General features: G+C 49.5%; 2 protein-coding genes across 3 annotated transcripts; one reads left to right on the top strand and one right to left on the bottom strand.

Annotated features, from left to right (window-relative positions):
- Positions 1 to 883: 883 nt before the first annotated feature.
- On the bottom strand, positions 884 to 4,739 carry LOC146542126 (uncharacterized). Its single transcript, XM_085213802.1, has one exon. It carries the CDS (start codon positions 3,326 to 3,328, stop codon positions 2,180 to 2,182), a length of 1,149 nt encoding a protein of 382 aa, XP_085069928.1. The 5' UTR covers positions 3,329 to 4,739; the 3' UTR covers positions 884 to 2,179.
- Positions 4,740 to 70,662: 65,923 nt separating this feature from the next.
- Positions 70,663 to 239,961, top strand: CNTFR (ciliary neurotrophic factor receptor). 2 transcript variants are annotated; one of them, XM_085213734.1, is made up of 10 exons: positions 70,663 to 70,852; positions 116,668 to 116,778; positions 171,680 to 171,758; positions 192,645 to 192,875; positions 219,606 to 219,723; positions 220,639 to 220,805; positions 226,612 to 226,775; positions 236,759 to 236,939; positions 237,646 to 237,790; positions 238,782 to 239,961. In XM_085213734.1, coding segments are annotated over exons 3-10 (1,086 nt in total). In that variant the 5' UTR covers positions 70,663 to 70,852; positions 116,668 to 116,778; the 3' UTR covers positions 238,783 to 239,961. The 2 variants fall into 2 exon arrangements, with proteins under 2 accessions (XP_085069860.1, XP_085069859.1); XM_085213733.1 differs by lacking the exons at positions 70,663 to 70,852; positions 116,668 to 116,778; positions 238,782 to 239,961 and having other exon boundaries at positions 237,646 to 237,791.
- The last annotated feature ends 3,832 nt before the right edge of the window (positions 239,962 to 243,793 follow it).

Genomic DNA, 243,793 nt, shown 5'->3' on the forward strand with positions numbered 1-243,793 from the left:
TTGAGCTTTTGTCAAGCTCTCAGAACACCCGTTTGCTTGGTCTCTGCTGCTTTTTGAAGGGTTATGATTAAAAAAAAAAAAAAAAAAAAAAATCGTTTTCCACCATTGTAGCACCAAGGTTATTGGCATTTATGTATTTACACTGGATTGCATTGGCAGCAGGGTCCCGTGCTGATGAGAGCTGCTCTGTGCCAGGTGCTGTACAAAGGCGACCTTGGCAAAAACTGTCTGCAAGGTCCTGTTTCTGCATGCTGTGGAGAGCAACTCTCTCTTCTTCCCATCCAGCAACATGGAAAAGGCCTGGGACGAGCCAACTAGAGCCTAGCCAGGCTGCAGGACGAGCACAGAGCAGGGGAATTTGGGGTGATGAAGAAAGCCAAAGCATAAACTCAGATGGCAGAGATGCTCTGAGCCAAACCTGCAGGCTGTAGGTCCTGTGCTGGGTTGGCAGACTGGGGGCAGAGCTGCTCCCTGGGCTCAGGTTCCAGCTCTACTTTTCAGAGCAGACTACTTCCTACATTTTGCAGTGGGTTCCAGCCCCACATTTTGGAAGGAGCTCTGTCTTCATGGGTACCACTGCACTCAGTGCATCGCCAGAGGCTCTTCTGGGACACTAGGTAAACCGAGGGGTCAGTTCTGCAAGGAATTTGTCTTGCTACCACTCTACTGTCTACTTTCTCATTCTGAATGGCATTGTCACAGAGTTAACTAGATCAATCTATGCTTGTGACAGGGGGGCAGTAGGCCCCTGCCCTCCCACCATCCCGGCCCCACGAAATGGGAAGGAAGGAAGGAAGGGAGGAAAAAAACAGTGGCAACGATCTATGGAGGAAAACTTATTTTACTAACTATGATATCAGTATGCAAGATAACACAATATAATACAATCTAACTGAAATTGAGACTAATAAATAAGGTAGGAGAGAGAGAGTTCCTGAGACCGAGTCAAAACTGAAAAGCTTGGAACGGCTAGGAAAGCACCCTCCAGCACCCACTGCCAGGCAGTAAGTGACCGTCCCACCTGGAAGGGCCAGATCCCATGACTTCCGTAATGTGCAGGGATAGGTACCTGGAACTGGAGCATTAACACTTTAATTCCCAGTGCACTACATGATGTTTTGATGCGGAATACTGAAAACCAAAAAAAAAACATGAAACCATGACATTCCCTTATTCTACACCACTTCATCATGCTTAATATATATACATATATACTAACAAACCAAAAATGATTAAAATACATTACACACACATGTCTATATACATATACATAGCATTACTGACTGCACTCCCATGGCATCAAATTCCCTTGTGGTACACCTTGAACATCCCCATTTTTCTGCATTACCCACCAAGTGGACCCTGGTCCCTGGGCAAAAACAGTACCATGGAAAGGTTTGCCCTTTCCAGAAGCTGGAAGAACCCAAACTGCCTTTCCCAACATGCTCTTTACATGTACAACAGGGACTTTATCTCCCTCTATGGTATGTAGGGAGCTGGATTGGGTAGGACCATCACAATTGATAGATCCTCTGGTACTGACCAACCAGGTGGCTTCTGCCAAATGCTTCTCCCAATGCTTAAATGTTCCGCCACCCATTGCTTTCAGCATAGTTTTTAACAACCCATTGTATCGTTCAGTTTTCACTAGAGGCTGGTCATGGCAGGGAATATGGCAAATCCACTCAATGCCATGATCTTTGGCCCAAGTATTTACAAGAAAATTTTTGAAATGAGTCCCATTATCTGACTCAATTCTTTCTGGGGTGCCATGTCGCCATAGGACTTGTTTCTCAAGACCTAATATGGTATTTCAGGTGATAGCATGGGGTACCACATATGTTTCAAGCCACCCAGTGGTTGCCTCCATATGCCTCCATAGTAAGCACATAACATTTACCACTGCGAGATCATGGCAAGGTAATATAATCAACCTGCCATGCCTCCCCATATTTATACTTTTCCCATCGCCCTTCCTCCTAGAGTGGTTTTATCCTCTTGGCTTGTTTGATTATGGCACATGTTTCACAGTCGTGAATAACCTGTGCAATAGAATACACAGTTAAATCCACCCCTTGGTCTCTCGCCCACTTATATGCTGCATCTCTCCCTTGGTGGCCCGAGGTCTCATGGGCCCACCGAGCTACAAATAATTCACTCTTGTTCTCCCAGACAAGGTCTATTTGAGCCACCTCAATTTTGGCAGCTCGGTCTTCCTGATGGTTATTTTGCTGTTCTTCAGTAGCCCGACTCTTGGGCACTTGAGCATCGACAAATGGTGCACCTTTACAACCATATTCTTTATTCGGGCAGCAATATCTTTCCACAGTTCAGCAGCCCAAATAGGTTTACCCCTTCTTTGCCAGTTATTTTGCTCCCACTGCTGTAACCATCCCCATAGAGCATTTGCCACCATCCATGAGTCAGTGTAAAGATAAAGCATTGGCCACCTCTCCCGTTCAGCAACATCCAAGGCCAGTTGGACAGCCTTTACCTCTGCAAATTGGCTTGATTCTCCTTTCCCTTCAGTGGCCTCTGCAACTTGTCGTGTGGGGCTCCACACAGCAGTTTTCCATCTGTGATGCTTCCCCGCAATACGACACGATCCATCTGGGAACAGGGCATATTTCTTTTCATTTTCTGGTAGTTCATTGTATGGTGGGGCCTCTTTTGCATGTGATACTTCTTCTCCTGGTGATGTTCCAAACTTTTTACCTTCAGGCCAGTCCATGATTACCTCTAGGATTCCTGGACGGCTGAGATTCCCCATCCGTGCTCGTTGTGTAATCAGCGCAATCCACTTACTCCAAGTGGCATCAGTTGCATGATGGGTGGAGGGAACCTTTCCTTTAAACCAGTTCAGCACTGGCAGTCGAGGTGCCAGAAGGAGCTGTGTTTCAGTACCAGTTACCTCAGAAGCAGCCCGAACCCCCTCATACGCGGCTAAGGTCTCCTTCTCAGTTGGAGTGTAGCCCTCTTCTGAGCCCCTGTAGGCTCGATTCCAGAATCCCAGTGGTCGGCCTCGGGTCTCTCCTGAGGCTCTTTGCCACAAACTCCAAGTGGGATCTTTCTCTCCAGCAGCAGTGTAGAGGATGTTCTTTATACTCTGTCCCATCCATACTGGCCCTAGGGCCACGGCACAGGTTATCTCCTGTTTAACCTGTTCAAAAGCCTGCTGCTGCTCCGGGCCCCATGTAAACTCATTCTTCATTCGCATCACACGATAAAGGGGACTTACAGTAAAGCTATAGTTTGGAACATGCATTCTCCAGAAGCCCACTACACCCAGAAAATATTGTCTCTCTCTCTTGCTAGTGGGTGGAAACATGGCAGTGATTTTGTCAATCACATCTGTTGAGATGTGACGACAGCCATCTTGCCACTTTACACCTAGAAACTGAATCTCCTGAGCAGGTCCTTTCACTTTGCTTTGCTTAATAGCAAAACCAGCACACAGAAGAATTTGGATTATTCACCCTCCTTTTGTGAAGACTTCTGCTGTATTGCCCCACACAACGATATCATCAATGTACTGCAGGTGCTCAGGAGCACTGCCCTGTTCCAGTACAGTTTGGATCGACCCATGGCAAATGGTCAGGCTGTATTTCCACCCCTGGGGCAAACAGTTCCAAGTATACTGAACAGTTCCAAGTATACTGAACCCCTCCATGTGAAAGCAAACTGTGGCCTGCATTCTTTGGCCAAAGGAATGGAAAAGAAGGCGTTAGCAATGTCAATGGTGGCATACCATTTGGCTGCTTTTGACTCTAGATCATATGGGAGCTCTAACATGTCCGGCACAGCCGCACTCAGTGGTGTTGTGACTTCATTCAGGCCACGGTAGTCCACCGTTAGTCTCCATTCTCCACTGGCTTTATGCACTGGCCATACGGGGCTGTTAAAAGGCGAGTGAGTTTTGCTGATCACTCCCTGACTCTCTAGTCGACAAATCAACTTCTGAATGGGGAGCAAGAAATCCCTGTTGGTGCGGTACTGCCATCTGTGCACCGTTTTTGTAGCAATCGGTACCTGTTGCTCTTTTACTCGTAGCATCCCCACAACAGACGGATCTTCTGACAGGCCAGGCAAAACAGACAGCTGCTTAATGTTGTCTGTGTCCACAGCAGCTATCCCAAAGGCCCATCGATACCCCTTAGGATCCTTGAAATGCCCCATTCTGAGGTAATTGATACCTAGCATACATGGAGCCCCTGGGCCAGTCACAATAGAATGTTTTTGCCAGTCCTTACCAGTGAGGCTTATCTCAGCCTCCAACACAGTCAATTCTTGAGAGCCCCCAGTCATTCCAGAAATATGGATTGATTCTGTCCCTTCATGACTCGAGGGTGTCAGAGTGCACTGTGCACCGGCGTATCTGCCTGGTGCTGTTGTGAGTTTCTGCCATATATCAGGCGTCATCCTCACTCTCTCAGGGTTGTGGTCTTGGCGTCGGTGGTTAGGAACAAAGTTAGGGTCATACAACATTTCTGCCATGGCTATTTCCCTCAAATATTGGATACCCTTTTCAACTGTAAACCACCTTTTCATCACAGGCTTCAAGCCATCTTTGAAGGGACACCCTTTCCTTTACGGCTATTAACACTCATTCCCAAAATATTGGCAGTACGCCTGGTCTTTCAAGGTCAAGTTTTCCAGCATGGAAACCTTAACTACTGATAACGCTCCCTAACGAAGCTCTCTAAGAGCAGAGAAAGAGATTCATTCTAAAAGCTAAAAAGCAGCTATGCCCACATTCTCCACCAAAAAGTGTCACGGAGTTAACTAGATCAATCTATAACCGTGACAGGGGGGCAGTAGGCCCCTGCCCTCCCCCTCCCAACCCTGGCCCCACGAAATGGGAAGAAAGGAAGGAAGGCAGAAAAAAAACAGCGGCAACGATCTATGAAGGAAAACTTCCTTTACTAACTATGATATCGGAATGCAAGATGACACAATATAATACAATCTAATTGAAATTGAGACTAATAAATCAAATAAGGTAGGAGAGAGAGAGTTCCTGAGACCGAGTCAAACCTGAAAGGCTTGGAACAGCTAGGAAAGCACCCTCCAGCACCCACTGCCAGGCAGTAAGTGACCGCCCCACCCGGAAGGGCCAGATCCCGGGACTTCCGTAATGTGCAGGGATAGGTACCTGAACTGGAGCATTAACACTTTAATTCCCAGTGCACTACATGATGTTTTGATGCGGAATACTGAAAACCAGAAAGACCCATAAAACCATGACAAGCATGTATTGCATCAGATATGCAGCCTCTCAGTATCTAACGGGGGGCTTTAAGAAAGAAGGGGACAGTCTCTTGAGCAGCATCTGCTGTGTTAGGACAAGGGGAAATGTCTTCAAACTAAAAGAGGGGAGATTTATACTGGATATAAGGAAAAAGGTTTTTACAGTAAGGATAGTGAGGCACTGGAACAGGTTGCCCAGAGAGGTGGTGGATGCCCCGTCCCTGCATATATTCAAAGTCAGGCTGGAGGGTCTCTGAGCATGTGATGGAGCTGTGGGTGTCCCATTCATTGCAGGAGAGTTGGACCAGGTGACCTTTAAGGGTCACTTCCATTTCAAAAGATCCTATGATTCAATGACTCTATTTGCTGTGAAGCTCCCTTCCTTCTCAGAATCAATCTCTTGTAAAGAGTGGATGGCGTCCATTCCTGTGGGTAGCACAGAGGTGTGGATGCTCCTGTTTATTGTTCCACGAGTGTGATTAAAGCCTTTGTGCCTTGCTGCCTTCCCATTCTCAAGGCAAGGCTTTGCATGTGCATCTGTGTCTGTGTGAGAGACTCTGTGTTATTGCCTGCGTACACTCAAGGGCTCAACTTCCATTAATGCAGCCAGATGAGGAGCCTTCCTTGGGGAATCATCCCCCGCTGTTTTTATTTTAATATAGCAAACATTGCGTGCTTGAGTGGTAAATGAGATGGTGTTATTCCTCTGGCTTCCTTTATGTTCTTGTTCTAATCTTCAATCCTATTTCAAGTTGTTGCTACAAACCTTCTCCCTCCAGTTCCTTTTCTCTGAGACTCTTATCCTTCAGATGTTTAGGCTAAGTCTCTCCGTGGAGTCTGATGGGATCAGATTCATAAACCTCCCCGCTCTTAGCTTTCCTAGGAGAAAGGCCATGGGAAGGAGTGTTACTGAAGACCAGGCTATCCCCAGGGCCATATACTGTAGCTGGCTTGTGATCTGACTACTTCCTCTTAGTTCAGGGTGATGAAAGCTACACCCCTAAAAACCTGCATAAATATTTCAACTGGAAAAAAAAGAAGAAAAAAAAAATAATTACAACAAGAAAGGAGAGCTGACTGCAGTGCCAGCTCTGCTGGAAACAGCAAACTGAGACGTGGGTGCTCTGAAGGTCACTCTGAGCCAGAGAAAGCCTTGAATGAATTCAAAACACTTTTCCTCCTTGCTGGCAGCAGCACATGTGGTTGCAGACTGTCTCAAGATCTCACTCTGATAAATTTTGTTTCCCTTTTATTTGTTCTAGCATTAGTCCCCAGTCTGTATCAGGACAGCAGCTCTCCCTGTTTTTGAGCTTGTCACAGCCTGGTGTGACTGGATGGGATACATTTCTTGTATCCGTACAGCCAGACCTGGTTGCAAGATGACAGCCGGCCTCATCCTCTCCAAAACTAACCATACAGTCATATGGGGAAGGTGCCATGCCTGTACCTTGTTAGAAATTTAGCAATTGCTACATGGAAATCCTCTCCCCTCCCTTCTTTCCTCCCATAAGAGGCCCTCATGTCAACTCACTACAAAATCTTGCATTACTGGCAAAGACCAAAGCCTTTTGGGGCATCTGTGCGCTCCCACGGCTGCACGAAACATGTTCCTGCCTCCTGCATGCCAGCACTGGAGAATAGGCTTGGACATAGGGTATCTAAAAGAAAACACGTACCACTCTGTCTTGAAATGTAATGGGATTATTAGTGTAGCTGCAGCAGCCTGTGAATGGCAAACCCTTGATTTAGAATTAACTTGACATTTTATTCCAAGCCTATACTGTGTTATAGGCTCTGCTCACCCAACCCTGACCAGCACTTGGAAAATTGATAGGGGGTTGAAGGCATTCTCACCAGTCGTGAGCTGCAAGGTGGATGTGAAATGCCAAGGTGTTAAATGGAAGAGCTAGCTGATCTCCTGCATGCACAGCCACGTCTGCAGTCTGCTTTGAAACATCAGAAACCAGTGGTATCAGCAGTGATAACTATCGTGAAACCACATGCCAAGTTTAGGTCTTGAGCTCTCACCCAGAGATGTGTACTCAGCTCTCCCCCACTTAGCTGGACTTGTGTCTTCCTGCAGGACACCCCTGTCAAGTGGCTGGTGACCACCTTCAGTTGGGATGCTGTAGGTATTTCTGAGAGGATGTATATATATATCTGTACATTTGGGAAGAGCTTCCTCAGAAATCCCCATCAATCCCGGTAGTTCAGAACATAAACCATTATATAAGGGGTGAGACTTAAATCTCAACAAATCTTGGTGCTACATTAGCCAGATTGCATTTTCCTCCTGGCTCTCATAGAACTTGTGTCAACCACTAACAGGCATAGGACCAGCATTCTGGAAAGTTGCCCTATTTTTGGTAGTACTGCTACTGTAGGCACTAATTCTGCAGTTCCAAGCATCAAAACTTGGCTTGTCATCTCACGTCCCCCTTCTCATCATTGTAGAGGAATAATGTCCAGCAGTCAACCTCACCCTACAGCAAGAGGCTCAGGAAAGATTTGCCCCTGAAACTTGAGAAAGAGAGGTGGAGATTGCTGCTTCTGGCTTAAATGCTACATTTTTCAGTGTGCAGCTCTGGGAAGGTGGACCTGCTCCATCACTACTGACCCTGGCATCACTCGGCTGCTCTACTGGCAAGTGAGGATTCTCCTGTTGTTACCATAGACTGGTAGATTAAGTTAGGAGAAAAACAATAAGATCATCTAGTCCAACCATCAGATCATCTAGTCCACCAATGGGTAACCTGGGTTAGAAAGAAGCCAAACCAACGGTGAAGATGTTGGACAAATGGAAGAGATTAGTCAGGCCATTTTCAATGGTCAACCTTGGTCTTGCTCAACAGAAACCATAATTTAAAACCCCAAACCTACTAAAACCAATAAAAATGAGGCAAACCAATCCAGCCACTAATGACCAACCTCATCTACATGAGGCCAAGAAACCATGGTCAGTCTCACTCCTGAAGAATTCAACACAAATCCTGACCAGCTCAAATTTATTCCTCTCCAGGTCATCCGGAAGAGGCCAATCCTGGATGACTGACCCAAGCTGAAGACCAATCCCAAATTTGGACTAAGTAATCACCAAAATTCAACCTAGAGCTGCAAAAAGATAACCAAATCTGACCCAGCACGAGTATCAACTGAGGTCTTGACCAATCTGGTCAGTACAGAACTTGTCCTACCTCCTGTTCCCTCATGTCTCTCTGTGACCCTTTGTGCTCCACACTGTGATTGCCATTCTGAATGCTACCACAGTGTCCCACGAAGCGGCTAACCATTAAAATCTCTCACCACCTTTCCACATAGTCATGATTCTATGATTCTAAATCCACAGCTGCATCAGGATTTCCATGACTGGCTGATCCAGCCCCATGCACTGGTTGATGGGACCCTTGGGACAATCTGGGCTCAGGAGGGAGCTGATGTCTTGCACCTACATCCCTTTCACCTTGGATGTCTCCATTGGATGTGGTGGTACACCCACAGAGATGGGATGAAGAACAGTTTGCTCTTCTCCACAGTGAATGGCTCTCATTACAGAGAAAGTGCCAGGAAATACCAGGGACGTACGGCTTCTCTTGCTAATGGGGAGGTCTGGACCAACAGCTGCAAAAATGTGTTATTCTTTGCAGCTTCCATGCCTGCAACTGTGTGGAGTATAACAGGGAAGATTATCTTGACAGCTCTCTTACCTTATTCTCTCATTACAGCTCATCCAGCAAGGATGGGGGTGCAGTAAAGCAATTTTAGGAGGCTGCGCAATTTTTATAGTTATGTCTTATGATGTGTTAATTTGCCAAATCAAATATATGTCTCAGCACTTCCACCTTTTACCTCCTGCATGCCTGCAAAATAAATAGTCATATTAATCACACTTTGCCTTTCTCCCTGGGGATTAGAAAGCAATTTGCAAGGATGGGTTAGGCCGACTGCAGCTTGACGTGAGGGTGTGTGGCTGCTGTTACTGCATGGATGAGGAAACTGAGGCACAGAGCAGGCAGAGCAGCGAGATGTGGGGGATCTCAGTGGTGGAAGATGAATGGACAAAGGGGCAACAGGGAGAAATGAGGGGAAAGCATCCCCATAGGAATTTAAATCGGAGCTGCAGGAGAAAGACTTGTTCAACTGCAGACAGCTGAGGCTGAGTATTGAAGGCAGGGACTGTAATGCTGTAGGTGGGGTCTGTCCTGCTTTCCCCTTCCTTCTCCTCCCACCTGCTTGCTAAAATAATCTCTCCTGCCCCTGCAGCCCTGGCTGTGCCTGCTTTTCCTCTTTTGTAGACTTTGATGACTTCATTTACACCAGCTCCCTGTCTGCTGACACCTGCCATCAGCTCTGAGCCTCTCTGCTGGCACACTCTATGACTTGTGGGCTCTGGCATGGTACAAGAGGTTATTAATAAAAATAATGTTATCCGGCAGCAGTGTAAGTCAGTATTTTTTTAATAATCATTTTCTGTACACTGTTCCTATTAATGGACACATAAACGAGGATCTGGAATGAGAGGAATCACCAGGTTCATGCTGATCTGAGGTGGCTGTATGGCTGTATTCCTGGCCAGAATTCCCAGGTTGGAGCTGGTGCCTGCCCACCATTCACTTGGGAACATGTGGCCAGTGTGTTTTGCTGAGATGTGAGCAGCGTGACACTGAAGGCAGTCTCTAAGCATCTGAAATCGAGAAAACATGAGTTGGAAAAAGTTCTCTGTGTTGCCTGCTTTCTCACCAAGCTTATCTTCACTGAATCAGAAGAACTGCATGTGCAAAAAATCCCAATGAATCTGCAAGTGAGAGAGTTAACAGAGGTTTGGAGGTGCTTGAGGGAGGCTGGGAGAGGGATGTGACATGTCAAAGCTGTGCTGCCAGAGAGGGAAGTCCAGGGGAGATTTGACTGTGTTGGAAGTGAAAGAAAATGAAATGTAATTAGCAACCCTTGGAGACCTAACTTGCTTGCTTAGAGGTCAAAAGCCATAAGCCATGCAAGCATGGGGCTGAGATCCCCAATTACAGCTGAAATGCCAACACACCGATACCTTATTCAGACATTCAGGGACACTGGTTGCTGTCCAGACTCCCAGCAACAGCAGCATACCATGGCAGCATTTAGGGACGTGTCTGCAGATTTACACTGAGGAGCCACTGAGAAGATGTTAGGTTTCTGTAATTAAGACAGATTGATGGATTACCACCATTCTGGCAAGATCTGCCGGAAGACCCTTTTTCATTCCTCAGAGGAAACCTGGCACGATGAGCGTGGTGTCCCTCCTGGCTTCCAATGACTTGGCCAAGGACTGAAACCACACAGCATGTTGTCAACATGCTTTATTAGTCTTTTGAGGCACAGTCCCTCCCAGGGCTGGCAGCTCCATGACAGATGAGTTGTATTTGTTCTGTGCATTCTGTTGTGCCCTCCCTGGTGAATGATACTTTCTCTTGCCATCCTACTTGCTTCTAGCACCTCTCCTATGTCACTTCAGTGCACTGACTAGTAGTCCTGTCTCAGCTTCCTGAGGCCTTTCCCTGTGTAAGGAACAAATTCTAGCTGACAATAAATTGTCAGATCTCTCACCCTTATGGGGTGGCTCCGTACCTAGGTTTTTTCTTATTACGCCCTTAGTCTTTGCATTAAGATAGTGTAATGAAAGCTCCTACACTTTCCAGTGGGGAAAAATTGGATAATGCAGGCACAGACTCACATTCAGGGTATGAGAGGACCCATCCTCCTGCTTCACAAGGGAAAGGAACTGCTGGAGATCTCTGCTCTCCCACATGTGCTTGAAATTGCAGTCACTCACCAGTGCTGTCATGCAGCAGCCCCAGGAAGGAATTTGCCATGCAAGGTTCCTGCAGAACATCGTGTCCAGGGAGGCAAAGCAGGTTTTGTGCAAATGTGCTCCGCTGGAGGCTATGGTGAGCAGAGGCCACCTAAACTCCAATGCAGCTCATGCAGAGACTGTTGTCTGAATGAGCAGAGAGGCTGAGGACAGAAGTAGTAATAGGAATTAGAATCTGTCTCCAGATAAATTGTAAGCCACGGATGGAGACATCCATCAGTAAGTGTCTCCTTAGTATACAGTTCCCCAACTGCTTTACATTTTCTTGTCTAATGTATACATTACAATGGAAGGTACAGCCTCCAGTGTGCTTGAGTACATCCCCAAGGACCCAAAACACCTTCCTGGGGCTGACAGACAGAACAGAGAACCCAACCTTGTGCACCCGTATGGAGGCCATGTTGGGGTGGACATCTCCACCAGACACGTGAATTGCTCCCCTGAGGTCACAGAGCAGAAAGACAGCTGGAGACACTTCACATTTTCACCTTCTAAACAAGATAGGCATTTTCTAAGGAAATATATCCTTCCGCCTCCTCTCTCTCCCCCCCCTCCCAAAATATTTCACCAGGAATAAATGATGCTTTTTGTCTTGAGAACTCTTCCTCAGTACTCTAAACTGGTGTGCACAGACAGCAAAAATATCTTGAAGCCCCCTGCATTTTTATTTTTTGCTCACCAGAAGATTTGCATATGTTAGCATATGTATTTGATATATAATAGATATATATACTCTGAAAAGTAATTAGTATTTTTTCTACCAGCTGCAGTGATCACATGTTCCTTGGCTCCGTGCTGGCATAATTGGATGAAATCGTTGTACGTGTTCTACTGCTGGTTAGAAGAGCTGATCTGAAGCTCCCATCTGGCCTTAAGATTTCAGAATTTCTGTCAGTGCTTTACAGCAGCTCTGCTGCAGCCAAAAGGTCATTGAAACATAGGAGGCTGCCAAGGGCTGAGCCTGGCTGCTGGAGGTCATGTCCAAACCCACCATCCAAACTGCTCAGAAGCTGGAGGAGAGAAAGGAGCTTTGAAAGCCCCAGTCCCTGGCGGCACGGGGCTTTGGCTTAAATAATCTTGTTACTGCATTGTTTTCAGTTATCGCCTAATGCAGCTAAACCCAGAAAGCCACCGCTGCCTGCAACATGTCATAGAAGAAATGGTTTCTTCTGACAATACCTTCTGAAGATAAAGAGCAAGGCTCGTGCAACATGCTAAAGAAGCCAGGACACAGCAGGAAGGCTGTTTAAAGGAAGGCTCCACGTACTACTGGAAATACGAAATCACAGCTCGGACCTGACTGCTAACATGTTCCTGCTTTGGTTGGCTGAATGTGCATCTTCATCCTCCACCCTGGCTGGAAGATGTCACAAGGGAGACAGCAAGAGGCAAGATGCAAGAATTAATTACACACCTTCCATCGTAGTGCTGGAATTTGTTTTTAAATCAGCAGATTTAAAGTGTTTTGAGCATTGTGAGGATGTTTGGTGAAGAGAAGCTAAAAAATAAGAAAGGATAAAGTTTGCTTTCAAGTCCTGCTCCATCAGGAGTTTTGCTGATGCCCGTGAGCACAGCACTTCAGCTCCAATGGGGGCTAAATTCTTCATCTATAAAATGAGGTCAGTCGTACATGTCCACATTGCAAGGATAAGTGCTCACAACTGCTGAGATGCTACAGCAATCACATATCCACTTGAATTAGATGGCCTCATAGTTGCCCAGAGGAAGCAGTTTGCCAGTTGGAAACTCACTGCATTGAGAGGTTTAGCATCAAAGCAAACTCAGCAACAGCAGTGAATGCTGTGCCGATGGGCACGGAGTGAGGGATGCCATGCTGTAAGGAGAACAGAGCAGCAGGTTTTGAAACAGGCAAGTCTTGGTAGTCATGCTGGCAGATGAAGAACAGCACTGAAGGCCAGGACAAGGTTACTTGCTGCTTGCGGTGTGCTTGTCAGAAAGCAAGCTCTAGCCACAAGACAGCACAGATCTTCAACCTGGAGAGCAACGAGGAGTACTTCTGCTGGTTTCTCTCAATACAGATTTGAGCTACATGCAGGATGTGAAGGATGGCAGATGGCAGCAGAAAACATGCCTGACAACAGCATACTGGGGAAAAGGTACTGCCTGTTCAAGAGATCTTATCACTGTAAAGAAAACACTGGTCCCCTTCCCGTCAGAACTCATCAAGGAAATGTAGCTACTGTCTTACATGGCACAGAACCCAAAATGTTAAAAACTGAGAAATTAAATCTACTCAGATTGAATGGGGCTAAGAAATTCAGGAAAAAAACCACTGATTTCTTCAGCCCCACTTGCAGATAAAGTACCAGTGCAGCCCTGGATTTCCGACTGTTGAAAACACTGAAGCCATTGCTCTGTGCCTCCATCTGGGTGGACCAGAGCTTTGTGGACATCCGCTGGTCAGCACAAGAATGACTCATCTTGGTGCAAGTGCTGTCAGCGTGCTGGCTTCTGGCACAAGAGCAGGACATGCAGCAGCATGGCATACAAAATGATGGTCCTGCAATGCCAGCTCTCTGTTTTTGCTCCAGCCTGCCCAGAGGCTGTGCCAGCAGGCATACCATGGTCAGGGGACATCTGTGGCCAGGAGAATCTCTGACTACTTTTTCATTCTGCAGTCTTCTTCCTTACTGGCCAAAATACTCAATTTCAGGCCCAGGGGAAGCATTCAGAGCTGCATAAACTGCTAAAGCCATTGGCTTTGGACATCCAACAAAATGAGGGTTGCAGCACTTCTTTCTTCCCAGACTGGAACATAGAATCCTTTGAGTTGGAAGGGATCCTTAAAGGTTGTCACATCCATCTCAATGCACTCAGATGTCCAAGGGTTTTGCATATGAACCCTACTTTTCCAACAACTTGCACAAGTCTGAGGCAGACCTGTCTTCCCCCTGACACCTCTCAGTGACCTGCCCTTGTGGCCATGGTGGCAGGAACTACCCAACACCCATGTGTTCTCACACCTGTTCATCTCTCACCCTTGTGAGAGAGACACAATGGCACCAACATTCCTTGCAGCTGTCCTGCAGGTGTTCCACTCCCTCTATTCCACACCACCTCTGCTGATATGACTCATTCCCACAGACAGGTTAAACACGTCACCTTCTGGCAGGGTGTTAGATTTTAGGAGACTGCTTTTAATTAGTCTTTTCCCAACTCCAGCTGCTACTGACCACAGCCGACTCTTCATTCTTCTGGATGCCATGGCAGAAGGATGGCTTTCTCCTCTGAATACTCCGTTAGCTGAAGTTTATCCCTGTAAAGTGCAGACAGGTTTCCAAGGCTGCTCAGTTTTGCATTTATCTCATTTAAAATTCTACAGCTGTTTCATCTCCCACTTTGACTCAATCTTTCTAGAGTTTCTCACAACTATTCATATTTCTCCCCTTCTTTCATCGGATTCTTTCTCTAACAAATGAAACCCCAAATAGTTTGGTGTCAGCTGGACAGATTTCACCTCTTGCTCTGTTCCCTCACTTCTCCAAATCGTTAATAAATATTTTCAGTAACACCCCTCCCAAAGCTGTTCCCTGAAATCCCTCCTATTTAACCTCCCTCTGCTCTGAGGACCATTCATTCACTCCAACCCTTTGTATCCCGTCACTCGAGCGGTTTTTGACCCACAAGAGGATGCTGCCCCTTACCCTCTGGATATTTATTTTCCTTCAGAGTCTCCTGTGAGGAACTCCATCAAAAAGCCCTTAGAAAAATCCAAGCAAATTATGTCCAGAAGTGCCCTTCATTCCATTTGCTGGATTAACTCTTTCCCAGGTTTTGGCAAGCTCTGAAATTTCAGTTTTCTGGGTCTGCACCCCACCCTCCTCACTTGTGCCATCAGTTCCCACTGGAGCAGATTTCTGCAGGGCTGGGATGCTCTGAGGCGCTCATCCAGTGCAGAATCCCTCAGGATCCCACCAAATCAAAGACCTAAAAGACCCTGGAATGTGTTTTTGTCTTATCACAGGGAAGGATTTAATAATAAGGACAAAACTGTGGAGTCCAGATGATGCTTTGATGCTTTCCACTTTCATAAAACTGATCTCTCTTACAGAAAGTGTATTGGGAAAAGTTACTTCCTTCAGTTACTTTCAGATTTATTTTAGTTTTCTGTATCTCCTTTTTGCTGTTTTTGTTTCCTTTTTAAGTTTCTGCTTGTGTCAGAGCTTGCTTGTTATTTTCATATTTTTGTTTAAGCTCCATATTGGAATCTTTTAGACAATCATAAAAAAAAATATCTTTCAAATGAAAAAACAACAACAACAACAACAAAAAACCAACTACAACATCATAGATTTGAAAAGAAATATGAATTAAATTCAAGGATAAAAGGAAAACGTATTATTATTTTGAAAAACAGATGAACTTTACATTTTCAGGCACAGGATGGAGATGCAGTTAGAATTGAAAAAAGGCATTGTTTACTTGGTGTGTAAGATATTGGTAAGGTATTTATTTGAACATCATCTTTAAGTCTGGTGTTCAGCTTTTAGAAGGATGTTAAAAACTGAATGTGTGAGCAAAACAGCTGCAAAAATTATTGGAGGTCTGGAAAAAAAAATGAATGTGAAGGAAGATATTCTACTCAGCTTACCAGAGTGAAGGGTAAAAAGCAATTTGACCAATAGGTAACCACCTAGGAGGATGGTATTTGATATTACAGTGCTCTTTAATTGAGCAGACAAAGCAGAATGAGGTCCAGTGGCTGGAAGATGAAGCTGGAAAAATTAAAGGTGGAAATAAGGTTCAGCTTTTTTTTTTTTTTAACAGGCAGAGCAATTAACCACAGAATGGAAGAGGTCATCTATCATTCAAGGTCCTGAAGTCAAGACTGGATGGCTTTCTGAAGTGCACATCCCACGTCAGTGCCCAGTTGTGAGTACCATGCAGGACCTCAGTAATGCCATGGATCAGATCTTGCAGGATGTCATAACCAATTATCATAATTGCACTGTCTGACTTACATTTCTTGAATCTCCACAGTCCTTTCTCCACTGCACTTCTGAAATATGCCTATTAGCATCCGCACTGCAGAAACCTTTTTAGGTCGAAAATAGACACAGAAGAATTTCCACCATGTCCTTTTTCTCCCTTCTCCACCTTTGGGAATGTAGAGGTAGCTCTGACTCTCATAGTCATGCCCACCACCCAAGGCACTTTTCCCTACCAGTTTTGGCTTGACCACACATGCACGGAAATGCTCCATTTTCAAATTAATTTTTCCACAGTGGCTGATCCCTCCCTGCCCATCACCTCCCACCAACCATCAGCTCACTCCTAATATATACCCCAGAATAGATTTTTCAAAATCAGCCTTCAGTGCGGGTCATGCTTGTGAATTCCCTTCACCACGTTCTCCTCTGCTGTGATGCTCACCCCAATACTGACAAACCATGGCTGTCTGTGCCCTAAGATCACTGCCTGAACACGGTCTCACTGTTCTTATGTATTTCCCCCTTATGTTTGCCCTTTATGTTTTTTTGCCTTGCCTTAGGAAGGCAAGCTTTTCATATGAACACCAAACTGACCAGACTGAGGCATCCCAAAGAGCCTCTTACTCTAATAGCTTCTCTCTGACAAAGGCTGCAGAGGGTAAGAACAGGAAGGGGACACACTCCTGTGCACCAGGTTTTCAGGGAGCTCTCTTTGTTGTGTGCTTTATAGAACACCTCCAGAGGCGGTCTGCAATGCAAGTTTCTTGGGGGCATGGAAAGAGGAACCATCATCATATATTACTGCAATTATTGCAATTATAATAATTATTATTCTGTCACTAAGATTTCAGCAATTAATTTTTCCACTATCTAGTTTAAGGCACTTTCTCTCTGCCAGATGCTGATCGCAGCAAGAGCAAGGTGCAGTGTCTGCTGCTGGTCAGAGTCTGCTTTAACTCATAAGGCACTGTGGAGCCAGCTGTCTGGGAAAGCACAGAGCTGGATCTTCCTCACCTGAAAGATGAAGCTGGTAGCGTGACTTCTGTGCTCCCAAGCAGGCATGATCTAAGTCTGGGGATATAGAATAAGGTTTTCAGCAAGCTGGACCGGGAGGGCTGGGCTAGAATGGTTCAAAGCCAGGGCTGTTTTATCAAATTAACATGAAGAGTGGGATAACGCATTATTCATCTTTATGCAGCTAAAGGCGACGTGTCTTTGCTAAAGTACTCATCTAACAGCCCACAAAGAGAGCCCGAGGAGCAGATCATCCTATCCTCAAGCAGTGTCTGATCCGTGCTTCAACTCATCTTTGGAGGTCCTGTTTTTTTCCACTGACTGTAGAGAAGCCCAAGGGGTTCGTTTAGACCAAACACCTAGCTAAAGTGGGAAGAGATGAAACCTGACCTTCATGTTCTCAACTGTAGGTCTGATGATAAGAAACCTTGATATGTGAGAAGGATCCATCATTCAGTGGTTTGGGAACCACCAATTCAAGATAAATGAAGGAAGGGCAAAGCCCGCAGTGGTTTCCTCTCATTTCCCACCATCAGGTGACACTAATAACACACTGCCATGGCATAAATGAATGCACAGTATCCAGATCATCTTTCTGAGTGACAGCTCTGAGACCTAAAATGAGTATCAGTTGGACAAGTCCATTGAGAAGTATTTAGCAATTTCCATTTGCATCACCTGGAGCTGACTTACACCATATTCGGGATGTTACATTAATCTCATACAATGAAATGCTCTTTCCTCGGGCATGACTGCTGCTCCCATTAATAAGCCCTCTTCTATTACAAGCTCTATTGAGGAATTTCACATCCAGGCCAGCAAACCTTAAAATGAAGGCAGGGAACTATATCTCAGAAAGCAGTGACTCTTGAAATGACTGAAGGTTCATAATAGATATTCAGTTCACTGAGGGCTGTCTTTGCACTGCTGTGAGGAAGGGAATAAATGATATCTTCGAATCTTTCAGCAACAAGACAGTAGGCAGGAACTAGAAGATTACTGTTATCTCCACACTTAATATTGTGTCCAATTCTGGGTTTCTGCTTTCAAAAGGGAACTTTAATTAATTAGAAGAGGATGAGAAAATTGCTGCTGTAATGACTTGATTTGGGAGAAGGTTGTCTTCTAGTGGAAATTCACTTATGTTATTTATCCAAGAGAAGATTAAGAGGCAATTTGGTCATGGCCTATGGGTCTGGGCATTGAAAAAAGGTCTGGGGAAATAAATGGTACTTTGATCTATTGGGAAAAGGCAGATAAATATCCAGTGGTAAGAAGCAGAAATACAGCCACAGCGGGAAAGGAGTGCAAAAACTGAAGGGATAACCAGAGGGGTTATATTGGGGGTCCCTTACTCACATTTAAGTCTAATCTGGGGTTGTGCTCTGGTGCACACAAATATTGCTTGACTGATGTAGAAATTAGTGGGGTGGGTCTTTGCTCTCCTCACTGCTCTAGGTTGTGTTGGATTCTTTAATTGGATTCCTAGGGCTACACAGCATTGCATTACTTCTGTGAGAGTAGATATAAAGTCCATCTCATCTACAGCAGTATGAGATAACGGCACAGAAAAGAGTCTGCCATTTGGGAACCGTATCTACTGGGACAGAATCTGTTCATTAAAAGACAATACTAAACTATGACATATCTACTCTCTTGATTGTTTCTTGGTCATCCATGGAAATAATTTTGTAGAAGAATTAAAATAAATGGACCAGAAAAAAGACAAAAAAAATCTTCGTTTGAAATTTAGGTGAAACAATGGGCCAGCTTCTGCAGAGTCCACTAGCAGGGGCCATGTTCAAGGCCATACAGACCAGAGGCAAGGTCTCTATCATTTCAATAAGTTTTTTGCTTATTCTGCTTTAGCGAAGGTTCCACTGCTGAAAAAAAAGGACAATAAGCATATTTTTTCTTATTGAAGCCCTTAGCTGCTGAAAAAGGTGCAAGAGGCTGCAGAATGGAACTCCATAGTGGTCCCAGGGTAAAGGGTCCCAGTAAATGCATTTTGGAAAAGCTCTGGTGTAGCAAGGATGGAAGGCAGGGAGAAAAATAACAGCCAGGTCAAATGAAAGTGGTCGAAAAAAAAAGATGGAGAGGTGAGGAAATAAACTGTGTATACATCTTCATGAGGAATAAGTACCTTCTCTTTCATCTAGCAGGTACCAGCCAGAAGCAGCAACTAGCCTTTAAAGGCAAGCAAAATTCAATGCAGAAGGAAAGCACACGTTTCTCACAGTGAGACTGATTAACTGCCAGAATGAACCACGAGGAAAGCAGTGGCTGCTTTCCCAGCCCTGCTTGCACGCTGGTCTGTCTGAGACACCTCAAGCAACCACATGTGGACCCAACACACGGTGGAAATGTGAGGTGAGGGATCGCCTCCTAGTTGACAACAAGGGGGAAGAGTGAGTGATTGCACGGCCTTCTTTGCTTTTTCAAACACAGACAAGACTTTTAAGTAGGAACGCTCAAAGGCATTTATTTCAGCATGTTCTGCTTAGTAACAATTGCATAATGAAGTCCTTTTAGGAGTAAATGTTTCTGTTTAGTTCAATAATAGAGCTTCATTAAGAGCCTTTATAGACCAAAAGGGGAAAAGTAACCCAATCAAAGGTTTCTGATGAAGAGAAAGCAGCAAAGTAGGAAAATAGGTTTACTGTGTGAACCCATTCCTGGCAGTGAACTGAAATGTAGTTACTTCTCTTGCTCACAAGGACGTTTAGTGATGATTTGCACAATAAAAATTTGCACAAAGGTAGAGGTAGGTGTGCAAAATATGTCCAAAAGAAAAGTGTGGGACAAAAATTGCCACTGAAAGGGACCTCCTAAGCTCCTACAGTCACTCATCTGCAAGAACCAAAGACTCTAATCCTATTATGAAACTTATCTTTCCTGATGGACAAAAAAGCTTTCTTCCATCAAACGTCTATTCTGATGGAAATCTTTGTACCAGAACTGTGTCTCACAAAGGGCCAGGGTGCAATCTAAGCCTTTGATGTTGTGTTTGGAGTATAATGAAAGGCATTAATTTGAATAGAATTATTGAAATGGCATGTCTGTTTCTGCTATTAATAGAAAAGAGTCTTAAAACAATGAGCAGCAGAGATGGGGTCTATTGCAGCGAACAGGAACAAAGGCAGAGCATTTTGCTTTGGTTGTTGTGTTACGGGAATGGCCTGAGGTCACTAATGTGCTAGGCTCTGTACAGAGCAGAAACGACAAAACTTACGGGAGACTGCAAGAGAAAATATGGGGAGTTGGGCTCTGGCTGCAGATCTCATCCAGTTTGGGAGCTGTGGGGCATTAAATGAAGCTGGCACAGAGAAAATTCAAAATAAATCAGAGGCGATGGATATTCATTTAGTTGGAGAACTTGTCAGAGAATGCTGAGGGTGCTATAGGTTTACCTGTGTGAGGGGAAACTGAATGAGTGTCATGGTTTCATGATTTTTCATTATCGGTATTCCACATCATAACATCATGCAATGTACTGGGGGTTTGACTGCTGATGCTCAAGTTCCGGGTGCCTGTCCAGCGGAGAAGAGCAGCTACGTTTCCCCAGGGGGCTTTGCGGTCAGCGAGGAGATATAACTCCCGGCAAGGTCACCTGATGCTCTCTTCTCTGCCTGCGCTGCTTCGCTTGCGCTTCTCTGCCTGCGCTGCTTCGCTTGCGCTTCTCTGCCTGCGCTTCTCGCCTGCGCTTCTCTGCCTGCGCTTCTCATCTCAGCGTTGTGGTAAGGCCGATCCACCATCAATTTCACATTCTCTCTCCTTATAAAATTCTGTTGATACCATATTTAGTAAATTACTTTGTTTTACCTCAGATTGTTGCCACTGTTTTCAATTATTTCGGGGTCCCTTATTTTCTTTTTTTTTCCGGGGGCGCGGATCCGCGGATCCCTCCGCCCTTCTAGTCACGGAACCGGGCCGAACCAGCCCGTAAACCGTTGACATTCTTGGTGGAGAATGCGGGCAACAGTTGCTTTTTAGCTTTTTGAACAAATCTCTCTCTCCGCTCTCAGACAGCTTCATTGGGAAAGTTTATCTGTTTCACCAGTACTGTCTGAAAGCGTGACCTTGAAAAGTCCAGGCGGACGGCCAATACTCTAGGATATTTGTAAACTTTGAGCCTTGCTATCTTGTTTCTGTAAAAGAAAAAAAAAAAAAAAAAGAGAAAAAATGCTTTCTCTACTGAAACTGCCTTTTAAGGGGCTGCATGCCACTGTCTCTTCTTTCTTAATGCTAAAAACATACTGGGCCTTAATTAAGTTCACCACTTTGCTCTATGGAGCAATAGGTATATATAGCCAATTGAAAACATGGATGGAAATAACTATGTGGCATCTGCATATTATGTGGCATACCATTCCAGAGGGAGCTGCTAATTTTACAGGGTTGGGGATTTTTAAGCAGGTTTCCAGCCTCTCCTTTGAATTCTTTATGCGGATTTTCAATGCTCACCTGATCACGTTATTAATCTCTGTGAATGTACTGCTCACCATTTCACTTATTATTAGTATTTATTATATTTTGAGGAAGTCTGCCCCAAAACCAGTAAATACTGAGTGGCAGGGAATGTGGAGAGGCCTGGGTGAGACTTTAGAGAGATGGAAATCTTCGGTGTCATGGAACTTTACTCCAGAACACCTGAAAGACCCTGAAAATTTAAACAGATATTTGAGACAGGAATGTCGCGGCTCAGGAAGATCTGAGGAGGCCCAAATTATTTGGGGCCTGGCTAATGCTTACCGGGCCTTATTCAATACTATCCTGGAGAGGGAGAGAGTTTGTGAAATTGAAAAGGAGAGTCTCAGGGAAACAGTGCAAAATGAGCGAGAGAGTCTCCTGGTCGAGAGAAACAGCCTCCAATCTGAGAGAGATGCCCTCCGAATTGAGAGAGACTCCCTGCAATCCAAACTCAACAGTCTTCAATCTCAACAAGACACCCTCCAATCTGAGCTAGATACTCTCATAATCGAACGAGACAGGCTCCGAGCTGAACTGGAGGATGAGAGCATTGGAACTGACCAACCTGATCAACTACAAGAAGCACCACAATTGATGTCACTTGCCCCTGTAAGAGGACGGAAAATGAAACGAATCTCGACTCAGTTAGAAGAGAAGAAAGAAGAGGAGAGAGGTCCAGAGGAGTGGCTCCAAGATCCACAAGAAGCACCCCTAAGTCCAGGGGAGGGGCCCTCAGTAAGACCACGGTCACCGGCGCCAATGAGGGCAACAAGAAGTCCCGAAAGAGTAAGAGGTGAGCAAGATATCGTTACTATTGTTGATCGATCTCTGAAAATGAATGAAATTCGAAGTCTGAGAAAAGACTTTTCACGTCACCCAAATGAGCCTATTGCCACTTGGTTACTTCGATGTTGGGACAATGGGGCCAACAGTGTGTGGCTGGATAGTAGAGAAGCTCGCCAACTGGGTGGCATTGCCAGGGACTCAGCCATTGACAGAGGTATTAGTACATGCCAGAACCAGGCCTTTACCCTCTGGAAGCGGATGTTGTTAGCTGTAAAAGAAAGATACCCCTTCAAAGATGATCTGATGCCTGAGAAAAAGAAATGGGCTGATATGGAAGAAGGCATCTGTTATTTAAGAGAATATGCTGTGGTGGAAATGCTACATAGCCCCGATTTCATTCCTGACGAGCCAGACCAAGAGCATGATCCCGAGAGAGTCAGGTGTACACCAAACATGTGGCGTACATTCACAAAGACCGCACCAGAAAGGTACGCCAGCACATTTGCAGCAATGTATGGCAGAGGGGAAAGAAGACCCCTTATAAGTGAATTGGTTAATAAACTTCAAGACTTTGAGTTACATTTAAGCCCTCTGCGAGCTTGTGTTTCAGCCATTACAAAGGTAGCTGAAAAGCTGGACAGAATGGAAAACAAACAAGAAGATATAATAGACAAACTATCAACTGTGCCTGAAGCTGATAAATCCATGGAGGTAACGGATACATCAAATGGGGACCAGAATTCCCAAAACAGCCTATTGGAGGGGCTCATCAACTTGATTTCCTCCCAGCCGGTGGCATCTAATGTCTCAGCCATCAAAAGAAGACGTTCTCCTGCTCGAGCAAGTGACAACAGTAAGACCACATCACGTTTTGCCTTGTGGCATTACCTACGTGACCACGGAGAAGATATGAAGGAGTGGCATAAACAACCTACTCCTGTACTTCAAGCACGGGTAAGAGAGTTACAAGACAAATCAACCACCAAGGTGAACTTCTCCAAAAAGGTGATTGCTCCAGTTGCTGCAGACAATGAAGGTAACAAATAGAGGGGCCCTGCCCCCAGCCAGGGGGGGGAAAGGGATAATAGAGTTTATTGGACTGTGTGGATTAGATGGCCTGGCACATCAGAATCACGAAAATATAAGGCCCTGGTGGATACTGGTGCACAGTGCACTCTAATGCCCTCGAGTCACCAAGGGACAAAATCAATTTATATTCATGGGGTGACTGGAGGTTCCCAAGAGCTGACTATGTTGGAGGCCGAAATCAGCCTCACTGGTAAAGACTGGCAAAAGCACCCTATTGTGACTGGCCCAGGGGCTCCATGCATACTTGGTATTGATTACCTCAGAAGGGGATATTTTAAGGATCCCAAAGGGTATCGATGGGCCTTTGGAATAGCTGCTGTAGACACAGAAGGTGTTAAGCAGTTGTCTATTTTGCCTGGCCTGTCAGAAGATCCATCTGCCGTGGGGTTGCTACGAGTGAAAGAGCAACAAGTACCGATTGCTACAAAAACGGTGCACAGACGGCAGTACCGCACCAACAGGGATTCCTTGCTCCCCATTCAGAAGCTGATTCACCAACTAGAGAATCAGGGAGTGATTAGCAAGACTCACTCACCTTTTAACAGCCCCATATGGCCAGTGCGTAAAGCCAGTGGAGAATGGAGGCTGACGGTGGACTACCGTGGCCTGAATGAAGTCACACCCCCATTGAGTGCTGCTGTGCCAGATATGTTAGAACTCCAATATGAATTGGAGTCAAAGGCAGCCAAATGGTACGCCACCATTGATATTGCTAACGCCTTTTTCTCCATTCCTTTGACCAAAGAATCTAGGCCACAGTTTGCTTTCACCTGGAGGGGCATTCAGTATACCTGGAATCGTTTGCCCCAGGGGTGGAAACATAGCCCAACCATTTGCCATGGATTGATCCAAGCTGCACTGGAACAGGGAGGTGCTCCTGAGCACTTACAGTATATTGATGACATCATCGTGTGGGGCAACACAGCAAAGGAAGTTTTTGAGAAAGGAGAGCAAATAATCCAGATCCTTCTGCGTGCTGGTTTCGCTATTAAGCGAAGCAAAGTGAAAGGGCCTGCCCAGGAAATTCAGTTCCTAGGTATAAAGTGGCAAGATGGCCGTCGTCACATCCCAACAGATGTGATCAACAAAATCAGTGCCATGTCTCCACCCACTAATAAGAAAGAGACACAATCGTTCCTGGGTGTAGTGGGTTTTTGGAGAATGCATGTTCCAAACTACAGCCTCATTGTAAGCCCCCTTTATCAGGTGACACGGAAGAAGAATGATTTTATGTGGGGTCCTGAGCAGCAGCAGGCTTTTGAGCAGATTAAACAAGAGATAGCCCGTGCCGTGGCCCTGGGGCCAGTACGGATGGAACAGGATGCGAAGAACATCCTCTACACTGCTGCTGGAGAGAAAGGTCCCACTTGGAGTTTGTGGCAAAGAGCCTCAGGAGAGACCCGAGGCCGACCCCTGGGATTCTGGAGTCGGGCGTACAGAGGGTCTGAAGAGTGCTACACTCCAACTGAGAAGGAGATCTTAGCCGCGTATGAGGGGGTTCGGGCTGCTTCCGAAGTAATCGGTACAGAAACACAGCTCCTTCTGGCACCTCGACTGCCAGTGCTGAACTGGATGTTCAAGGGAAAGGGTCCCTCCACCCATCATGCTACTGATGCCACTTGGAGTAAGTGGATTGCGCTGATTACGCAGCGAGCGCGGATGGGGAATCTCAACCGTCCAGGAATCCTAGAGGTGATCATGGACTGGCCTGAAGGCAAAAAGTTTGGAACACCGCCAGCAGAAGAGATATCACGTGCTAAAGAGGCCCCATCATATAATGAACTACCCGAAAATGAGAAGACATATGCCCTATTCACAGATGGATCGTGTTGTATTGTGGGGAAACACCGCAGATGGAAAGCCGCTGTGTGGAGCCCCACACGACAAGTTGCAGAGGCCACTGAAGGAAAAGGAGAATCGAGCCAATTTGCAGAGGTAAAGGCTGTCCAACTGGCCTTGGATGTTGCTGAACGGGAGAGGTGGCCAATGCTTTATGTTTACACTGACTCGTGGATGGTGGCAAATGCTCTATGGGGGTGGTTACAGCAGTGGGAGCAAAACAACTGGCAAAGAAAGGGTAAACCTATTTGGGCTGCTGACCTGTGGAAAGATATTGCTGCCCGAATAAAGAATATGGTTATAAAGGTGCGTCACGTAGATGCCCATGTGCCCAAGAATAGGGCTACTGAAGAGCAGCAAAATAACCATCAGGTAGACAGAGCTGCCAGAATTGAGGTGGCCCAAATAGATCTGGACTGGCAGAACAAGGGTGAATTATTTCTAGCCCGATGGGCCCATGAGACCTCAGGCCATCAAGGGAGAGATGCGACATATAAGTGGGCTAGAGACCGAGGGGTGGATTTAACTATGGATGCTATTGCGCAAATCATTCATGACTGTGACACGTGTGCCACAATTAAACAAGCCAAGAGAATGAAACCTCTCTGGGAGGAAGGGCGATGGCAAAAGTACAAATATGGGGAGGCATGGCAGGTTGATTATATCACCTTGCCACGATCTCGTAATGGTAAGCGTTATGTGCTCACCATGGTGGAGGCAACAACTGGGTGGCTTGAAACCTATGCAGTACCCCACGCTACCGCCCGAAATACCATACTAGGTCTTGAGACACAAGTCCTGTGGCGACATGGTACCCCAGAAAGAATTGAGTCAGATAATGGGACTCATTTTAAAAATTCTCTTGTAGGTACCTGGGCTAAAGGTCATGGTATTGAGTGGATTTACCATATTCCCTACCATGCACCGGCCTCAGGTAAGATTGAACGATACAATGGGTTGTTAAAAACTATGCTGAAAGCAATGGGAGGCGGTACATTTAAGCACTGGGAGAAGCATTTGGCAGAAGCCACCTGGTTAGTCAATACCAGAGGATCTATCAATCGTGGTGGTCCAACCCAGTCCAGCTCCCTACATACCGTAGAGGGAGATAAAGTCCCTGTTGTACATGTAAAGAATATGTTGGGAAAGGCAGTTTGGGTTATTCCAGCCTCTGAGAAGGACAAACCTCTTCGTGGAACTGTTTTTGCCCAGGGACCTGGGTCCACTTGGTGGGTGATGCAGGAAAACGGGGATGTTCAATGTGTACCGCAAGGGAACTTGATGTTGAGGGAGTACAGTCAGTAATTCCTAGTGCGTGTGTTTATATTTTGTTTGTCTATATTAAGCATGATGTAGTGATGTGGAATAAGGGGTGGAATGTCATGGTTTCATGATTTTTCATTATCGGTATTCCACATCATAACATCATGCAATGTACTGGGGGTTTGACTGCTGATGCTCAAGTTCCGGGTGCCTGTCCAGCGGAGAAGAGCAGCTACGTTTCCCCAGGGGGCTTTGCGGTCAGCGAGGAGATATAACTCCCGGCAAGGTCACCTGATGCTCTCTTCTCTGCCTGCGCTGCTTCGCTTGCGCTTCTCTGCCTGCGCTGCTTCGCTTGCGCTTCTCTGCCTGCGCTTCTCGCCTGCGCTTCTCTGCCTGCGCTTCTCATCTCAGCGTTGTGGTAAGGCCGATCCACCATCAATTTCACATTCTCTCTCCTTATAAAATTCTGTTGATACCATATTTAGTAAATTACTTTGTTTTACCTCAGATTGTTGCCACTGTTTTCAATTATTTCGGGGTCCCTTATTTTCTTTTTTTTTCCGGGGGCGCGGATCCGCGGATCCCTCCGCCCTTCTAGTCACGGAACCGGGCCGAACCAGCCCGTAAACCGTTGACAATGAGTTATTGAAAAAGAGATCCACTGAAGATGAAGACCTGAAGTCTCTAATAGTATTAGCCTGGCAAGTGTGCAGAAAAAGAGCATTATATCTGCTCGTCCTGTTGTTATGTCTTCCCTGCGCATACGTTTTTGTGAGGATTCTGAGATATCTGAGTTTTGATCTGACTTAATAAAATTGTTCTGGCAGTCTCGAGTTCCTCTGATCCCTGAGTCTAGTGGAATTGTATTTGTATTTTTATATCTGTGCAACTCTGTGTAGTAAACTGAATATCAGAGAAGTGGGTGGATTCTTCTGTGGAAAAAAAAATAAATAAATAAAAATAACAACCCTTTCCTGGGGCTTGAATTTGTAATGAATTTTCTCTTTTCCTTTTGTGTTTGCTCCCAGCAAACAGGATGGCAGGGAAATGAAGTGACATGTGCCCATGTGAAGGGGTAACCTGGGAGCAGAGCCGGTGAGGTGGTATGAAGCAACACAGGCTTTTCCGTGCTGGTTTCCCAGGGATGGGATACACACTGTCTGCATGGGCTGAAGTGAGACACCTCCTCTGGGGTCCAGGAGGAGACCGAGACAGCCTCTAGAGAGATGGCAGAAATGATCTTACCATGTGCAGTAAGACTGAGCCCAACAGAAGAAGCCAGGAATTGCTCTCAGGAATCAATTATCTATCATTTATCTAGTTGTGTATGCGCCAGGTCCCAGTGATGTCAGTGGGACCTATTCAGATGAAATAAGATCAGCAGGATCCTCAGTAGGGGCTTTCTGCATCCCTAAGTGGGACAAACCTTTCCCCAGGACCATCCACCCTCACCACAGAACTGGATGGTTGAGTGCAGCGTGATGTACCTTCGGTAAGTGGACAAGGATGTCAGTGGCAGCATAGAGGTTGAGGATGTGCTGGGGGAGGACTCCTGAGAAAGAGCACCACCGAGGGCTGCCCTTCCCCAGGGTTTCCTCCTGCTCTCTACCATGCCTGATGCAAGATGACCTGCACAAAGGTGCTCAGAAGGCCCTGTGCAGCTTTGTTTGCTCCTCAGGGCAAAATGAGCCAGGCTTGCCTTTTCCTGACCTCCTTTCCAGCTCCAGCTGGAGGGACTCAAGAGGGAAAACAGCCCAGTGTGCAGTCAGAGAGCAGAGAAACCAGGACTGCAGGGCAGAGAAGCAAGTGACGGAGATGAGAGTCTGGTTAGCATTGGTCGGATGGATACTGAGCATCCTGATCTAGTACCTAGTTCAGTGGCTGACAACAGAATCACAGAATCACAGAATCACAGAATTGTAGGGGCTGGAAGGGACCTCTAGAGATCATCGAGACCAACCCCCTGCCAAAGCAGGTTCCCTACACCAGGTCGCACAGATAGGCGTCCAGGCGAGACTTGAATATCTCCAGAGAAGGAGACTCCACAACCTCCCTGGGCAGCCTGTTCCAGTGCTCCGTCACCTCACCGTGAAGAAGTTCTTACGCACATTCGTGCGAAACTTCCTGTGCTGCAGCTGATGTCCGTTTCCCCTCGTCCTGTCTCCACGTACCACTGAAAAGAGACTGGCCTCACCGCTATGGCCGCCACACCTCAGATATTTATAGACCTGGATCAGGTCCCCTCTCAGTCGTCTTTTCTCAAGGCTAAACAGACCCAGTTCACTCAGCCTTTCTTCATAGGGGAGATGCTCCAGGCCCTTCACCATCTTTGTGGCCCTCCGCTGGACTCTTTCCAAGAGATCCCTGTCTTTTTTGTACTGGGAGCCCAGAACTGGACACAGTACTCCCGATGAGGCCTTACCAGGGCAGAGTAGAGGGGGAGGATCACCTCCCTCGACCTGCTGGACACGCTCTTCTTAATGCACCCCAGAATGCCATTGGCCTTTTTGGCCACGAGGGCACACTGCTGGCTCATGGCCAACCTGTTGTCCACCAGGATGCCCAGGTCCCTCTCTGCAGAGCTCCTCTCCAGCAGCTCATCCCCCAGCCTGTATTGGTGCATGCAATTATTCCTCCCTAGGTGTAAGACCCTACCCTTGCTTTTGTTGAACCTCATCTGGTTTCTTACTGCCCAGCTCTCCAGCCTGTCCAGGTCTCGCTGAATGGCAGCACAGCCTTCAGGCGTGTCAGCCAATCCTCCCAACTTCATATCATCAGCAAACTTGCTGAGGGTGGCCACTATCCCCTCATCAAGGTCATTGATGAAGATGTTGAACAAGACCGGACCCAGCACAGACCCCTGGGGGACACCGCTAGTTACAGGTCTCCAGCCAGACTCTGCACCGCCAACGACGACCCTCTGCGCTCTGCCAGTCAGCCAGTTCTCAACCCACCTCACTGTCCAACCTTGCCTATGGCAGAGGGCTTTGAACTAGATGATTTCTGAGGTCTCTTCCAACCCAAATATTCTATGATTCTATGAAAACTGAAGCTGTGAGATGGGAGAGACCGGAAGCAGGCTGGACCAGGAGGCAGCATTGTGACTTCTGATCTGAGTTTCATTTCGGAGAAAAGCAGCAATACTCCCATCCTTGTGCTGAGGTATTCTTTCCCATTTTTCTACTGACATCAATGGCAGTTTCTCCTTCTCTAGTGGGAGAGGTTTGCATCAATGGGAAGGGGCAGCTTGACCAGTAGCACTGGTGTGTGTGCTGCTGCTCTGTGCTTCCACCAGCTGAGGCGAGCAAGATCCTGCCTGCCATCCCTGCGTGTGAGCCAGCCCTCCTCCCTCTGGTCCAGATACTTTTGGCCACTGCATGCAGTTCTTACCCCCTGGGGAGTTGCCGCAGTAGCAGAATGTATTTCTTCTCCACTCTGCAGAAGCAGTACAGCCCAGACTCCCTGCTTGGAAACCCTGAGCCGCTATCACTCCTGCATCACCACTGCTTTTGCATGCTGCTGTTGCTAGCCAGAGATGTGAACATCTCAGGGCATTCAGGAGCTGAGAACAAACTCCAGTGTGGTGTGCATGAGGTTGAGCTGGGAAACTGGAAGCAGGAGAACTGCCTCAGTACAAAGCTGCTGCACCTCCTGCTAAGGACACAGTTCCAGAGCGACACAGCACAGCCCCTTGGTCCTGCTGTGTGCAAGGTGCTCCATCCCTGCCCATACTGCAGCCAGACCAGCCCCTGCATGCCTTTCCTTTACTGGATTTAGCCTTCAGCTGCTGTTATTCACAAGGCTGCCTCTGAAGCAGAGCTCTGCATGGTTTTTGGGGGAGCACTTAGGTCTGAGTGGCCTGACACAAAGCAGATGCAGAAGCATGCTTTACCTGAAGAATTTGCCAGCTTTAAACTTCCCCCTGCTCCCTTGCCTGGCTGGCCAGCAGCTGGGTTTTCACACCCTTTCAGAGTCAGCAGAAAGGGCTGGAAACCAATGCAAAATGACAGAGGCCAATGAAGTTTTTAACAGAGTCAAACTGAGCCTGCAGGTGAGGTAGGCAGAGATTGTACCAAGAGTTTATTTAGAGGTTCATCTACCTTCTTGTGCTCAAATGCAGACATAACAAGGATGGATCTTTGCAGTCTCCCTTCCTTTCCCTTCCCTGAAACCTGCATTTGCAGAGGAAACTGTAAGACCTGCATCCTGCTGTGAGCCTGGTTCTGGGTGCAGCAGTGCTGGCACCATAGTAGGGCCTATTCCACCTCTCCCTGCCCTCAACTTGTGGAAAGAGGGAGACAAAGCTCTCCAAATGAATAGGCTTCAAGCAGGTATTCCATCTATTGATTTCTCTGCTGGCCTTTTGGTCTGCAGGGTTCACATGTTCAAGTTCAGCTATTTAGTCACAGGGGCTATACATAAAACAAACGTTATGATTTTTCACAAGATTGTAGCCGCCAGAAGCTTTAAGAAAACAAAGCATCAAGCAGCCCCTAAGTCCCCAGGACATACACAGAGAGAGCCAGGCTAAAGCCTACAGACATTTCTCCAGCAGGGATACAGGGGAACCCATTTCTGCCATCCCTGCATGATGTCCCCAGATGTGTTTGCACAGCTGGTCTTGAGGCCAAATGATGAATTGGATGAGGGAGTCGGTCTGGCTTACATAGAGCTGCACAAGAGTATTTCTTTATTGCTGTATATACACCTATGCAAGCAGCTTTCTTTGTTTCATTTCCCTGACTGAATTCATTGTGTGGTTTCATGATGATGGAATTATTTCTCCTTATTTCCATAATTTGCCATGAACAACCACTGAGATCTGTTCTGGCCTGACCTTAAGTCAGCATCTCCTCTGACACATTCCTGTGGATGGTGTTTGATAACCAAACACATCTCTCTCCAAGAGGAATGCTCTCATCTTGAGCATAAATTTATTTTTCCCTCTGCTTTTATCCCCTCCTTGTGCAGGAGAGCTGGGGTACAAATTTTATTTGTGTCAGCTCTTTCAGGCAAAACCTGCTGGATTTAAATACGGGAATCACCCAAAATGTCTCATCACAGGGGCTGAAGCTGCGAGCCAGGGGCAGCCTACTACCCTTGAAGATATGTGGAAAGAGCGGAGGCAAATGAGTGCCAAGAGGCAAATCTGCAGCCAGGCTGGAAAACGTTTCTACAGGCAAGGAGCAGAGCTTTGTGCTGGCTGCCTGAAGTCAACAGGGGAACATCAGGAGCTGCTGAAGGTCAACTGCTCTAAACTCCCTCTTCCATTGCCAGAAGCATTACCAAGAGACAGATGTAGGTGAGTGTTTTGGCTGAGGATTCAAGGGTGCTGTGTTCTTGATCCCTCTGCCAGCTAATCCCTGGTGCACTCTTTGTCATGCTCACAGCAGAGCACGTCACTGTGCCTCACAGGGCTCCGTGTGCAGCCAGAAATGGCTGCTTGGATGCAGGGGTTGAAACCTCAGCCAGGAGCAAAACAGCTGCTTTCTCTACCTGCTGGCACCTATCATCCGCGCTTTAAAAGCTGCCCCATAATAAAATTGCTTCTGCCAAAATTACTGCTCAGAGAAAGCACCGGGGATTTTGCAGAGGGAAAAGTGTGCACCACTGTTTGACTTTTTTGCTTCATCGGGACTCCTTTCTGTAAAAAGGAGTTTGCAGCCATCCTTTGGGTCCTACATTTTGGTTGGTGATCCTCCTGTTGCTCACACTGGGCAGGAGGCAGAAAGGTTGGAGCTGCAACTGGGTAGATCTTCTTTGGGCTGGAAAGATGGGAGGGCTATAAAAAAGAAGGGGACAGACTCTTTAGCAGGAGGTGTTGTGATGAGACAGACAAATGGTTTCAAACTATTCAAACCAGTGAAGATTTAGATTGGATATAAGGAAGAAGTTTTTTTACAGTAAAGATGGTGAGGCATCACCCACAACAAGGTGCCCAGAGATTTGGTGGCATCTCCATCCCTGAAGATTCTCAAGGCCAGGCTGGCGGTGTTCTTAGCACCTGATGGAGCTGTAGGTGTCCCTGCTCATTGCAGGGGAGTTGGACCCTTTTTTTAAAGATGTCCTTTAAAGGTCTCTTCCAGCTTAAGTGATTTTGTGATTCTATGTGTGAGTTACCACCACATTACACCTGAGCTTTGCTGCCCTCGGGAACATTAACAGGATTCCCCTCCTCTACCCCATGGTCACTGCAACATCCCAGAGACGTCTCGCTCTTTGCTTTCCCAGCTCTGTTCAAACGTGTTGGGAGTGGTCTGAGTGCTCTGAAGTGATGAGGAGGCACAGGAGCCTCATGCACGGCAGCGGGTAAAGAGAGTGCTACATTCTTTAAGTGGGGGAGATGGAAATGTGAGATATGGCAGGAGAACAACCAGGGACAATTTCAGCAAGACAGGTGGTAAACTGCAATTTCAGATCCTATGAAAACAAGGGAAAAGAAAAAAAAAAGAGAGAGAGACTGAGAAGTCTGAATTATTCCCTGTTTTGAAAGCTTAATTTTTCATCTTCTCCGAAGTATTTGCATAATCTTTTTTATTTGTTTGGTTTGGTTTTGCTTCGGTAGAGGATTTTTTTAAAATGAAACCTTTCTTGCATGTGCTACCTTGGCAGTCTCTATCTGAGCACTAGCATAACGTTTTGTGTTTGCTGTCATTAGAAAAATTGAGCTCCTGCTCCTGAGAACCTTGCAGCACAATTACAATTAAACTCCTGGAGGAGAGAGGTGCTGGCGACAAGGAGGTCCCCACTTTGGCTGGAGGTGTTGTCCCCATGGAGCAAATCCCACCTGGCAAATCCCATCCCCAGCTCACAGACACTTGCACATCCCTACAGTCCGTCCCTGCAGGACCATGGAGGGTCCCTCTAGGTTGAAAGCTGAAGGCTCTAGGTTCAGGCAGGAGATGTGCCCCACGGAGATATGTTAGAGACAGATCTGCAGGTGTCTGGCTCAGTCCGTTTCTCCCGATCAGAAAGCGTTGAACGCTGTGAGTACTGAACTCCAGACACTGTGAGTGAAGGTTATGCCAGAACATCTTAACCAACTACAGAGATCTCTCACTAAGCCCCTCTGGCACAGTGCTGGGCTGACAAATAAATAAATAAATAAATAAATAAATAAATAAATAAATAATCCTGAATAAAATGGAAATATTTCATTTAGAAATTTTGCTGAAAACTAACATTCAGACTCCCCCAGAAGCAAATGTGATTAAACATTCCCTCTCTAGTTTGGAAATGTTTGCCACATTTCATCTGGAAAATCATTATCCCTCTCCCCATGCATGTTTTCTGAGGAGCCACCTGTCCACCTCCTCCCATCATGCCGAAAAATCAGAGCATGGCAGTGCCATACCACTGTCCTTGTGTCTGGGTGCTGGGACAGACCTGCTCTCAGCCTCTCTGTTCAAAGAACCACAGCCATAGAACCATAGAATGGCTTACGCTGAAGGAGACCTTAAAGCCCCAACCATGGGCTGGTTGTCCCCTCCAGGTCAGGCTGCCCAGGTCCTCATCTAACCCAGCCTTGAGCACCTCCAGGGATGGAGCACCACAGCTTTCTGGGCAGCTGTGCCAGCTCCTCACCGCCCTCTGAGACAGGATTTTCTTCCTAACATCTAACCTAAATCTACCCTTGGTTCCCTTACATGCACATAAGCATGGTGGAAATCTCCAAGTGACAAACTTGCAAATACAACTTGGAAATGGAAGGCCACTTCCAAAGGGAAAATTGTGTCAATTTGATTAAAAAACAAAATTAAAAAACAAACAAACTAACAACAACAACAAAAAAAAAACCAAAACCAAACCAAACCAAAACAACCCCAAACTCTTGAAATAAAAGTGAGCAGTTTTCCAGCTCATTGGTTGCCTTGAAGCAGGACAGGATGAATTCCCTGGTGGCCAGCACAGAGAAATCCCAGCCCTTCAGTTCTTCATCACCCCAACCTGATGGGAATATTTATTCTGTGTTGACAGCACTGTGCTCTTGTGCGGGAGCTAATATTAATTACATGACAAACACATCCTTGGCCAGTGATTTGCATGCGGCCTTCCATCAGACAACTCAAGGTCCTGCAGAAGAGGAGCAGAGCCCCTCGCTGCTCCCTGCTGCATGCTGAATGACTCCTGGCACGACGCCTGATGCTGTGACCTTCGGGAAGGTCTGAGCATGTCTCCAACCCCTGCATACCCAAGCAGGTGATGGGATTGTCCTCTTCAGTTTGGAGAATCTCTTGTGAAATGCTTGCAGGGGTTGCCACCACCTCGCAGGCTGCTCCTTCAAGCAGTGCCGTATTTACGGCTTTATTGCCTACAAAGAGCAGCTGGCACCTCGTCCCACGGAGAGAATCTCTAACTCGCAGGCTGATTTACGGAGCGTGTCTTCCTCTTCTCAATAAAGATTACAAACAGCACCAAAAAGAGGGAGAGAAAAGTGACTGATTCTCCTCGTTTTGGGCTCTACCGTCATAACTGACAGATAAAAGGGAGGATGGGAAAAATACCTGCTGAGAGTGAGGGAAGATCTACTGAGCTGAGATCCATCTCAATTCCTCGTGAGGTTATCAGTGCCTTGGTGATCAGACTATGAAAATAACATACTGTCGGAGCTAGGTGCCAGCAGAGGAATAGCCCAGCAATACCAGGGCTCAAACAGAAACAAATCTGGTGTGTTTGGAGTGACCCAACCGAGGGATATCTGATCCCAGAGCTGTCTCTTATTTTGCTTATCCATTTTATTACCCTTCATTTTGTTCGTGCCTTTCACTGCCAGAAGACAGGGAAAACGGCACCGTGAAATCCTCTGGCTCAAGGGGATCTGTGTGGAGATGTTCAGGAAATCTTATGATTTTTTTCTTTCCTTCCAAAATAATAATAAATTCTGATTTCTTAGAATGAAAACTTGCCTTGGGAAATGGTTGGGTTTGATGGATTTCCCACCTTAGAAAGTAATCGTTCCCAATACCTTTTGGAATTGTAAAATGAAGGATCTCTGATTTCTTTCACTGCTCACTTAGAAATGCAACCCTTGGGTAACAGAAATGTTTGAGGCAGGAGCAAAGCAGTTTGCAAAGACAGGACTGAAACACTTCGATTATACCAAGCCAGTCTTGAAGGATTATTATTCCAGATCTAGCCCAATCTGGAATAGGCATTTTGTTTATTTTCCTTTTTTTTTTCTTTCTTTTTTTTTTCTTTTTCCTATCTTAAAAATGTTCTCAGGTGGGGGAAGTAGCTTTGTACAAAACTCCTGTTCTGCTGAAGTCCCATCATCTGTGCAGACATATATATATGTATATATATATATATGTATAATATATGTAGGATGTATTACTGGTAGGAAACCATATTGAGGCAGAAGACCAAGAAACAAAGGGTTGCTTCATTAGAGAGGACCTATCTGTGCCCTAACGATGTTAAATTTGGGAAAGCCATAGCCGAAGCAGGAGAGATGCATTAAATCAGGTGTGTCGTCTCAGAAAGAATGGTAATGCTCTGGAACAGGCTGCCAGGAACAGGGAAGTGGTAGAATCACCATCCCTGGAGGTGTTGAAGAAACGCAGAGTTGTGACGCTGAGAGATGTGCTTAGTGGACATGATGGGATGGGTTGGTGGTTTCCAACCTTAATGATTCTGCTGTTCTTTAGGGTGGTTGGACAAACCTTGGTGACTTGAAAATAGGTATAAATCATTTGTGTGAATTGGCCTAGGGAGTTCTTATAAGATGTCCGTCATCCAAAAATGGATTCTCACATCAGTTTTTTTTTCCTTAAAATCTCTGCCTCCAGTATCAATATTTGCTTTCAAGTATCCCTGAGTTTCTCTGCTATAAGTTGGGATTTAAGACCTACAGCCCCAACTCTGAGTTCTCAATGGAGAAATTCTTTTTCTCAAGAGAAGTGTGAAGATTTTGGTCTCACCCTGCCCTTCCACCAGTCCTGGTCATACTGGAAGCACTACAGAGTAGGTGCAGGGTGAGACTTAGCTGTGGCTGAATGGAGCCTCCCCATCAGTCACAGCCAGAGATGAATTTTGTCCAGGCACAGTTACCAGATACCTCATCTAGTCAAGGCAGAATGCTGCAAAACAAAAAGGAGGGGAGTAGGGGAAGATGTTGGCTGCTGCAGATGGCATACTGGAAATCCCCTTGTCAGGTGATGGAGTAGAAAGGGAATGCTGAAACAAGGAGAGAGGAAAGAGAAAAATCTGAGGATGAGAGAGGATGGCAGCTGCTGGGGCAGGGTGGCTTTGATGGAGAAAAGACATACACAGTTGCAAAGATTCCACCTTCATGTGTGACAATTTACGTGAATTATTTAATGAGCAGATTTACATATTTTCAAATAATTTTCAATTCTCTCTTCCGCTGCTTCTCACACTGTTGTTGCTGGAAGCTGCTGCTGATCTTGGAGCTCTTTTGGAGTAAGGATTGATAAGAGATGCTCGCTGAAAGACTGCTGTTCCTTCCAGGAATGTGCCAAGAGAGGGACAGGTTCATGGAGGGGATGATATTTCTCTTGGGACTGCCCCAAATCCCAGGCAAAACACCTGCAGATTCCATGCTCCTTAACTCTGACGAGGGAAGGTGAGCCTGCAGGGGTACAAGAACCAGAGAGACTGGAGCATGAGGGGGGTTGGGATACTTCCCATAGTTTTCTATAAATATGTCTGAGGAGTAAGCACTATGGAGGGAGGAGAGCTATTTCAGCCAAAGGACAGTTCTGGCACGAGAACAAATGGATATAAACTGTCCGTGAATAAACTAGGCTGGAAATTAGTTGAGGGCCTTGAACCATTAAAGCAATCACGTTTGGAGCGGCCACCTTGTAGGAGGTAGGGGGGCAGAAGTCCAAAGAGCTTTTAAGAAAGTGTGGATGCTAGCTCTAAAAGGGCATCATGATGTCCATTGGCTGCAACAGCAAGGATTGGATTTGGCAAGCCTGGAAGTCCTTGCCAGAAGTGTGCTTGAGTTTCAGGCATTTGGAAGTTTTGACTTCTTTTTGTAGATGAATATGTCTTCATGAGCAAAGCAAATAAACTGCTGCTGGAAAAATATACTTGGACACTTTTCAAGATGTTTTAAGAGTGGAACTCAGCAGTTGAAAAGCCAGGTCTCACCTCCCAGTCATTGCTGTGACAGCGTGGGCTGTCCTGTCCAGATGGGGGAAGACGATAAATGAGGATGTGATGAAATGTCACCAACCTGTGGGCTCAAATTGATGTAGCACCTCTGGATGGTGCCTGCTGGGATGTAGGAGGTTCATTCACTCTTGGGCAAAAAAAGTGTCCCCTAGGGGAAACTTGATGGTGGAAAGGACTCAGCCAAGTTACTGCAGCAAACAGATCTCTGCCACTGTCTCAATAGCCCGCTTCTCAGAGGCTCTGGTTCATGTTCCCAGACCAGTATCTGACTCCTGATCTGCTCCAGCTGATGCTTTTTTCCTACTATTTCCCACCAGGATCTGGTCCAGCTCAGCTCTGAATTCAAGCTAACATCAGCATAGGGATGTGGTGATATTCCTTCCAACTCAGAGCGTGACCAACTGCATAGTCCAAGAACAATGAGATTGACAATAAAGCTCTCTCAGACATCCCAAACCCCATGCAAGTGTCCATGTAGCTAAAATTCACAATATGGGTTCCCCACAACCCTTTCACATCGTTTATTCTTGAACCCTTGTAAATGTTTTGTACCAACAGTATCATACAGTAAGGAATTCTACAGGCAAATGATATGTTGTTTAAAAAGATCTACCTTAATTTATTTCCAGTCTGCTGAAAACCTGTAGTTTTCATTTGATGCCTCCTAGTTTTTCCATTTTAGGGCATGGCAAATGCCTAACTCCTCTACATCTCTTTCTTCCAACATACTGTTTGGTTTGCAGTACTAAAATCTAAGTCTATTTGATTGTTCTTCATACTGTTGCAATTCTATTGCTTTGCTTGCTGTTTTTGCCCTTCTCCAAATCTTTTCCTACGCTTCTCACGGTGGGGGAGCACCACAGATTCAAACACAGTGGCACCAAAAAAGCCCAATCTAAAAGCAGCGTAAGACACATAGAATGCACTTACAGTCTCCAAGACATGTTACAGAAGATGAATTTGAGGTCATGGAGACAAGAGAGGAGCTGCACTGAATGGGGAGTTGATGGACCAACCGAGGGCTTTGAGATGTTGAGTCTACTTGGTTCCACCAGGAGGATCACCTTCATAGGACCTCTGAGGCCTAGCTCTAGAGCACTAACTCCCCACCTATGGAAGCTGTCTGAATCCCATTAAACTATCTGTCCCTTTGGGGCCAGAGATACATCTATCCGAATTCATCCCTAGCAGACTCTGAACGCAGTGTAGTCAGGGTTACATGGCAACTACTGTGGTGGGAGGCCTGAAAATAGTTATCAAGGCTCTCCTACACGTCTCTCACACTCCTTCCACTGGTGAAGCTCTCTTTGTTTGGACCCATCATTTCTGACATATGACTGGAGAAACAGCAACTGCCACAAGTGCCGAAGCACTGTAATTTAGTATCCTGGTTGCTGGGCAGCAATTTAAACTGCTATAATTTCAGAGGACCCACAAAGGAAACCTTCTCTAATTGAGTCTTTTCACTCCATTTGCCCAAGAATGCTTATAGAGGGGACAATGAGCCACTACAGGAAACAACAGTGTAAGATATTGTTGTAAAGAGAGAAGAAAGAGTCAAAGCTGCTTGTAAATTGACCACAGATTTGAACATAACAACAGCATTCCACAAAACCTCATATGAAGATCAGCCTCCTTTAACATATTTTTGACAGCTCCTGGTTAAAAAATAAAAAAATAATAATTAAAAAAAAGGAGGTAGGAAGTGAAATGAATAAGCTATAGTAATTCTCCCTGTTGCAAACTGCTTTCTGGTTTATGGAGATGAAGTGAAAGGAAATGTGAAGCAGAGACGGCTACGAGCTCCTTGACTCAAAGGAAGCAGAGGACGAAGTCTCACATAAACTCCTGGTTAAAGCTACCTGTGGTGTGTGAGCACAGCCTTGGGGCAGGGCTGCGTCCCATCACCCGTATCCATCACCTTGAGACCACTTCTGCTTTGAGTCTGTAGCAGCAGAGGAAGTCAGATATGTGCCTGCACCTCAGCCCATGTCGTTTGTGTTTCCTTCTTAATACAGTCCTTGCTTCTTGCCCTCCCCTCCTGCTTCTAGCCTCTAGTATTCCCTCTTTACACTCTAGCCTCCATCCGGCATGGTTTGGCTGCTTCTGAAAACCCTAATTAAGAGCAGTTGCCCACCAGTCCCCCCCTGAGACCAGCGCAATCCAGTTCAGGGGTGAGCATCTTTTCAATATTCATCAAGCTTCATTCTTTGGCACTTGGCGACAATTTCATCTTCCTCTGGGGACACAAAGGAAGGAGGGATGATATTGCTGTAAAGAGATGCTAATCGTTCTATGGGGATCTCCAGAAGAAATCATGGAGACCTTTGTTGCGAGACGCCAGGTCTTGTTGTCCTCAGCTCTTTGTTTCTCCACTGATTTCTGAAAGATGCCGGGCGGGCAGGGAGGGAGGGTAGAATTTATAACGATATTGAAGGGCAAGAAAAGGGCAGAGCTTAATTTTGAGACACAAAGAGTGCTACGAGCTGTTTTGAATTGGGTCTGCCTTTTTACTGCAAATGCACACGGTGCCAAGCTGGTGGGGATGGATGGGGATCTGCTCTCACCCCCATCAGTGGGGTGAGTACTTTTGTTACAATTATGATTTCTGGTTTCTGGCTTGGTGAGAGCTGCATACAGATCAGATGGGCCCCCGAGTGTCTGGAAAGCTCTGGCTGCACAAGTGTTTCCTCTTCTGGAGTTTAAGAGGTGCTCAGGGAGCCTCTGGAGGAACATGTGGAGCCAGGCGTGGAAGAAGGATGCTTCTGGATTGACAGTGACTGATGGCTTACGCTGAGTGGGTCTCTTGCAGCAGTGCCAGCAGCAGAAACCACCTCCTAATGACAGAACCCAGGGGCTGTGCATTCCTCCTCCAACGCAGTGTTCACAGCCTGGGGCAGCTTCGTACAGCCTGCAGTGAGGTGTGTCTAAATTCTGCTTCTCTACTCTCCTATGTAGCCTAAGGAAAAGGTCACTTTCTGCTTGGGTCTTGGTTGCAGAGAACAGCAACCAGCCGGATGGCAGGTTGCGGGTAGAAACTGAGTACTGCTCCTGTGCTTCCTTTGAATGTTAGGACCCAAGAAAAATATAGAAAGTAAGAATCATGTTGCTTTGCTATGCCCACTGCCAATGATTTCTCCACGTTCTTTTCTGTCCCCATAGATGGTCATGGTCTTGCCTTCCAGCTTGGCCCAGTGCCTATGAGGTGCATCCCGTAGTTCTGACAGTGCTCACCCCTCTGCTCACCCTTTGCCACAGTGGCTTAGGGACATGTCACAGCCTAGGGATGTCCCAGCACGCTCTGTGGGCTGGCAGCTTTGGTGCCTGCAGAGGTCTTTAAAGAGTTAACTTCCCTCCAGATACTCTCGGCAGCTCCCCGAGCACAGTGACTTGAAACGCGCCGGCCGTGCGGCAACACAGCAAAGACTGGAGCAAACCATATGCTTCTGCACAAGAATAACTGCATCATTAAAATCCTGAACCAAGAACTCAAAGGAGCATTTGAAGAGTACACAGCAGCGGGTCCTGAATCCTAACTATCAGCTTCTTTTCCCCTTGAATCCTTTGCATGGGCTGAATGTGAAAGTAAAATGTATAATCAATCACAACAACCCGCTTCCTTTCTCCTCGAGTGACTCTTAAGGCATATGCCCACCTCAGGAGTGAGCCATAGTCTGTAACAGCAGGGAAACAGAGGGGAACAAACAGGTGAAATAGCAAAGAGAGAAAGAGTACATGAGAGAGGGAGACAGACTCCGGTCACTGCTTAAACTTTGCTTATTTACAGCAGCAGCATACATATGAAGATCTATGGCACTTACACCCAAATAAATCCTCCCCTGGAGACAGGTGGCAGATTTCCCCCTCCATTATTTACAGCCACTTCTCAGTGAAAACTGCAAGCTGTAAAATGCCCATACAGCGCCGGAGAGATTTATGGTCCTCCTGTATTTCACACACTGCCTAGCCCTGCTGTGCTGCCTTTGGGGAGACATGGCAAATGGACTCCAAGGTGTTTGACAAAGATGAAGTCTCATTTATTACTTGATGCTTTGGAGAGAAGTATTTGTACGCTGCAGCCTACACAGGTGGCAAAGGTTAATCCTCTCCCCTGCTGTCAATTCAGCTTTTTATGAGCACGGGGGAAGGCGATGTGCTGGGGAAGGAGAGGAGCAAGGCAGGAGAGGCTTAGAATGGCACCTGAGACCTGCTTCAGCCCATGCCCTTGACTAGAACTGAAGGAGACATGGGACATCATCATATTGCCACCCCACCACACAGCCAAACCTGATCGCTGCTCAGATTTTGGTCCTATGAGAGGGGAGCTGATGTTTCCAATTCTTCCCAGCGGATGGGATTCCCTGAACCCTGATATTAGAGGACTCTTTTGGCTTGCAGACTGTGTAGCATCCCTGACACCCATCACCCTGATCCCAGTGTGATGTGACTCCATCTGACAGAGTGGTATATAGGAGCATGAGGACTTTGGGATCCTCAGCTTCAGAGCACCTTAGCCAAGGTTGGACCTCTGGAAATACATATTTTCACCCACTGCTGCTGGCAGAGCCAGCACAACATAGGACCACAATACAGTGTGAGTGAAGCCAAGGCAGACAGCCAGCACAGTGCCAGCATGCTGCCTTCTCTGAGTACAGACAGAGTTTCAATCTCCGGCTCTGTCGATAGAGTGCTTTTCAGCAGCACTAAATTCTTGCAAAAACTCGAACATGAAAACATAAAAATAAGAAGATGGCATAAAAAACACACAATAAAAATACAATACCAAATATATCACTTAACTAAAACCGCTGACCCAGCAGCTTTGATGTTAATGCATTGTCTGTAACTGCAAGGCATTCCAGCTGAATACTAACCGGCTGCAGAGCCTGAGCACAGCCTTGCTTCAGAGGGCTCTGATTTTACTACTCTGATTTCTGCAGTCAGCCCTCCTCTCCTGGGGTTTATTAGGTATCCTCCTCACCACAATCAGCCAGGACCTGTTGTCACTTTCTCCCCAGCATTAATTAAAGCTGGGGGAGAAGTAACCCCCTGAAGACTCCTTGGAGGAAGAAGAGGGAAAGCTGAACCCAGCATGACTACAGCGCTGGATCAGCAGAGCGCTGTGTTAACAAGAGTCCTGTGGATGTGAGAGGGATGAGCAGTCGGCAGGAAGGCAGGAACAGATGGTACCCAGCTACGTGCAGCATGGCTCCCAGTCTGTGGGATGTGCAGAAGCTACTGCTCACAGCACTGGCTGCCCCGTGCCTAATGACAGCACCAGGCAAGCCTCTGCAGGGCTATCCTCATGTGTTCTCTTCCGTGCAACAAGGAGAAATCTCAGGAGGGTCCTCTCCTTCTCTGTCCTTGCATGGAGCCGGCAGGAAGCTGCTGAGGTGAGTACAGTGCTTCTGTGCAGAGTGGCATCTCTGTACTCTTATTCAGTGCCTGCATGCAGGAGAAAGGTTGAGTGAAAGCCTTCATGAAGCAAGACAGAAGTAGAGTCTCTGGCAATTTGAAACCATCATGCCTGAATGCCCTAAAGCAGAAGATGCACCAGTTTCTCCAGAATCACAGAATCATAGAATCACCACGGTTGGAAAAGAGCTCCAGGATCATCCAACAGTCCACCTACCACTAATATTTCCTACTAAACCACATCCCTCAGTACATGTAAATGTTTCTTGAACGCCTCCAGGGATGGTGACCCAACCACCTCCCTGGGCAGATAGTTCCAGCACCGGGTCACTTTTCCAGAGAAGAAATTTCTCCTAACACCCAACTTGAATCTCTCCTGGTGCAACTTAAGGCCACTCCCTAAGAAGATTCACACCACTTTGGTGATGGAGAACCTGGTGAGATCCAGCACAGAATTTCAGGCTCATTGGCTGGAGTCACTACTGCCAGATGAGGATGGGGTGTGGATGACCTCCTTACTGTTTAGTCAAACCACTTCAGCAGCAGTTGAGTGCAGGAACAGTGAGACTTGAATCTGGAGGCTTTCACTGCAGACAAAATAAAGCTGGTGTTTCAGCTGCAGCTGAAGCAATCAGTCCTGGAAGGTGGTGGCTCTGTGTGGCCCTGATTGAGCTCACGTTCCCTGCTCAGTCAGTAACTGCCAAACAGGCAGCTTGTTACAGCTACCATCCAAAGCCTGTAAATCCACATTGTGAGCATTTCCGGCCACACTTTGTCCTTTGATTCCAACACGTGGAGTCATCTGGAACAAAGCAATCTACGTTTTCTCTTCCTCTAAGGTCATGGTGACCAATCTCCAAAGGACAGCATCCGATCTGTGCATGGCTGCCTGGTGAGGAAGAAGGAAGATGATCCCTCTTCTGTCCCCAACTCAGCCAGCACTTACTTCCATGAACATTCTTCTTCCATGTTGCATTTTTGTTCACTGATATAAACCACCAATAGGCATGTGGCCAAGGGAAAAGCTCCAGGGAGCTATAGCCCAGCCAGAGAACCTTCCAAAAGTTTAGCTGGAAGAAGAACTTGCCCTTCTTTCCTCCATCTTCCTCATCCTTTTCCTGCCTTGGTGCAGATGCAGTGCTGGGCTGCATCCTGTGCTGAGCAGGTGGAGATGTTCTTGCTCTCTTTAATCACATGACAGGGGCTGCAGCTGGGATGTGTGCTGATGGCAGCGTGGTCTCCACTGCTCTGTGAGCTTGGATGCCCTCTGGAGGGTAAGACACTGGTTATCTCAGGCAAGTGTGAGCTGTGTAGAAAGTGTCCCACTTAAAATCATAGAATCATTAAGACTGAAAAAGACCCCAATGTCACCTGGTCCAACCACCACCCCACCACCACCACTTGACCTACTAGAATGAGAGGGAAAATTGAGGAGGTGCTGAAGCAGCCAAGGAGAAATCTTAATAGTAAGTACAATTTTGTAAGCTTGCCCTTCTATTTTTCTGGCAACATATTCATCATTGCAACCTAGCATTTGTTCTTCCTTTAACCTAGCTCTTGGCCTTGTGTGCCCCAACTGTGGCAAGCTTCCCTCCCACAAGCACAGTGTATCATGACACAGTGTGCTTGCAGAGCTGCAGAGCTGTGCAGAACCACTTAATTCCTCCAGGAACACCAAAGTTTCTGGTGATGCTGCTATTTAGCGTTATAAGGTACACTGGGTGTCAGGAGGAGGTGAAATATTTCCCACTAATGGGTAGAGAGCAGGGAAACACACCCAGTAAGTGCACAGATGGACTCACTGGTGCAAGGGAGCAGGAGAGAAACCCCAGCACTTTCACACCAAGGGCATGATATTTGCCTGCCTCTCTGATAAGCAAGGGCCCCTTCTGCAAGAGATTCTCAGCCCACATGCCACCTAAGCAGGACTGAGATGACCATCACTCCCCATCTCATGGCTCCATTACTGGACAGAGCAGCACTCCCATTTACACCACCCCAGGAACAGCGCTTGGAGGTGGGGCTGGAAGTGGGGAAGCCCTGGGATTGTTTACAGAACTGCTCTCTCACTTCCCAGTCCTATCAGAGGTTCCCTTGGTGCTCCATGGAGGACTTCCACTTGCCTTGCAGTGTGCTGTCAGCAGTGCCTCATGCTGGAAGTGCTCCCTAGTTTTAATTAAGGCTTTGAGGACCCAAGTCAGGCAGAAAGAGGAGAAAATGCTAAGAACAGCTAATTTCTTAAACTGCTCTCTGGCACCTTTTAAAACTTACCTCATGTAGCAAATTAAAAATGCTAATAGATGGCCTATAAAAAAAAAAAAATCCTTTCTTCTCCATAATTTCAGTGAGCCGAATGGCTCTGTGCATCAATTAGCTGTGGAAAATGAGATTTTCTCCATTGGGAAGGGACCAGGTTGAAGGCGCAAACTTACAGGCTGGCTTCTGAAGTGCTTCACTCTCCAAAATGCTTTCAGCAAAGGTGTGTGGGGCCATGCTGAGCTGCTCCTTTCACTTGTATAGCCCTTACAGACTTATTACTCCTCGTCACTTTTTGTCCCGAGGTAGACTGTGAGTTTGTTCATTCAAATGGGAATGGAGACTTGGAGCAAGAATGCTCCCCTGTTGTATTTGAGAGAGCTTGATTCCATCTGGGCACTGCTGTAACAGCAGAAATTAATACAAAATCAGGGCAGAAACATAGGCACAAAACTTCCATTGCCTTAAGTTGTCTTTGGAGAGATGCTATCTGCTGTGTTCTCCTTACTGCTTGCAAGCAGTGCTCATTGCTACAGGGACTTCAGCTTGTGTTAAGTCACAGCAGCCTTACAAATTTAGAGAGCAATTGAGTTTTGAAGGTTTCGCAGATCCCAGGGCCAGGAGATGGAAAATCACTTCAGCCACCCTCTGTCAGGTTAGCAGGTGGAAAATAGAAAAAGACTTTTTACCCAGAGGGCGGTGGGGCCCTGGCACTGCTGCCAGAGAGCTGTGGTGCCCCATCCCTGGAGGTGCTCAAGGCTGGGCTGGTTGGGGCCCTGGGCAGCCTGAGCTGGTGGGGGCAACCAGCCCATGGCAGGGGTTGTAAATGGGTGGGCTTTGAGGTCCCTTCCAGCCCAAGACATTCTATGATTCACTCCAGTCAGAAATTTGAGTAATAGACTCCCGCTCGTCAAACAAGCACTGTACTCGATAAATTTAAAGAGCCTTGAAGGAAGGATAGAGAATAGTGAATAGTTTATCCAAAGCAGGGCAGACATCAGAACAGAAATGGATATGGACACCAGCTGCAGATCATGTCTCATGTGTATCTACATAGCATAAAAGCAAAGCAGATGAGAAATGGATTTTGAGTCCCTCATCCCAAGTGACTGCCCAGTCATCAGAATGACTGTGAAACATGTGAAAAGATCTGTGATCACTGGATCTTCCAGGCTACACACCAGTAGTATGTGTGCGATTGCTCCTGGAGCAAGAAGAGAGACTATGCTATTTCTACTCAACAAAAGCTTATTCCCCTCTTGTGTTAATGTTTACATCCTTTTCAGTCTTGTCTCCCAGCTGTCTTCTCCCAGAAATACCTAGTCGTGATCTATGTCCTAGAAACCCTGGCCCAAGATGAGCACTCAGTTAAATACATCATCACAGTATATTGATTTTATGGGTCAGTTGGTACACCTTGGAAGCAAAAAGTCCAGGGAGCCTGAAGGAGGTCATGGACAACATCACACTCACACAATTTGGACTATATCCAGTGGCTCTGCACTTAAAAGCTGTCAGCCAACTAAAAGCAGCCTTGGAGAACCAGGAAGGTCTGAATACTAACTCTGGAGCATGGTTAATGAAGCTTCTCTGTTTGATGTATTTCAGCCGCATCGTGCGTTGCTTCTCCTTCCACCCTCCCATCACTGCAAGAGAGAGGATGGAGAAGAATGAGAAAATTACAAGTGGAAGTTTCTACTTTCCCTCTGAAATTGTCTTGACTTTCAAGTCGCTCGAGGACTATGCAAGTTCATCGCAAAGCAGACCTGTCCAAATGAGCAGTGACATCTGGTAATTGCACAAGGCAGGAGAGCTGCTTGAGGAGGCAGCGGGGAGGGGGTGGTAGATTCCCACGTACCCTGATCCTGACATCATCGCTTTCAGGGAATGTAGAAATAAGGCAGCACTGGTGACCCTGGACATGAAGAGGATTTTCTGAGCTGTTGAAGGCTGTTGTGGCCACAGAGCCCTTCACAAAGCAGTGCTCACATCAGGACCCCAGCTGGCGCCCTGGCTGGGTGTAGTCCAACTCACAGCATTGGGCTCCTGGATACAGTGAAAGAGAATGAAGTTATCCAGACTGGTGGTGTTGAGTATTTCTTCCCCTTGTGGCTGACAGACACAGCTAACCTCCTACCTCACTGGGCTTTGCAGCTTTGTAGCAAAGATGCTCCAGGCTCACCAGTAGCTCTGTTACATCCATAGATGCATAAGGAAGAGAGAAGGGCAGGTCTATAATTCCAGATGTACCCAGGAGGAGAGGAGAAAAAACACACAGGCCTGAAAGACCCTGATGGTCTGCATGGCAGCAAACGATATCCAGATGGTGATGGCATTTGCCAGCACTGATGAGCAGCGTCACGTGCAGGCGAGTCATTTCTCTCAGGTGATGGCTGGAAATGTTGTGAAAGCAATGCCTTTCAAGTCCGTTGTGAAGCCTCACCTTCACTCCTGGTCTCTCTCCAGTTCCCCAGCAAGAGGTGAAGACCCTATGACCCTACCATACCTAGGAAACTAGCAGCCACAGCTGAACCAGCACGAAACCAAGGCAGTCAGGGCTATAAGCTCTTTATCTTATACAAACATGAAGTTCACTTTAATACAAAGGAGAGAAAAATGAGATTTATATCTTCCGTGTTATGCTGGCTTGGGACATAAACTTAATTAGAAAGACTGAAATGTCATCATCTCCTGGAGGAGGGTGAGCATTTTTTCCAAACCATGAGCATCTTTCTCAATTTCAGAGCATTCACTGGCCAAATAGATGTGATTTGCTATTTCTTAAAGAGTGATGTCTCGCTGTGAAGAGTGTGGAACTGATGCCATGGATAATTCTCTGCTCATTCTGTACTCCATTTAGGGAAAATTCTTGACCTGTCCTAGAGTGACCTGGATTGTGTAAGTTTTAAAGAGAATCCTGGACACAAGTGTATTTTGCAGCCATGAGAAGCCCTGGGAGGAGGGCTGCAGGCATAGCATCTCTGAGCCACGCAGCTCCCGGCTGTGGCAGCAGCTGCTGGCAAGCAGAGAGCATATGGAGGGACATAGGTCAATGCCTCTCGGAGCCTGTCTTAGCTGTGCAAATCATGAGATGAGCAGAGCTGCAGTGACAAGCAATGATCTTGTACTGGTAAACACTGACATCTCCAAGGAGCTGTGAATTTTGCAAGTGATTAATTAATCTAGCAGATGATGCATAATCTGACCAGGGCATCTTTCTCATGGAGTAAGCAGTGCCCGTACTTGCAGGACCTCAGGGATATGGTTCCCAAACAGGGACCTGATGCCTACAGCACAGCGATGAAGCAGCATACCTGTGGTTGTCCTTGGGAAGTGTATCAGTATACGTCTCTTCCTTGAGGGTACAAACAGCCTTAAAACATCTTCCATCTTCCATGGGATAGGAGCCAAGGTCTGACTGTTCCAGTGGAAGAGACAAGTCATGTCAGTGCATCTGAATAGTGCAGCATCTCCTGTTTTCCATTCTATTCTATGCTCCCTTCTATGCAACTTCTTTCACAGCATGGGCAGGGTGTGTGAAGGATGGAAACTTGGGAGAAGTGGTCACGTGAGAGCAGTGTGCAAGATGGAAAGCGTAGACAGAGTGCAAAGCAGGGACTGGGTTCATTTACAGGAGGTGAAACGTGCATTAGAAGATCAGGGAGGAGGTGCCCTGAGACATGAGCTTAGAGGTGTCTGCCTTGCTGCCATGCTAAGCAGAAATACTGTCATTCGTGCAGTCTGGAAAGAAGGCTGGGCACGTGTCTATGTCAACATGAGGGCATGATCTAGACATGGCCATGCAAGGAGAAGCCCTTCCCAGAGAGTGTGTGTCAAATTGAGCAGTACAGCCAAAGTGCTTTGGAGAGAATCATAATATCAAAGAATCATAGAACAGCTTGTGTTGGGATGGACCTTAAAATTGTTCTGTTCTAACACCCAGGAAGGCCTGGGAGTTACTTCTAATGCTGTGAAGTCAGAATGAGTCCTAAATCTTATGCCTAGCAGCAGTGAGCTCTGTGCCCAAGCATGGCCCAAAAAACACACTCTCCTTCTAGCTGAACCCCATTAAATCATCAATTTCTCAGTTTCCCCTTAATTACTGAGATCAATGACTACATAGTCCCGCTTTCCTCCATACATTTCCTGCTTCGTCTGAATGTAGAGCAGCTAATTGCAGTTCACTGCTCATCCTAATGTTTCCTCTCTCGCTTACTTTCTCTCTCTCCTGCAATTTACTGGCATTTCCTAAGCACATTTAGGCCATGTTGGCAGCTGGATTCTGCGATAAGGTTGTTTTGACATCTACTGATTGTTGGTCGATAACATTTCTATCCCATAATGAATAGAGGAGGGGGACAGCGAGAGGAAGAGTGAGGAAGGAGTGATCTTCAACAGTTAGGAGATGAGATCATTATCTCCTGGAAATATGGGAAAGGCAGAAGTGAGAGGAGAGAAGCAAGGCTGTCTTCACAGCTGAGAACAACCTAATAATCACCTTTCACAAGGAAGGGATGGCTCAGTACAAACATGGGCACCCCAGGCGCTCTCTGCATTCCTGGCTCCAGCTACATCAATTGGATCACACTGTAGGGATGGGGCCAGGCAGGGGATGTACGGGTCTGGCTCTCCCTCTAGCTAGTGACATTGCTTGCTGTTGGGTCTACCCATATGCTCCTTGGTGCTGGTGTGGAGTTAGCCCACTGTGGGGCTCTGAGAGTGAGAACGGTAATGAGACCCTTCACCTATGTGGGAGCCTCTGCCTCTTCCAGCTGGTAGAGTTTGAAGTCCATCCGCAGTGACAGACTTCAGCTTGCAAAGTCCTGCCTGGCTGGACTGCTCATTGCAGGCAGAGGCAGCAGGCTTCTTGTGCCTAGACACTATCCAAGCAAATAAGGCCTGTTAAAACTCAGGATATGTATGAAGAACAAACTGCAGCAGACCTGAGATGGCAAGGCTTTACACCCTCCACTGCCCATGTGGACTTAGTGTTTGCCTTGGCTCTAGGATCTCTGTGCCATTCTCTGTTTCCAAGATAAACAACTTTGAATAAATACCTAGATGGAAATGCTGTCTCTAATGACAAAGCAAAGCTGTTTAGCACACACGCTGTTGGGTAGGCTGGTGACCACAGGAAAGACAAGCACTTGGTTTGGACTTCCATGACACTTAGTCCTACGCAGGCTGAGAAGTAATGATGCTTCACAGTCAGGAACATTCTCTGGTCAGCAGCTGCCGAGTTCCTGCTGGCACACCAAAGCTCAAATCTGCCACTTTTCAGCAGATATCGAAGCTAACTGTGCCTTCCTGTCCTCCTGCTTGTGGCATGGGTCTCACTGTGTGACCCTTCCTAGGTTCTCATCCATGCCTTCAGCACCAGGCAGCAGTAAGCTCGCCTGGTCAGGGAGGTGCTACCACCCTGGGCATTGCACACTGATGCTCACGTGGAGCAACAGGCGATGAGACAGCACGATGTTGCTGGCTCTGAGCCCAGCTGGAACAAATCAGAGATCCACAGCACGCAGGAACTCAACAGGCAGCTGGGCAACTGTCCATCACTCTCCAACAGCATTGCAGCCTTTTGTAGCCACAAAATCAGTGACAGAGTTCACAGAGAAAGCACTGCTCATTGCTGAGGAAGTCCCAGCACAGCTGAGAGGATGTGCTGGGGAGGCACTGCTATGCATTTGTCCTGATGTATTTGTCCAAGGTGAACACTGCTGGTTGCTGTCAGGGGCTTCTGTGAGCCTCAGTGCAGCTGTCCTTATCACCTATCCTCTGACAGTGCCTCAGTCTCTGTTGGCTATAGAGAGGTTTGAAAGTCATGGCACATCTTATTAAAGAGCTAAAATGAAATGTAGACAGGATGGGGCTGAACTCAGATTTCTGCCAGTTGCTTCAGGTTTTCCTGGATTTGAGCCTGGGTGGTGCTTACCCCTGCTTCTTCCCGAGCCCTGTCCCCAGAGCTTCTCCCACAAAGACAGGCAGCAAGGGGCAGAACCAGCCCCTCCTCCCAAATCTGCCTTCTGCCACCTGTCACCAGTAAGAGTTTCGGAGAGAAGCACAACAGACAGGGTGCATATGGCTGTGCTCTCCCTGCTCTCAAGCCTCTTGGGTGGTGTTTTTGCCCTTAATAGCTCTCGATGGGATTCTCTTTTTCCCACTAATTTGCTTAGTCATTTGTGGGAGCAGTGGAAACTCTTGTCACTACAAGATCTGTTGGCAGCAAGATCTGCAATTTGAATACTTACTGGGAAAACAAAAAGCACCCTTTTGTACCTGGTGAATTCCCTGGTGCTTCTTTGCCCTTGCAGTGTAAGAAACAGCAGAGAGAAATACTTCATTTGCTACTTCCTTTAACCTGTCAGGCTTTTCCCAGTGTCTCCATTCAGCTTTTTTCTCAGCTGCAGAACCCTAACTGATTTCATCACTTGGTGTTCAGCATTGTTTGGTGGCTCTGATCAGTTCTGTCACCTCTCCCTGTGCTGTTTCCAGCTCTGTCTCTTATCTGAGCCAGAGGTTGAGGCTGCATGCAGAATTGGAGCTGTGGCTTCAGTCAGCGAAAGTGCACAGCCATCACTTGCCATGTTCTCCCTCCAAAAGCACAGCTTTCTGCTTGCTTCCTTGACTGCTAATGAGCAGGAATACGAAGGCTTTTGTACACCTGTCTGCACAAGCTCCACTCTGCAAGGTTGATGGCGTGTTCTTGGCACATCTCTATTGGATAGCGCTGTATGGGAATTTTCCCAGGTGTGTTGCTTTGCTCTTGCACGAGGCAAGAGCACGACAACAAAGCTATGGTCTGTTCCTTGCGGCCTTCATAACAGAGTCAAGTCACAGTATGGAAACAATAACTTAATTCTGCCTCAGGGCTTCTGAACCCCAAATCGGGAATGGCAAAGCCGGACTAGGCTTGCTTTATATTGGTGAAATATTAATGACTTTGCTGTTTCTTGAGCTGTTTTTTAATGATGTTTTAATACACACTCTTCGACTCAGCTGCCATCTCTCTGGAAGATAAATCCTGTGCTTCCTCACCAGCCCTTCCCTTCCTCATCCTCCTTCATCAGCACATTCTCTATTCCTGTTCTTCCTCCCACTGCTTGTAATTTGGTCCCTCATTCCTTGCTTCAAGAAAAGAGAACACTCTGTACGTTCTCACCTAACACCTCAGATAAAATTAATGAGATTTTGGGCTGAGAGGACTCAGGAAGGGATATTTTATCTGATGTTGAGAAACATAACTGTATGCCTCAGACTAATGAAGAATTACCTGTTAAGAACCAGAGATCTAGAAGAAGAGTTGCTGAATACTCTGTTCAGTTGTTAATATCATTCAACTACTAAAAACTCCCTATTTCCAGAGCTTAAAAAAGAATTGTAACATCTCAAAAATGGGATAGGTTTGCTCTTCACTATTTTACTAAAACATTGCCCAGCTTTCCTCCACAACCATGAAGTTAAAGACTTTACCTTCGACACTAAAACAAAACGAGATGACATGTCCTGCAAATGGCCTGTTTCCATTACAAGAGAGGGCTTACGAAAAGGGAATATCACTAAACAGAGTGACTAAATGGCGGGAAGTGTACACTGTCCTTCAATTTGAACAGCCAGCAGGGCAGCAAGAAGAAAAGCAGGGGACAGTGTGCCTTGGGAAGGATGTTTCTGGAGGTGGTAATGGGAAGGATACTCCAGGAGAGGAGAGATCTGATTTGTGCATCCTGCTCAGCTGGGAGAATGAGCTCAAAGGCATTTCTTCAACATCCTCCCAGCTGAAGGAACTGTTACTCTTTCTGGAGACAGGTCACTTCTAGTCCTGGAGGTTTTGTACATCTCCGGGGCACGTGGCGGGGGGGTTGCTGCAGGCTGCCCTGGGGCAGGGAGCCCTGGACGGTGTGATGAAGGAGCGAGTGGTGTTTGCAAACACAGGGCACTGTTTAGTGTCATAAGAATCCATACAGCAGAGGCCAAGCCTTGTCTGGCTGCAGGTGGGAAAGCAGTGGCTTCTGCTTCTCAGTCACCTCCTGCATCAAGACACCTCTCCTCTCTTCCATTTTCTGGTAGAAAAGCAAAGGAAGAATGGATGCTCAACTCTCCTCTGACACAAACACTGCCTGGGTTTGGTATCTGATGCTCAAAGGCAAAGGGAATTTTTGCTCTCTTCCCACCATCCACCCTTCTCAGTATAACCTCATTTTTCTTTAGGAGGTTCTAGAAAAATATAAAAACAACAGTAAAACCTGATGTGTATAGTGGAGAAGCACTGTCTAAGGCAGCAAAGTGAAGCACACCAGATTTGCTATTGCCTAAGCACTTTATTTCTGTCCCTTCCCACTTTTACATGACAGTGCTGACTTTAACAGCACAGATTTACTATTATTTATAGATCCCCGTACCTCATTCCATGCAGCACAAAGAGGACCAATTAAAGCTATGCAGATAACAACAAATTTTCCCACTTCTTGCCTACTCGATCCCGCAGCTGGAGGAAGGCTGCTTTAGGGCAGCTGTGGTGCACTTGTGGCATTGTTAACACACTGGCAGTCTGTAGATCTCCCTGCTGCCCAGCTGCCATGCTGGTCGTGCCCAGTCCTTCCCTGTATTTGTGGCATTGCTGTCCTTCAGTCCACCTAGCCGCACATCCCTGGCATTTGTTTTCTGGCCCCGTTGAAGGGCTCCCCGCATGGATGGTGTCTTGTAATGCATGTCACATCTAAGGGAGGGAGAGTCAGCTAGGCAATTAGGGCTGGTTCGTTAGCATTCATTAGGCACATATTCTTGGGACTATGGGGCTCTGACAGATTGTGGCATTCACCATTACTGCCAGCAATTCCCTTTCCTTCTTTCTCTTCCCAGATTCTTGCAAGTGTTTCTCCTCTTCTGACCACCTCCTCTCTGACATGGGGCTCTGTTGTTGACAAAGCTTGACATTTCCATTGGAGATGCAGAAGAGCCATTGCCTTACTATCTGCCTACAACCTGAAAACCAGCCCTTCTGACAGTGTCCACCAGAACTTTTCTACCTTTATCTTCCCAAAAGATGAGGAACAGACTGCACCCCACACGGCACACAGCCCAGTCCATCAACACAATGGCACTGGTGAATTTATTATCTGTTCTTTCCCAGCATTCCTTCCCTTTCACTTTGCAAATTCCATTACCACATTTCATCAAGCCAGCGTTGCAAGGAGCAGTCCACAGCCACAAGAGTTGATTTCTGCGCAGCAAACACTTTAATTATGGTAATGGAAGAGAAACCTTTTCAATGTGCTTCCAGCAGGTTAGTGGGGCAGTAGGAGGGACCCTTCACTAGCACTGCCATATAAAACACACAAGTGCACAGTGCAGACAATCACAGAACTGTACAATCATAGCATTGTTTGAGTTGGAAGGGACCCTTAAAGGTCACCTGGTCCAGCTATCCTGCAGTGAGTAGGGACACCCACAGCTCCATCAGGTGCTCAGAGCCCCTCCAGCCTGACCTTGCGTGCCTCCAGGGATGGGGCATCCACCACCTCTCTGGGCAACCTGTTCCAATACCTCACTATCCTGGTGATAAAAAAAATCTTCCATATATCCAGTCTAAATTTCCCTCCTTTAGTTTGGAACCATTTCCTTTTGTCCTATCGCAACAGACCCTACTAAAGAGTCTGTCCCCTTCTTTCTTACTCCTTCGGATACAGCTCAGTTTGCAGAAGGGCTGTGGGGAACTGGCTGCCCAAAATGTCCACAGTGAAAGATGAGCATAAAGGCACTTTAGATGTCCACAGCAACCAACAGGTTAATAAAGGAGAGACAAAGTCCTGCCTAAATATATCCACCGTGCATCATGGCCGAGCGACGTCCTCAGCAGGTCGTACTGGTCCTGGCCTGATCCAGTCACAGAGATACAAATAGCCATCTCTGAGTTTTGGTGCGGAAAATATTACTAATTACAATTTAAAAAAAAAAGCAAAACATCTGTAGTCGGCAGCATCTGTCACTCTTGCTTCTTCAGGGCATCATGCTTGGAAACTTTAAAACCAGAAGATATTTTTAGTTTGGAAAAAAAAAAAAAAAGTTAGAAGCATAGTTTTAAAATTAAAAAGCCTTTCTTTTCTTTCTCATGGCTCTCCTGCATCCTGGGAGAAGCAATCTGGATGCCCATCCAAGGAGCTGAGCTCAGGGAGGGAGCAGGGTGGCTATCCCATCCCTCCACGTCCAGGCTGAGCTTCTTCCTCCAAAATCTAGGGGGGCTGCCGCTGATTGTCAGCCCTTTTGATGTCACACGTGTTGGCACCAACGTGTTTTTAATTAGCACTGTGCTGGGCAGACGCAGAGTGAAGCAAACTGGTCCCTCCAGCCTCTTGCTCCAATCCGGTGTTAACATCCCCCCAGCATGCATATGTCCTTGCTCTCCATCTCCTGACCCATCGCAGCCAGCATGTCTTTGGGGCTGGAGGTTCACCTGCCCAAAGATGGTCCCGGCCGTGTTCTGCATATCAATTCAATATCTGCAGCATCTGGGCTGGTCTGACTGGGAAATGGTAAGGCTTTTCTAAAGAGCAGAAGAATTGGTTTAGGTTTTGCTCATGAATGCTTTCAAGATTCTTTTGATTATTATAATTTTTATTTATTTATTTTTTTAGCGGATGGTAAAATTACCCTGGGGCTTGCATGGTTACTTTTTTTTTTATCTTGAGTTTTTTGCAGCTTTTAATTGGAAACCTGAAAGATTGTGAAGGAAGGAGAAATCTTTGTCTGAATATCTGGGTCTGAAGTAAGAAAGGAAAGTCAAGGAGCTGGCAATCAGCTCTGGACATCTCTGTACTTCTGTCAGGTGCTGCTCACTGCAACATACTCCATAAGCAACTTGCTTCCAGGATGTTGATTGTCCATGGTGGTGGCAGTGGCCTATGAGAACAGGTTTGTCACTTCTTTTCCGTGTTGACACAGTGGAAGGAAGGGGACCTCAACAGACTTGAAAGATGGGCCCAGGTGAACCTAATAAGGTTCAACACAGCAAAGTGCAAGGTTTTGCACTTGGGCCGGAGGAATCCCAGGCATCCATACAGACTGGAAGGAGCGGTCCTTGAGAGCAGCCCTGCAGAGAAGGACCTGGGGGTCCTGATGGATGAAAAGCTTAACATGAGCCAGCAGTGTGCTCTTGCAGCTCAGAAAACAAATGGTATCCTGGGCTCCATCAGAAGAGGGGTGGCTGGCAGTGACAGGGAGGTGATTGTTCCCCTCAACTCTGCCCTTGTGAGACCCCATCTGCAGTACTGTGTCCAGGTCTGGAGCCTCCAATACAAGAAAGACAGAGAGCTGTTGGAGAGTGTCCAGAGGAGAGCCACAAAGATGATCAGGGGGCTGGAGCACCTCCCGTACGAAGACAGGCTGAGGGAGCTGGGCTTGTTCAGCCTGGAGAAAAGAAGGCTGCGGGGTGACTTCATTGCAGCCTTTCAGTACCTAAAGGAAGCCTTTAAACAGGAGGGAAGTCAACTCTTTGAAAGGGTAGATAACAGCAGGACAAGGGGAAATGGTTTTAAGTTGAGGGAGGGAAGATTGAGGTTGAATGTCAGGGGGAAGTTCTTTACAGAGAGTGGTGAGGTGCTGGAACAGGCTGCCCAGAGAGGTTGTGGATGCCCCGTCCCTGGAGGTGTTCAAGGCCAGGTTGGATGGGGCCTTGGGCAGCCTGGTCTGGTATTAAATGGGGAGGTTGGTGGCCCTGCTGTGGTGGGAGGGTTAGAGATTCATGATCCTTGAGGTCCCTTCCAACCTGAGCCATCCTGTGATTCTGTGATTTTCAGCTGAGTTTGTCCCCATGTCCTCAATATCTCTGTCACCAAGCCAATAGGCAGCCTTGCTGGGGCTGGGGTTGTGTTCCCATGGAGGCTGCCAAGATTAAAGGCATCTTCTCCAGCCAAGGCTGACCTTGGGAGATCCATGTTGGAAATGTCAGGGTTTGTTTAACAGACCAGGCACTATACTTTGTCAGCAGGCTTTTCTTTGTTATGGAATATCTAGAGAAATCATGTCTAGGAGAAACCTGTGCAGCACAACTGGTTCTCACTCACATTTAAATGTCTACACCACTGCAGAGACCCAGGAGAGATGTTTACTTCCCCCCACAGGTGCTTCCATTTGCTGAAGCATGGAGGAGGGGGACCTGACCCGGGAGCTCAGACCTGACCAGTACCTTCTCCTTATGTTCTGCTTGTCACCTGAGCCACAGCTGGGACTCTGGGATGCTGCCCTGTTGTAGGATGCTCTTTACCTCTCTAAATCATCAGGAAAATGATGACAATAACTCAAGGCATGGCTGACTGTGGACAATCTGTGACTGAAAATCCTTGAGCGCCCCAGACAGGAGGCACTTTGTTGTTGTCCTATTAACACTGGAGCTTGGCTTGCTTTTTCAGGCAACCCTCTGAAGAGAAGCCAACAACCCTTCAAACCGAAAGCCTCCCTGGGACCACCCCAGAGCACTGCAGGATACAGGAACCATGCTGCTGTTGAGCGGTCATCATCACTGGACTATGATTGCAGAATCTCTTAGAATAACAGAATCAGAATCATTAAGATTGAAAAGACCTCTAAGATCATCTACTCAAGCATTAACTCACCCCCACCACTCCCACTAACCACATCCCTCAGTACCACATCTGTGTGTTCCTTAAACACCCCCCGGGACAGTGACTCCACCAGCTTCCTGGGCAGCCTGTTCCAGTGCCTCTTTCTGAAACACATTTTTCCTAATACCCAACTTGAACTTCCCCTGGAGCAGTTTAAGGCCATTATCTTGGAGCAGCGCGCTCTTGAGAGCAGGATGAGCCAAGCCAAGGTGACATGCACGAGGATGCACGGTGAATGCCAGAATGAAGGGCATGAGATGCATAGAGCCTGTTTCTTACGCAAAGGGGAACGTGCTGTTTGGTGAATCTGGGGTTTTTGACCATTTTCTGGAGGTTTTCAGGCTTTGCACAAGGAGAGCCCCTGCAGACGCACACCCGTGAAAGCAGGAAGCTGTTTCGGGGACATGAGCGCAGCTCCGCGTCGCCTCAGCTGCAGCCCATTAGCTGACCATGCTCTCCGCTCCTAAATCATTTCCTGAAGGGCTTTTTCAAGCCGAAAAGAAAAAAATTCCCCCTCAAGATTGGGGGAGGAGGGGCTGGAAATGGTGAAAAGTTCAAACCCAGCCTGGTGCCCTGGTGTCCTGGTGCTGCCGTGCCAGGAGCCATGCCCGGGCGGGCAGCAGGCAGCGGCATGCCGACGAGCCCTCACCTCCGTGGGGGTGGGAGCCCAGGGACCCCGGCTGAGGGTTTTGCCTTTTTTCCTGCTTGTGACTTTTTAGCAGTCCTTAGGGGACATTCCAAGTATGTGGCCAGGCATGGAGATAGTTTAAAACACATTAAGTTCACGGACAAGGTGTCATTAGGGCTTCTTTGGAGGGGGGAGAGAAAGAGGAATTATTTGATGTTCATTTGCCCAGAGGGAGTGCTCTCTGAAGAGGAATGGTTTTGGGGCACGGCAGGGTGGTTTCAGGGTTTTTGCTCTTCCTGCAGCTTCGAGGAGCTCTTTCTTTTGAAGACGATGGCTGCTACGGTGAGGGACAGGCGGGGAGCAGAGAGCATTTCGCCTGCTCTGCCTTTAAAGTTCCTCCCAGCAAGCTGTCCAGGAGAGCTGGTCAGAGCTCCAGAGTCCTGTTTCGTGGGAAATATTGACCTCTTGTTGTTGTTGTTCCAAATAGGAATGAAAAATGTAAATTTTTGGTTAAGCAAACATTCCTCAGGGCTGTTCTGGAAAATTGAAGTGACACTTTCTCAGCATTTTTGTTATATTAACATTCAGCATGCAAATTGGGTCTGTGATATATATTACATAACATATTATGAGCAAATCGCAATAGAATATAAAGCATAAGCCTCAACTTTGAACTGAGTGTTTTCCTCTAAATATGTCACTGAAATGATACCTTTCTGGCAAGAGGTTTGGATCCTACTGAAACAGCTTCTTTTCCTTTTGTTTTGGAAAACTCCCCTGTTGCAAATAAATCCGAGCCATCCGCAGGCACCATCCCAAGCCAAGCCTGCCCTTTCTCGGGGCTGAATTTCCACTGGGGCCATCTGAGCTGGGAGGAGGGCTTGGATTCCCAATGGCAGGGACAGGAGCTGAGCTTTGCATGGTCTGCTGGGCTCTGGGCTCCTCTCCATACCTGACACCCTCCTTCTGGAGGAGGCAAAGGAAAATTGGCCTGACCTGGAAGAACTGCTCAGCTTTTTTTTTATTATTATTTTTCCTGTAATAAATGTGAAACAAGTTTTTGTGTTTTTTTGTTTTTGTTTTTGTTTGTTTGTTTGTTTTTTGTGCTGTTCTCTATTTGAGGACTGATGCAAGGCAGCTTTTTCTAACCCCTACCAAGGAGAAATGCTGCTGCGGTGCATGTTACCAAGGCTGGTGGACTTGCTGAGAACTTATCCAGCTCATTGCTGTTATCCACAGAGTTGATGAGTCTGTCTTCAGAGACCTCATTTACACGACATGACCCAGCTGCAGCTCAGTGTCAGGGCTACAGCAGGGTCCTGTGCAGGGACAAGGACATGGCCCTCAGGGGTTCTGCAGAGGCACTGAGTGACACTGCATGGCCTGGGGAACACCCTGTGCCTGTGCCTGTCTTATTTCGCTGCACTGGAGGCAGGGGAAATGAAGGTGTGCACACAGCTGCTGATGTCTGAGAGTCCCTGGCTCAGGAACAGCTCTGGATCAAGGAGATCCATAGAAACTTGTGTCTATTCCCATTGGTGAGAGAGAGAGGAGGAAAACTCTGGGCTGTCAGCTTCCTGAGGGACTTGCAGGGATTCACCCTGTGTATGAGATAAGCCATAGCTCCCGTGAATCTGCCCACGGCTTGGGAGGTACATAAATCTAAGCATCCTACCCTGTGCCTCACTTTTTTCACATTGATGGGTCTTCAGGGAGTCTGCAAGGAAGGGACATGCTGCAGACTGCAGCATGGACTTGAATCTGGAGCAAAGTGGCTGTGATCAATGCCTCGTGTAGGAAAATGTTCACTGTAAAATGATATTTTGATGAGGCACTGCTGGGACAGCAGCATGCAGGGCATCCCCCAGCAGGTATCACCACCCACTCCTCAGCATCTGTATCTCTCCATCAGTCCCTGTCCTGTTCCAGTGTACCACCATGGATCTGGTGGGTAGCAAGACACAGACCTCACACTGTGCCCTGCAAGGCTGTAGGAAACCCCTGCTGTTCTGCTGTGGCTGCAGTCAGCCTCACCAAGACAGAGGAGAAGGGGAATGATGTAGGCTCAGGGTGACGAGGCATAGGAGTAGGAGGTCGTCCAGAGAGGTGGTGGATGCCCTGTCCCTGAAGACACTCGAGGTCAGACTGGAGGAGCTCTGAGCACCTAATGAAGCTGTAGGTGTCCCTGTACATTGCAGGGGAGTTGGAAGAGGAGACCTTTAAGGGCTTTAACTCAAACAATTCTGTAATTCTAAGATTTTACTAGCTGCATCCTAAAGGAGGACAGTTAAGATTAGTTCCCCCATCTCTGCATAGAGCAGATCGTGTATATCATCTGCTTAGAATGGCTCAGAGACACACCATGGGGTAGAATGCTGTGGCAGGAGGCTGAGAAGCAGCGGGCAGCCAGGGCATATCTGTGAGCAACACAACAAGCAAAGCTACCTGCACACATAGCAAGAAGGTGGCAGTGGTCTCACTGCTGTGAGCACAGAGGCAAAGGCAGAACATCTGTCTGACTAGCATAGTTGGAGGAAAAAGGAAAAACCCACAAAACTGAACAACAAGTTTTGGGGCAGACCAGACCTTATTCAGATTTCACATACAAGGGGAAAACTTCAAAGGGAAATACAAATTGGGAAGAGTGGCTGGGAGCTTAATTGGACTTGTTAATCAGCTAGACCTTTGGAGAGAAGATACCTGCAGTGACGGGGGGGAGAGCCTGGCCCCTGTCCCACGAGCTAATGAAGCAGAATGCTAATGAACACCAGATCAGAGAGGAGGAGGCATTTGCAGTCGAAGCTTGAGCTTTGTAAGCAACCATGATTAAAAATATATAAATGAAATCAGGCAAATTGCCCATTCACCTGCCCTGAGTGGGGAGCAGGGGCTCCGTGAACAGGGTCTGCCTGCTCTCACCCTGGGCTGTGGCTCATGGACCGGGCTGTGCCCTGAGGAGCTGCAGAGCAATGCTGGGCTGAGCACTCCAGCTAGTGGCAGGTGGCCTTGTTTGTCTTCACAGGCATGCCAGAGGTATTTAGGGAAGCGGACTCTCTTTCTACTGAAGCCTCTGCTCTTTCTCCAGCAAAGGCATCATCAGAGACCTCACCAACTCACCCTTTGCAGTCCCCTTCAGGAAAACTCTGGAGCAAATTTGCTATTCCTCACCTCCTTTGCACAGCAAGAAGTGTGGCAACATCTCACGAAGCTGGAGATGCAAGACCCCATCATTCCAGCAGGACAGCAGGGGGCAGAGCTGTGTACCGGGGCAGTGTGTGACTGGCAGGAACCGATTTGAATAATTGGGTGTCGCGTCTCTATTTTTCTTTCGGTTAGGCTACATGTGCAATTAATTAAAATAATAACTTAAACAGCCTCCTGCTGGGGCAGCATTTGCTGCTCTGCTTCAGCCTGCCATCAGCGCTGCTGTAGATTTTATTGAGAGCCACTTCTTGCTGAGAGGAGCGTGCGTGAGGGAAGGCTCTCCCTGCAGATAGAGCTGTACTGCTCTCAGCACCTGCACTCTTCTCACCCATGCTGTCTCGGTCGTGGATAAACAAGAAATAGGGCTTTAATGCAACACTTCCCGTATCCTCAGCTCCCAGCATGGAGAACTGCATTGTGCACATCGAGGGATGTGTGGATTCCATCCTATACCCAGTGCAGGATATCTCACCTCCCACCTGTTGTGCTTTCCTTTGCAAGAAGACAGTGAGGAAATTATCCAACAATCTTCATTCACAATACTCAGTAAGCAAATGTTGAGATTTTGGTGTGCGCTGTGCTGACCCATCCCTTACAAGATGATGCTGGTGGCCGTTGCAAACTGCAGATCTCTGCAGAAGACATGAAGTTACCTGGGGAGCTATGCTTCTGCTCCTCACACTCCTCTCAGGCAGCCTATACCTGCAAGCACATGCTTCAACAGCAGCAGAAACATTCTTTAAAATCATAGAATCAAAGAATCATTAAGACCAAGATCATCCAGTCCAACCGCCAACCCACCCCCACTATGTCCACTTAACGATGTCCCTCAGTGCCACATCTCCACGGTTCTTGAGCACTTCCAGGGTCAGTGACTCCTCAAAAATCATAGGGACAGAGATTTTCAGGGCTGAAGCCTATATCCAAAGGCTTTTCCTGTTCTTTGCTGGTACACGAAACAGTTGAATGCATTCACATCTCATCCTGCTCCTTTACCTGCTTTTTTTTCCTGCCTGGCTGACTCCCTCTCAGCAGCCAACACTAATCTACCTCTGGCAGTCCTTTCCTTCCCTGCTTCAGCTTGGGATACAGGGTATTGACAACAGCATCCTTCCACACAGCCCCTCAGTCCACAGCCTCTGCCTGTCTGTCATAGAGTTTGGGAGCAAGCTGGCAGGTAAAGATACCTGCCCTGAGATGGCCCCTTCTGCCTGTGTTTGCTGAAGACGCCTGAACTAGATGGGCAACAGAAGACACTGTTAGAGATTAAAGTGCCTGGCTGGCAGGAAGGAGGTGATAAACTTGTCCAGACAAAATTGAATTGGGATTTAGCTGAACGGGAAAGCAATCAAAATTCAAAGGTCTTTTGCTTAAACCAACTGACCAAAGCAGAGCTTCCAACCCTTTAGGCTGTGTTCATAAACTTTAAGGCCAAGGAGAACCATTTGATTATCTGGTCTAATTTCTGGCTCAGTGCAAACCTGCTCCCTCCTGACAGCCTGAGAATTCTTGCATCAAGCACTGGACTTTTGTACCTCCTTAAGGAAAACAACCTGTCTTGATTTACAGCAAAGATCTTTCTCCCACGCTATTCTGTAGTACATGCTGGAGGCTGATTTATCAGGACTTTGAATAAGAGGCTGCCTCGTGATTGTTGCAGAGATGGTGAGGACATTTGCACCCAGCTCTGTGTGGGGCAGCTCCCTCCTCTTTGTGCCCTCACCGTTGTCCCAGTGCCGTTACCCAGTGACAGACAAGCCCTGCCCTGGTTGCCTCCCTGCTGCAGCAATTTGCGTATGGCAGAGCTCTCATGCTCCTGAATCCCATTGTACACGTTCAGAAGTGAAACTGCTGCTTGCAGACCCTGGTCCTTTGGCTCTCAGAGTAGAGGAAGCTGATGCTGCTCGGTGTTCCTTCTGCTGCATGATCCTGCTGCTCTTCGAGAACGCAGCAGAACTCAGGGCCAATAGCTTGGGGGAATGCAGAGAAAGGACAAACCTATCACTTCAAGCACAGGCAAAGGAGGGGGTGAGGAACTGAGGACTGCACTGAGAGCTTCTGTGGGATATTTACGCCACTCCGCAATGTCCAGCACCAGCCTTTCTGTCCAGACCAGCAAGGTTCCCCATCACCCAACACTTCACAGGACACCTCTCAGACCAATGCAGGGAAATGGCCGAGAAAGCAGATTTTTTTTCCCCTTGCAAGCCCAGCCGCTCGGCGCTCAGCCTAGCCCCTGCCAGCCGCGGCGAGCAGCCCGGGCTGAGCGCTGCCCTCCCGGATCGCATCCCGCAGCAGTAGCGGTCCCCGAGCAGCCCCTGCCGGGAGATGGCACTGCGAGCACGGAGAAGCAGCGCGGTGCGGTGCGGTGCGGCGGAGCAAAAGAAGCCCTTCGCTTTTCGTGTTCTTTCTCCTTTCTGGAGACGCTGCTGAAAAATCGCTCCTGTTGTCGCCTGTGAAGGATGCATTCTCGCTGCTTAAGAGGTTTTTTTTGTTTTTGTTTTTGTTTTTTTTTTCGCGTCAAGCAAAACTTGCTGCTAAGGGGGCAACAGTGATAGGGATGGTTAGAAACAGGAGGCGTGTCCCCATCTGCATCTGAGCAAAGAAGCGGAGGAGAAGGAAGAGTCCAACCCTGTCCCTAGTGACAAATCTCCCACTCCACATAAGGTTTTGCAGACCCTGCCTTAATCTCCGGAGCATTGGTGTTCCAACTGCAGACTTCTCTATTTCCAAAATCACCCAAAATTTCTCTGGGAAAAGGTTTTTGTTTTTCCAGTTCAAACAAAGAAGCTGAGTAAACGTAATGAAGTTCCCCCATAAATGGGAAGTTTTGCTTAAGTGATTGTTGGGGAATAAAAATTCACAGTGCTTGAATTTTGCTCATTTCACCTCGAGGTATAGGGGGAGATGCTTTTTTCCCCATCTCTCGTGAGAACTCAAATCTCCACCTGGATGAAATTGAGAAATTTCGGCAACCTTTTGTGGTGCCAGCCCAATTTCCTAAGGAAATTTCATTGACCTTTCCACACCCTGCCAGATTTTTCAACACCTCCTAGAAGTCACAGCTGAACGCTTTTGGTCGGGATAGTTTTGCTCTTTGTTGAGAATATTTGTGCCATTAGGTATCCTCAGCAGATAGCTGTTGAACACCCTCAGGACTGACATTTCCACAGTCTCAACCAGTACATTGTTCCAAGCAGCAAGATGATCCCAAAATAGGCATTCTGCAGTGAGAAGACACCCAACAATCCTCCTGTGAAAACAGATGTGTTTGGGCTCTGATAAAAGTCTTATGGATGAGGCTCTTTGAGAATTTTCTGGGAGAAAAGGGTACCTTTTTCCACTGGAAGTTTTCAAAACTTCCAGTTTTGAGAAGTTCCAGGAACAGAAACCTACCGGTGCCCTTTTGCTCTGAGGAGGTGATAAAGAGCTGCATAAGTCCCATTCTTTTGCAAAGAAAGGTTCTGTTTCTCAGTTCCTAGCAGGACAGATGAATGTATAGTGAAGAAATACAGATGAATGTACAGTGAAAGAAGGAGTTGCATTCAAGAGTGGTCACAGAAACATTCCAACATGGGGTAAACAGGGAGATGTGCTTAACTCTGGCACCATTTTTGCCAAGTTGTGGAGAGAAAAGTGAACATTTGTCCAACTTTGGGGGAGGATGAAGGAAGGACGGCTGATGAAGGGAAGGTCCTCCTGGTACAGATATGCCTCATACAGGGACACAGAGGAGCTCTGGGGCAAGGATGGAGCTTAGCCCGAAAGGGTCTCACTGATTTCAATGAGGTTCCAAACCCTAAGGATAAATCCTAAGGGGGAGAAACTCAACAAATCATTACAAGCAGTGCATTGCTGGAAGTTTAATACTCACTGAGAGCCAAGTAGCAGGAAAGGAGGTGGTGGTGGCAACACTTTCCAGGCACTATATTGGGATGATTTCTACTCATCCACTGAATGCAACAAATAGGAGCTTATGAGGCTGCTGGGGAGATGGGGAGCACTCCATCCTCTCCCAGCCTGCTCCCCCAGCCCAGCACTGATGTTTTCCAGGTGTTTCTGGCTTGCAGAGCTTGAAACTGGGTCATCTTCGATTTTTCCTGATATTGCCCAGAATTTTTTTTATGGCAGCACTACATTTACCCCAATGTGGTTTTCTGAAAGAAACGTGATCTTCACCTAAAAGAAAAAAGACAGAGAGAGAGATAAAAGGAAAATAAAACAAATCTCCCACCCCTCAAAAAAAAAAAAAAAAGCTTTTGAAAATCATGGGAGCAGCGGGGCTGCAAGAATTCCTCACCAAAAGACATTCAAAAAGCAGCTCTTTCACTTTTTCCTTTTAACCTGACCTTTTCATGCTAAAAACTTCAAGCCGCTCTAATCCCTGGCTCCTGCTTTCTATGCGCGGACGATGGCTGCTGTTAGAAGCGGGCGGAGGAGGAAGGAGCCACGCTGTGGCAGATGCTCCCTGCCTCGAGGTGCTGTCTGCAGGGATGCAGTGAGGATGTGCTGGCATGGCCCACGGCCTGGGATAGGCTCTCAGAGAAGGGCTTGGTGGCATGGCTACCAATCCAAGAGCCACAGCCATTAGGACGTCTTTGCTTTCTGCATGGCAATTAGGGAATGTGGGTGACGTGTCAAACATTGCTGGCTTGGGTGTTATCCCATTGCACAGCATCCTGCTGCGTCCTCTCCTGAAGATGAGCACCGTGTGCCTCGTGGCAGCTACATCTCTATCGACACCTCTATGTTTCCATCCACAACAGCAGGACAGCGTTCACAACCCTTCTGAACAGAGCTGAGATCCAAAAGAGGAGAAAAGAAAAAAAGCATCATGCAAATGTGCAGGATTGTGGTGCTGACTTCCCAGTTCCAGGAACATTGCAACTCCGCTCCTTGCAAGTCAGGATATTCATGAAATAGAGATGCCAAAAAAATGTTGGCTGTTAGGTCTCAGTTCTTGACTGAGATTACATGGGGTTGTACTTTTGTCGTGCAGGATAAAGAAGTGAAGGGGTGAGCCATTTCCAGACCCCTATCCTGTTCCCCACTCGGGAAGACACATGTGAAAATGTATTTTAAATAAGGCATGCTGGGCCTCTTCTGAGTGAGGTGCTGGCAGCAGCGGGCCATGTGCTGAGGGTGTTGGGATGGATGTTATTAAAACAGGTGTCAGGACACACTTTGTCACTGAAATGTTGCCCAGCAGCAGCAGTGAGGGGTCTTGCTGTGAGCCAGTCACTGTTTTCCAGCAGTAGTCTGGTAATGCCCCTGAGCGTGGGTGCATCAAGGACAGCATTTCCTCCCCTGCAAACCTTTGCACCCCAACGTGGCTGCATCCCCCACGGCTGCTCTTTACTGGGTGCACACACACAGATGCTCCCTTCTGCCATCCTTCCCAGGAACGTGGGTCACAGCTGGGAAGCCACTGCAGAGCCCTGAGTTTATTATCTCTGCCTTTGTCTTCCCCACGCACCTCCCTCCGTCCCCTTCCATCTCCACAGGAAGAACTTTGGCAAATGTAATAAAGACAAGGTGAAGCTTTACATAAAATAATCTCTCCTGCCATGAGTCCTGAGGAATTTTAATCAGTCCAGGAGCACTGGCAGAATTCCTTTGCCTGCAATCTTTTCATGATCTGCTTTCCTCTCCTGCTCCTCGTGGGGAGCATTTGCTGGGAAGATGATTAAATCGGGCTGGTAAAGAGCTCACAGGTTCTGCCGCTCTCGTATTTTCCTGCTTCTTTGCGAGATCATTTGTACTTTTTTATGACCTGCAACACGCCAGGTCAGCCGCTTTCTTTGCCTCCCCTGTAGGTTTCCTCACCATTGTTGTGGGGTTTTCCCCCTCCGGAGAATCTCTTTTGTACAAAGGCGAAAGACAAGGCTCCCAGCTCAGCCTGCTGTGTTGTTGTTCTCCTCGAGTACAGCAAGAATTCAAGGAATGGTTCCCCACGTCTCCTATTCACCTTGCTCCTGCCGATGGCGAAGATTTGATCGGAGTGGGGGGATGTTTTTGGGAAGTGGTGAATGAGGAGCTAACATGAACTCGGTGGAGTGGGGATTTTGGAGCACAGTGTGTTGGCTGCCAGGAGTTCACTGTAGGAATCCGAGCATTTTCCTTTGAGCAAATGATTCACCAGCAATCACTCAATCAACTCTCTCAATGGTTGAATAATCTCAGAGTAATTTAGTCAGATGTTTGCTATGAATTATCAAATAAATGCTTGGAAAGACACTGGCCCAGAATTTCCCCTTACATGCACATGACCGCGTGAATGCCATCCCTTGAGGTGTCCAAGGGATCTGTGTTTACATCTGGCCAAAGAGCTTCGGCTCCAACCAAGATTCAGCTTCACCCTTCCTTTTCTATGAACTCTCCTGCCCCGGGTACCCCCCTGCTGGAGGCAGATGGGTGCCTGTGGTGGGGCAGAACAGCAGTTTTGGTCATGGTCTCTTGGTCTGCCATCAGCATCGGGCTTGCAGTGAGCCTCTACTGCCTGCAAGCAGCACCCATCTGGAGGTGGCTGGGAGACACAGCCATGGCAGTGCCCTGGTGCTGTTTGTATGCTAAGGGAGAAGCCAGGTCCAGCTCTGCCCCTGTTGGTGCTGCAGTTTTCCATCCCACGGATATCCCATTGGTTTCTGAGGGATGCTGCTGCTCTCACAGCTTTCCCTCCTTTGTTTTTTTTTTTCTTTTTTTTCAACCTCAAGCTTGGCTGATAGTGGAGCTGGAGGGATGAATAAGAAAGGATTGGGATTTTCTTTTCCTTTCTTACATTTTGTGGCTATTTCACTTTGTCCAGAGCATCTGGGCAGGAGGCTCTTCCTCCAATATTGCTGTTGAATAGCCCTGGGCACAACCTCTCTCCTCTCAGCTTCCCTTTCTGTGTTGTGCATTCAGGACTTGTTATTATCCATTACAAACTCCCCTAGAGTTCCTACCTGCTGGTTATTCTTCAATAGGAAAAACAGTAAAAATAAACAGATGATTTATTACAGGGAAAAAACAAAACAAAACAAAACAAAAAAACACCCTTCACTATTTCTATCCAATTAATAGTGGCTCTTGTGAAAAACTGCATTCAAACTGGCTCCCACTCAGAGTGTCACAGTGTCAGCATGAGGCCAGGACTGAGGTGAGAGGAGGCATCTTTCACTCCATCAGCTTGTATCTCTTTGGGATAAAACAGACTGGCTTTTGTAGGCTTGTTTTTCTTTTTCCTTTTGCTTTAGCAGGAAGAGCAGAAAGTTTTGTTGTTGTTAGTCCTGTTGTTTTGTGCAGTCCTGGCACGTCAAGAAGGGTGACAGCACACCCAAGGGGAGTATTTCTCCTAAACCCTCTGCAGTTTAGTTGCATGTTCTGCTTCTCAAGTCACAGTGATTTGTCCAGCAGTACTTTGGTGTCTGGAAGCTGGAGCAGACCTTGCTGCTGTCTGCGGGGCTGATGTTTCCCAGCCTGCAGCACCCAGCCCTGCTGCAGCTCCCATAAGGGCTCCCCAAATATCAGCTCTATGACCCTTTTGAGCTCTCCAAATAACAGCTCTCTGTCCTTGGAAACTGCTTGCAATGAGCGGGCTATGTCTGCGTGAGCATTTGTCTCACTCAAAAGTGGGGAAACTGAGGCATGTATCTGCATAGCTGCCACCAAGGGGGGATGTGGCAGGAAAGGACAGCCCAGCTGCTGCCACCATGGTGCCAATTCCCCTTTCCCCAGATACTACCAAGCACTGACAGTGCCCATGGAGGTGGCAGCCCACTCCTCACCTCCCGCCCTCACTGCCCTTCCTCGCTTTGGGGCTGTCCTTGCTCACCCTCCCCTTTGGCTCCTGCTCCCTTGGCCTCGCAGCCGCTTTAATTTTAGCAATTCCTTGGAAAGAGTCCTTTTCCATAACTCAGCTCACAGCGAAGCTCTCTGCCTGCCAGCTCTGCCTTCTCCCACGTGTTGCTGGCGTGCCCCAGCAGCACACGCCTGCACCTGCCCAGCCAGGCCTGTCCCAGCCTCCTGCACACCCAAACTTCACGCCCGGCTCCCGTCCCCTCCTGGCACATTTAATCCTGGCACTCCCGAATTGCGCTGCGGGAGCAGCCTCTGCCTTGTCTGGAGGCTTTGTGCATGGCACGTCTGTCCTCCTCGTCCTGCAGAACCCCCACCTGCGTGACAGCTTTGGTGCAATGGGAAATGGGGTTACCTTACAGCCAGGTGGTACAGAGGATGGGCAAGCTGTGCAATGTGGGTGTGCAACGTGCACCAGTAGATTGCACAGGAGGAGTGGGAAAAGTGGGTGCATGCAGGATGCTCTCTGCTTGAGCACTGGTCATGCGAGACCAGTGTGAGCACAAAGCTCTGTGCACTGGTTGTGCAAGGGTTTGTGAGGATGGACCTGTGCATTGAATTGTGCACTGTGTGCGTGCGTGAGTGCACTTTTATTTTGCTCTGGAGCTGTGTGGCACTTCGGTTGGAGGGGTACTTGGAATGAGTCATCGTGCAATGGGATGTACACGGCCACGTGTGTGCCAGACACTCACAAGTGTGATGCATGTGTGTTCACGGGATGCATGTGAGCACAGTGCCTTCTGTTGGATCTGCACCTCTGGGGGTGCTGTGTGCCCGCAGGGGTGTGCAGGGTGCGTTGTGCACGGCTGCGTGTGAAAAACGGGGCACGCGTGAGTGTGGTGTGCGCGTGCAAGGAGCTATGTGCGTTGAGTGGGCTGTCTCCCCGCAGAAGCGCGCGTGCAAAGGTGCGCGTGCAAGGGCACGCGCGTGGATATGTGTGCGTGTTTGCACGTGAGTGCGAGCCCGTGTGAGTGAGTGCGTGTGTGTGTGTGTGTGCGTGTGTGTGTGTGTGTGTGTGTGTGCGGGCGTGGGGCGGGAGCGCGCGGCGGGGCCGGGAGCGCGGCCGCGGCGCTGTGCCGGGGGGTGCGGGCTGAGCTCATCGCTGGCTCCCCGGCGCTCCTTACCAGTGGCTTCTGCGGTCACATGGGTTATGTGCTGGAGTTTAAAAGAGCTTATAGCCCCCGAGCCGGTGCAGAAGCAGCCGGTGGTTGCATGGGGTAGAGCCGAGAGCGGCGGCGAGGAGGGCATCGTGAGTACGGGGGCGGCCGGGGCCGGGGGGGCGGTGCAGGGTGGCCCCCAGCCGCGAGGGTCGAGCTCCAGTGCCAGCCGCCCTGCGCGGAACCAACGCCGCCTTTCTGGTGGGCGAGGGAGGGGGGCTGGGATCCGGATCGCCGCCTCCCTCCCACGCCCCGCTATTTCCCCCGCTCGCACCTTCCCACGCGTGTCCGTGCCCCGCCGCGGGCCGGGCCGCCGCCGCCGCCCCGAAACACACGAGGAATCGATTCGGGCAAGTTAGTTTCCTGCTCCGTGTGTCCGTGTGTCCGCGCGTCCGCCCCGCGCCTCCACCGCGCGTCCCCCCGTCCCCCCGGCGGCACCGCGGGACCTCCGTCCCCGTCCCCGCGCCGGGAGGGCATCGCGGCCGCACCGCCGCGCCAGGTTGAAGGCTGCGCCGCGCCGAGCCCTCTGCCTGCTGTATCGCATTAGGCGTGCTGGAGCCGAGCTCGCGGGGGGGCTCTTTGTCAGCTGCAGCCTGTGGATTTCCCGGGCAGGAGAACGGAGTTTTTCCTCCTTGCCCCAAAGGCGCAACCTGCCCTCTCCACTGTGGCTGCGCTTTCATCCTTTTTTTCTTTTTTACTTTTTTTTTTTTTTTCCGTGGGGAGAGCTGATTTTATAAGAATATCATCTGCTTGGCGAGCTGTGGATCTGATGTCCCGGGCTCGGCTGCTCATCCCTAGCACGATGAGGGCTGCTTTCCGGAATTGCATAACACACACCGTTCCCTGTGTGCACAAACTCCCTGACATCCCCCTATCCCGGTGATTTCCCTTCTAAATCCAGACCGGGGCTCCAACCGCCGCATGAGCGATGCTGTGCTGCCTTCACAGGGAATGGGACCTGGTCTGCACGTTTTGGCTCTCCCAGGCTCCCCCAGCCGTTGTTTTTTAAGGCACTAAACTTTTTTTTTTTTTTTTGTATAAAGATTGGCACATCTCCCTTTCCCTCTGATAAACGGTTTTCCCCTTTCTTCCCCACCCTGTGCTCATAGACACGTGTCTGTAGCACAGGTTGCGGAGAGGGTATTGCCTGCCAAGCTGTTTGTTTCGTTTCTCAGGTCTCTTTGTGTGTTTATTTGTCAGTTAACCCAGGAGGTCCTTCCCTCAGGTTGCGTTTTGCTCCGGACCTTTCTGATTCCTGCTCGGATCTTGCAAATTTTGCTCTGGTGGCCGTTCTCTCTCCTTACTCCCTCCCTGTCGTGAGCTGCCGAGCTCTGCTCTGATGGCTCTGGGCATGTGCGAGAGATGCTCATGGCCCTGCATCTCGCTGGGACCAGGTGCTGGGATGGGGGTTGCTGGGGGAGGCATACTGACAGGCATAGGTTGTGCTTTGTCAGTGAGAGCCCCACACCCACTGGACTTCTTTGCAACAACCCTTTTGGATAACTTCATCTGAGTCCACTGTCAGAGCAGGCCAAGCCGTAAGCTGTGTGCTGCCTTTGGTCTGATTTACCCTGTGTGGAGCTGCTCCAGCTGAGCCACTGAGCCCCCTGTGCAGAATGTGCCCCTGCCTCCTATGCTGGGGAGGAAGGAGCCACGGTTCCGTGGAGCTGCAGAGTTCATGGTGCATGTATGGGTACAGATAACTGTGATGGGGCTCAGCTTTTAGAATGGTTCAGCAAAATGGGGAACTCTAAGGCTGCAACCATCCTTTTCCCCCTACCAATCCCACATGGAGCTGGAGGAACGCATCCTGCTTCTGCCAGGGAGCTTGGCTCTGTCGTTTATTATTGCAGCCGCTGCCATTACGCCTGTCAGACGGGAGTTGCTGAGTAATGTGGTGTTTGTGTGTAAATATCTGAGCGCTCACCATCGCGCTCTCTGCCGTGGCTCTGCAGCGAGCTGCCTCAGCACCTCTCCCCTGTGCAGACCCAGTGAGCATCCTCCGCTCCTTCTCCTCCCCATGCCCTGTGCAGGGCTTCCAAAGTGCCATTGGTCAGGGGAGGCCATGCTGCTACCTGGACGCAAATTGGGGCAGGAAAGGGCTCTGTATATGAATGCATGTGTGTGTGTCTGTGTGCACCTTGGGCTTAGGGATGATGTCCTAGAGTTTGCAGACATGTATTTTGCTATAAACTAAGTCATGGGCAAGTAGGAAGCAGCTCTGTTTCACTGTTCTGATTTGTTCCATGTTTTTTTCCCACCTAGCTGCTCAATCCCAAGTTCCCCTTAATTTCATCCCATTACTACTGAAGATGCTGAATTATTCCTTCCTGTATCATTTTCATCCCATTTGCAGATTAGCATCCGACTTCCCCTGTCAGTGCTTGCTCAGCCCAGCTAGACTGATCACAGCCCCTTTAATCTCCCCTTGTAAATCAATCCTTTCTGCTTTCCCATCATTTTTGTCGCTCGTTTTTCTGAAATCCTTCCAATTTGTCCATTTTGTGCTGGTGACGTATGCCTGGCCTTAAACATGATGTATACCAGGCATGGCAGCGTGAGGGAAGGACACCTCCTCCCCTCCCACCCGCTGGGGCTTGTGATGCTTTGTCAACACTGAACTGAGTTACTTCCCCATTATTCTAAGCTATAGTCCCTGCTTGGTGTTGCAGAAGGAAGCAGCATACCCAGGTCAGTGCCCTGGGGAGAATTCCTCCAAATTTTGGTGGTGGGTTGGCAGGCTCTGTTGTGTGCTGCTATTGCATGCTGGTTCTCCAGGTGCTGCGTTGGGGATGTCAGGAGACCACTGTGCCTCTTCCTGAAAAAGCTGAGGGTTGAACAAGGTAAGGTGAGCAAAATGAGTGAAGACAAACTGAATGGGGCAGGAGGATGGATGGGGAAACTGTGGTCCATGCACAGGCTCAATGCACATTCCCTCCAATACACGGGGACTTCATGTAGAGGCAGCACTTCGTACAGTGGTGCACTTTGAAGTTTCCTTGTCCCAAACCTGGAACTCCCAGCACTGTGCATTCCCACTAGCAGGGAGGGCTGTGCCCTTCCAGGAACCATCTATTTTTAGGAGGAGCCGTGTTCTGGACATTGGCCACTGCAGATGCTCTCTGCCTCCTCCTCTTGGCCCCTCTCCAGGAGATCTGCTGGGGAGTATTTTGCTGAGACTCTACAGAAGCACGATGGAGGTGGCACCAAGCAGGGCGCAGGAACACCTGAAGGGATGTCATTGCCCAGGGGTCTCACTGGGGCTGCACTGCCCTTCACCTGAGTGGGGAAATGGCATTGGCTGAGGTCTGGGGATTAGCAGGGTATGGCACATTTGGCTGACTCTGGCTGCAATGCAGGGTACATCCCTGGAGAAGGGCAGTCTAGGTGGGTGAGGGGTGACCATGGTGGTCCTGGTCCTGTTTGGGTGCCAGTCCCTTCACCAGAATGACACTAGGGGGCACGAGATGTGCTGGAATCCCCTTTGTTGGGAATGGGAAGGAAGGATGCAATGCAAAAGCCACTCTTGACCATTTTACCCCCTGCATGATCCCTCTGCACATTTTGCAGGAATCTGAGCATGAGACCCCTACAGAGGCCACAGGCTGATGCTGGTGGCGTGTCCTCAGTCCTTAGTCTCTGTCCTTGGTCCCTTGTCCTGCTGAGGAGAGGATGCATCTGTACGGCTGCACACACCATGCTGCTTCTGGCCATGGGAGCAGGGGGAGAGGGAATGGGAGCGCTGAGCTGGAAGCATCTTGGAAGCAAGAAAGAGGTGGACTCACACAGGGGGTCACTGGGGAATTAGGGAAATCCAGGAAACACCTAGCATGGTTTTTGTTCCTCCCCAGAAGCTTTGTCCAGGCAGGAGCAGGTTAGGCTGGGAAGATGGACCGGACCGTGCTTTAGTTTCATTTTCTGCTGGATGTTAAGTCCACGTGAGATACCTCCTCAGGGTCGTGTTTTCCCAAAGCAGCAGAAACTTTAGAGAGTCAGATGTGATGAGCAATCCTGATCGATCTGGAACACGTGTATATTTATGTGTCCACTTATGTATCTGGGTAGGGTTTCAAAGAATGTGTTTTTTAAGGTGCGTTTATGCATTTCAGCATAAATTCAACTGTCATTTTGCCTTTTGTCCTTAAAGGCTATTATTCCAGCTGTGAATGCGTGTATGTGTACTAAAGCACCGTATACTGCAGTCTTTCTCTTGTTATAACAAACCTTGTGAAAAAGCAAATAAAGAGACATTGTTCTCATTGTGGGCTTATAAGGATTCAATATTTATCTGCTATGAATTTTGATAGTTTTTGTTCAGGGTGTTTGCAGGTTGTGGGTTTTTCTTCCCTTTTTTTTTTAGCTTATCTGCTACAAAAAATTGCACGAGCGGAAAACTGAAAACATTCAAACACGTTGAGTTTATTCATTACTTAATGAGCACGGAAGTCAAGCTTATGGTTTAAAATGATATTCATAACAGCCTGGCACACCTCTTTCTCCCTGGTCAGTTTTCAGTGCTTTCTGGCTGCCAGACACCGGGAATCGGAGCGCTGCTTTTCTCCCAAACCCCCAGGCAACAATTTTAGGACACCAGAGCAAAACACACCCATCCTCCTGGAGCAGCACTGGGAGGGTGGGGTGGGAGTACGAAGGAGATGCTGTGCTGCTTTTTGCTCTCTGTGCTCAGCCTCCCACAGCCCAGCACGGGATTTTGTGGATTTTGGGCTGTGCTGGATCTGCTTTTAAGTGCCGAGTTTGCTTTTAAGTCAATTAGGGATGGTGTCTGAAGGCAGTGTTGTGGTTTGAGGAGGAGAGGGTGATTTGTCTGAAGGTGTTACCTAATTAGAGGGTATAGTCAGGGCTCTAATTAGCCGTGACACCCTAAAGATGTCATCAATGCCCCCTGTCCCATCAGCGTTGTGTTTCCTTCTGGGGCTGCTGCTGTTTTCCAGTGATGCCTATACAGTTGCAGAGTGAAAGGAAGCTGCAGCAGATGGAAGAATTAATACGAGCACTCAGTGGGCGAAATCTCCCCTCCCTTTCCCCCGGGGGGTGGGTTTGTGCTGCTCCTTGCTTGGGAACGGCAGGTGAGGGAGGCTGGGGAGACAAGAAATGATGCTGTGATGGAGGAGTGATTGCATGGGACCAGCTGAGACCTGACCCCACCCGAGGGGCTGAGTGCCTGAGGAGAAGGGACGGCGGCATCTCCAGGACTGCTGCTCCCTGCTTGTGCCGCTGTGCTTTCAGAGTCAGGAAACAGCGTGAGTTGCTCCTTTGCAGCCGGTGCTGAGCATCGCAGGAGCCAGGTGGAGTTGGGGAGCTGGCCAGCAGATAGGGACAGGAGCAGTCTTGCCCTCCCAGCATCACCCAGTGGCCCCATCCTGTGGTGCCAGGGCTGAGCTCACCCCTGGAGCTTCCAACACCCAAATGCTGCCCAAGGGAGATGCTTAGCCCCGGGGCAGATGTGCAGTCCTGGGAGGGCTCAGAGCTCATTTGGAGGAAGGAGCCACTTTTCCTCTTTGGATGGGAAAATAAAGGGATTCTCAGGGCTCAGCTCCTCATTTTCTCAGTGCTGCAAGCAGCCCAACTCTGCCAAGGGGCTTTGCTGTTGTAGGCAGTGCCACTGTTCCCCTAAAGCAAATGCTCAGCCAGGCGCATCCCCACACTGGTAATTACCAAGGGATGTGTCTGCTTTTAATTATGTGGGTATTAAGGGAGTGAATGCATTTTGTTCACCAAGTTGCAGCCTGTTATTTTCCTATATCTCTTGGTCTCCGGTGGCTTTCACAATCCCTGAAGCATGGCATAGGGTAACACGGCCATGGTGATCTGCAGATTCTGATTGTCCACTCGTGAAATGAAGCAGCTGCTTGTATTACAGGTACTCTCTCTGCACCACAGTCATTTTGTCCATGAACTAAAAATAATGCTGGTGACAATGAGGACACATCATCTGCTGTCATCAGACCTGGATGCAGAGGCAGGCAGCCTGTCCCAGGCTCTGCCGATGTGTGATTTGCCCTCCTTTGTGCATCACCTCCCTGGCTTCCCAACTGGCACCTGAGAAATAAATACATTTAAAAAAAGGAGAGGACAAATGCTGCCGCTGCTCTGAGGTTTGATCAAAAACGCTCTGTGCAGACCTCTGAACTCCTCACATAGCCAAAAGCTCCAGAAATAAGTTTTATGCCAAAGGTGCACCAGCACATAACTATTAATTTGGGAAGGAGATGGCTTTGCTCAGGAGGCACCTGGAGGAGGTGCGCTTTGCAGGGTGGGCTGTCAGCTGGAGGCTGCTTTATTTGGTCTCTTTTGGTCGCTGTTTGCCCCAGCTTTGCTACACAGCACAGCTTCCTCCTGCTGCACACCCAACACGTGTTGCACAGACACGTTCCCCTGCTCTCTGCGCTGTGCCTGCCCACCTTTTTGCAGCTGAGGAAGCAGAAGCTGCTCTTTTTTTTTTTTTTTTTTTTTCCTTGTGATTCATAAAAAATCTCTCTTGCTCTGGATGGAGTTGTCTGTGTTTTTATTGACTTGGTTCCGGGAACAGCAGTGACTTTTCCATCTCCTGTGTGCATGATTTCTGCAAGGGCTCTGGAACAGGGGCCAGCCCTCACGACTGCTGTATCTCCAGTCCTAACATTGTTAGTCTGACAGGCCCATTGGATATGTAGGTGCATGTAGTTTTATCTTGTGCATGAAAGCAAGGTCTGTGGCAGGGCACAAAACATTGCTGAAGGCGATGTAGGAGGGAGCACATTGGCTTGACAGCATTGTTGGCCATACCACAGCAGCGCTGTGCCAACTGGCAGAAGCCCCTGACTCTTGCAATGGGACGTTTCTGCATGTCTCCATTCTCAGGGCATTTTGGGGAGCTCCTCTCTTAACGATTGCAGCTGGGGCGTGCTGCAGGATAGCCCACATGTTTGCATGGAGATTCCCAGTGATGCCATCCATCCCTTCAAAACCCAGCAAGGTGCCATCAGCAGAAAGACTATTTTCCACCTGTGCACCCTTGCTGATCTCCTGTTTCATGCACATTGTGCTCTCAATTCTGATATATGCTGACCGACCTGGTGAGGCTCATTTAGCTGGGATGAGGGCTGGGATGAGTCTTACAGATGCCTTGCATCTCCACCCTGCAGTTTTTTCACTGTACAGACATATTTGCTGTCCCTTATCTATTTTTGGGTCCATGACTCCTGCTCCTCCAGGAAACAAGGGTGAAGGGTAATGTCTCTAGGACCCAACATGGGTCCCTGACTTAAAGAGCATGCAACATTTGTGCTTCCTAGTTTTGGCACATCTTTACCTTCAGCCAGGCCAGCAGTGCTGTTCATTTCCAAGTTGATCTTTTCACCTCCCCAGGGCTGAGAAAGAGAGAAGGCACTGAAGCACCTCTGTGCAGGTCAGAGGTGTCACTGGCAAGGGAAGGGGCTTGGTGGTTTCAGCTTTCCCCCACATGGGATGGATAGGGATTATCTGACCAGTGTTTGGGGTCTAGGTTCAGGAAAATGTGGCATACGTGCACGGTGATACCTGCATGTGTGTTTAGTTTGCAGTGTTTGGCATGGTACATTACCATGGTCAGCAATGAACCTTCCCACAGCGTGGGGACGCAGGAAAGTATCATTGCCTGCACAGAGGGGAAACTGCAAGCTGGAATGGCTTTGGGATTTCCTGGAGATCCCAGAGCAGAGATGGTGGCAGAAAACCAGACTTACTGAGTTACAGATGGATCGTGCCAGTTGTGGGAGACGCCAGAATACTCTTTCCATAGACCAAAGCAGGGCGTCCGCCCCTCCATGCAGTGCTGTGTGCTTATCTGTCTGCCCCTATGGCAGCTGAACCCCTGAAATGACATTTGGAGGCTTTACATTTATTCTTTCCTGCCAGTTCCAGATTGGATTTGCTGAGTTGTCAGGCAGAAGATGCTTTTCTCTTAAGTGCTGGCCCTGCAACAGCTCCCTCTGCTCCATCCCTCCTTGCAGCAGAGCAGCTGGGCTCCTTCTGCCTGCTGTCACCAGCAGAGATGTGAGGGGGCTGGAGCCACAGCTCTGCCAGTGGGTGCATGAAGAGAAACAGATTTCATCTTCCTTCTTCCCCTCTTGTTGGGCCACGCTGGGATCAGCCGGCAGTGGTTATTGAAAGGCGACAGACAGGGCTTGCTCTAGGAAAGAGATGTTGGGGTGGAGAAGGTGAGGGTACTCGGTGCAACCACATCCTCCTGGAGCTGGCTGATGCATCTGACCTAGGTGTGTGTTCACTGAGCTGGTGGGTTCTCAGCACGCAGCCCCAGCGGGCGGGCTGCCTGCCTGCAGATAAGCGGGACAAGTGACACTAACAAGCAGCTCGCCCGCCAGCTCTCTACGAGGAAGGCGAGCGCTTGTCCATGCGTGGTGAATAAATTGTGCCTTTGTCCCCGGAGGCTGTCACTCTGACACTTTGCCGTGCTCTGCTGGCAGAGACCAGCACTGGGGGCTTGCCTTGGCAAGCAGAGCAGAGACATGTGTCCCAGCTGGAAGAGAGAAATGAGAAACCTCCCTGAGAAGGCATTTGCAAGTGGCAGTGTGACCGTGCATGCTGGTGGGGTCCTTGCACGAGAAGTGGACAGCAGTGTCCCTGCGCTGGAGTGGAGCTGGGAGCAGCCTGCTGTGTGCTGGTCCTCGAGCACTGCCGAGGACTTTGTGCACTGTGGCCGCACAGCAGTAATAGCAGGGCTGGCAGCTCAGCGGGTGCCATGTAACTCAGTACAGCAGTGATGCTTTGATCCCAGCACACAGGTAGGATGCCCTGCAGCTGCTACACAAACAGAGCCCATGCTCAAGGGCAGAGCCAGCATGAGTAGGTGCAGAGAGGCTGTGACACAGGCGATTTCATTGTTGGCTGCAACAAGCAGCACACCCGAGGTTGCTGCTGTCACCCAGGCTGGGAGATGGAGGAATTTAATTATCCTTCTAACTTCTTCCAGAAGGGGTTTGGATGCCATAGCAGCAGACAGCTTTCTAAAACTGAGCGTACGGGGGAGGAGAAAGACAAAGCACCCTCCTTTGCTGAGTCCTGGCCATTCACCATTCTAGTCATCCCAGCCCAGACAGCATGAATGGGCTTTGGAGGCACTGTGGGCAAAGGGCACAGCCATGTCAGTGACACCTCCTGCCCTCTGCAGGATATGATCTGCTGGAGGTAGAAATCTGTAGGGCTCTGCTTCACAGCCCTGCTGCATGCTGTCCCCCCTCAATTGCTGTGTGGACATTAATTTTTCCCAGATTTCTGCTTCCCTTTGAATATCTCTGCTGTGGATCATTTTCCTTGCATGTGTTAGCTGGTATTTTCCCAAAGCTGAGTCCCGAGCTATTTCCTGCCTGTCCTTCTGTGATTTCTCGTGCTCTCTCTTCCGTTGCGCCTGCACCCACCTTGGTACTTGCCATTGTCGCTGGGTATGGAGGTGATCTCTTGCTCTTCTCATTCAAAAAGCCTGCAGGAGGAGGTGAACTGCCCATTACAAAGATTGCAAATCCTACTTGGCTCTTGCTTACACCTCCCCAGCTGGAGCAAAGTGGCTCAAGTCCTGTGGTAGCCACAGTGAGAGAACAAATCAGGAGTTCTGGGATGGGGAGAGCTTTGGGGAGGGGGGGAAGAGGGTGCTGCAGGGCAAGCTGCGGGCTGTTGCTTGAGGATGCAGTGTGAAGGGACAAACAGGGAGCTGCTGCCCTGAGGGTCTGCAGGAGCAGGAGGCAGTGAGAGGATGTGGGGGCTGTGGGGTGTCCTCTTTGCAGTGTTGTGGGTTTTGTGCTTGGGAGACCTCTATGAACTCCTTTCTTCCTGCCTTGCCTTGTACACTTCACCAGAGTACCAGGACAATGCTACTTTTCCCAAAGCCTGCTGAGGATCCCCACCTCGTGCTGCATGCTCAGGAGCCAGACAGCAGCTTAAAGACTAAATATATCTGCTGCTGCAGCTCTTGGCTCCTATAAAAATAAATCTTACCGAGGTAACTTTGTGCCGTGCAGTTCTCAGAGCTTGCTCTGCTGTGGTTTCCACTGAGATAGCATTTGGCTAACACAGCCGAACATGAGATGAACAAGCCTGGAGTTGTATAGAAAGTGATAAGATAAGGCAGGGCTATGATTTGCCTGTCTGATCCTGAAGCTTTGTGCATTATTTAGTGTGTGTAGTGAGAGGTCAGTAGCCTCCTGATAATTTTCATTAGATTAGTCAGGCAGGGTAATCACCTGCTCAGAAAAACCAACTTGACACTGTCTGTTCAATAGTTGGAGTTTAACTGAAAATAAATAGCCTTGTAATTATAAGGATACTGCCAAGGTCAAAAGGCTCAAAGATTCTCTTTCTTTTCTCCCTCTGATATGTTTACAGAGATCTTGCTATTTTTTGTGAGTTTCTGTTTGTTTTTTTTTTTTTTCCTCCCTTAAATTCAAACCAAAAGCTTCAGAGCTTTTAAAGGAAATTCAACACTTCCATGGCAGTGGACGTGAGTGGTGTTGCAATAGCCAAATGATGCCTCTGACCTCATGCTAATGAGCAGAGCACTCATTAGTGCACTGGAGTGTGTGCTGCCCGCCCATGCAGGGCAGGGACGCGCTTCCCTCCTCATCTGTGCTAATTCTGAGATGGATCCAGCCTACAGTATCTGGCTGCAGGTTTCCCTGCTCATATGGCAGAGTTCATCCCTCTTTGGGTGAAGTCAGCCCAACACAAGTGCTGTCCTGATGAAGTTGTGCATTAGCTCCTGGGTTTGAGTGCTGCTGTAGTTGGATGCTGCTCTCTTTCAGAGAGCCAGGGGAGAAAGAGTGGAAGTGATGCTGAGCCTGTTCAGCTTTAATCAGTACCAATGGACTCTGCAAAGGGGTTCATCTATTGTAGCAAGTGGGATATTAAAGCTGGGCTCAGTGTGCGTGCACTGCTGAAATCCTTGCCCTTTTTCAGCTTCAGGTGGTTGTGCTTGCCATTTATCTACCTCGTTGCATGTGAAAACTAATGTCTGGAGGGATCGTTGTAATCTTGTCCTTTCTGCAGGACTGATGCTTTCTGAATGAGAGCAGGCCAGGTGCTGGTGCTCCGGGTATGATCAGAGCTGCTAGTGCTCCGGGTATGTTCAGAGCTGCTGGTGCCAGAAGTGGTGGACAGGTTGTTGTGTTCCAGCAGTGCACTGTGACCTGGGCACCTTGCTTTGCCCAGCAGTTGGGTGAAGCAAGCAGTGATGCTTTCTGTCCTGAGCTTGGCTGTGAGCCAGGAACGTTGCTGCCTGCTTCAAACCTGAGCACCTGCATGTCACAAAAGGCAGTGTTTGCATGCTGATGTCATCACAAAGCTGTGTGCTTCCTTGCTTTGGTGAGCTCCCAGCACAGTCGGATGAGTTAGTACATTCAACCCCTGCGGATCCTGGATTTTGTTTCCTCCATCCTGATTGATTTTAAGTGGGGATCCTCATCACAGAGCTGGTGGGGCTGGTGCTTGGCCCATCTTCGCAGGAGTCCGTTGCTCTCATACTCTGTCATAGGCTTTGATGGATGCCTCAGGGATAAGGAGGGCAGGGCAGAGACCGATGTGCCAAATGACGGATGGTGCGGTCTGGTGAGTGACGCCGTGCGGCCGCGTGCGGGTGCTGCCTCCACGGAAGGAGAGGGACTGCCTTGACAGTTTGTTTTGAAAGCAGAATGACTTCAGGGCTGGATTCTTTTTTTGTCCTCCCTTCCAGCTTTATTCCTCCACCCCCCCCCCCTTTTTTTTCTTTTTGCCTGACAGAAAAAGCATAACTTGTCTTTGTTTAATTGGTGCTTTGTGCCTGTCTCCTGCCAGAACTTAACGGAGAGGGGGCTGGCTGGATCAAAGCGGCTCGAAGTTGGGAAGCTGTTATACATCCAGCCTGCCTGTTTAAAGTGAAACCCCACTTTTATTTCCCCCCCTCCCTCCCAGCTGCAAGCCAGTTCCTGGCAAACAGTGAAAGCGGCGCATTGGCTGCTGCTGTGAGCCCCCCTCGGAGCAGCCTAGTGGCATGGGGGTGAAAGCTGGTGTGCTGCTTGGAGCATCAAATCGACGTGTGCTTGTGAAGCTTCAGTCTGTTTCATGATCTTACAAATAAGACCTGCTGGTGTCTGAAACACAAAACAAATGCATTGTGGATCGAGCGAGGAAGCAGTGTTGTGTGAACAGACATGGACATGCTGTCTGTAGGGCAGAGCGAGGTTAGAACAAAGCTCCAGCTCCCCAGCTGTTCTTGGTCTCAGTCTCATCACTGTTGAACATCAGTGATGTGAGGCCAGGTAACTCCTTGCAGGAAGGGCTGTATACAAGAGAGAGTTCGTGCCCTTGTGTTGTACTCAGCCTCTGTCTCTAGCAGAGAACAGCATGGGATTGCCCATGCTATGAGACCTACTGCAGCCTTTGCAGAATGGTCTTTCCCTGCTTTTTGCAGAGCAAAGGCAGCAAAGTGAAATGCTGCAGTGTGACTGGTGCCCGGCTGCGTGTTTGCTCCTGCAAGGGGCTGAGTACTTCCCAGTGCTGCTTGCTGCAGCCTTGCCTGGAGGCAGGGATGGGTTCAGGGTCCTTCAGGGTTCCTTCCAGCTGGACCTGTTCCTGTGCAAAGGACATAGTCAGTTGCTTTGGTTTTTTTCTATTGTCAAATTTTCTTCTGCCATTTGCAGGGGCAGCCCTCATACAACTCATAGCTTGTTCTGGTTGCAGGGCGTATCCTGACCTTGCTGGACTGTGCTTCTTGCGGCCTGCATCACGTGAGTTTTTTTGTCTACAGCCTTGGTACATGTGGTGGTTGCAGGTGGCTTTGGTACAGCAGAAACAAGGTGCCTGCTTATTTCTGAGGCATCTGAGCAAACCTGCTGAAAGGGTATAGGTCTATAGGAGTCCCTGGACTCTTTCTTAGCAAAATGGGAGCAAAGCATGAAGCAACTTGTCTGTGAACATCAGGTTCCCCATGGCACCTTACAGAACTTTGCTGCAGACAGTGAAGGACCTGCTGCAGTGAGTGGGTGGCGACTGGAATGGAGATGTGCAGGCTGTAAAGGCATCTGGGGAGAGAACTGAGAAGCGCAGCTTGTGCTGGGCTGAACTAAAGTGACAGCCAGGTGTCCATGAGAAGATGTCAGTGATATCTCCACAACCTGGCAACCTTCACTTCACCACTGAGGGGCTGTGGATGGAGTATAAATAGTGTTTGGTGAGTGCTCCTTTGCAGAGAGGATGGCTGGAGTGAGTCCTGTCTGGACTGGTGCAAATCCAGGGTCACACTGTGTGTGCTCATCCCTTATCATCCTGTCTTTCTCAGATGGAGGCAGGTAAGGATAGCAAACCACATCTGTCAGAGACCAGAGCCCTGATGGAATATGAGCATTGAGAGAGGGAGATACGGTGTTTATACTGTGGTCAGGGCAGGATGCCCAAAGGAGGAGGTATTTCAGAGAATACCCTTGGGCCATATTTCTTGTTTTCTTGGGAGCTTTGGATGCTTTCATGGGAGAGAGTGTTGTTTGTTTTTGTTTCTGTTTTTGTTTTTTCTATAAAGGCAGCTCTATTGCAGTAGGATCCTAGTTTGCTCAGTCATGTCCTGAGAGCTGTCTGTGCTCTCTGTTTATGGTTTTTCTTTGCTCTTTTGGGTCTGCTTTAGGTGTCCTCCTGCAGGGATGATCTGTCTGTCTGTTCCATCTCCAGTCTCACTTCTTGCAGAGCTTCTCCTAGTGTGTCCCAGCTGGGTGAAGCACTGATGCTCTGGATCTATCTTTCCTCTATACTGGCAAAATATATTTAGCAGATAAGTGTTTCAACCCCTTTTCAGAGTTGTTGCCTGTATTGATTTGTCAGTGGGAAGAGGGGAAAGGCAGCAGCCACCTTCATGAGCCATTTCTTTCCTGTTTTCAGCTGTGTAGGCTTGCAACTGCTAGGCTCTGACCACATCATGCTGACAGCCATGGTTTCCTCTTAGGGATGCCTGGAGCAGAGCAGGGCAGGGGATCTCACCTGTTAGTGATGGGATGAGCCCTTTCTGTTTTTCTCTGACCCTTCTTCTGCCTGTCTTTTTGTTGCTGTGCTCTTGTCAGTGGAAAATAACTGGTGTATATACCTATTCTTAAGTCCCTGAGGAGCCTTAACCTTATTTCTAAGCTTAGAAATACCATACTCCATAGGGCAGAAATTGAGGGCTGCAGTAATTCCAGCATTACACCAAAGCCTCTGGGGAGCAGCTGGCTGTTTCCCTGGGACTGTAGCATGTCAGAGGCTGTGGTGGGGCTGATACCTCCTGCCTCTTGCTGCCGGATGTGTGATGGACAGGGGCGATGGGGAGAAGTGCAGGCTTCCAGCAGGTGGGAGCTTTGTGCTTTTCTCCTTTCCCAGGGGACCAACTTGCCACTCACCCAAGTGAGAGCTCAACCTGCTGCAAGCTTTGGCTGATGAGGGATGGCCCCTTCCTGCATCCCCATTCCTCATCGCTGGGGTTCAAAGCCGGGGTGAGGGGGAAGCCCTAATTGCCCCTCTTCCCAAGGCTCCCGCCTGTGTTAACGACCTGTAATGGGATGGGCTGTGTTAGCCTATTAAGCCCCAATGGGGTTCCTTGTAGACTTGAGTGTGAGGAATTTCTCTCAACCATGTTAAAACATTTCCACCCCCGTAATAGCTTCGTGCATTGATTTAACCCTATGGCAGTTGGGATTCTTTGCTGGGAACAGCATATGGAGAGCTGTCCTGCTGTCACGCAGCTCCTTTGGCCAGGGTTTACATTTCTGGGGGATCTGATTAGCACTGGGGCTGCTCTCACTCTTGCCTTCTCCCGGCTGAGCCCTTGCGGGAAACAATTTTCCTTCCATTGCGCTGAGCCTGGCTTTGCTGCTTTTAATGAGAGTAATTTTGCCCTGGCTTGTATCAGCCGCAGCCCACCTGCGCTGCCAATTACCCCGGCAGATCTGGCGTGACCTGTGGAGCTGGGAGCAGCCTGTCCAGGCTTTAAGTGTTTCTGAGCCGTAAGGTGTGAAAAATCTCACCAGTGTCCAAACGGAGATGGAAGAGAAACAGCTTTCCGGGTTATGAGTGACCTCAGGACGCACTGGCATCAGGTGCTGCTGATCTCGGAGGGATTTGCAGAGTATCAAGGGCTTGCTAATGGTTGCGCGTTGCCAGCGTTTTGGGAAAGATATTCTCCCTAATTGCAGGCTACCTACCCTAATTTTTGTTGCTGTTATTGAATTAGTTAAATGTGTATTGTAACACTCCAGTGCCTGGGCAGACCTGGAAAGCGTGTGTGCAAACATGCTAAGAGGGCTCTGCGAGAGGGAGAACGGTGGTTCTGCTGCATAAACGCAGTGCATCTGTGACGTTTCTGGAGAAACCAGTGTCCATGCCAGTGCTGACCTGGACATTGCACAGATTTACCTACTGCAGTGTCTGTGTGAGCATGACCTCCTCACAGCTGGAGGGTAATGCTAAGATGCTTTCCTGCCTCCTTGTGATTGTTGTCATTGTCATGACTTTGGTCATATTTGAAGGAGAATACAGGGTTGACTGCGTCCTTTGGGCCCCTCTGTGGTGCAGGTAGGTGAATGGCTGCAACACTGGTGCAACAAACCCTGTTGTAGGGCTCAGCGCCTGTGCCCATGTTTCTGCTGCAGCCCCTGTGTGCAAGTACACTGATATAAAGTGTGCATATAAAGATGGGGCTGGTTTGGGATGCTCTCTTGGAGCTCAGGGTCTGGAGTAGATGGAACACAGACAGTGAGGCCCTGGCTCTGCTGCCCAGAGCTCTGGTGCCCCATCCCTGGAGGTGCTTAAGGCCAGGTTGAATGGGGCCCTGGGCAGCCTGAGCTGGTGGGGGCAACCAGCCCACAGCAGGGAGTTGAGACGGGTTGGGCTCTAAGCTCCTTTCCAACCCAAGCCATCCTATGGTATGATTCTATGGTAGGATTGTACTTGGGTTACTCCTTTAGCACAGGACTGCTAATTGCCCTTACATTATTGCTTCCACTTTTTGTTATCTGTGAGCCTGTGGGCAATCAGTGTAAGATGACCAAGCAAAGAGGGAGGAATTTGAAAAGGAGCACAGAACACTATTAAACTCAGATGTCTCCAAGATGTCACTGTGCAAAGAAGCAGTTCTCTGCGAATCAAAAAGCAGCTTAATTTGTCTTCCCAAATTTCAATATTGCTTCTATTCAGCAAAGCCATGAAGGTTCAAGTAACAGATTATTATCAACACGTTCAACACACACCTACGGAGTCTGTTTTAGCAGGAGAACAGATGATCTCATGAGGTTCCTTCTGGTCCCTACTATTCTGTGATTTTGGAGGCTGGCTGGGCAGCACAGTGACCACTTGAGTGCTGTGGTCTTGATGCAGAGGAGAGGGTGCTGCAGACGGAGCTGTGGCAGCATGGCTGTGCATTTAGTGACTTATTACAGCAATAACGAATGGGGTTAACTCTAATTAGCTAGGGTCTTGGGAAGAGGGGGAAGGGGAGGGCTGCAGTTTGACTGTCACAGGAGAGCAGTGCTTAGAAGGCTGCACGTGAGGTTAGTTGGTGACATTTTGGGTGGAAGCTGTGCTTGCTCTCTGCCTGTGTGTGGGCCAGCTGTCTCCTTGATGTGTCATTCAAAACTTGTGGTGCTTGATAATTAATGCCACCGTGATTAAGCATAGGAAAGGGGTGATTAAGCATAGGAAAGGGCTCCACATTCTCCAGGTGGGGCAGCTGGAGTGGGAGCTGCGAAGGGCTGGGGAGGTGATGGCAGGCTCAGTCCTCGAAGCAGTGAGGGGGAGGAAACGGATGCGTTTTGAAATGTGAGGATGCCGCTGATGAAATGAAAGCTAGCTTCAATTTCAAAGCTTTAGAGCCTCTCTGGATACCCTGGCGTAGCCTGGCCCGGGTCTGTTGTTTCTTGGCAAGGATATTCTTGCAAATGGAAATGCTGGCCTGGGTGACCTTCTGTGTCTGGCTGCTGGAGGAAATGTGCTGAACAGAAACAAGCATTTCCAGAGCTCAGCTCTCAGGCTGGGCTCTGTTGATCTCCCTGCTGGGATACAGGGGCTGGCAGCCGGGCTCCATCCTTCTCCAGCGCCTGGGCTTGCTCCCAACCCAGGCCCATCAGGCCGCTGATGATACCAGCTTGCTTCTGACTCTGAAGGTCAAATGGCGCACAGCAGGGTGACAAAGGAGCCCTTGATCTGAAAGCGGGATTGTTCTTGTGCCTCGCCCCAGGAGGGGTCTTGCGGGCTGGGATGTGTGCGGGCTGAAAGGAATGCTTAAAATGTCCTTTCTCTGCTCCTGTCAAAAGCCTTTGGAGCTGTGAATCAAAATATCTGCCCTACTGCCTTTCCCGCTGCATGCTTCAGGCTGGTTTATTCGTTCAGAATGGCCCGGTCCAGCACAGCCAAATGTCCTGGCAGCCAGTCTGACAGTGGGCAGCAGTGAATGTGCAAGGAAAAGGGGCTCGGAGCAGGGTGAGTGTGCACGGGGGCAGCCTCAGCCTTTGGTAAAGAGAAATTTTGTAGGTTCAACAAATCAAGTCTTAATCATGCACAGGATCCTCCAGCCAGGAGGCCTGCAGCTCTGCTGCACTGCTTGCCCAAAGCTGACCTGCTGCATGCCAGGGGCTTCATTTGGCTCCTGCTGTGGGGCACTCTGGTGCTGCAAGGGGTCAAGTCAGGCAGTAATGTATGCCTGTGCTTGTGGATTTCCTTCCCTATGGATGCCTTTGATTCAGAGCTGTGAGGAGTCTTGCATGATGCTGTCCTCATGCTGCATCACCTCCCTGCCCAGCTTATTTCCTCAGGGAGGCTGCGGCTGTGACCTGCAGATTGCTGAATGCTGGTTGTAGGGTCTTAGGTGCAGGTGCTGGAGCATTGCACTGCAGCCACGAGGCACAACATCTCCCTAAGATCTTACCTGGCTCCTTCCATTCTTGGAACCTCATTCAATTATGCCTTGGCAGTGCAGCAACCAAGGACTCAAATACTGGGCAAATAAAAAGTCAGTGTAGCCAGGAAAAAAAAAAAAAAAAGCAACTCTTGAAATTTCTCTGTACAACTTTAAATTAAAAAAAGGGTCCAATAGACTGCATCTATTCTGGTGCACCTGTGTCAGTGCCCTTTGATTGGGAGGAGAAGGGGTTAAGGTGACTTGCATTGTGAGGAGTTGTGCTGGAGCTGAAGGGAGGCTGTGATCACTAGATTGATCATCCACTCTTAATCCGTTGGCGGTGTGTTAATTACTCTCATCATCGTGTGTTAATGTGGCACTTGTACTAGGGGATCTGTCATACCCTTAGCTTCTTGCAAGCCATCCTGGTGTTGACTACCACTCCTGTCACACTGGCTGTAAATTGAAGGCGATGTGCAGGTCCCTGGGAAGCAGTGACTGCTTACACATGTCAAAGGGCTTGGAGCAACCTGACCCATATTGCATTTGTTGCCTGCTTTGCACCCTTCCTGCTCTGCTTCTGCTACAAATGTGGCTTTCTACCATCTGCTTGCCCTTTCCACATGCTGCAGTGCTCTTGGCCACAGCTGTGATGTGTGAGGATGCTTGTGAAGCAGGGACAAACTGCATTGTGGCTGGATGGAAAATGTTGTCAGGAGAAGATGCTAGGAGCTACCAGCCGTGCATTCCTGTTGTGCTTTGATGGGGTGTTGCTCAGGGTGCTTGGGCAGATGGGAATGTTTTGCTCCCCTTCCCAAGCTGCTCCAGTCTTGCTCCATTTTAACTGCAGGAAAAAAACAATTTACAGGCTCTTGCTCCCATGTGGATCACAATTTTTGGGTGCTTTCCAGTTAGGGTGACCCTCACCTGGGTCTAACCTGTGGATATGCTGTGTCACAGCTGTTGGAAAATTCACACACAGCCCTGGTGGCAGTGCTTCTGCACTCCTGGTTAACCAAAAACTGTATGGTTGTGGTTTTTCTCATGGAAGGAAGCAGGTCCCTGCTGGATGGTGTGCTCCCTGGGTGAAGCAGGGGCTGAGCAGCCAAACTGCAGCTGGTGCAAAGCGTGTTCCCTGCGTGCCGTCTCACACCTTGCTATTACAGCTGGCTGTGAAGCATTACAGGGATTTCTCTGTTTTCTCCATTTAAGTACAGTGCAATATCTAACCTGTGTAAGGTGCAGCACTGCCTTCTCTCTTCTCACCCCATGACTCTTGCATAGTCACTTACAAATCATAGCTCCCCTCTTTCCATCAGCTGGAGGAGGCTGTGACCTGCAACTGCTGCCCAAGCAGGTAAGTGGAAAGAGAAAATCTCTTTTTTGCCCTCCTGTTCCCTGTCTTTGTGTTATTTAAGGAGTGCATGGTCAGGAGGCTGGCAAGGGTGGGAGGACAAAGATGAGCTGTCACTCGGCACTGGTCCAGGCTACCCAGGGATCTTGTTCAGGGCTGCCCAGGTGTTGCTGCTTGTGGGGGCAGTGGGGAGGAGGTGTCAGCAGTGTCAGGGCTGTCAGCAGATGATGGATGGCCATGCTTTGCCCAGCTTCCTGTATCTGCTGGCTGAAGCACCCTTTACTTGGAACAGGCACCTGAAAGGGGCACTTTTACTTTCCATTCTGTTTGCAGGGCATTCAGAGGCAACATTGCCAGGTTTCTTGAGCACCTCCCAGCTCCTGGGGAATTGGTCCACCTGGCTGGCTCTTGCAAGTCAGGGCATAGGAGAAAAGTGACAAAGCAAAGGAACAGTAGGGATAAGGAGGTCAGCAAGGGAACTGAGAGGTCAGGGCTGAAATCCAGTGAAGAGGAGATTATATGCTTGCGGCAGAATATTGCTGTAATAGGCAGTCTGACCTGGGCATTGCAGGTGGCTGCTGTCCCTCTACCACGGCACTTTCAAGAGATGCTGCAGCTCCAGCCCCAGGTACAGTGCATGGAGCCTTGCGTCTGGGCTAGGCTTGGGGCAGCAAAGTGAAGTTTTACCTTTGGGAAGAGCATGAAATGGGTTTCTCCAAAATGCTGCAGAAGGAGTGGAGTCTCCCATCCTGATTTTAAATCCTCTGATCAGATGGCTGTCAGCATGACAGCGCTGTGACTGTCTGGATGATAACTTCAACTTTTGTCAATGGAAATGGAAATGGAAAGTACCGGACAAAGCTTTGCTTGCTGGAAATGAACTTAAAAAAATAATTGCCTGGCTTTTTTTCAAGCTATGTTTCTTCTTTGTATCTTTTTTGACTGTACAGGAGCTTATACCAGCAGAACTTCAGGTGAAACAAGCTTCTGTCCTGGTGCTCAAATGTATAAGAACATCCTGTCCTGCTGTTACTGATTGTATGTCACCCGCATCATTGCTGCAATGGGGAGGCGAAGTGTTTCAAGGAGGTTATAAGGCTCCTTTCTTTCTTGGTCTTGCTGTGGCTACAAGGATCAGAGGACCGTATTCATAGACTGCAAGGACCACCTCACCTCTTCTGCAAACATCCATAGGCTGTCTGGGGAATTGTTGAGACATTTCTGCGCTTACAAACTTGCACTCTCCCCCATCTGCTTGTGAGCACATGCTCCTGCCTGTGGATGTGCAGTTTGGCTTTAGCAGCAGTACTTAAGATGCTTGGTGATGCCTTAGTGTCCTGAGTTAAGAAATGCTGAAGGGAAATCTCCAATGGGCTGACGTGTCCTCCTAGCACAGCGCTTGTCTCCTTGTGCAGTCAGCAATACTCAGTGGAGCTCATCTTCTGAGCATCCACATGCACTTGTTTTTGTAGGTTTTTCTTTTTTTTTTTCCAAGAGCTGTCACAAGCTTGGAGCACTAACCTCTTCAGGACTGAATGCTCCTGTGTTATCATTTGGAAATACATGAGGGAGTTTGTGGGGGGTGACAGTGACCTGCTTGTGTTTGAGGTCAATGAAACATCAATCCCCTGCTCTGTTGGGGCATGTGGGAGGCAGAAACCTTTACTTCACAGAAAGATACTTTGCGTCTTGCAGAGGTACCTGCAGCCACAAACACCCTGTGGTATTTAACCTGGGGGATTAACCTGGGGTCTTTTCCTGTTTCAGTCATTTTCTTACTGGGAAAGCAAGGGGAAGCTGCAGATGGGAGGGAAAGCTTCTTCTTCCCCCTACCCCAAATTCAACTCCTTGCTGTTGAAGTACACTTAATGTTTGCAATTTTGAACTCCTTGCATACAATAGCACAAAGGGCCCCTGCTTGTTCCCTGCTGCTCCTGGTTCCTTTCTGGTCCTTTGAGCCATGCCAACACCCCACAGACTCCAGACCTGGAGGTGCATCAGGGCACAGTGCAGGAGCTTCTCTTGGCACCTGCTCCCCAGCTTTTGGCTGCAAGCCTCTCTGGTGTCTGCCATTTGTGCTCAGAAGGGACAAGCATGCTTGGGGGCTCATCTTGACAGCTGCTGGAAATAGCTCACTTTAATTTCCATAATGGACCAGGTTCCTGCAGAGTTGGTCCAGAGAGAGATAAATCATGAGGCTTGGAGAAGAACTGTGGGGGTGACAAGTGAAGGAAGAGCCTATCTAGATCCCATCCAGTTTCTTCCTCTGTCTCTTAGCTTTGCCAAAGCAGACCTGCTTCCTATCCTGGATGCTCTCCAGTGTCTTATAGTTTACCAGGCTGGAGTTGGTATAAATCACACTCAGAAGATGCTGAACCAAAGAGTTTCCTGACCGTAATGGGGGAAAAGGAGCAAGAAGGGCTGGAAAGAGGAGAGAGCTGAAACCATGAGTAAGAAGGAGATGATTTCTGGGTTAACAGAATCATTAAGCAAGCAGAAGCACTGCTCAGCATGTGGCATGGCTGTTGGAAAGAAGGCGATATTTTGCTGTAGTGTCACTGCTGTTTCCCATCTCTCCTTTCCCACCTGTCCCATGTGCTCAGCATTTGGTGTGGGGGATGGCTTGGTAATGGTTCCAGATCAGTGCTGCTGCATCCCAGCATCCAGGAGAGGAAAACAGCACTGCTGGGGACAGTCCTGTGTGCACTACTTTGCATCTTCTCTGCTGCTTTTCTAACTGAGACTTCAGCTGCAGAAATGGCATCTGGTCTCATGTTTGTGCAGCATCTTGCACAGCAGGTCTCTACTGGATGAAGACACCTGGATTGTGCTGCCAAAAAAATCTCCTGTCTCCCCTGATTTTTTCTGCATCTTTACTAATGCCCTCTGTATTCAAAGAAACCAAAGCTCTGCAGGGGATTGTGCACTTGCATTGGCAAAAAAAGACCCCCAAACTTCTCCAAGTTATTTCTGTCAGACTGACCAGCAAGGTGCTGTTACCTAGATGAGGAGGACAAGATAAAACCCACACAAATCAATGGGCAAATGGTAATTTAACTTTGCCTCTGGTGCTGCAGCTCTGCCCAGCTCAGCCAGTCTCTTGCATTAGCTCTGGGAGCAGTGCAGGCTGTGCAAATGTCTTCAGGGTTTTGATCCCGTGGGTGAAGCACAGGTCCATGTGTCTGTGACTGCAAGTCCTTCAAGGACTATTAAGTGGCTCAGTTTGGGTTGCAGCCCAACTTGATAGCTCTCCTGCCCCTTGTCCCTGCACCACAGTCTTTCCTATTTGTACAGAACTGGCGGAGATCAGAATGAGCTTCACTGCTTGTAATAAGCATGGATAATACAGATCAGAAGTGCTCTGGGAAATGATGTTTTTCTTCAATTATCTGTGCTTGTTACTTGTGGCAAGGAAAGAAAATGCCCTTGAAGGTGAAGAGTGGGCAGAGTTCATGCAAAAACAAAACAGCCTTTTCTCTGCTGATGCTTTAGATGATTCCCTCTCTCCTTAGCCATTCCTTTGCGCTGCTGCTCAAAAGCAGCTCTTGTGCAAAGATGCTTGAACTGAGTTGCTCCCATCTCCATCATTCCTACAGAAGTGGTTGCAAATGAGCACATTGGGCAGTGGTGAAGGAGCAGAAAGTGTATCAACATTATCCTGCAGCTAGCTGCTGTCCTCTATGGAGTGTTTTTTTCCCCATCTGCTGTCCTTAGAGGCTGTAAATCTTTCACATTAGTGGTAGAATCAGGAAAAGAAGAAATTCAGGGGGCAAAATGCAGCAGTGAGGGATTTAAAATGGGCGAAGACTTAAGGGTGCATCTGCATTTTTGGGAGGATTGGCAAGAGTGGTCAAACCCTTAAAAACCTCATTATATCGTTATATCAGCAAGGGTGCAGCTGGGTGCGAGAGGGGTGTGGAGGGGGGAACGAATGAATGCAACAGGATGAATCTGCAAGTTACAGTGCAGAAGTGTCAGGGCTGCGTGTTCAGCCCTTCCCGGCAGAAAGGCTTTTTTTCCGCAGTACTGCCAGGGAGAAGAAAATGTAAGGGAGACAATAGGTCTATTAAATAGAATTGGTTTCTCACCAATTTCTTCTCCCTTCTCAGAAGGCCGAGATCCTGAACATCTTTATATACCTGTCCTTAGCAAGATTACAAGAGCCAAAGGCTTGGGGGGTAGGGGAGTGGAACAAAAGATAACTGCACTGTAATAGCACTTGAGGCAAAAGTGAGGATACTATGCAAGCCTCTCAAATGCTTGGCTAGCCTTGATAAGAATTTTTCAAGACGTTAGGGGAGTTACTGATTGAATGTAAATAATGAATGTCACTTCCCTTTAAAAGAAGGAAGCCTTGTGCCAGGGGGTAGGCAGCAGGCAGAGGATGGGACAGGCTGCCGGGATGTGCTGCCCAGTAGGTCACTCCTGTCCCTGCAGAGAGCAATGCGACGTGTCTCCTTTTAGCATGGCTCTTCCAGGATGCAGCTCTGATGGGATTACAGCTCCGCTCTGACAGCTGCTCATCTGTGCCATATATGACTCAATTCAAGCAGGCGTCCTAGGCAGCCTTGTTCGAAAGGTGAAGTGAGCGCTGTAATTGGAGAGAAGAGTGGACAACAGGGTTTGGTATTGCAGCCAGGCTTTAAGACAGTGTCTGAAGCAAAGCTTCAGTTCTTCCCTGCTGAAAATGGTTTCAGTATGCAAGTAGGAATGAAAAGACTGTGAGACTTCAAAGTGCTGGAGAAGCACATGGGATTCCTGTTCTGATCTCTCAAGGCTGCAGGTCCATCCTAATCTATCCTCCTTCTGATCCAGTGAGGATAGCTGACTTGCGCTTTAAGAGCAACATAATATGCAGTACCTCTTTCTGAATCACCATTGTTCTGACTGTCTTTGAGAAAACGTATTCTGTCTCCTTTGGCAAGTCTTGCATACAAAATGCTGACCTAATGGAAAGTGCAGGAGCATCTTGGGCTGTGCTGTTGGAAGATGCCCCGGGAACTGCCACATGGCTGGGCTTCTGGTTCATATTTGTAGCTAGAAGGAAGGGACCAGAGCATCTCCACAGCTTGTCTGCCCTCCTCAATCACTGCTTGGAACCTACTGATGGGAGCTTACTGATGGGATTGCTTACAACTGGATCCAGGAACTGGGCAAAACACTCCCAACTTGTTAACCTACAAGTGGAGTTGTTTCCATTGCCTTTGTGCTGCAGGATCAGAGCCCTTTCTAAGCTTGCCCTGCCCTTTGCATACTATGCATTGCATGACAGGGACAATGACAATTCTTGTAGCTGTGGCCCCTTCTCTTGAGCAGGGCAACAACCAGGAGACAGAATCAGGGTGAATATGACCTGTTTCCCCTTGGGAGCCTCTTGGAGAGGTCCCTGCTGCCAGCAGAAATCTCATCCCTGTGCCAGTATTTCTGTTTGCATTAATTAAGACCTCACCTGATCATCTTTTGGCTAAGTTGAACCAAGTGAGCACTTGAGCCTGTGATTGCACAGCAGGCTTTCTAGATCCTGACTCATTCTCCTAATTTTTCTTGGAAGCAGTTCCACTTCTACCTCTTTTTTGTGCAAGTGTGGAGGTAGCAGCCAGGAGTAACACCACTGTGCTGTAGCAATAGTTAATATTGTGCCTGTGCTGTTCAGGATATACTGGCTGGAGTATGCAGGGAATTTTTTCCCCTTAATTAAACCGCTGCCCTTGAACAGCCTGACTTTTGTATAGGAGACTTGGAGCTGTGCTTTCAGATACGTGAGGCTCAGTGTTGCGGCATCTGGCCATACTCGGACTGGGAGGGGACACAGTGAGGTGCAGAGGGGAGCTGGGTGCCCTTGTGACCCAGGGCTTGCAGCTGATGCAGCAGGGTTTTGTGTATGCCACAGCCTCATGTCTGAGGGTAGGAATGAAATAGTGATGATTACTTGGGAGGATCAGCTTTCCGCTGAGCAAGTAGGTGGAAAGTCAGACAACAAAATTAGCTGAATACACAAACAGTCTGGGCTGGAAGAGGCTCTCTCCCAAGGGGAAAATTAAGGCATGTGGTGTCTTATATAGTGAATCACAGACTCGTAGATTGGCTTGGTTTAGAAGAGACCTTAAAGATCATCTAGTTCCAAGCCTCTGCCATGGACAGGATTGCCAACCACCAGATCAAGCTGCCACGAGCCCCACGCAACTTGGCCTTGAGCACTTCCAGGGATGGGACACCCCCAGCTTCTTTGGGCAACCTGTTCTTGAGTCTCATGAGAGCAGAGTAGAGCAGAACAGTCACTTCCTTCTCCCTGCTGCCGTCCTTTGGAGGGAAAGACCTCCAAAATCATCCACTCCATCCTCCTACCACCCGTATTTCCCTACTAAGCCATGTCACTTAGTGCAACATGTAAACATTTCTTGAACACCTCCAGGGATGGTGACTCCACCACCTCCCTGGGCAGCCCTTTCCAGTGCCTGACAACTCTTTCGAAGAAATTCTTCCTAATAGCCAGCCTGAATTTCCCCTGGCGCAACTTCAGGCCACTCCTGTTGCTCGTTACCTGGGAGAAGGGGCCAACCTCCATCTCACCACAGCCTTCTTTCAGGGAGTTGAAGAGGGCTGTAACGTCTCCCCTGAGCCTCCTCTTCTCCAGATTAAACACTCCCACTTCCCTCAGCTGCTCCTCCACATAAGACTTGTGCTTCAGGCCGTCACCACTTTCATTGCCCTTCTCTGAATATGTTCCAGGGTCTCAGTGTCTTTTTCACAATGAAGGCCCCAAAACTGAACACAGTACTCGAGCTGTGGCCTCACCAGCGCTGAGTTCAGAGGGGAAGATCACCTCCCGTTCCTGCTGGCTGCTATATTTCTGATGCAAGCCAGGATGCCATTGGCCTTCTTGTCTGTCCACCTGGGCACACTGCTGGCTCATGTTTAGCTGAGTGCTGACCTGAATCCCCAGGTCCATTTCTTCCACACGGTCTTCCAGCCACTCTGCCCCATGCCTGTAGCATCGCTTGGGGTAGTTGTGGCCAAAGAGCAGGACCCAGCACTTGGTCTTGTTGAACCTCATCACACTGGCCTCAGCCCAGAGATCCAGTCTCGCCAGATCCCTCTGTAGAGCCTTCCTATCCCCGGGCAGATCGACATTACCTCCCAGCATGGTGTCATCTGCAAACTTACTGACAGTGCAGTCAATCCCGTCATCCAGGTCATCCATAAGTATATTGAACAGGAGAGGCCCCAGTACCATCGCCAAGTGGAAGTCACAAGTAGTGACAGGTAGACAGCTGGATTTAACACCATTCAACACCACTGTCTGTGCCTAACTCTCCAGCCTGTTGTTTACCCAGGAAAAAATGTACCTGTCCAAGCTTCTTTTCTAGGGCAGTACTGTGGGAGATAGTGTCAAAAACTTTGCTAAAGTCTAGGTAGATTATGACAACAGCCTTTTCCTCCTCCACCAGGTGGGTCACCTCATCACAGAAGGAGATCATGTTGGTCAAGCAGGACTTGCTTTTCATGAACCCATGCTGGCTGGGCCTGATCCCACACGGTTGTCCCACATATGCTGTGTGATCTCATACAAGATGATCTTTCCTGGCACTGAGATCAGGCTGACAGGCCTGTAGTTCCCCAGATCCTCCTTACGTCCCTTCTTGAAGATGGGAGTCACACCGGCAAGACTCCAATCCTATGGGACCTCTCTGGTTGGCCAGTAATGCTGATAGGGGGTGTAAAGTGGATTGGTATCACCTCCACCAGCTCGCTCACTACCCTCAGGTGGATCTTCTTGATGTCATGAGTGTGGGCTCCTGGCAGGCAGCAGACCCCTTTGGGAGAGGTTATCTGGCTGGCAAATGGGTGCCTCAATGCCTCTCAGTGAGCAGTCCCCAGTCACTAAGACCCTTCACTTTCTTTTGGTGGCAGTGATTCTAATATTGGTCTTTGGTTGGACCAAGTTAATGTGGGTCTGAACCATTACCCACACCCTCTCCTCTTTCTAACCCCAGAGTATCGTTATTTCTTAGGGGCACTTGGTGATGAGAAGGAGATTCCTCCTTCTGCTCTGAGCAGAGACAACGATCTGGTCTCCTTCATCTCATGTGTTTTTGAGATCTGTTTCCTCAAGGCTGGAAGCTGATTTAGCTGTGCAGGCCTTGTCCCTATGCTGCTGCTCTGTGCCATCTGAGTTTCTAGTAGTAGGGGCACCATGTGAGACTTGGCAGATAACTTTGCATTTATACAGCCTCCCAGATCACTGAGCAACCAACATCTGTCAACCTGAAGCATGAGATTGCAGACAATGCAGTGGGGCATGGCAATGGCAACCTGCAGGCGCTCAGTGGTTTGACTTTCAGACATGTAGAAATCAGCAGGATGCTGGCCCTGGCACAAGTTGATGCCAGATTTTCCCTGGCTCTCTGTAGTTGTTCCTCTGTGGGAGGCCGCAGCTCAGTTTCCTGTGCTGGTATTGTACATTCTACCTAAATCCTGTAAAAGGAGAAAAATACAATCACTTGTTGCTTGTTTTTACTGTGAATGGGTCATATCTGTTGCTCAGCAAAGCCTCAAGGTGATCTTCTTTCAGAGAAAGATGAGTGCTTTTCCTCCAAAACACATGAAGCATGATGCAGATAAGCACTTGGCCATGTTTGGGCATAGAGCCCTTTGGTGGTCAGAATTTGTAATGTGTGGTGAGGCAACAAGAGGTGTGAAAATGTTTCACATAGTGTTACAAAGAATTTCTAATTCAGTGTTTAATTTGCTTTCTCTTGAGCCAGGAGGACTAGCAGAAGCCTTGAACATTTGCTCTTATAACTTGCAAATGAGATGAAATCTGAGGAGTGACTAGAAAAAAGAAAAAAAACAAACACCAAGAAACTAGCAAGAATGCAAAAGGAGAGTAAGGAAATTGTAAACTGAGAGATGAGGAATGAAAACTGCAGGGGGAATTCAGCCTGAAAGCATGAGGACTTTGGACATTTCCTGCACTGGAAGCATCAGGCTCTGAGTTGTGCAAACATACACTGGGGCTGACTTTCCTCTTGCAGAGCTTGACCATGCTGGGTTCCTGTTGGCCAGCCAACTTCAAATATGTGGGTTCTCCATTGCCTTTGTGTACTAGCAAAACTAATTCTGGGAAACCCCTAGGAGGTGCCTTGGACATGTTTTTCACCACTACTGGAGCGGGCAGATATGGAGCTGCATCTCTTCCTTTCTATGTTTGCCCAGAGACCCCCACATCCTCAGCTAGTAAATTACCAGCCTAAACTTCTCCATAGCAAACTTGCAAAGTAAATAAATATTCTCCTATAGAAACCTCTTTTCCCAGTTAAATCGGCCCCCTTGGTTACTTTCATGCATTTCAAGAAGTCGGAACAGTTCACAATTGAAAACAAGCAGTATTTAGCTCCTGCTGTGAAGGGAAATAGTCAGGCACCAGAAAGACTGTCATTTTAGCCACGCACTGACAAAGGAGGGTGTTACAGTAAACTTGCTTATTTCACTGAGGGAGAATTCAGCAGGCTTGACGGAAACCGGATGAGACAGGCACGGTAAATGGATTTTGCTGGCCAAATTGAAAGCAAAGAAACATGCATGTGCAGTGGCTGGTCAAGAATTGACTGCATCTTGCAGAAACCAGGAATGAATTAGGGACAGGGAATTAGTGATCCTTGAAACAACATCTCTGCAGCTGTATTCAGCGTCCCATTCACCTGTGGCATGCCTCTGGTGGCAAATGGATGCAGGGAGTGGACAGGGCTATTTAACTGCTGTGCTGCCTTTGGCTTTGTGCTGGAAGGGTTGGAGGTGCCCACCTGGGGTCCATCAAATGGGCTGGGCATGAAGCAATCCAAGGGACCTGCTGCTGGGTGCAGAGCAGCAGCATCCCTTGTTGTCAGCCAGCTGTCCAGGAGCTGGTGGGGACCATTAGGGTAGAGTAAGGGAGTGGATGGATGTGCAGTCCAGGGGGAGGTTGGAGCACCTGGGGGGTGTGCAGCATCTTGTCTCTCACCTCCTGCAGCAGCTTGCTGTCTGCAATGCAAGACCAAAGCTCAAGTCCTGCAGGCTTCTGAGCAAAGCTGCCTGTTGCTCCATCTTATAGTCACCTTGTAGGACTGATGCCACCTTCCCTTCTGCACTGGAGGGGTCTCTTTTTCTCCCAGAGGTGTGGAGGGGCTCTGAGCTTCAGTCTCTCATTGGCGTGATGAGGTGGGGCCTAGCCAGGCAGTGAGTAATATGGTGGGATGTGCTGTGTTTCCACCCTACCCTGTGCAGGAGCCCCAGAGCTGCTGAGGGCTCTGGTTAGTGTGCGAGGACAGCTGCAGCAAAACAGCTTTTCTGGTGTTATTCTAAGGTAAACCAGCCTGGCAGGGGAAAAATCCAAATGCCAGAATGAAACATTTCCTTAATCACACCCCAATGTGTTCTCCCAGTGCACTCCTCTTTCCTCACCAGGAGTGACATTGTCCAGGTCCAGTGCACAACAGAAGACTTGTGTAGCATATGCGACCCAAAGTTTTAGAAAGGTAAGCTTAGTTTTTCTGCATCGAGAACAGTCCAGCCTCCTCCGTAAGCACTGAGGCAGAAACATGCTCTTTAAAGATAATAATGAAATACTCATCTTGGTAGTGGCTTTATTTACTCTTCTAAAAAGGTGTTATGCTCTCCATCAGGAGAACATAAATCAGGAACATTGCCAGTGCTGTGTCCCTTGGCAGGCTGCTGAGCCCCAGCAAGAGATGAAGAGCAGAGAGGCTTAAGCAGCAAACTGTGGAGTCAGGTAAAAATCAAAGCAGAGTTAGGGGCTCTCAACATTTGGGAAGCTGCTTGTGTGCAGGTGGTTTAGGAAGTGCTTGAAGTGCCTGTTTACCATTAGGAGAGTATGTCCTACAGCATAAGCCATGATGCATTTTGATATGTGGGCTGATAATCCAGAAATGGCTCTTCAGCAGTTGTTTTGCATTTTCTGAGCATTTGAAGTCGAAACAACTGGAGTCCCTCTGGATCACAGATCCTTCTGTATGAGGTGCAAACTGGAGTTGTGTGTGGATTCACAGCCTTGGTTACCTGGATCATGCTGGTTGCCTCTTGGTTTTTGGTTCAGGGTCATGTTTGCTGGAAGGGAAGTGCTTCGGGACACTGTTGGGGAAGAACTGAATTATGCCAGTCTCAGTGGCAAGCATAAATAGATTAATTGCCTCTTTGACCAAAAGCAAAATCTTTCAGCTTGAAGAGCATGAACAGAACCTCAGTTTTGCATGGGCATCAGCGTGCCTCCTATTTTCAGGCTAACTTGGTGATGTGTGCTTCTGCATGGTGCTGAGACTGCTTTCTTCTGCTCTCATCCCATGCACCCCAGGGCCATGGTGTCTGGCTTTCTCTTTTCCTGCCTGGGTGCTGCTTGCATCCTGCCTAGCACAGGCACCTGGCAGTGTCTTGGAAGGAAACAGCTGCTTGAGGGCTCCCAGGGCCCAGAGGCAGATGGAACCTTAGGGAGCAGGAGAGCTATCACTTTCCAGCTGCTGTCATGTTGGCACAAGCTGGACATGGAGCCACAGCTGCTGTGGGACTGGGGACGGGCTCTCTGTTTTGCTGTGAGGTTTTTCTCTCTGTAGCCTCCATGGGTTAAAGCCTTTCACCCAGTGGGGTCTGGAGAATGCAAGATAGTTATGAAGTGTGCTCTGGAAAGGGCATCTCTCAGCACTGTTTTGTGACTGCTTGTTGCAGGGTGGGAGCACAATTATAACCTGGTGCATCAGAACTGCAATAATCCAGCGGCTCGGTGGCTTTGACAGCATCCGTGCTGACCAAGGAGGCTGGCAGTGCTACACATATGGGAGAATCCCACTATGTGTGCCATCTTGTTTTGGCTCCTGCTCTCCTGCACAGTCATCGTCCTTGTATATCCCAGCCCACACTAGTGCCACCTCCAGGTGCCACCTCTCTGGCCAAATGCTACCCCTGGGCTCACAGAGGCACGGGGAAGGCCATCGCGTGCCTTTTACCAGGAGACTGAGCCTGCTTCTTGAGACCTGGAGGATAATGAAGGCGCTGAAGCAGCCAGAGCACGGCTGGGGGCAGAGGGGGACAAGCAGGGAAGGGGAAGCCATGCAAATGGGGACTTTGATGTGGCTGCGAGGAGTGGGGCTGGAGCATTGTTCCTATCACATCACATCAGTTTCACATTCCTCATGCAGGAGTGATCAACGCTTTCAGGGCCAGACAAAAGGGTGGGGAGAGGAACAAAAGCAAGAGGGGCCTTACCTACTGCAGAATAGAGGCAGAGGATGAATTGCTCTCTTGGCAAGCCATGGAGATGGGCTGGCAGTTGCTGTGCTTTAAAGCACCAGCTTAAATTTTTTCTTTCATTTAAAGGAGGAAAAAAAAAAAAGAAAAGGTAGGGGAAGGAGTTTCCTATGTGCAGAAAGGAGAATAAGTAAGATAGATCACAAAGATCTGTGATCTTTTTGCATTCCTCTGCTTGGTCTCCCCAAGTGGCGACTTCTGGCTTATTGTGGAGGTGCAGAGCTCTTGGGAGGATGGACTGGTAAACATGGGCTTGACCCAGGGGTAAGGTGAGGGTCTCTTAAGGGAACCTGCTCCCAAAATCAGTAAATGGTTTTGGGTGGGAGGTGGCTGCATACATCTGAGCACAGATCCATGGAGGATGTCAGCATCAGATCAGGGGAAGAAGCAGGGCTGGAGGGAGTTCTGGGTCATATCCAGCTCTCCTAAGCTGGGAACAAGGGAAAGATGAAAATCAAGTGCTCGATCTTTTCTGTCAACTGGACTGTGGGGCTTCTGCGTTTTGTGTTGCTTCATGGGAAACTCATTGACCTCCCTTTACTGGGCTGGTTTTGCTGAGATTAGAGAGCAGGGATATGGAACAGCAGGCAGAATATGGCTAAGAGCACACATCCACATTTGTGTGTCCCTGTGCATACCTCGCTGCTGCTGCCCAGCCTGGGCTGCCGTCTCTGGCTGAATTCAGCATCGCTGATTTCTGGCTCTAACCCTGACCTGTTACTGAGACTCCTCTCTCTGCTCTGGGCCTGGAGTCCCTTCTCAGCTCGCAGCTCTCTCCTCTGTGCCCCCCTGCTATATGTTCACCTCTGGAAAATGCTATATTTGCATTAGACCAGCTCCTCTTTTTATTTTAATTTTTTGTTTTGGTTTGGTTTTTGTCGTTTTTTGGTTTTTTGGTGGTTTTTTTTTTTTTGCCTCTGTGTAATCCAGTTCATCTTTTGCCACTGTTAAGAAGCAGAACTGCATCCCCTGATGGATGCTCTAATCTCTCCCACCTGCCCCCAGAGATCCTCCCTGTGGAAGAATAAACCTGAGCATCCTCCCCACCTTGCAGCCATCCATCCCTGCTCTCACAGCCCCTCACACAGCTCTGGCTGCCCCCCAAGCCCTGACCCATGCCCCCCTCTCCTCCAGCCCCGGGCCTCTCTGCATGAAAGGCTGTCAATCATGCTGAATTGTCTGCTGGTTTTGTGATGTGGAAAGACTCCCACCAAGGAGTCAAGGGCCAGGCTGAGACCTTTAAACTCAATCCTATTTGTGTCTTAAACAGGAACCCAAGTCCTGGGATGGAGGGGGGTGGTAAGAGGATGGAGAGGCTTGAAAGCCTCTGCTGCACCTCCCAAGAACTTTTCTGTATCCTCCCCCCAATCCTCACCCAAAGTGCATACCCATGGCCCTGGAGTTTAAGGCTTGTTTCCCTGCAAGCCCTTAGAGTGATGAAAGCCCTGAGCAGTTATCCTGAATCCCACACTGGGAATGGCACAGGTCAGAAGTCTGAGCTTCTGTGTCCTGGTCCCAGTCAGTGTAGGGCTCCATTTCCTCTTAGCAGAGGTAATACTGCCTTCCACAGCAGGCTGAGATTCCTGTTCTCCCCCCCTCCCCTGTTTTTCTTGCTCTGACAGCAGTAAAGCTGGCTGTGTCCAGCTGGACAAGGGTTGAGTCCTGTCCCCATCATCCCTTCAGTGCTGCTGACAGGGAAGGGATGGCAGGGACAGGCTGGGAGCTGGCCCTGGCATCTCAACCTGTGGCATTTTCTGCATGCCTGTGAGTGAAGTTGTTGCTTTTTTTTTTTTTTCCCTTCCAACCTCTTTCCATGGTCCAAGTAGTTGAGAGATTTCATTTTTCTTCCCGGGGGAAAGCGACAAATCTTTCTTCCCCAGCTGGAGCCGTGTTTTCAGGAGAAGCCTGGAGCTGCCTCAGACACGTACAAGCTCAGAAATGCAGTGGCTGTGTTTGTTTTTGCATTCAGGGCAAAGCCAGGGCTGCTGCCAGTGCTAAGTAAATACAGAGCTGCCCTGATGAGAGGCTGCAGTAGCCAGGGCCACACTCACTGCCTGCATGAAACCGGATGGATCCATCTGGGGACTCCAGCAGCAGCCTTCCTGCCACTAGCACAGGCAGAGCCACTGGCGTTTGGATTACCAGCTCTCTTGTGCTTTTAACGGAGTACCAATGTTTGACAAAACCATTAAGTTAAATTAAGCCCTACGCATTTCAAATGGATTTGGAGACTTCTGGCTGACTCGCTATTAGCAGAGCTGTCTCTTCTCCCTTTCGTCTTCCTCTCTCCTTTTTTTTTTTTTTTTCTCTTTCCCTCCTTCTCCATTAAATTCCCTCTGTGTAGCTGGTTTTACTGCTGACATTTAAAAACAACTGGGGATGTCGTTGCTGTGAGTCCAGGCAGCAAAGAGGGTGCCTGGATGGCATTTGCTTGGGGCCACCCCTGTGTCCTGTAGGATATGGGCTTGGAGGGGAAGTTTGGGGCCCTATAGGCTGCTCCCCTCTTTCCCACTGGCGGTGCTTCTTGTTTATGACACAGGCAGCTGCTTCATTGAGCAGTTTCCTGACAGTGAAGCAGCGTGCTTGGAGGGGTTTGGATGGGAGCAGGAGCACCAGCGCCTATGCTTGTTTATCTCAGGCAAAAGCAAAAGGCTTAGAGAGATGCAGGGCAGTGACGTTGTAGATGGCTGCATGACATATCCTCATCTCTGATACAGGCTGCTCCATGTCCCTGGTACCACTCTGTGCCTGCGGGGGGGTGCCACTGGAGCTGGGGGTGATTGCCATGGTCTCATCTGCACAGCTCAGTGTGAAGGTCACTGGCAGGAGGAGTGCCATCCACCTTCTCCCTGTCCATTTACTGCTGTTTTGGGGACTGAAGGCAGCTACTGGATATGGATGGGGTCAGGAAAGTGGGGCAGCTTAAAAGCTAGGGATAGAAAAGCACTTGATGTTACAGCGTGGGAGGGAAGGCTTTTCAATTAGTAAATGTGCTGAGGCAGATGTGATGGAGCTTATGGCTGAGGGAGGAAGTAGGAAGTGGAACCAAAGCCGGAAATGGCTTGCTGGTGTGTGGGGTCTGCAACATTTATCTGCTGCCCCATGGTCCTGGAAGCACAGCATGGCGAGTGCCCGGCCAGCAGACACCAGCCCACATAGTGGCTCCTGGTGCTTTGCCTGCAAACTTCACATTGTTTTTGGATGATGTTGGCATCTCAAGTTTGGAGAGCGCTGGGTTGCTCTGCTGGAGCACCTCTGCTGAGCACCTCTGCTGAGCACCTCTGCACTCATGCACCCTTTGGCCCCATATTTGTCAGGTTGCTCCAAGATGTGCCCTCCTGATGGAGAATATCCTTCAGTGGAAAGACCAAGTGGTGCTCACGGCTGGTGCGCTGAAGCATGAGGAGCACCTCTGGGTGAAGGCATGGCACTGTGGAGCCTGCTTGTGTTGAGCCTGTAGTTTACTTATCCTGATGGGTTCAGCTCCCCCATCAGTGTCTCGTTTCTCTGGGTGCTCTCATTATTTCCATCATCATTAACGCCGATATGCTCAATTGCATCAGCTTGTTTCCAGGGCCCAAGTGCAATCCTAATCTTTCATTTGCAACCCCGCTGCCTAGCTGTTGCCCAGGCAGTGCCAGGTTCTTTGACATCATTACCCAGCCGACTAGCATCCTCTCTGCTCCATTAACCTTCCCGTAATTGACTCAGGATTGAAGGAAGGGGAGGAGGAACCATGTTGAAGCAGCAGCCATTTGCACCACAGCAGAACAGGGCTCTTTGTTTGGGGAAGGTGTGCTGAGGTGCAGTTTTTGTTACAATCACCAATCAGGCAACAGGAGGTTCTTTTCCCAACCAGGGAGGTCCAGCATCCTTTTTTCTCAATTTAACTCAAGTGTTGGAATAGGAAAAGACTCCAGAGGAGTTTTGTGCTAGTTTAAAGTAGAGCTGGTATTTGTCAGGTTTTCAATTTGTTCCCTTTTGAGCCCAGAGGTGCCCAGACACAAGCTTTGCTTCAGCACCTTTTCCACTGAATTTCCACCATCCAATGAGCTTCACTGCACAATTTGCTGTCAACCTGAGTCACTTTTATTTATTCACTTCTCATCTGCACAGCACCTCCTGTGCTTGTGTCTTAAGCTGGATGTCATTCCTTAGGCTCAGCAGAGCTGCACTAGCAGATCAAGGAAATGGAGACCTCCAGCAAGTGCTGGGAGCTTCGCATGGACTTCAGAGATGTGTAATACTTCAAACTATATTATCCCTTATTACTTATTACCTATTAATATTCATATTTAATTACTAAGAAGAGGCAATTCTACTTTATTTTCCAAAAGGCAAGGTTGGGAGTCTTATGTCAGGAAGTCTTATGTCAGGTTCTTCAGCTCCAGAGTTTCTAGTATGAGCTTTCACTTGACTGGAATAGTTCCTTTGCTCCTTCTCATCCTTTGCAAGGTGCATGAATCTGTGCAGAACATTTTGCAGAAACAAAATCCTGGAGACTTTTTTTTCTATACAGAGCTTTTATGGCAGCTGATAGGTGATGGTGAGGAAGCTGTTCCTATCCTTCAGGCATGGAGGATTTTACCTAAGAGGGAGCCCTGGGAAAGGCTGTCTCTCCCAGTTGCTGATGATAGGAGAAGTCTGCTGAAGGCAATTGCTGGCTCTTGTGTATGCTTGGTTTGTGGTTGGGTCTGACCAGCAGCTAGGAGAGGAACACCTTTGGGTGTCATGGTGTTTGGAGACAGGCTGGGGCTGAAAGCAGCAGAATACTGAAAGATTGGTATGAGCAGAAGCTGGAATTGAGGGGAGCTCAGATCCCTTGTGTCTCCATTGCAATCAGTGCAGCATTGGTGTGTAGGGTTCAGTTCTGCCTCTGCTTCCCCCAGAGCTTGGTATCAATTAGTGGCTTAATTTATTATTAAGACCATGCTTTCTTTTTTGAATTTGCTTTGGAGGGGAGTGGCAAGACACCCACGTGGTTTGCAGCACACCATCATCAGCTGCTGAGGAGCTTGTGCTAGCCCCAAGTCTACAACATGGACCTCCCTGCATCTGTGCCCCTCCAGCCTCTGCCTCTCTGATCTCCCAGCCCTGGGGTCCTGAGTACGGGGCTCCTCTCCTCATCACATTGGATTGTCCCTCTGATTTGGGAGAGCAGCTCCTACAAGATGCTGTTCTTGTATTGTTCTGTGCCATCCAGATGGGGATTGATCCCCATACTGATCTGACTCTGCTGCCTGCAGAACTTGGGCACCAGAAGCTGGTACCTGGGGTCACTTGTCTTTGGGGGTTTCTCATTGCCATGGACTGTGAAGCTATACCTGAGTTTCAAGCAGGGAACAATTAAGTGATTTGTTTGTCTCCCTTTTCAGTCTGTGGAGCCAACCCCTCCAGTTCTGTTCTTGTGCTTGTTGCTGCCCGGAGCATTCTGAAATTTAGGGGTAGGTTTTGATATGGAGGTTGGTTGGAAAACAGGAAATAGTCCTGGCATGGGGACTGTGCTGCCTGGGACATTCCTGCCTTTGCGTGTAGGAGTACTGGCTGATCACCTGGGACAAACCTTTCTCTGTTTGCTCTGTGGCACCTGCAGTCTTGCTGTCCCAGGGCTACCCAGTAGAGATGGAGGTGAGTTCCTTTTACCCTACAGCTATCTGCTGCCAGGAGTCTTCAGAGAACTGCACTGCAAGATGATGGTAGGTCCTTCCCTTCTGTGTCACGTTCTGACCGGCCTTGATATGAATGAATGGTCCAGCGGCCTTTCAGTTTTTAAGAGGGGGCTGTAAGAAGGGGACAGATTATTCAGCAGGGTCTGCTGTGATAGGACAAAGAGAAATGGTTTCAAACTGAAAGAGGAGAGATTTAGACTAGATATAAGGAAGAAGTCTTTTACAGTCAGGGTGGTGAGGCACTGGCACAGGCTGACCAGAGAGATGGTGGATGCCCCATCCCTGGAGACACAGGGTCAGGCTGGAGGGGCTCTGAGCACCTGGTGGAGCTGTAGTGTCTTGCAGGGGAATTGGACCTTTAAGGATCCCTTCCAACTCAAACAATTCTATGGTACTGTGATTCTGTGACTCCTGCCCTGTGCATTGCTCCATCCCTTGCATGTGCTGTGCCTGCAGGTCTTCTCTTCATCATCTTTCCTGGACAACTGCTTGCTGCTTCCTTTTTGAAAACTGCCAAAAGAGTGAATATATTGTGAGCAGGGAAGAAAAAGCACTTCTACACTTCGCCTTGTGGAGGAGACAGCATAGAAACCGTGTGGTGGATGCGAGTGGCTGTGGGAGCACAGGGAGAGCAGTGGCAGGATGAATAGCAGTGCTGGGCATACTGTGCATGTCCTGGTTTGGGTGGGACGTGGTGTGTGAGGGACGGCCAGTCTGATGTCACTCCATCCATACCTTCCAGTGTTTGTGAGCAATGCAGCTGAGCTCAAGCTGCTTTTTCTTTTTCTTCCTATTTCAAGGCTTCTTAATGCTCAGCTGTCTTAATCAAGTGTTCCCATAGCTTTTGAGTTTCTTTCTGTGTGTGGAATGATTTGTCTGTGATGGCTGGATTTGTTTGAAGTGCAGTGAGTCTCTTGCCTGGAAGGGTCTGCAATCGGGGCAGGAGCTGAGTTAATTTGCACTGGAGGGCAGGAACTTTGCATGTTGGTTTCTTTTTGCAGAAATCCCATTTGAGGTATTTGCTCTTTTCTATTATTGAAGTTGTGTTAAGAGGCATGGCAGCCTCCTGCAAGGCTGGAAAAAGAGGGAGCGAGCCAGAAAGGTGCAAATTAAACCTGTACTCTGCTGTAAACAAGCACAGCTAATATGGGCCCATTTCCAGAGTTCTGATGTTCTTTGCATGCAACTGAGGAAGGAGTTCTTCTGGAAACAGTCCTGTAGGGAGCAACACAGGTTTCAGAGCTCAATTTGTAGTTTGATAGTATAAAATGCTTCTGATCTTCAAGAAAATGTGCTGAAGGGTTTTAAAATCTCTTGAATCGGCTCCAGAAATGGTCAGGACATAGCGTTTTGGTGTAGCTTGCCTAGGAGGAGGGATTCTTTGGATGGGTCAGGGACCACGGTGCTGCAGTGAGGGGTGCCCACTTGGTCTGGAACATGATGACACTGACTTGGTTCTCCTCTACCCAATGTCAGATCAGAGGGTCATTTCTTGTGTCTTCCATTGGCTGCTTTTTTCTGGGGATGTGCCCTCTGGCCAGCCCCCCCAAGTACTCCCTGCTCTCACCCTGCAGCACCATTCACATTGTCAGATGACTCAGAGGGACAAGGGCTGGCAGATGATCTTTGGGGTTTGGGGTTGTCATGGGGTTCATTGGTGGTGGTCAAGGAACGGCCAGAGGGCATTAGAGTTAGCCATAATCCTTTGAGGCTGGTCAGAAGGTGGCCAGAAGGCAATGGAGATGGCCAGAATCCTTTGGGGTGGTCAAGGTTGACCAAAGGGCATTGGAGATGGCCAAAATCCTTTGGAGTGCTCAGGGGGTGGCCAAAAGGCATTGGGGATGGACAGAATCCTTTGGAAGTGGTCAAAATTCTTTGGGGATGGTCAAGATTCACATGGCTTTGGTGGGTGATGACTACAGGCTGGCATTGACATGCAGCCTTTCCCTGAGGTCCTGAAGGAGGGAGATGTGGGGCTGGAGCCAGCTGCGGGCTGCGCAGGGTTAAGCAGACATTGACAGAAAACAGGAAGAGGACAAAAGCAAGTCTGCTGTAATTATGTGGCATTTATTATTAATACGCTGGAATTGCTGGAAGCAGCCTCTGTAATGTGAATACTGATACAGAGGTTCAGAAGACAATTTAGCTCTCATCTGTCTGTTTATTAGCTCCCTCAGCTCTGGCAGCAACAAACTAAAGCCTCATTTGCTCCTGCCTTGTTGCACCAGCTCCCTTTCCCCCTAAACTCTTTTCTCTTTCCATGAGGAAGCCTGTTCCTTGTGCTCCTGTGGTGATGTGCAGTTATCACTTATAGCAGGACAGGGCTTCATCCTTGACCTGCACCTGCAGGAAGCTGTGAAATAATTAAAGGCCAGTGGTGTGCAGAGGGTGAGAAGTAAGCCAGGAGGTGCGGCAGGCTTCCTTTCTCTTGTAGCATGCCAGGAGCTGTCACTTCAGCTTTTGCCCAAGTTTCTGAGCTTCAGCCCATTGGGTTTTTTCTTTTTTTTTTTTTTTGCACGTATCCCAAGCATATGGGATATCCATCCCCCTTATGTATTATAGAGTAGTTTAAAGATGATTAAGACAATAGCTAATCTAAGTGATGAATGATGTAGATCGCTCAGCCTCAGAGCCACCAGGGCTTTTCATGCACACGGATTAGTCAGCTCAGTAGCTAAATATTGGGGCAAACAGTGTAAATCCATGCAGATAAGCCTCACTGGCTTTAATAGGATAGAAGGATTTCAAAATGGGTTTTGACACCGCTCCACGTCTTGTTGCGGTGTCTGTGGCCGCGTCGCTGACACGGCTGCTGCAGGAGGCTGGCTGAGGAAATAAAGCGTGGGATGGCTGTTTGCTGAGTGAGATAACATGGGCTGGCAAGGTTTGGCTTGTAGGAAGGGACGGCGGGAGGCTGGTCCCTGTTTGTCCTCCTCCTGTCATCAGGATGGAGCTGGCAGTGCCTGGGGAGCGCGGCCCATAGGGAAGAGCTCATGGCAGCGTGGGGCTGACAGCATGTTTTCCTTAAGCGCTGAAGCGTAAGGGTTTAAATCTTTTATTTATGTCTGGTTGAGTCTGTCAGAGTTGTGTCAAGTATTTTTGACAAGTAAAAAAAGGCCATTTGCTTCAGTTTAATGAAAAATGATTTTTTTTTTTCCCTTTCTTTTATTTTCTACCCCCCCATACCCCGCCGGGAACTAAAAGAATTGTAGTTTCAATTGCAAACCCAAAAAGCTCCTCGGGAAGAAAAAAATAATAAATCCACAAAGAGCCTTCAGAAAGTTGTGAGAGTTGGATTTTACAAGACTCTCTTGGTTGGTGTTTTGAGCCTGTGTAAAATGAGAGTCTGGAGAGCATTCAATCATATGATATCTCCCTTTATGAAGCTTTCTGGGCATATTATTCTAATGATGCTTAATGGCAGTGATTTCTTCATCTTAACTGAGTCTGTCTTTTCCCAGTCCCATGTCATTTTTAATTCGTTGCTCTTAGGAGAAGTAAGAGAGCACGAGACTAGCTCAGGCGCCCTGTCTCTGCTGTAGAATGACACAGTCATTAAAGTTGGAAAAGACCACTAAGATCACCCAGTCCAACCACCAGCTCGCACCCATCATGCCCACTGACCATGTCCCTCAGTTCCATGTCTCCTTTTCTTGAACACCTCCAGGAGTGGTGACCGCACCACCTCCCTGGGCAGCCATGGCCATCTCTCCAGAGGCAGGTGACCAAGCAAGTGTCCTTCCCAAAGGTACAGGGAGTGGAGTTGCATGAGGTGTCCAAGTGGCAACTGCAAGGCAGGCTGGTGTGATGTCAGTGTCCTCTCACTTGGGGAAAGGGGATGCTGGCCTCCAATGGCATAGTGTCTGTTGGAGTCCTCAGAACAAGAGAGATATAGACCTTTTAGAGCTCATTCACAAAAATGATCAGGGATGGAGCAGCTCCTTATGAGCACAGGCTGAGAGCTGGGGCTGTGCAGCCTGGTGAATGCTGAGGTAGACCTGAGAGCGGCTTAGCTGTGTCTAATGGGGGCTGTAAGAGAGATGAGACAGACTCTTCAGCAGGGTCTATGGTGATAGGACAAGGGAAAATGGCTTTAAACTAAACAAGAGGAGATTTAGGTTCGGTATGAGGAAGAACTTTTTTTACAGTCAGGGTGGTACTGGCACAGACTGCCCAGTGAGGTGGTGGATGCCCCATCCCTGGAGACACCTAAGGTCAGGATGGAGTGGCTCTGAGCACCTGATGGAGCTGTGGGTGTCACTGCTCATTGCAGGGGAGTTGAACTAGATGACCTTTGATGGTCCCTTCCAACTCAAACAATTCTGTGATGCTGTGATTCTATTTTGTGGGATGCAGGTACAACTTCTAGTAGATCTGGGTTTAAATTCAGCCTGGGTCATGGCTGGCTCTGAAGGTATGAGTGCAGTGGTTGATACCAACTTGCACACAGGGCTTTCAACAGACTGGGGTGAAACACAGGGTTCTACAGACATGGGTTACAAAATAGGAAGAAGGAAAAAAGGTCTTTTTTTCTTCCTGAGATGAGAACAAATCAGGTTTTGCCTGGACTACTCCTTTTCAGGACACATTCTTTGTAACTGAGCTCCACGCTCAGCATGGGAGACCCCTTCTTGGGCTAGGAGAAGGAGAGCACAGTGGGACAAGCCTGCACACCCTGCCCACCCCCCGCAGCTGATGGACTCATCCTGTGCCTCCTGAGTCAGGATCAGGCTTTGTCACAGCCCAGTCCCCCATCACCTCCGTGGCCTCTCCTCGTGTCCCCTGGGAGCTGTCATGAGGCTGCCTGCGCCATGCGGTAACACGGGTCTCGGGGATGCAAGCAAGGTCAGATGTCTGCTCAGAAATAAGATTGGCGATGATGCCACCGGTGCTGACGAATGGCCTGTCACTGCTCCGTGACTCACGGCAGTGGAGAGGGCAGCGGTGGAAGAAACCCATGAGGTCACTCGTAGCCTTGCTCTCCCTTGGGAGCCGTGTGTAGCCTTCACCCAGGGAGTGCTGGGCTGGGCAGGGCTTCTCCTACAGCCTCCCGTGTGCCTGCGTGTGGGTTTAGGTGCCTGGCACAGGTCTGATTCAGTTCCTGCACACACCTGGGGAGCTGGTCCTGTAGTGCAGATGGTGTCCACTCTGCGGCCCCTCTGTGGATCTGGGTTCCTGCATGGGGTACTCCTCAGTTCAGCAGTGTTTGTGAGCAGGGTGAGGGGTAAGACAAAGTTTGTGCTGTCAGCCTGTTGCAGTGGTACTGCGCTGCATAAATGTGTTGCTGCTAGGAACCGAGAGCCCTGCAGAGCCCTGGTATGCTCCAGCCTGGCCCATACTCCTCTGTACTGGGGCATTGGCAGGGGCCAGATCAGCCTGCCCTTCCTCTCTCATGTTGAGACTTTCTATTCCTTTTAAAAGAGCTTTTTTCTCAGTTGCAAAAGGCTCCATGGACATCACAGCCAAAGCAGCCAGCACCAGGTGCATGCTGCTGGAGATGCTGCACCCACCACTCAGCCATGGGGCCAAGTTGCTTTTCTGGGGTCAGTATTGGTGTTATGGGTTTTGTGGGGAACAGGTGACCTAAACTCTCCAAGTAATTTGGAGGAATATCCCAGTTTCAGTTATTCTGCCTCCTGACATGCTTCATCCTCTTAGCCAGCTCCTGGGAAGCGATGGCGCAGCTGGGAAGAATAGCATGGGGTTTCTGCACCTAGAAGGGCAGATGAGAGCATGCTGATGGGGATAAGGAGTTGCAGTCTTGGCAGCATGAAGATTTCTGAGCTGGATGCAGGGGATACCTATGCACCGCTTCTTGGAGCTGGCGTCCTTCCTCCCCCAAGGACATCTGTCCTAAAAACCTGAACCCCCTCCGCAAAATGCAAATGCATGAATTCTCCTGCCTTAGGAATCCATCACAGGCTTCTTGTCTCCATCTTGATTGGTTCCAGTGAGGTCAACTTTTTTTAATAACTTCTGGACTTCAGCAGGGAAAACTCATTCCTTAAGGAAATAATATAATTAAGGTTGCCTGACACTTGTGATTATAAGACCCTGTCTTCAATTGCTTGAAACTGTGCCAGTCTTTAACAATGTGGACTGAAACTTTGCATGTCTCTGCCTCCAGCTGAACTTTTTTGGAAACTTTTTGCAAAGAAGTGTTTTAAGCTGCTCTCAGGACAAGCTTTGGGGAAAAAAAGACATTACTTTATCTGTAGCTTAAAAAACATGTACTTGCAGTTAAGCTGAAGAAACTCTAGTACCTTTGCACTGTGAGACCAGGGCAGATTGCTGTCAGGAGTGCATACAATCTGTGTGCAGAGGCGCTGCTTGAGCTCTGCTCCCAGCAGGACCTTCCGTGTTTTGAGCGTGCAGGACTGCCAAGCCCATGGTTCAACTGATGCAAGGTATGCTTCACTGATGGGAGGCTATGGGGCCCTCCTGTTGGTGCAAAGAACTCGTTGATCCCTGATCCATACAGTTTTGTGTATGATGGTGATTGGAGAGAAAATGCTTCCCCCCTCCCCAGCATTAATATTACTGTCAGTATAACTATTAGTATTAGCAAGAATTGGCCAGGATATCCCTCTGGCTCAGCTCCATTGATTGCCTAGGAAGTACAGGGACATGCAACAAGTGCTGTTTTCAAGGTTTTTCAGGAGCAACCTGGCTAAACCACTAGTTCTTTTGCATTGCATCTTCCTAATTCAGCATATTGTTATTGAAGTGTCTAAAATAAGAGCGGGTTGTGGGGAGAGTCCTGCCAGATCCTATCCGGCAAGTGTCACCTTGATAATTTGTCCTGATGGTGGCACTTGGGACCTTGAGTCTAGGGTGCTTGCAAGGAGCTCAGGGCTGCTGCACACCCTCCTGTGGAGCTTGTGCTGCCCTTTGCACCCTGCACCCTGCACTGTGCTGTGGTCAGAGCTGTCTCCTGTTTTCTGGGAAGTTCAGCTCACAGATACTCACTTCCTGCAGGTTGCCCTTAGATCCTTCAGGTGCACACTATTCTGGACACACCTGCTGAGTCCCTCCAAAACCTGAATTGGTCCTCAGTTTGATTGAGTTCTTGAGAAGCAAAGAGGAGAAGGCAAAGCTCTGAGGTCTATACCAGAGGTGGCTTGTCCCAACAGAGCAGGGCTCAGAGATATCCTGGAGACACCCAAGGTCAGGCTTTGGGGACTTTGAGCACCAGATCAGGCTGAAGGTGTCCCTGTCTGTGAAGGAGAGTTGGATCTTTGAGGGTCCCTTCCAGCTCAGATAGTGCTGATTCAGTGCCCATCCTCATGGTGCGAGCAGGTCCCAAGGACACCCCTCAGCCAAGGGTCCTGGTTGTAACAGATCATCCTCACTGCTTGCTTTGCCCTGCTTTCCTCTGCTCTGCTCCATCTGTGGCTTAAACCCTCTCCCCCCCTAAAACAACAACAACAAAAACGTGTCATTGTCATTGCAGAGCAAAGGAGCTTGGTGGAAGGAGCCCTCCTCTCCTTGCACACCCTGTCAGCCTGGGGTACCCAGTGGGGCAGCTCGTGAGTGATGGGGCATTGCGGGTGTTCGGCTCAGGGCAGCTGGAGTTAAATTTCCTGGTGTCTGACACCTGACAAGCATGATAAATTGTGGTACGCCACGCGCTGCCAGCGTGACAAACGGTCCATTGCCCTCCTTTTAAGCTCTGGGAAAACTTTTTAATTATTTCCCAGCACTTTGCAAATGAGCATTTCTCAATCAGACACCCAGTGGAGTTTCTTTTTTTTATCGGGATGGGGATAGGGGTGAGGGGGGCTATTTGTTTGTTTGGGTTTTGCAGGCAGATGGGGATGGGCAGGGGCTGCAGTTTGGGTTTGTGCAGTGTTTGGATGTGGTCCTGTGGAGGGTTGGGATGGAGCTCGTCAACTCAGGTGCTAATTAAAGCACATTGTGTTCCAGGCTTGCAGTCGCCTGTGGGAAAACGTCTCCCCAAGAGCGACACTGAGGCTCTCCTCTGCCAGTGGAGTTTGGCTCCTTCTATTTTTCATATTTAATAATGCAGAACCATAGTAATTTATTTTTTTTTTTTTAATCTTCTCAAAGCGCTTAAAAAGGAGGGAGGGAACCAAAGAAGCTCAGCCACAAGAGTTAGATAATGAGCGCAGATCTTGGCTGATAATTTGTTTGTCTAACACGAAAAGTGTGTTTGCATCTGTAACCAAAGGCACCGAATGCCCCAGACTCCACCTCATTGGGCAACACATCACACAGCATCTCTCACACATTTGTAGTCCTGGGAATCTGTACCACAAAACTGTGTGTGCTTCTTTCCTTCCCTTGGTGTACAGAGGAACCGTGTGTAAGGCCCTGCAGAGTTAGGGCTTATGCAGCGCAAGACCTGTGGGCATGTGCCGGGATGCTGGGCTGACATTTTGGTCCTGCTACGTTATTTTGGATGATGACTGTTGCTGTCTTGAAGGATGATTAGAGATGCCCCAAGCTGCTGTATTTTTTTCCCCTCTCCTGTTTCATGTCTCTAAATCAAAAATATTAAGCAGATGCATGCTCTGGGGGTGGACTGGGATGCTCTTGCGGGAGGGCTGTACATCCAAACAAGCTTTGTGTCAACCCTGGCTGCCAGCGCTGGGAAACAGATGCACCCTCCCTTGTTCATTTCCTATGCTTGAAGCAAGCACTGTGCTGCACCAGATAACCTGACAGACTGTCTCTTCTGCTTTGTTGAAGAAACTCCCAGATCCAAGCGACGGGGTTCAGCCGATCGTGAGCAACCAGAAGAATCCCAGAGACTTTGATGATAAATAGGGGACGTCCCCAGGATTCAGGACCAGTGGAGAGGTGAGAAGTGTACTTACCTGCCTTGCCCTCAATTCACGTGCTTTAAGCATCGGAGCTGGTGCCCTTTCTGTTCACCCTTCCTGCACATCGGACACAGCATGTGTCTTGTGCCCAGCTCTGTCCCACTGATGCTGTAGGGCTGCATCTACCATGGCCCAGTCAAAAGGTTGTCAGATTTTCTATTCATGCCTTATACGGGTTGTGATAATCTAGCATCATTTTTGGAGAAGTCTGGGGTCACTTCCTAAGCCACAGGACTCTACTGGAGCAAAGGAAGAGTGGTGATGATACTGTCTTGTTTGGACATATGGGCCATGCTGAGACTTGCTAGGGGTTGGGAAAGCCAATCCTTGCTGCTGCTGGGCTTGAAAAATGAAAGTGATGAATTAAATTTTTAACAGGTCCCTAACTGCCAAGCAAAGACATCTTAAATGAGAATTGTCACTGTTTGACTAGCATAGCCTCCCACTTAGCAAAAATTGCATGGTTTTAATTATACTGATCTTGGAAAAGCAATCACTTGCACCAAAGAGGTGAAACTTCACCAAGACATCAAGTGTCAGGAATTCTCACTGCCTGCTTCTACTGCTCTCCCCCGTGCAACCCATTTCCCAGGGATGTTTTGCAGCCTCTTTCAGTCTGCATCAACCAAATCATTGTCCCTTGAGCCCCAGGCAAGGACAGAAATGCAACTGCAAGTGCATTTGAGGCTGGATGCAGGCACTGGATGTAGCTCAAGGTGAGAAACCACAGGGGTGGGCAGCACCTGGTGGAGCACGTTGGTCTGCAGCAGCAAAACTGCCATCAGCACTGCTCGGGGGTGGTATCTGTGGGATGGTGTGGAGTAAGGACCCCTTCCCATCCCTCCTCATCCTCCACCCAGCAACAGTTCTCCTTGCAGCTCTGCAAATAGAGAACAGCACAAGGAGGGTACGTCGCTAATAATACCAATTACTGTTACACGCTGGCTACAAGGTACGCTGGCAGTAATGGGATCCGGGGGGATGAAATGAAAGCGATATAATATGGTGAGATAAATTAGCATTGTAAAATTAGCCATGGGTCTAGTCGGGGATCTGACAAATGTGTTGCAGCTTCGTTACAAGCTCTGAGCTCTGCCGAATTGGATTTAGTGGCCCAGAGCAAAGCAGACAGGAGCAAGGGAAAAGAGAGTTTATTAGGGGTCTCCGTACACACATGCTAATGGTTAACGCTGCTTGTTGCTTCCTTGACTTTGCTGAATGATACGTCCCCTGGCGCCTGCTCGTATGCTGCAGTGCAGGAATAAAAGCCCAACCCTGCTGATGTGCTGCTAGAGCAGCTCAAGCCTGGCAGAGGAATGGGAAGCGGATGGAGGGGCGCGGGTTTGGGGTCAGGTGGGGTGTGGGGAAGGTGTTTGTGTTGTAGCACGTGTTTCAGGCTGTAGGAAGGGTTGGAGGCTGCAGTCTTATCCATTTCCCATTGCCCAGGCTGGGCTCTGGGGCAACTTGAGCTGGGCATCCCACAGCTCCCCCTGTGCGTCAATGATACACTACAAACTTCAGGGGTCCAGATGCACATATTATCCTTTTTTCTCTGAAAGGGAAGGCTCTTCGTGCCTCAGGAATGGCTGTGGCCAGATCCAGTGGGACCTGATGCCTGGAGGCTCGTTAGGCAGCAGCGGAGGCAAGCAGTCCCGCTGTGAGCAGCGCATGGATTTGTGAATGCAGACTAATTGCATGTTTAATGGCTGATGCATTACACAGAATCTAGGGAGGGGCAGGCATGATTTAGGTCTGGTTTAATAAGGCACGTCGTGTGGCTCATTTAATAATAATAAAAGCAAGGGAGAAAAGCGCAGAATATGCTGTAGAGCTCTGTGGTGGAGCGGAAAGGCTTGCAAGGAGGTCAGTACTAAGGCTTCTGCAAGCTGTGCCACCATGGTGCTAGAGGAGTGGTGGGTATATGGCAGACATGTCCACAGAAGGGATGAATTCCTGGGGACTGCAGAGGGCTGGCCATTGCACTGTGATGTTCTGGAGATCAGTGCATTGTGGGGTCCCCTGGACAGCAGCATTGACTGGAGCAGTGGTCACCGTGGGACCATCTCAGCAACACCCAAACCCAGGAGCATCCCAAGAAACCCAGATGGGTTTGTGTGCTCGGCCCAGGTTGGTGAGGACCCAAGGAGCACCAGTTGGTGGAAGATCAGTGTGCTGGTGCAGCTGCCCATGTGTATGTGGCTGCAGAGCAAGCAGGGCTTAAGGTGCAGCTGTGATGCATATAAGGTGCATCAGGCCCCAACCAGCTCCAGGTACAGCCAAAGGGTTTGTGAAAGCAGATCCTCTGGCCCCATCTTTGCTGCTGGAGAAGCAATGCAAGACCTCAGCAGGGAGCAGTAGGAAGGTGAGTCCTTGGTGCAGTGCTCATAGTAGCATGAATAGAAATACGACTTCTCAGGCTCTTGTGCAGCAATGATATATCTTGTTTCTATTGACTTTTTTTTAAACCTCTAAAATACATTGTAGATTGATCTACAAATCTGCAAAAAGCACTTGTTTTTTTTCTTTTTTTTTCTTTTTTTTTTTTTTTTTAAGTCTAAAGCAATCTTCTGCCTGCTCCTTGTGGTTGGCTCAGAACAGACACATGTTCTCTTGTTCTCTTTGAGGCTGGCGCGCTGCCACAATAGTAGGAAGTTTAGTAATACTTGAGCTGGATCGATGCAAGCCCATTATCTGTGCTGCCTGGGACTTGGAAGAGACGGGGAAAAAAAATGCTCTCCCCAAACGCATCAAAGCCCTGCGATAAGGACGGGCGGCTGAGCGCTATTTATAGATGGACAGATGTCTTGCCAGAGCTCTGGTGCTGTCACTTGTTTATGCAGTTTTTGAGCATTTAGCAGTGTTTATGAGGGTCTGAAGAGAAATCTGTCCTACCTTCTGTCGGAGATGGATCCCTCCAGGCACAGCCGGTGGGTGGTGGCTCATTTGCTCGTGGGCGTTGTCCTTGTTCAGAAGAAGGGACCTGCCCTTCAGATGGCAAGAACAACACGTTTGAGAGGCTCCGAGGTGCTCTGTGATGAAAAATAAGGCATGAACAGTGATCTCATCTCCTTGCATTGCTGCAGACCCACATGGACCTTGGAGGTCTGTAGTTCAGAGCAGAACTGTCACCAACGCTGTGTCAGGTCAAGTGTGGCTGTGAGTCTTCATAGCTTGAAGGACTCCATCCTCTGCCTCCTGGAATTCTGGCTCAGGAAAGAGGTTTTTCCTACTGGTAGTTAGTTAGTGTGGCCAGTGCCATTCTGTTTCATGTAAAAGTGTACATCCCTCATCAAGTAACTCACAGCACTTGAATTGGTACAAGCCATTCAGCCTCAATGTCAGGACTGGCTCCTGAGCCCAGGTTAGGTCTTGCAGTGCATGCCCATGTACATCTTCAGTGAGTGCAAGTGTCTGGGCCACTCCTCCAGCTGGCCCTCAGGACAGGCAGAAGTTTCTCCTTGCATCCAGGGGGGAGCCTTTTCTTTCAGCTACAGCACTCTCATCCTCTTGCCACACATTGTTGCAGAGCCCAGCCTAGTCTTCTCCACAACTCCCCCAACCATTTTGGTGACCTAGGCTGGATTTTCTCTAATTAACAGCTTGTTACTGGAGCTCCCAAGACCAGCCGTGGTGGTGGGCTGGAGTTTTCAAAGCAAATGCTTCAGTGGCCTGGGGCTGCAGGAGGGAAGGAGGTGTCTGCAGGAAGGCTTAGGGTCCCAAACCTGACTATGTATTTTAACACATCCTCTACAGGATGCCTCATTCCTGAGCTAGGGAGCAGGGAGATTTCTGCTCCCTGTAATGTGATCATCTTCACAGTTTTTGCAGAGTGCTCTGAGCATCCCTTGCTCTCCATGTAACTTCAGCCAGACTCCAGGGTGCCACTTTGCTCTGACCGTATATTCCTCTGACTAGTGGACAAGCCAGGAAGTGGATGCCTTTGTAACGAAACCACATATAGGCTTTCAACTGGTGATGAGACTTTCTCAACTATCTGTCTAGTGAATGTGCATTCCCCAGCCTGTTTGTATTCACAGGCATGATACTTAGCTGCACAGGTGGGCCATGCATGTCCAGAAAGATGTCAGTGTCAGGAGGAGGCTTTAATGCAAGCCTTTCTGCTATTCTATGATGGGTGGCAGGTGAGATCCTAATGTGCCAAGAGCTGTGAGGGGGTGGCTTGCAGGGTGAGGCACAGGAGATGAGGCTCAGCCAAGAGGCAGTAGCAGTGCTGGGGGTGGCTTTTTACTGCTGAGCTATAGCATGACCGTGGCAATCATTCAGTAGATGAGGGCTCTAATGGAGCCAAGCAGTGTTTTCCAATTAAAAGAAACAACCGTCAGTAATGGGGACAGCACTCCCTCTGAAATACTATATGCTCACCAGATTGCATTACAGACGCTGTGGGTCTTGGCTCCAGGAGAACTGTGACAATGGATGCCTAATGCTCTGCCCCTTAGGGCAGATGGGGGGCATATCTGCAGTGGGAGCTGCCCTGTGAGCCAAAGCTGTGTGCAAGGTAGGCACCTGCTGCATTACCCTGTGTCCTTTCCAATGGGGAAGGGGTGCCAGTGGGGACCTTCTCTCTTTCTAACAGCAGCATGGTTCCAGGCAGCTGGGACACCACTCTGCTCCAGGGCAATTAGCAGCATATGCTAGGCTTGGTGTAACAGCCTCTAACAAGTTTGGCTCAGCGCTGCCCTTCACTGAGATCACATTGCTGGCTCTTTTTTCTTCCCCTTGCCCTAAATCGTAGCACTTACATAAAAAAGGAGGGGCATGCACGTGGGGCCTGCACAATTTATGGATCAGAGATTTATATGCCGCTGGGATGCTGTATTTTTTCCCCACCGTGACACTTTATTGCCACAAATTACCAAACAGGCAAGGTTACACGAGTGACAGCAGGCAGGGCTATAAAGGATAGGAACAAACGGCAGTGGGAGAAGTACTCAGAGGAGAGGGGGAGGTCGGGCACAAGGCAGAAATAAAGCAAGGCAGGAGGTGAGCGTGCGTCAGAAATCTGCCCGCGCTGCAGCGAGCTGTGTGGGTGAGGGCTGGGGAATTGGCGTGCCACCTCGCACACGTGTGCCCACACTGACAGTGCTGTGCAGCTGGGGAGCAACTGGTGGTTGGGCCCATGTCAAGGTTTGCAGGCTGTGAACCCATCCTGTACCCTGGTGATGTGATGTGCACCTGCAGGCTGCCTTTTTGGGATATGAACTGCAGGTTTTTAGTTGCAGAGGGATATTTATTTTGTATGCTGGGCTGCTTGGTGGTACCTTGAGGGCAAAGCATCCTTAGAAAGTGAGACTTCATCTCCCTTTGAAGCATCTTCCATCCCAAGCAGTGCTCAGGCTGCAGCAGGGTGTATCCTGCAGCAGGGTTTCCCTGCTCCTGACTTCTCATCAGCAGTCAGCAAAAACATGACGTGTTATATGGAGCAAATACACCTGGCTTCTGCATGGTGGGCAGCAGACCTTGCTTTGACAAACCTAAGGGCCGTTATTCCCTCTGAAGCATCATCAGTGCTGCATTTGCAGCCCTTCCAGGCAAACCTAGTCAGTGCAGGGGTTCCCATGTTAAAGTTTTTTGCAGTCAGTTTTTCTCTGCTTGTGTTCTGGCTCTTAACCTCTCTGCTGCAGGGACGATTGGGCTTCTGGTTTGGCTTGGATGTTTGTCCCGGATTTGAAGACTGAAGGTGTGCTGATTTTCTATGCAAGCAGTGGAGAGAAGGAGATGCTCCTGGGAGATGCTCTGCTGGAGGAATGAGTGCTGGGTTTTCTAGCTGCGTGATTGCAGGATGGGGAACATCCCAGATGGTGCCTTAGGTGGGCCAGGATGGGCACTTCTGTGTTCTTAATGCATCTGAGTGGTGCTTGGAGAGAATGGGTAGTGAGCATCATCCCCTGGCCAGGGAGGTGTCAGCACTGCTGAGTGCCTGTTGCAGCTCCTCTGTGATGCGCTCCGGTTGAGCGACTCTGTCTGCACCCAGTCGCCCAAGTTAGATCAGCTTAACTTCAAACAAATGTAAGAACTGAAAGGCGCTGGAGCAGTGAGGTATTAAGGCTGCCTTTGAGCTGGGGATGCTACTCAGAGCTGCTGGGAAGCTGTCACTCCATTGTTACTGCAACAAAATGCTACCAGAGGAGCTGAGAGGTGCAGAGACAGAACTGCTTTTAGCACACAGAAATGTGCTCCATGGCCTTGGGATGTGCTGTGACAGTCCAAGGGGAGCAAGCATGGGTGCAAAGCAGTGGTCACCTGGCCCTGGCACCGCCATGGGCAATGGGGCAATTTGATGTGTGTGTTCCTCTTCTAGTAAAAAAAAAATAATAATAATGATTTCTCTTGAATCCCATTGCCATAAGCCAGGTATTTAATCTTGCTTGAAGGGAGCATCTCTAACGTACACAGGGCATTGCAAACAATGGTAAGCAATCAATAGGCTAAGTCCTGAGGTCTCTTACCCAGACTTTGCTGGGGTAAAGGTTGACAAAGTGCTGAGTATTTACTCGAGGCTTCAGCCCCGTGCTGAGAGCAGGAGAAGTGATTGACAGATTTATTGATGATACATTTCTCTATGAATCCCATCTGACTGTTGCTCACAAATGCTCATTTGAGCATAAATCCTGCCTGGGTGGTGTAGCAGATAGCTGCTACTAAAGCAGAACCTGGCAGAAAGGTTTCAGATGAATCATGTATTTGGTGAAAAATAGCTTTGGATTAACAGAAATAGCTTGTGTTTCTGTGTTGTGTTTGGCAAATAGCCTCAGCTGAAGAAAGTGAAAGCCCACTTGTGAAAAAGATCAAGCGCCGGGATTTGACACGATGTTTAGATCTCATTTCAAATCAGTTTTAGGTTTTCTTCCAAAATCAAAAAGCCAGACAAGCTTCAGAAGATCCCTCTGAAACCCTTTCATTCCTCGCCCTCTGCTTCTGCTGCAGCGCGGAGAAACGTGGCACTGCTCGCACAGCTCGCTGTCAGCTCTGACTTCATCTGTTTTCCGCTCAACCTGCGGTGTGAAGGCTGTATTTTGGTGCAGGCTGAGCTATGTTGGGCTGCCATGGGGCACTTCATACTCACTCCAGAAAAAAATAAGCCACTTCCATGCCATGTTTTTCTCTTGTTGCATTGATGTTTCTTTGCTTTGCGCCCAACTGCAGCTCTCTACCTCTGCCGCAGCACCTGCTTGCGCCCGTGATAGGTGCCATAGGAAATCTCTCAGACAGATTTGTGCATGTGTGTATGCCTCTCTAAGTATTTCCCATTAATTAATGGAGGCTGGAGTCTGTCGTCTGTAACGAGCGCTCACTGGCGGGTGATGAATAGCAAGATGGCAGTGAGAGCTGGGTGAGCTGCTGCTGCTGGCGCTGGGCTTGGGAGAGCAGCAGTTGTACCTGGGTGAGAAGACAGGGGTGGAAAGTAGCCAAATTTTCGCATGGCTGAAGAGGAGGAATGGACTTGCACCGTGGTGGCCATCCCAGTCCCATGGAGTTGTTGTCTGGAACTCTGTTTGCCAAGCAGAGACCTTGTGCTCTTCTCCTGACCTCTGCTGTGCTTGGTTTTGCTGCTGCTCCATCCCCAGAGAAGGATCCATGTGCCCACATTTAATTTTTGTGCTCCAGCAGCACCTTCCTGCAAGCTGTGCTGAGGAACCGGAGCGCATCACAGTGGTGCCAGTACCAAGTGTCCCCAGCATGCCTTACCTGCCGACAGTGGGCACATGCATGCAAGACAGATGCTTGAGGATGTTTTAGGTTCGTGTTCATTGTTGCAGCATGGTGTGAAGCTGGTCTTTATGGATGTCCTGGTGTGAGAATGTGTTCAGTGGATGTGAGTTCCTGGTGCTTGCAGCCTGTTTGATGGTAGCCAAATGTGTCCTCTACTGAGTCCAAAGTTTGTAAGTTAGAACACTGTCCTCTGCTGCACACCGATCCAAGAGAAACAGCACTGCCCCCAAAATCTGCAGCCTCCAGGGCAGGCACAGACTGAGAGGGCAGTAGGAATAATCCCTGCAGCATCACTCTGGACCCACCATGAAAGCTGTATACTGATGATCCATTTCTGTTTAAGCTGGTTTTGGCTGCTTGCTGGGGCTCCGGCAGTAGGAGCAGGGACACTGCTTGGAGGAAAGTGTGAGTGCTGTGCACATCCTGCATGGTGACCCCCACCCCACACGGTGAGGTTGCAGGGGGAGCAACCTGCCTTTGCTGGGGAACTGAATTATCTGCTTCCCCAAGTGGGGAAAATAATAATAATAATAATAATAAAAAGTGCCTTCCACTAGGTCATGAGCCATTACCTCGAGGGGCCCTTCATCAGCTGATGAATTCTACTTAATAAAATAAATACTGAGAGAAAATGTAATTGGATTTCATTTATTACCCAGTTCCGCCTAGCAGCCCCAGATTATACAAAAGCAATTAGAGAAAGCTCTCCATTAATAGCTATCTTCAAGCCGCCCAATGGGCTCATTCCATCAAACCTTCTGGCTCGTGTAATTTCCTTTCTTGGAGCTGGCTCCTGGCTGGGGGAGGGATGTGGGGTGCCCAGCACCATTGCCAGCAGCCTGTAAACAACAGCAGCCCTGTTTCCATCACCCTCGTGTATGCTTAGTTCTGCAAAAGGATCTCCTGATCTGGGGAGGGAAGCCAGAGCACCTGGGTGGTTTGGCTGAGAGTTGGGCTTGGTTGTGCCTTCTCTGCGCTGGGAGCACCCCTTAGCCATGTAGTCAATCCGTCTGGGTTGGCAGCAGGAATGTGGAGCCCTGCAGGGGAATTCGATGTAATCCTGTCCCCCTCAGGATACAGTTGTTCTTGCCAGTACTGATTCTCCCTCTAATGCTGGCAGTTTGCACATCAGCTCCTGTCAGCCAACTGGTGAGATGCAGGAGAGCATTCCTGCTTCCATGCGTTCTGCTGGGATCAGGAGGACCAAAGACAACCTGCAGGTTAGCCTGTAGCAGAGGCTCTGTCCAGTATCTCAGCTCCTGGTCACTCTTAACAAGGCTGGATGAGGAAACGTGCTGACAGTGGAGCTGGCTTTCAGATTCTGGTTGATCCCAGTGCCCAGTCTGGAGTGGAGTGGGAAGGATGTATTTGTTGTGTATACATCAGCAGGTGAATGCTGCATGGCAGGAGGTGAGGGATGTGCTGGTTGGGCATGAAGCCATGTGTCATGGGGAGAGGTGATAAATGCTTGGCACAGATATGCATGTTGCTGTGTGGGTACTTTTCCCCACAACACATTGGCTCATGTCTGAAGTCTGCTGATGAGGGAGATGAGGCTTGGCTGCTTGCTTTCTTTATAGGCTTGGGACTGTAGGAATGGCCCATGACAAAGCCAGCAGCACTGTCTTTACCTTCTCAGGGCTGAGGGAGATCAAGGGCTCAGCTCAGCCTTGCTTGTACCACTGGATTTTTTTGCATTCTGTGGTACGAACAAAAACAGCTCCTACCCGTGACGATGAAGACCACCTTACTCTTCCTCTGCACACGTGGACCCATTTAGCAGCCTTGGAGAACAGTTGTCCTGCCATGCTGCCTTGTGTTGGGTAAGGAGTGCTGTCACAGATGCACCCATGGGCAGTGCCTGTCTAATGAAGGATATCTGTTCAGGAGAGAAGAGAGTTAAGTGCTGGAGACCATGAGGGAGGGGATGTAGTTGAGACATAACAGTGCAGAGAGAGGGGGTTGATCTTAGCCATTGAGGTGGCTGACAGCATAGGATCTCTGTTATTGGAGGGGGAAATGGTTGGGGCATGAGGAGATGAGTCTACTGATCTGAGAGGAGGGCTGAGGTGTGGAGGAGGCAGGGGAGACCTTTCCAGTGGGAAATGAGGGAGGTGAAAGATCAGAGAGCAGCTGTTGATCTGGAAATGCAGGGATCCAGTTGGAAGCTTTTTACAGGAATGGCACACTTATTAAAGCCACTCATCTGCTTTGCCTCTGCAAACACAGTGATTGCTGAAAGTTGGGAAGCTTTTCTGACTGGGCAGCCATTCCTTCCGGCCTGGGAATGACTCTGGATTCAGCTCTGTGATGGCAGGAAAGGCTGTGAAAGACACAAATCCACCCTCCAGAGAAGAAGGGACCTTCTTAGAGCTGTTTTTTCAAGCCATACAAATGCAGTGACCATGCAAAACCTTCCTTTTCATCTCACTGTTTATTTTTTCACAGGGCTTTTATTTATACCCTCTTAACATCCGTGCCGTTAAAGCAGCCTTATTAGGATGCTGCCCTTCACCAAGGAACTCTGCTCTCGAAAAAGAGCATTAAAGATTCAACAAATAGCTGAGAATTGGGATTGATCCTAACCTCCCATAAATGGGAGTACCTTCCCCCATTAATCAGCCTTGGTTTTCACTTACAGGATGATGGCCTCAGTGCTACACTTCTTCAGGACTAAAAGCACGTTAAATATTTATCACAGCTGAGTATTCACTTCCCCCTCTATTGCCAACTGTGCTCCACCGCATAAGCCTGCGTCGGCTTGACAGGTTGTGTAGTGAGGTGGCATGCCATTAGGAAACCTCTTGTGCCAGCATGCTCCAGTCATTTGCTGTGCTAAGCACGGAGAAATGGTGGCATCTCTCATCTTGAAGCATGGTCAGCATGGGATTGTATTATAAAGTCTCGCTGCCTGCATTTGCACTGGTAAATTTAACATGCCCAGGTCTGCTCTTGAGCAGAGGCTGGTGGTGATGCGTGCTCAGCATCCGTGCTCCTCTGCTGCCATTTAGCCTCCAAAATGGGATGATAACCTCCACTTAGCAGAGCAGCCCAGTGTCTTTGCTGAGGCTTTGCCTCACGCCACCACTATTGCTGGCCGTTTAGAGTGTGGCATTGCGTTACAGTGCTAGGAAATGCTCCCTCGCTTATGGCTGTGCACATGGCTCCGGTGCTGTCCTGCTGCTCTGGAGGAAGCCGGCAGCACTCTGCACTTTGCTGGCATGCTGGGAGGAAGCTTTTAGTGCCTTACGAGGCTTGAAATGCCGGCAGGGTGTTTAGCGGTCCAGTTGGTCTAAACATATGCAAGAACGTCCTTGATAATTGTGCCAGGTGTGCCATAGCGTTTCAGGGAGAGGCTATTTTAGGAGTATCTCTGAGAGCCCTTTTTCCTTTTTTGCTTGCTGATTTTGACTGCCAGCGTTTCTCAAAGGCAGCTCTGGCTTCAGGAGCTGCTGAGGACTTCACAGCTGGGACAGCTTGATAGCAGTGTCCTCGGGCGGTGCTGAAATGAGAGCCCTTCATGGTTCCCCTGCCTGGGTTATGGCTGGTAAGGAGGAGCTCCCTATGATGCTGAGAAGAGTTTTGCTTCTTGGGGCATGCTCCACTTGGCCAACCCCGCAGCTGCAATTGAGCTGTTGTTGCTGGGTTAGTGCTTTTTCTTAACGCCTTGGCATCATCGTGATGCATCTTCCCCATCTCCCTCTCCCCCTCTCCGCCTCCAGCTTGAGTTGCCGATGTGCACAGCCTTGTTATAGCCGTTTACATGTACGGATGCACAATGTGTTTCATTATCCATGTATCAAACTTGTTTTGCTGCTGTCACGCACCAGAAAAGTTAAACACGTCTGATCAAAGGCATGTAAACACAGCTTCAAAACAAATGCCCTTGAGTCCTGCCAAAAGCACAGAGCTGTCTCGAGCAAACCCCCATCTCCTGTTCCCACATGTGCACCTCCCGCTCCTTCTCCAAACAGGAATGTGATGCCAGGTGGTTTCTAAGAGCTGCAAGCACTCGGTGGCAGTGGGACCAGTTGTCATCTGGCCAAGCAAGCGTGGCCATGGAGCACTGCCATGGGGCTGGGGACTGACTGGAAGTGGGGGCGGCTGGACGCATCCTTGGACCCATACTGAGAGGGGAAGAAAAGAGATGTTCAATGGAGGGACCAGGGATGGTCCCAAAGTAGGAGCTGCTTCTGCTCTGCCATTTTTATGCTCCTCAGTTACTGGGAAAGGAGAACAGAGGCATGCATCCCTGGCTCAGGGTCTCTGATGGCACAAGATCACCTGTGAAACTGGAATTGCTAAAAGATGGGGAATTTTCCCACTTTTCAATTCTGGAGGCTTCTGTGCTGTCAGCATGTGTCATTGTGGACTAGTTGACTTCTCACTTTAGTACAGCCTACAGGAAGACTAGATATGTTCCTTGAATGGGGATGGAAATCCATGGGATTTTGCAGGCTTCAAGGGCAAGTGTTTTAAGAAAACACTAGCTCCCTTGAAATAAGCCAAAATCCTATTCAGTGCTTGGCTATGAGCATGAACAGAGGGTAGTTTGGGAATTCATAAGCTTGTGAACTGACCCAGACACTGGAAATTAGTTGCCCGAGGTCTTTGCCAAATGCCTTTGAATAATGGATGTGTCAGAACCAGATGGGATCGCAAATGGTGAGTTATTGCTGCCCAGTGCCTTTGCCAAGTCTGTGGGGTTTGTCCCCCAGGCCAGCACTGCATGGTACCCCTGGCCAGGTTGCCACATGTAAGGTGATGCAATGAGCTCCCTTCATCACACCCGGCTGTGCTAAGGGGACAGATAGAGTGCAGCCATCCACTGCCGTGCTGCTGGACAGTGTGGGCAGGTTGCGAAATGCCCTGCAGGCAGTGGGACGTGGTCAGAGGTTAACGATGGTGTCAGCCTTCATAAATCATCCCTAATGAGGCTTGGGAAAATGATGGTTTGGAGCCTGCCATGCGCAACCGCGCTGAGCTGTCTTTCCTTGCCTTTGGACTTTGTTCCCATTCAGTTTTTTAGGGCTATTTGGGGGGAACCTCCGCATGCCCGGAGGTGCTGGAGGCTTTCCCACCACTTTGACTAATGAGTGGTTCTGGGTTCTGCCTGCACCACTATTGTGGCGGTGGCTGGCTGATTTGCTGAAGTCTAAATACATTCCACATTTTTTGTCCCCATGATTTTGTCACCTTAGTTTTGTCCCCAGCAGAAGTCTCAGGCTGGAAGGCATTGCCCATGTCTTGGTACGTGGCATGATGCTGCTATGGTCAAGCTTGATGTGCTCGAGCCATGGGCCAGTCAAAGAGTCATGGGACCTTCTTTCAGAGTGCCATCCCAGCATGGGAACCATGAGATGGGGACATAATCAAGTCAAAGCAATTGGGGAGAAACTCTTTTGTCCGGGATGGTGGGACCCCAAGAAAGCAGAAGAAGGAAGAAGAGGAGGTCAGTGAGATTCCCTCAAAAAAACAGATCTGGGTCTGATGATGGTGGGCTGCTCTGGACCATGTGTGGTCCCCAGAAAAGCTGACAGCCACCAGGATGGAGGGAGGAGCACAACACGAATGCAGTGAGTATTCCCGTATTATTTATAAAGTTCTGCCACAGCCCTGGAAGTGTTGGGACTCTCAGAAAAGCTGAAGGAATGCACTAATTAAAGAACACAATGGGAATGTAAATTCGGAAAGATCCCCAGAGGGATGCAGCCCTGAGGGGGAGCTAATTTGCCATTCCTGCTCCTCCCCTGCAAACTGGCTGAGGCACTGGAGCAATTAAGGAGGAATTTGAGTGTTAAATATAATCTGGAATTGTGTTGTGGGTTTTTTTTGTAATTAGTTTATTTTTCTCTTGGGTAACTGTGTTTCCAGTTCCGTAATTGGGACTTTAACCCGCTGTTCTGCTAGGATTAAGGAGAAGTTTGGGGGCTGGTTTGGGGTGATTGTCTGGTGTTGAAAACAGCTTCAGGTACGTGTCACCAATGGGATGGCACATCCCCTCTTGGGAATTGGCATGGCTGGATGGAGCTGTCCCACACCTAGTGAGCCCCAGGCCAATTTGGGAGTCTCCTGGTGGGTGGCTTTTGGGGCTGTGAGCACCAAACTGGTACTCGCAGGAAGAAGACATGGCACTGGGGCAGGGCTGTTCAGATCTGGTGAGGGACAGCCCCTGCCTTTGATGTGAAATGTAGGTTGTCAGAACTGTCTCCTGAAATCAGTCCTAAGAATGTACTTGCTGTTTGTTCATTGCCTTTATTTTTTTGCCTACCCATTTCTTTTCTGCATGGTTTGTTTCCCTTTCTTTGACTTGTTTTACCCTTTCAGGAAGTAAATGCAGTTGCTATCATTTGACTTATGGCCAGAAGGGCTGATTCAAGGTAGTGGCTGCAGTGTATTTGTCTTTTTCTGTAAACTTCATGCAGTCCAGGGTGAGAAAACAGCCTAAGAAACTCCATTGGGGATGTGAGTAACACAAAGACATGCTTACCTGTGGTGGGATGACCATCACCTCCTGTTGTATTTGGTATTGAGATTTTGGTTTGGCCATGTGTCTGTGGCTGAATTTGCAGTTGAGTGAGGAGTTTGTGTTCTTAGGTGTTAGGTTTTTCAGTTGTCATCATCTTGAACTGACCCTTTGACATATTTTGTGTCAGAAGATGTGCCCACAGCTTGCAGAATGGCTTGGAGAAGTAAAGCTAATGTGATCGCTGCAGTGGTTTTGTTGCTGGATCATGTGGAGATGATGCTCCTGATGTCTGGCAGGAAATAGTATGTTGCAGGTTCCACTCTCGTTTTTATTCTTCTGATTATCTTAAATATTTAGGTTATTTCTTCCATCAGCATCGATTGCTAAAAATTCTCATCCATTGCATGCTCCTATTTGGCGAGGGAGAGTAGGACTCTCCAAACTGACACTTGAAAATACGATCCGTGCCCTCCTGTGATGTGAATACCCTCAATACTAGCATTTTGCAAGGCTGTGGGTGCAGAATTGCTAATGTGCTCAGTACCTCATCCTAAAATAGCATCCTCAGTCCTCGCCCCACAGCACTTGAATTCAGTCTCCTTGTTGTGTATCCCCTGCCTGGGGATTTCTCACTGTTCCCCATCCTCTATTCCCATCTGGATCCAATTGCTGCATATAATAAGAAGTCACCACCAGCCCAGGACCCCACTGTCACCACGGTCCCCATCTCCCATGGTGGAGGAACAGGATCGGGGTTTCGGTAGTGTTAGGAGGTTCTCACTGGGAACCAGAGCTCTCCCAGCAGTCCCTCTGCATTTAGTGCCATTTGTTCTGGTTTATTTTTCCAAAAATAAATGTTGCTTGAAGGAATACAAAAACCTGGGAGAAAACAGTTTGTGGGGAGGCTGGGGAAACAAATATTTAGAGCTCTCACAGGGTCCCACCTCTAAAAAATACAGGATTATAAATCCTTCTATCTCTGTCCTGCAGGACCTACAGACTGCCCCTGTGGCCTGTGCTGGGCAGTGTGGGGAGGCAAAACAGCGCAGATCAGGTTTTTCCCTGCATTCTGAGAGGGGAGGTCAGAGAGCCTTTTCACCCTCCGAGGGGCTGGAAGCTGCCACACAGCCTGGAGCAAACCCACACCTCACAGGTCTGTGTTGGGAGCTTGCTGTTCCTTTACTGCCTGCAGCACCAGGGAAAGCCTTTTGGGGGCTGGGCTGAGACCTGCCAACACTCAGCTTCACGTTCATGGTGCTTTCCTGTGTGACCTCCAGCCCTGAGGCGTCCCATTCCCCCCTCCCTCCCAGCTCTACTGTGGATAATTCTCCCTTCCTCTCTCCCTCACCATCTGAAGTTAGTTTCCTCTAGCTGACAGGGGTCAGGAGGACTCGGGTGCTGTGGACTGGACTCATGTGCTTTCCTGGACTGGCGCCTTGCATTCCTCCTGAGCGGCCAACTGGATGCTGGACCTGGACCCCTCCTGGGATGCTGCACTGAGTTGTGCAACGCCGGACGCTCTTCCAGGCCCTTGGGATCTCTTTGGGACAGAGCCCTTAATGGCTTCCCTATCACCTAGAGTGATTTAATGGAGGGTAGCAGCCTGCACTGCCTCTGCTAGAAACACTGAGCTTAGCATAGGAAAAGAGTCTGGGCTTGCCATTCTGCTGCTGCCTGTGCTCACATGGATTTTTGGGGGATGCTGTGATGAGGGATGAGAGCAAAAGTGCACCCTTCCTTACTGGGCTGCACAGCTTTTCTGTTGGCAGGAAAACTAGACTTGATCTAGACAAGGATAAACCCAAGATTTAAAAGCGAGGAGCAAATGCTGTGGGCTGGGCTGATGATTGCTGTTGGTGCTCAGTCCTGTCCTGAGCTAACACAGTGCTAATTTGGGACAGCAGCTTGAGTCTCTGCCCTGCTGCGACAGTGCTCATCCTAAGTAGTAAGATAAACACTTTGGAGGATCTTGGAGAGGGACAAGGTAAGCCTGGGTAGGCTGTTTGTAAAGCTTTGTGCGCTCACACCCTCTCTAGCAGCTCCACACTCTCCCTTTTGCCCAGTACAGGATTATCCACGCTAAGCTCCCAACCACTCCATCACATTCCATGGGCCGTGCTGACCACATCTCTACAGGCAGTGCAGAGCAGCTGGTTGGAGTGTGCCAGTGACCCCCACCCCACACTCTCCCCCCTCGCTGCACCCTCCTGCTTGCCAGCCCAGGCCGCAGCACCTCTGGGCACTGACAGCCCGCAGCACGGAGCCTGTGCTGTCACCCAGCACTTTGTTCGCTGCATCTCCAGCCCTTTGCTATGTGCGTTTTATGGTGCCTCTGACAACCTGCTGACATCCACATTTATTTTAGTTTTTCGAGTTTTGCTCCGCTGCCTCCATCATCCCAAAGCCTAGTACCAGGTCCAACTCCCTCTTAGCAGTGACTTCTTGCCATCCCTCACTGCTCTGCAGAGCTCTGCAGAGGGCTTTAAGGCTGGCCCTGTGTGTCCTGAGGCTGGCACAGTGCACTGGGGCAGCTGCCCGTGCTGGCCCCAGGATTTACTACAGGCGGTTTGTTTTCCCAAGGAAGTCGGTTATCCAAAATAGCATCTGGTTTTTATGAGCTCTGATCAAATAAGGTGGTATGAGTGTGTGTGGGTGGTGTTTTTATGTTTGTATACATGTTGTTGGTTTGAGGGTTTTTTTAAGTTTTAAAGTCTTGTAAATATATGAGTTGCTTAACTTCTTCATCTCTTGTGACCGTGGTTTTGTGAAATGACTGCTGGATCCAGAAGGCAAGCTGTATCTCTGATCTGAGCAAAGGGCAGTGTGGATAAGTACCCTGCAATGTGTTAGCATTGGCAAGACGACTTCACGTTGGATACTAGGAAGAATTTCTTCTCAGGAAGAGTGGTCACGTACTGGAACAGGCTGCCCGGGGAGCTGGTGGAGTCACCATCTGTGGAGATGTCCAAGAACCGTGGAGATGTGGTACTTAGGAACATGGCTTAGTGGACAATATTGGTGTTAGGGGGATGGTTGGACTAGATGACCTTAGAGGTCTTTTCCAACCTTAATGATTCTATGATGATTCTATGATACTGTTATTTTCAACACCAATGCAGAATTTCTCTATAGTGCCTTATCCATGGCTGGAGGCAGTTGCCTATGGAAGCCATGGATGAAAACCAGGTAATTTTGCAAGCAACTTGCTGGCCCATTGGAACTATTCAACAGACAGTAACAGTGATGTAATGTGTTTTGTGGAGTCTGAGCTCACTTTGCAAATAATTTGCCTGGGATAAAAGAATGTTCGAGGCTTGAATGTGCTTTTGTGGGCAGAGCTGCAAAGGAAAGCTGTGTGCAAGTGTCCAAAGGGGCCCTGGGCTTTCCTCAAATCCTGCGTTGAGGAAATGGTAAAAAGGACCAGAGGGAGACCTGCTTGTGTTTGTTTCTTCTAAAGCTTCAGCTGAATGGAAGAAAAAGAGAAATGAAAACATGACTGTTTGGTATTGGTATTAAGAGGGATTTCTTTGGAGAAGATTGGAGAGGGGAAGAGAAATCACCAAAAAATAATACAGTGGTGGATGGTACTCTATCTGCATCCCCTTCGTTAATGGAGGATTAATAAGTGATGTGCTAATGGTGTACGGGGACCTGGTTATTTGTGGCTTCCTATCTGGGTGGGTTTAAAAGTGTCTGCAGAGCCATCTCATCTCATATATATTTCAGTGCCATCATCTCCCCTCTTCCTTTCCAACCCTTCTTCCACGTGTCAACCCCTCCACTCCTCCTGCACTGGCCCAGGAGTGGAACATGGGGCAGTCCCCTCCTCGTGCCACCGTGGACGCGTCCATCTCCTGCAGGTCCTGCTGGTGCCTTTGGTACAGCCATCCCGGCCAGGGCTGCCCTCCTGCTGGCCCTCTCCCCAGCAGCTCTGTGAGATGCTGGTGGTTAATCCTGTCTCCTGCCGAGCCCACCCTGCTGACGGGATCACGGCACATCCTCAGCTCCGGATTTGTTTTTCATTTCCGCTCTCTCCTCTCACCCCCCTTTGAGACGCAGGGGTTTGGCAGAAGATCCCCTCACCCCCTTTGCTTTCCCGCAGAGAATCTTGTCTGGGGGGGGTGATGTCTTAGCGGTGATGGGGGTCTGAGACAAAGCCTCTGGATGTCTTCTCAGGGAAGACATTAAAAGCCAATCTGTGCCTTCTCCCTCCTTGCTGCTCCCTGAGGATCACCACCAGGCTTCCCCAGCCCCTTCCTTGTTCTGCTCTTTAGTTTTTCCCACAAATCTTTTCCAAAAACTGATGCAGGAGGACAAGGCGAAGCATCACCCCTATGAGTCAGACCAGCAGTGTAGCTGATATTTCCATTACTACTCGCTGGAACCAGAATTTTCTTTGCAATATGAGAAAAGCAGTGCCTCCATGCTAGGGGATTGCCTTCTTGTTGGGCTGTGGGATCCGTGGGTGATTTAGCATCTGCACCCAGACCTTGCCTGAGTCATTCCCAGCTCAGTGCCAGGTGTCCTGGAGGCATCTCTGAAACACTGTCCATGTTACGAGAGTACGATGCTACACCCAGACACTTGCTTTATGAAGACAGGAGTGGCTGATGCTTCACGCAGTGAAATTCTCCTCTTTCTGCTATGGGAACAGCTGTGAAGCAGGTTTTGTAATGGGGAGGTGTTGGGGGACAGGGACCCATGTGTGCGTGTGTTTATAAGGGAGATGGGAAAGGTAAAGCCTCCTGACAGTTTGACAAAGAGCTTAAGAAAATAGAGCCCTGAGCTCTAATTGAAAGCCTGGATGCTGCTTTACCCAGAAAAGGCTACTTATGTTTGTGCTGCTGCAGTTATTTACCCAGTGTCTCTGCCAGCACACGTTTGCATCTCCCAGGAGCAGCTTGCTTTCACAGGAGCACAGCTGGGATGCAGGAATACTGGGGCTCCAGGATGATGGGTAGCATCCATACCTTTCTGCACCAAATCCATTCTTGTGTCTGTGGCTTTCTGGGTCTGTTTTGCAAGCCGTCCCCCTCCTTTGTGCATTTCTTACCTTTAGCTCCAATATTTCTGGAAAGCAGGTGCAAAGTTTTCATGGGAAATTGTCACAAAGTATTTGTTCAAGTCTGGTCATGCTTGGTGGAGGAACAGGCCCAGGAGTCTCCACTCAATTATTTGCCCATCCAGATAAGAGATAGCTGTCGTATGTTGCACACTTGTTTTTCCCAGTCTCTCATATGGGATGAGGTGAGCAAAAGTGAGGATTAGTTAAGCTGTGACAGTTCATTAAACTTCTTGGATTTCTCTGCATTTCCTCTTCAGACACTGCTTTATGTATGTGTGTGCAGATATTCTGTGACAAGACAGCAGTGGACATTTTCATGATTTCAGTTTCCAAAAGCCCTTATCTGTATGCGGAGCCCAGAGAATGCCTCTGAAAACTGCTGCATTTCACTGCTTCTGTTTCTAAAAGCCTGTGGAAGCAAAGTTCATTTTTCTTGGCTTTTTTTCCTACCTTGAAGCAAACCTCTTTTTTTTTCTCTTTTTTTTTAAGTCAAAAACTCTTGGCTTACATGTGCAAAACTTGGTGAAATTAATGGGAGCCGTGCCCTGAGTTTCCTGCGCAGCTTTTAAATTCTCTGACTTGTAAACAAGGAGTCTGGTTTGCAGAGGGCTTTCAAGCCTACCAGGATAAAATCCTGAAGTTTGAAGATAAAATGAGGGATGCTTGCAGTGCTGCCCTGCTCCCCTGCTAATGACCTTTTGCATTAACTGCTGTGCCTAGAGCCTGGCACCGAGAGAGGTCAGAGTACTATGCATTCCTAGGCTTTGCAAGGACACTGTGGTTTTGAGACTCCGTACAGTTTTAGCAAAAGTTTGGGTGTCCTGTTGGGTCACCTGGCATGGGAACATGCTCCTGCTTGTGTTTTTCCAGTGTGAAAACTGCTCTTTCAAGAGAAATTATTTGCATGCAAGGCTGTGCTGCCCCACGTTGGGCTTCACCCTGCGCGGAGCACAGAAGGGGCAGCTGAAGGGGAAACGTGTGAGCATCTCTGTGCGGCCACAGAAATCTCATTTGATCCTCTGTGGTGGGAAAGGAAATGGAGCAATAACCCAGGACAGTTTAATAGAGTTGGGGTGAAATACGGCTGTTTTTGTTAGCTGGTCTCTTTGCAGTGAGGGCTCTTTAGCCCGTTTTGTTGTGCTTGGCTCCGCTCTGGATGTTGGCACCAGCTGCTCTGCAGGTGCACATGTCTTTGGCAGGAAGGAGCTGGGATTTGGGGATTCGCCTTGGTTGGGCTGGGGAAAAGAGGAAAAAAGCAATGAGAGATGGTGTTTGTCTCTTGCAAGAGAGGGAGACTCATCAGGGGAGCGGAGGCATCATGGAAAGGAAGCAGATTTAGCTGCCCCATGATGGGAAGAAGGCATTTTTGGGGAGTGTGTTTTGTGAGGACCAGCACCCTGAAAGGGAAGAGCGTGGACTGGAGGTTGCCCTTCATTCGGGTTTAAGCAGGAGATTTTTGTGTGGCTCATCACCTGCCAAGCTGTGGGATCTCACCAAGCCCTGGAGTAGTGGGGACCTGGAGCTAGGCTGTGCCATCCCTCTCCTCCAGGCTCACCCCATCCAGACTCCAGCTCCACACAATCCTCAGAGCAGACTCATACTGGGAGCCCCCAGGCAGGGGCTGTTTGGCCGCTCAGGGAGAGGAGGGGAAGTGTCCAGCATTTTCCCCCAGCAAAACCCCACAGTCGAGCCAGCAGTGGCAGACCTCCGAGCGCTGGCAGGGACCCAAGGCGTACTTTCTTCCTGCCACCCTTTCAAATTAAGAAAACGATTCATTTTATTTCTTTAATTTTCCAAATGGAAGTGAATTGGCCGTGCTGGCAGGTGCCTGATGGATGTTCCCTGCCACCTTGCAGAGGGGATGGAGCTCACCCACCATCCTCCTCCTCCTCCTGCACAGGCTCCACACCCAGCACGGCCGCTTGGGACACAGGGACCACTGGGAGCAGAGATGGAGTCCCACAGTGGGAAACACAGTGTCAATGATGAGACTTTTCAGTCCTTTGGGGTTGCAGAATGTGACAAAACAAGCTGCATTCCCTATCAGCTCCCCCTACTCAGTGTTTTATGAATGTGGCTTTTCCCCTTGCTTTTATTATGCTTACTGGAGTGTTTCTCATGCATCTGCATAGCCCCTTGCCTGCCTCAAGGGGACACTGTCAATAAATGGCATCCGCTTCACCAGGCAGACAGTGAGAAGGGCTGAGTGCGCCGTGCGAGGATGCGCAGAGATGGGATGCTGACGTTGCCCAGTACCTGGATGGTGCAGTGCTTGCTCTCTGGCTCTGCTGACCTCGGTGCTGGGAGATGGCGGGGTGAAGATTATCCCATCTATAATGGCAGCAATTACCAAATCTATAGACTGCATCAGTGACATAAACTGCAGAGGACGGGCGGAGCACATGACGTGTAGTTAGGTCTGACTGCCCAATCTCTGTTAAAGATGCCTTCCTAATCTCTTGCAATGTAACTTCTTTTTTCTACCTGCTGCTGTTTTTCTTTGTGCTGTCTTGTGCCTCACCTGCCCTCCATGGGGTCCTGGGGTGCACAGCAGCTCTGGATGCACTCACAGCCCTGTTAGCCACTGGAGCATCATTGTGTTGTGGTGGCGGTTGCAGCCTGGCTATTAAAAGAAGCAGATTTATTGGCCTTTTGATAGGAGAAAAAGAAATTCTGCTCACCTCACCTCTTAGGAAGGAAAGTCTTTTTAAACACGCTGTTTCCTCAGGGATGAACAGCTGCTCCTCTGCTCATGGAGTGTGGGTGTTTTTGGTTATGGGGAAACTGAGGCACGGCGTACTTATGTGATGCAAGGCTGCTCTGCTCTGTGCAAACCTCCAGGGTGATGGGGTGCTGCCAGACCCTTCTCTGAAGAGCTCTGTGCCAGCATCCAAGGATGAGCTTTGCAACACTGCAGCACTTGAGAGCAGCAGGAAACAAGGCTTAGAAGCATGCCCTGCCCATGGAGATAGAAGCTCTGCTCTCTAACGGTGAGGTACATTCTATCTCTTGCTAATTCTGGGATAAAAAGGAAATTCGGCAGCTGGGTTTTGTAATCCTGTGCGGGTGAGGTTTTCTGGGAGACGCTGGCACCAGGGATGTGACAACTTAATTGCAGAGAGTTCTCTGGAGGGGGAGCGGAAATCAATAGGTGTTGGTAAGGTGCTCATTTTGAGATAAAGTCTATTTGTAAATTACAGTCATTTGTCTCCTTGCTGCCTCCAGAGCAGTTAATTGTCCGTTGCCCGAGGTCCAGAAGGGTGCTGGGTTCTGCCCTGCAGCCCGAGCACAGGGTGCCCACAGTGCAATGGGCAGAGTGACCGGCCCTGCAGGCTGGAGGTTGTGAATTCATGCCCTAATCTGTGTCCTGTAATCCCTTTCCTGGCTGGGAGGAGCTCAGACTATTTAGTTACCAGGCCACAGAGGGCTGGCTGCAGGGTGTGTGTCTCCCAAAGGGCAGCCCTAGACTGGAGAGAGAACAGCCAAAAATACTCTGCTGCTTTGGGCACTGCCTTACAAGGCTGGAGCGCAGTTTGTTAAGCAGAAAACACATCAAAATGAGAGACTGTGTTTTGTGCACTGGGATAAAGGAGCACAGCTGCTCTGCCCCAGTGGGTGCTGGAACAAACCTGCTTCCTTCCCAGTTCCTCCCCAGCTCTGCAGGATCAAAGCCCTCCTCATGCTGATGCTGCTCAGACTTTGTCCTACAGATCAGCTGTGTGCTTTGGTAAGGGACATGCTACACACAGGAGATTAAGGACAAGTTGTTGCCCCTGGATGTGACACAGAGGGGCTTCTGGTCCACATTTGGCATCGCATGGATGGGCAAACAGATACTCCCTGCACCCCATGTGCATGTAGCAGTGTCCAGCTTCTGAGGTGCCAGGAGTGAGTAGATCTCAGGACCACCCCCTTGCAGAGCTGCCTCAGGAAGATGGGACAGCCAGGGGTGGTGGGAAACACCTGCAGGAAGCAAGTCCACCAGCCCCATGCGAGCTCTCCCAGAAATGCCTGTATCTCCATGTATTTCCAGCAGGTGGGAAGATATGAACCAACACCGCATGCTTTCTACTCAACACTTTGCTTAGGGCATCCTTTATTTTGACTCTCTTTCTCTTCTGGCCCTTCCTTTTCTTCCCAGCTGCGTGAACATGATCTCCCACAGCCCCAAATTGATGTTCCCAGAGATGGGCTCAGCACCAGCACCCAAAATCAGCAAGAGAACGGTGCTGAGAAAAGTGAGTTCAGGGAGTAGGCTGTTCCCTCCATATATTGCTCAGGGTGTTTGCTGCTCTGAGTTTGGATGCTCAGAGCCTTCTCCGGAGGGAAAGCTATTGATGGAGGCATGGCGGATGGAAGGAGCGTTGCCCAAACCTCCTTTTGGAGACTGCTTTGGAGAAACCGTGCATGCAGCAAAGTGGATGCAGAGTTGTTTTCAGGCAAGTCCAGCAGAGTGCTGTGTGCACGGGCAGGCATGCATCAAGGCGGTGAGGGCCACATGTTGTGTCTGTACGTGTGAGCACGTACAGGAGAGGGACGCCCGCACCTTGCACCGGGGCGCAGAGGAGGCTGGCTGCACGTGACGGTATCCATGCCTTGCACGCCAGCCACGTTGATCTCATGTGCTGAGCTTCTTGCAGGCACCCAAAGGAGTCATCGAGCGTGCTCTGATCGCTGCGCGCTGCCAAAATCCTCTGGAATCTGCTCCCCTGCGTCGCCCCTTCCCAGGTCAGCGGCGGGGGCTGCGGCAGCAGGTGCTGAAACCCGTCCCTCCCCGCGACCTGCCTCGCTTGCTTTTCCAGCACATTTTCCGGAGGTCAGCCGTCCCCTCCCTGCCGCTGGATTGCTTTCCTGCCCTTCCCACCTGCTCCTTCCACCCCGCAGATTGTTTGGAGAGCGGCTTTCACGGGGGTAGTGTTGGGGGAATATGAGTCGAAGGAGAAATCAATCCTGTCCTTGCTAGGGCTGAGATCTTGGAAATGCTGTTCTCCCATCCAGTGGCTCTCGAAGAATCGGGGCTGAGTGTGGCACTGCTATTTCTGGTCGCTGGCAGCTATTCCTGGCCCTGACCTGAAGCTCAGTCCTTTCCCACTCTGTGCCCATGCACGAGGGCTGAGCGTGGTGTGCAGGGCAGACAGAGAAGGCTCTAAATATCAGCAGCCGTGGGCAGCTGCTGGGAGAGGCACTGAGCAGAAAGCATCCTGGCTCCGTGGCAAGCAGCATACCCTGCCCCATCCCCTTTCCAGGGTTAGCAGGATGTTGCAGGGCCAGTGCTCTGCTTATTCCATAGGACTTTGTGAGGGGAGGGGTGCATCTGAGCTGTCCATCCACCCTGCACTTGCAGGGTTCGGTTGCTCACACACCTCCTGTGCACAAGGTGAGCTCAATCCACGTCTGCTGATGGTGCTATGCAGCTTGAAGCTTGTACATTACATTCCTCCTGCTCTCCATCCTGCTTTGATTTTCTCCGCCCTCGTTTTCTGTCCCACTGTCTTTCCAGTTTCTTTCTGCTGTCTCCTTCCCTCCCCATCTCTCCCTCGTTTCCTTCTACGCTTTTCACCTCTCCTTTTTTCTCCCCATCACTCCCACCTGCTCCCACCACTACTCCTGTTATCTTTGCCCTCCTCCTACCCCATCTCCTTTCTCTCCTCTCTGCAGCCAGGTACCGTTTTGTTCTGCACACACCAGCTGCACTGTTGTTCTTGCATTGCAGTAAATGTTTCCACAGAGCTGAGGAGATCTCCAGAGCCGCTGAACAAAGAGGCTTTTCATTTTAGCAGCGGGATAGAGAGCAGCCGTGCTGCTGGACCGAGGGGTCTGCTGTCAGGGGACTCCTGCGGCCACATCCACCCCCTGGGTGAGGATCAGGGCAGGGAGGGACGGTGCTTTGGAGCCGTTTGGGGTTTTGGTTGTTACCCCTCCGTCCTCTCCTGCTGCAAACCTGGTATAATTGTAGCAGGAAATTAAACATATGAAGCGTTAACGTGATAATTTGTGGGTTTAGGCTTCAAGGGCTGGGGGCTGGGAGCTGAGTGTGTTTCTGCTGCTCGGGGTGCTGGGAATGGGAAGAAGGCATGAGGGTAGTGATGTGTCCCCAGATATCCCCACTCTCTGGCAAAACCTCAGGGGATGCTCTCCTTCAGCTCTCTCTGACTTCAGCCCGTCTTTGGGTTCCCAGTTGGAATGATGAAGCTTTTCTTTTGGTCATATCTCGTTGCTCATGGTGGTGGGACAGGAACCAGTGGTTGCACTTGGTGCCTGCGCTGAGTTTGTCTGTTCTCTGCTGATGCTGATGGGAGACCAATTGGCTTGAGACCTATGCATGTCCCATAGCCCTATCGCCAGGGGTCAGCAAAGAAAAAAAAAAGCCATCTATTTTTGGAGATGCAAGGAACTCCATGGAAAACCCTCTCCTGTGTCCATGGGGCACTGAACCCCGAATGTAATGCTGGTTCAAGAGGAACTCCTGGAGTTCTGTTCATTATGGGAGGGGTAGGTGGGTGTCTGATGTGACCACTAGGAGAGGAGTCTGGGGTCTCTGTCATTAGAGGAGGTGAGGATCAGGGCAGATCCCATCAGCATAGCAGTGCACAGGCAGGATGGAAGGTGCATGGTTCTGGGTGGACTGGAGACGCAGGCAGACAATTGAGCACGGGTGTCCCAGTGCCTTGCTTGAGCTCCTCCGTGGTCTATAAAGATGGCTGGCATGAACATATTATGTTTTTTTAATTCCTTTTTTATGTCAGGCTTGGATTGTCTAATAGATGCTTGCATTGTAATTTTTTACTTTAATAGGAATCATTTGTAGAGAGATCTGCTGAGCTCAGCATCCCGGCTGGAGCTTTTGCATTATCGGGAGTTGCTGTCTTTGCAGATGGATGAGTTTCAAGGATTTCTAAATACACAGGCCTATCTGTCTAAACAAAAGTTCAAATGCCGTGCAGTTCACTGGTTTGGAGCAAATGTCAAACAGGCAGGGGCTGGGCTGTCCCCGCTAAACAAACCTGTGTCCTGTTTTCTTCTGCACTAGCTGTGCCAGGGTGGTTTTCTTCCAGCATTGCCCAGCTGTGAAATTGGGGGTGAGCAAACGTCTTTAGAAAACCTGTTTAGCCTTGGGCAAGACACAGCCTGTTTGGCCTGGAGTGGAGGAAGGAGGAGGGAACATTGGTCTTCTCCACTGGCCATGGACACTCATGTTGTGTTTTCCTAAGTATATCCCAATGATGCATCCAGAACTGCTGGCTGTGAATGTAGCCATGAGTTTTAATTGTCCCGTCTTTTATAAAGATGCAGTTGTTTGCAGGAAGGTGTATCAGCTTTGGGCTGGTGATTTGCTTTGGCCTGACCCAACGCCTTGCTCCCACGGCACAGGGACTGCATATTCCCCTGTTGAGCCTGGGATGAAAGTGACAGTGGGTTGCAAACAGGTCCCAGGTCACATCCTGCACTGCTTCTTCACTCGATCCCTGGCAGCAGGCTTTGTGGGATGGAGATAGCATCCTGGCGTGGGAGACAGGAGACCTTTCTCCCCGACACCTGCATATGGTGCGATTTCGGCACGGCCTCTCGCGTCCGGTGTTTTTTGTATGTTTTCTGAGACACTTCACATTAGCTCCTTGGCCAGTGCTGGGAGGGCTGGATTGGAAAGGAAAGGGATTTTCATACTTCATCTTTTTCTCGCCGGAGCCTGAAACGTGAGCGCCTCCAAGGCGTTGCCGAATGAGGTGGTAATGTGTTCATCAGCTGGGAAATCACCGGCCTTCGGAAAAATGGGGAGGGGAGAGATGGAGAGATGTGCAGGGACTTGAACCAACCCATCCACCCTGAGACAGCCATGGCTTTGGGCTGCAGTGGAGATGCATGGAGCGTGGTGTTGTGGGGCATCCCAATGGCACTGGGGCCTCTGCCCCTGCCTCAGTTTCCCCACCACAGGCTGTGGGGTCTGTGAGGATGCGCTGGATGCCATGCCCCTATGTAGGGCTGAGGGAGGGATGGAAAGAAAAGAAGCAAACTGAATAAACAACCAGGTGCTGCTTGAAGTTGTAGTGGGGAGCCTGCCTGCCTCAGGCTGTGCGCTCACCATTGACTGTGCCCAGCTGAGAGCCAACTCCTGCATGGTGAGTTGTGTTCTGTCTAGATGTGGGTTGGATCTGCAGGACCTCATGCTGCCCACAGAAATGGTGTTGCTCTTGTTTTCTTCTCCCCAGCATACAGTGGTGCCACCGTGTACCTCCAAGTCTTCTTAGGCATAGAATCATAGACAAATCTTTTGAGTTGAAAGGGACCCTTAAAGGCCAATCAACTCCAGCTGCCCTGCAGTGAGCAGGGACATGTGCAGTTATCCTGAAGCACTTTAGTCACACTCCTGCCTAGGGCTGTGCAATGCTTGGGGCTAGCTCTGCACCAGTGTGTAAATAGATCATCCTCAAGTGCCTTCCCTTTTCAGTTTCATGAACTCTTCTTCTGCCCTCGCGATACACGAGGTAAACAGGAGCATTTGCTGCTGCCTTTCGCTGCTCACCACCCCTCCTTCCTCTTCCTGTTTATCTGCCTCCTTCACAAATTAAAGTCTCCAACTTCTCAGTCTCGCACTCTGCTCTTTCTCTACATCTCATTGCTTTTATTGCCTGTCTCTGAGCAGAAACCCTTTTCCTCTGCCTTTTTTTTTTTTTTTTTTTTTTTTTTTTTTTGTATGCAGGATATCCAGAATTGATTGAAGCATTCCAGGTCAGGCCATGCCATTGATTTACATCGTCACGTATTTTATAATCCTCTGCCTTCATATATAACCTAACATTTTGTTTGCCATTTGAGCAGCGGCTGCAGAGCAAAGGCTGACATCACTTTGCTGGCTGGTTTCAGCTAATTTAGACTGCAGCAATGTGTGTGATTAGTTCAGAATACTCCTTGCAGCAAGCAGTGCCTGCATTTATCACCACACCGGGCTTCCTCGCTGCCTCGTGCTTTGAAGGGTTGTGCCATCCGTCATACTCTTGATTAGCCCAAATAATATTGTCATCTGTCAGTTTTTCCTCCTCATTGCTCAGCCCCCTTCAAGGCATTAATAGACAGATTAGAGCACGTTAATCCTCATCCAGGGTGCCGAGGTGCTTCTCCAGCAGGCTGCTGCCATGCAGAAAGCATTCAGACCTTTCCAAGGGTCTGCGTGAGGATGCGCCTGACTTCTTTGCAGAGGAGATACTGGGTCGCCCCAGCAAGAGGAGACCCATCCCAGAGTTTTATAATTAAAAGCACAGCCAAAGGGGTCGGAGAAAGAGCTGTTGTTTTTATCCATAATAAATCCGTGATCTCTATTTTCTGAGATTCCTTCTGCTCTGCCCTGTTTGTATTGTGAGTGGTTAATATTGGTCTTTGTAACCAAATATGGTCTTCGTGTTCATACTTTCAAATGCGGCCATTGTGCATTTAAATGGCAAGGGCCTTTTTAGCAAAATACTTAGGATTTTGGTTTCATGGGAATAGCAGAGTTTAGTATGAAAAGTGTAGAGTATTATTGATGGGCGATATGGTGAAATTATGTATGTGGACATATGCTTACAGTTAGATCAATAAATGTTATTAATGTGTAAAGATATCATTTTTATGTTTCTTTTTTTCCAAAGGGTTTTGTGGTTAGCTTATTTTTTGAGCTTATTGATGAAAGAATAGTATTTATTTTGAAAAGCCAATGATTCAAATCAGGGCAATTTTTTAATGGGCTGTAACTTTTAAACAGAGTAATAAATTTTTGTTGTCATTCACAGAAATACTTGCACTCGAGACAAATGTAGCAGCCTGCAGGTCAATGGCTCGGCTCTCCCCAAAGGTAAATTCTGGAGATGCTGAGCAGGGCTCTTCGCAGTGGAAGCCGATTGCAGCTGAAATGTCATTAAATTTTGTGTTATTCAGGAAAGGAAGCTAAGGAAGAGTGATCACAACCGACTTCACCATTTTTCTACGTATTGCCCAAATTGAGATATATGTAAGTTGTAAAGAACATAAGAAATAGCGTTACCATGCCACGGTTTGTAACCTTCAGCTTCTTGCAAGCAGTTGCTGCTCTGGAGGCATCAGCATCAGCAATCTTGCGCTTCTTTGAGGTCTGTCTTCTGTTCTGCACTTGGGATGCTTTTCTGCTCATACAGCGTGCCCTGGCAGAGATTTCTGCTGGATGCTGGTGTGCAAAATAGTGTGAGAGCTGTGTCTGTTGTTCTGCCTTGTCATCTGATGTCCCAACACCCAAAGAGCTGAGGAAAACGGTGCTGTGGCATTTGGCTGGATGGGAGCTGGGCACCACGAACGTTGCGCTGGTTTGGAAATGCTCCTGGGGAAATGGGAGGAGAGTGTCATCCTATGGAGGCTGTAGGTGTTGTGTCTTCTCCACTGGCTGCTTTCCACCTGGGTGATGCGGACAGGGCTCTCTGCAGGGCAGGGAAAGCTTGGTTTTGTTTGTCCATGCATTTGTGAGACTGACCTTCTGCTCTACTCATGAGTTCAGCTCGCGTCTTGCTGCCCAGACTCCTACTTGGTTCTGTAAAAACCAGGAGGTGCTTTTTGCCCATTTCTCCTTTTACAGGACGGTGGTGAGTCTCCTCTGCTCTGATTCTGCTCAGCAAATAAGATGAAAACAGATGAGGTCAGCGGCGTCTATACCGGCAGATTTGGCCTCCATTTTCTGTTTATAGGGCTGCATTAGTTGTGAATAATGGTGCGTCAAACCACTCGCTCCAAGCAATTTATTCATGGGATTTGGCCCCGCGTGCTGTCTGCGAGCTGCCTGCCAGCAGGATATGATTTTTAAAATACACTTGCAAACGCTCAGCTGCGCGCCCTATCAGCTCGCAAACACATCTGGGTGCTGTAGGGTGGGAATGGCAGTGCCATGGAGGCAGCACGGTCGTCCCCAGCATCGCCGGTGCAGTGCAGAGCGGGGCAGGCGGTGCCTCTTAGAAGCAGGGTGCAGTTAGATGAGATGGGAGACGAGAAGTCACAGGAGACCTGGAATAGTCTTCCTTCTCCTTTTGCCCAGGGGACATCATTATGTTAAGCTACTCGCATGCACGCGATCCCAAATCTTTAAGACAGAAATTCCTCCCCAACTTGGGAGAGACGGCAACAGTTTTGAGCTCGTTTCTCACCGTCTGGCAGATTTTATGTCTAATTTTTGCTCCGTCACATCTCCATGGAATAACCATTGATTTATATCTCAGCCGAGCCCAGAACAAATGCTTTTGCTGGAGGACGGATACCTGTGTTCTCTCCAAGAAAGAAAGGTTCCTGCTCTCCAAGCTTTGATAGAAAGGCCAAAGCTAAAGAAACTCTTGGTCACTGTGATGTCTGTGCAGAAGGGAGCACAATAGCCCATGCATGAAGGGAGGCAATCGCGGGTCAGGTTTGCTCACCCGTTGTCAGTATGATGTGCACCACTCGCTATTGTTTTCTGGGGTATTGCACTTTTGATTGATTGCTTAATTTGTGTGCTTGTGTGATAGTTATTGTCATGTGATGGCTCTTTTGTCGTGCTGGACTGAACGTTTTTATTCTTGGGAGACAGTTCAGGCTCCAAGATGCTTCCCAAGAATGCTTGGGCTGATGTTCCCAGGGGCCATATTTGGAAATCCCAACAGTTTTCACTTGGCCAAAAGCACCAATTGATTTTAAGGGACGTTTTGTTTGTGTTACAGTGTGAGTTGCTGGCCCGTAGTGTTCTTGAAGGGAAAAAAAAAAGAGAATTCCCAGCTCACAAGACATTTGCACTAATTAAGCAGAGGGGAATTTGTTGCTCTTCACTGGTTTGTTGTTTCGGCTTCTGTCAGGCTTTTTGTACTTGGGTGTCCATAAGCCTTGTTAATGTGGTTGGTGGCTGTCACGCAGATGGACGAACTCCTCCTCTCTCCTGCAGGACAAGGTCAGTGGGATGCAGAGCACAGAGGGGCACATCTCCATCGCCACCGATTCCCTCAAGGTCAAGGTTGCCTCCATAGCCTGTCCTAAAGGAGATGCCCTAGTTTATTTTGGATCCCTTGCCTTGCTGGCCATTGAGGCAGCTTTGGCAGACCATCAGGACCATAGGGACACCTGGAAGCCTGATGATTTTTTGGCCTTTTGGACAAGAAGAAGCAGCCTAGAGGAAGCCAATGGTGCGGTGTCAGAGGATCTGCTTTCCCCACCACGGGTGGCTGTCAGTATAAGGCTCTATCTTGTTTTCCTCCTCCATTAAGTTTATTTCTGCATAAAAACAGTGTATTCTACTGCCATTGGCTTGGAGCAGTGTCTTAAATTTCCCCACCCACATCAGGGTAAGTACCCACCGCTGCTCTGTCTTCACAAATTCTCCTCCTGCCCCTGCGCTGTTCACCCTAAAATGCTTCACTCCGAGAGAGTCTGCAGGATTTCTTTTCCCTCCTCCCATACAAAATCACGCAGTCAACAAAATCTTTCCCAGTGCTAATCCTCTGTTATGCAGGAGGACTCATCCGGCCCCGCGGTAGTAGGGGAGAGACAGATGTTCGGCAGACAATTAGTGCAGTTGTGCAGCTCCTTCCTGCTCAGAGCCCCTGTGCCAGAGCTCCCAAATAAATCTGCGTGTGTGCCGGCATCGCCTTGTGCCACCAGACCTCTGTGAAGCGAGCGCAGGTGAGACAGGCTGTGATGAGGAACACTGTGCTCTGAGGAAAAGTTCCCTTTTGCTCTGTTTTCCTGAGCCATTTCTCTCCTTGGCACAGCTTAACCACTGCTGTACCTCTCCAAAGCCTCCATCGTACAAGTTATCCCCTCACAATGACTTTTTTCGCCCTTTTTCTTTTTTTTTTTCTGGAGGTTTTCCGAAGTTAAGGGTTGAGTTTTGGGTAAGAACCAGCTCTGTCCCAGTGTTGATGGCAGCAGTGAAGGTGAAGGGAAGTGACAGTTTGAGCAGAAGGCAGGGAAACGCTAATGGCTTTTGGATGTCTTATGCTGTAATGAAATTTTCAAGCAGCTTTAGGAAGTGTCCAATAACCATGCAGGACAGCCTGAGCTGAAAAACCAGGAAAAACAAGCAAAAAAAAAGCTCCATTTGGTTAAAATCAACCACAGAAATCATGCTCTGCACTGAGCAGGTGGCTCCCTTTCCCCTTTCTCCACGGTGGTTATGAGGTGCACCACCAGCTTAATTGTTTCCTAGTAATTGGATAGTGTGGGCGTGATGGCATCTTTACAAACCCAGGTCATCCGCAGGACAGCTGGGCAAGGCATGCCCTGAGCTCCCAGCAAAGATGTGATGCTCAGAGGTGCCTGCTCTACTACGAGAGTTTCACTCTCTTGCCATAATGCCTCGTTTTCCCTCGGCTGGAAAGGAGTGGAGATGGGGAATGATATTCCCAGGGCATCAGGATGGGATGCTCTGCACCCACCCAAGGTGGAGGGGACAGTGGGGATGGGGGTGAACAAAGAGTGGCTCTGGCCCTAGTGCTCAGAGGAGTTCAAACGGAATAGCAACCGGAGAGCTCCAAACTGGAGCCAGATTGCGTATCCTTTCTCCGTCCTCCTTCAGGCAGCCTTGGAGCTTGCTCAGTATTCACTTTGCAGCACAAACGGAGCCTGTGCAGCACCTAGCGCTGCAAGATTGGGCGTTTGGGTTTTTTTTCTTCATTTAAGAGAAATCCTTTCAACAACAACAAAAAAAGGAAACTTTTGAAGCGTATCATTCTTCCCCTCTTGCATATGTTCATTTTTGATTCAAACACACTGTCGAGACCTTTCTTCCCTTGCAGAGCAAAATTCCCTGGAAAGGAGCAGAGCCTGCTTTTGTGCATTTATTTTTACCAGATCTTGAAATAATTTGTGACTTAAAAGGAGAGAGAGGGAAAAAAAAGAAAAAGAAAAAAAAAAAAAAAGCCTGTTCCTGATTGAGGCCTCTGAGCATTACTGTTACAGAAACAAAAGTAATAAAGTAACGAGCGACTCTAACCTTAGCTTAATTAACACATCGTTAAGATCAAGTGCCCAGAAAGGTAGCGGCTCTGTGCTCTTATGGATGAACCCAGAGGCTTGGCGACCCAAGAAATGCACTGCAATTTATTTCTTATTAGACTGTTTGTTCTCTACCCCGGCGAGTAACCTCAGCAGTTTCTTCAGGGGGGAGCCAAGAAGTTTCCAGGTAAAAGTGGGGAGAAATGAGCGATCCGCAGAGCGCGGGGGAAGGAAGGGATCGCTGGGAGCAGGTTGGGAGCGCGGGCTGCATCCCGGGATGATGAGAGCAGTCAGGAAAATGGGAGCTGACTGCAACCTTTTAGTACCAGAGCTATTTCTTGACATACGATGCAGATCGCTTTCTGATCTCATCTCCCCCCGCGCTCAGCTTGGAACCAGAAGGGGAGGTAAATGGGTCAGGGTTCCCAGGGGGGCTGTGAGAAGGGCCAAAAAGCAGACGTCCGCAGGGGGAAAACAGTCGATTTGGCAGGTCTGGAGTTCATTGAGAAGTTATTGCTTTGGAAGGCACAGGAATATCTGTTGGGAGTCATAGAAGAGTTATTGGTGTTGGAAGTTATGATGTAGAATTATGGCGGAGGATATAGAGACCCTTATAGAAGCTCAGCAAACCTGTGAATCCATCTATCTAAGCACCCTCAATTCCCACTGAAATCCTCTTGGAACAATAATAATCATTTAACAAAGGAAATGGTTTTTGACCCAGACAACTAAATGCATTTCCGCTTAGTGCTTCCCAGCCCTCGCCTGATACTCAGCCGTGTGTTGAGGTTGCCTGTTATTTTCCCAGACATCAAAAGGTTTGAAGGAAAATGCAGCTTGGGAAAATTGATTGTTTGCCATGAAAATCTCCCCTGAAAGAGCAGTCTGAAGAACAATTAGTTGAAGGCATGTGAGCAGATTGCAAAGCGAAAATTCAAAGTCGGTGCATGGGTGAGGATCCTTTGGAAGAGGTGGTGCGATGCCCCGGTGATTCCAGAGTTGTTCTGGGGGATGATGAGGGCACTGCAGTGCTTTTAACTGTTTCCTTTCATTGATTTTCATAGAATAATAGGATGCAAAACACTAAGGATGGTGAGGCACTGGGTTGCCCAGAGATTTGATGGCTTCCCTATCCCTGGAGATGCTCAAGGTCAGGCTGGAGGTGCTCTGAGCTGGTGGAGCTGCAGGTGTCCTGTTTGTTGCAGGGAAGTTGGGTCAGTTGACCTTTCATGGTCCCTTCCAACTCAAATGGTTCTGTGCTTCTGTGGTTCTGTGATCCTGAGTTGGAAGGGACCTATAAGGATCATTAAGTACCATTCCTGAGTCATCATCAGCTTTCCTGATGATGGTGGATATTGGAGGGAGAACCTCTCCTGATTAACTGCTGTTGGATGAATGAGGTGAGGCCAAGGAGCATTGCTCTGCCTTGAGCACGCCAGGTCTGGGGCTTATCACAAAGCCTGAAGTGCAAAGTTGGAATGAACTGCTTTAATAGCTTCCTGCAAGATTTCCTCCCAGTCGCCTCATTCCTGCTCAGCAGTTTGATTTTGTTGGAAGTAACACATGGTGGCAGAAAGCTATCAAGTTGGAAGTGTCAACGGGCTTTACATAAGGAGGAAAGAGCAAGCATCATCATGCCTTGTTGGGTAACAAATATTTAATGCTAAATGTTAATCTGAGGCCAGGAAAGGTAGCACTCTGCCTGCAGGAATGTGGCTTCGTTAGAACTGCAGAATCGTTAAGGTTGGAAAATACCACTGAGATCACCAAGTCCAGCCATCAACCCCTCCCTACCGTGAGGATGAAGGAGAGGGATAGGAAAGTAAATCCAGCCTTGTATGGCTGGGGCTAGGAAGAAGCACCTTGCAGTGCTGAAATCATTTTGCCATTGCCAGCTCATTATTTTATTTTTGTGTATTTTGTACCCAAAAGAATGACTATGCCGAGGAGGGATCAATAGCTCAGCCGAGCATCCAAGTTATTAACTCACAAACAAACAGCATTGGGCTGAGGGGAAGGAGGAAGAATGTCAATTTTCTGTGCAAATGTTATTGTGGGGAGCCTTCAAGGAGTGTTTTATTTAGCAAATAAGGGCTATCAGAGGCAGTTACTCCCGTGCTGAGAAGGAGGAGAGCGGGGAATTGAATAATTTATCTGGGAAAGTGCCCTGGGGAGGTAGACCTTTGGGTTTAAGGATGATCTAAAGGGACCATGTCGGCTGGTGAGGAGTAGTCCTGTGTTCCCCTATCCCTCTGTTTTTCTTGCTTTGCTTCCACAGTGGGATGTTGCTCCCTAGGCAGTTTTGGGGATGTTGGCATTTAGAAGGAAAGGCATGAACCTCCCTTGAATTTTTCTGTAAGGGGTAAAAGTCTGTGAAAGCCATCCTGCCTCAGGGTCACCCCATCAGCCACGCTATTACGCCTTAGGGATTCCTGAGGACGGCTGCACAGCTTTGTCCCAGGCATCCCCGCATTGAGATGAAATCAGGATCAAAACAGAGGGGCAGAGTGGGGCTATCCCAGCGCTCAGCAGATTCAGCCAGGCTTTAAAATCTTTGAAATCCCAGCCCTTTTCCCTTGTTATTTTCGGAGTCAGTGGTGACTCAATATGTGAAAAATATTACCAAGGTTGGAGCTTACGCTTGAAATCTCAGCTGCCACGGAGGAGGTGGTTTTGCAACACATAAAATGCAGTTGGTATTCTGCCACATCCCAAAGTTGCAATGTACCGTGCAATGCAGAGTATTTAGGAAGGAGATGGAGAAAGTCTCTGTTTCATTTCCCTTTGCTCCACTTTTTTCCTGCTGTTAAACCCTGCAACAAAGCCAGAGGGGTTAGGGCTTGGGGGTTTTTCTGTTGTGGTGTAGCTCTCTCGTATTTAAGCTTTCACAGCCTGTCATTATCCAACCGCAGTGAGTGGCGGCTTTTCCCTCCAGGTCACCAGAGTCCCGGGTAGCTTCACTGCTGCCCCATCCCTTCTTCTGTCCAAAGACCCCAGCAGATGCAGTCTTAAAGTTTCCATGTGTCTCTGGGTGAAAAGCCCGCTTCTGCCTCAGATCAGCACTTCCCCATCAGGAAATGGCCGGCGGGGATCAGACTGCTGCATGCCACTGTCTGCGTTTGATTCTTGGGGCTGTGCTGAGGCTGTCTTCCTCAGGTGCACTGCGGGGATGCAGAGTTCACGGCAGTGAAATCGCTGAGATGTGGGATCTGTGTTAATCCCCTCTGCTTGGCGGTGCCTGACACTGAGTGTGCAAAATGTCACATTAGTGCGTGGAGATGGAGTGTCAGTGCCTGGTGAGGGGTCACAGCGGTGTCCCCCATCCCATCGCCCTCTCCTCTCCTCTCCTCTCCTCTCCTCTCCTCTCCTCTCCTCTCCTCTCCTCTCCTCTCCTCTCCTCTCCTCTCCTCTCCTCTCCTCTCCTCTCCTCTCCTCTCCTCTCCTCTCCTCTCCTCTCCTCTCCTCTCCTCTCCTCTCCTCTCCTCTCTCTCCGTGCTGACAGATGGCAGGTCCTCGGGAAAACGGAGCTGACATTTCCAGGGAGCGCACGGCCGCATTGCATTTGCAAGTCATAAAAGCAGAGTGGAGAAAGTGCCCTCCTGCTGCCACACAGGCACCTGACATTTAGGAAAACGGTATGCGATTAAGGCAAACATCTGCCGGCGGGAGGTTTGCGCCGTGCAGTCGAGATCTTTGATTTCTCTGTTTCCAGAGGGAATTCTGTCTCTGTGCTGGGCAAAGGAATCTGTTTGCAGGCAAACTGCTGATGCAAACCCTGATGGGGAAAAAAAAAAAAAAAAAAAAAAGAAAGTTGGCTTTGGCTTCATAAGCAGCAAACTTCTGCTGGTGCTGGATTGCTGCACAGCATCCCCCCGGGTCCAGAAAGGGAGCATCTGAGGTGGGCAGTGCCTTGCTGAACAGCAGCCCTATCCTGGAAAGCAATTCAGAGTCATTTTTCTCACTCACAAAAGCTCCTATCTGCAGACACAGCCTTCCAGTGCTGCACTCATCGTGCCCTGGCTCAAGTGCCAGAAGAGCAAGAGGGGGTGCTGCAGGGCAGAAGAAGAAATATGCAGATCAGCAGAAAAATTGCCCTTGGATGAAGCTGCAAAATCTGGCCATAAAGCCCAACATTTTATTCCACGTGCAGCAATTCATTTATAACAGAAAAAAAAAAAAAAAAAAAAAAAGGAAAAACAAGAAAGAGCCAACCCATCATATTTCTGCAGAGCTCTGGTCCCAATCAAATAGCTGGACCGGGAGAGACATTAGAAAATGGGGGAACAATCTCGTGTTAGTCCATTGGGAAAGCTAATAGACCTTTTCCATCCCAAGTTTGCAGGATTCTGGGATTTTCACAATAGCTGCTCCACTTAAACCACTGCTCTGTGCATTGCCTCGCTCAAACTGACGGCTCCTTCCCCTGCAGCGGCCCCGCTTGTCTCATTACAGCTCCCACCTTTCCGCTGCTGAACTGAAAATCAACAAAGGGAAATTTAGGCTGGATATCAGGAACAATTTCCTCAAGTTGACTATGAAAGTGCCTCTGGGGAGCAGCAGTGGAGACTTTGTTGCTCGCAGTGTGTAATGGGTTTCCCATCTCTTTGTGGGAGGGAGGCTGAGTGGCGAGGGATCCTGGTTTCTCCCAAAAGTCCTCTCAGAGGGCTGGGAGGCAGCAGGAAGGGATTGTGTGAGCACAGTGCATGGGAGCTGAAGGTGGTGACCATCCCTACTGCCCTCCAGTGCTGCAGGAACCCCTACGATGCTTTTGGGTGCATTTTTCCATATGGGGTGCAAGAGACCTGCCTCATGTCCTGGCATGGTGAGTGCTTTGGACGTGGGGCGTTGGCACTGATTTTTATCAGAGATGCTCCTAAAGCATAGAATAACCTGAGTTGGAAGGGACCACTAATGATCAAGTCCAACATCTGGGTCTGGATTTGGCCAAACTCCTCCTGTGTCTGTGAAACACACAGAGGAGAGAGGAAGGGGAATGTTTATCTGCAAAACATTGGCCAAAATGAAATGTTATGGCAGGTTGAGCCTTTAATTTCTAATTGGACTTTACGGGTAATAGTTTCAATTGGAAATGAAATGTCTTATGTTGATCTACCTGGAATTCCCAGCTGATGGTACATGTGGGAGCAGCTTGCACACAGCAGGGCTTGGGTTTAAGGTGAAGACAGGAATGGAGCCCTAAGGTTGGTTGAATCCCAAGCAGCAGAAAGATGCCTCGTGGTTAAGCAGTTAACAAGCATATAGTTGCTGTTGTAGGAGGTTTGAAATGGGAAGACAACAGGTATGTGGTATGAGAGATAGATGAGTGCTGCAATGGTTCCCGTTCTTTTGCATTCTTCTTGCTACCACATCAGAATATTATGTCTGACTTGGGCTTTCCTCTTGCAGTCATCTTGTGTTGGCCGTATATAAGGACAAGGAGAAGAACCCCAGGGCATCCACATACTTTGGTTTCATGGCATGTGATATCTCCCAGTTGACTTTGATTTTTCTGAGTAGAGCATCCTTCCTTTCCTACTCTCCTCGTGTCGCTGGTGCTGGATGAATGCAGAGCAGGATGTGCAGTCCTATCCTTTAATAATTTCACAGTCCAAGGCAAAAGCTACAGACGAGTGTAAGCTGTGGGATGGGGAATACCCAAAGGTCCAGGTCAGTGTGACAGGCAGCAGTGTCACTGTGGAGCCACTAAACTGCTTTACAGCAGAACCCTCTCCAGACAGCTTTTAAAAATGTATGTGATATCTCAGAAAAAAACATGGCTGGGGTGTGGATTCCAGCTGTGCACTTTAGAGATTTCCAGCCTTTTGTTTCCCGTACATGAACCCAGCGCAGCGCTCTGCAACCCGGGCTCTGACTCTGCTCCTTGCTGAGCTGTGCTGGGAAGGAGGACGCCATATGGGACCACAATGGGCTCGCTGAGAGCCATCCAGGAGAGGAGAGGGGGAAAGGGAGTGGATTTTTCTGGCTCAGCCTTCAGAACATTGCTCTGGTGCGTGGGATGCTATAAGGAGTGTGGCAGGGAACTTGACGTACCTGGCCAAAATGCTGATGGTTTCACCTGCTGAGTGAGCACCTGCAGTCCATCCTGGGGGCTGCTCAAAGCCATATTGGGCTGTACAGCCGTACATACAGATGTGTGTGTGAACTTGAAGGGTCTCTTTGGAAGAGGAAACCAAGTGCAGCACAGTCAGCTTCTCTGTGGTTCCCATTCTTTTGCATTCTTCTTGGTGCCACACTGGCATCAGATGGCTGCTCATGGGCTTTCCTCTTGCAGTGATCTTGTGTGGCTGTAAAAAGGATGGGAAGAGGAACCCTAGTGCTTCTGGATACTTTTATTTCATGACTTTGGTATGTGATATCCTACAGTGAATATTGTTTTTCTGGGTTCTGTATCTTTCCTCTACCAAAAGTTGAGAGCCAACTTTGTCCCCTTGCAAAGCCCAGTGTATCACAAAGGAAGGAATTGCACATTCATATCGAGCAAAGTGTTTTGAAGGATCTCTCCCTGTTTGAGGCTGTTTTGTTGCAAACTTATTGTGTCCAAGCCTCAAGCAACATCTCCACAGCTGGGAGAGTGTTACCAGCACCTAGTGTCATCCTGGGGGCAGAGCACGCTGTCTGGGTATGCTCCCTGAATGCCCCAGCCCCACACTATACTCTTCCCAACATCCTCATCCTCACCAGGGCAAGATTTCATGTCTCCAAGTGGATACGCTTCTCTTGGCTCGAGCTTTATTCTTTCTGAGTGCAACCGATTTTTGCAGAGGAAGTGACATTTGTTTTCTGCAAGGGCGACACTTTGCCCTTCCAGAGCCGCCTGAATTCCTGCTAATCCTCCCCTCATTCATTTTGCACATTTTTCTTCACTCTGCTCCTAGTCTGTGGTGCTGTGCTAAGCATCGTAGTCAGCAGCAGGTAATTTAAGTGCACATCTGCTTGCAATCTGGGAGGAGGGAGAGAGGCACTTAGTCTTTGTTAGGAGCCCAGCAGTCCTGCCTCCATGTGTACCTGGTGGCATTATGGCTCGGTGGTCACTCCAAAGAGGCCAGGTGGGACTCATAGATTGAATGGGATGGGGACAAGATGCTGTGCTGGAATCTCTCTGCCAAGTGGCAGCAAGGCTTTGACAGCCAGTAACGCACCTCCAAGAGAAGGCAGACCTTGGTCAGTATCTTCATTTTGGGTAAGTCCTGGGGACCTCTCACCTCCGCACGGGTGAGCCAGGGGACAAGGCATGAGCAGAAGGAGGTCAGAATTACTGCTGTTGGTGCGGGGGGATTAAGTGGTGCAAGTCCATAGGAAATCAGGGCTTTTCTCCTCCCAGCGCTTCAAAGCAAACTTCTTTTAGTTAATCCTCCATAGCCTGTTGTTACTCCCTCCGTTTGTTACCCTTCTAATACACCAAGCCCCCACCACTTCTGGGGCTGCACCAGGGTGGGGATGTGCAGAGGGTGCAGGGCATATGCAGAGATGGCAGAGGGTGAATAGAGGTTGCAGGGGATATGCAGGGGGTGAATAGAGGTTGCAGGGGATATGCAGAGGAAGCTGCCAGCAAGAGGAGAGCTCAGTGCCTTCCTTCCCTGCAGCCTCCCTCCTGCACATCCCATCTGAGCACCAGCTGAATCTCCACTCTGCAGCTCCCCATCTGTGAAATGGGATAATAGCATTGCTTCATCGAGGCTAAATAACTGCCTTTGAGAGTGGGAAGAGCGCAGTGTGTGCCTTGCCCATCAGTGTGCTGCAGTGGTGCCATTATCCCCAGGACAGGACTGGGCACAGAGGAAGGGGAGGGAGCTCCTGGCTTTATTCTTGGCACTACCTTCTTCCCACCAGCAACACAGAGATGCTGAGGAATCCACATGTCAGGCTGAAGGTGGATAAATCAGAAGATAATGCTGATTTTCCTGGAAAAATGAGCACATATCACAGCACTTTTCTAAGGAGCCTGAGCCGGTGCTGTGATGATAGGAAACAGGAAAGGATGCTGTGACCCAAGCTGCACTGCAGAGTGGGGTCCTTCCCATCCCTGCTCACTCCCAGGAGAGCATCCTAGGCACTGGAACTGCAGGGCTACTTTTTCCAGAAAAGCTCATTTTTCCACAGAAAGCAGCTATGCTGTTCCATCCCTTTCTTATCAAACCTGCTACTGGCCATGTTTTTGGGTTGTTTTTCAGTTCCCTTTAAGTTCCACCATCACAATCCCTCTGCTCCTCTGCTTGCTCACTCCAAATCCTCCTCACTGCACACAGCCCTTGCAGACCTCTCCCTTCCCTTTCAATTGCTTGCAACAAGTTTTAAAATGCATCAAGTCCTTTCCACGTGTTTTGCTAAGTTTAGACTGCCTGCCTTTTCCCTCGGTATCCCAAAACAGCTGCTGAATGAAAGGCAATCGTGTTCTGATATTCAATACCATAAGCAGGAGTGATTTGAAAATGTGTTGATTCCTTAGACTGTGGGAAAAAGACCTGCACTGCTGGCAAAACGGGGCTGAAAAGTAATGTGGGGTTTTTCAAGTGGTTTTTTTTTTCTTTTTTTCTCTTTTTGATGGGTTCGTGGAAAAGCAACTCATAATTCTTCATTGCTTTGAATTTTCCCCAGAGGCTTCCATGGGGCTGAAGTCTTGCATTTATACACACTTGTTTGTAGAGCAGGCAAAATGCAGGGGATTCACACGAAAGCCTTGGATTTGGCAGTATTGGAAGAAGGGGATCTGACTAATGCCCCCAGCAGCGTTGTTATAGCCCATGGGTGCCAGACATCCCACAGGGGCCTCATTCCAAAATCAGCTGAACTGAAACCCTCATCAGTGCAGAGGGGCAAAAGGGCTCTCCAGTGTCTGCTCTGGCGCAGATGTTTGCTGTCATACTGGGGTCTGCTGCTGGCAGCTGTGGCAGAGGCATCCTGCAGGGAAATGGTCCTGCAATAAGGCTCAACCCTTCTTGAAGGGCACAGGTGAGGTGCAAACACCCGGGCTCAGTCCGGATGCTGAGCTGCTGGCCCTGCGTGGGCTCTCCTCCATCCATCCGCTCTGCTCAGCAGCCTCAGGTCCTCTGAAGATTGCGTGTTTGAGATATGTGTAATATTAGTCCCCATAAATCACATCAAACCTGTAGCTTCCAGTGCTGCTGGCTGGGGTCCTGGCAGCCTCACTTGCTGTCACTCAGACGTGGGATGTCTAGGTTAGCTTAATGAGGAAGCCAGACTAAGATGAAATAATTAATGCAGCTGTAGAGTGGAGATGTAGGAGTCCTCAGGGGATAAGGCAGCTTGGCCCAAATCTTCCTCCCCAGCCGACGTGCGCCAGGTCTTTGTGGAGGCTGGGAAATGCTCCATTTCTATGGTGTATCTCATGGAGCTCTGCTTCACATTTCCAGTGAGTATCCTGTGGAGCTCTGCACCCACTTCCAATGGATACTCCGTGGAGCACTGTACCTGTCCAGCCCAGGGTGACGCAGTGCACCAAAGGCTGTGTGGGTTCAGGGCAGCAAGGGTTGGGCTGCTTGCTGGGAGCATGGAGTGTGTGAATGGCATCCTCTGGCTTGCACAAGCTCAATTAAAGCTGGTTTATTTAGTAAACACGCTCCAGGATAAAGCTTTTGATTTATAGACGCCCCAATAGTGCTCCAAGGAGGACTTATACAACTTTAACTGCATTTTCTCAGCATCACACCAGCCCAATAAAAGTGAGTTCATATGCGCTGCACAAATTCTCACTTCCAATATAAAAAAGATTTTATGAGACTGGAAGTCTCGTCGGCTCTGCGGGGCCGGGCGTATTGGCGGATACTCCGCATGACAGACCCTCTATTCCTCTTTGAGTTGTCAGACTTCAGTAGCATTTACAGCTATTTAGCTATCAAATTTTATGTGCGGCTCTGAGAGAAGTGTGTCTTTTAAATACTGCTCCGTCTCATAAACAGCAGTCTGTTAAACCATGTCAATTGTACAAGTGTTTCACCAAGCAATCCAATGCAATCACACACACCTCTGGTCATTACCTGAGCAGCAAAGTGCTGAAGAGCACCCCTTGCTTAATTCTCTGAAATGTCTTCTCAACTGCACGTCACCTTCCCAAGCGACGGCTGGAAATGGTGGTGCTCCAGCACCAGTATAAGAAAGACAGACTTATGGATTGGGTTAGCAAATTTTGCCAGAAAGGTGGGGAGGCACAGAAAGTGTTTGACCAAAGAGGTTGTGGATGCCCCATCTTTAGAAATGAGCTTTGGGCATCCTGATCTAGTGGGAGATCTCTCTGCTTCTGGCAGTGGATTGGACTAGATGGTCTATAAAGGTCCCTTCCAACCCAAACCACTCTATGATTCTGTGATCACATCCCCAGTATTTCAACTCCAGGGTCTCCCTTCCCTGCCTGGTTGGCTCCTCTCTATTCTTATCCCATCAGCAATACTGGGAAGTGTGTGCACCACTGTGCAGTTTATTTGGTGACCTGAGCTGAGCCTATGAGCACTGGACAAGGAACAGACGCTCGCTCCCTCTTTTCCGCCTGATCTCCCTCTTTGCTGATGGTGCAGTCGCGCCAACTCTGCTTTGGATATAATTTACAGACTCCAAGCAGAGTTTCGGAGTGGAGCCAGGCTTGAGTTTTCATCCTCTTTTACTGTTTTCTTTTTTATTTATTTTACTGTTATTTGGGCATAAAGCAGTAACGTTATGTTTATTTCCAAGCCCATACCCTCTTGGAAAGCAGAAGTGGTGCAAGTGGGACTTTGGGTGCCTGCACCCAGAGGTGCAGGGTAACAAGTTGGATGTCTAATTGCTGCCGCACGCTGCGCACTGGGAGGTTCACTCTCCCAGCGCTGCTGTTTCCGCATACAATGAGCTGGGAGCCAAGGAGGAAAAAATACATGTGCGTGTGCAGCATGGTTATTTTCAAATATGAAATTGCACCTGCAAAAATAGAAGCCAGGAAGGGACTGGCGAGCAGCTCCAAGCTGGGAGGCGTGATGCATGGAGAGCAGGGGATGGGGACGGTGTCTCCGAATTTCTTTCCCATGCTAGCTCTGGCTTATAGTTTCAGCGGACGTTACTTTTCCTCCTGCATGCATTTCCATTAATCATCTGCTTGTCAGCGCTCTTCCCCCCACCTCCGCTCCCCTGCCAAGTCTCACTGAGCAGTGCGCACGCACACAAGCGCCCATGCACGCAGCGTGCGTGCTGATGAGCCTGGCCGCTCGTTAATCACTTACTGGTGTTGTATGAGTTGTGTTCCAAACCACAGAAGGTTTGGAAGTGGGGAGAAAGGCCGTTCCCTTGAGATCAGGGCTGTGCCATGGTGCAGCTCTGTGATCTTCATCCGAGATGTGGTAGTGAGTGGAGAACTGTCCAGGTGCATTCAGACACATCTTGCTGGGTTGTTGGGAAGAGTTGTGTGTTGGAGAGGAGTGCCAAAGTGAGCTGTCCCACTCCCAGAATTTGTAAGGGACTTATTTGTGTTTAATTTTTCCTGGTGATGATGTGCTTCTGCAGACATCCTGGCTAGAATTGACCTTGGGAGGTCTGTAGCCCAGCAGCAAGCAGGGCAAGTGCTGCATTCTGAGCAGTTTGCTTCTCTGAAGGTCTTGAAAACCTTCAGGGTCAGAGATCCCTTGATGTCTTCCATTGTGTGACAGCCCTTATGGGGAAACTTCATGGAATCATTAGGCTGGAGAGGACCACTGAGATCATCAAGTCCAACTGTCAGCCCAGCACCATCGTGCCCACTATCCATGTCCCCCGGTGCCACATATCCATGGTTCTTGAACACTCCAGGGTTGCTGACTCCACAACCTCTCTGGGCAGCCTGTGCCAATGCATCTCCACTCTTTCAGGGAAGAAATGTTTCCTAACATCCAACCTGAAACTCCCTTGGCACAACTTAAGGCCATTCCCTCTTGTCCTATTCCTGTCACTTGTGAGAAAAGACCAACCCCCACTTTGCCACAGCTTCCTCTCAGGGCACTGTAGAGAGTGATAAGGGTTCCCCTGAGCCTCCTCTTCTCCAGAATGAACAATCCCTGTTCCCTCCCTATAAGTTATGTGCTCCAGACTCTTCACAGCTTCTCTGGATGCATTCCAGCAGTTCATTGTCTTTCCTGTAGTGAGGGGCTCAAAACTGAACACAGTACTCACAGTGACAAGTCAAGCCTGATCTCCCTTTTGTTCCTGCTGCCATCTCTTGTCTTTCCACCAGCACTGGAAAGAATCTGTCTTCATTATCTCCATCACCTTCCCATAGGCACTGGGAGGCTGCTGGTAGGTCCCTCAAATCCATCCCTTCTCCAGTCTGGCCACAGTACTGGTCACTGGACTTACAAGGACCAGCAGTGCTCACTGTGTAGTGGAGTTCCCCAAAAATAGCAATGTCCCAGAGGTCCTTTAAGGTGTGCTTTCTTTTCTCCTTGAATAATTTCCTTCTTAGTGAGATCTGGCTGACCCTGTGTAAGCATCTACCTGGCACCAGCCTTCCTTTCTTTTTGGGACAGATGGCCAAAATAATAAAATTGATAGCAATTATGCGTGTGTGTGTGCCTGTGTGCTCATGCAGGTATGAACATTTTGTTCAGAAATTTTGTTTGAAAAATTCAGTACTTTTTACTCCTTTCATGAGTGTTTCAAAAGTAGTGTTTGACAGGCTCCTTCATCCAGGTGAGGTACGTATGATTACCATATCACAGAATGGCTTGGGTTGGAAGGGACCTCAAAGACCATCCAGTTCCAACATCTAATCTAGGCAGGTTTGCCATCCGCCTGATCAGGTTGCCCAGAGCCCTATCTGACAAGACCTTGAGCATCTAGAAGGGAGCAAAATGGGGGCAGAAATGTGTTTTTCCCCTGTTTACTGCCCATTCACAGTGTTGTCCTGCTGATGGATGTGGGTGGACCAGACACTGGCTCAGCTTTTCCTTTTTTCTGCCATTGAGGAATTGTTGGAGATACAAGGCGACATACGGCGCTTTCTTTTTCCAAAAAAAAAAAAAAAAAAAAAGGAGAAGGAAAGGGAAAGGAAAGGAAAGGAAGGAGCCTCTCTCGCACACTGCACCGGCAAATGCTCGTCATCCTGTAACAGGAGGCCAGCACACATGAATATTCCTGTGTAATATCGCGAGTGATGAGCCCCATATGCAGACCTTGGGAGAAATTAAATATTTTCTATGGCGTTTTCCAAAGAGCCTTTCTATCAAAGTGCTCGGTCGGAAGCCAAAATGCCACAGCTTTTGCAGCCCCAGCTGGTTGACACTTAAAATTATTATAATTATTATTTTATTTTCGAATGCTGATGAATATTTTCTAATTAAAAAAAAAAAAAAAGCCATGCTCCGGCAGGTCGAATCCAGGCAGAGTTTTAGAAGGGGCTGGAGGCCACCAGTGTTTTTTTTTTTATTTGGTGGAAGGCTCTGGAGCCTGCAAAGAAGGTCCAGAGTTAAAGCACACACATGGTCGGCATCTGTCCGGCCACAAGCACTGGGGAGGCTGCTGGAAGCACAGCGCAGGTAGGGGACGGCTCCTGGGGCCAGATCAGGGATGGAGTGGCTGGAGGGAATAGGCTGGGTCTGACCTGTTTTGACCACAGGTTTAGGGCTTGCAAGCGTAGGCACAAGCATCATTTTTGGAGCATCCTCTCAAACCCTCACATGGACAACAGGCACCGCTTGCAGATCACTGGCGCCTGTTTGCTGAGGGATTGATTTCTCTGGGAAGGCTGGAAGCGGCTGAAGATTAGCTACTCAAGTCCCCCCCACCGAGCTGTAGGAAAATACAGCCGATTAATGGGGTTTCTGTGCTTGCAGAGGTGTAAGCAGTGCAGTGGTCACTGGGAAGGAACCTGAGGAGGGACACACATGCCTGGTGGTGGTGGACCTTCTGATGAAGGTCACAGGGCGCTGCAGTTGGCTACTTTTAAGACAGATGAAAGTGGCACAGCTGGATATGAGCTGGCTTGTTTGGACTTGGGGATGTGAGAGGAGGGCTGGTAGGGAGGAGAAGGGTTTGGGAAAAATCTGCTGGAATCTCACAAAGTGGAGCTTGGTTGTTTTTCTCCCAGATAGGCAGAAAGGCTTCAGACTGTCTTTTCCTTGCTGGTGTTGGTAGGTAAGAAAGTAGTGTGGATGCTGTACCTCAATTTGGCATTGGCTGAGAGATGAATCAGTTCCTGGGCTTGCCACCAGTATTTGTGCCTTCCCTCCCTTGCATGGTTAGAAACAAATTTCATTTTAACCACTTTTTCCTCATTATTATCTGTTTAATTGCTGTCTTTCAATTACAAACTCTCGTTGCAGACATCTTGTTCTCTCTTTTCTTTTTGTCAGTACACCTGGAAAGAGACAGAGAGCTGAGCTATCATCCAAACACAGATTAATCATAGAATCACAGAATGGCTTGGGTTGGAAGGGACCTTAAGAAGGGACCTCAGAGACAGTCATTTCAGTGCCCAGTCTCAGCTGACAGCAGCTGTGTGCCGTGATCTGGGGCTCACTAGAGCTCATTGCCTCAACCCAGAAGGGATTTTCACTTCCAAAGCTGTGTTTACCAGTGCTGCTCATGCACGGGGGTGGTTTTACACTGGGGGCATGCTAGACTCATACATTTCCAGGCTGCTCTATGGTCCCCATCACCTCCCAGCCCTGCTGCTGGGCTCACCATGCTGTTCAGGCACGTGTTTGCAGCACAGCCGCCCCATCCCCCCCTCCTTGCCCCCATGGAACTGCCTCCCTGATGTCAAACAGCTAATACCCCCTAACAAACATGCTAATTTAAGAGCTGTTAAAGCCAGGGGCCAGCATGAGGTCACAGTCCACACAAACAGATGGTGTTTTGTCCTTGATAATTAAATTTTCCTGTAGTTTTGGGTGAGAGGCTTTCGTGCCTTTTATTTCAGCACAGCTGCCTTGGGGCAGCCCTGCTTCTTCCTCCTCATCCTCTACTCACTCCCAGTGGTGAGGCTGCATCAGGACCCCAGGCAGGGGAGCCTGGGGGGAACTCGGAGGTGTCCTGGGGGGTTGCGGGGTTGGGAAGCCCCTCGAAGACTCATTGGAGGCCAGGTGAGCTGCGTCAGCCCCTGGCCCTTTCTGGTGTTGCTGTTGGGGTGCAGCATTGGTGTGTGCTCCCATGCAGCAATGCTTGGCAGGCTCAGATCTTTCTGGAAATGCTGTGAGCATAGCAGGCAAAGAAGGATGCTTGAGGGTGCAAAGGAAAGGGATTGGTTCCTCCTCCTACTCTCCAGGGAGGTTGTTCTTGGGCAAGCATGTGTCTCTGGTCTCTTCACTCTCTTCCACATCCCTGCAGCTGTCAGAGGCTGCTGGTAGCAGAAGGTCCCCCTGGCTCTCACTAAAGGGGAAAATGAGCTTCCCTACAGTGCTGCCTTGAGGAATCACAGCTCAGCCCTATGCCTCAGATTCCCCCTCACTCACTGCTTTGCTTGCCTGGTCCAAAAACTGGGGGCTACTGTGGCATTTGCGGGCAGTGTACAGCCATTGGATGAAGAAACAGCAACTGGTAGACAGATATCCTCAAAGTAACAAAGATGTATGGGGAATACTGGCCCCCAGCATCCCAACCCCCCACCTGCACCCAGCATCCCACATGGAACAGCCTGATCCTCCTGCACTAAGAAAGCAAAAGCAGCAGCAGTTGGGACTGTTCCAAGCTCTGCTTTTCCACCATGCCAGAGCAAAGATACAAACAGGATTTTTTATTCAAGATGTTAGCACATCATTCTGGGCTTCCCCCTCCTCCCCTAATTGTGTTTTTCCCTTTCCTCTCTGTTTCACTTAGGACAGCATGTGACTGTGACATGGTGTTGGACTCTAATGCTGTGATGTGTTTCTCTGCCCTGGAGCTTTTTAAGGCATGTTTGTGAGTTCATAAAGCAGCTCGGCCACAGACTATCCTCAGGGCAAAAAGCTGAATTTTGAGCAAAATCATGGGAGAAATTGAAAGGCAGTGCTGCCCTATGAACAACATAAGAAATGCTGCAAGCGTTGACTGGAAATCACAAACTGAACCCAGACTGCAGCAGCAGGGACTCCCTAAAAAGTCTGGAGCTTTGTACTTAGAGACGTGTTTTAGGATTTTGTTTTTGTCTTTTTTTTTTTCCCCATCATCGTTATTTTTCTGATTTCATGCCTGAATACTGAAAGTTCATGTGCTAAAATCCAGTGCAGCATTAAGTGTGTTCCTGGGGAAGTGGAAGGAGCAGGACCTTCCACCAAACACGATGGTCATGATGATTTCTGCACCTTCCTGAGAGGGGCACTGGGAAACGTGGCACCCTCAAGCATCTCCCATCCCCCATCAATGCATCTCCCATTGATGTGAAGAGGAAGCATCTTTGGGAAATTACAACCCAAGGCCCCACTCAAATAGAGGCTCCAGAAAAGCTGTGGCACTTCTTTCATAGAAGCCAACTGTTGATTGATTCCTGCAGGATGTCTGCAGGGATCCAGGAAGTACTCAGTGCAGGGGAAAGTTGATTAAAAAGGGGGTAACACACAACAGTGGGGGAAAAAAAAAAAAAAAAGGCATTTGTTCTTGTTTCCTCCATCTCAGGACATCAGTATGGAGGGTGAAGGATTGGGGCTCATGTATACGTGCTCACCACAGCTTCATGCCCTGTGTGTGCTGGGGTGGTGAAGAACAGGCTCAGGGGTGATGTTTCTCTGCAATCCATGCCTGTAAGGATTCAGCCTCCTCCTGCCCTCCCATGCTTTCTCCCAGAACCAATTTCGAAGACACGCATGGCTTATTAGTATGCCAAGCTTTGCGTTGCCTTTTATCACCGCTGGAACAGATGGCTGGGCTTGGACCGCTGCCCTTCGCTTGCAGATAGGCTGGTTCATTTGGTGGCAGTGGTGAGGACAGGTATGAGTTGCAGAAAACATCCCTCTGTGAGGCAGGAAGAGGGGACAGACGGCGGCAGGCTGCTGCCCGTGCATTAGGCTAGAACAATGGCTGTGGAGCCAAGGGCTGTTCATAAACAGGGCTGCTGGAGATGATCCCGATAATGCGCTTGGGTGATGCCTACGAAAGTAGGACATGCCTGGCAGAGAGCCACGCTGCAAGGATGGTCCCGTTCCTGTCCTTGGAGGAGGGCAGGTTGTAGCAACCGTTGTTCCCTTCTCAGGATCAGGGTGTTGTCTGCAGAGTTTTAATGTGGTGGGACTCACTTTGTCATTTTGCATAGGGCTTGAAAGGAAGGGTACCCACCCTGTTCCTGGAGCAGAGATCCTCCCAGCCCTGCAGACAAGGACAGTGGCTGAAATTGGTTATCCTAGGGACCTCTGGTCCACAGCTCCCTGCCCGTCATATGTCTGTGATCCACACAAGCCAGCAATTACCTGTCCCAGGATCCAACCAGGTAGTTCCCCGATCAGCCTGTGATGTTTCTGGGATGCTCACACATCCCTCAATGTTCTCAGCTCCCTGCTGTGCCTCTTGGAAAGCTGCTCTGGCGTTACACTCCAGCAGAGCCACCTCTTCCATCCCTGTGAGCACAGTGAGAAGCTCTGGTGGGTGCCATTCTCACTGAGGTCCTGGTTATGTCGTGGCTCCAAGCTTGAGCATTTATGTAGTAGAGCCGAAAGCCCCTTAAGCAGATGTAGTAGTGGTGTCTTCCAACCTTAATGATTCTAAGCCTATGGCTGCCTTGGTGTGTGTGTCTTCAAACAAAACAGATGGGATTTTTTTTGAAGGACTTCCTTTCATTTTCTGTCCATCTCTCCTTCTTCCAGGCAGGGAAGAGGTGGAGTTCTCTAGAGCAAGGAGCCAATTAATTTCAACTGGTCCAGCAGCTCTTGGTCTGGGCAGACGGTGTGCTAATCACCATCTTGACAGTGGGAGCTTAAATTAGATTTAAGGAGCACTTTCAAGTAACAGGGCTGACCCTGCCGATAAGGCTTTATGAAGCACACACTAAGAGATGCTAAAGCTTGTCTTCTCTTCTCTTGAGCTAAAAAATAAGGTCCAGTGCTGATGGGGCACTGTGAAGCAACAGAGCTTTAGGGCTGCAAATATACCTCTCATGTTAGATGTTGAGCAGCAAGGGTATTGTTGTCTGTTTTCTCCCATTTTGCTATCATGAGAAGTGTAATCTTTGTGGGGACCAATGATGGGGATGTCTCTCTGTCCCATGCAGCTTTCACATGGGACAGCTGTAGCATGGGCTCTGTGAGCAGAGGGCTAGCTGAGCAACCACGGGTGGCTGTGGTCAGCCTTTTCCTGTTGATCTGGTGCCCAGGAGGTGTCTGCTGCATCTCCATTGCAGATGCACTGTTTGCGGTCAGTGTCTGCAATGTAGGCGTAGCATCATGTCTCAGCAGCAGAGAAAGTTGTCACATCTCCTCAGGATATAGGTGTTCTGGGGTATTCATAGTCAGCACCTGCAGTACAGGCATACCATAGCATTTACAGCCAGCATCTGCAGGACAGGTGTGCTGTAACATCAGCATCTGTAGCACAGGTGTGCTGCAGTGCTGTTACGGGCACCTGCAGTGCAGGCAGAGCTTCATGCCTACCATTGGTGCAGGTGTACCACAGCAGCTGCAGTTGGTGTCAGCAGTGTGGGCTCAGCACAGTGCAGAACCCATGGACGGCTCTTGGCAGAGCTGCAGTGGAGACATACAGAGAGGAAATGAGTTAATTGAGGTTTTTGGTTTTTTTCTCTTCTGGATCACCACTTGAGAGCTGGGCCCTGTAACAGCAGAGCTGGGGGGAATTTCCTGACAGAAGGCTGTCGTGCAATCATGAGGTTTGGAAACCAAGGCTTCTTCTGCACATTTCTGGCAGATGCTCGCAGGATGGCCGAGCAGCTTTCAGCAGGCCATAGCTGGTTGCTACCTCATTAACAAGCAAGTGTCTCCATGGCTTTGGGGATCACGTTAACAGGAGGTGGGAAAGGATCTGAGCCAGTGCAGAAGAGGACCCTGGGACTGTGCAGCAGAGGTTGGCATCTTGTTTTCTGGCTAGATACCTACTCCTCATCCTTCTGCTGCCAGTCCCTCCCCATCACACCACACCAGTTCACATCCCATCACTGTGTCCCTCACCCTAGTTTAGGGGCAGCCTTGGGTCTTGTCTTCACATAATGGTGCTGGCCACATCTTGCTTACAGAGGGCCTGTCTGACCCAGGGGAAGCACCGCTGGAAACACGTTTGGATAAAATGAGAACTGCTGGAGAGGATCATGCTCATGTCCACATTGAAACAGCCTGTAAGAATGACCATCAGTGCTCCACTTTCCAGTCTGCTGCCAAGAAATGATTCACCGCAGGGGCAAAAGCAAATATTGTCCGAACTGCTTTTCTGCAGAAGATTGAGTTCCCCACCACTGAGTTTGCTGTGATATAAATGTGGTTCCCTGCTGTCACCTTTCATATGTTTCCTGCAGGAACAGGGACACAGCCCAGGGTCCCTTCTGTTCAAGCACGGCTGGTGCTCTGCTGTATGCTGCCCCGTGCACCTGCTTGCTAGGGTGCAGGCATCTGTTAGAAACACCATTAGATGAGCACATGCAGCCAACTGAAATTTGCATTGGAAGCATCTGCAGAAATGTTGGAGGTTTTGTTATGTGTTTGGAAAAAGAATAATAATGGCTTTGGGCAAAACAGGCAAACGAAGCAAATGCTGCATGGGAAATTGTGATTCGAGTGAGAAAAAGTTGGTTTTCTCTCTAGATTTTTCACACTGAAATAGCTCCGATTCCTGCCTGGCTGCAGGGCTTGTCTCTGAGATGAAATGGAAATTTGCAGGGGCAAAAACAGCTGAGCAGTGGGAACTCTGTGCCGGCTGTGGGCACTGTGGGCTTCCAGAGGACTTTAGCCATTTCCCTACTCTCTTCTGCCCTTGTAAGCCAAGCAGCATCACCCTTGAGAATCCCCTCCCCGTGCTACCCATCTGTGCACGGGTCTTGCCTCAGGGGAGGCTGCCAGGCAGGCAGGCAGAAGCAGCAGCAATTATTGTAATGACTTGATAAGATGAGGAGCAGGAAGGATGGGAGGCTGTGATCCCCAGGAGGAGCAGTAGATGTGAGATTGGGAGTGCGATGCTTGGGATAACGTCGGCACTGAGGCTGCAGTGAGCAGGGGGATCTCTTGGGGGGCTGCGTCCCCGCTGGGATGGGGACACGAATGGCAGCAGGGTGTGGTGAGAATGAGTGCAGGATGCAGACTGGGGAGCGGGCGTGGGGAAAGGAGGAGCAGAACAGAAGCACAGTGAGTGATAACGATGTAGTAATTAGTGGTAAATCTCCTCCACAGGAGCTCTCAAAGGCCATTATCTCTACTTTGCAGGCGAGGAAACTGAGGCACGGGGAGAGTGATTTGTTCACGGTGACGCAGGAGGGGCAGGTGCCATGGTGTGGGGGGATCTGCTCTCACCACCAGTCCTCGTGGTGCAAACCTATTGCCATCAATCCTGTCTCTTCTCTGCACTCCCCATTTTCAGTGCCCCATTTGCTGCCCTGGAGAGGCATTTGGAGCTGGGCAGGTCCACTGCCCTGCAAAACCTGTGTGCCCAGCCATGCTTGCTTTGCTATCCAGCCCACAAAATCTCACATCCTGCTGCGAACTCAAAGCCATCTGGGCTCCTGCATGGGCTGTGTTGGTAACGGAATATGTTTTGCTGTTTTGTTTTGTTTTATTTTTTTGCTGGCCGATGCAGCTCCCCCTTTATTTAGGTCTAAATGGATGCCATCTGGCTAACGAGCCTATACTCCTGTTCTAGATTAAAAGGCAATCCTCTGCACGTTACCAGTACGACGCTTTAGATTAGAGAGGTTTAAACGGTTGTGAAGGTGTAATTTGCTTTTCACGCAGTGCTGTTACCTCCTGGCAGACAGGCTGGCAGCACTGCCATCCCCAGCAGCTCCCTCCTGCCCTGGTCACCTGCATCATCCCCCTGTTTGCTGTGTGACCAGGGAGGGTCATACTGTTTCTTGTAATCCCAGAAATGCTGCAGCAGGGATGCATCTGCATGTTGCATATCCTAAGCACAGAGCACTGCCATGAGGAGGTGTGGTATGGCTCCATCTCTTATGAAGAAAAGATAACTCCTGGTTGCTTATCTTGATTGAGTTACACGTGCCTCTCTGTAGTCCATTTGCAGGCAGATGCTGAAGGGAGCCCAGCCCCAGGGCTTAACTTCTTGGAGAGAAGTTGAAAAGCAGAGGAGAAAAAGAGAGCAGTTGTGCAAGGTGTATCGTTGCCTGCAGGCACCTGAGTCTGCTGGCAGCTCTGTTGGAAAGTGCCACGGGCCATGGAACCATGAAGTATGTGCTGACAAAACACCTCCTTTTGCTAGAAGTTCTCCTGTTGCAGAGCTGAAATCTTGCTGCGTGGCAGCACAGAATCACAGAATAGCCAGGGTTGGAAAGGACCTCAAGGATCATGAATCTCCAACTCCCCTGCCGCAGGCAAGGCCTCCAACCTCCCCATTTAATACCAGACCAGGCTGCCCAGGGCCCCATCCAACCTGGCCTTGAGCACCTCCAGGGACAGGGGCATCCACAACCTCTCTGGGCAGCCTGTTCCAGCACCTCACCACTCATGGCATCCCCTTGCTCCTGCCATACAGGGTCCAGCTCTGGGTGCTCTGCTTGCAATCTCTCCTGTGGCAAACTGTGACTGCTTCTGCCTGTGCTTGCTTCCACAGATGGCCAATCCTATCCCGTCAGCCTGCTGCGTGGTGCTCGCTGTGGTGGTGGTGTATGCTCAGAGGCACAGCCAGCAGGGTGAGTCTTGTCCCAGCTCCAGAGGGATCCCAACAAATGCGAGTGCTGCTACTCTGGGCTCTTTCTTAGCACAAGCTGGGTGTGCTTTCTGCTTGATGTTATATTTCTGGATGTTGTTGTTTTCTCCTCTGCTTGATGTGTGCATCCCCTCCTGCCTGTGCTAGGGATTTGGACATCCTGTGTCCCACCAGCACCTGCTGGTCCCCTTTGGTGCATTTCCTCCTGCCCAGACTCCTGCTTGTTCCAAGATGCTCCTGCAGCCTTTCCCATCCCTTTTACTCCTCTTCTGCACCATGAAAGGGAAGGGAGGCTGGGAAGAAGCAGTGTGATAGCCCCAGTGCCTGACACCCAGTCCCATGGCTATCACTGCTGCCCCACTGTGCTGTGATCTCCTTGGGGTGATTTTGTCCTCACCTCACATCTGCACCCACCATTAGCTCATGCCTCTATAGGTGAGCAGAGGATCTTGGGCTTTGAAGAGACAATATTTTAGAGTCACTGATGGTATTTGGAGCTGGAGGACCCCATGCCACCCTGGGTCCAGACATGAGCAGGATGTTTTTGGGCAGCTGTCTGAGTTTCTCTATGGAGTCACTTGTGGACTAGAGGACAGAATGCGGGGCCTCCATGGTTTTCCTGACAGTCAGCAGTTGCTTTCAGTGGGTTATGGAGCGGAATTTTGCTGGCTAACTCTGATAAGAATATCTGTGCATTCATGGACTTGGTGGGGTTGAGGAACCCTGCAGGAGCACCTTACTGACCTGCTCTAAATCCAGAGGGGTGGTTTTCTGCAGCCCTGTAGCTGGGATTTGGTGGCATGTGGGTTTGCTTGTTTTCCCTGCCCAGAGCTCACCTCTTTCTTATAGCTCCAGCCTCCTCTTGTCCCCTGCCCTCATCCTCTGTCTGCACTTGCCGCTTTGTCTGGAGAAGTGGGGCTGGAAGATGAATGAATCCCACTGATGGCAGAGACTGGATGGAGTGGGGGAAGATGCAGGTGTAGAGTCCATTTATCATGCTCTTGAGGCACGCTCAACTTTAATAGCTCATGAAGCACTTTAAGAGATGCATTAGCACTGAATACGTGAGCAAGGAGGATGTGACAAGCTGTTAAGCAAGCAGGAGCACAGCGCAGTGAGGCTGGCCACCCGCTTCTGGCTCTCACGTGTGCACTGGTGATTACTGGAGTGTCCTGCAAAGTGCCACATGAATTTATAAAAGCAGCATTGGATGCAGCAGTGGTGAGACTGCTCATGTGTTAACTCCTCTGCTGCCCATCTTTGCTCCTTCTCCTTGGAGCTGGAGGAGTGAAGGGCACTTTTCTTTTGGATGCGGCTCCTCAAGCCCTGAGGTTTTTGGGGTGGAGATGGTCAGACCTAAGGGGACATGCATCAACTGCCCTTCCTCCATCCCTCCCTAGGACAGTCTTGCTCCAGTGAACGGTTTGCTTCTGGCAAACCAGTTTGGTGATGCTTACACCATGCTTGCTTTACCTGAGCATGGGTTAATAGCACACAATCCTTGTGGGCTGCCTAGCTACCAGCCTACAGGATCCCCCCTTTTGTGCTGCTCCTTTCCTTGGTATCCACAGTAGATTGCCAAAGGTAAGTGTCAAGCAGGAGACACAAAGATGGATTACTCAGTGGGGCTGGATGGGTGAATGGATGTTGCATTGTGTGCTCACTGTCCATCCCATTGCTACCAAAGCAGTCGCTCTGCACTGTGGATCCCACCATGCTGGGTGGCTGTGCTGCACACAGTATGCTGCACCAGCATGAGTGGTGCTGCAGCAATCCGTGCAAGAGGCAGCTCTTAGGTCTTAGGTGCCATGACCAGAGAGAACCCTGTCCCCATCCGTCAGCCTTGCCAGAGTTATATCCGCAGCTGTTCCAGATTGAGATTTCTCTGCTTTTAAAAGAGGAGTAATTCTGTTTTATTGATCCTCACCTTGCTGAATTAACTCGTGTTTAAACAATAATTATGTTTTCACATGGGAGAGGAGAGAAGGAGATGAACGTCTCTGGAAATTAAAGCATTTCAGGCACTGCAAGCTGGGGTTAATTTATTGATGAGCGGAGAAGCCACTATCTCCTCTGTTTCTCACCAGTAACAGGCAATTAGCCCCTATCCTTCCTCAACCGAGGAAAAGACAGAGATTTTGTTTCATCAGTTTCCCTCCTCTCCTGCTCCCTTCAGCCCCAGCACTAATCGTTTGCAATCAGTTCTGCTGCAAAGCCTCCCAAGAGCTCCCGTCCGCACGCGCCTCGTTAGAGATGCTGCCCACATTGCATCTAAGACAAAGGCTGAGCCGATAAACAGCCTTTGAAATGCACAGCAAAGCCATGCAAATTGGCTTCTCTGAGAGCAGGTCGACTGTGCATACCTTCTTTTCTCCCCTTTACTTCATGTGATGTTTATGTTGGCTGACAAGGATGTGACCAACTCTGTTCCTGCATCACTCAGCCCATGCTGGTCCCTGAAGCGTCAGCCTGGCAGGGTTAAACCAGTTGCTTTGCTTCTTTGGGTTTTGCCTTTGTTTCTCTGTAAGGGTGGTGTTTATTTTCATACAGGTGCATGGTTGGTTTGTAGACATGCATCTGGTTTTCTGATAGTGATTCAGATGACATGCAGTTAAAGTGCTGGGATGAAAGTCCTTACTGCACTTCCAGTGGTGCCCAGGGAGTTCATTTTTGACAGCCTCTGCAGTTATGTTGCCAGATACAGTGCTACCCATGTCCTACACCCAGGGAGGACTGAGCCCATGGAGACATCCAGGAAGACGTTCTCTTTCAGTGTACTATTGGAGCAGGAGTCTCATGGCTTCTTGATGAGAGATGCATTCAGCACAGCATGCTGACAATGCCTCTGGGCTTGCAGAGCCACTTTACAATGCAGAGTGCACTTACATAGCAGGTTTTAGGGAGATACAGGACCACTAGAGACCCAATTTGTGCATGTTGGGGAACAGAGGTGTATTTTTCTACAGCAAAATAATTTGGAATTTCAGTATTTCAGTAGCGCTGGGACAGGAGATAAAAAGTTAGGGGTGATTTTTAATTCCCCTTTTTTCTCCCTGTTCACAGCTGGAGTATTCCTATTCCTGCACATCACTGACTTTCCAGAGCTGGGGCTGTGATCCTCTTCCCTCTTCCATCCCTTGCTGTTTCTTTTGCATCTGATTTTACTTACCTGCTCAGCAGGTTGGACTATCTTAGGATCCTTCTGTGCCCCCCAGGACAAACAGCTTTGCTTCCTCTGATCACTTCAGAAACGGGGTTTGCAAAGCCTCAGGCATCCGGCCATTCTTTCTGCTTGATTTTGTCCCATTATCACTGTTTAAAAAAAAATCTGAAGCAGAATATAGTTATGTGTGTGATTCCTGGAATGACTGTGCACCAGTTCTGAAGGCTGGCAGGGAGTCTGGGGATGCATCCCTCCTGCCTGCTTTCTTGGACTCTGCTCTGCCAGGGGGCAGATGGTGCTGTGCTTTTCCCTTGCTTTTCCCTGCAGCAGCTGGTGTTCATGTCAACCCAGAACACGCTTCTTGGGTGCTGGAGTCCTGCTCTGAGCTGGTCCTGGTGCTCTGTATCATTCATGTTATAAATAAACAGATCTGTAGAACTCTTGTAACAAAGCAAATGGCTGCATCGGTGAGACGTGTGCTGCTGCATAGGTGCAAGAAACCCAGTACAAGACAGAGGTTAGGGATTATCTTAGACCCTTTCTCACCTCTTTGCTCTTTCAAAGACTCTGGATTCAAGGGAAGCCTCAGCACCTAGCCTTTGGACCTCCTTGTGCTTTTCTCTGCTAGATTTCAGGGTACAGCAGTTACGACCAGATAGGTACCTAACAACCCCAGCCAAGCCAATGGCTGGGCTTCTACTCAGCATCCTCTTACTCAAACCCAGTTCTTACTTCTTCCCTATCGCTCCTATCAGTCTTCCCTGATACTGAGTGTTTGTAGCCATCCTTTCTGAAATGCGTGCGCTGGATCTAAAGTGGCAGTGCGGGAGCAGTCTCTCCAAGCAGAGGTCTATTCTCTGCTTCTATCATGCTACCAGAGTGCCATTCAGTCATGCATTAAGTGACATGACAAACATCTGTCATGTGTTGTTTGTTTGGTTTCCCATCCTTTCTCCAGGGTGAGATGTGTGTGCAATGGAGTGTTTTGGAATTTCTGTAAACGCCCGTACGCAGCTGCTCACTGTTTGCTGTGGGGAAGACAAGGTCAGAAGGACAACACACGTGTGAGCAGGAGACTGCCATGGTGCAGGCTTCCCTCTGAGTGAGCTCTGCCTTCTTGTTGCCTTGCATGGCATACTTGCCCATGGGTTGAAGATCTAGTAATCTTTAAGGTCCGTTCCAATCCAAGTCATTCTATAATTTTGTGATTGCGCCTTCCCACCTCCTGGCATCTCCATGCATCTCAGGCCATGTTTTGCTCAGGTGTGTCATCTCCAGATGGCTCCTGCAAGGTCATTTTGGAGTTTTTATCCTCCAGATGCAGCTCTAACTGTAAATAGGCTCGTGGACAATGGACTTGTCCATTCTGCTCTGTACATCAGCCTTTATGTTCCTTGTAAACTTTTCCAGTACCAGCTTTATGCTGCCTGCAACATAATTGATAAGGCGAATGATTAGCAATGGGCCAGGAGCAGATCTCTGCAGGGCCATGCTGGGAACACCCTCCTGCAATGATGACTTCCCATTAACAATTAATTCCCCATTAGCAATCACATTTTTTTAATCTTTCCTGTTATAATTCTGGATGCTGTCATTATCCAGCTGGCTGAAGTGTGAGTTTTGGTCAGTGCACAAGCTGATTGCAGAGCACTCCTGGTTGGGAAGCAAGGCTTGGCACAGCCTCTAACTGCCCTGCATCCTTCACTCTTTGCAAGTCATCTCAAAGCCAAAATGCTGCTCACATGGGCTTCATGGGGCTTCATGGAGAATTGAAAGAGCTGGAACCAAGGTATCATGCCGGATCAATAAGAGGACACATCTTGGCATTGGAAGGCATTATCAGGGTTTGCTCAGCCTGTACTCAGACTAAACAAGCTTTGGTTTTCACTGATATTCACATTTTCTGTTCCTGGAAGACCTTAGTCCCAGGGCATACATAAAGAGATGCTCCTGTCTTCTTTCCTACTGCCGGGGGTGAAGGTGGAGGTGGTATTGCGTAGGGATGCCTTTCAAGGAAGAGTCATGACCTCCATGCCTAGGTATCCATCACTGTGACAGTTTCCCCATTGCATCCCCATCTTCCTTGGCAGCCCACAGCCTCAGGGAAGCAAAAAGATCAAAGATTCACTCCTAGCTGGGCAGACACCTCAGCTGCAGCCTGTTAAACATCACTGCATGCCATTAGGACATTAGGTACCTCATAAAAGCTTGGGGTCCCTCCACTGCCTTCATCTTCTTGCCTTGCTCTGAAGGTGAGTCTGGCTGATAAAAGGAAGTACAGCCACATGCTGTATCCTCTCTTCTCCAGCTGCCCCCCATTTTCTCCCTTCCCTCTCTCTGGCCCAATGCACCTGGCTACTTGTACAGCACAAACTGTATCTCCTGTCTACCTGCCTACAAAGACTACCTTGTCTGCAAAACAGAAGAAAACAGCAAAAATAGCCCCAGCTCCTGGAACATCTCTTTCTATTACTGGATGTCCCTCTGAGCTGAAGTAGACTTCCTGCCCAGACATGGAGTGAATTATGGCCAAGCTCTTGGAGGCTGACCTTGTGGTCAGCCAGGGCACGGGCTTGCTAATAAATGTGGTCATCCCCTACCGCAGGCAGCCTATTTTTAGTGCCTGTGTTTCCTTGCCTGCTGCCTCGCAGCCCTGCCCAGTGACCCCCAAGCTGGTCACCCTGGCAGCGTGGCTCATGCTGTGGGATAGCCCTGCTGGGAGCAAAAGCCTCGCTCCTCCCACCTAGAACATGAGATATCCAGGGAAACCATTCCGTTTGCTCCCTGTTAGTTTTGCATGCACGCAGCGATGTGGCTTCTCCAGCTGGGTTGTGCTGTGGGACCACGGCTGCACTCCCTGTCTGTTGGGCAAGGAGCTGTGAGCTTGCTGCTCTTTACCAGGGGGTGCACTTAGAAAATAGCTGCAGCTCTGTGCAAGGTGAGCATCCCATTGTGCAAAATGCTTTTGAGTACAGAAAGAGGGATGCTCCTAAAGTAGAGCTGAGGTTCTGGAGCAAAGCAAGGATCAGTTCCTGGGCTGAGAACATGGGAAGGACATCATAGAATTGTTTGCTTCGGATAAGACCTTTAAAGATCACCTGGTCCAACTGCCCTGCAGTGAGCAAGGACACCCACAGCTCCATCAGGTGCTCAGAGCCCTTCCAGCCTGACCTTGAGCATCTGCAGGGATGGGGCATCCACCATCTTTCTGGGCAACTTAAATCTCAGAAATATGTAACACTAACATATGAACGCCTCCATCACCTGGTGTATTGAAGTGAATCACAAAGCTAAAGATTTAAAAAAAAAAAAAAAAAAAAGGTTTGAATCTGGCAGGTTTTGAAGAAGTAAATCTGCAGTCTCGTAGAACAGGGGAAGATCATCCACTACAGTGATGAGAGAAAGAAGATGTTAGGAGGATCACAGTCTGCTAGGACTCACTAGTTCAGGCAGTGGCAAGGAAAATTGTGTCTCAGTAACCTCTTAGACTTCATTAGACATATTGGAAAGTGCTGACAGAGAGGAACTGGGTTTTGCAACTCACTCAGCTCCTGTAGGAGCTCTGAGTGAGGTGTTTCCACCTGAGAAAAGAAGCCCTAGGAGTTCCCCAGGCTACCAGGGCCCTCTGAAAGCATGAGCAGCCACTCAGGACACCAAGGCTCTGCCCACAGATAACGTGCTGTGCTGTGAACTTCTCTTTCCATGGACTCTATCCTAGCATTGATCTCTTTTTGGTGAAGGAGGAAGAAGTCCCCATCTAAGGGTTTTGTCTGTTGTTTTTATGCTTGTTGGTGAAGGCCACCAGAAGTGGAGACAGTTGAAGTGGAAACCAAGCATGCTGGGGGTTTGGCTTGAGCCAGCCTGCAAAAGCTGGGTAAGGTCTCACCTTGGAAGTTGCACATGGCCACCCCAGAAGCCAGCACCTTGCACTGCCAGCAGCCTGCTCCCACCAGCACTGGGACACTGAGCGTTTCTCCCTTTTTAAGGGTTCCCGGAATCTGAAGTCCTGGGTTGCAGGCTGCCCTGGTGCTACAAAGCCCATCTCAGGTCAGGATGAAGGAGCAAAGCACGGTGGCACTGGGCAACGCTTGCAGGGCCCTAGCAAAGGGGAATGCAGCAGTGTCCAAGCAAAGCCCTGGATAGTAAGAGCACAGTTGCAGTGAGAAACTGAGACCAGGCATCCTCCTCTCTGCTTTCTGAGAAGAGGGTTTTGCTGGGGTAGAAGTAGGGTGAAGGAATCTCGAAATGAGCTCAGGAGGGCAGATGCTGTACACAATATGTACAGAAGGAGCAGAAGAGCAACTTGCGAGATGTGCAGTCTGTTCTGTGTCTGAAAAGAGCATCTTTCAGGATAAGCGGTGTTGGGCAGCACTAAATGGAGTGGATCCATGCAGAGAAGCCAATATAATTGTGGCATATTAAAAGGAAAAGAAGAAGAATTGAGCAGGGTCTGTGGCAGGCTTGTTACTGAGAGGAAAAGCAATGCATGTCACCTTGTAATGAGTGCTCTAGCAAAGCCAATCAGGTGGAGAAGTGAAGTGAGACTGCAAAGCAATTGACAGTGATGGAGGCAGGAGGGGTTACTGCAGTATTACCCAATGTACAGACCATTGATCTCTTGGTTAGGATTTTCTGGAGACGATTGTTATTTAGGCTTAGGTGCCACCAGGTGCTAATTGAAGCTGAAGAGTCTGGAGCCTTTTCCTTGCACTGCTGCATACACTACTGTGCAGGATTAGTCCTTGGCCCCGGGCAGGATGCATCCATCCATGGTGCAAAAATCCCCGTGGATGGGGCAGAGCTTTGCTGTAGGGTGCCAGCAGTTGGCAGAGCCATGTGCTGCCCTTCATCCCAGGTTCAGCACACCATGATGCCCTTCCTAGCTTTTTTAGTTTGCAAAGCCTGGAGTGCTTTCCCCAGTGCACATCACTATTAGCTGATACAAACCATCCAGACTGGCTCTTCTTAGTTCTCTTTTCTTCTGGAGTGTTACAAGCAGCCAGAGATCTGCAGCGCCCAAGCTGAAAAACACTGACCTGCAAGGCTGGGAGCCTGGAGGACTTCTGCCAACAAAGAGTTTGTGCTTTGTAGACAGGAGAGCAATGGCAGTGTCACACCGAGGGGCTGGCTGGGATGCAAGAGCTAAAGCAGAGCTACGGCATGCAGAACAGCTTGCTTGGCCCCTGCTGAATTTGCTGGACTACAGCGAGGTGTGCTCTGCTGGCTAGGAAAGAGCACTTTGCTATGCTGCAGTGTGCTTCTGCACTGGAGAAAGACAGGAGCATACATGTGCAGGCAGTGCACAGGGATCTGCTGCAGCGGTCATCCTGGTGCTCCCACGCCTATTCAGACGAGCGCCGTGCTCCATTCATGCTCCCAGGGTCACAGGAAGCACAGCATGGAGCAGTCCCCAGGGAATGTGAACACTGGACTTCTTGGGATGAGTCATAGAGAGCTTCCAGCCCCAGCCAAGCCGCAAACCCCAGCGAGTTGGGACCTGCCGTGCTGGTGCTGTGCCTGAGCTGTGGTTGCTCCAGCTGAGTGCGTGCAGTGCTGGAGAGAAACCAAGGCATGTAGGAGCAAGTGTGTCAAATCCCAAAGTTGACATCTGTCTGTCTACTCCCACCTCTCAATTTCCCATGGGAAGTCTCTACTCCTGGCCAGCATTGAGAGCTGGAGAGCTGCCACAACCCATGCCAGCTGCTGGGAGAACTGGGAAGGCTTGGGACAAAACAGGAAAATGCAATGGCACAGCTCAGGAGTGGAGAGAGGCTGCTGAGCTCATCGTTGTGGCTGCTCTTTGGACTGGATGGAGGCACACAGCAAGGTGTGATGCGACCACATCCTGCCTGCTGTGGCCAGTAGATCTGAAAATTAATTTTACCATCATGGTGAACGGCACAGGGTGACTGATGTGCCTGTCTCCTTTTGCTTTCAGTGAAGGTGTTGCTTTGTGGTGTAGGGAAAGGACAGTGGAAGACCTGGGGGCTTGGGTCCCCACCGGTGTTTCCAAGTTCGTAGAGCATCATGCAAGCCTCTTGATGAGGGAAAGAAATCCAGAAACAGCTGTGGGCTTGCTTGGTACTAGTGACTCACCACATCATTTCCCCTTGTGCTCCCAAGGGATTCTGTTCATGTTATTGGTACTTAGAGCCATAGAATGGCTTGGGTTGGAAGAGACCTCAAAATCGTCTAGTTCCAACCTCCCACACCTCTTTATGTCATAGGTATCTCTGGGGTGTTGTCTCTGCCAGCTTTGCTTTCTAGCACCTATCCCTCTCCCAGCACTGAAGAGCACAACCCTTTGAGTGGCAAGAGAAAAGATGTCCTGGTGGAGGATGCTTGGTTTTGGTTGGCGTACGCTCTGCCAGCTTCACTGTTCACAGAATCCCCAAATATTCTGAGCTGTGGAAGGGATCCAAGGATCACCAAGTACACCTGCTGGCTCCACAAAGGACCACCCAAAATTCAAACCCTATGTCTGAGGTCATTCTCCAAGTACTCCTTGAGCTCAGGGCTGTGGCCACTGACCTGGCCAGTCTGTTCCAGTGCCTCCCACGCTCTGCACCTTGGCAAGGTGAAGAACTTTTCCTTAATACCCAGCCATTGATTGACACCACTGACATCTCTAGGCTGACTTACTGCCCTACCCACCATGCCAGCACTGCTTTGCTGGGGCACATCAGATCTGCCCCACTCTGGCAGCTCCTTCAGCTCTCAGCCCTATGTGCAAAGGGTCACTGCTGTCTGTCCTCCCAGCTTGCAGACTGAATTTCTTCTGTTCTCTACCCGTGTTGCTGGAGGTTGATCTTTGCCTCCTCACTTTGCTGGAGTGTGAGCCCTGAATATTCAAGGAACAGCGCTGAACTCAGTGTGACAATGGTTGGTGGATTCTGGCCTTTAATTAATTAGCATTGATCGCACTTCATCCAGCAGCAGAGAAGGGAGCTGCGGCTCGGGGAAGCAGCAAAGTGTAGCAATTCAATCACCGCAGCCATTTTCATGCTGCTGGTCAGTGTTCTCCTTGCATTCCTGCATTTATTTCTCCTTACTTACATTCTTGGCAGCCATGGAGAGATGGGTGTGGGCATCCTATCAATCCACGAGTAGGACATTGAGATGCGGACCCTGGAGGAATATTTCAGGATTCAGGTAGTGGATTTAATGCTGTCCCAGTGTTTATCTTGCCCTAAATCACAGCTTCAATGTGAAGACCGTACAGTGAGAACCTACCAAGAAAGAAAGCACATATGGCAGAATTTTGAGCATAGGAACATAGGATGTTCCATGTGAACATGAGAGAGAGCTTCTTTTCTATGAGAGTGACAGAGCTCAGGAACAGGCTGTGCAGAGAGATTGTGGTCATCTTCTCTGGAGATGCTCAGTGCCCACCTGGACTCTCCTCTGCACCTTTCTGTAGGGTACCTGCTTTAGCAGGGCTTTGCACTTGATCTCCAGAGGACATTTTCAACCTCTAAGGTTCTGTGATGCTGTGAATGTGTTGTAGGATGCTTCATGTTGCAGATCAGCAGGTGCATGATGTTGGGGACAGGTTTGGACTGAGTTCCTCTGTCTCTTGCACAGCTGAAGCTGGGCAGCCTGATATGCCAGGTGCCACGGGGCCATGGGAGAGAAGCAAAACCCATTTGGGCAAGTCACTTCATCTCATTTCAGGACTTGGGCTCCCATTTGTAATGCAGTGCCTCTGTTTGTTTCCTCTCTGAGTTGTCAGCTCACTAAGGCACCTCTCGCTGCCTGCCTGTCCCATGGGTCTGCAGCCTAGCAGTGGGGAAGAGCCTCTGGCAGCGAACCCCTCTGGAGCTCTGTCTGCTGCTGCATGTCCCGGAGCTGCCGAGGAGATCCTCCAGGGAACCATTTTCCACTGGAAAATGAAGTCCTGTCAGCATCCTCATGTTTCATAAAGCCATATTTCTTCATCAGAGGAAAAAGGGGAGAAAAACAGAGGTGGAAAGAGGCTGCAGTGTATCTTTTTGGTATTTTTCAAAAATGGTTTTAATTGACACCTCTTCTGCACAGAAGGGTTTTAAAGCCCTTCTACAACATAACAGGCTGTTTAAAAGGTGCAAAACCCCTTTTGGTTTCACTTTGAAGGAACCCAAGCTTTCTGGTGGTTCTTCGGTGGTTTTTTTGTTTTGTTTTGTTTTGTTTTGTTTTTTTCCACTTTGGAGAATTTTTGGAATTTGATGCTTTTGCACCAAAGCTGCACCTCAGCCTTATCCCAAACCTCCCCATGGCATCCCCAGGGCTGATGGGTGCTGTCGGTGCTTTGAGAGCATCCCTCCAGCCCCACCGCCCTGTGTGGGCTGCAGCCAGCCCCAGCTCCCAGCCTGTTTTTGCTTTGCTTTAGAAAATAAACAGGCGTAGAGCCCAGTGCCGCTGTGACCGGCAGAGAAGGGGGATGACCAGCAGAGTTGAAAAGATTGTTTTCTATTCATGGCCTCCAGCATGAGGTGGGGGAAAAGCCACTTTCTGCCTGCGCACGCATAGATTTGCATTGATTGAAGGCAGAGTCGCTGCCTCCCTGTGCCCTTTCTCTCCTTTTGGGCTCTCTGAGATCCTCCCTCCCCATGAGCCCATGCAGCAGGGATGCGCACAGCTCCTGCTCATGGCTCTTCCATCACTGCCCGTTGCCTCTTCCCTCTTTCCCCCTCCCCTGACAGCAGCCTCCCACAGCCGACTCATTTCAGAGATGTTTTTTCGCTGCTCCAGCCAACATTTTTCTCTCCCCCATTACGTTTAGCTTCCCCCTCCCTCTTCCAAACCATTTTTTTAAGCAATAAATAATTTCAGCGTGCTGAAGAAGCATGCAAAGTCAGCGTTAGGCTACGGCGAAACGCTCCATTTGTTCTAGGAGTCCTTTTCCCCTCAGAAAGCTTCCCCTAGTGTTTAATTTTAAAGCATGTCATTATTATTATTTGTTTTCCTACTTTCCAGAAGAGATTCCCGTATTTTTTCGGCTTGTCTGGAGATTTCCACACACACACACACGAACTTTTCCTTTGGCTTTTCTCCCCTGCTTGCTTTCTTTTTGCTGGGGTTAAAAGCCCCAAGTCAGCAAGGTACTTAAACACATGCTGAAAGTTAAGAGCTTGCCTAAGTGCTTTGCTGACTGGGAGCCAAGGATATTTTCTTGAGCCCTTTAAATGCTTCAGAACCTGAATTCAAAACGTTTTGCAGAAAATCCAGAATTCAAGTATCTCTTGTGCTAATGGTGGCTGTAATTCAGGAGTGCCTTCAGATAAGGGCTGCACTCTTCTTCCTGGAGCTGATGTATCCCCTTGCAGAAAATGCTTTCACCACTTCAAGGAGCTCTCCAGAAATCTGGGCATGTGCTTTTGTTTCACTCAGTGATCATGTTGGCATTTTGGTATTTATTTTGCTTGACACTTGATGCTTCTAGGTGTTGAAATGTAGAAAAAAGGAGCAGTTCACTGAAGTCACTGAAGGGCAAATATCTGCAGCCAAACTAATGCTTTCTCATCATCCCAAATGCAGAAGGGGGAAATCAGAAAAAAGCTAACAAAAAAAAATCCAAACAAAAAAAACAACCACACACGTACAAATAAATCTATATAAAAAAGCAGAAACAACAACAATAAAGTGGATAAAAAACCCTGCAAGTGGAGAGCTCTGTGAAGCTGCAGCATCACTAACTGGAGGTCAGGAGGAGCACTCTGAGAGCAGCAACATGTTTCCCTTCAAAGGGATTAGTCTGAGGGGCTGTAGTACTGTCTGTATGGAGAGGGAATAGCGGTGAGCAGAGGAGAGGAAAGGCTATGTAGACAGGAGGTGCTTCCAGAAGTGGAGAAGCAGTTAGCATCAAAGAGAAATCGTGCTCAGCTGCCTGGGGCTCTATGCGATGGATGCGGGTCTCTGCCACCAGTCTGCTGCTGGGTCTGCTTTGAAATGCTTATCTGTGTAATGGGGAGCATTTTGGCTTTCCCCCCCCTTTTTTTTAAAAAGGTGATTGAAATTTTATGTGTGCACCTCTGCATGAGTCAACCTGCAAAGTCTCTACCTGCTAGCTGCAAAGCAGCTGGCACTTGCGGTCTCTTGCTGCAGGCATCCATCTCCCTTTATCTCTCTCATGGCAGCATAGCTCTTTGTGGCAGGCTATGGGTCTAGTATCCTGACGGGGCTGCACCTAGAAGATGCTTCGTGTGTCTGTTAGGATGCAGCTTCCCAGCTGTGCATGGCTCAGCACTGCTCATCGCTTCTAGGCTTGGCTTTGGTTGAGCACCCTTTGGAGTGAAAGGCATGAAATGCAAATGTAATATCTTCTTATTACACAAGCAGATCCTGAGACCTTGGCTTAATTGTTAATACAGTCCCTCATGGGCAGAGTAGATTGTTGCTTTATTATTAATATTGCTTTGAAATCATCTAGGCTACAGGAGTACAAGTGTTGCTCGGAGAAATGACTGATGACGACTGAGTCAGAAGAAAAACAGGATGAGTGTTGGGAAAATGCTTCCCATTGTATCAGCATCTTTACCTCCTCATGTGTGCATCCTGCGCTGGCAGCATAGAATCGTGGAGTCTTTAAGATTGAAAAAGATGGTTATCTAGTCCAACTGTCAGCCCACTCCCACCATGCGCGCTAACCATCCCTCAGAGCCACATCTCCACTTTTCTTGAACATCTCCAAGGATGGTGAAAATGTCGGTTCCTCTGTTCAAGAGGAAACTGAATCTTGGGGCTGATGCAGGGGGAAGAAATCCCTCCATTGGTTAGAAACACGTCCTGGGGTCTCAACTCTGGTTGTTTATGGGTGCAGGAAGAAGTGTTAGCATTTCTCTTGGGCATTCCCAGGCATAGGACATCATTTTTTGGTAATAGAATCATAGAATTGTACAGTAGCTTAAGTTGGAAGGGACTTTAGAGATCATCAGGATCTCCACCCCATGGGCTGGTTGCCCCCACCAACTCAGCTGCCCAGGATTCCATCCAACCCAGCCTTGAGCACCTCCAGGGATAGGGCACCACAGCTCTTTGGGCAGCAGCGTCAGGGCCTCACTGCCCTCTGAGGAATTTCTTCTGAATATCTAACCAAAATCTTCCCTCCTTTAGTTTAAAGCCATTCCCCCTTCTCCTGTCAATGTTAATCTGTGTAAAATGTCAGTCCTCCAGTGACGTGACACCACAAGGACATAGATCTGTTGACTACAACCCTCTGGCTGCAGTCACCCAATCAATTCCTTACCCACCTAGAAGCCCACCCTTCAAATCTGTCTCTCTCCAATTTAGAGATAAGGATATGATGTGGGACCATATAAAATGCCTTGCACAAGCCCAGGTAGATGACATCAGGTGCCCTTCTGTTGTCCACCGATGCTGTCACTCATCACAGTCCTGGCCTCGTGCCTCATCCCTACGAAGCCGAGTCTCCCATACGTGTGGTTGAGGCCGTAGAGGAGTTTTTCCAGCTCAGGATGCAGAAGTTCACAAGTTAAGTTGCAGCAGCTCCAGCTTTAAGCCCAGCTGCTGCTGATCCACCCAGGGGTGTGAGCATTGCATCAAGCAACGATGAGCCACTGGCCTACAGCAGGCAAAAGCCAAGCCAACAGACAGCAGAGAGAGCCTGAGGGGCTGAATTTTAGAGCTATTAAATGATTAAATGCAAAAAAAAAAAAAAAAAAAAAAAAAAGTTAATTTAACATCGCGGTTGTGATTTTACACACCCAAGAGTCTGGAAATTGAGAGCACTGCTTCTCACACAGGGATTGTAACTTGGCACTGCACAGATTGTACAGTATGTAAAATTAGACCGGAGAAATAGTAAATATGCTGCAGGGACCAATACTGTCTTGGCAGAAGGAGGATGGACTGAGTGGGACCCAACAGGTCTTTTACGCCTCTGACTTCCGTAATTCTGTGCTAATAAAAAAAAAAACAACCCTGTTAGTTAGGCACCATACTGCCTGGTGCAAAGCACAGCCCGCAGCAGGACAGGGTAGGAGTGGGGCTGCCCCAGTGTTTGTGCTCCAAGGGAGACTGCTGCTCAAGGGTGGGTGCAACTAGGAGCAATGGGGAGGCTCTGTTGGCAGCTCCTGGGTGCCCAACATCTCTATCTGCCTCTTCCTCTTCCCTGTGCGTGGTAAATACAGGCGTCCTTGTGCTGCTGCTGAACCACAATGGGCTTTTCTTCTGTTTACGGCTGTGATTTGGGCACCTAATTCTGAATGCTATTGATTTCCTCTTAAATGGCGTTGAAAAGCCTGATCTAAGCACTCTTTTGTGGCCTAAGTTATTTGTCCTGTTGGCAGGAAAAAGCAGAAGCAGAAAACAAGCCTGTAATTCATCCGTCGCGCTAACTCCTGTCACCTGGCCACAGAGGGGGAGAGCTCAAGCACACACAGCTTTGTGCTGCCAGTGGGGTTTCTCTACCATGCATTTGTTGTCCCTATTGCCATTTGTCCCCCTCTCGCCCTCTGAACCCTTCCTTTCTGTGTCACCCTGCATGCTGGGCCAAGGAACCTGAGCCTGCAAGGAACAGCCCGCCTTCCCTTTGCCTTAGGATGGAGGGAGAGGCATTGCTCGACCTCTCCTGGCAAGGAGAATGCTTATAATCCCAGAGCTTGGGCAGAAGAAATAGGGCACCTAAGGAAAGAGTTGTGGAATCGTAGGGTTGTTTGAGTTAGAAAGGACCTCTAAAGGCCATCTGATCCAACTTGCCTGCAGTGAACAGGGACATCCGCAGCGAGATCAGGGTGCTCAGAGCCTGGTCAGACTGGAGCTGACCAGGAGCTGACCATGGTGGAAAGAGGGAAAATGCCTCATTTGCAGTGCCCCTAAAGCAAACCTGCTTCCAGAGATCTGCTTCCAGGCTATCGAGAAGTGATTGAGTACAAGTCCTTTAGCACCCATCTGTTATCTCTTAATTAAAGTTTCTTCCTAATTATTTTTTCTTGTCAAGAAAGCAAAGCTGCTGACTCCAGGGATTTACCAAAGTAGAGCAAACAAATGCGGATTCTGCTTGCTGCAATTCTTCATTAATGGACAAAATTAACTTGGAACGGTCCATATCTTTGGCTACATCAATGACACTTAATTATGCCTGTTTCCTTACAAAGATGTATTTAGTTTTAAATCACTTGTGGAAGAACTGCCTCCTTAAGCATGAAATTCCTTCCTCTGGCAGGGAAGGTTTCTGCTGGCAATGAGAGCTGTGCAAAGACCAAGCAGCACCAAAGGGAACAGGTATGAGGAGATGAGGGGTAGGATGTGCTTTGGGGAGGTGGTGTAGGGAAACCCTCTCCAGTGCAGGTGACTGTTTCACCACGGCAGGAAGGGGCCATGAAGCTGCAGATGGGAGCAGAGCCACTTGCATCCCTGAGCATGGTTGATGATATGCTGACTGCCTAACAAGGTGCTGGAGCAAGAGAGAGGGCACAGGGTTGTGCCACTGCACACCCAGAGACATCCCACTGATCCCATTGTTTTACATTGGGATCTCATTTACAGTGGGAAGTTGCAGAGTGTGAGGCCCTACTGCTTCATCTGCTTGGAAGGCTCTCAGCATACCCCCAGCACCTTGTAAATATTAAATGTATAATTTATGAATACATACACAGAGATCTAATTATCCACTCAGATTATTACTCAAGGCTTGCACACAGCTCTGGGTGGGAGGTATGTAGGCTAATGGAGTGATAGAACTTTAGGATAGATACCTCTGTCTTAAGGCACAGATGTGTTTCTCCATCCCACTGCAGAAGTTATCCACATCTTACATACGCGTACGTGTCCTTTTCTCACTGCCTCAGTTTCCCCATCCACAGGGGCAGAGCCAAAGACCATGCACAGAAGAGTGCAGTGGGTGCAGAACGCTTGTGTCTGTCCCAAAAAAATACTTTGGATCCCTCAGGTGGGATCCTGCCCATGCCCAGACAGAGGGAAATTGGAGTCTCCCTAGAAAGGCTTGACTGCTCTCACTGTTCTTATCCAAAAGCAATACTGATGTCTGCGGCTCAAGACAGACAAAAGGAGGTGATACTTGCCAGCAGGGTGTCACACATTCACATGCTGATGAGGCTGGGTGGGCTGGGACAGGAGGGATCTCGGGACCTGGATCAGCTCCAGTAAGGAGCTGTCTGAGGGAACTGCCTACTCTGTTACTGTGCTTTGGATTTCTTCTTCGTCAAGAGCCTTAAATCATTGCCCTGGGAAGGAGTATTGCTTTCAAAGACCTGTCTTCCAGGAAAGTCTCCCTCAGCCTTTCTGAATGCATGCCAGCGTGTTTGTGCTGTGTTTAAGAATAAATAGGAAATAATTCAAGTTGCCTTTACCCCCATTCCCAGCCTAGTCCTGACATCCCCATCTGCAGACAAGTCCTCATTCGCAGTCCCAAGAAGCAGGGCTGGGAACCCCAGAGCTTTACTCTGACCCGACCCGTTCTCCTAGGCACCAGTTAGGCAGCTTTGTTGGCCCATTGCTGCAACGAGCTTTTCTTCCTGCAGGGCTGGTGGGTGATGCTGCATCTCTCGGCATCTGTCTCTGCCCAGCAGGTCTCTGGGTGTGAGGACAGGAGGACTAATGGCTTTTTGTGAGCCAGCAGGAAAGGGGAAAGCAAAATGTCTTTTCTTTGTGCACAAGAAAATAATAGAGGAGAACCTGAGTAAGACCTCATACTGGAGGTCTGTGATCTATATGCATCTGCCCATCTGCCTAGTCATCTGTCCATCCATCCATCTACCCAGCCATTTGAACAGCCAACCATACACCCACACCCACTGCCGTTCATTGATCCTTTTCTCCCTCCTTCCAACCGCCCACCCAAGCATTCACCCACCCATCTGTCTGTTCATCCCTCCATCCTCACACACAGCCAGCCAGCCAGATGCTTACATGCTTAGACCTCAATCCTCTTACATCTCTGCATCCCCACATACACTCATCCATCCATCCACTTACAGAGTCATCCATCATTTCTTCTTCATACGCTTCACTCCATCCCAGCTGCGCCCATCCAGCCAACTATCCATCTGTCTGCAAGCACACACTCGTTCATCTGCCCACCCATCCATCTCCTTCCACGCTTCTACCTATCAGCCCATTTTTCTGTGCCCATTCCAGCTATTCCTCCTCACACAGTCTCCTACAGTCTCCTTGGCTGGGATGTTTTTTCCTTCTTTCTGCCTATCAGTAAGCTTTTTTAAGACGCTGAAAACAAACTATAGGTTTGTGTAGCCTCTGTTCCACCTGCCAGCAGGACATAGGAGCTGATATATGGAGAGAAAGGAGTAGGAAAAGTGTTGGAGTGCTTCTCCCATCCCTCCCCACTGTTGGCTACCATCAGCCTCACTGGTGCATCTCCACCATGGGTGGAGTCCTCTGCTATGGATTCATTTAATCACTGTTTTCCCCTCCATTTTGACATTCACAGCAACAGATGGATGTGGGTTTCTCTAATTTAATCACACCTTGTGAGAAAAAGCGCTTTCTTTTCCTTACTTTCATTTCCTGCCCCTTAATTATTTTATTAGGAGAAAGAGCCGGCGGTCCTTCTCTATTCATCCTCCTCATGTCATTCAGTGCCGCTCAGGTGTCTATCACGCCTCCAACCAGGGTCTGATTGCAGGGATGAAGAGATTGAGTCTGTCAAGCCATCCCTTAAACAGAGGCTGCTTTCAACCTTTGTTCTCTCACATTTCCTTCCTCTGCTCCATTTTCATCTTAATGGTACAGGCTCAGATTTGTGTGCTGCTTCTAGGGTACACTACTTCCCATTCTCAATCCCGTTCTTAATAATTCTTAACGTTGCATTTGCATCTTTGATTGCCACTGAGCTGATGTCAGGAACACAATCACTCCAAGATACGTTTCCATGGAGGCTGAAGCTAATCTGGAGCCATGACTGGGCAGGAAGATCTGCTTCCTTGTGTGTTCATCGACACAATGCGTACTGCGATGCCCTTTGGGATGCTTTTGCCCCCAGCTTTAACTTTGCTGCCCTGACAGCCTCAGTTGTCTGCTCACACTGCCTTGACCCATGAGTTATGAGTGAGCTGGGCTGCTCAGGTCCTGCTCTGAGCTCTGTCAAAGCTCACTGGTGACGTCTTCCTCGGCCAAGCCTGACTGCTTCTTCTCACCTTTGTTCTCCTGACCTTTAGCAGCTATAAATCCTTGCGAGGACTCTCCTTGAGTTCAGGGATACTTGGTTTCCCTGGGAGCCCGAGTGGGGCACTTTGTCAAAAGTGATTTGGAAATCCAGGAATATTTTGAGACCTGAACGAACAGATGAAACCTAGAAGGAGATGCTCACATCCTGCTCAATCCCCATCCTGCTTCACCCAGTATGATACATTCACAAAAATGTTTTCACCCTTGCCACATACAGCTTAGAGAACAACCCGTGTAGCAGCACAGGAAAGATTCAATTGCCAAGTATCATTAATGAATGTCGGCTCGAACTCCTGTCCAGAAACCTGAGAAAATTCAATTAGGCAGCTGGTGCCCAATGAGCTGTGTTGCTGCACTCATGAGATGCTAAATCAAACAGCTCAGCAGGGCATCGTGTTATTGTAGAGAGAAAAAAAAAAAAAAAAAAAGAGGCAGGGAGATAAACAGCATAGCATGTGCCAAGCAGCTGCCCCTTTCCAAGGCATGGCACAGGTAAGCTGAAATCCTCCCACCTCATTTGCTAGGCAGGGAATTGAAGGCAGCTGCCCACTTCCCACTTCAGCTAGTAAATAACTCAAAGCTTGCTAATGACAAGTCTTGGGGCTCTGTCTTGGGGCTCTTGTCACCTCTCTCCCCTGGGAATTTCTGATGTGTGCATTTGGTCTATGTCTTGCAATGAGACAAGAGGGTGCAGGAGTGGCAGTGACTTGTTGACACAAACAGCTGGATGTTCTGTGGGGCATTTTGCCAATGAGCCATACAGGTGGCCCTGTTGTGCCCTCTCAAAGGTAATGATGGGAGGAAAGCATCCTATCATCATCCTATCACCAGCACTGATAGGACCACACCTTGAATACTGTGTTTGGCTTTGGGCCTCTCACTATAAGAATGACTTTGAGGCTCTGGAGCATATCCAGAGAAGGGTTTGGAGCACAGGTCTTAGGAGGAACAGCTGAGGGAGCTGGTATTGTTCAGTCTGGAGAAGAGGAGGTTCAGGGAAGACCTTATCACTCTCTGCAACTCCCTGAAAGGAGGCTGTGGCAAAGTGGGGTCAGCTTCTTCTCCCAGGTAACAATGATAGCATGAGGGGGATTGGCCTTCAGTTCTGCCAGATGAGGTTCAGGTTGCATACTAGGAAAATTTCTTCTCAAAAGTCTTGTGATGAATTGCAGCAGGCTGTCCTAGGCGGTGATAGAGTCACTGTCCCTGGATGTGTTCAAGAACTGTGTAGATATGTTGCTGAGGGTCATGGTTAGTGGGCATGGTGGTAATGGGTTGGACTAAATCATCTGAGAGATCTTTCCCAACTTTAACAATTCTGTGATTCTGTGAGATAGATGTGATCCATGAGTCCCTGTTCATTGGTCCTTGCCAGCTGATCCACTCCAATACTCTGGTCTAAGATCAAAATAAATTATTATCCGGACCAGAGGGAGAATGTTAAATTCCCTGGCCATTGTGTCAGCTCATGCTCCAGTCCTTCCCATGCTTACTGGTCATGGTAAGATCCTGTTTCCAAGATAGCCCACAGGCTCTGATCTCACCTGCTTTTCTCCTTCACAGACAGCCACATCCAGTATGAGCGGGTAGGTGCCGACGTGACCATGAAGTGCGGCTCCATGGACTGGGATGCAGCTGTGACCTGGACGGCCAATGGCACTGACATTGATGACTCCCACCTGAACGGGTCCTACCTGATCCTGAAGAACGTGGACCTGACACAGAGCGGCCAGTACTCATGCTACGAGGGCTCCTCCTGGCACCTCAAGTACCAGACCAACCTTAGGGTGGGAGGTGAGCACACTGCTGTATGACACTGTGGGGAACAGGGGACACAACCACACCATTGGCTCCTATACCGACCCCTCACCGCACCCTCCATTCACGCCAATCCCAATACTATCAGTATGTGTGGTTTTCTGCTGCACCCTGCAACACAGCCTGCCAGAGGTGTATGAATCCTAGCAGCAGGATGCTGGAATCAGCCTCTCCTGCTCCAAACTTTGAGTCAAAGCTGATAATGATGCCCACAGAATAATTTCGGGAGGGATGCTGCTTCACTAGCCAGCCCAGTGCCATGGTACAGCAGAAGGAGCATTGTCTGAGGGTGGGAAGGGGTCTGTACATGGCTGTGGTAGGGGACAGCTGCATGTTTCACAGGATTTTGCATATCTTAAACAAGAGATGCGCTGATTCACAGGTCTCACGGCAGGAGATAAGAGCTGTGCTGTATTTCACACCACGCTGATAGTTGACAGCAGCTGTGTGTTTTGCGGGCTGCAATGTTTGTACAGCTAATAGCAACTGTGGCTTTCACACTTGCAACTGAGAGCTGGCGGTACCTGGGAGCAGTGTTTGGCATGTCTGGTGGTAGGGTGGGGGCTGCTGCAAAGGATGCTGAGAGGTACCAGTTGTAAGACCCCGAAGTGCTTTGTAGGTGGCTGTTCCCTTGAGTGGGAGATGTGGCAAAGCTTTCTTCTTTAGCACCCTGCAAATGCATCTCTGCCATAGACCATGGGCCAGGCAGAAGGGTTACCTGTATCATGCATAAGCCCTGCAAACTGGATAGAAAGGGCCATCTGTGTCAGTAGGTCCAAGCTTTGGGAATGCTGCATGGTGTCGACCTTGTGGTACTGGTGTCTAATGGGAGGGATGCTGGCACACAGCCTAAGGATGCTGGAAGGAGCTGGATGTCAAGGAGAGAAGCAGGCAAGTGGGCAAGTGGAAGCAGAGAAGATAGCAATTAATAGCATGCAGCAGGCAAGTGTGCGGCCAGAGACTTCTTAGCCATGTTACTGGTCTGAGGTGGTGATCCAGGACTACTGGTCAGGGTGCCACCAACACCTGGTATTCCAAGTAGGGTCTGCAGCCCAAATGTAGAGCTAACGAGGGGAACTCGTCTCCAAACATCTCTGCAGCTGTGGCATCACTAAGACTCTGAGATGACTCTTACCTCTGCTCAGCACCTTGCTAATAGTAAGCCCCCTCAGTCCGTGCTGGGACCCATGGGAAGTGCACAGCATTACAGCTGAAATCCCACTGTTTCCAATTACGGCTTGTTCCCGTCTGCTGCCCACTCCTGGCCCTGCTGGGCACTGGGCAGCTGAAGGGCACGCTCACACACCACAGGGGCCATGAGCAATAAATAAATGAGTGCCCGGTGTTCTAATGCAATTAAGTATGCAAAGAACTAATCAGATGAGACCCTTTTAGAGGTAATTAATTTAATTGCCTGGATTTAATGTAATGTTCTCTCTGAAGTGTCTTTTCCCAGCACCCCTGCTGCCCCCAGCCCCTCCCTGCTCCCCTTTCCTGCCCTGTCCAGGGCCAGTTGGTACCCCAAGATGTGCAGGGTGCTATGGAGAGCAGGTTTGGGAGCATCCTTGGAGAAGATACTCATGGTTTGCAACGTCCCAATGGTAGCTTATAATTGTGGGGATGTTTGCTGTGTTCAGCTGGGCACGCAGGGTGAGTGCCTGCAAGGACCACAGAGGAGAACCTGTGATTTGTAGAATCTTGGACTCGTTTAAATTGGATGGGAAGTTAAGTGAAAACAGGCCTGTGGCTGCATTTTCATGTCTTTAGCAGGGCAGAGCAGCAAAATTAAAGCAGTGTTAGCTATATGAATAAAGAGAGAGCAAGGAGAGAAATGAGCTGTGCAAGGAGGCCGGAGGGGAGCTTAGCAGTAACAGAGGTAGAACGTGGTCCTGAGCAATGCTGGGGAAAAAGGGGAGGAGAATACCCGAAGGTGGTCATTAGCCAGGTTCATTAGTGTCTGAGGCTGTCATTGGTGGTACCCAGTGGGGACATAGGGAAAAGCAGCATGTCTCCTTGCTTGGGAAAAGTAAAAATCCCAACCACAGTGTCACAGAGTGCGCTCAGGAGAAAGCGCAATTACAGATATGGAGACAAATGGAAAATAGGAGAAAATAATACGGAGGCTTGCCAACAATATATCATGGCAGATTAACCTGATAGCTCTCTTTGATAAGAGAACTGATTTCCTAGGCCCAAAATGCAGCCGATGTAATCTATCTTGACTTCAGTGAAGTATTTTGTTATGATGCCACATGGGAAATTATGAGTTAAACCAGAGAAAATGTGGATTAGTATGGGAGTTGGAACATAGCTTAGGAAATGGCTAAAGGGGATCAGATTGTGCTGAAAGGGGAGCTGCTGGGAGGGATGGGGGATCTGCAGCATCAGCCTTCGGACTGTGCTGCTATGTTTTACATAGTGGCTCTGGACCAGGAGGAGGAGGGAGTGCGGGTACAACGTGGCTTTGGGGTGACCCTGGGGCTTCTGGGGTGAGAGCTTCATGCTGGAAGGGCCAGAATGCAAGTGAGGCAAAAGGCACAAAGAGCATGAAGGTGGCACAATCTGGTCTTAAGGATGGGATTTGATATCTAGGTCCAACTCGTGGGGGCTGTGGCCAAGAGCTCTGCAGCACCCAGCAGAGTGCAGATGGTTTGTGATAGCCTGCCTGTCCCATAGCTGCAGACACAGGGATGCTGGCGCACAGACGGTGGGGACAGTGTGTGTCCAGGGTTGGAGTGACTGAGACATGGAGAGCCCACTTGGGAGAGCAGGAAGGAGCAAAAGGCATTTTTATATGTGGGAGTTCCATCCACTAGGCACACAACATCTGGGGGGACAGTGGCATTTCTCTGGGACAGCTTCTTCCAGAGGGCTTTGGGCAGCAATGTGTAGCTTTTCAGCCTTTCATCAAGGGTGACAACTGAGCATGAGGTGAGCCATAGGAGGGCAACCGCAATGCATATCTCCAATAGTCTTCCCCATAGCCTGGAGCTTGGTGGGTGTCTGAGCATGGGCTGGAAGCAGTGAGCAATGGAGCCGTGGGCTTTGCGGGGCTCTGGGTACCAGGCTCCTGGCTACCTCCATGAGCTGCAGCCTGAGGGCCTGTGGATGGATGTAACAAAGACGTTGGGAAATAATGCGCTCTTGAGGTTTGGCACACGGCTCCGTGCATTACAGAATGTTATAAAAATACTGCTAATGGGCCAGAGAGGAGTGGAAACGCACTGTGGAGAGGCTGCCAGAAGCTGGAGAGTGCACATGGGAGTGGGGAGGCCTTGTGTGCAAACAGGGGAGGGAGGCAGCAGCCGGGTGGGCGTCCATCCTTTCTCTCCCATCTAACCTTGTCTCCATGCCCTGCTTGATGGCGTCTGCACTCCTCTGGCCCCTCTGTCCTGGGATGCCGGAGCGCCCTGCTCGCTCCATCGCTGACAAATTCCCTATGGCAGGGATGCAAGTTGGGATGCTGGCTGTGGGATGGGGATGTGAGACCACGTGCCCACCCAGCTCCTGCCTGCAGCGATGGGAGGTGGGCAGGCTCCAGGCTTACTTACTTACTGTAGTATCTGTCACTGCAGTGGCTGGCAAGAGAAAGGGAAAAAACATGCGGTTTGACAGAAAACGACATGGAAAAACAACCAAATTAACAGAAAAACAAACAAAGCAAAACCAGAAGGGGGGGGGGGAGTGGGGGGGGCAGGGAGGGATGGGGCAAAGCAACAGGAACCACATGTGAGCGGGGAGGACGAGAGAGCCCGAGTGTGTTCTCTGGCCTGATTAGCGAGCGATCAAACAGCGGCCACTAATAAATAATCAGAGCCTCCCTTCTCTCTGCCTTAGAAGTCCCTTTCCTCCCAGCTGGGCTCCAGCTGCAACTGGAGGATTGGACTGCAGTATGCTTCTTTTTTTTTTTTGTGTGTGTGTGTGTAACATGTTTTTTTTCCTCTTTTTCATCCATCCACGATGAAGAAACAAAGGAGGTAACAGTCTTACAACGTGACATGTTCCTCTCTGTTTCCTCAGCTCAGAATGGAGCAGCAGGCAGGTGTGAGCATCCCACGATGGGCACTGACTCCATGAGGTGGCTCTCTGCCCAGTCTTCTTTGGGGGTTGATTTGGTGTGAAAAATTGCACTGATTGTGCACCCATGCCCTCAGCCACCGGTGTGAAGGTGCATGGAGTTAGTCTGGTGCTCTCGCTGGTGTAGGGTCAGTGTGTGCAAATATTTTCCTTCTCATGTTCAGTGATCTGTGATATAGGGATTGTTTTTGTCTAAAAGCCTTTTTGATGGATTTTTCCCCCATGAGTTTAGCCAATCCTTTCCCGTGGCCATGTAAACTTGAGGCTATTTCAAGAGCAGCAAGTTAAATATGGCAGTGGCAAGTAAAATACAGCAGTACCTGCTGGGTACCAGGGCCAGCTGGCAGCACCAGCACTGTCCTTCTCTCCTTCCAAACTGGGCACCCACATCCTTTCTGCCCCTTGAGAGCAGCACTCAGTTGGCTGCACCCAGGCAGAAATGCATCGACCTGGAGCAAAACCACACTCAGGATAGCACTAATAAATCAAAGCATGTGGCTGCTGGTGTTCCAGCATCAGGAGATGCACCCAGAATCTGTCAGCATTATGACTGTGTGTTTTTCTGTAAAAGTCTGTTGCACTGGGGGATGCAGAGGTGAGCAAAGGGCTATTCCCACATCCCTGGAAGCATTCAAGCTTCTCCTCTTAATAGGACCCTGGGCAGCCTCATCTGGTGGAGGGCAAACAGCCCAGAGCAGGAGCTGGGGCTGGGAGGGCTTTTAAGGTCCCTTCCAACCCAAGCCATTCTCTAAGATCCCATGATAGCACATGGGGCTGATCAGATTGCAGGAGAGCCTCATTTGTAGAAGTGCAGCTTCATTTCATGGGCCATGCAGGCTGTCTGCATGCCCCACTTTGCTGTTCGCTCATGGCTGGGAAAACTAAAAGGAGGAACTTTGCTGCCTGCACCCTGATTTTGGGTCTTGGCCCAAAGGCAAGTTGGTTATGATATTCAAGTCACCATCCCAGCTTTTTAAGCAGCAGGCCAAAAAATACCCCACCAAAAAGCCCAGCTACACTCTCAAATGCAATTAGTGCTAATTGGATTAGGAGCTGGGCTAGAAAAACAAAACACTTTCAGTGGCAGCAGGCAATCTCTCTCCCGTGGCCACATGGGAGAGGATGGATGAAGCTGTGCCCTCAGGCCCAGTTTGCACACATACGTACATTTGCATGCTCACACCCATGCATTGCACACACCCGCACACCACTGCCTTCTCCCATCCTTCCCTGCGCCGTGCTCGGCAGCCTGCCCAGCTGCAGCATAGCAGAGTGATGCTTCCTTGGCTCGCCGCATAAAATATGATAATCTGGGGCAGCCGGTGTCAGAAACAATAAAAATATCCCCTCTCCCACCCCGGCGGCCCCTCTGCACTCATGGGAGCAGGGGGCGGAGGGGCTCAGCGGCACGTGGCATTTATTAGGTGCTGCAGCGTGGACTTGCAGCGCTTGTAGGTCTGCCCCAGAGCAGGGAGGAGGTCAGCACATGCGAGATCCTGGGTCCCCATGATCCAAAGGGGCCTGGCCTCATGCTTGACCATCCGGACCCATGAGCTCATGGCAGCTTGGTGGTGATGGAGGACTGTGCACTGAGCCTGAGTCATGCAGGAGCATCCCATGGTACAAGGTCACAGAGAAGCCACCGCTTCTCCTGGGAGCTCCTCTCACCGGGTCATTTCGACAATGATGTTCCACTGCCCACACTCTGCTTGCTGCCATCTGCTCCCAGACTGCTTCTCTCCCTGGGATGGGATGAGAGGAGAAGAGGAAGAAGAGCTTTGAGGCACCATCTCCATATGGTACAGCTGGGTTCTGGGGACTGTGCCATGCCAGTGTCCCATGTTACAGCCTCCTCCGCTCTTCTGAGGTTTGTTTATTCCTTGTTAACATGATGAAAACAGCTTACTAATTAGCAAAGCCCAAGTCCAGTCTAAACAGCTTCCCGAAGCCCCTATTCCTCAGTGCCAGGAATGAGGGATGTGCGGTGCCGGAGGGACGGAGCCTCTCTTTCCTTGGCCAGGGGACAGCAGCTGCGGGCCGGGGATGTGCGTGCTGGGGGACATGCGCTGACGGCACTGGGCTCTGCTTACACCAGGAAGGATTTCATCTTGGCCTCTCCTAAGTGCCCCCTGTCAAAATATTTAGTGCAAGCTTCCTGCTGCCTGCTTGTGGTGGGTCCTCGGCTCTGGGAGGTGATGGAGGGGAAGGGCCGGGATGCGGCCACTGCCCGTCTCTGAGCTGTAAGACACGTCTGCGGGGACCCATGGTGCTGAGGCCCCATGGTGGGGACCCCTGCCTTCCCCACAGCTTGTCAGGAGGAGGGATGACCACACTACCAAACAGGTTCCAAAGGAGGGAAGGTGACAATAAACCCTTATTTTTCCCATCTCTTGGTGCTTCTCCATCCCTCCATCCCCAGTGATGGCACCCAGGCAGCAGTGAGGTTCCAGCAGCCGATGTACTTCAGTGTGAAAGACATTGTCATTAGTGATGGTTTTCCGAGCTGGTGCGCCCGCTGTGAATAATTTAAAAGAACTAAATGTGTGCTAACAGCAGGTCTGCGTGGTCAGGGAGGGGAGGGAAGGAAAGGAGGGGGAGAAAAGTTGTGGGTCTGGAAAGTAGAGCAGGGAATGAAGCGAGATTATTTTCCTACTGTTTGCAGGACAGGGTGGTGTTCCCCCCCGGAAAAGGAGTCAGAGGGTTCCCATGCCCGATGGATCCCTTTGCTCCCTGTCCCCTCCCGAGCTGTCAGCATCGGTACCAGAGGCAACTGCAGGACAATTTCCAGTTGCTCTTGCTCCAAGCACTTTAATGCTGTTTAAACAATTACGCAGTTGATAAATTTTGACAAGAAGAGATAGAAATAGCCTGGGAGAGCCACGCAATAGAAATGCTCTAAACAGATGTCCCTTTTCTCCCCCTCCCCTGCTCCCTGGGGGTCTTTATCATTCACTGCCAACTAAACAAGACTGTGTTTGCTCGAGTTGGGACGGTGCGGAGGGGGGAGCAAAATGCCATATTAAAATGGTTTATGATACCGTCCCTGCGGTGACGGCTGCTTGTTTTCTCTCCAGAATGATCTCCTCTGCACAGCCTATGAATACCACAGTGATGTTTGCCCCTCTCACTGGCTCACTGGCTACTGGATTCGGCAGCCATTTGGGTGCCAAGGAGCACGTGTCCTAGCCCAGAGATACAGGGGATAGAGTAAGCAGCATCAGTAGAGGATGCTTGATTTCTTGCACTGCTGAGTTCAGGTGTACAGGGAGAGGAGAGAGACGCAGCTGGCTGTACCCAGAATCACCACCCATTGTATTTTCCTTGCCACAGCCACTCACCCCTCCATCCCTGACCTCCCCTGTTCTCCATCCAGGTGCATTTGCTTTCTGCAAAAGCTTCTTCCTTTAACTTCTTCCTCCCTTACTTGCATGCAGGAGAATGCAGATCTTCTCTCTCTTATCTTGTCTTGGGGGTTTGGAGCTGAGCACAGCTGCAGCTTTACTTCTACTCCCCTCCTGCTCTTTGCAGAAATTCCCAATCACACCAGTCCAAGCAGGAGCCCCCCTCTGCCCTTCAGACCCCTGGGGATTCCTGTGGTTGTATAGGAGGGCACCACGTTTGCATGGGATGTTTTGCAAAGTGCCAGCACTGGTACAACTGCAGAAGCCCTGTGTGGAGTGGTCTGTGGGGTGGCATGAGGGTCTCGAGGAGAGGGGCTGGACTCTTTTCTGGTGTTATCAAGCGCGTGGGTGGTGTTCAGTCTGGCAGTCTTCCCTGCAGGAAGGAGCCCACCAGGGCTCTCAGCACAGCTGCTGGTCTGCTGCTCTTGCACAGAGGCAGGTCTCCAAATCATCTGCAGATCCAGCCTGCACGGGCTCCAACATAAACAGGCTGGGCACAGGTGCGTGGGGTTTCCTCCAGCTTTGCTTCAGAGCAAAGCCCCATGCGGGGCTCCCCAGCCCAAGGAAAGCACCTGCAGCACACAGAGCTCTCTGGAGTAGGGTACGTGTCATGGGGGTCTGCTCCAGGCTGCATTCCCCTGCACCATCACTGCTTTTTTTTTTTTTTTTTTTTTTTTTTTTTTGCAAAGAAAATGCAGTGTGTGCAAGCAGAAAAGGATTTTGCATTGAATTGGTGCTTCTTACTGAATTGGAGCTCCTTCGTGTCATTTTTGCTAGTCTGCATCAGGGAGATAGATGCACAAAGAGGGGTTTTCTGTAACCCCAGCTCACCTGCTGCACTGGACAAAAATGGTGAAGGAGGGTCCCATGTCAGATCTTTGCACTCTTCCTGGAGATGAGAGCGTGAAGATAGGTAGTGAGTCCCATAGACCCCTGTGCTATTCTTATTTGCAAACCAGACTTGACTCGCCTGCACACCAGCAACAGTCTGATCACCTCCAGATAGAGGAAACAATGCACACCTTTTCTATCTGAAAAAGGCAGTGTTTGTGGGCGTGACTTTTGTCCTTGTGAACAGTACTGCATTTGCAGTCTCTTCAGGGCTGCCACTGACTGCTGAGTTCATCTGTGCAGAGTTCTGCTTAGAAAAAGGGTGATGGGCTTCTTCACTGGCATGAAGAAGCCCATCAGTGGCTATGACTTACGGTTTGTGCGGGTGTAACTTTGCTGTATTCCCTTCCCTTACTTCCCATCTCTAGCACCTGGGGTTCGGGGATAAAAGTCAGGGGCAAATGGAATCCAAGGGCTTAATTGTGATGAAAAAACAGCAAAATTGCAGACAGCAAAGAAGATATACAGAAGGGAGACAGCACAAAGTGTGAGATTCAGTTGGGACAGAGCAGTCTGGGGCTGCATGCAGAGCCAAGGTAGAGTCAGCTCCACCAAACGCTGCATGTGTGTGGAGGCGGCAATTTTACCTTGTTGCAGATTGGATCTGGAACATCATTGCAGTCTGTTGCAGTTGCACTAGCTAGTATGTGAAGGTTCCTTATAACTGAACTATCCTTTTCTATTCTGTAGTGAGTAATTTGAGGAGGAAAACCAGAGAAAGTGAAGAAAGATGCAAAGAGTGCAGGGGGAGCTGCTGTAAGGAAGAAGTCTTAAAATAGTCTGCTTGGTGGCTTCAAAAGGAGCTGGAAAGATGCCCTGATTCTAGCTGGTAATTGCCTCCAAGCGGAGAAGACACCGAGTACTAAACTAGCAAGGAAAGTCATAACTGGAGCCAATGACTGGAAGCTGAGCATAGCCACATTCGAATTAGAAATGAGGCTCATATTTTTAATAGAAAAAATGATTAAGCATTGGAACAAACTGCCAAAAGCCGTGGTGGCTCCTCTGCTGCTTGTTATCTGCAGAGCAAGGCTGACTGCCTCTCTGAAGGATGATTGAGTTGAACATGAGTTATTGGGCTCAATGGAGGGGTAACAGAGGGATGTAATGGCCTGTGCAACCCAGGAGGTCAGGTGAGATGAACTAATTTTCTCCCATGGCCTTCAAGCTTGTGAGTTAAGGAAGGTGTGTATCCCTGTCTTGCAAATTTAGCTTCATGGACACTTTTCTGCTGATTGATGCCCTGATAATGCTACTCTGGCAATCGGTGGTTGGAGCTCGTCTGTGGGACATTTGGAAAGTGCTGCACATCACTGTGTGGGATAGGACGAAGGTAGCTCTGAGGATGCAGGAGTGCATCACACAGTGCGGGGTGTGGTTGGGGCCATTTTTCTCTTCTTTGAGCGCTCCAGGAATAAGAAGATGCATCGCCCATTGGAAGCCATGCACCCCAGGTGCTCTGTCATTATCCAAAGTAGAGGATGCTGTGCAGAAAGATGCAGCACAAGGCAAGAGGGACTAGCACGAGGCAGCAGGTTGAGTGGGATGCCCTGTGACTGAGCTGGGGACGTGGAGCTGGCATTGTTCGTGAGTAGTGTCACCACCCCTGGAGCTTGCACAGAATGGGCAGCTTGGCAGGGACACAGGAGGAGGTAAATGCAGCATGCTGCTGAGCATTTTTTCTCCTGGAAGGAAGCTAAATCTGCGTTTGCAGGAGGAGCTAGCTCTCCTCTGACTCAGGGGGGCCAAGCCCGAGTCACCTCCCGCTCCCCAGCGCTCCCTGCTTTGCATGAAAGAGGCGCTTTGATTGCTGACATCTGTAGACAATCAGATAAGAATTAGAGTTATTCCTCTCGGCATAAATGGTATTTCTAATCTCATAATCCCTTAATATTGTTCTCACCGGGATATGGCCACTGCTAATCCCTGAGAATTTGTTGTCAGGCAGATTTCAGGGAGGTGCCATGGAGAGGGTTTGGCTGCTTTCCCCCTGCCCTGAGGACCTCAGGGAAGGGATTGGAAGTTGTGCACCATGTATGCACCGTAGGCACGAGCCATTGCATCGATCATCCCCGCTGTGTCTGTCCTTCCCCAGCACACCACACATGCTGAGCAGAGCCCAATGCTGGGTGTGCAGCCGCATTCCCGATTTGGAAGAAGATGCATGCTCTGTGCAAGAGGGTATTCCCAAAGCCCACCACCCACCCTGGGAAAGCACCCTCCATGTCCCTCTCCCAGCTGCGTTTTCGCAGGAGGCAGTGTACCAGCATCTCTCCCCCTGTCAGGCAGAAATCTGTCCATCATTTCCTCCTAGACCCAAGCGGTTTGTTACTATAGCTACATTGCTCCAAACTCAGGTCTCTGCAGGGCTGAGGTCTCAGTGGCATTTCTGCACAGCTGAGGGGAGAGGGCATAGCCTCAAGGTCAGATGCTGCAGACTGTGCCGTGGGGATGCTGTGTCTTCAGGCTTAGGTGCAGTGGTGCAACTTGTCCAGTAGCTCACAAACACTGAAACTCTGCAAGATCCCATGAAAAGAGGCATGGATGTTCTTGGCTTGCAATAACGCAGCACAACACTGCAGTGCATTTGTTTGCTGCTGCCTGAAGGCTGGTATGTGGATAAGAAGCTGGTGGGCACCCTTGCTGCAGTAATTTTGAGGAGGAATTCCTGGGGGATTTTCCGTCAGGAGAAAAGATGAAACAGCTGGATTTTGTGGCTCACTGGCAACTTCAGAAAAATGCTCCAGAAATCAATCAGATGAACATTTTTAATGAATTGGAAAATTAGAGAATTAAACACTTGGGTTTGGGATTTCAGTGGTTTTAAGAGATACTTGTTTTAATGAAATCAAAGGGAGCTCTTAAAGGAAAAACCCTGGAAACTTGCCCCTTCCCTTATAAACACCAGCAGTGAAAACAATGCTGCCGTTGAGTTTTCTTTGAAAGCAAAGCAGACACAAGCATGTGAACCCCTTTGGCATAGCCAGATGTGTGGTGTCCTTGCAGTGAAGACTTGGGTTAGGGTTTGCTCCATCCCACGTTGAGTGTCCCCTTCGCTGCAAACGGTGCTGCCTCCAGGTGTCCCTGCAAGGAGCTTGGCCAGCAATGGTTGGCTGACAGTGAATCACCTGGCACCAGGACCATCCATCTCTGCCCCTGTCATATTGCTCCTTCTCCTTCCCCTGCTGAGACACTGCGTTCCTCCTTTCCTAAATATCTCCTCCAGTGGGGCCACCACCCCACTGTGCCTTATCCTGTGTCAAACCCTGAGGGCAGGAAAATATTTTGATTCACATCCCAACCTAGCCTAGGGCGATGCTTCAGCCCCAGGCTGTGCCAGCATCCTGAGGGATGTTGTAGGATGCGTCTCTGTGACCAGAGGGCTGTGACAGCATCCACTGCAGTGAGTGACCAGCAACAGCTTGTGCCTTTGCTATTTCTGTCCCCGCAGACAGCCCATCCTTGGGCTGAGGGAGCAAATGCAGCAAGGCAGTCATCCTGCTGAGACCTCTTTTGTGGGCAGTGGGGAGAAATTTCAGCCTTGATATTCCCTGTAGCAGCTGCTGGTATGTGGCTGCTGAGCCGGGTACCGCTCCCCCCGTCCGGCCATGCCTCTCTGCCTTATCATTTCCAATCCTATCAGAAACAAAACTGCTGCTGCTTAATGCTTCATTACAGGCTGTTATGTGTCTCCTACGCTGCCCAGGAGAGCAGCAAGGAGGGCTCTGACTCTATTTAATAACTGTTTCATGGTTCCTAATTGACAGATAAAAACGCTACTAACTTGGTTTCATCAAACATAATCTATGGGCAGGAGCAGTGCTGCCCTTCTGGAGGCTGGGCAGCAGCACAAGTTTGGATCCATTATTTTGAAATGGGAAATCCATAACGTGCTGATGTGCCATGCCGATGACAAGTTTATGCCTTGCTCTTTCCTCTGTTGGTTTTGGCTTTGACCATGCTAGGGGAAGCCAGAGCTGCTGGCCCCAGCCCCAAGACTGTCACCCTCGGGGCTGTCACCCTTGGGGCTGTCCCACCAGGCTCTGCCCATACTGGGGAAGAGCACCGAACCTTGTAGCTCTGACAGGAAAGCATCCTCACTGATGAACCAGGAAAGGGTTTTTTCTTGCAAATTCAGAGATATCGGGAAAGCAGGATGTTTCTCCAGCACTGTGCTTTTAGCAGAAGTTCACTGTCTCAGGGGGCTCAGGGGGCTCTACCCTGCCCCTTTCTGCTGACTCAGGTGACCAAGTGACCCAGGCTCCTTCCATACTTTGCAATGAGAAATGCCAAAAAGATAAACCTCTGCTCTCCCCAGAGATGCGCATGACATTACAAAGCCAAAATTGTGGATGCAGGGCGTGCCAATGGTAATGAGAAGGGTTGCAGAGGTGGGGTTCAAAGCCACACATCTGACTGAAAACTTGTCATGCAGGGAGAATGTTTGAGGATTTGCTATTGGAAATCCAAATGAGGATATCTATTGGAAATCGGGCTTTTAAAGGGCTTTCTCCTCCCATCATGGTGTCTGGAAGCTGAAATAAAAGCTGGAAGTGTGGCAGGTATTTGTGAGTGGGGCTAAATTGCACCCTGTGACCAGGAGTCACAGAGGAATCAGCCCCTTGGACACCAGGCTTATGGCACTGCTTGCTGGGAATTGTTGACAGCAGGACTTGTGCAGCACCAGAAAGTCAGGTTTTGGCTCCTTCTTCTGTTTCTTGGTTGGTTTTGCCACATTTGAGGCTTTTGAAGTTGGAATGAACACCCTGAGGTGTTTGTGGAGCACCAGGTCTTCTTCGCCAGGCTGCGCAACACCCACACACTGCACGGGCAGCACCACTCCTATGGGAAGGTTGTGATATTTGGGGACAACAAGCACATCATTTATGGGGATGTCAAACCCTGCGTGCAAGTGGAGGCTGAGGTACTGTGGTGCCTCGCAAAGCACCAGGCACCTCCCAGCCACAGCTCCTGCAGTTTGCCCACTCCTAGTAGGGGCAAAATTCGCAGCTGTAGAAGGGGGGGAGGGCAGCTGCCCATCTCCTTCGTTCTGCAATCCTCCTGAGACAGTCCCACTGTAGCTCTGTCTCCGCTCACCCACTGCAATGCAGCCTGAGTGCTCTGCGCGAGCCTTGCATTCAACGCAGGCTGCTGGGTGCAGGCGCCAGGCTGCTGGAGGCGTCCGTGCAGAGCGAGCTGCTCCAGGCGTTCTGAGCAGGGCTGTGCTCCGTGACAGAGGTCTGGCAATACACTGCGACCTCAGCATGGCTGTGCTGCAGGTCCTGCAGATGGTCTGTTTGCTGGGAAAGCTGAAGGACACGGGAGGCTTTCTCTGCAAAATGGCAGATTCCTGTGCACTCGGAAGAAAAAGAGAAAAACAAACACAAAGAACTTCAAGCAGAAAAATTATTTGAGTGGAGAAGCACTTCTGCTGCGTGCTCAGACTCATTTTATCTCCACGGCTTGGCTGTTACCTTGCATCAAGTCCCCTGTAGCTACAAGCAGGGCACAACATGACCCTGTATCCTGGTCAGAGCAGTTGGTGTTGCAGCTGGGCTGTGCCATGAGAACTACAGATGGCTACAAGGAGCTGTGCAGGTCTGCTGGCCGTCCTAACAATAAATCCATAACCACAGATTAACTGTCTGCAGTGAGAGCTGGTGGCATTTCATCAGCCCTTCACACCCCACTGATACAGGGACTCTTGGTATGAAGGGTGGCCAAGAAACCACTCTTCCCCTTTCCCATGGATGAGTGGCTGAAGCTGTTCCCAGCTGGCTGGAGCCCCTTAGCCTCTGCTTCATCCCTCAAACTGAGCTTCTTCCGCGTAGTTAATCATGGCAAATGCAGAGGCTGGAGGCAGCCGAGGCCACCGAAGCCCCATGCTGCTCAGTGACCCTAGGGAGGAATGCGCCTGACTCACAGCATGGGAATCCGACCTCCACCACGGCCCTGCCTCTTGCTGAGATCACGGACATCCATCTCCTGGCTCCACAACTCCTGGCAGTGCTGGAAACAGTCCTGCTTGTCCTCCCGCTCACACTGGGTTGGTCTCCAAACTCTGTGATGAGAGTGATGCTCTGCTTGCATCCTGCTGTGGTGAGCACCCAGCTCAGCACCTGCATCCTGGTCCCCAACCCTGCTCCCACACACACCTATCCTGGCTCCCTCCAGCATCAATTTGGCACATGGCAGATGCTCCAAATGTGCCAGCACTGCCACTTGGCTACCTCTGATCCTCCTCTACTTGGCTACCTCTGATCAGTATTTTCTGTAAATTACCTTTCTCCTCTCCCAGGATGGCTTTAGCTGCAGTCAGATTTGCATTGTTCTGCACTTGTCCAGAGGTGTCACTTTCCATCCATCTCCAGCTCACCACATGCATCCCCTGATCTCAGCGGCTTTGCTGGTTTTCAGAGCACTGGTGGTGAAGGTGAGAGTTACCCAGGCACAACACTTGGTGGTGAAGCTCTTCCCATTCTGCCATGCAGCCAGAACGGCTGATGGCCTGGCCCCAGTCTTGGTTACCAGTCTCTGACACCAAGCAGCTTATTCATCCTCGATCCGAGAGCATCTGCAGCATGGATATGGGTGCTAGCAGCACTCATGGAGCCTGCAGTGCTAGGATATTCTCCAGCCAAACCTCTAGGATTCAGATTACCACTAACTCACCTCATTTCCTCGTTTATTTTAATTTCCCAGCAGAAATGAAACTATAGGCTGCTTTGACTAGTTCCTTTCCTGGAATTAAATGTTTAGCTCCTAAAAAAATGGTGGTCCTGGACTGGCTTGTCCCAGTGACTGACCTGAGTACCCTCATGCCATGTCAGGGACAGGTGTGTACATCTCCTTGGTACATCCTTGGCCAATGCACCTCACCAAAGGGCAGCAGAGCAGCGAGGAGAAGGCTCAGCCCTGATGTGAAATACTCCAGTAGTGTGGAATCCAATGGATTCTTTGGTGAGATCATTCTCCTTGTTTTCATTTACCATTTCTCAGTTTTTCCTTGATTGCCTCTATGATTGGAGGGTCAGGAGGGTTGGATCCAGCCTTTGCTTTTCACCTGGTGCCATGTTGGCTTTGCAGATAGTGACCACCTACTTTTGAAGGTGTTTAATAGGCCTCAAGTTTGCAAGGTTAAGGAGCACTCCTATATACAGTCATAGAACTGCTGCAGGCTGTCACGTGTCCTGTGAAGAGGAGTGATTGAAATGGTCATCACGGGGTCTTTGAGTTAAAGCTGTGCAGGAAAATGGGCTTTGCAGATGCAGCCTGCTGTGTGCACGGCCTGGCCCCAGTGCATGGCATCCCAACACATCCCAGCAACCAACCATCCCTTTTTCCTAATTTCAACCCTGTTTTGAGCCTTACGAAGCAACCCCCATCTCAGGGCCATCCTCAGGACCACATCGCCATCTCTGCCTCGGGCAGAGCCTTGCTCTCATCTCCAGCTCTTCACTGTGTGCTCTGCACAGGAATTTCAGGTGGCTTTCCTTACCAAAACGTAGAGATAGAGTTACTTGTAATAGCACTTACGTGACGTGGAGTGGGATTGACCACTCCGACTCCGACTGGCACGTTATAAATCTTGGGGAAAAAAAATGAAATGGGCTAGGAGGGTGGGGGGTGAAAAAAAACAGAAGAAACAGCGGTTTTCCCAGAGCCTGAAGCAGTGCGGGGTGGGGAGCTGGAGAGGCAGGGTCGTGCAGCTCGCCGGGGCAGAGTGTGCAGTTGTTTATATTGGAAATGAGTTTCTGTTTATTGCAAGCTATGGTGGGGAGACCACAAAGTGAACGTAAAACAAAATGGGAAGGGTGTGGAGAAAGGCAGAGGAAGGGGGGGCGGGTGCCTTTGACGAACTCCAGAAGTCACGTCCAGTAATAAATCAAGCCAGGATCCATCCCGGGGAGTGGGACCCAGAACATCTGCTGGAGTGGAAGGGAAGGCGAGCGGTCAAGGAGGGAGGGCAGGGCTGGAGCACCCCCTTTGGGGTGATGCCCATGGGGCAGAGAGAGCTCACACCTCTGTCACTTATGGCCATACCTCAGCTGCTCGGCACCTCCATTTCCTCGGGTGGCTTTTCCCCATCCATCACTTCTACCCAGCTTCCAGGTGCTGGATGAGAGGAAGAAGTGTGGTGAGGGTGTAGGTGCCACCAGGCAGGGTGGTCCCCTACCCTCTCATGAAAATTAGTGTGTTAATGGGGCTGTTGCCAGTGAAATCAGAGACAAATCTCCTGATAACCCCACCGGGGGCCAGCATTGCATCCATTCTTTGCACAAGGCTTTGAGGGTATTAAGTGCTAAGTATTTTAGTTTGACATCTGAATCCAGCTGCATTGTTGTGAGAAGCCCTGACAGATTATTGCTCTAGACCAACCTTTCATATATAATCTATTGCCACGGATTTAGTGCTTCAGAAGGGGTGATGGACGTTTGTTTTACAGATTTAAGCTTTCTCCTCCTCTTCTTCCTTTTCTTTCCCCTTCCTTGGAAAATGGATCCTATTAACCGCTACAGATGACACAACACATGCCAATACATTTGCAACCCATTTGGCTCACATCAAGGACTGCATTCAAGCTACAAACTTCCCCAAGAGTCCAAGTAAAGCTTTGGGATGGGGAGGAGAGACAAAGACCGTGCTTCTGTCCTATGGGTCCTTTTCCAGTTCTTTCCAGCCCATATTAGTGCAGAAAGCAGGAGATGCAGCCACTGAGACGTGTGTGTGTGTGTGTGTGCGCGCGCGCTATGATCTCAAGATTAATTTGCATCTCATTACACTGGGCCATGGCTGGGTTGCTTTGCCATTAGAACACAGGTGCTGTGGGAGCCACTGTTGGAAGATGCCCATGTGCAATTTTGGGGCGTGAGGCAGGTACCAAATTGTGCCTCCAGCACCTCCCCTTTTGCAGACAAGCCCCAAATACTGTTGTACCGGGCTTCACCCCACAGATTCATCTAAATAACTCACCTAACACCAGGTGTGCTATCTTCTTCCCCACACTATTGGTGGCTACAGACCCAGCAGTACTGGCATTAACACAACCAGAGTTGCTTTCTTCATTCCAGGAGAGGATGGCAAAATATTTAGGTATATCCAAGACTGCCCTAACCCATTTGTTTTTCCCCATAACCTCCTTGCAGCTCTTACCCACAGCCAAATCTCTGCCATTGAACCTATCCCCTGTTCTCAGGAGGATGCTGAGCCACACCATGGCGTCGAGGGGAGGCTTGTCCCTGCTGCATGGGGCATTTGCAGTGCAAGAAACAACACTCCTTGCCCCATCCATGGCAGGGCAGAGACAACACAGCACCCTTCTGCCACCGGCTGTGCCAATCTAAGAGCCAGGTCCAAAGCACGGGACTTGCTATTCTGCAGTTTTCTGTGCAACGCTTCAGAGAGTGCAGAAAAATCCTTCAGTGACTCTAATAATGTTTCCCTCCAAAGCTCTTGGGTATTTTTCCTCTGTACCTGTGAAGTCATGCTTCAAGCCTGCAGAAATCCGATCAAATACCTCCTGAAATCCTCTGGAGCCCTTGCAACAGTTTATTGAGAGTCCAGGACTGTTTGACCTTGGAGAGTGGGGAAAAAAGGCACAAGAAGAAAGCCCTGTCTTTTCTGCAAAACTTCTCCTTTCTGAAGAGGAAGATGAACCCCAATCCCCGGGTCTTGGAGTCCGTTCCTAATTTCTAGCCCTTCATCTCAGGATGAGCAGTGCCATTCCACTGCTTTGGAGCAGAGAGCAGAAAAAAAATAATTTCTTCTTATTTGTTCTCTTATGGAAGAAAAGGAGATGATGCTTATGAAGCTGCTGAAAGGCATTGTTTCTGCCCACGGCTGCTGGCTGCATGCAGTGAGGGCTGTAAGGATAGATGGTGCTTTGGGATACTGTGTTCACTCCTGGGTGTCTCACCATTCAAAGGTCATTGATAAATTACAGGGGCTGCAGGGAAAAATTGATTAAAGGATTAGAAGATGGTGTAGGACCTAAAGGGGAGATTAAGGGAACGTGGTGGGATGCTGAACTGAGGGAAGCAAGGAGGGGAGGAAATGAAGAAAACCTTGCAAATATTTTGTAGATGATAATTAGAGCAGTCAGAAGCAGTCACTGGGAGTGATCTTGCCAGGTAGCGCTTCTCACTTTGTTTTGCAGAGCTCAGGTGGGTGGCAAGGGGCTCCCTGAGCTCCTGAAGCTGCTGCTGCTGCCATGCGCATCAGGAGCATCTCATGGGGTTTGCCTCTTGCCAGCTCTAGGGATTTAATTCTCGTGTTGTGGTCTGAGCAAGAGGAGCATCATTTTTATAAAGCAAAACGCCTTTTTTAGCTCCGTTTCTTCACAGATGGGCTGAATAATGGGACTACCCTTGATGTCATCTGTGCTAAAGATTCAGCTATTATTTCCAAGTGCAGTGACGTCTGGGATTGTGTGAATTATATCATCCCAAGGATGTCATTGCCGTTAGATAAGAATGAGGCCAGAGCCTAGTTCAGTCCTGAATATAAAAAAAAAAAAAAAAAAAACAACGGAGAGCAAGATGAGGATTGTAACAAGAAGGCTTTTAAGAAAGGATGAGGATACAGGACTAGTGAAAAGCAGCTCTTTTAGGACAGGAGGTAGCCTCCAAGGTATGGGGAGAAAACAAGGGGAGCTGCTCCTCCTGGGATGCTCTTCCATTGTTCCCGTGTTCTCTGCAGAAGCCATCAGCATTCCCCTGCTGGAGATGTGTGGATTTTAATTTTGTCTCTGTCCCCTGAAGAGCTGATGCCATCTCCCTGTGTGGCTGGGGAAATGGGGGAGATGTGGAAAAGCAGGTGCCCGTGTCAGCAGTGCTCTGACCTGAGCTGGGGCATCAGCTGACCCTGTCAGGACAGCCAAGCTCCCTCCTGGCATTCATCCCCTTGCATGACACCCTTTGTGTGAGCTGCAGAGGTGCTCTGAAGATGGTCTCCCTCCTCCTGCCTGCTTCCACCTAACACCACAGTGCTGTTGGTACAGGGAAGGATTCTGCTTGAAGCATGAGACCTTCCTGCTGTTAGCCAAGGGTCTGACCGGTGTTTTCTCCAAGCAGGAGAATGGATACTGAGGGGTTGGTGTGGAGACTTCATGTCTTGGGACAAATTGAGCATCTTCCCAGGTGTACGTCTTTACTAGGAAGGCAGCATCCCCGGGTAGCCTGAACAGCAGAGGTGTCCATCTTGGTTCCATCCCCAACAGAGTCCATGCTGGGATTTTCTAGGATACGTTATGCAAAAGGACATCTGGGAAGGAGCCAGGTGGCTTTGCTGGCCATGCTAGTGAGGCTGGCTGCTGCTACAGGGACTCACGTGGCTTTGGGGTGTGAACAGCATAGAGACAGTCTGTATGAGGCACAATTTGGTAATATGTGAGCTCCCTACAGCTGACTCCAGTGTGTCCTGGGGGACCTCTGGCTCCAGCTTAGCCATTTTCTCGAGGTGTCTGCAGCTCATTTGCCAGCTGGCAGGGGGAGGAAGCCACCAGTGCTGAGAAATGAGTATTGGAGGGTAGAGGCAGAGTCCTGGGATGCTGAGAATGAAGAGAAGAGAAGCACAAATACATTTCTTTCTCTCCTGCAGAAAGCTATAAATCTCTTTCTCCTCAGTCTCCATCCCCTGTGGTGTCAGATACCTATCCATGGGTTGGCGGGACAGCATCCTGCAGTGCAGAGCTGGGGATGCATCTAGGCTGCCACTTGAGCAGGATGAGGAGAGAAAAGGCAATTCTGGAAAGCTGCTGCTGTCAGGGGCAGTCTGCTCTTCCCCAGCTGGGAGTGAAAGCTGGTAATATTCGCAGCTTTCCCGCTGCTCTGTACATGACAGAGAGCTTGTAGCTTCTCTCAAGAGGCTCCTTCTGGATGAATTTATTGTTTCCAGGAGTTCTGGTGGGACAGCTTTGCTGAGGATACATGACTGCCGATGGTCTCAGTTTCATCTGATTGCACCAAGTATTTTCCCTGTCTTCTCCATCTGGAATGGTGGGGAAGAAGGACTGCTTGCTTGCAGAGTAAGGTGATGGAGAGGGCAGGGGAAATGCGTGGTGTAGATTCTGTGGGGTTTTGTGCCTGGAGCCAGGAAAAGAGGGAGAAGGGAGATTCTGAGTCCCCTTCAGCAAATGCCACAGGCATGGAGAACCATGGCACAGACCCTCAGGCTCTCCAGTATCCTCATGCAGGGATGCTCCTTTGCTGTTGCTTCCAGCAGAGTTTGTGAAGAAGGTCTCTGCACAGGGTCTTTATGTGGCTCATGATGAGACTGAGCACAGCAGCGAACAAATGCTTTGGAGTAGCTCTGGATCAGCCAGACCTTTTATTGAGGGATATCTGAGGTGGGGATGGCTACTCCTCTCCAGAGGAAGGGGCTGTGATACGGTCCCACATGTACCAGCCATGAGCAATTTGAGGTGAGGAACAGGTGCTGGGAGACATGTCCACGTACAAGGGATCACTTGGTCCCTACATCAGTTTGGCACAATGCATTCCACCCTAGATGGAAGAATGGGGCTGGGAAATTAAGGATAATTAACATCCCACCCTGCAGCCCCCCTTTGGAAACAGATTGTTTTGATAAAGTGGATTTCATTCCCTGCATTCTTCCCAGCCTTTTCAGAGGGGCATTTGGTTGAGGGCTATGGGGGATACATTAAGCTCTGTTTGCCAAGTCAGAAGGGTAGAAAGATCCCAGACGTGAGCAAGCAGTGAACAACCCAGGATGCTCCAGACCTGTGCTATGGACACACTCTACATCCCTTTGTCTCCATTTGCCAGCACCTTCCTTGCTGGGGTCATACCTCGCGGATGCGCACTGCTCCCTGCACAGGACCTGGCTGGAGTCCCAGCACGCCGGGTCCCAGAGGCTGCTGAGCAGCTGGTAAGGAGGTTTGGTCATTCCTGCCCCAGGCTATGTGCGAACCAGTGACCTGGCTCTGAAGTGGTTTATGTTACACACAAATCTCCTCGCAGAGGTGCTGGGGGAGGAAAGCTGGCCTGGACATGAACTCCCCGGGCTGGAGAGCAAATCCCAGCCCTGCCGTGGTCTCCCTGTGCCCAACATGCTGCTCCAGTGGCTGCATCCCGCTCTCCCGTTCCACCAGACCCTGCTCCTGTGGGCACGCAGCCCTGCGGGTCCTGTCCTCATCTGAGAGCTGGTGCTGCTACCGTTATACACAAACCAATAATCAGCTGCCGTAACAGGGACACGGAGTAGCTGAGCTGGCTTCCCCGCTGTTGTGCTGGCTCCAAGTAGAAACAGCTGCATTTGGTTTGGTTAAATGTTTTATTTACTCCCAATTATCCCAGATAACAGATTTGCTTGCCTTTGTTCAATATTTAATACTGTTGCAGAGCAAAGCTGCTCCGTGCTTTCTGACAGAGGGCAGGCTGGTGGCAAAACAGTTCTCTGCTTCCGTGGCCCCAGGGACATCAGGGTCCCAGGGACCCCCCAGCACCCTCCCAGTGCAGCGGTCCCAGTGACACCTGTATCCCAGACAAGGTCACCTGCAGGACTTGCAGGCTCTCACTCATCCCTCCAGCCTGCTGAGAGGTGGCTTTTAGGGCTCAGAGCTTGCACTGTGCTTTGCGCTTAAAGCAGAGCTGTGAACTCTGTTACGGGTGAGTAATGCTGTGTGCCTCTTCCCCAAATTTACAGCGCTGCCTCTCGGTGTGAATTTTCTGCAAGGGAAATGAGAAAATCCATAGCTTGGTTTATGAGCCCTAATCAGTGTAAAACAGGGCCTTTAAGAAATTTATCTTTTGCTGAGTCCACCCTTTTATTCGGCACCTTCTAGGGAATAAATTCTCTCTCCTTGAAGCTGGGGAGTCAGCTCCAGGTGGCAGCAGGTCTTGGGGACTTCAGTCACAGCCTCAGGTCCCTGCAGCAGGAACAGGCAGGGCCACTGTCTCCCTGACCCATTTGGGAACGTCCCAGGGAAGAACTGGAGTTTTTGTGTGTGCATTAATATTGTCACAGGAGGGTTTGGAGCTGGACATGGGCATCTCTGGTACATCTTGTGATGGCTCAGGTACCAGAGGGATCTCGTTTTGGTGCATATTTCCAAATGGGAGAATGTTCCCTGGAAATATCCCTCGCTAAGGCTGAGGTGGCTTAAAGTGACTTGGAAAAAGTCCCAGTCATGTATCTGGGAGTGGAGTGAAACCCTATCACAGGAACATCACAGCCCAGGCATGACAGACCAAAGAGAAACAAAATCAAAGCATCACCTACTTTCCTTGCTCTAGCAATGGGACGTGGACACATCCCAACCCTTGTGGCAGCCGAATGGACTGTGCCAGTGACAGCGGTGCTACTGGGAGCACATAGGTGTGCAGCTGATGGATGCTCCCCTGCTCAGCCAGGCAGCAGAAATATAATTTATTCATTGCCATTTTCTTTGTTATTTCCTACCAGCCTGTTTTACACAGGCAATTTTGGAAAAGTGGCATTAGATAAATAATGCATAGTGTTTGCCGCCAGTTTGTGTGCAACAGATGGGCATGGGCAGGTGTGTATGCTGGTCTGCTGCTCCTGCATGCCATGCTGGTGTCTCTGCTCCAGGCGAGTGTCTCCAACCTGGCGAGGTCCTTGCTGTGCCCTCAGGTTTGCTTTTGGCCACTTGGGTGCATTTTTACTTATGCACACTTGCTTGCAAATGAGCCAAGTGCTGCTACAAGGTGGGGGTGGTCTTGCAAAAACCATCGTTGGTTAGAAGGGGCTTTTAGAGGAGAGGCAGGAGTGAGCACTGTTTTGAGCTGCCCCCTGCATGGGCAGCACGCCTGCATGCAGGCGGGCTGTGTAACAGCCGGAGATCTGGCGTGAGCACACAATGCTGTCATGGGCCCTGGAGGTTTTCCTGGCATGAACTGGGGATGATGAGTTATGCAGGTCATCCCGCGGGCGCACTGTAACATCGGTATCCCCTGCAGCCCGGGGTCTGAATGTGCCCCAAGTGAAAGAGAAGAAATACCTCCTACAGAAGTGTTTTAGAGACCTCTTAAAAGTTTTATGGGTACTATTTTTTTGTATCCCTCCACCTGTGGAACAAGGCATCTTTAGTACATTCAGCCCTCAGCAGGAGAGGAAAATTACAACTGATCCATTTCAGAAACCTCTAAAAATGACCTAAAATAACTTTTCTATATATAAAAATGCCACAATTTTAATGTCCATTATCTCATGACCTACCAAGGCTAGGAAAAGCTATTGTAGATCATTTTTAGTGGTTTCTAAAATGGATCGGTTACACTTTTTTCCCTTCTCAGTGGGACTCAGGGTACAAAGGCATCTGGGCTTTAGAGGTGGCAAGAGAGACAGAACCCTGTTCTGGGCTTCCTTAAAGTATCTCTAGGAAGGAATACTTTAATCCTCAGGAGAAGTCTTGTGGTGTCCCCAGCCAGGCAGAGTGCTGGCGCTGCTCAGGCATCAGTGATTCCTAACGAGCCAGAAGGGAAGTGGTCAAGGGGATACAGTGCAGGATGAGGAGGGCAGCCCCATCCCTGACATGGATCTTCTGCAGGGTTTGCAGCACGGTAATGGTGCTTGAACAGATTATACTACCTGACGGAGTTGTGCATTTTGCAAGGAAATTGCACAAGTGAATGCATTCCTGTGAGTGGCATGAGCCTGCTCACCCCCTGAAGCTTTTTGCAGCAGCTGTGCAGAGGGGATGATGGAGGTAATGGGGTTGGGAAGGAGCCGTGGCCCAGGCATTAGCCACACCGGGCAAGCAGAGTGGACGTCAGCAGAGCACGTGGGAGAGGTGGCTTCCTGCCATGCAAGAGGTTAATAGACAGATTAGAGAGGGCAAGCAGTGTTTGCAGCGAGAGGAAAGGAGCTGTGCCTTGATGGAGCTCAGCAGCTCCACAAGGCGACAGGGAAGTAAATATTTGTCAGGATTAGGGAGGCTGCAGGCGGTCACTCCCATGTGCCTCTGAGAAGTGCCCGTGCTGCAGGAGGCTGAGCCTTGAGCCTGGGCTCTAGGAGCTATGTGAGGCCACCACTGGGTTGGGGGTTGCAGGGGCTCAGGGCTGGACATCAGCCTGGTGGGGCAAGGAAAGGAAGGGTGGAACTGGACTCTGTGCACCCAGACACATTGCCCAAAGCCTTCTGAGATCCTCAAGACAGAAAAAGCCTTTAATGCTCCCTGATGGCTCAGTTTTCCTTTGCTGCCTTTCTTGCTCTCTCTATCAGCCGTCAGCCTGGCCCACCTCCAAAGACAGCATTATGGAGTGCAGGATCGATTGGAGCCTGCTATTTTATTTGCTGTCTGTAAGATCCTTTGATGGGTAGGATGAGCTGTGCTGGCAAGGATTTTCTTGCCAAGGCTGGGAGAGGAGCAGGGTTGCAGGCCACCATCTGGTGTAGAGTGATGGGACTTGCCACCAGCTCAGGAAAGGTGCCCGTGACCCTCTCTTGGTGCACCATCACATCTCACAAAGGGCTTGGTACTCCCTCCCTAGTGACACTTGGGGACATGGCCACAGTGGGCCGTGAGGTGCCACAGCCACATTTCCAGGTGGCACATCAGCCTGGCTTTGCACTGACTGAGAGTAGGCGCGATGGAAGCAGAGACTCAGGCAGTTCCATCTCCCTTCTTGGGCTCCTCTTCCACCTCTCATGCCTAAAGGCACCGCAGCCGAATGACTGAAGCTGCCACAAGCACAGAAGCTAGGGGCTGAGTCCCTGCCCCTGACCCCAGCGTGGTGCCCAGGGTGCCCATTGAGATGCAGCCTCTTTGCAGACTGCTGCAGAGCAGGGATAGGAATGGGCACAACGAGCTGTCCTGTGTCTCTAGCAAAGCAAGGCAGGGACACGAGGCCAACTCAGAGATTGCTGAGAGCTGAATCTGGTCTAATTGCAAAGATAAATTATCAGCCGGGCTAATTGCAGGTAGGGCAAGGCACCGAGCAGGGCATCGGCGTTGTCCTGTATCCAGAGCCTGGACTGGCTCCCTCTGTCCTACAGGAGCTGTGCGGCGCTGAGCGCAGTAGGAGAGCCCCACGGCATCCTCCCAGCACTCCCACTGCCATACTCCCAGCCCCATTCCCATCCCCATAACGGCCACCGTGCCAGGCGGGTGCTGTGAGCCCACACTGCCACCGCGCGGTCGCTGGGACACCAGAGCCTGTCCCGAAGTCCCCTGCGCCACTTCACCCCTCGGAAACATCTCCCAGGGGCCCTCAGAGCCTTCCTGTTGGCCCCTGCAACGGTGATGCTGTCCTCAGCTTGTCGCAGGCTCACCTTTAGGGTATCTGTGGGGCAGGGAAGGGGTTAAGGACGGCCATGGGAGGAGGAGGAGAACAGAGATGTAGTGGGGAGAAGGCCCTTGTTTCTGTTCTTGCGATTAGCTATGGAGAATCTGCTTAAATAATTTACCTGGGAGGCTCATTATGAGGCTCTGGCCTTCGTCTGCCATCTGAAAGCTGAAATAGCCATTAGGGGGAACACACATCTCCTATCAGAGCAGCGTGCCTACCCCTCTGCATCCCACACCCTGCCTGTGCTGCCCGTTCTGTGCTGCCTCCTCGCTCCATCCTGCCCCGGGGCAGTACGGCATGCACAAGCCCTGTGCCTCAGTTTCCCCCATCCAGCCAAGGGAGTTAATCTTATTCCAAGGTGCCATGCCATGATGCTGCTCTTAGCAATGGGAGAGTGCAGGTACTGAAAGGAGTTAACTTCAGTGATTTTAGCGTGTTACTAACCTGCAAGGGCAAAACTTATCAGCAGAAAGGTATCACAGTTCTTCCTCCCACATGAGTGTTTCACAGAGGCTTCCTGCTGCTCTGCTGCACTCCTGCATGCTGTGATCTTCGCTTGTATGTTTGGGAAAGCCGCGTGCAGCATGAACACTTGGGGACAGGATGCTCTGCCTCGCTGCTGGGAGCAATAGTACAGCTGTTCCTGCAGGGCTGGATTTTCCCCGCTGGTTTCAGGCTGCTTCTCTGCATCTTGTCATAAGCGATCCTTCTCCATCCCTTTAAGGACCTCAGGTCTTCCTGAGGATCATCCCTCAACAAGAAGTTTAGCACTCCCTGGGGACATGATGGAGAAAGCCGTGAGCACTGCAGCTTAATGGGGTCAAGAGAGCAGCACATCCTCCCCATCAGAAACATCTCTGTGTAGCGATCTCAAAGATAATTTCCCCAGTACCTGCCAACCTTCTCTGCCACCCTTTATCTCATCAGAGCTGGTGACCTGCTGGGGGAGGAGGCAAGCTCTCAGCTGGACCTGGGTGTGTGCTTGAAGGAGAGAGACCTCTCCATGTATAGGAGCTGGTGATAAAGTCCACCTGGATGAATAATTCCTCTTTCTTTTTCCTTGGCAGTCCCCCCGAAAGAGCCAGTGCTGATGTGTCGGTCCAACAACTATCCAAAGGGTTTCTACTGCAGCTGGCACCTGCCCAGCCCCACCTACATCCCCAACTCCTTCAACATCTCTGTCATGTAAGTGCCTTGGAGGGAAAGCACTTTGTTCCCCACAGCCCACAGCAGGTTCCAAGTAGTGCTCTGGGTCAGCTGAGTGCGCACTGTCAGTGCCCTAGAAGGGATGCTCCAGAGACATCCCTGCTTGGCATGGGGGCTTTGTCCCAAGGAAGATCCCATTTCCCCAGAAGTGACTGCCAATGTAGAGGCCTGGAATCCTAAAGGCCTACAGGGTTGGATATAAGGCATAAAATCCTTTAGACCTAAGGGCAGGCATAGAGGGAAGCTTTGAAGCCTAGAAGTCCCAATACCTAGGACATTAACTAGAGTTCTTAAGCTCTAGAGAGCGACCTATGGGTCTAGGTCTGGATCTGGGGGCCTCCAGGCTTTGAGGCCAACTCCTAGATCCCCTTTCCGTGCCCCTGAAGTCCATCCTGTCCATACTACTTCTCTGTGGTGGAGGTTATATCTTCTGTTTCTCAGCAATTTTGGCACAGCCAGGTTGCCTCCTGAAAACTGGCTGTGGCCAATTTTGGCATCACCGTCTGCCCTGTGCAGGTGTCCTGGAGCTACCGTCCTAATTGCTTTTGGGACTTGTTTCCTGAGCAGAAAGAAGATAGATCCTGATCCTCCCACAGGAGAGGTAGAACCAACCTTAGCCCCAGCAAGGTCTCATCCTTGCAGCTGAACAGTGGAAGAGCAGCAGCAATTTCTGGAGGCCAGCACAAACACCTTCACCCAGTCTCTCTGCAGACTTCCATCCATAGTAACAGATCCTCATGCAAAATTCTCTCCCATGAAGATGGCAGAAGGGGTTCTGGCATTTGGGGACCTTGCACAGAGTGTGTATGCCACACTGCTCCTCTCAGCTGTGTGGGTGCATTCCCACCCTAAGTGCTGGTCTGTAGCTAATCGCTCTTCTCTTCCTACTTCCAGACATGGCACGAGAGAGATGGTCTGCGAAAAGGACATCTTCCCCAAAAACAGGTGTCACATCAGATACCTCCAGCTCTTCTCAACAGTGAAGTACAAGGTGACTCTGACCGTCACGAATGCTCTGGGCAAAAACTCCACCACTCTCACCTTTGACGAGTTCGCCATAGGTAACTTCCGCAGCAGCAGCTGGCCTCTCTGAGCCAGTGTTGGGTTCGGTTTGATCTGTGCACTGCATCTCCCACTGCAGCAATGGGCGTGGGAAGCATCAGGCTCCCCAGGTCTCTGTCTGCCCATGCATGAGATAGAGCTGGGGTATGAGCCATGCTGGCATCTCTCCAGAGCCCCGCTATCCTCTGGGCCCTGCCATTACCAGGATTGTGGCATTTGGGTTTTGCTGTGGGATGTGTGCTCCTGCTGAGGTGTGTGTGGTGGAGGGGCTGCCATGTGGGGATACTGACACTTGGGCATCCTGGGAAGCAGGGCAGGGTGCAGATGGGCAGCCCCCATGTGGTCGCTGATGTTTTGCCTCGTCCTATCCTCTGTGATCTCAGGTTTCTTGGGGCGCTAAGCTTCTCTTAGCTAGGGGCAGTGGAAGCAGCTGTCACTTACCAGGGCAGAGGACTGGGGAATCATGGCACCTCCCTTCTCACACCTCTGAATATTGCTAAAATAGAAGTTTTTTTCTTCATGTTTGAAGCAAATTTGCAGGAATTAGCATTGGAAGACAGATTCCAATTACGTGTGCATGCATAGCACAGGCACAGCCCGGACGTGGTAGCAAAACTGACCCTCTGTGGCTGCTGTGGTCCTCGAGCATTTTGCGTCACCCTGGCCATAAGTACCCAGCAGAGCTCTACAAGGCAGCAGGAGCAACCATGATGCCATAATAGCCCTGTATGTGTGCTGCCCTGTCTCCCAGACCTCTGCAAGGCTACAGCTCAGCCTCCGACTGGCACCAGTAGAGGCAGAGGGGGCTCAGCTCTACTGATGGAACTCCTCCAAAAATGAACCATCCTGGAGCAAGCAGGGAGCAAGCAGGGAAAGTGGCAAAGCAGGGAGTTGAGCACAGGGCTTTTGCCACCCGCCAAAGGCAAACCATAGCTGGTGAGAAGACAAGATTGTCCATTTTCGAAGAGCAAGAAAAATGAGAGAGGGGAATTCAGGAATAAGTCAAAAAACAATTTGCTGTTTACATGAGGCAATTACTGGACCAGAGAATCAAATAAATGAATCCCTTAAGGCAGCCAGCAGTCAGTCAGTGTTATGGACATGCTGCGTGTGCCAGTCCTGAGCAGCCAGAATTGCCACAGTGCAGATAGAAGAGCTCCACTGCTGTCACAGATTTTCCCTTTCTACTCTAAGTCCAGGAAAACATCAAACAAGAAACAACATGCCAGTTCTGAACAGAGCAGGGAAATTATTTTGGAGCAGGGACTGGGACTGTCCTCTTGTATCCCCACTGCTGTGATTCATATCCAAAGTTCCTATTCTTTGGTGTACTGTGAACATTAATAACAAAGCAAGGAGCTTAGAAGGGCAGTGGTGGAGTTTTAGTCACTTGGGTGTTTTTAAATGGAAATTGTTGTCTTTGTGGAAGATACACTCCTTAAATGAAGGTAACCTCCGGACAACAGACCCAGGGCAGCAATTAAGGTGCATTTTCTGAGTTCCTTGCATTCTCTCCGCCAGGAGTTCAGGGCATCTTCCTGTAATATCTGCATCCCACCCATGCCCTGCCTGGCTTGGAGAACATCTGATGCCACTCCTGAGTAAAACAGCCGGCACCACCTCTGCAGGAGGAATCTGCCGGTCCCCCTCCAGCAAACAAGAGCATCCCTCCCGGGAAGCGCACCCGGCCCAGCACCGGCACAATCCAGATCCAGCCCAGGAGCCTGAACTCAGCTGGGTCAGAGCAGCAATTAGTAGGGCCAGTGCTAGCATGAGTGCAGTACCACTGCCTTTCACCAGATGTGTTCCAGCTGTTGCAGGGGTGTGAGACCCCCAGTACCCCATGGCAGATGCTCAAAGGCACTTAAGGAAGGGGTGATGGGACAGCAGAGTGCTTCACTATATTACAGCCTTAAAATCTCCACGTTCTGCATGGCTGTGAAATTTTTCCCCTTAGGACTTTTTACAGCTGTAGTGTGTAAGTAGTGCAGAGGTGAGCAAGCAGGCAGACAGCAGGCGTATCAGAGATGTTTCAGGATGAACTCATCAACAGCCATGTACCCACATCGAGCTTCTCCTTGGGCCTTCCCCACGTTTTTTTGATTAAAACAAGTGTGCTGCACTACTGTATTTTGCTTGGCATTTCTGCCTGGGTGGCTTCTGGTGGGAGGAGAGCCCTAGGTTGCCTTGCATGTCTGCACCTCCTGGACATCTGCTCTCTGCAACTGCAACTGCAGCAGTGCAGGATAGAGCCTGTGCCCCACCATGGTTGGTAGCGCCCAGCAGATGTCACCAGTCAGAGAGTTCATCTTTGAATTCTGCCTTGCTAGATGGAAGTGCAGAGAAACCTCAGGCTTGAAACAAAACTATTTCATTGACTTGTTACAAAAGGTTCAGGAGTGTAAAGTCCTTATTTCATGCCTGCTGGGACCACCCACTGGCCAACCACAAAAAGACCCCTGGGAAGAGGTGATCTCTTTTGGTTTTGCTTCCTTCCTTTTCCACCAGAATCCTCAGCAGCAAATCCCTTCCCCAGCTGCTTGGAAGATGGACTCTAATTGAGTGGAACATGACTGGTGCTTTCTTTGATATCTGGAGCCGATGCCTTGCTGAAGGTTGCACGATGCTGCCTGTTAGCAGCTAGCTACAAGGGGCTGCTCTGTGTTTCCATTCCTAGTGATGACTGGAAGAAGGTTTCCAGCCCTCTGACCCCCATCTTTCATTGCTAGGACATCTGGGCTGCCTCCTGCTCTGTCTCGCTGCTGGAAATTGTTTTCATAATTATGTTTTCTGCAAAGGTATAAATATTAATAAAGGTGAACATGGTGAGAGCAGGGCTGTGCAAAACCTTGCAGGCATCACATCTCTAGACTCTAGACAGGAGGGAGAAGGGCTGGAGGAAGAGAGGAGAGGGCCTGAGGCAGAGGAAGGTGCCAGGCAGGAGGTCGTACGATTGTCCCCACTGCATCTCCGGGGCAGTGAACACACAGAGTGTTGCAGAGGGGCTGTGTGAGGATGAACGTGCTGTCCCCTGCAAGAAATTCAGTCTCTGAGCACGGGTATACAGTTGCCTAGACAGAAGGTCAGTTCAATTCATACTACTTAGGGAGGCAGAATTAAATTACGTAGACTGACATTTGGCTAAGACATGGAGTTTAATGTCCCTCTTCTCAGGGAAAATGCCAGGGGACATTTAACGGCCGCAAGGCATCCATTTCATCATGGGGCAGAAGGATGGATGCACGGTGTGTGCTCAGGCAGCACCTCCTTCGATGAGCACTTGTGGTCCAGCGTGAGCCTGCAGAGCCTTTAGGCAAAGCCTGGCCTGTTCCAAAGACCAGAGATAACCGCAAGAACCTTTTCTGAACCCAAAAGCGAAGCAGAATGAGCTGGAAGCTGCCTCCCAGCCAAATCCCATGTCTCCTTCTCTGGAATGTTTGGAGATGCTCCGTCAGCTCTGCAGGATAATATTACATCTGGTTTTGCAGCCGCTTAACCAATACTCAGCCTAATGCCCATCGTCCATTATTATTATTATTACTATTATTACTTATATTACATTACTGCCTGCGGGCCTGTGCTGAGGACACAGCTCCATTATACTCGCTGATGTACAGCCAGACAGCCCCTGCCTTGCAATTTGCTGTCTAAATGGACTGGGTAGACAAAGGCTGGGGGAAGGAGGAGCGGGGAGCAGGGACTTGGGATGCTGTGGAGGATGAAGCACTCCTTCAAGGTCAGGCACTGGACCAGTTGCAGAGGTGATGTAGATCCCCATGCACTGGCTCCCACATCCCCACAGCGATGGAGGGACGTGGCAGGAGTGGCTCCAGCTCTGTATTCTGGGAGGGGCTGGCACTGCTGCACCTCTCTTAGGCCTGGGCAGGAGTCCCACAGCCAGGGGGACACGTGGGGAGGCAGCCGCAGCGTTCGTGATGGTTTTCCCATTAAGACGCAGTGATGTTTGAAGGCTCACTGCAACCGGCAGCTCTGCCACGCTTGCAGTAAGCCAGCATAGCTCTCCTCTAATGTGAGGGGGTCACGTCCCTGAAAAATGAAGGGATGATTTCCTCCCTCAGCATCAGGCCACTTTCCTTGCTCTCCTCCAACCTGCCACGGTGGCATTTCCCATTCCCTGAGTTACGCTAGGGCTCTCCTTACAGCTGTGACATCCCATTCCGTCCATCTCCACCCTCGTGTTTTTATCCCTTGCTGTGGAGCCACATTTGCTTTCATCTACATTCATTCAGCCAAACAGATTTTTGTTTTGCAAACCCAGCCCAGTGAGCCGGCACTGGATTTATACTTTTCCGTATGTGTTTGGTCTCCAAGGCCCCATGGATGGAAGCTGATGTCCAGCCCAAGCCCAGGGATTCAAAGCGAGCAAGGGAATTACACAGCCATCTGGAGTAGCTCAGCATTGCAGTCCCAGCAAATCATCCCTCCCACCGCAGCTCCTGCCTGCCTCACACAGTTACTGTTCTCAAATGTGATGACTCCAAAAACCTCGTGCACTGATTGCCTGCACTGCCCAGCTCCAGCCCGCCCCTTGCAAAGTGGCAGTGAGTGCCATGCACATGAATCTCTTTGCAGGAGTGCCATCCCACATGAGCACCCAGTCCCATACAGCTTCAAGCCTGCAGCTCACTTGCCACCTTCACTGACCAGAGGAAGCAAAGCCCTTGTGGAGATGTCATCTCCGTGGGGCCAGCAGGGAGGAGATGGCTCTGAGTGCATTGCAGGAGCTCTGTCAGGCTCTTCCCAACCCCAGAGTCTCCCCTGCATGCTTGGAATTAGAGATGGTGCCTTCACAAGTTTCTGGTCAGAGCAGGAACACTGCTTTATCTGGCGGTTTCCAGGCTGAAGTGAGAGTTTCTTCATGCAGTCTTCATGTGGATTTTGGGAGTGTTGAGAGCCCTCCCAGGACAGCACTATTCTGTGATTCAGTGATTAGATGACTATCTGCATCACTGTTCTTAGTGAGCACAGAGAGCCTTGTGAGCTGTCCCATGGAAATCCTTCACCTTCCCAGCTCTCAAGTCTGCAGCAGAGCTTCAGGATATCTCCACGCACAGCTCCTCAGAGGGAAAGTGTTTTAACCAGGCTGCCAGGCCCCTGCACAACCCATATTTTAGACTTTTCAGAGCTTTGCTGCTGCAAATTGAGAGTCTGAGCTGTTGAGATCTGGGCAGACTTTCAGTGAGGAGCAAAGCTGACTCTGCAAGAGGCAACACTGTTCATCACAGCCTGTCTGGGTTTTGATCCCAGCACTTTAAAGTAGCAGCAACTTCCGAACACGTTGCACAGTCAATAAATATTCACTTGAAATACTTGTTGGATAGTGGAAAAAATATCCCTGTATCTCAAAAGCAGAGCAGGAGTGAGAAACCACACGGTTTGTCTGTGCTGCATGCAATGTGTCAATGCCTGGAATCCCCAGCCCTAAACTGCGACCTGCTGAGAGGTGGGTAGGTTTGATGGCAGGTCAGACTCCCAGCCATCTGGACGAGCAAGGAAAGATGGGGTTAGGGCTCAAGAAGCTCCCTGCACTCACCCAGGTACCGGCAGAGAGGAGGGATGTTCTCCGTTCTGTCCAGGTGCTGGCATCTCCTTAGTGCTGGTTATTCTGAGCCAGGATATTCCTGACCCATAAGCACTAAAAGGTGATTTTCTGAGGCTCATGAGTCATCACTTGGACTTATCCCCAAAGCACATCACCTAGGCAGGCTTTTCACCCACCTCCCCACTGTAAGTCCTGTTGCATCCAATTAGTGGGACTTTAACAGCTGTTCTTTTCCCTTCCAGTAAAGCCGGATCCTCCAGAGAGCGTGGTGGCCAAGCCCGTGCCCAATAACCCCCGGCGGCTGGAAGTGTCATGGCAGAACCCCTCATCCTGGCCCGACCCCGAGTCCTTCCCACTCAAGTTCTTCCTGCGCTATCGGCCCCTCATCCTGGACCAGTGGCAGCACGTAAGTGATGCTGAGCAAGATGGGGTGGCCAGGGACCAAGAAATGTCTGTTCACTTCCCTGTCAACACAGCCCCTTTTCCTCTCTTCATTTTTCCGCCTCCCTTTTCTTCCTCTTTCTTTTAAGTCATATTCTGCCTACAAATGGCTCTGCAGGCTCTCCCCTCTCTGCATTTTAATCCGTGGCCTGTATCTGTTTTCCATACATATGTTCTATATAAAACCTGCCAACAAGATGTAAAACGCATTTAAAGTATAAATGTCACTGCATTTAAATGTGCCTCTGCCACATTTAGATTTTGAGCCGAAGATAAAATACCGTTCGCAGTAACTCAGGGCACAGTCAGCAACGGAGCGATTGCCATGATGTTATCGTATTTCTTACTTTTATTTCTTGTTTCTTTAAAAAAAAAATTGTCAGTGAAATCCTTGGCAGCCCGCAGGACAGATTTCATTTGTTAGCAGCAGAAAGATAACGAACAGGATTTTTTTTTTTCTTCTTTGCTATATGCTGCTTGCATGCTCTACTTATGAAGGAAAGCAATCTGCTGCTGGATGAGAGGCGCTGCTGCACTGGTGTGGTTCATCCCGACATCTCCAAGATGGGCCAGGGGAAAGCCAATTAGGCAAGCATGGCAGTGGTTTGCTTGATGAGGCATCTTGCCCAGAAAATAGACAAATGGGAGCCAGCATTCCATCCCCAAGGAGCTCACTTGAGATGCGGAGCTGAGAGGGATTTTCTGCCAGACAGCTCTTCTTAGGGAGAAAAACGTCTCAAAAAGGGGATGAGAGGCTTTGTGCTGTGCTTGTGTCGCTGTAAGACATCATCATCCCAGTGGGTTTTTCTCTTTCAGTTGCTTTTCTTTGATAAGGCAGCGGCGCAGGTCTTGTTTCAGACTGAAACGTTTTGCTGATGGCTTTGAAAACCAGACAGGTGCTGGTAGAGTCTTCTCCCACTTGTCTCTCCCTGCCCTTCTCTTCTCAAAGGGAGGGAGAGAGCAGCTGCCAATCACTCTGCTGGAGTAAGAGAGCAGTGGGAGAGTTTGGATATTCACATGGTTGGAAGAGTTTTTTCATTTTGAGGAGGAAAGTATTCAAATTGTGGGAAAAGGTGGAAAGTTCATGGGAAATATGAAATGCAAAGTCACTTATTTCAACTTACAAAACCGTAGTGAAAAAGGCTGATGTTTTCCCCAGCTGCAGCCTGGTCCTCATGATACACATGCCAATGGGCTGTCTCCTGCCTCGGCACATTGGGCTGGGGCTAAGCCCATAAGGGGACAGAACAGCGCATAGCCATGGTGGGAAATACATGGAGGTGTTGGAGACACTGGGTGAAGCACCCCGGCTGCAAAAGTCAAGGGAAGTCAAAAGTTGTCCTCCCAAGCTGCAGAGTGGGAGCAGTCCTCAGTATGGATGCTTGAGAGCTGGAAAGCTCACCATCTCAGGAGGGCACAGTGGTCCCAGTGGTGTCACTCTTAATCCATGGCCTCTTGTAGGACATGTTTCTCAGTCATTGGCTGATGGAGAAGTGTGTTTGGGGAGTAATTTGCTTGGTAAGCCAGTGCAGACGTTCAGTGAGCAAGGTACCAGCCTTGCTTACTGAATCCCTACCTCACTGGTTGCATAATGAAAAATCTGATTTATGGGTGATTTGAGGAAAACTGCCACTATGCATCAGATGAACTATTTGCAAAACCTAATTCAGTCAGCTCCCAAACACCAGGAATGGCAGCGCTGCAGCGCCAAAGCCCTGGGACCCCTGGGTGTGCTCAGACACCCTTAGCCCACCCGGATACCTTGCAGATTTAGGTGTCTGCACCCAAAAGTGAGTTGCCAGATGCTATGAGCCCTAGAAGTTTAGCATCACTGGCAGTGTTGAAGAAACAAGATGTGGTACTGAGGGACGTGATTAGTGGGCATGGCAGTGATGGATTGATGGTTGGACTAGATGATCTCAGTGGTCTTTTCAACCTTGATGATTCTTGATTCTATAAGCTCTGCTTTTCTAGACCCATTGCTTGTTGGCATCTTGAGAGTGCCCAAGGAGCACTCAAAATCCGTCCAGGAGAGGGAAGGTCATGGCTTGATGGAGCCAAGACCAGCTCAGCATGACCTAAATTGATGGTAGGTCTCTCCTTATAGGGACTGGTGTCCTGAGATAGAATGCAGCAAAACCTGTGTTTGCACAGCAAGGTGTTAATTTGTGCTGAGGTGAAGGTTTTCCTGAGTGCTGTGTGGAATGTCCATTGCTGTAAGAGAGGGCTAGAGGACAGCTCCAGATACTGGCTAGAGATACAGCCCTCCATACTCGCACTGCACGTGGTATTTCTTGGCAAAAGCTGCAATTCCTTCCTCCCCTCCGCCTCCCATTATCTGCACAGGGGCTGATTTATGCACAGCACCTCAGCAGACAGGACTGAATGAGCACTAATAGGATCAGATGGATGTCGAGCTGTCGAATACTGTAGGGCCTGATTCAATCAGAGTCTGCTTTCTCCCAGGCTCTTCCTTTCAGGATTTTAATAATGCCAGGCCTTGGCACCAGAAGATGAAGCCATCCGTGGTGGGAGCAGTGGATCTTATCGAGAGTGCTGCTGGGTGAGCCAGCTATCACTGCACAGCATCTTCCCCGGGGACAGCCAGCCTGGGAGGTGCAGAGCAAGGGACACAGTGGGGACCCTTCTCCCCTCCCTGACATGGCAGAGTGCTCACAAAGGTGCGTTTCAGCCTCAGCACACCGTTTGCCCCCCCTTTCTCTGGGCTCAGCAATGAATTTCCGCTCAGGCCACTTAGCAGCTCTTGTGTTGGAGTTTGCTCTGAGAGTTATTACTGCATGCTCTGGGATTTATTAGCACAGAGAGACGATGAGTGTCCACGTGTGCGGGATGCTGCTTGCAGCAGGGCTGTCATGCCACCTCACAGCAGCTCTGTTGAATCCAGGCACAGGCATTTGCCAGTTGTGCAGGACACAGAACCACACTGTGTCACATTGGGTGATCACTCTGTCCCACCAACACCGAGCTCACCCAGAAAGCTGAGCAGCTTCACCGTCACGCTCTTCCCTTCTGGAAGAGGGGCTGGCAGTTTCTTTCCTGCATGAAGAGAGATGAGATATTTGTAGCCTAAACAGATTTTTCCATTCTCTCCTTTTGGCAGAATCTCATGTTCTGTCTCCTAAATATAAAACATTAAATGTTCAGGGTATCCTTTATTTTTCTCCTGCTTTTAAGTTTGTAATTCAAGCCAGATTAGCATGGTTTCCTCTTCTGTTTTATAGCCCCATCCTGGCCCCAAGCGAGCTCTCCTAATGCTCTCAGATGTTCCTCTAATGGATTACCTAGGCTGGAACTGGATACCCTTTCCTAATGGATTGCTAATAGCCTGTTTCTGGTTTTACAGGCTCCTTCAGTTAACTCGCAACAGCAGCTATCTCTGTGCATGCCTGCAGGCTGCCCACGAGTGCAGCTGTGTGCACACTCGTGGATGCTATGGCATGCAGGTCCTTGGCCATGCACATGCTCCCCCACACAGCCGGGGATGTCTCAGGTGACTTCAGGGAGCCCGACACAGCTCACGCACCAGATCTACTCCTGCTCAGGGGTATCACCTGGATCAGGATCTCTCCATCGTTGTTTCTAGCGGAGATGGCATGCACTGAGCACTGGTGGGGTTGCTGCACAGGCGCAGGAATGTGGCAGTGCTCAGAAGTACTTGTAGCACTGGCAGCCAAGGGAGGAAGGGAGGATTTCCTCTGGTGAGTTGCCAGCAATTTGCAGATGCCGTTGTGAAGTCTAATTGAACGCATTGGCCGTGCTGACAACACGAAATGTTAACGAACCGTGCATCTTCAGATTTGCAGAAAAAGGTCATGAGATGTTTAAAGCTAATAATGCAGTGGGGTTTTCTCCTTCATCTTCTGTTTTGGAAGCATTAGAGACATGTTTGTAAGCATTTGCAAAGGCTGGAAACAGCTTTCTTAAGAACATCAAGGGGAGATCTTCATGCCATGCCGGGATGTTAAGTGGCCGTGAGCAGTGGTCTGTGCAAGGTCTGCTGTGTGGGTGGGTTTAAGGATATCTCCCCCAAGCAAACCAACATCTTCTACCTAATGTATGACTCTCACAGGCTAACGTAACGCACAAGAATGTCCTAATCCTACACATCACTGCCCATGATGGGCAAAGGGAGGGAAGGAGCTGGGAAGGCAATTAGCGTGACCGCCTGCTGCAGCCGCATCCCCTTTGGGGTGGCAGCAATGTCACTTTGTGACACCACACTTCTTTGTGCCTGTTTGCATCCCCATGCTGCTTTGCCTGCATTTCCCCTCCTCGCCAGGCAGCCTTGGCAGGGAGGTCACCCTGACCCAGCACCATTAAAGCTTCATGCCTGGTCGCTTTTACTGCGACACTTCTCTTCCTTCCCCTCCTGGCTGCAAAGTCAGTGATTAAAAAAGAGGGGAGGAAAAAAAATAATTAAAAAAATGGAATCAATAGGAGGTAGGAGAGAGTGAAATGTTGAGGCTGGAATAGCATCACTTTCAGCTCGGTGTGGGACAGGCAGAGCAGAGGTGCCACAGAGGTGGGAGTCCCATCTGCTATAGTCCCTCTGCATTGGCCCCAGTGGTAGGAGGAAGCTTTTGCATGGTAAATGCATCTGCAGCCGGAGCCTGGAGATTGGTGCTGAGTGCCCTGAGCATCCCAGCCCCATCCTCCTGTGGCTGCAAGCAAAGTGAGCTCTGACAGTTGTCACTTGGCAGGAGGGGAAGACGCATCCGGAGACAGAGTCCCATTATTAACGAGATTACAGCTGTGCTTTCAAAGATGCTCTTTATTTTAAGCCAGAAGGGAGACATTCAGCCTCATCTGGTATGAGACAAGCCAAGCTGCGGAGGAGCCCTGCAATAACTTGTCCTCCCCAGCCAATAGCTGGGGCTGAGCTGTGTGCTGCAGTCTTTTTTGGGGGGTGACTGCAGAGACAATGGCTCAGACCTCACTGGGCTGCTCCACTGCCTGGCTGGCAGGCAGGAAGCACAAGGGGAGGAGAGTCCTTCGCTTTTCCCAGCCTTTCAGTTATTGCTGAAGGAGAGAGAAAGTTTTGTCTGGGGTTAACCAAACTGATTCCCGCAGTGCCACAGGAGGAGTCATTTGGGGGCTCTTTTATTAGTAATGATTTCCAGACAAAAGGGGGAAAACAAAACCTTTCTTTGCCCCTGCTGACATCATTTCACAGGCAGCAGCAACTGCTTGCTGTGACCCAGCTCTCGGGGTTAACCCTGGTTTGGAGCAGGAGAAAACCCCTTCCAGGAGTCACAACAGAGAGCGGGAGGCACTGAGGAATGGAAAGTAGAGTTGCGAACACATTTTTCTGTGGGATGCAAAGAGACATCCACTCCTCCCTTCTCCACCGCCTTCCAGCACATCGCACCACCAAGCCCAGCTGCAGGGCAGGGAGGGCTGAGGTCCTCTCCTTTTGGAGACCATCCAGGCATCAGCTTTGCACTGCATTACCCTGTTCACCAGTAGTTGCTTCCTGGCTGCACAGAATGGAAATAGAGCTTAACTGGGAGCAGAACACACTGTGACCTTTTTACTGCCAGGGCACCTTGGCAGGACAGGCTACGGGAGCACAGGGGGAAATCACGACCTTAACCTCTGCTTCACTGTGTGGGTGCATACAGTGCCCTTTGAACTTGTGTTAGCCATGGGATGAGAGATGGGCACTGCTCGGTGTGTACACTGTCCCAGGGATGGAGATCTGCAGAATGCCAGCCCATGCTGCCCTAGGCAAGCTGTAGGCTGAATTACTGCTGAATTACTGGGGCTCAAGGGCTCTTTTTCATTTCTCTCTGGTGTTTTTTTGTTGTTGTTGTTTTGGTGGGTTTTTTTTCCAGTGCTAATAGCTCTGCATTGCACTGGCTGCTGATCCCTCATTAATCTGGGCAGCGCTTTACAGCCAGCCAGAGTGACTTTTGGCAGGTGCACAAAGGCAGGCTGCAAAATGCAGACCCCTCCAGCCAAAAAAAAAATTACCATGCACAGCCTTCCTCCAACTTTTGTCTCTGTGTGGCAGGGATGCGGATTAAGGAATTTCTCCCTCTCCCTTTGATGCTGTGTGCTCAACCATCCCTCCGTGTCCTCCCCAGTCTGTCCTCGCTGCCTCTCCCTTTCTGTGTCCAGTTGGAACCTGTGTGTTTTCCTGTCTGCTGCTGCTGCTGCTGCTGCATTTCTGTGCTGAGACACAGGCATCCGCTCATGGACTTTCTCATCAACCATGACAAAGCTGTTCCCACTCTGATATACCCCCTTCCAAAATGCCTTTTGGAAAACCCAAACTGCACTTCAGGACATCCTATGTAAGGGGGGAGATGGGTGCTGTACCCTACACCTTCCCTTTTTATTTGCTGTCTAAATAGCTTAGGACAGCATCCTCCGAGATCCCACAAGAAAGATGCTTCATCCTGGGTCTTGGGGAGCATTCCCATGCCCCCATAGTCCCATTTGCAAACATTCAGCTGCAGACCAGCTGCATCTGAGGGGCAGCAGGAAAAGCAGGTGCTGAGGCTATCCTTTCAAGTGCTGTATGTGCAGCACTGGGTGCTAGGAGTCTGTCTCTGCTGGGCACCCTGATTCAACTTTGGTTTGGGGCAGAGGAGCTCAAGCCCCTTTCCTGCAAGACTGTGCCCTGGGAAGGGAGCACCTAATTCTGGCCATAGGGATGAGAGGCAGCAGAGGGCTGGTTCTTTGCCTCTTCAGCAGGCTGGAAAATCAGTAAAGCCCAGCACAGAGCCATACTGGGGTCTGAAGTCTTGCCTATCTCTGCTCCGTGCAAGGCCTCTCCTTGAAGACATTTCCCCTGTGCAGGCAGCTGCAGTCACATCCCTTGCCACAGCAGGACAATGACATCCTGTGATCACCGCAGCTGTGGCCCCTTTCATTTCCCCAGTGTCACCCAGCAATGTCACGGCACAACTCCAGATGCCTTTCCTAACACCAAACAGCAGGGCAGTGGGGGGACAGGGAACAGGCACCGTGGCACACTCTGACCTCTGAGCCTGGCTGAGGCATTAGCAGTGTCTGTGCTGGAGCAGCCTTAGGGCTGTGTGCCCCAGAATGATGACCAGGCATTAAAGACAAATTCTGACTGAATGATCCCAAACGCTGCTCCAGCTTCCAGCACTAAAGCCTACACCCCGTAAACCTGGCACCCTGATCAGCTGCACTTGTGCCAGTGGGTCAGACCCTGGCTCAGTACTTCTGCTCTCCCCTGCAGAACTCATGCCCCATGTGTAGGGATAAGCAGGGCTCAGTATCCTTCTGTCCAGCCCAAAAAGTGCAGCACTGAGACAGACACACACCTTTCTCCCTGCTCCCCTGTGGATTTGGTAACAACTTTGCACCTCACGGGCGGCAGAAGGCCCTTTGCTCCAGATGTGCTGCAGATGTGGGGCTCCAAGCCACTGGGAGCAGCTGAGAGCACAAAGCCTGGCTTGCGGCAGGCTACAGGCAGCACTCAGAGAGGGAACAGGGGCAGAAAGGCTCTTGCCCACAGTGAGAAAGCAAAGCATCCTCTTCTCTAGTGGGGACCTTAGGAGTGGCTGTATAAAAGCTGAGGTGATATTTGCATAACAAAAGGATTAAATCTATGCTAGGATGTTGAACATGCTGTGCAGGTGAGATGGGAAAAGGGCTGATTATTTCTCAAAATGGGTTCCTGCCTTTCTGATATCCCTGCAAGGAGCAGGGTGATGGCTTTGACCACACCAGTCACTAGCCAGGCAGTGCTGCCAAGGCACACATCCCTGGCAGGGACATTGTCCCCATGCATGCCAAGCTGCAGTGTCAGGACATCCTTGCCACATCAGCACACTGACTGTGCTGCATCCCAATGCTGCAACCCTCTTGGCTGTTCAGTTCTTTTAAGTTTTTGGGATTCAAGCAAGAACCAGGTAGAACTTTTCATCTCTATCTTTCTCTTGCTGTTGAACCAAGTTCTTAATAAAATTCAGCTGTCAGTGTTACCCTGGGCAGTGGGATGCTGTGCTGGAGCCTTCTGCTCCTGGCAGCATCACCCACCTTGCTGCTGTTTCCTGGAGCCTCAGCTACCATCTGCTCCCACACCCCAGATGTGGACCGAGGCTGAGCTCTAGGGCTCACTGGGCACAAAAGATGCTCTCACAACTTCCCTGAATAATGTCATGGAATCACAGAATCCTTAGTGTTGGAAGGGACATTTAAAGGTCATCTATTCCAATCCTCTGCAATAAGCAGAGACCTACACAGCTAGATCAGGCTGCCCAGATCTTGATCCAGCCTTGCCCTGAAAGTCTCCAAGAATATGGCATCAACCACATCTCCAGGGAACTTGTTCCAATGCCACTCCACTCTCACTGTAAAAGACATTTTCTGTGTATCCAACCTAAATCTGCCCTCCTTGAGCTTGAAGCCGTTTTTCTTTCTTTCTGTAATCACAGACACTGTTGAAGAGTCAATCCTTTTCATTCCTGTAGCTCCCCTTCAGATATTGAAAAGCTGCTCTCAGGTCTCCCTCAGCCTTCTCTTCTCAGCCTGTCCTCATAGGAGAGCTATTCCATCCTTTGGATCATTTTTGTGGCCCTCCTCTGGGTGTGCTCCAACAGGTCTATGTCTCTTCTGCGCTGAGGACTCCACATATGGACACAGATGTCCCTGCCCCCAGAGCTGTGCAGAGCCACTGGGACCACAACGCTTGGCTTGAAGCCATCAGCAGGCTCAGAGGCCAAGCACCATGTCCCCCCTTTGCCTCCTGAGCAGATGGGCTGTGTCAGTCCCTCATCCCCCCTGGACATGTTTATTATCAACATGTGTTGCAAGGGAAGGTGGTTTGTGTCAGCTGGGCGAGTGGGGAGGAGAAGGCTGCACAAAGGGGTGTCCGTGATCTTGCAGGGTTTGTGTGGCCTCATGCTTCTCCATGCCAGACACAATTAGGATGGAAGGGAAATGAAACCAGTGGTATTAATGATGAACCTCAAGGAGGGGTGCAAAGTGATGCACAGTGCTCTCCTGCAGTGGTCCCTTTGGTGACCACAGGAGTCCGATGCAGCTTGGTGTTATTCCTGGCATGTTGTATCAGTGCTGAGCTTTCCTCTGCTGTCAGTACTGTGTGTTTGCTCACCAGTGGCCCTGCGGTGTGGATCTGTGCTGATAGATGTGTTCTATCAGGACATATCTCCAAGTGGATCAGATGTCCCCAGAAGGTCTGGACTAAGATTGCAGTTAAATCACTACATCAGCAGCCACATGGCCAGGAGGACAACAGAGGCCCAGGGAGTAGTGACAACAAGACAGAGGGCATTTTTTTTAGGAATGACAGTTGGACATGAGTTTATCCTTGTGCAGCTTCTCAGCAAAACAGCTGCAAGCCCAGCAGTGGGGTTGCTGGAGATGTGCTGGCAAGGGAACATCTTCTCAGTCCTGAAAGCATGTGCATGCATGGACTGTCAGTGCCACAGCTGCCCTGCTCCCCGCCTCCCAGCACGTCCGAGCAGAACTGCCCACACATTTACTAGTTTCTGGTGACCTCTAGAGGAAGCAACTCCACTCTGGCTCTGCAGATCTGGGGACTCGCTGCACCCTTGGCTTAGCTGGAGGTAGAGCATCTCCCTGTGGGTCCCTGTGCTGCACAGCAGTCATACCTCTGGCCCAAAGCATGCCAGAAAAATTTCCAGTCTGGTTTGGAGGATGCGTGGGGACATGTGGATATCAGGTTAACACTGCCTATTTCCATTTATGGACAGCCAACTTCAATCCCAGCCCTTTACCCCCTTGCTTTGCCTTTTAGATGATATTTTCTCCTATGGTGGTAAAAAAGGGATATAAACCAGTCTCTTTCTCACCCTTTAGCTGGGCTAAACACATTGATTATCACATACCTCCCACTGCTGGAGTTCCTCCTCTGGCTGCCTCCCATCCCCAGCACTCCCTTGCCTGATCCCCACCTGCCCGCAGGTAGAGCTGTCGGATGGGACGTCACACACCATCACAGATGCTTATGCTGGCAAGGAGTACATCATCCAGGTGGCCGCCAAAGACAATGACATCGGCACGTGGAGCGACTGGAGCGTGGCTGTGCATGCCACCCCCTGGACGGAGGAGCCCAAGCACCTCACCACGGAGATTCAGATCATAGGTGAGACCCTCACCCAGCACAAACCCCTTGCACTCAGGGGTCCTGGGTATGGAGACCCCAGTGCTGGGGGTGTGTGGCAGAGGAGGGCACAGCCCTTTACCATGTGCCTTCACGCGCCTGTGGCCCTGTTGCTTGGTTGGAATGGCCCAGGAGGTGCTGACTCAGCACACCTAGCTCTGGCATCTTCCTCACTGGGGTGCTCCAAGTGCCACAACAGGGCTCTGGATTTATTATTATTTGCTGGAGTGTTGCCCCCCACCATCTCCAGCTCTATCTCCCCTCCACACCTCCGACCCCACACAATCGCTCAGAGTGATGCCAATTAGAAATAAAAGCCACCAAGTTAACAAGCCTCTGTTTCTAGGAAAGAGCTGGGACCGTGTCCAAATGCACGTTATCAGCCCTTGGCTTCCCAGAAGGATGGCAGCGTGTCCTGCGCTGGTTCCCCTGACTGGCACCAGCTGTGGGGTAGCTGGGAAGCACTGGGGGACACTCATTGCCAGGCACTCTGGAACCCTCTGGGTCTACTGTTAGAGAACAGAAAGTCCCATAGACCACACTGTCTCCATTCTCATCATCTTGTCCATGCCACTTGGCCCTAGTGTAGCACGGTTGGGCAGTGTGGGGATGGGATGCTGCCCTATTCCTGTGGGAAACATCCTAGGGTGCCCCAGCTCCTCTCACCACCTGCTCTCCCCCCCTGCAGAGACGACGAGCACCAGCACTTCCTCTTTCATGCCGCCCCCCACCACCAAGATCTGCGACAAGGGGGCTGGAGTGGGCAGTGGGGCCGTGGCAGTGTGTTGGACAGCTGGACTGGTCTTGGCTGCCTATGGTGTCCTCTTTATTTAGTGAGTATGCCCCAAATGGGGGGCATGAGAGATGGGGTTGGGTGCTGGAAGGGCATGAAGAGCTCAGGGTCTCTAGCATGGTTGGGAAGGAGACGCTGACCAGCCTGTGGGCGACGGCTGTTGGGTAGGAGGCATTTGGGTTTGCTTGCAGTTCTTTGTCAATAAACCCAACATGGCTGCTTTTCCAAATTGGGTGTTCTGGTGAAGATAGCTGGAAATGGTTTTTCAGACACTTTCTGCAAAGCTTGCAAAGGAGTTGGGCTTAGATGCTCATGTTCAGCAGAGATGGGGCATAAAGGATGTGCCACTCACCAGGAGGCATCAGAAAGTGCACCAAACAGCCTCTCACATACTGAAGGAGAATGCTGAAAGGTGCATACAGTGAGAGTGGGGTTGGTGTCTTCTCACTGGTGACAGGTGACAGGATGAGGGGAAATGGACTCAAGTTGTGCCAGGGGAGGTTTAGGTTGGATATCAGGAAAAACTTCTTTACAGAAACGGTTGTTAAGCACTGGACTAGGCTCCCCAGGGAGGTGGTTGGGTCACCATCCATGGATGTGTTGAAAAACCACTTGGATGTGGTGCTCAGGGACATGAGTTAGCAGAGAGCTGTTAGGTTTATGGCGGTATGATTAGGTTGTGGTTAGACTTGATGATCTTGAGGGTCTTTTCCAACCGGAGCAATTCTGTGATTCTGTGTGACCCAATGTAGTTCTCATGGTCCTTTCCTTCTGGGTGCATCACCCTCATGTGTGATATTAGAGGTAGCAATGGGAGAGGTGGTGTCATGCAGACAGTGGTGAGAGAGCAGGGTCATTTGGGAGGGGGAGGTGGAATTGATGGCTTTGTGTGCTCGGGTTCTGAGGAGGTGTGCATTTCTTCCTGGGGAAAAAGCCATATTCAGCTCAGCATATCCCCAGAGCTATGTCAGTAGCTAGACACTCCTGCTAGCTGGCAGGAGGATGAGTGACCCTTCTCTTCCTCATCACAGATCCCCATCTGTCGCAGCGCAGCGGAGACAACCTCCCACAGCCACCGCCACCGCCACCACCACACTCCCTCCGCACCCTGCCCGTTTTGAGTCTCTTTATCTCTTCGATTTTGCACACGTTGAGGACGTATCACGCTTCTCGCCATCGCTGCGGAGGAGGACAGAGCCACCATCCCCCCTCCAGGGGGACCTGCCCCAAAAAACCTCGCCGATAGCCCAGAGCGAGGACACGCACTTGTGCCCATGTCACCCGCTTCCGTCCCCACTCTCAGCAAGGCGCAACGAGCCCGGGCATCATGCCGCAGCCCCGGATCCTGCGGGCCAGCCCCACCATCGCTCATACAGCTAACCCGCCACGCCAAAGACGTGCCACCGCCGCCACCAAGCCACCGGGACGCGGGTGACAGATGGCGCGCTCGGAAGAGGGGACGGGAAACGGGGATGGGGATGGAGGGATGCTCTCAACCTGCGGCCAAAGGGGGCACCCCGAGGACCGGACTCACTCCCCCCTGAGCTCTTGACGGCGTGGAAAAGCTGGAGGGGTGCAGGATGAGGGCTCGGTCCCCTCTGAGGGGATGGTGGAGGGATGAACTGGTGGCTTTCAGGAGTGCAATGGGGATTCGGGAGCTGGCTCGGTTTTCATGGGGATAAAAGGGGATCAAAACAGCGACAAAAGCCTAGGCTCCCCCCAGCAGCCCCTTGCAGAGCATCGCGGAGCCTGCCCCTCCAGCCAGCGCCCAGCAGCACCCAGAGGAGCCTTCACCACCCCGTCCCCACGCCCCCACACTCTTTCAACCACGTTGGATACAGGGAATGAATCGCCTCCATCAACATCTTTGTCTTAGTCTTCAGCAAAATAAGAATAGCTTTGCCGTCCCCTTAGAGCTGGAGCCCCGCAGACCTGTCCCCAACTGTCCCTGGCTGTCCCAATCCCACTCTGCTCTCCTCCCCAGGCCCTGTTTTGTAAAGACAGCTCCTCTTGTCCCTACCCGAACCCGAGCGCAGTATTTAATACCGTACGTCCTAGTATTCCAACTGTTGACATGCTGTATTTGAATTTTTTATAGATGTATATATATTAAAAAAAAAAAAAAAAAAAGAAACAAAAAAAATAATGGAGGGAAGAAGAAAATAAAGCCCACACAGACACACGCACACACACATACATGCGCGCCAGGAGAGACAGTCTTCATTAAATGATCATTTCATGACCACTGGCAGCTCTGGGCGTTATTTCCCCTCTGGACGGGTGGGTTTGGCTGTGTGCACAAAACCTGGCCTTCAGAGCACCTCAAGAAGGTGTAAGGATGGTGGTGGGGTGCCCACCCCTGAAAACCCATGGATGGCTGTCAGCACCCCATGTGGCATCCACGCTGTAGTGGAGAAGTAACCGGTTGCTACTTGCACCCATTCATGGGTAGTGTGTCCCCAAGCTCTGGCTGCATTCTGGTATCTCCTAGGGAGGTGGGAGGACAGAGCTGTGGGCATCTCTAGAGGCAGGAGATGACACAGTCCCAATTAATGCACTTTCCTTGTCTGATTAATAATTTGACATCAGAAAAATGGCACTGGCCCAGATGCTTTGAATTAAATTTCCATGTGACAGTGCTGACAGGGACCGTGTGTGGGGACAAGCTCCATTGATAGCTTGGACTGAGGAGCAGGATGCAGTGCAATGGGATCCACTTCTCCATTTCCCCAGCATGGTGTCCCAGTTTCCTGCCAGCGCAGTGGCTGCTGGGCACACGTGTTCATATGCATATGGAACACAGGCAGCCTGTACTGGTCCCAGATCGGGGAACACCAGCAATCCCTTCACCCTCTTGTTTGTCCAGATCTGCTGGGGAGGGATGGGAAGGAAGCAAGCACACAGGAGCAGCCTGTGTGCTACCCTCATCTGGCCTTGCCTTTGCCTGATGCTGGGTCTCATGCCTTTCAAAAAGGAATGGATGGATGGATGGATGGATGGATGGATGGATGGATGGATGGATGGATGGATGGATGGATGGAGTTAACATGACCGCAACCCAGGGTTTTCACAGCCTTGAAGGCAGCACCAAGTGAGCCACCGGATTCCACCAGGTTCTCACTGTGGTTTTTGCTGTGCTGAGGCTTTACCAGAGGAGAGCTGAGCCCCATGCAGCCCTGCCTCCTGCTCAGACAGTACTGCCCTGTGTGCTGGCCTGGTTCACTGGTTAATGTCCCATTACCAGACAACATGCCTCCATCATTTATTAATGTTTCATTTGTGTTAAAAACATCTGGTAATTAATTATGCACTAATTATGGATTCACAGCATTAAAAGCCAGGGTAATCAACCATAGCAGATGGCTCTCGGGGCAGGGGGAAGAAGCATCTGTTGGCAGAGAAGAAAATGTCAGGCCCAGCCTTTGCCTGGGGGAAGTATCCCAGACAGACTGCTTTCATCTCTACCAGGCTCTCCCATGCTAAGGCTGACTAGGAACCAGTCACAGGCACACAGGTTCAGGCCTTTAAACAGAGAGGAAACCTGCTCCTCTCCAGCCATTTTAGAAACCAAAGGAGCGGTGTTCCTGTACACAGGGCTGATGGAGAGCGGTGGCTTTTGCGCCCAGTCCCAGGCACCCTCCATCACCTGGAGTCCCGCTGCTGGCTGCAGGAAGTTGTTTGTCAGCCCCTCCATCGTGCCTGTTGCATCAAGCAGCAGTCCATAAAGCAAGGGGTGTTGTAAAAGCCCACTCACAGGGTGCCCCAGCGATATTGCCTACAGATGTGCAGAGATGTTTCTAACTTGGGAAGGTCCCCAGGGAGCATCCCTGCCAAGCAGAAAATCCATCCACTTAGCAGTATAAATCCATACAGGAAGAAAGAGGGAATTGCTGTGCTCAGAGAGCCCTGTGCATCGTATAATGTGAAATTTAATACATTATCCAGGCAGAATGGGTCCCCACATCTTCCCAGCACATATGTGGCAGTAAATCCCACCTTAGGTGTTGCTTTCGGCTGTGGCTGATGTGAGAGCAGCTTTTCACTGCACTCCCCAGGCAGGCAGGCTCAGGAGCTATTTCCTGGCTGCGAGGCCATGTAAGAAGCAGAGCACTGCCTCACTGAAGGGATGGGCTTAGCAGCCAACATATGGCTTCAGTGGGGTACCACGCTTTGGTGGATGGAGGAGGAGCAGTAGGCATGGTGGTTTGTGTTCAGGCTCTGGCAGAGCATCAGTCCCAGATGAGAATGATGATGTAGAGGGGTAAAAAGCAGAAAGCACAGCTTCTTAGACAGACCTGGACATGCATGCGTCCTGTCAAACTGGCTGGAATGCAGGGTGGGATCTGCCAAGCCAGGTGGCACAGGAGAGCTGCTGCTCTCTGGGGCAGGCATCGACCTGGTCTCCAAAGGGCAAACATCACAGCAAGAGGTGGGGAGATAAGCATGAGCAGCAGCAGAAGCTGGAGGAGAGGTGGTGCTTGTAGTGAGAGAGTGAAGAACAACACCTACAAGGGGCGAGAATGCAAACTGATTCAAAGTGATTTTGAGGAGGGGTGGTCCCCAACATGCAACAGTCCCAAGTCCAGAAATGTGCAAGATCCCACTCAAAACCATGGGGTATATGTTTAAAAACTGCCTGCTGCTCCTGTGCCAACATAGTGCTGGATGCCCTTGGCAGGTTGCGGCCTTCCTTCCAGGACTCACAGTGGGTCAGGAACAAGGCTCTGCTGCCAGAAGAGGGTTCTGTTCACTACTGGTGATGCAGGAATGAGTTTGGGTTGTTTAGCTACCACTGAAGCAGATGGAAATGCAGTTAGTAGCCGTGGGGGTAAAGAGATCCTACCTGGGCACCCTCACAATGATGCAAGGCAAAGATTTGTAGCAGCAGGAGGTGACAATCACAGCAAGTTGCCAGTGACAGCCTTGGAATGTCTGTCTTCGTTGGCTTCAGATCGAGACTTCAGGACTTAATACTTCTCCAAAAGAGGATATCTGTTGTCTAAAGAGCCTCAAAGGACACTCCTCTTCCTCATCTCCATCCTGAATAGAGCAGGATCTGTCCTGGCACTGTGTTCCTGGTCCCCCTGACAGTTCTCCACTTCCATGCCCTCTTTTCCCCTGCAGACCAGTCCTGACACATCCTCATCCCAAAAGGCAGGACAAATGGGCAGCACCCACCTCCTGCTGCCCCACATCATCTCCCTATTTACTTTCAGTCTGTCCCAGTGCCCTGATCAGGGTGACCTCCAGGATACATCTGCACACTCCAAAGCCTTCCCACATGAGAACACAGCAGCCGGACCCAGCTTGCATAGCTCAGCTGCAGCATGCAGACCAGACCACACCAGCATCTCCTAATAAGCAATTGACTCTTTTTCTCCCCTCCCTTTCAAGAAAAAGCCAGGCATTAATTTGGCTTCTGCCACTCTGTTTATCTAATAGCATCTCTGATTGATTGTCTTATTTATAACCCAGATCCGGTGTCTGGGCTGCTTGCAGAGACAGGGATGATTGATGGGAAGAAGACAGCCGGGAGAAGACATAATGGAGCTATGTGGCTGAGCAGCAGAGCAGTGGCTTAGGCATGAAATGCAAGCATCTCCCAAAAGTCTGTGCTCCTTTTCTCCTGCACATGGTTCTCAGGGAAGATGCTAGGTGCTGGAAGAGAATACTGTGGCCAGGGATGGTGCTCAGGTCTCCTCCAGCAGCGTGGACAAGAATGGGCCAAGGGAACACAGTCATCAGCAACTTGTGCTGCTCATTGGATTCTTGGGCCAACCTGAACACATTCCAGGCCTCTGTCCCACCACCAAGAGCAGCTGTCCCCTCTGCAGGATCAGCACATGGCTGACAACTTCAGGTCACCAAGATGATGTTCAGCTTTGATCCGAGCCAGAGCAAAACCCTCATCTTGTTATAAAGTTCAGTTTAGGAAAAAAAAAGAAAAAGAAAAAACAACAACCACCATATTGGTTCAGTCAAAATATTTCACGGTTGTTTAACAGTTTTTATTTTATCTTTGATTGTAACAGATAATCTAATA

Source organism: Meleagris gallopavo, chromosome Z (assembly GCF_905368555.1).
Source record: "Meleagris gallopavo chromosome Z, MGAL_WU_HG_1.1, whole genome shotgun sequence".
NCBI classification, from domain to species: domain Eukaryota; kingdom Metazoa; phylum Chordata; class Aves; order Galliformes; family Phasianidae; genus Meleagris; species Meleagris gallopavo.

What these genes read in the sequence shown, in the direction of transcription:
- LOC146542126 (XM_085213802.1), bottom strand. Translation starts at nt 3,328, where the DNA reads ATGTTTCCACCCACTAGCAAGAGAGAGAGACAATATTTTCTGGGTGTA.
- CNTFR (XM_085213734.1), top strand. Translation starts at nt 171,680, where the DNA reads ATGGCCAATCCTATCCCGTCAGCCTGCTGCGTGGTGCTCGCTGTGGTG. An exon ending in TCAGAGGCACAGCCAGCAGG is followed by an intron (nt 171,759 to 192,644) that starts GTGAGTCTTGTC and finishes TCTCCTTCACAG; the next exon opens with ACAGCCACATCCAGTATGAG. An exon ending in GACCAACCTTAGGGTGGGAG is followed by an intron (nt 192,876 to 219,605) that starts GTGAGCACACTG and finishes TTTCCTTGGCAG; the next exon opens with TCCCCCCGAAAGAGCCAGTG.